The sequence below is a fragment of the Camellia sinensis genome, unplaced genomic scaffold (genome assembly GCF_055761805.1).
Source record: "Camellia sinensis isolate YWXY unplaced genomic scaffold, ASM5576180v1 Unanchor4, whole genome shotgun sequence".
NCBI classification, from domain to species: domain Eukaryota; kingdom Viridiplantae; phylum Streptophyta; class Magnoliopsida; order Ericales; family Theaceae; genus Camellia; species Camellia sinensis.
The window spans coordinates 7,050,301-7,338,658 of record NW_028129277.1 but is presented as its reverse complement, the minus strand read 5'-3'; positions in this window follow the sequence as shown (position 1 = coordinate 7,338,658).

Sequence of the window (288,358 nt, the reverse complement as noted above, 5' to 3'; positions counted from 1 at the left end):
TTCGAACACTCGAACACCTATACAGATTCTCGTGCACAGTGGCAGATATGTAAATACGGGGTTTACATACCATTTCTTGCGCATTACGGTTCTAACACTCGAACACCTATACGGATTCTCCTGCACAGTGGCAGATATGTAAATACGGGGTTTCCGTACCATTTCTTGCGCATTACGGTTCGAACACTCGAACACCTATACGGATTCTCCTGCACAGTGGCAGATATGTAAATACGCGGTTTCCGTACCATTTCTTGCGCATTACGGTTCGAACACTCGAACACCTATACGGATTCTCCTGCACAGTGGCAGATATGTAAATACGGGGTTTCCGTACCTTTTCTTGCGCAATACGGTTCGAACACTCGAACACCTATACGGATTCTCGTGCACAGTGGCAGATATGTAAATACAGGGTTTACATACCATTTCTTGCGCATTACGGTTCTAACACTCGAACACCAATACGGATTCTCCTGCACAGTGGCAGATATGTAAATACGGGGTTTCCGTACCATTTCTTGCGCATTACGGTTCGAACACTCGAACACCTATACGGATTCTCCTGCACAGTGGCAGATATGTAAATACGGGGTTTCCGTACCATTTCTTGCGCATTACGGTTCGAACACTCGAACACCTATACGGATTCTCCTGCACAGTGGCAGATATGTAAATACGCGGTTTCCGTACCATTTCTTGCGCATTACGGTTCGAACACTCGAAAACCTATACGGATTCTCCTGCACAGTGGCAGATATGTAAATACGGGGTTTCCATACCATTTCTTGCGCATTACGGTTCGAACACTCGAACACCTATACAGATTCTCCTGCATAGTGGCAGATATGTAAATACGGGGTTTCCGTACCATTTCTTGCGCATTACGGTTCGAACACTCGAACACCTATACGGATTCTCTTGTACAGTGGCAGATATGCAAATACGGGGTTTACATACCATTTCTTGCGCATTACGGTTCGAACACTCGAACACCTATACGGATTCTCGTGCACAGTGGCAGATATGTAAATACGGGGTTTCCGTACCATTTCTTGCGCATTACGGTTCGAACACTCGAACACCTATACGGATTCTCCTGCACAGTGGCAGATATGTAAATATGCGGTTTCCGTACCATTTCTTGCGCAATACGGTTCGAACACTCGAACACCTATACGGATTCTCATGTACAGTGGCAGATATGTAAATACGGGGTTTACATACCATTTCTTGCGCATTACGGTTCGAACACTCGAAAACCTATACGGATTCTCCTGCACAGTGGCAGATATGTAAATACGGGGTTTCCATACCATTTCTTGCGCATTACGGTTCGAATACTCGAACACCTATACAGATTCTCCCGCACAGTGGCAGATATGTAAATACGGGGTTTCCATACCATTTCTTGCGCATTACGGTTCGAACACTCGAACACTTATACGGATTCTCTTGTACAGTGGCAGATATGTAAATACGGGGTTTACATACCATTTCTTGCGCATTACGGTTCGAACACTCGAACACCTATACGGATTCCCCTGCACAGTGGCAGATATGTAAATACGGGGTTTCCGTACCATTTCTTGCGCATTACGGTTCGAACACTCGAACACCTATACGGATTGTCCTGCACAGTGGCAGATATGTAAATACGGGGTTTCCGTACCATTTCTGGCGCAATACGGTTCGAACACTCGAACACCTATACGGATTCTCCTACACAGTGGCAGATATGTACATACGGGGTTTACATACCATTTCTTGCGCATTACGGTTCTAACACTCGAACACCTATACGGATTCTCCTGCACAGTGGCAGATATGTAAATACAGGGTTTCCGTACCATTTCTTGCGCTATACGGTTCGAACACTCGAACACCTATACAGATTCTCGTGCACAGTGGCAGATATGTAAATACGGGGTTTACATACCATTTCTTGCGCATTACGGTTCTAACACTCGAACACCTATACGGATTCTCCTGCACAGTGGCAGATATGTAAATACGGGGTTTCCGTACCATTTCTTGCGCATTACGGTTCGAACACTCGAACACCTATACGGATTCTCCTGCACAGTGGCAGATATGTAAATACGCGGTTTCCGTTCCATTTCTTGCGCATTACGGTTCGAACACTCGAACACCTATACGGATTCTCCTGCACAGTGGCAGATATGTAAATACGGGGTTTCCGTACCATTTCTTGCGCAATACGGTTCGAACACTCGAACACCTATACGGATTCTCGTGCACAGTGGCAGATATGTAAATACAGGGTTTACATACCATTTCTTGCGCATTACGGTTCTAACACTCGAACACCTATACGGATTCTCCTGCACAGTGGCAGATATGTAAATACGGGGTTTCCGTACCATTTCTTGCGCATTACGGTTCGAACACTCGAACACCTATACGGATTCTCCTGCACAGTGGCAGATATGTAAATACGGGGTTTCCGTACCATTTCTTGCGTATTACGGTTCGAACACTCGAACACCTATACGGATTCTCCTGCACAGTGGCAGATATGTAAATACGCGGTTTCCGTACCATTTCTTGCGCATTACGGTTCGAACACTCGAAAACCTATACGGATTCTCCTGCACAGTGGCAGATATGTAAATACGGGGTTTCCATACCATTTCTTGCGCATTACGGTTCGAACACTCGAACACCTATACAGATTCTCCTGCATAGTGGCAGATATGTAAATACGGGGTTTCCGTACCATTTCTTGCGCATTACGGTTCGAACACTCGAACACCTATACGGATTCTCTTGTACAGTGGCAGATATGTAAATACGGGGTTTACATACCATTTCTTGCGCATTACGGTTCGAACACTCGAACACCTATACGGATTCTCGTGCACAGTGGCAGATATGTAAATACGGGGTTTCCGTACCATTTCTTGCGCATTACGGTTCGAACACTCGAACACCTATACGGATTCTCATGTACAGTGGCAGATATGTAAATACGGGGTTTACATACCATTTCTTGCGCATTACGGTTCGAACACTCGAAAACCTATACGGATTCTCCTGCACAGTGGCAGATATGTAAATACGGGGTTTCCATACCATTTCTTGCGCATTACGGTTCGAATACTCGAACACCTATACAGATTCTCCCGCACAGTGGCAGATATGTAAATACGGGGTTTCCGTACCATTTCTTGCGCATTACGGTTCGAACACTCGAACACTTATACGGATTCTCTTGTACAGTGGCAGATATGTAAATACGGGGTTTACATACCATTTCTTGCGCATTACGGTTCGAACACTCGAACACCTATACGGATTCCCCTGCACAGTGGCAGATATGTAAATACGGGGTTTCCGTACCATTTCTTGCGCATTACGGTTCGAACACTCGAACACCTATACGGATTGTCCTGCACAGTGGCAGATATGTAAATACGGGGTTTCCGTACCATTTCTGGCGCAATACGGTTCGAACACTCGAACACCTATACGGATTCTCCTACACAGTGGCAGATATGTACATACGGGGTTTACATACCATTTCTTGCGCATTACGGTTCTAACACTCGAACACCTATACGGATTCTCCTGCACAGTGGCAGATATGTAAATACAGGGTTTCCGTACCATTTCTTGCGCTATACGGTTCGAACACTCGAACACCTATACAGATTCTCGTGCACAGTGGCAGATATGTAAATACGGGGTTTACATACCATTTCTTGCGCATTACGGTTCTAACACTCGAACACCTATACGGATTCTCCTGCACAGTGGCAGATATGTAAATACGGGGTTTCCGTACCATTTCTTGCGCATTACGGTTCGAACACTCGAACACCTATACGGATTCTCCTGCACAGTGGCAGATATGTAAATACGCGGTTTCCGTTCCATTTCTTGCGCATTACGGTTCGAACACTCGAACACCTATACGGATTCTCCTGCACAGTGGCAGATATGTAAATACGGGGTTTCCGTACCATTTCTTGCGCAATACGGTTCGAACACTCGAACACCTATACGGATTCTCGTGCACAGTGGCAGATATGTAAATACAGGGTTTACATACCATTTCTTGCGCATTACGGTTCTAACACTCGAACACCTATACGGATTCTCCTGCACAGTGGCAGATATGTAAATACGGGGTTTCCGTACCATTTCTTGCGCATTACGGTTCGAACACTCGAACACCTATACGGATTCTCCTGCACAGTGGCAGATATGTAAATACGGGGTTTCCGTACCATTTCTTGCGTATTACGGTTCGAACACTCGAACACCTATACGGATTCTCCTGCACAGTGGCAGATATGTAAATACGCGGTTTCCGTACCATTTCTTGCGCATTACGGTTCGAACACTCGAAAACCTATACGGATTCTCCTGCACAGTGGCAGATATGTAAATACGGGGTTTCCATACCATTTCTTGCGCATTACGGTTCGAACACTCGAACACCTATACAGATTCTCCTGCATAGTGGCAGATATGTAAATACGGGGTTTCCGTACCATTTCTTGCGCATTACGGTTCGAACACTCGAACACCTATACGGATTCTCTTGTACAGTGGCAGATATGTAAATACGGGGTTTACATACCATTTCTTGCGCATTACGGTTCGAACACTCGAACACCTATACGGATTCTCGTGCACAGTGGCAGATATGTAAATACGGGGTTTCCGTACCATTTCTTGCGCATTACGGTTCGAACACTCGAACACCTATACGGATTCTACTGCACAGTGGCAGATATGTAAATACGCGGTTTCCGTACCATTTCTTGCGCAATACGGTTCGAACACTCGAACACCTATACGGATTCTCATGTACAGTGGCAGATATGTAAATACGGGGTTTACATACCATTTCTTGCGCATTACGGTTCGAACACTCGAAAACCTATACGGATTCTCCTGCACAGTGGCAGATATGTAAATACGGGGTTTCCATACCATTTCTTGCGCATTACGGTTCGAACACTCGAACACCTATACAGATTCTCCCGCACAGTGGCAGATATGTAAATACGGGGTTTCCGTACCATTTCTTGCGCATTACGGTTCGAACACTCGAACACTTATACGGATTCTCTTGTACAGTGGCAGATATGTAAATACGGGGTTTACATACCATTTCTTGCGCATTACGGTTCGAACACTCGAACACCTATACGGATTCCCCTGCACAGTGGCAGATATGTAAATACGGGGTTTCCGTACCATTTCTTGCGCATTACGGTTCGAACACTCGAACACCTATACGGATTGTCCTGCACAGTGGCAGATATGTAAATACGGGGTTTCCGTACCATTTCTGGCGCAATACGGTTCGAACACTCGAACACCTATACGGATTCTCCTACACAGTGGCAGATATGTAAATACGGGGTTTCCGTACCATTTCTTGCGCATTACGGTTCGAACACTCGAACACCTATACGGATTCTCCTACACAGTGGCAGATATGTAAATACGGGGTTTCCGTACCATTTCTTGCGCATTACGGTTCGAACACTCGAACACCTATACGGATTCTCCTGCACAGTGGCAGATATGTAAATACGCGGTTTCCGTACCATTTCTTGCGCATTACGGTTCGAACACTCGAAAACCTATACGGATTCTCCTGCACAGTGGCAGATATGTAAATACGGGGTTTCCATACCATTTCTTGCGCATTACGGTTCGAACACTCGAACACCTATACAGATTCTCCTGCACAGTGGCAGATATGTAAATACGGGGTTTCCGTACCATTTCTTGCGCATTACGGTTCGAACACTCGAACACCTATACGGATTCTCTTGTACAGTGGCAGATATGTAAATACGGGGTTTACATACCATTTCTTGCGCATTACGGTTCGAACACTCGAACACCTATACGGATTCCCCTGCACAGTGGCAGATATGTAAATACGGGGTTTCCGTACCATTTCTTGCGCATTACGGTTCGAACACTCGAACACCTATACGGATTGTCCTGCACAGTGGCAGATATGTAAATACGGGGTTTCCGTACCATTTCTGGCGCAATACGGTTCGAACACTCGAACACCTATACGGATTCTCCTACACAGTGGCAGATATGTAAATACGGGGTTTCCATACCATTTCTTGCGCATTACGGTTCGAACACTCGAACACCTATACAGATTCTCCTGCACAGTGGCAGATATGTAAATACGGGGTTTCCGTACCATTTCTTGCGCATTACGGTTCGAACACTCGAACACCTATACGGATTCTCCTACACAGTGGCAGATATGTAAATACGGGGTTTCCGTACCATTTCTTGCGCATTACGGTTCGAACACTCGAACACCTATACGGATTGTCCTGCACAGTGGCAGATATGTAAATACGGGGTTTACATACCATTTCTTGCGCATTACGGTTCGAACACTCGAACACCTATACGGATTCCCCTGCACAGTGGCAGATATGTAAATACGGGGTTTCCGTACCATTTCTTGCGCATTACGGTTCGAACACTCGAACACCTATACGGATTGTCCTGCACAGTGGCAGATATGAAAATACGGGGTTTCCGTACCATTTCTCGCGCAATACGGTTCGAATACTCGAACACCTATACGGATTCTGCTGCACAGTGGCAGATATGTAAATACGGGGTTTACATACCATTTCTTGCGCATTACGGTTCTAACACTCGAACACCTATACGGATTCTCTTGTACAGTGGCAGATATGTAAATACGGGGTTTACATACCATTTCTTGCGCATTACGGTTCGAACACTCGAACACCTATACGGATTCTCGTGCACAGTGGCAGATATGTAAATACGGGGTTTCCGTACCATTTCTTGCGCATTACGGTTCGAACACTCGAACACCTATACGGATTCTACTGCACAGTGGCAGATATGTAAATACGCGGTTTCCGTACCATTTCTTGCGCAATACGGTTCGAACACTCGAACACCTATACGGATTCTCATGTACAGTGGCAGATATGTAAATACGGGGTTTACATACCATTTCTTGCGCATTACGGTTCGAACACTCGAAAACCTATACGGATTCTCCTGCACAGTGGCAGATATGTAAATACGGGGTTTCCATACCATTTCTTGCGCATTACGGTTCGAACACTCGAACACCTATACAGATTCTCCCGCACAGTGGCAGATATGTAAATACGGGGTTTCCGTACCATTTCTTGCGCATTACGGTTCGAACACTCGAACACTTATACGGATTCTCTTGTACAGTGGCAGATATGTAAATACGGGGTTTACATACCATTTCTTGCGCATTACGGTTCGAACACTCGAACACCTATAAGGATTCCCCTGCACAGTGGCAGATATGTAAATACGGGGTTTCCGTACCATTTCTTGCGCATTACGGTTCGAACACTCGAACACCTATACGGATTGTCCTGCACAGTGGCAGATATGTAAATACGGGGTTTCCGTACCATTTCTGGCGCAATACGGTTCGAACACTCGAACACCTATACGGATTCTCCTACACAGTGGCAGATATGTAAATACGGGGTTTCCGTACCATTTCTTGCGCATTACGGTTCGAACACTCGAACACCTATACGGATTCTCCTACACAGTGGCAGATATGTAAATACGGGGTTTCCGTACCATTTCTTGCGCATTACGGTTCGAACACTCGAACACCTATACGGATTCTCCTGCACAGTGGCAGATATGTAAATACGCGGTTTCCGTACCATTTCTTGCGCATTACGGTTCGAACACTCGAAAACCTATACGGATTCTCCTGCACAGTGGCAGATATGTAAATACGGGGTTTCCATACCATTTCTTGCGCATTACGGTTCGAACACTCGAACACCTATACAGATTCTCCTGCACAGTGGCAGATATGTAAATACGGGGTTTCCGTACCATTTCTTGCGCATTACGGTTCGAACACTCGAACACCTATACAGACTCTCCTGCACAGTGGCAGATATGTAAATACGGGGTTTCCGTACCATTTCTTGCGCATTACGGTTCGAACACTCGAACACCTATACGGATTCTCTTGTACAGTGGCAGATATGTAAATACGGGGTTTACATACCATTTCTTGCGCATTACGGTTCGAACACTCGAACACCTATACGGATTCCCCTGCACAGTGGCAGATATGTAAATACGGGGTTTCCGTACCATTTCTTGCGCATTACGGTTCGAACACTCGAACACCTATACGGATTGTCCTGCACAGTGGCAGATATGTAAATACGGGGTTTCCGTACCATTTCTGGCGCAATACGGTTCGAACACTCGAACACCTATACGGATTCTCCTACACAGTGGCAGATATGTAAATACGGGGTTTCCATACCATTTCTTGCGCATTACGGTTCGAACACTCGAACACCTATACAGATTCTCCTGCACAGTGGCAGATATGTAAATACGGGGTTTCCGTACCATTTCTTGCGCATTACGGTTCGAACACTCGAACACCTATACGGATTCTCCTACACAGTGGCAGATATGTAAATACGGGGTTTCCGTACCATTTCTTGCGCATTACGGTTCGAACACTCGAACACCTATACGGATTGTCCTGCACAGTGGTAGATATGTAAATACGGGGTTTACATACCATTTCTTGCGCATTACGGTTCGAACACTCGAACACCTATACGGATTCCCCTGCACAGTGGCAGATATGTAAATACGGGGTTTCCGTACCATTTCTTGCGCATTACGGTTCGAACACTCAAACACCTATACGGATTGTCCTGCACAGTGGCAGATATGAAAATACGGGGTTTCCGTACCATTTCTCGCGCAATACGGTTCGAACACTCGAACACCTATACGGATTCTGCTGCACAGTGGCAGATATGTAAATACGGGGTTTACATACCATTTCTTGCGCATTACGGTTCTAACACTCGAACACCTATACGGATTCTCTTGTACAGTGGCAGATATGTAAATACGGGGTTTACATACCATTTCTTGCGCATTACGGTTCGAACACTCGAACACCTATACGGATTCTCGTGCACAGTGGCAGATATGTAAATACGGGGTTTCCGTACCATTTCTTGCGCATTACGGTTCGAACACTCGAACACCTATACGGATTCTACTGCACAGTGGCAGATATGTAAATACGCGGTTTCCGTACCATTTCTTGCGCAATACGGTTCGAACACTCGAACACCTATACGGATTCTCATGTACAGTGGCAGATATGTAAATACGGGGTTTACATACCATTTCTTGCGCATTACGGTTCGAACACTCGAAAACCTATACGGATTCTCCTGCACAGTGGCAGATATGTAAATACGGGGTTTCCATACCATTTCTTGCGCATTACGGTTCGAACACTCGAACACCTATACAGATTCTCCCGCACAGTGGCAGATATGTAAATACGGGGTTTCCGTACCATTTCTTGCGCATTACGGTTCGAACACTCGAACACTTATACGGATTCTCTTGTACAGTGGCAGATATGTAAATACGGGGTTTACATACCATTTCTTGCGCATTACGGTTCGAACACTCGAACACCTATACGGATTCCCCTGCACAGTGGCAGATATGAAAATACGGGGTTTCCGTACCATTTCTTGCGCATTACGGTTCGAACACTCGAACACCTATACGGATTGTCCTGCACAGTGGCAGATATGTAAATACGGGGTTTCCGTACCATTTCTGGCGCAATACGGTTCGAACACTCGAACACCTATACGGATTCTCCTACACAGTGGCAGATATGTAAATACGGGGTTTCCGTACCATTTCTTGCGCATTACGGTTCGAACACTCGAACACCTATACGGATTCTCCTACACAGTGGCAGATATGTAAATACGGGGTTTCCGTACCATTTCTTGCGCATTACGGTTCGAACACTCGAACACCTATACGGATTCTCCTGCACAGTGGCAGATATGTAAATACGCGGTTTCCGTACCATTTCTTGCGCATTACGGTTCGAACACTCGAAAACCTATACGGATTCTCCTGCACAGTGGCAGATATGTAAATACGGGGTTTCCATACCATTTCTTGCGCATTACGGTTCGAACACTCGAACACCTATACAGATTCTCCTGCACAGTGGCAGATATGTAAATACGGGGTTTCCGTACCATTTCTTGCGCATTACGGTTCGAACACTCGAACACCTATACGGATTCTCTTGTACAGTGGCAGATATGTAAATACGGGGTTTACATACCATTTCTTGCGCATTACGGTTCGAACACTCGAACACCTATACGGATTCCCCTGCACAGTGGCAGATATGTAAATACGGGGTTTCCGTACCATTTCTTGCGCATTACGGTTCGAACACTCGAACACCTATACGGATTGTCCTACACAGTGGCAGATATGTAAATACGGGGTTTCCGTACCATTTCTGGCGCAATACGGTTCGAACACTCGAACACCTATACGGATTCTCCTACACAGTGGCAGATATGTAAATACGGGGTTTCCATACCATTCCTTGCGCATTACGGTTCGAACACTCGAACACCTATACAGATTCTCCTGCACAGTGGCAGATATGTAAATACGGGGTTTCCGTACCATTTCTTGCGCATTACGGTTCGAACACTCGAACACCTATACGGATTCTCCTACACAGTGGCAGATATGTAAATACGGGGTTTCCGTACCATTTCTTGCGCATTACGGTTCGAACACTCGAACACCTATACGGATTGTCCTGCACAGTGGCAGATATGTAAATACGGGGTTTACATACCATTTCTTGCGCATTACGGTTCGAACACTCGAACACCTATACGGATTCCCCTGCACAGTGGCAGATATGTAAATACGGGGTTTCCGTACCATTTCTTGCGCATTACGGTTCGAACACTCGAACACCTATACGGATTGTCCTGCACAGTGGCAGATATGAAAATACGGGGTTTCCGTACCATTTCTCGCGCAATACGGTTCGAACACTCGAACACCTATACGGATTCTGCTGCACAGTGGCAGATATGTAAATACGGGGTTTACATACCATTTCTTGCGCATTACGGTTCTAACACTCGAACACCTATACGGATTCTCCTGCACAGTGGCAGATATGTAAATACAGGGTTTCCGTACCATTTCTTGCGCATTACGGTTCGAACACTCGAACACCTATACGGATTGTCCTGCACAGTGGCAGATATGTAAATACGGGGTTTCCGTACCATTTCTGGCGCAATACGGTTCGAACACTCGAACACCTATACGGATTCTCCTACACAGTGGCAGATATGTAAATACGGGGTTTACATACCATTTCTTGTGCATTACGGTTCTAACACTCGAACACCTATACGGATTCTCCTGCACAGTGGCAGATATGTAAATACAGGGTTTCCGTACCATTTCTTGCGCAATACGGTTCGAACACTCGAACACCTATACGGATTCTCGTGCACAGTGGCAGATATGTAAATACGGGGTTTACATACCATTTCTTGCGCATTACGGTTCTAACACTCGAACACCTATACGGATTCTCCTGCACAGTGGCAGATATGTAAATACGGGGTTTCCGTACCATTTCTTGCGCATTACGGTTCGAACACTCGAACACCTATACGGATTCTCCTGCACAGTGGCAGATATGTAAATACGGGGTTTCCGTACCATTTCTTGCGCATTACGGTTCGAACACTCGAACACCTATACGGATTGTCCTGCACAGTGGCAGATATGTAAATACGGGGTTTCCGTACCATTTCTTGCACAATACGGTTCGAACACTCGAACACCTATACAGATTCTCCTGCACAGTGGCAGATATGTAAATACGGGGTTTACATACCATTTCTTGCGCATTACGGTTCGAACACTCGAAAACCTATACGGATTGTCCTGCACAGTGGCAGATATGTAAATACGGGGTTTCCATACCATTTCTTGCGCATTACGGTTCGAACACTCGAACACCTATACAGATTCTCCTGCACAGTGGCAGCTATGTAAATACGGGGTTTCCGTACCATTTCTTGCGCATTACGGTTCGAACACTCGAACATCTATATGGATTCTCCTGCACAGTGGCAGATATGTAAATACGGGGTTTAGATACCATTTCTTGCGCATTACGGTTCGAACACTCGAACACCTATACGGATTCTCCTCCACAGTGGCAGATAAGTAAATACGGGGTTTCCGTACCATTTTTTGCGCATTACGGTTCGAACACTCGAACACCTATACGGATTCTCCTGCACAGTAGCAGATACGTAAATACGGGGTTTCCGTACCATTTCTTGCGCATTACGGTTCGAACACTCGAACACCTATACGGATTCTCCTGCACAGTGGCAAATATGTAAATACGGGGTTTACATACCATTTCTTGCGCATTACGGTTCGAACACTCGAACACCTATACGGATTGTCCTGCACAGTGGCAGATATGAAAATCCGGGGTTTCCGTACCATTTCTTGCGCATTTCGGTTCGAACACTCGAACACCTATACGGATTGTCCTGCACAGTGGCAGATATGAAAATCCGGGGTTTCCGTACCATTTCTGGCGCAATACGGTTCTAACACTCGAACACCTATACGGATTCTCCTGCACAGTGGCAGATATGTAAATACAGGGTTTCCGTACCATTTCTTGCGCAATACGGTTCGAACACTCGAACACCTATACGGATTCTCCTGCACAGTGGCAGATATGTAAATACAGGGTTTCCGTACCATTTCTTGCGCATTACGGTTCGAACACTCGAACACCTGTACGGATTCTCCTGCACAGTGGCAGATATGTAAATACGGGGTTTCCGTACCATTTCTTGCGCATTACGGTTCGAACACTCGAACACCTATACGGATTGTCCTGCACAGTGGCAGATATGTAAATACGGGGTTTAGATACCATTTCTTGCGCATTACGGTTCGAACACTCGAAAACCTATACGGATTCTCCTGCACTGTGGCAGATATGTAAATACGGGGTTTCCATACCATTTCTTGCGCATTACGGTTCGAACACTCGAACACCTATACAGAATCTCCTGCACAGTGGCAGATATGTAAATACGGGGTTTCCGTACCATTTCTTGCGCATTACGGTTCGAACACTCGAACACCTATACAGATTCTCCTGCACAGTGGCAGATATGTAAATACGGGGTTTAGATACCATTTCTTGCGCATTACGGTTCGAACACTCGAACACCTATACGGATTCTCCTGCACAGTGGCAGATATGTAAATACGGGGTTTACATACCATTTCTTGCGCATTACGGTTCGAACACTCGAACACCTATACGGATTCTCCTGCACAGTAGCAGATACGTAAATACGGGGTTTCCGTACCATTTTTTGCGCATTACGGTTCGAACACTCGAACACCTATACGGATTGTCCTGCACAGTGGCAGATATGAAAATACGGGGTTTCCGTACCATTTCTGGCGCAATACGGTTCGAACACTCGAACACCTATACGGATTCTCCTGCACAATGGCAGATATGTAAATACGGGGTTTACATACCATTTCTTGCGCATTACGGTTCGAACACTCGAACACCTATACGGATTGTCCTGCACAGTGGCAGATATGTAAATACGGGGTTTCCGTACAATTTCTAGCGCAATACGGTTCGAACACTCGAACACCTATACAGATTCTCCTGCACAGTGGCAGATATGTAAATACGGGGTTTACATACCATTTCTTGCGCATTACGGTTCGAACACTCGAAAACCTATACGGATTGTCCTGCACAGTGGCAGATATGTAAATACGGGGTTTCCATACCATTTCTTGCGCATTACGGTTCGAACACTCGAACACCTATACAGATTCTCCTGCACAGTGGCAGATATGTAAATACGGGGTTTCCGTACCATTTCTTGCGCATTACGGTTCGAACACTCGAACATCTATATGGATTCTCCTACACAGTGGCAGATATGTAAATACGGGGTTTAGATACCATTTCTTGCGCATTACGGTTCGAACACTCGAACACCTATACGGATTCTCCTGCACAGTGGCAGATAAGTAAATACGGGGTTTCCGTACCATTTTTTGCGCATTACGGTTCGAACACTCGAACACCTATACGGATTCTCCTGCACAGTAGCAGATACGTAAATACGGGGTTTCCGTACCATTTCTTGCGCATTACGGTTCGAACACTCGAACACCTATACGGATTCTCCTGCACAGTGGCAAATATGTAAATACGGGGTTTACATACCATTTCTTGCGCATTACGGTTCGAACACTCGAACACCTATACGGATTGTCCTGCACAGTGGCAGATATGAAAATCCGGGGTTTCCGTACCATTTCTTGCGCATTTCGGTTCGAACACTCGAACACCTATACGGATTCTCCTGCACTGTGGCAGATATGTAAATACGGGGTTTCCATACCATTTCTTGCGCATTACGGTTCGAACACTCGAACACCTATACAGAATCTCCTCCACAGTGGCAGATATGTAAATACGGGGTTTCCGTACCATTTCTTGCGCATTACGGTTCGAACACTCGAACACCTATACAGATTCTCCTGCACAGTGGCAGATATGTAAATACGGGGTTTAGATACCATTTCTTGCGCATTACGGTTCGAACACTCGAACACCTATACGGATTCTCCTGCACAGTGGCAGATATGTAAATACGGGGTTTACATACCATTTCTTGCGCATTACGGTTCGAACACTCGAACACCTATACAAATTCTCCTGCACAGTAGCAGATACGTAAATACGGGGTTTCCGTACCATTTTTTGCGCATTACGGTTCGAACACTCGAACACCTATACGGATTGTCCTGCACAGTGGCAGATATGAAAATACGGGGTTTCCGTACCATTTCTTGCGCATTACGGTTCGAACACTCGAACACCTATACGGATTGTCCTGCACAGTGGCAGATATGTAAATACGGGGTTTCCGTACCATTTCTTGCGCAATACGGTTCGAACACTCGAACACCTATACAGATTCTCCGGCACAGTGGCAGATATGTAAATACGGGGTTTACATACCATTTCTTGCGCATTACGGTTCGAACACTCGAAAACCTATACGGATTGTCCTACACAGTGGCAGATATGTAAATACGGGGTTTCCATACCATTTCTTGCGCATTACGGTTCGAACACTCGAACACCTATACAGATTCTCCTGCACAGTGGCAGACATGTAAATACGGGGTTTCCGTACCATTTCTTGCGCATTACGGTTCGAACACTCGAACATCTATATGGATTCTCCTGCACAGTGGCAGATATGTAAATACGGGGTTTAGATACCATTTCTTGCGCATTACGGTTCGAACACTCGAACACCTATACGGATTCTCCTGCACAGTGGCAGATAAGTAAATACGGGGTTTCCGTACCATTTTTTGCGCATTACGGTTCGAACACTCGAACACCTATACGGATTCTCCTGCACAGTAGCAGAAACGTAAATACGGGGTTTTCGTACCATTTCTTGCGCATTACGGTTCGAACACTCGAACACCTATACGGATTCTCCTGCACAGTGGCAAATACGTAAATACGGGGTTTACATACCATTTCTTGCGCATTACGGTTCGAACACTCGAACACCTATACGGATTGTCCTGCACAGTGGCAGATATGAAAATCCGGGGTTTCCGTACCATTTCTTGCGCATTTCGGTTCGAACACTCGAACACCTATACGGATTGTCCTGCACAGTGGCAGATATGAAAATCCGGGGTTTCCGTACCATTTCTGGCGCAATACGGTTCTAACACTCGAACACCTATACGGATTCTCCTGCACAGTGGCAGATATGTAAATACAGGGTTTCCGTACCATTTCTTGCGCAATACGGTTCGAACACTCGAACACCTATACGGATTCTCCTGCACAGTGGCAGATATGTAAATACAGGGTTTCCGTACCATTTCTTGCGCATTACGGTTCGAACACTCGAACACCTATACGGATTCTCCTGCACAGTGGCAGATATGTAAATACGGGGTTTCCGTACCATTTCTTGCGCATTACGGTTCGAACACTCGAACACCTATACGGATTGTCCTGCACAGTGGCAGATATGTAAATACGGGGTTTAGATACCATTTCTTGCGCATTACGGTTCAAACACTCGAAAACCTATACGGATTCTCCTGCACTGTGGCAGATATGTAAATACGGGGTTTAGATACCATTTCTTGCGCATTACGGTTCAAACACTCGAAAACCAATACGGATTCTCCTGCACTGTGGCAGATATGTAAATACGGGGTTTCCATACCATTTCTTGCGCATTACGGTTCGAACACTCGAACACCTATACAGAATCTCCTGCACTGTGGCAGATATGTAAATACGGGGTTTCCGTACCATTTCTTGCGCATTACGGTTCGAACACTCGAACACCTATACAGATTCTCCTGCACAGTGGCAGATATGTAAATACGGGGTTTAGATACCATTTCTTGCGCATTACGGTTCGAACACTCGAACACCTATACGGATTCTCCTGCACAGTGGCAGATATGTAAATACGGGGTTTACATACCATTTCTTGCGCATTACGGTTCGAACACTCGAACACCTATACGGATTCACCTGCACAGTAGCAGATACGTAAATACGGGGTTTCCGTACCATTTTTTGCGCATTACGGTTCGAACACTCGAACACCTATACGGATTGTCCTGCACAGTGGCAGATATGAAAATACGGGGTTTCCGTACCATTTCTGGCGCAATACGGTTCGAACACTCGAACACCTATACGGATTCTCCTGCACAGTGGCAGATATGTAAATACGGGGTTTACATACCATTTCTTGCGCATTACGGTTCGAACACTCGAACACCTATACGGATTGTCCTGCACAGTGGCAGATATGTAAATACGGGGTTTCCGTACCATTTCTAGCGCAATACGGTTCGAACACTCGAACACCTATACAGATTCTCCTGCACAGTGGCAGATATGTAAATACGGGGTTTACATACCATTTCTTGCGCATTACGGTTCGAACACTCGAAAACGTATACGGATTGTCCTGCACAGTGGCAGATATGTAAATACGGGGTTTCCATACCATTTCTTGCGCATTACGGTTCGAACACTCGAACACCTATACAGATTCTCCTGCACAGTGGCAGATATGTAAATACGGGGTTTCCGTACCATTTCTTGCGCATTACGGTTCGAACACTCGAACATCTATATGGATTCTCCTGCACAGTGGCAGATATGTAAATACGGGGTTTAGATACCATTTCTTGCGCATTACGGTTCGAACACTCGAAAACCTATACGGATTGTCCTGCACAGTGGCAGATATGTAAATACGGGGTTTCCGTACCATTTCTTGCACAATACGGTTCGAACACTCGAACACCTATACAGATTCTCCTGCACAGTGGCAGATATGTAAATACGGGGTTTACATACCATTTCTTGCGCATTACGGTTCGAACACTCGAAAACCTATACGGATTGTCCTGCACAGTGGCAGATATGTAAATACGGGGTTTCCATACCATTTCTTGCGCATTACGGTTCGAACACTCGAACACCTATACAGATTCTCCTGCACAGTGGCAGCTATGTAAATACGGGGTTTCCGTACCATTTCTTGCGCATTACGGTTCGAACACTCGAACATCTATATGGATTCTCCTGCACAGTGGCAGATATGTAAATACGGGGTTTAGATACCATTTCTTGCGCATTACGGTTCGAACACTCGAACACCTATACGGATTCTCCTGCACAGTGGCAGATAAGTAAATACGGGGTTTCCGTACCATTTTTTGCGCATTACGGTTCGAACACTCGAACACCTATACGGATTCTCCTGCACAGTAGCAGATACGTAAATACGGGGTTTCCGTACCATTTCTTGCGCATTACGGTTCGAACACTCGAACACCTATACGGATTCTCCTGCACAGTGGCAAATATGTAAATACGGGGTTTACATACCATTTCTTGCGCATTACGGTTCGAACACTCGAACACCTATACGGATTGTCCTGCACAGTGGCAGATATGAAAATCTGGGGTTTCCGTACCATTTCTTGCGCATTTCGGTTCGAACACTCGAACACCTATACGGATTGTCCTGCACAGTGGCAGATATGAAAATCCGGGGTTTCCGTACCATTTCTGGCGCAATACGGTTCTAACACTCGAACACCTATACGGATTCTCCTGCACAGTGGCAGATATGTAAATACAGGGTTTCCGTACCATTTCTTGCGCAATACGGTTCGAACACTCGAACACCTATACGGATTCTCCTGCACAGTGGCAGATATGTAAATACAGGGTTTCCGTACCATTTCTTGCGCATTACGGTTCGAACACTCGAACACCTATACGGATTCTCCTGCACAGTGGCAGATATGTAAATACGGGGTTTCCGTACCATTTCTTGCGCATTACGGTTCGAACACTCGAACACCTATACGGATTGTCCTGCACAGTGGCAGATATGTAAATACGGGGTTTAGATACCATTTCTTGCGCATTACGGTTCGAACACTCGAAAACCTATACGGATTCTCCTGCACTGTGGCAGATATGTAAATACGGGGTTTCCATACCATTTCTTGCGCATTACGGTTCGAACACTCGAACACCTATACAGAATCTCCTGCACAGTGGCAGATATGTAAATACGGGGTTTCTGTACCATTTCTTGCGCATTACGGTTCGAACACTCGAACACCTATACAGATTCTCCTGCACAGTGGCAGATATGTAAATACGGGGTTTAGATACCATTTCTTGCGCATTACGGTTCGAAAACTCGAACACCTATACGGATTCTCCTGCACAGTGGCAGATATGTAAATACGGGGTTTACATACCATTTCTTGCGCATTACGGTTCGAACACTCGAACACCTATACGGATTCTCCTGCACAGTAGCAGATACGTAAATACGGGGTTTCCGTACCATTTTTTGCGCATTACGGTTCGAACACTCGAACACCTATACGGATTGTCCTGCACAGTGGCAGATATGAAAATACGGGGTTTCCGTACCATTTCTGGCGCAATACGGTTCGAACACTCGAACACCTATACGGATTCTCCTGCACAGTGGCAGATATGTAAATACGGGGTTTACATACCATTTCTTGCGCATTACGGTTCGAACACTCGAACACCTATACGGATTGTCCTGCACAGTGGCAGATATGTAAATACGGGGTTTCCGTACCATTTCTAGCGCAATACGGTTCGAACACTCGAACACCTATACAGATTCTCCTGCACAGTGGCAGATATGTAAATACGGGGTTTACATACCATTTCTTGCGCATTACGGTTCGAACACTCGAAAACCTATACGGATTGTCCTGCACAGTGGCAGATATGTAAATACGGGGTTTCCATACCATTTCTTGCGCATTACGGTTCGAACACTCGAACACCTATACAGATTCTCCTGCACAGTGGCAGATATGTAAATACGGGGTTTCCGTACCATTTCTTGCGCATTACGGTTCGAACACTCGAACATCTATATGGATTCTCCTACACAGTGGCAGATATGTAAATACGGGGTTTAGATACCATTTCTTGCGCATTACGGTTCGAACACTCGAACACCTATACGGATTCTCCTGCACAGTGGCAGATAAGTAAATACGGGGTTTCCGTACCATTTTTTGCGCATTACGGTTCGAACACTCGAACACCTATACGGATTCTCCTGCACAGTAGCAGATACGTAAATACGGGGTTTCCGTACCATTTCTTGCGCATTACGGTTCGAACACTCGAACACCTATACGGATTCTCCTGCACAGTGGCAAATATGTAAATACGGGGTTTACATACCATTTCTTGCGCATTACGGTTCGAACACTCGAACACCTATACGGATTGTCCTGCACAGTGGCAGATATGAAAATCCGGGGTTTCCGTACCATTTCTTGCGCATTTCGGTTCGAACACTCGAACACCTATACGGATTCTCCTGCACTGTGGCAGATATGTAAATACGGGGTTTCCATACCATTTCTTGCGCATTACGGTTCGAACACTCGAACACCTATACAGAATCTCCTGCACAGTGGCAGATATGTAAATACGGGGTTTCCGTACCATTTCTTGCGCATTACGGTTCGAACACTCGAACACCTATACAGATTCTCCTGCACAGTGGCAGATATGTAAATACGGGGTTTAGATACCATTTCTTGCGCATTACGGTTCGAACACTCGAACACCTATATGGATTCTCCTGCACAGTGGCAGATATGTAAATACGGGGTTTACATACCATTTCTTGCGCATTACGGTTCGAACACTCGAACACCTATACGAATTCTCCTGCACAGTAGCAGATACGTAAATACGGGGTTTCCGTACCATTTTTTGCGCATTACGGTTCGAACACTCGAACACCTATACGGATTGTCCTGCACAGTGGCAGATATGAAAATACGGGGTTTCCGTACCAATTTTTGCGCATTACGGTTCGAACACTCGAACACCTATACGGATTGTCCTGCACAGTGGCAGATATGTAAATACGGGGTTTCCGTACCATTTCTTGCGCAATACGGTTCGAACACTCGAACACCTATACAGATTCTCCGGCACAGTGGCAGATATGTAAATACGGGGTTTACATACCATTTCTTGCGCATTACGGTTCGAACACTCGAAAACCTATACGGATTGTCCTACACAGTGGCAGATATGTAAATACGGGGTTTCCATACCATTTCTTGCGCATTACGGTTCGAACACTCGAACACCTATACAGATTCTCCTGCACAGTGGCAGATATGTAAATACGGGGTTTCCGTACCATTTCTTGCGCATTACGGTTCGAACACTCGAACATCTATATGGATTCTCCTGCACAGTGGCAGATATGTAAATACGGGGTTTAGATACCATTTCTTGCGCATTACGGTTCGAACACTCGAACACCTATACGGATTCTCCTGCACAGTGGCAGATAAGTAAATACGGGGTTTCCGTACCATTTTTTGCGCATTACGGTTCGAACACTCGAACACCTATACGGATTCTCCTGCACAGTAGCAGATACGTAAATACGGGGTTTTCGTACCATTTCTTGCGCATTACGGTTCGAACACTCGAACACCTATACGGATTCTCCTGCACAGTGGCAAATACGTAAATACGGGGTTTACATACCATTTCTTGCGCATTACGGTTCGAACACTCGAACACCTATACGGATTGTCCTGCACAGTGGCAGATATGAAAATCCGGGGTTTCCGTACCATTTCTTGCGCATTTCGGTTCGAACACTCGAACACCTATACGGATTGTCCTGCACAGTGGCAGATATGAAAATCCGGGGTTTCCGTACCATTTCTGGCGCAATACGGTTCTAACACTCGAACACCTATACGGATTCTCCTGCACAGTGGCAGATACGTAAATACAGGGTTTCCGTACCATTTCTTGCGCAATACGGTTCGAACACTCGAACACCTATACGGATTCTCCTGCACAGTGGCAGATATGTAAATACAGGGTTTCCGTACCATTTCTTGCGCATTACGGTTCGAACACTCGAACACCTATACGGATTCTCCTGCACAGTGGCAGATATGTAAATACGGGGTTTCCGTACCATTTCTTGCGCATTACGGTTCGAACACTCGAACACCTATACGGATTGTCCTGCACAGTGGCAGATATGTAAATACGGGGTTTAGATACCATTTCTTGCGCATTACGGTTCAAACACTCGAAAACCTATACGGATTCTCCTGCACTGTGGCAGATATGTAAATACGGGGTTTAGATAACATTTCTTGCGCATTACGGTTCAAACACTCGAAAACCTATACGGATTCTCCTGCACTGTGGCAGATATGTAAATACGGGGTTTCCATACCATTTCTTGCGCATTACGGTTCGAACACTCGAACACCTATACAGAATCTCCTGCACAGTGGCAGATATGTAAATACGGGGTTTCCGTACCATTTCTTGCGCATTACGGTTCGAACACTCGAACACCTATACAGATTCTCCTGCACAGTGGCAGATATGTAAATACGGGGTTTAGATACCATTTCTTGCGCATTACGGTTCGAACACTCGAACACCTATACGGATTCTCCTGCACAGTGGCAGATATGTAAATACGGGGTTTACATACCATTTCTTGCGCATTACGGTTCGAACACTCGAACACCTATACGGATTCACCTGCACAGTAGCAGATACGTAAATACGGGGTTTCCGTACCATTTTTTGCGCATTACGGTTCGAACACTCGAACACTTATACGGATTGTCCTGCACAGTGGCAGATATGAAAATACGGGGTTTCCGTACCATTTCTGGCGCAATACGGTTCGAACACTCGAACACCTATACGGATTCTCCTGCACAGTGGCAGATATGTAAATACGGGGTTTACATACCATTTCTTGCGCATTACGGTTCGAACACTCGAACACCTATACGGATTGTCCTGCACAGTGGCAGATATGTAAATACGGGGTTTCCGTACCATTTCTAGCGCAATACGGTTCGAACACTCGAACACCTATACAGATTCTCCTGCACAGTGGCAGATATGTAAATACGGGGTTTACATACCATTTCTTGCGCATTACGGTTCGAACACTCGAAAACGTATACGGATTGTCCTGCACAGTGGCAGATATGTAAATACGGGGTTTCCATACCATTTCTTGCGCATTACGGTTCGAACACTCGAACACCTATACAGATTCTCCTGCACAGTGGCAGATATGTAAATACGGGGTTTCCGTACCATTTCTTGCGCATTACGGTTCGAACACTCGAACATCTATATGGATTCTCCTGCACAGTGGCAGATATGTAAATACGGGGTTTAGATACCATTTCTTGCGCATTACGGTTCGAACACTCGAACACCTATACGGATTCTCCTGCACAGTGGCAGATAAGTAAATACGGGGTTTCCGTACCATTTTTTGCGCATTACGGTTCGAACACTCGAACACCTATACGGATTCTCCTGCACAGTAGCAGATACGTAAATACGGGGTTTCCGTACCATTTCTTGCGCATTACGGTTCGAACACTCGAACACCTATACGGATTCTCCTGCACAGTGGCAAATATGTAAATACGGGGTTTACATACCATTTCTTGCGCATTACGGTTCGAACACTCGAACACCTATACGGATTGTCCTGCACAGTGGCAGATATGAAAATCCAGGGTTTCCGTACCATTTCTTGCGCATTTCGGTTCGAACACTCGAACACCTATACGGATTGTCCTGCACAGTGGCAGATATGAAAATCCGGGGTTTCCGTACCATTTCTGGCGCAATACGGTTCTAACACTCGAACACCTATACGGATTCTCCTGCACAGTGGCAGATATGTAAATACAGGGTTTCCGTACCATTTCTTGCGCAATACGGTTCGAACACTCGAACACCTATACGGATTCTCCTGCACAGTGGCAGATATGTAAATACAGGGTTTCCGTACCATTTCTTGCGCATTACGGTTCGAACACTCGAACACCTATACGGATTCTCCTGCACAGTGGCAGATATGTAAATACGGGGTTTCCGTACCATTTCTTGCGCATTACGGTTCGAACACTCGAACACCTATACGGATTGTCCTGCACAGTGGCAGATATGTAAATACGGGGTTTAGATACTATTTCTTGCGCATTACGGTTCGAACACTCGAAAACCTATACGGATTCTCCTGCACTGTGGCAGATATGTAAATACGGGGTTTCCATACCATTTCTTGCGCATTACGGTTCGAACACTCGAACACCTATACAGAATCTCCTGCACAGTGGCAGATATGTAAATACGGGGTTTCCGTACCATTTCTTGCGCATTACGGTTCGAACACTCGAACACCTATACAGATTCTCCTGCACAGTGGCAGATATGTAAATACGGGGTTTAGATACCATTTCTTGCGCATTACGGTTCGAACACTCGAACACCTATACGGATTCTCCTGCACAGTGGCAGATATGTAAATACGGGGTTTACATACCATTTCTTGCGCATTACGGTTCGAACACTCGAACACCTATACGGATTCCCCTGCACAGTGGCAGATATGTAAATACGGGGTTTCCGTACCATTTTTTGCGCATTACGGTTCGAACACTCGAACACCTATACGGATTGTCCTGCACAGTGGCAGATATGAAAATACGGGGTTTCCGTATCATTTCTGGCGCAATACGGTTCGAACACTCGAACACCTATACGGATTCTCCTGCACAGTGGCAGATATGTAAATACGGGGTTTCCGTACCATTTCTTGCGCATTACGGTTCGAACACTCGAACACCTATACGGATTGTCCTGCACAGTGGCAGATATGTAAATACGGGATTTAGATACTATTTCTTGCGCATTACGGTTCGAACACTCGAAAACCTATACGGATTCTCCTGCACTGTGGCAGATATGTAAATACGGGGTTTCCATACCATTTCTTGCGCATTACGGTTCGAACACTCGAACACCTATACAGAATCTCCTGCACAGTGGCAGATATGTAAATACGGGGTTTCCGTACCATTTCTTGCGCATTACGGTTCGAACACTCGAACACCTATACAGATTCTCCTGCACAGTGGCAGATATGTAAATACGGGGTTTAGATACCATTTCTTGCGCATTACGGTTCGAACACTCGAACACCTATACGGATTCTCCTGCACAGTGGCAGATATGTAAATACGGGGTTTACATACCATTTCTTGCGCATTACGGTTCGAACACTCGAACACCTATACGGATTCACCTGCACAGTAGCAGATACGTAAATACGGGGTTTCCGTACCATTTTTTGCGCATTACGGTTCGAACACTCGAACACCTATACGGATTGTCCTGCACAGTGGCAGATATGAAAATACGGGGTTTCCGTACCATTTCTGGCGCAATACGGTTCGAACACTCGAACACCTATACGGATTCTCCTGCACAGTGGCAGATATGTAAATACGGGGTTTACATACCATTTCTTGCGCATTACGGTTCGAACACTCGAACACCTATACGGATTGTCCTGCACAGTGGCAGATATGTAAATACGGGGTTTCCGTACCATTTCTAACGCAATACGGTTCGAACACTCGAACACCTATACAGATTCTCCTGCACAGTGGCAGATATGTAAATACGGGGTTTACATACCATTTCTTGCGCATTACGGTTCGAACACTCGAAAACGTATACGGATTGTCCTGCACAGTGGCAGATATGTAAATACGGGGTTTCCATACCATTTCTTGCGCATTACGGTTCGAACACTCGAACACCTATACAGATTCTCCTGCACAGTGGCAGATATGTAAATACGGGGTTTCCGTACCATTTCTTGCGCATTACGGTTCGAACACTCGAACATCTATATGGATTCTCCTGCACAGTGGCAGATATGTAAATACGGGGTTTAGATACCATTTCTTGCGCATTACGGTTCGAACACTCGAACACCTATACGGATTCTCCTGCACAGTGGCAGATAAGTAAATACGGGGTTTCCGTACCATTTTTTGCGCATTACGGTTCGAACACTCGAACACCTATACGGATTCTCCTGCACAGTAGCAGATACGTAAATACGGGGTTTCCGTACCATTTCTTGCGCATTACGGTTCGAACACTCGAACACCTATACGGATTCTCCTGCACAGTGGCAAATATGTAAATACGGGGTTTACATACCATTTCTTGCGCATTACGGTTCGAACAGTCGAACACCTATACGGATTGTCCTGCACAGTGGCAGATATGAAAATCCGGGGTTTCCGTACCATTTCTTGCGCATTTCGGTTCGAACACTCGAACACCTATACGGATTGTCCTGCACAGTGGCAGATATGAAAATCCGGGGTTTCCGTACCATTTCTGGCGCAATACGGTTCTAACACTCGAACACCTATACGGATTCTCCTGCACAGTGGCAGATATGTAAATACAGGGTTTCCGTACCATTTCTTGCGCAATACGGTTCGAACACTCGAACACCTATACGGATTCTCCTGCACAGTGGCAGATATGTAAATACAGGGTTTCCGTACCATTTCTTGCGCATTACGGTTCGAACACTCGAACACCTATACGGATTCTCCTGCACAGTGGCAGATATGTAAATACGGGGTTTCCGTACCATTTCTTGCGCATTACGGTTCGAACACTCGAACACCCATACGGATTGTCCTGCACAGTGGCAGATATGTAAATACGGGGTTTAGATACTATTTCTTGCGCATTACGGTTCGAACACTCGAAAACCTATACGGATTCTCCTGCACTGTGGCAGATATGTAAATACGGGGTTTCCATACCATTTCTTGCGCATTACGGTTCGAACACTCGAACACCTATACAGAATCTCCTGCACAGTGGCAGATATGTAAATACGGGGTTTCCGTACCATTTCTTTCGCATTACGGTTCGAACACTCGAACACCTATACAGATTCTCCTGCACAGTGGCAGATATGTAAATACGGGGTTTAGATACCATTTCTTGCGCATTACGGTTCGAACACTCGAACACCTATACGGATTCTCCTGCACAGTGGCAGATATGTAAATACGGGGTTTACATACCATTTCTTGCGCATTACGGTTCGAACACTCGAACACCTATACGGATTCCCCTGCACAGTGGCAGATATGTAAATACGGGGTTTCCGTACCATTTTTTGCGCATTACGGTTCGAACACTCGAACACCTATACGGATTGTCCTGCACAGTGGCAGATATGAAAATACGGGGTTTCCGTATCATTTCTGGCGCAATACGGTTCGAACACTCGAACACCTATACGGATTCTCCTGCACAGTGGCAGATATGTAAATACGGGGTTTCCGTACCATTTCTTGCGCATTACGGTTCGAACACTCGAACACCTATACGGATTGTCCTGCACAGTGGCAGATATGTAAATACGGGGTTTAGATACTATTTCTTGCGCATTACGGTTCGAACACTCGAAAACCTATACGGATTCTCCTGCACTGTGGCAGATATGTAAATACGGGGTTTCCATACCATTTCTTGCGCATTACGGTTCGAACACTCGAACACCTATACAGAATCTCCTGCACAGTGGCAGATATGTAAATACGGGGTTTCCGTACCATTTCTTGCGCATGACGGTTCGAACACTCGAACACCTATACAGATTCTCCTGCACAGTGGCAGATATGTAAATACGGGGTTTAGATACCATTTCTTGCGCATTACGGTTCGAACACTCGAACACCTATACGGATTCTCCTGCACAGTGGCAGATATGTAAATACGGGGTTTACATACCATTTCTTGCGCATTACGGTTCGAACACTCGAACACCTATACGGATTGTCCTGCACAGTGGCAGATATGTAAATACGGGGTTTCCGTACCATTTCTAACGCAATACGGTTCGAACACTCGAACACCTATACAGATTCTCCTGCACAGTGGCAGATATGTAAATACGGGGTTTACATACCATTTCTTGCGCATTACGGTTCGAACACTCGAAAACGTATACGGATTGTCCTGCACAGTGGCAGATATGTAAATACGGGGTTTCCATACCATTTCTTGCGCATTACGGTTCGAACACTCGAACACCTATACAGATTCTCCTGCACAGTGGCAGATATGTAAATACGGGGTTTCCGTACCATTTCTTGCGCATTACGGTTCGAACACTCGAACATCTATATGGATTCTCCTGCACAGTGGCAGATATGTAAATACGGGGTTTAGATACCATTTCTTGCGCATTACGGTTCGAACACTCGAACACCTATACGGATTCTCCTGCACAGTGGCAGATAAGTAAATACGGGGTTTCCGTACCATTTTTTGCGCATTACGGTTCGAACACTCGAACACCTATACGGATTCTCCTGCACAGTAGCAGATACGTAAATACGGGGTTTCCGTACCATTTCTTGCGCATTACGGTTCGAACACTCGAACACCTATACGGATTCTCCTGCACAGTGGCAAATATGTAAATACGGGGTTTACATACCATTTCTTGCGCATTACGGTTCGAACACTCGAACACCTATACGGATTGTCCTGCACAGTGGCAGATATGAAAATCCGGGGTTTCCGTACCATTTCTTGCGCATTTCGGTTCGAACACTCGAACACCTATACGGATTGTCCTGCACAGTGGCAGATATGAAAATCCGGGGTTTCCGTACCATTTCTGGCGCAATACGGTTCTAACACTCGAACACCTATACGGATTCTCCTGCACAGTGGCAGATATGTAAATACAGGGTTTCCGTACCATTTCTTGCGCAATACGGTTCGAACACTCGAACACCTATACGGATTCTCCTGCACAGTGGCAGATATGTAAATACAGGGTTTCCGTACCATTTCTTGCGCATTACGGTTCGAACACTCGAACACCTATACGGATTCTCCTGCACAGTGGCAGATATGTAAATACGGGGTTTCCGTACCATTTCTTGCGCATTACGGTTCGAACACTCGAACACCTATACGGATTGTCCTGCACAGTGGCAGATATGTAAATACGGGGTTTAGATACTATTTCTTGCGCATTACGGTTCGAACACTCGAAAACCTATACGGATTCTCCTGCACTGTGGCAGATATGTAAATACGGGGTTTCCATACCATTTCTTGCGCATTACGGTTCGAACACTCGAACACCTATACAGAATCTCCTGCACAGTGGCAGATATGTAAATACGGGGTTTCCGTACCATTTCTTGCGCATTACGGTTCGAACACTCGAACACCTATACAGATTCTCCTGCACAGTGGCAGATATGTAAATACGGGGTTTAGATACCATTTCTTGCGCATTACGGTTCGAACACTCGAACACCTATACGGATTCTCCTGCACAGTGGCAGATATGTAAATACGGGGTTTACATACCATTTCTTGCGCATTACGGTTCGAACACTCGAACACCTATACGGATTCCCCTGCACAGTGGCAGATATGTAAATACGGGGTTTCCGTACCATTTTTTGCGCATTACGGTTCGAACACTCGAACACCTATACGGATTGTCCTGCACAGTGGCAGATATGAAAATACGGGGTTTCCGTATCATTTCTGGCGCAATACGGTTCGAACACTCGAACACCTATACGGATTCTCCTGCACAGTGGCAGATATGTAAATACGGGGTTTCCGTACCATTTCTTGCGCATTACGGTTCGAACACTCGAACACCTATACGGATTGTCCTGCACAGTGGCAGATATGTAAATACGGGGTTTAGATACTATTTCTTGCGCATTACGGTTCGAACACTCGAAAACCTATACGGATTCTCCTGCACTGTGGCAGATATGTAAATACGGGGTTTCCATACCATTTCTTGCGCATTACGGTTCGAACACTCGAACACCTATACAGAATCTCCTGCACAGTGGCAGATATGTAAATACGGGGTTTCCGTACCATTTCTTGCGCATGACGGTTCGAACACTCGAACACCTATACAGATTCTCCTGCACAGTGGCAGATATGTAAATACGGGGTTTAGATACCATTTCTTGCGCATTACGGTTCGAACACTCGAACACCTATACGGATTCTCCTGCACAGTGGCAGATATGTAAATACGGGGTTTACATACCATTTCTTGCGCATTACGGTTCGAACACTCGAACACCTATACGGATTCACCTGCACAGTAGCAGATACGTAAATACGGGGTTTCCGTACCATTTTTTGCGCATTACGGTTCGAACACTCGAACACCTATACGGATTGTCCTGCACAGTGGCAGATATGAAAATACGGGGTTTCCGTACCATTTCTGGCGCAATACGGTTCGAACACTCGAACACCTATACGGATTCTCCTGCACAGTGGCAGATATGTAAATACGGGGTTTACATACCATTTCTTGCGCATTACGGTTCGAACACTCGAACACCTATACGGATTGTCCTGCACAGTGGCAGATATGTAAATACGGGGTTTCCGTACCATTTCTAGCGCAATACGGTTCGAACACTCGAACACCTATACAGATTCTCCTGCACAGTGGCAGATATGTAAATACGGGGTTTACATACCATTTCTTGCGCATTACGGTTCGAACACTCGAAAACGTATACGGATTGTCCTGCACAGTGGCAGATATGTAAATACGGGGTTTCCATACCATTTCTTGCGCATTACGGTTCGAACACTCGAACACCTATACAGATTCTCCTGCACAGTGGCAGATATGTAAATACGGGGTTTCCGTACCATTTCTTGCGCATTACGGTTCGAACACTCGAACATCTATATGGATTCTCCTGCACAGTGGCAGATATGTAAATACGGGGTTTAGATACCATTTCTTGCGCATTACGGTTCGAACACTCGAACACCTATACGGATTCTCCTGCACAGTGGCAGATAAGTAAATACGGGGTTTCCGTACCATTTTTTGCGCATTACGGTTCGAACACTCGAACACCTATACGGATTCTCCTGCACAGTAGCAGATACGTAAATACGGGGTTTCCGTACCATTTCTTGCGCATTACGGTTCGAACACTCGAACACCTATACGGATTCTCCTGCACAGTGGCAAATATGTAAATACGGGGTTTACATACCATTTCTTGCGCATTACGGTTCGAACACTCGAACACCTATACGGATTGTCCTGCACAGTGGCAGATATGAAAATCCGGGGTTTCCGTACCATTTCTTGCGCATTTCGGTTCGAACACTCGAACACCTATACGGATTGTCCTGCACAGTGGCAGATATGAAAATCCGGGGTTTCCGTACCATTTCTGGCGCAATACGGTTCTAACACTCGAACACCTATACGGATTCTCCTGCACACTGGCAGATATGTAAATACAGGGTTTCCGTACCATTTTTTGCGCATTACGGTTCGAACACTCGAACACCTATACGGATTGTCCTGCACAGTGGCAGATATGAAAATACGGGGTTTCCGTATCATTTCTGGCGCAATACGGTTCGAACACTCGAACACCTATACGGATTCTCCTGCACAGTGGCAGATATGTAAATACGGGGTTTCCGTACCATTTCTTGCGCATTACGGTTCGAACACTCGAACACCTATACGGATTGTCCTGCACAGTGGCAGATATGTAAATACGGGGTTTAGATACTATTTCTTGCGCATTACGGTTCGAACACTCGAAAACCTATACGGATTCTCCTGCACTGTGGCAGATATGTAAATACGGGGTTTCCATACCATTTCTTGCGCATTACGGTTCGAACACTCGAACACCTATACAGAATCTCCTGCACAGTGGCAGATATGTAAATACGGGGTTTCCGTACCATTTCTTGCGCATTACGGTTCGAACACTCGAACACCTATACAGATTCTCCTGCACAGTGGCAGATATGTAAATACGGGGTTTAGATACCATTTCTTGCGCATTACGGTTCGAACACTCGAACACCTATACGGATTCTCCTGCACAGTGGCAGATATGTAAATACGGGGTTTACATACCATTTCTTGCGCATTACGGTTCGAACACTCGAACACCTATACGGATTCACCTGCACAGTAGCAGATACGTAAATACGGGGTTTCCGTACCATTTTTTGCGCATTACGGTTCGAACACTCGAACACCTATACGGATTGTCCTGCACAGTGGCAGATATGAAAATACGGGGTTTCCGTACCATTTCTGGCGCAATACGGTTCGAACACTCGAACACCTATACGGATTCTCCTGCACAGTGGCAGATATGTAAATACGGGGTTTACATACCATTTCTTGCGCATTACGGTTCGAACACTCGAACACCTATACGGATTGTCCTGCACAGTGGCAGATATGTAAATACGGGGTTTCCGTACCATTTCTAGCGCAATACGGTTCGAACACTCGAACACCTATACAGATTCTCCTGCACAGTGGCAGATATGTAAATACGGGGTTTACATACCATTTCTTGCGCATTACGGTTCGAACACTCGAAAACGTATACGGATTGTCCTGCACAGTGGCAGATATGTAAATACGGGGTTTCCATACCATTTCTTGCGCATTACGGTTCGAACACTCGAACACCTATACAGATTCTCCTGCACAGTGGCAGATATGTAAATACGGGGTTTCCGTACCATTTCTTGCGCATTACGGTTCGAACACTCGAACATCTATATGGATTCTCCTGCACAGTGGCAGATATGTAAATACGGGGTTTAGATACCATTTCTTGCGCATTACGGTTCGAACACTCGAACACCTATACGGATTCTCCTGCACAGTGGCAGATAAGTAAATACGGGGTTTCCGTACCATTTTTTGCGCATTACGGTTCGAACACTCGAACACCTATACGGATTCTCCTGCACAGTAGCAGATACGTAAATACGGGGTTTCCGTACCATTTCTTGCGCATTACGGTTCGAACACTCGAACACCTATACGGATTCTCCTGCACAGTGGCAAATATGTAAATACGGGGTTTACATACCATTTCTTGCGCATTACGGTTCGAACACTCGAACACCTATACGGATTGTCCTGCACAGTGGCAGATATGAAAATCCGGGGTTTCCGTACCATTTCTTGCGCATTTCGGTTCGAACACTCGAACACCTATACGGATTGTCCTGCACAGTGGCAGATATGAAAATCCGGGGTTTCCGTACCATTTCTGGCGCAATACGGTTCTAACACTCGAACACCTATACGGATTCCCCTGCACAGTGGCAGATATGTAAATACGGGGTTTCCGTACCATTTCTTGCGCAATACGGTTCGAACACTCGAACACCTATACGGATTCTCCTGCACAGTGGCAGATATGTAAATACAGGGTTTCCGTACCATTTCTTGCGCATTACGGTTCGAACACTCGAACACCTATACGGATTCTCCTGCACAGTGGCAGATATGTAAATACGGGGTTTCCGTACCATTTCTTGCGCATTACGGTTCGAACACTCGAACACCTATACGGATTGTCCTGCACAGTGGCAGATATGTAAATACGGGGTTTAGATACTATTTCTTGCGCATTACGGTTCGAACACTCGAAAACCTATACGGATTCTCCTGCGCATTACGGTTCGAACACTCGAACACCTATACGGATTGTCCTGCACAGTGGCAGATATGAAAATACGGGGTTTCCGTATCATTTCTGGCGCAATACGGTTCGAACACTCGAACACCTATACGGATTCTCCAGCACAGTGGCAGATATGTAAATACGGGGTTTACATACCATTTCTTGCGCATTACCGTTCTAACACTCGAACACCTATACGGATTCTCCTGCACAGTGGCAGATATGTAAATACAGGGTTTCCGTACCATTTCTTGCGCAATACGGTTCGAACACTCGAACACCTATACGGATTCTCCTGCACAGTGGCAGATATGTAAATACGGGGTTTCCGTACCATTTCTTGCGCATTACGGTTCGAACACTCGAACACCTATACGGATTGTCCTGCACAGTGGCAGATATGTAAATACGGGGTTTCCGTACCATTTCTTGCTCAATACGGTTCGAACACTCGAACACCTATACGGATTCTCCTGCACAGTGGCAGATATGTAAATACGGGGTTTAGATACCATTTCTTGCGCATTACGGTTCGAACACTCGAAAACCTATACGGATTCTCCTGCACTGTGGCAGATATGTAAATACGGGGTTTCCTTACCATTTCTTGCGCATTACGGTTCGAACACTCGAACACCTATACAGATTCTCCTGCACAGTGGCAGATATGTAAATACGGGGTTTCCGTACCATTTCTTGCGCATTACGGTTCGAACACTCGAACACCTATATGGATTCTCCTGCACAGTGGCAGATATGTAAATACGGGGTTTAGATACCATTTCTTGCGCATTACGGTTCGAACACTCGAACACCTATACGGATTCTCCTGCACAGTGGCAGATAAGTAAATACGGGGTTTCCGTACCATTTTTTGCGCATTACGGTTCGAACACTCGAACACCTATACGGATTCTCCTGCACAGTAGCAGATACGTAAATACGGGGTTTCCGTACCATTTCTTGCGCATTACGGTTCGAACACTCGAACACCTATACGGATTCTCCTGCACAGTGGCAGATATGTAAATACGGGGTTTACATACCATTTCTTGCGCATTACGGTTCGAACACTCGAACACCTATACGGATTCCCCTGCACAGTGGCAGATATGTAAATACGGGGTTTCCGTACCATTTTTTGCGCATTACGGTTCGAACACTCGAACACCTATACGGATTCTCCTGCACAGTGGCAGATATGTAAATACGGGGTTTACATACCATTTCTTGCGCATTACGGTTCTAACACTCGAACACCTATACGGATTCTCCTGCACAGTGGCAGATATGTAAATACGGGGTTTCCGTACCATTTCTTGCGCATTACGGTTCGAACACTCGAACACCTATACGGATTCTCCAGCACAGTGGCAGATATGTAAATACGGGGTTTCCGTACCATTTCTTGCGCATTACGGTTCGAACACTAGAACACCTATACGGATTGTCCTGCACAGTGGCAGATATGTAAATACGGGGTTTCCGTACCATTTCTTGCGCAATACGGTTCGAACACTCGAACACCTATACGGATTCTCCTGCACAGTGGCAGATATGTAAATACGGGGTTTACATACCATTTCTTGCGCATTACGGTTCTAACACTCGAACACCTATACAGATTCTCCTGCACAGTGGCAGATATGTAAATACGGGGTTTACATACCATTTCTTGCGCATTACGGTTCGAACACTCGAACACCTATACGGATTCCCCTGCACAGTGGCAGATATGTAAATACGGGGTTTCCGTACCATTTTTTGCGCATTACGGTTCGAACACTCGAACACCTATTCGGATTGTCCTGCACAGTGGCAGATATGAAAATACGGGGTTTCCGTACCATTTCTGGCGCAATACGGTTCGAACACTCGAACACCTATACGGATTCTCCTGCACAGTGGCAGATATGTAAATACGGGGTTTACATACCATTTCTTGCGCATTACGGTTCTAACACTCGAACACCTATACGGATTCTCCTGCACAGTGGCAGATATGTAAATACAGGGTTTCCGTACCATTTCTTGCGCAATACGGTTCGAACACTCGAACACCTATACGGATTCTCGTGCACAGTGGCAGATATGTAAATACGGGGTTTACATACCATTTCTTGCGCATTACGGTTCTAACACTCGAGCACCTATACGGATTCTCCTGCACAGTGGCAGATATGTAAATACGGGGTTTCCGTACCATTTCTTGCGCATTACGGTTCGAACACTCGAACACCTATACGGATTCTCCAGCACAGTGGCAGATATGTAAATACGGGGTTTCCGTACCATTTCTTGCGCATTACGGTTCGAACACTCGAACACCTATACGGATTGTCCTGCACAGTGGAAGATATGTAAATACGGGGTTTCCGTACCATTTCTTGCGCAATACGGTTCGAACACTCGAACACCTATACGGATTCTCCTGCACAGTGGCAGATATGTAAATACGGGGTTTACATACCATTTCTTGCGCATTACGGTTCTAACACTCGAACACCTATACGGATTCTCCTGCACAGTGGCAGATATGTAAATACAGGGTTTCCGTACCATTTCTTGCGCAATACGGTTCGAACACTCGAACACCTATACGGATTCTCGTGCACAGTGGCAGATATGTAAATACGGGGTTTACATACCATTTCTTGCGCATTACGGTTCTAATACTCGAACACCTATACGGATTCTCCTGCACAGTGGCAGATATGTAAATACGGGGTTTCCGTACCATTTCTTGCGCATTACGGTTCGAACACTTGAACACCTATACGGATTCTCCTGCACAGTGGCAGATATGTAAATACGGGGTTTACAAACCATTTCTTGCGCATTACGGTTCTAACACTCGAGCACCTATACGGATTCTCCTGCACAGTGGCAGATATGTAAATACGGGGTTTCCGTACCATTTCTTGCGCATTACGGTTCGAACACTCGAACACCTATACGGATTCTCCAGCACAGTGGCAGATATGTAAATACGGGGTTTCCGTACCATTTCTTGCGCATTACGGTTCGAACACTCGAACACCTATACGGATTGTCCTGCACAGTGGCAGATATGTAAATACGGGGTTTCCGTACCATTTCTTGCGCAATACGGTTCGAACACTCGAACACCTATACGGATTCTCCTGCACAGTGGCAGATATGTAAATACGGGGTTTACATACCATTTCTTGCGCATTACGGTTCTAACACTCGAACACCTATACGGATTCTCCTGCACAGTGGCAGATATGTAAATACAGGGTTTCCGTACCATTTCTTGCGCAATACGGTTCGAACACTCGAACACCTATACGGATTCTCGTGCACAGTGGCAGATATGTAAATACGGGGTTTACATACCATTTCTTGCGCATTACGGTTCTAACACTCGAACACCTATACGGATTCTCCTGCACAGTGGCAGATATGTAAATACGGGGTTTCCGTACCATTTCTTGCGCATTACGGTTCGAACACTCGAACACCTATACGGATTCTCCTGCACAGTGGCAGATATGTAAATACGGGGTTTCCGTACCATTTCTTGCGCATTACGGTTCGAACACTCGAACACCTATACGGATTGTCCTGCACAGTGGCAGATATGTAAATACGGGGTTTCCATACCATTTCTTGCGCAATACGGTTCGAACACTCGAACACCTATACGGATTCTCCAGCACAGTGGCAGATATGTAAATACGGGGTTTCCGTACCATTTCTGGCGCAATACGGTTCGAACACTCGAACACCTATACGGATTCTCCTGCACAGTGGCAGATATGTAAATACGGGGTTTACATACCATTTCTTGCGCATTACAGTTATAACACTCGAACACCTATACGGATTCTCCTGCACAGTGGCAGATATGTAAATACAGGGTTTCCGTACCATTTCTTGCGCAATACGGTTTGAACACTCGAACACCTATACGGATTCTCCTGCACAGTGGCAGATATGTAAATACGGGGTTTACATACCATTTCTTGCGCATTACGGTTCTAACACTCGAATACCTATACGGATTCTCCTGCACAGTGGCAGATATGTGAATACGGGGTTCCCGTACCATTTCTTGCGCATTACGGTTCGAACACTCGAACACCTATACGGATTCTCCTGCACAGTGGCAGATATGTAAATACGGGGTTTACATACCATTTCTTGCGCATTACGGTTCGAACACTCGAAAACCTATACGGATTCTCCTGTACAGTGGCAGATATGTAAATACGGGGTTTCCATACCATTTCTTGCGCATTACGGTTCAAACACTCGAACACCTATACAGATTCTGCTGCACAGTGGCAGATATGTAAATACGGGGTTTACGTACCATTTCTTGCGCATTACGGTTCGAACACTCGAACACCTATATGGATTCTCCTGCACAGTGGCAGATATGTAAATACGGGGTTTAGATACCATTTCTTGCGCATTACGGTTCGATCACTCGAACACCTATACGGATTGTCCTGCACAGTGGCAGATATGAAAATACGGGGTTTCCGTACCATTTCTGGCGCAATACGGTTCGAACACTCGAACACCTATACGGATTCTCCTGCACAGTGGCAGATATGTAAATACGGGGTTTACATACCATTTCTTGCGCATTACGGTTCTAACACTCGAACACCTATACGGATTCTCCTGCACAGTGGCAGATATGTAAATACAGGGTTTCCGTACCATTTCTTGCGCAATACGGTTCGAACACTCGAACACCTATACGGATTCTCGTGCACAGTGGCAGATATGTAAATACGGGGTTTACATACCATTTCTTGCGCATTACGGTTCTAACACTCGAGCACCTATACGGATTCTCCTGCACAGTGGCAGATATGTAAATACGGGGTTTCCGTACCATTTCTTGCGCATTACGGTTCGAACACTCGAACACCTATACGGATTCTCCAGCACAGTGGCAGATATGTAAATACGGGGTTTCCGTACCATTTCTTGCGCATTACGGTTCGAACACTCGAACACCTATACGGATTGTCCTGCACAGTGGAAGATATGTAAATACGGGGTTTCCGTACCATTTCTTGCGCAATACGGTTCGAACACTCGAACACCTATACGGATTCTCCTGCACAGTGGCAGATATGTAAATACGGGGTTTACATACCATTTCTTGCGCATTACGGTTCTAACACTCGAACACCTATACGGATTCTCCTGCACAGTGGCAGATATGTAAATACAGGGTTTCCGTACCATTTCTTGCGCAATACGGTTCGAACACTCGAACACCTATACGGATTCTCGTGCACAGTGGCAGATATGTAAATACGGGGTTTACATACCATTTCTTGCGCATTACGGTTCTAATACTCGAACACCTATACGGATTCTCCTGCACAGTGGCAGATATGTAAATACGGGGTTTCCGTACCATTTCTTGCGCATTACGGTTCGAACACTCGAACACCTATACGGATTCTCCTGCACAGTGGCAGATATGTAAATACGGGGTTTACATACCATTTCTTGCGCATTACGGTTCTAACACTCGAGCACCTATACGGATTCTCCTGCACAGTGGCAGATATGTAAATACGGGGTTTCCGTACCATTTCTTGCGCATTACGGTTCGAACACTCGAACACCTATACGGATTCTCCAGCACAGTGGCAGATATGTAAATACGGGGTTTCCGTACCATTTCTTGCGCATTACGGTTCGAACACTCGAACACCTATACGGATTGTCCTGCACAGTGGCAGATATGTAAATACGGGGTTTCCGTACCATTTCTTGCGCAATACGGTTCGAACACTCGAACACCTATACGGATTCTCCTGCACAGTGGCAGATATGTAAATACGGGGTTTACATACCATTTCTTGCGCATTACGGTTCTAACACTCGAACACCTATACGGATTCTCCTGCACAGTGGCAGATATGTAAATACAGGGTTTCCGTACCATTTCTTGCGCAATACGGTTCGAACACTCGAACACCTATACGGATTCTCGTGCACAGTGGCAGATATGTAAATACGGGGTTTACATACCATTTCTTGCGCATTACGGTTCTAACACTCGAACACCTATACGGATTCTCCTGCACAGTGGCAGATATGTAAATACGGGGTTTCCGTACCATTTCTTGCGCATTACGGTTCGAACACTCGAACACCTATACGGATTCTCCTGCACAGTGGCAGATATGTAAATACGGGGTTTCCGTACCATTTCTTGCGCATTACGGTTCGAACACTCGAACACCTATACGGATTGTCCTGCACAGTGGCAGATATGTAAATACGGGGTTTCCATACCATTTCTTGCGCAATACGGTTCGAACACTCGAACACCTATACGGATTCTCCAGCACAGTGGCAGATATGTAAATACGGGGTTTCCGTACCATTTCTGGCGCAATACGGTTCGAACACTCGAACACCTATACGGATTCTCCTGCACAGTGGCAGATATGTAAATACGGGGTTTACATACCATTTCTTGCGCATTACAGTTATAACACTCGAACACCTATACGGATTCTCCTGCACAGTGGCAGATATGTAAATACAGGGTTTCCGTACCATTTCTTGCGCAATACGGTTTGAACACTCGAACACCTATACGGATTCTCCTGCACAGTGGCAGATATGTAAATACGGGGTTTACATACCATTTCTTGCGCATTACGGTTCTAACACTCGAATACCTATACGGATTCTCCTGCACAGTGGCAGATATGTGAATACGGGGTTCCCGTACCATTTCTTGCGCATTACGGTTCGAACACTCGAACACCTATACGGATTCTCCTGCACAGTGGCAGATATGTAAATACGGGGTTTACATACCATTTCTTGCGCATTACGGTTCGAACACTCGAAAACCTATACGGATTCTCCTGTACAGTGGCAGATATGTAAATACGGGGTTTCCATACCATTTCTTGCGCATTACGGTTCAAACACTCGAACACCTATACAGATTCTGCTGCACAGTGGCAGATATGTAAATACGGGGTTTACGTACCATTTCTTGCGCATTACGGTTCGAACACTCGAACACCTATATGGATTCTCCTGCACAGTGGCAGATATGTAAATACGGGGTTTAGATACCATTTCTTGCGCATTACGGTTCGATCACTCGAACACCTATACGGATTGTCCTGCACAGTGGCAGATATGAAAATACGGGGTTTCCGTACCATTTCTGGCGCAATACGGTTCGAACACTCGAACACCTATACGGATTCTCCTGCACAGTGGCAGATATGTAAATACGGGGTTTACATACCATTTCTTGCGCATTACGGTTCTAACACTCGAGCACCTATACGGATTCTCCTGCACAGTGGCAGATATGTAAATACGGGGTTTCCGTACCATTTCTTGCGCATTACGGTTCGAACACTCGAACACCTATACGGATTCTCCAGCACAGTGGCAGATATGTAAATACGGGGTTTCCGTACCATTTCTTGCGCATTACGGTTCGAACACTCGAACACCTATACGGATTGTCCTGCACAGTGGAAGATATGTAAATACGGGGTTTCCGTACCATTTCTTGCGCAATACGGTTCGAACACTCGAACACCTATACGGATTCTCCTGCACAGTGGCAGATATGTAAATACGGGGTTTACATACCATTTCTTGCGCATTACGGTTCTAACACTCGAACACCTATACGGATTCTCCTGCACAGTGGCAGATATGTAAATACAGGGTTTCCGTACCATTTCTTGCGCAATACGGTTCGAACATTCGAACACCTATACGGATTCTCGTGCACAGTGGCAGATATGTAAATACGGGGTTTACATACCATTTCTTGCGCATTACGGTTCTAACACTCGAACACCTATACGGATTCTCCTGCACAGTGGCAGATATGTAAATACGGGGTTTCCGTACCATTTCTTGCGCATTACGGTTCGAACACTCGAACACCTATACGGATTCTCCTGCACAGTGGCAGATATGTAAATACGGGGTTTCCGTACCATTTCTTGCGCATTACGGTTCGAACACTCGAACACCTATACGGATTGTCCTGCACAGTGGCAGATATGTAAATACGGGGTTTCCGTACCATTTCTTGCGCAATACGGTTCGAACACTCGAACACCTATACGGATTCTCCTGCACAGTGGCAGATATGTAAATACGGGGTTTCCGTACCATTTCTGGCGCAATACGGTTCGAACACTCGAACACCTATACGGATTGTCCTGCACAGTGGCAGATATGTAAATACGGGGTTTCCATACCATTTCTTGCGCAATACGGTTCGAACACTCGAACACCTATACGGATTCTCCAGCACAGTGGCAGATATGTAAATACGGGGTTTCCGTACCATTTCTGGCGCAATACGGTTCGAACACTCGAACACCTATACGGATTCTCCTGCACAGTGGCAGATATGTAAATACGGGGTTTACATACCATTTCTTGCGCATTACAGTTATAACACTCGAACACCTATACGGATTCTCCTGCACAGTGGCAGATATGTAAATACAGGGTTTCCGTACCATTTCTTGCGCAATACGGTTTGAACACTCGAACACCTATACGGATTCTCCTGCACAGTGGCAGATATGTAAATACGGGGTTTACATACCATTTCTTGCGCATTACGGTTCTAACACTCGAACACCTATACGGATTCTCCTGCACAGTGGCAGATATGTGAATACGGGGTTCCCGTACCATTTCTTGCGCATTACGGTTCGAACACTCGAACACCTATACGGATTCTCCTGCACAGTGGCAGATATGTAAATACGGGGTTTACATACCATTTCTTGCGCATTACGGTTCGAACACTCGAAAACCTATACGGATTCTCCTGTACAGTGGCAGATATGTAAATACGGGGTTTCCATACCATTTCTTGCGCATTACGGTTCGAACACTCGAACACCTATACAGATTCTCCTGCACAGTGGCAGATATGTAAATACGGGGTTTACGTACCATTTCTTGCGCATTACGGTTCGAACACTCGAACACCTATATGGATTCTCCTACACAGTGGCAGATATGTAAATACGGGGTTTAGATACCATTTCTTGCGCATTACGGTTCGAACACTCGAACACCTATACGGATTGTCCTGCACAGTGGCAGATATGAAAATACGGGGTTTCCGTACCATTTCTGGCGCAATACGGTTCGAACACTCGAACACCTATACGGATTCTCCTGCACAGTGGCAGATATGTAAATATGGGGTTTACATACCATTTCTTGCGCATTACGGTTCTAACACTCGAACACCTATACGGATTCTCCTGCACAGTGGCAGATATGTAAATACAGGGTTTCCGTACCATTTCTTGCGCAATACGGTTCGAACACTCGAACACCTATACGGATTCTCGTGCACAGTGGCAGATATGTAAATACGGGGTTTACATACCATTTCTTGCGCATTACGGTTCTAACACTCGAGCACCTATACGGATTCTCCTGCACAGTGGCAGATATGTAAATACGGGGTTTCCGTACCATTTCTTGCGCATTACGGTTCGAACACTCGAACACCTATACGGATTCTCCAGCACAGTGGCAGATATGTAAATACGGGGTTTCCGTACCATTTCTTGCGCATTACGGTTCGAACACTCGAACACCTATACGGATTGTCCTGCACAGTGGCAGATATGTAAATACGGGGTTTCCGTACCATTTCTTGCGCAATACGGTTCGAACACTCGAACACCTATACGGATTCTCCTGCACAGTGGCAGATATGTAAATACGGGGTTTACATACCATTTCTTGCGCATTACGGTTCTAACACTCGAACACCTATACGGATTCTCCTGCACAGTGGCAGATATGTAAATACAGGGTTTCCGTACCATTTCTTGCGCAATACGGTTCGAACACTCGAACACCTATACGGATTCTCGTGCACAGTGGCAGATATGTAAATACGGGGTTTACATACCATTTCTTGCGCATTACGGTTCTAACACTCGAACACCTATACGGATTCTCCTGCACAGTGGCAGATATGTAAATACGGGGTTTCCGTACCATTTCTTGCGCATTACGGTTCGAACACTCGAACACCTATACGGATTCTCCTGCACAGTGGCAGATATGTAAATACGGGGTTTCCGTACCATTTCTTGCGCATTACGGTTCGAACACTCGAACACCTATACGGATTGTCCTGCACAGTGGCAGATATGTCAATACGGGGTTTCCGTACCATTTCTTGCGCAATACGGTTCGAACACTCGAACACCTATACGGATTGTCCTGCACAGTGGCAGATATGTAAATACGGGGTTTCCGTACCATTTCTTGCGCAATACGGTTCGAACACTCGAACACCTATACGGATTCTCCTGCACAGTGGCAGATATGTAAATACGGGGTTTCCGTACCATTTCTGGCGCAATACGGTTCGAACACTCGAACACCTATACGGATTCTCCTCCACAGTGGCAGATATGTAAATACGGGGTTTACATACCATTTCTTGCGCATTACAGTTATAACACTCGAACACCTATACGGATTCTCCTGCACAGTGGCAGATATGTAAATACAGGGTTTCCGTACCATTTCTTGCGCAATACGGTTTGAACACTCGAACACCTATACGGATTCTCCTGCACAGTGGCAGATATGTAAATACGGGGTTTACATACCATTTCTTGCGCATTACGGTTCTAACACTCGAACACCTATACGGATTCTCCTGCACAGTGGCAGATATGTGAATACGGGGTTCCCGTACCATTTCTTGCGCATTACGGTTCGAACACTCGAACACCTATACGGATTCTCCTGCACAGTGGCAGATATGTAAATACGGGGTTTACATACCATTTCTTGCGCATTACGGTTCGAACAGTCGAAAACCTATACGGATTCTCCTGTACAGTGGCAGATATGTAAATACGGGGTTTCCATACCATTTCTTGCGCATTACGGTTCGAACACTCGAACACCTATACAGATTCTCCTGCACAGTGGCAGATATGTAAATACGGGGTTTACGTACCATTTCTTGCGCATTACGGTTCGAACACTCGAACACCTATATGGATTCTCCTGCACAGTGGCAGATATGTAAATACGGGGTTTAGATACCATTTCTTGCGCATTACGGTTCGAACACTCGAACACCTATACGGATTGTCCTGCACAGTGGCAGATATGAAAATACGGGGTTTCCGTACCATTTCTGGCGCAATACGGTTCGAACACTCGAACACCTATACGGATTCTCCTGCACAGTGGCAGATATGTAAATACGGGGTTTACATACCATTTCTTGCGCATTACGGTTCTAACACTCGAGCACCTATACGGATTCTCCTGCACAGTGGCAGATATGTAAATACGGGGTTTCCGTACCATTTCTTGCGCATTACGGTTCGAACACTCGAACACCTATACGGATTCTCGTGCACAGTGGCAGATATGTAAATACGGGGTTTACATACCATTTCTTGCGCATTACGGTTCTAACACTCGAGCACCTATACGGATTCTCCTGCACAGTGGCAGATATGTAAATACGGGGTTTCCGTACCATTTCTTGCGCATTACGGTTCGAACACTCGAACACCTATACGGATTCTCCAGCACAGTGGCAGATATGTAAATACGGGGTTTCCGTACCATTTCTTGCGCATTACGGTTCGAACACTCGAACACCTATACGGATTGTCCTGCACAGTGGCAGATTTGTAAATACGGGGTTTCCGTACCATTTCTTGCGCAATACGGTTCGAACACTCGAACACCTATACGGATTCTCCTGCACAGTGGCAGATATGTAAATACGGGGTTTACATACCATTTCTTGCGCATTACGGTTCTAACACTCGAACACCTATACGGATTCTCCTGCACAGTGGCAGATATGTAAATACAGGGTTTCCGTACCATTTCTTGCGCAATACGGTTCGAACACTCGAACACCTATACAGATTCTCGTGCACAGTGGCAGATATGTAAATACGGGGTTTACATACCATTTCTTGCGCATTACGGTTCTAACACTCGAACACCTATACGGATTCTCCTGCACAGTGGCAGATATGTAAATACGGGGTTTCCGTACCATTTCTTGCGCATTACGGTTCGAACACTCGAACACCTATACGGATTCTCCTGCACAGTGGCAGATATGTAAATACGGGGTTTCCGTACCATTTCTTGCGCATTACGGTTCGAACACTCGAACACCTATACGGATTGTCCTGCACAGTGGCAGATATGTCAATACGGGGTTTCCGTACCATTTCTTGCGCAATACGGTTCGAACACTCGAACATCTATACGGATTCTCCTGCACAGTGGCAGATATGTAAATACGGGGTTTCCGTACCATTTCTGGCGCAATACGGTTCGAACACTCGAACACCTATACGGATTCTCCTGCACAGTGGCAGATATGTAAATACGGGGTTTACATACCATTTCTTGCGCATTACAGTTATAACACTCGAACACCTATACGGATTCTCCTGCACAGTGGCAGATATGTAAATACAGGGTTTCCGTACCATTTCTTGCGCAATACGGTTTGAACACTCGAACACCTATACGGATTCTCCTGCACAGTGGCAGATATGTAAATACGGGGTTTACATACCATTTCTTGCGCATTACGGTTTTAACACTCGAACACCTATACGGATTCTCCTGCAGAGTGGCAGATATGTGAATACGGGGTTCCCGTACCATTTCTTGCGCATTACGGTTCGAACACTCGAACACCTATACGGATTCTCCTGCACAGTGGCAGATATGTAAATACGGGGTTTACATACCATTTCTTGCGCATTACGGTTCGAACACTCGAAAACCTATACGGATTCTCCTGTACAGTGGCAGATATGTAAATACGGGGTTTCCATACCATTTCTTGCGCATTACGGTTCGAACACTCGAACACCTATACAGATTCTCCTGCACAGTGGCAGATATGTAAATACGGGGTTTACGTACCATTTCTTGCGCATTACGGTTCGAACACTCGAACACCTATATGGATTCTCCTGCACAGTGGCAGATATGTAAATACGGGGTTTAGATACCATTTCTTGCGCATTACGGTTCGAACACTCGAACACCTATACGGATTGTCCTGCACAGTGGCAGATATGAAAATACGGGGTTTCCGTACCATTTCTGGCGCAATACGGTTCGAACACTCGAACACCTATACGGATTCCCCTGCACAGTGGCAGATATGTAAATACGGGGTTTACATACCATTTCTTGCGCATTACGGTTCTAACACTCGAACACCTATACGGATTCTCCTGCACAGTGGCAGATATGTAAATACAGGGTTTCCGTACCATTTCTTGCGCAAAACGGTTCGAACACTCGAACACCTATACGGATTCTCGTGCACAGTGGCAGATATGTAAATACGGGGTTTACATACCATTTCTTGCGCATTACGGTTCTAACACTCGAACACCTATACGGATTCTCCTGCACAGTGGCAGATATGTAAATACGGGGTTTCCGTACCATTTCTTGCGCATTACGGTTCGAACACTCGAACACCTATACGGATTGTCCTGCACAGTGGCAGATATGTAAATACAGGGTTTCCGTACCATTTCTTGCGCAATACGGTTCGAACACTCGAACACCTATACGGATTCTCGTGCACAGTGGCAGATATGTAAATACGGGGTTTACATACCATTTCTTGCGCATTACGGTTCTAACACTCGAACACCTATACGGATTCTCCTGCACAGTGGCAGATATGTAAATACGGGGTTTCCGTACCATTTCTTGCGCATTACGGTTCGAACACTCGAACACCTATACGGATTCTCCTGCACAGTGGCAGATATGTAAATACGGGGTTTCCGTACCATTTCTTGCGCAATACGGTTCGAACACTCGAACACCTATACGGATTCTCCTGCACAGTGGCAGATATGTAAATACGGGGTTTCCGTACCATTTCTGGCGCAATACGGTTCGAACACTCGAACACCTATACGGATTCTCCTGCACAGTGGCAGATATGTAAATACGGGGTTTACATACCATTTCTTCCGCATTACAGTTATAACACTCGAACACCTATACGGATTCTCCTGCACAGTGGCAGATATGTAAATACAGGGTTTCCGTACCATTTCTTGCGCAATACGGTTTGAACACTCGAACACCTATACGGATTCTCCTGCACAGTGGCAGATATGTAAATACGGGGTTTACATACCATTTCTTGCGCATTACGGTTCTAACACTCGAACACCTATACGGATTCTCCTGCACAGTGGCAGATATGTGAATACGGGGTTCCCGTACCATTTCTTGCGCATTACGGTTCGAACACTCGAACACCTATACGGATTCTCCTGCACAGTGGCAGATATGTAAATACGGGGTTTACATACCATTTCTTGCGCATTACGGTTCGAACACTCGAAAACCTATACGGATTCTCCTGTACAGTGGCAGATATGTAAATACGGGGTTTCCATACCATTTCTTGCGCATTACGGTTCGAACACTCGAACACCTATACGGATTCTCCTGCACAGTGGCAGATATGTAAATACGGGGTTTACGTACCATTTCTTGCGCATTACGGTTCGAACACTCGAACACCTATATGGATTCTCCTGCACAGTGGCAGATATGTAAATACGGGGTTTAGATACCATTTCTTGCGCATTACGGTTCGAGCACTCGAACACCTATACGGATTCCCCTGCACAGTGGCAGATATGTAAATACGGGGTTTCCGTACCATTTCTTGCGCATTACGGTTCGAACACTCGAACACCTATACGGATTCTCCTGCACAGTGGCAGATATGTAAATACGGGGTTTACATACCATTTCTTGCGCATTACGGTTCTAACACTCGAACACCTATACGGATTCTCCTGCACAGTGGCAGATATGTAAATACAGGGTTTCCGTACCATTTCTTGCGCATTACGGTTCGAACACTCGAACACCTATACGGATTGTCCTGCACAGTGGCAGATATGTAAATACGGGGTTTCCGTACCATTTCTGGCGCAATACGGTTCGAACACTCGAACACCTATACGGATTCTCCTGCACAGTGGCAGATATGTAAATACGGGGTTTACATACCATTTCTTGCGCATTACGGTTCTAACACTCGAACACCTATACGGATTCTCCTGCACAGTGGCAGATATGTAAATACAGGGTTTCCGTACCATTTCTTGCGCAAAACGGTTCGAACACTCGAACACCTATACGGATTCTCGTGCACAGTGGCAGATATGTAAATACGGGGTTTACATACCATTTCTTGCGCATTACGGTTCTAACACTCGAACACCTATACGGATTCTCCTGCACAGTGGCAGATATGTAAATACGGGGTTTCCGTACCATTTCTTGCGCATTACGGTTCGAACACTCGAACACCTATACGGATTCTCCAGCACAGTGGCAGATATGTAAATACGGGGTTTCCGTACCATTTCTTGCGCATTACGGTTCGAACACTCGAACACCTATACGGATTGTCCTGCACAGTGGCAGATATGTAAATACGGGGTTTCCGTACCATTTCTTGCGCAATACGGTTCGAACACTCGAACACCTATACGGATTCTCCTGCACAGTGGCAGATATGTAAATACGGGGTTTACATACCATTTCTTGCGCATTACGGTTCTAACACTCGAACACCTATACGGATTCTCCTGCACAGTGGCAGATATGTAAATACAGGGTTTCCGTACCATTTCTTGCGCAATACGGTTCGAACACTCGAACACCTATACGGATTCTCCTGCACAGTGGCAGATATGTAAATACGGGGTTTACATACCATTTCTTGCGCATTACGGTTCGAACACTCGAACACCTATACGGATTCTCCTGCACAGTGGCAGATATGTAAATACGGGGTTTCCGTACCATTTCTTGCGCATTACGGTTCGAACACTCGAACACCTATACGGATTCTCCTGCACAGTGGCAGATATGTAAATACGGGGTTTCCGTACCATTTCTTGCGCAATACGGTTCGAACACTCGAACACCTATACGGATTCTCCTGCACAGTGGGAGATATGTAAATACGGGGTTTCCGTACCATTTCTGGCGCAATACGGTTCGAACACTCGAACACCTATACGGATTCTCCTGCACAGTGGCAGATATGTAAATACGGGGTTTACATACCATTTCTTCCGCATTACAGTTATAACACTCGAACACCTATACGGATTCTCCTGCACAGTGGCAGATATGTAAATACAGGGTTTCCGTACCATTTCTTGCGCAATACGGTTTGAAAACTCGAACACCTATACGGATTCTCCTGCACAGTGGCAGATATGTAAATACGGGGTTTACATACCATTTCTTGCGCATTACGGTTCTAACACTCGAACACCTATACGGATTCTCCTGCACAGTGGCAGATATGTGAATACGGGGTTCCCGTACCATTTCTTGCGCATTACGGTTCGAACACTCGAACACCTATACGGATTCTCCTGCACAGTGGCAGATATGTAAATACGGGGTTTACATACCATTTCTTGCGCATTACGGTTCGAACACTCGAAAACCTATACGGATTCTCCTGTACAGTGGCAGATATGTAAATACGGGGTTTCCATACCATTTCTTGCGCATTACGGTTCGAACACTCGAACACCTATAGAGATTCTCCTGCACAGTGGCAGATATGTAAATACGGGGTTTACGTACCATTTCTTGCGCATTACGGTTCGAACACTCGAACACCTATATGGATTCTCCTGCACAGTGGCAGATATGTAAATACGGGGTTTAGATACCATTTCTTGCGCATTACGGTTCGAGCACTCGAACACCTATACGGATTCTCCTGCACAGTGGCAGATATGTAAATACGCGGTTTCCGTACCATTTCTTGCGCATTACGGTTCGAACACTCGAACACCTATACGGATTCTCCTGCACAGTGGCAGATATGTAAATACGGGGTTTCCGTACCATTTCGTGCGCATTACGGTTCGAACACTCGAACACCTATACGGATTGTCCTGCACAGTGGCAGATATGTAAATACGGGGTTTACATACCATTTCTTGCGCATTACGGTTCGAACACTCGAACACCTATACGGATTCCCCTGCACAGTGGCAGATATGTAAATACGGGGTTTCCGTACCATTTCTTGCGCATTACGGTTCGAACACTCGAACACCTATACGGATTCTCCTGCACAGTGGCAGATATGTAAATACGGGGTTTACATACCATTTCTTGCGCATTACGGTTCTAACACTCGAACACCTATACGGATTCTCCTGCACAGTGGCAGATATGTAAATACAGGGTTTCCGTACCATTTCTTGCGCATTACGGTTCGAACACTCGAACACCTATACGGATTGTCCTGCACAGTGGCAGATATGTAAATACGGGGTTTCCGTACCATTTCTGGCGCAATACGGTTCGAACACTCGAACACCTATACGGATTCTCCTACACAGTGGCAGATATGTAAATACGGGGTTTACATACCATTTCTTGCGCATTACGGTTCTAACACTCGAACACCTATACGGATTCTCCTGCACAGTGGCAGATATGTAAATACAGGGTTTCCGTACCATTTCTTGCGCAATACGGTTCGAACACTCGAACACCTATACGGATTCTCATGCACAGTGGCAGATATGTAAATACGGGGTTTACATACCATTTCTTGCGCATTACGGTTCTAACACTCGAACACCTATACGGATTCTCCTGCACAGTGGCAGATATGTAAATACGGGGTTTCCGTACCATTTCTTGCGCATTACGGTTCGAACACTCGAACACCTATACGGATTCTCCAGCACAGTGGCAGATATGTAAATACGGGGTTTCCGTACCATTTCTTGCGCATTACGGTTCGAACACTCGAACACCTATACGGATTGTCCTGCACAGTGGCAGATATGTAAATACGGGGTTTCCGTACCATTTCTTGCGCAATACGGTTCAAACACTCGAACACCTATACGGATTCTCCTGCACAGTGGCAGATATGTAAATACGGGGTTTACATACCATTTCTTGCGCATTACGGTTCTAACACTCGAACACCTATACGGATTCTCCTGCACAGTGGCAGATATGTAAATACGGGGTTTCCGTACCATTTCTTGCGCATTACGGTTCGAACACTCGAACACCTATACGGATTCTCCAGCACAGTGGCAGATATGTAAATACGGGGTTTCCGTACCATTTCTTGCGCATTACGGTTCGAACACTCGAACACCTATACGGATTGTCCTGCACAGTGGCAGATATGTAAATACGGGGTTTCCGTACCATTTCTTGCGCAATACGGTTCGAACACTCGAACACCTATACGGATTCTCCTGCACAGTGGCAGATATGTAAATACGGGGTTTACATACCATTTCTTGCGCATTACGGTTCTAACACTCGAACACCTATACGGATTCTCCTGCACAGTGGCAGATATGTAAATACAGGGTTTCCGTACCATTTCTTGCGCAATACGGTTCGAACACTCGAACACCTATACGGATTCTCCTGCACAGTGGCAGATATGTAAATACGGGGTTTACATACCATTTCTTGCGCATTACGGTTCGAACACTCGAACACCTATACGGATTCTCCTGCACAGTGGCAGATATGTAAATACGGGGTTTCCGTACCATTTCTTGCGCATTACGGTTCGAACACTCGAACACCTATACGGATTCTCCTGCACAGTGGCAGATATGTAAATACGGGGTTTCCGTACCATTTCTTGCGCAATACGGTTCGAACACTCGAACACCTATACGGATTCTCCTGCACAGTGGCAGATATGTAAATACGGGGTTTCCGTACCATTTCTGGCGCAATACGGTTCGAACACTCGAACACCTATACGGATTCTCCTGCACAGTGGCAGATATGTAAATACGGGGTTTACATACCATTTCTTCCGCATTACAGTTATAACACTCGAACACCTATACGGATTCTCCTGCACAGTGGCAGATATGTAAATACAGGGTTTCCGTACCATTTCTTGCGCAATACGGTTTGAACACTCGAACACCTATACGGATTCTCCTGCACAGTGGCAGATATGTAAATACGGGGTTTACATACCATTTCTTGCGCATTACGGTTTTAACACTCGAACACCTATACGGATTCTCCTGCAGAGTGGCAGATATGTGAATACGGGGTTCCCGTACCATTTCTTGCGCATTACGGTTCGAACACTCGAACACCTATACGGATTCTCCTGCACAGTGGCAGATATGTAAATACGGGGTTTCCGTACCATTTCTTGCGCATTACGGTTCGAACACTCGAACACCTATACGGATTCTCCTGCACAGTGGCAGATATGTAAATACGGGGTTTCCGTACCATTTCTTGCGCATTACGGTTCGAACACTCGAACACCTATACGGATTGTCCTGCACAGTGGCAGATATGTCAATACGGGGTTTCCGTACCATTTCTTGCGCAATACGGTTCGAACACTCGAACATCTATACGGATTCTCCTGCACAGTGGCAGATATGTAAATACGGGGTTTCCGTACCATTTCTGGCGCAATACGGTTCGAACACTCGAACACCTATACGGATTCTCCTGCACAGTGGCAGATATGTAAATACGGGGTTTACATACCATTTCTTGCGCATTACAGTTATAACACTCGAACACCTATACGGATTCTCCTGCACAGTGGCAGATATGTAAATACAGGGTTTCCGTACCATTTCTTGCGCAATACGGTTTGAACACTCGAACACCTATACGGATTCTCCTGCACAGTGGCAGATATGTAAATACGGGGTTTACATACCATTTCTTGCGCATTACGGTTTTAACACTCGAACACCTATACGGATTCTCCTGCAGAGTGGCAGATATGTGAATACGGGGTTCCCGTACCATTTCTTGCGCATTACGGTTCGAACACTCGAACACCTATACGGATTCTCCTGCACAGTGGCAGATATGTAAATACGGGGTTTACATACCATTTCTTGCGCATTACGGTTCGAACACTCGAAAACCTATACGGATTCTCCTGTACAGTGGCAGATATGTAAATACGGGGTTTCCATACCATTTCTTGCGCATTACGGTTCGAACACTCGAACACCTATACAGATTCTCCTGCACAGTGGCAGATATGTAAATACGGGGTTTACGTACCATTTCTTGCGCATTACGGTTCGAACACTCGAACACCTATATGGATTCTCCTGCACAGTGGCAGATATGTAAATACGGGGTTTAGATACCATTTCTTGCGCATTACGGTTCGAACACTCGAACACCTATACGGATTGTCCTGCACAGTGGCAGATATGAAAATACGGGGTTTCCGTACCATTTCTGGCGCAATACGGTTCGAACACTCGAACACCTATACGGATTCCCCTGCACAGTGGCAGATATGTAAATACGGGGTTTACATACCATTTCTTGCGCATTACGGTTCTAACACTCGAACACCTATACGGATTCTCCTGCACAGTGGCAGATATGTAAATACAGGGTTTCCGTACCATTTCTTGCGCAAAACGGTTCGAACACTCGAACACCTATACGGATTCTCGTGCACAGTGGCAGATATGTAAATACGGGGTTTACATACCATTTCTTGCGCATTACGGTTCTAACACTCGAACACCTATACGGATTCTCCTGCACAGTGGCAGATATGTAAATACAGGGTTTCCGTACCATTTCTTGCGCAATACGGTTCGAACACTCGAACACCTATACGGATTCTCATGCACAGTGGCAGATATGTAAATACGGGGTTTACATACCATTTCTTGCGCATTACGGTTCTAACACTCGAACACCTATACGGATTCTCCTGCACAGTGGCAGATATGTAAATACGGGGTTTCCGTACCATTTCTTGCGCATTACGGTTCGAACACTCGAACACCTATACGGATTCTCCAGCACAGTGGCAGATATGTAAATACGGGGTTTCCGTACCATTTCTTGCGCATTACGGTTCGAACACTCGAACACCTATACGGATTGTCCTGCACAGTGGCAGATATGTAAATACGGGGTTTCCGTACCATTTCTTGCGCAATACGGTTCAAACACTCGAACACCTATACGGATTCTCCTGCACAGTGGCAGATATGTAAATACGGGGTTTACATACCATTTCTTGCGCATTACGGTTCTAACACTCGAACACCTATACGGATTCTCCTGCACAGTGGCAGATATGTAAATACGGGGTTTCCGTACCATTTCTTGCGCATTACGGTTCGAACACTCGAACACCTATACGGATTCTCCAGCACAGTGGCAGATATGTAAATACGGGGTTTCCGTACCATTTCTTGCGCATTACGGTTCGAACACTCGAACACCTATACGGATTGTCCTGCACAGTGGCAGATATGTAAATACGGGGTTTCCGTACCATTTCTTGCGCAATACGGTTCGAACACTCGAACACCTATACGGATTCTCCTGCACAGTGGCAGATATGTAAATACGGGGTTTACATACCATTTCTTGCGCATTACGGTTCTAACACTCGAACACCTATACGGATTCTCCTGCACAGTGGCAGATATGTAAATACAGGGTTTCCGTACCATTTCTTGCGCAATACGGTTCGAACACTCGAACACCTATACGGATTCTCCTGCACAGTGGCAGATATGTAAATACGGGGTTTACATACCATTTCTTGCGCATTACGGTTCGAACACTCGAACACCTATACGGATTCTCCTGCACAGTGGCAGATATGTAAATACGGGGTTTCCGTACCATTTCTTGCGCATTACGGTTCGAACACTCGAACACCTATACGGATTCTCCTGCACAGTGGCAGATATGTAAATACGGGGTTTCCGTACCATTTCTTGCGCAATACGGTTCGAACACTCGAACACCTATACGGATTCTCCTGCACAGTGGCAGATATGTAAATACGGGGTTTCCGTACCATTTCTGGCGCAATACGGTTCGAACACTCGAACACCTATACGGATTCTCCTGCACAGTGGCAGATATGTAAATACGGGGTTTACATACCATTTCTTCCGCATTACAGTTATAACACTCGAACACCTATACGGATTCTCCTGCACAGTGGCAGATATGTAAATACAGGGTTTCCGTACCATTTCTTGCGCAATACGGTTTGAACACTCGAACACCTATACGGATTCTCCTGCACAGTGGCAGATATGTAAATACGGGGTTTACATACCATTTCTTGCGCATTACGGTTTTAACACTCGAACACCTATACGGATTCTCCTGCAGAGTGGCAGATATGTGAATACGGGGTTCCCGTACCATTTCTTGCGCATTACGGTTCGAACACTCGAACACCTATACGGATTCTCCTGCACAGTGGCAGATATGTAAATACGGGGTTTCCGTACCATTTCTTGCGCATTACGGTTCGAACACTCGAACACCTATACGGATTCTCCTGCACAGTGGCAGATATGTAAATACGGGGTTTCCGTACCATTTCTTGCGCATTACGGTTCGAACACTCGAACACCTATACGGATTGTCCTGCACAGTGGCAGATATGTCAATACGGGGTTTCCGTACCATTTCTTGCGCAATACGGTTCGAACACTCGAACATCTATACGGATTCTCCTGCACAGTGGCAGATATGTAAATACGGGGTTTCCGTACCATTTCTGGCGCAATACGGTTCGAACACTCGAACACCTATACGGATTCTCCTGCACAGTGGCAGATATGTAAATACGGGGTTTACATACCATTTCTTGCGCATTACAGTTATAACACTCGAACACCTATACGGATTCTCCTGCACAGTGGCAGATATGTAAATACAGGGTTTCCGTACCATTTCTTGCGCAATACGGTTTGAACACTCGAACACCTATACGGATTCTCCTGCACAGTGGCAGATATGTAAATACGGGGTTTACATACCATTTCTTGCGCATTACGGTTTTAACACTCGAACACCTATACGGATTCTCCTGCAGAGTGGCAGATATGTGAATACGGGGTTCCCGTACCATTTCTTGCGCATTACGGTTCGAACACTCGAACACCTATACGGATTCTCCTGCACAGTGGCAGATATGTAAATACGGGGTTTACATACCATTTCTTGCGCATTACGGTTCGAACACTCGAAAACCTATACGGATTCTCCTGTACAGTGGCAGATATGTAAATACGGGGTTTCCATACCATTTCTTGCGCATTACGGTTCGAACACTCGAACACCTATACAGATTCTCCTGCACAGTGGCAGATATGTAAATACGGGGTTTACGTACCATTTCTTGCGCATTACGGTTCGAACACTCGAACACCTATATGGATTCTCCTGCACAGTGGCAGATATGTAAATACGGGGTTTAGATACCATTTCTTGCGCATTACGGTTCGAACACTCGAACACCTATACGGATTGTCCTGCACAGTGGCAGATATGAAAATACGGGGTTTCCGTACCATTTCTGGCGCAATACGGTTCGAACACTCGAACACCTATACGGATTCCCCTGCACAGTGGCAGATATGTAAATACGGGGTTTACATACCATTTCTTGCGCATTACGGTTCTAACACTCGAACACCTATACGGATTCTCCTGCACAGTGGCAGATATGTAAATACAGGGTTTCCGTACCATTTCTTGCGCAAAACGGTTCGAACACTCGAACACCTATACGGATTCTCGTGCACAGTGGCAGATATGTAAATACGGGGTTTACATACCATTTCTTGCGCATTACGGTTCTAACACTCGAACACCTATACGGATTCTCCTGCACAGTGGCAGATATGTAAATACGGGGTTTCCGTACCATTTCTTGCGCATTACGGTTCGAACACTCGAACACCTATACGGATTGTCCTGCACAGTGGCAGATATGTAAATACAGGGTTTCCGTACCATTTCTTGCGCAATACGGTTCGAACACTCGAACACCTATACGGATTCTCGTGCACAGTGGCAGATATGTAAATACGGGGTTTACATACCATTTCTTGCGCATTACGGTTCTAACACTCGAACACCTATACGGATTCTCCTGCACAGTGGCAGATATGTAAATACGGGGTTTCCGTACCATTTCTTGCGCATTACGGTTCGAACACTCGAACACCTATACGGATTCTCCTGCACAGTGGCAGATATGTAAATACGGGGTTTCCGTACCATTTCTTGCGCAATACGGTTCGAACACTCGAACACCTATACGGATTCTCCTGCACAGTGGCAGATATGTAAATACGGGGTTTCCGTACCATTTCTGGCGCAATACGGTTCGAACACTCGAACACCTATACGGATTCTCCTGCACAGTGGCAGATATGTAAATACGGGGTTTACATACCATTTCTTCCGCATTACAGTTATAACACTCGAACACCTATACGGATTCTCCTGCACAGTGGCAGATATGTAAATACAGGGTTTCCGTACCATTTCTTGCGCAATACGGTTTGAACACTCGAACACCTATACGGATTCTCCTGCACAGTGGCAGATATGTAAATACGGGGTTTACATACCATTTCTTGCGCATTACGGTTCTAACACTCGAACACCTATACGGATTCTCCTGCACAGTGGCAGATATGTGAATACGGGGTTCCCGTACCATTTCTTGCGCATTACGGTTCGAACACTCGAACACCTATACGGATTCTCCTGCACAGTGGCAGATATGTAAATACGGGGTTTACATACCATTTCTTGCGCATTACGGTTCGAACACTCGAAAACCTATACGGATTCTCCTGTACAGTGGCAGATATGTAAATACGGGGTTTCCATACCATTTCTTGCGCATTACGGTTCGAACACTCGAACACCTATACGGATTCTCCTGCACAGTGGCAGATATGTAAATACGGGGTTTACGTACCATTTCTTGCGCATTACGGTTCGAACACTCGAACACCTATATGGATTCTCCTGCACAGTGGCAGATATGTAAATACGGGGTTTAGATACCATTTCTTGCGCATTACGGTTCGAGCACTCGAACACCTATACGGATTCTCCTGCACAGTGGCAGATATGTAAATACGCGGTTTCCGTACCATTTCTTGCGCATTACGGTTCGAACACTCGAACACCTATACGGATTCTCCTGCACAGTGGCAGATATGTAAATACGGGGTTTCCGTACCATTTCGTGCGCATTACGGTTCGAACACTCGAACACCTATACGGATTGTCCTGCACAGTGGCAGATATGTAAATACGGGGTTTACATACCATTTCTTGCGCATTACGGTTCGAACACTCGAACACCTATACGGATTCCCCTGCACAGTGGCAGATATGTAAATACGGGGTTTCCGTACCATTTCTTGCGCATTACGGTTCGAACACTCGAACACCTATACGGATTCTCCTGCACAGTGGCAGATATGTAAATACGGGGTTTACATACCATTTCTTGCGCATTACGGTTCTAACACTCGAACACCTATACGGATTCTCCTGCACAGTGGCAGATATGTAAATACAGGGTTTCCGTACCATTTCTTGCGCATTACGGTTCGAACACTCGAACACCTATACGGATTGTCCTGCACAGTGGCAGATATGTAAATACGGGGTTTCCGTACCATTTCTGGCGCAATACGGTTCGAACACTCGAACACCTATACGGATTCTCCTGCACAGTGGCAGATATGTAAATACGGGGTTTACATACCATTTCTTGCGCATTACGGTTCTAACACTCGAACACCTATACGGATTCTCCTGCACAGTGGCAGATATGTAAATACAGGGTTTCCGTACCATTTCTTGCGCAAAACGGTTCGAACACTCGAACACCTATACGGATTCTCGTGCACAGTGGCAGATATGTAAATACGGGGTTTACATACCATTTCTTGCGCATTACGGTTCTAACACTCGAACACCTATACGGATTCTCCTGCACAGTGGCAGATATGTAAATACGGGGTTTCCGTACCATTTCTTGCGCATTACGGTTCGAACACTCGAACACCTATACGGATTCTCCAGCACAGTGGCAGATATGTAAATACGGGGTTTCCGTACCATTTCTTGCGCATTACGGTTCGAACACTCGAACACCTATACGGATTGTCCTGCACAGTGGCAGATATGTAAATACGGGGTTTCCGTACCATTTCTTGCGCAATACGGTTCGAACACTCGAACACCTATACGGATTCTCCTGCACAGTGGCAGATATGTAAATACGGGGTTTACATACCATTTCTTGCGCATTACGGTTCTAACACTCGAACACCTATACGGATTCTCCTGCACAGTGGCAGATATGTAAATACAGGGTTTCCGTACCATTTCTTGCGCAATACGGTTCGAACACTCGAACACCTATACGGATTCTCCTGCACAGTGGCAGATATGTAAATACGGGGTTTACATACCATTTCTTGCGCATTACGGTTCGAACACTCGAACACCTATACGGATTCTCCTGCACAGTGGCAGATATGTAAATACGGGGTTTCCGTACCATTTCTTGCGCATTACGGTTCGAACACTCGAACACCTATACGGATTCTCCTGCACAGTGGCAGATATGTAAATACGGGGTTTCCGTACCATTTCTTGCGCAATACGGTTCGAACACTCGAACACCTATACGGATTCTCCTGCACAGTGGCAGATATGTAAATACGGGGTTTCCGTACCATTTCTGGCGCAATACGGTTCGAACACTCGAACACCTATACGGATTCTCCTGCACAGTGGCAGATATGTAAATACGGGGTTTACATACCATTTCTTCCGCATTACAGTTATAACACTCGAACACCTATACGGATTCTCCTGCACAGTGGCAGATATGTAAATACAGGGTTTCCGTACCATTTCTTGCGCAATACGGTTTGAACACTCGAACACCTATACGGATTCTCCTGCACAGTGGCAGATATGTAAATACGGGGTTTACATACCATTTCTTGCGCATTACGGTTCTAACACTCGAACACCTATACGGATTCTCCTGCACAGTGGCAGATATGTGAATACGGGGTTCCCGTACCATTTCTTGCGCATTACGGTTCGAACACTCGAACACCTATACGGATTCTCCTGCACAGTGGCAGATATGTAAATACGGGGTTTACATACCATTTCTTGCGCATTACGGTTCGAACACTCGAAAACCTATACGGATTCTCCTGTACAGTGGCAGATATGTAAATACGGGGTTTCCATACCATTTCTTGCGCATTACGGTTCGAACACTCGAACACCTATAGAGATTCTCCTGCACAGTGGCAGATATGTAAATACGGGGTTTACGTACCATTTCTTGCGCATTACGGTTCGAACACTCGAACACCTATATGGATTCTCCTGCACAGTGGCAGATATGTAAATACGGGGTTTAGATACCATTTCTTGCGCATTACGGTTCGAGCACTCGAACACCTATACGGATTCTCCTGCACAGTGGCAGATATGTAAATACGCGGTTTCCGTACCATTTCTTGCGCATTACGGTTCGAACACTCGAACACCTATACGGATTCTCCTGCACAGTGGCAGATATGTAAATACGGGGTTTCCGTACCATTTCGTGCGCATTACGGTTCGAACACTCGAACACCTATACGGATTGTCCTGCACAGTGGCAGATATGTAAATACGGGGTTTACATACCATTTCTTGCGCATTACGGTTCGAACACTCGAACACCTATACGGATTCCCCTGCACAGTGGCAGATATGTAAATACGGGGTTTCCGTACCATTTCTTGCGCATTACGGTTCGAACACTCGAACACCTATACGGATTCTCCTGCACAGTGGCAGATATGTAAATACGGGGTTTACATACCATTTCTTGCGCATTACGGTTCTAACACTCGAACACCTATACGGATTCTCCTGCACAGTGGCAGATATGTAAATACAGGGTTTCCGTACCATTTCTTGCGCATTACGGTTCGAACACTCGAACACCTATACGGATTGTCCTGCACAGTGGCAGATATGTAAATACGGGGTTTCCGTACCATTTCTGGCGCAATACGGTTCGAACACTCGAACACCTATACGGATTCTCCTACACAGTGGCAGATATGTAAATACGGGGTTTACATACCATTTCTTGCGCATTACGGTTCTAACACTCGAACACCTATACGGATTCTCCTGCACAGTGGCAGATATGTAAATACAGGGTTTCCGTACCATTTCTTGCGCAATACGGTTCGAACACTCGAACACCTATACGGATTCTCATGCACAGTGGCAGATATGTAAATACGGGGTTTACATACCATTTCTTGCGCATTACGGTTCTAACACTCGAACACCTATACGGATTCTCCTGCACAGTGGCAGATATGTAAATACGGGGTTTCCGTACCATTTCTTGCGCATTACGGTTCGAACACTCGAACACCTATACGGATTCTCCAGCACAGTGGCAGATATGTAAATACGGGGTTTCCGTACCATTTCTTGCGCATTACGGTTCGAACACTCGAACACCTATACGGATTGTCCTGCACAGTGGCAGATATGTAAATACGGGGTTTCCGTACCATTTCTTGCGCAATACGGTTCAAACACTCGAACACCTATACGGATTCTCCTGCACAGTGGCAGATATGTAAATACGGGGTTTACATACCATTTCTTGCGCATTACGGTTCTAACACTCGAACACCTATACGGATTCTCCTGCACAGTGGCAGATATGTAAATACGGGGTTTCCGTACCATTTCTTGCGCATTACGGTTCGAACACTCGAACACCTATACGGATTCTCCAGCACAGTGGCAGATATGTAAATACGGGGTTTCCGTACCATTTCTTGCGCATTACGGTTCGAACACTCGAACACCTATACGGATTGTCCTGCACAGTGGCAGATATGTAAATACGGGGTTTCCGTACCATTTCTTGCGCAATACGGTTCGAACACTCGAACACCTATACGGATTCTCCTGCACAGTGGCAGATATGTAAATACGGGGTTTACATACCATTTCTTGCGCATTACGGTTCTAACACTCGAACACCTATACGGATTCTCCTGCACAGTGGCAGATATGTAAATACAGGGTTTCCGTACCATTTCTTGCGCAATACGGTTCGAACACTCGAACACCTATACGGATTCTCCTGCACAGTGGCAGATATGTAAATACGGGGTTTACATACCATTTCTTGCGCATTACGGTTCGAACACTCGAACACCTATACGGATTCTCCTGCACAGTGGCAGATATGTAAATACGGGGTTTCCGTACCATTTCTTGCGCATTACGGTTCGAACACTCGAACACCTATACGGATTCTCCTGCACAGTGGCAGATATGTAAATACGGGGTTTCCGTACCATTTCTTGCGCAATACGGTTCGAACACTCGAACACCTATACGGATTCTCCTGCACAGTGGCAGATATGTAAATACGGGGTTTCCGTACCATTTCTGGCGCAATACGGTTCGAACACTCGAACACCTATACGGATTCTCCTGCACAGTGGCAGATATGTAAATACGGGGTTTACATACCATTTCTTCCGCATTACAGTTATAACACTCGAACACCTATACGGATTCTCCTGCACAGTGGCAGATATGTAAATACAGGGTTTCCGTACCATTTCTTGCGCAATACGGTTTGAACACTCGAACACCTATACGGATTCTCCTGCACAGTGGCAGATATGTAAATACGGGGTTTACATACCATTTCTTGCGCATTACGGTTCTAACACTCGAACACCTATACGGATTCTCCTGCACAGTGGCAGATATGTGAATACGGGGTTCCCGTACCATTTCTTGCGCATTACGGTTCGAACACTCGAACACCTATACGGATTCCCCTGCACAGTGGCAGATATGTAAATACGGGGTTTCCGTACCATTTCTTGCGCATTACGGTTCGAACACTCGAACACCTATACGGATTCTCCTGCACAGTGGCAGATATGTAAATACGGGGTTTACATACCATTTCCTGCGCATTACGGTTCTAACACTCGAACACCTATACGGATTATCCTGCACAGTGGCAGATATGTAAATACAGGGTTTCCGTACCATTTCTTGCGCATTACGGTTCGAACACTCGAACACCTATACGGATTGTCCTGCACAGTGGCAGATATGTAAATACGGGGTTTCCGTACCATTTCTGGCGCAATACGGTTCGAACACTCGAACACCTATACGGATTCTCCTACACAGTGGCAGATATGTAAATACGGGGTTTACATACCATTTCTTGCGCATTACGGTTCTAACACTCGAACACCTATACGGATTCTCCTGCACAGTGGCAGATATGTAAATACAGGGTTTCCGTACCATTTCTTGCGCAATACGGTTCGAACACTCGAACACCTATACGGATTCTCATGCACAGTGGCAGATATGTAAATACGGGGTTTACATACCATTTCTTGCGCATTACGGTTCTAACACTCGAACACCTATACGGATTCTCCTGCACAGTGGCAGATATGTAAATACGGGGTTTCCGTACCATTTCTTGCGCATTACGGTTCGAACACTCGAACACCTATACGGATTCTCCAGCACAGTGGCAGATATGTAAATACGGGGTTTCCGTACCATTTCTTGCGCATTACGGTTCGAACACTCGAACACCTATACGGATTGTCCTGCACAGTGGCAGATATGTAAATACGGGGTTTCCGTACCATTTCTTGCGCAATACGGTTCGAACACTCGAACACCTATACGGATTCTCCTGCACAGTGGCAGATATGTAAATACGGGGTTTACATACCATTTCTTGCGCATTACGGTTCTAACACTCGAACACCTATACGGATTCTCCTGCACAGTGGCAGATTTGTAAATACAGGGTTTCCGTACCATTTCTTGCGCAATACGGTTCGAACACTCGAACACCTATACGGATTCTCGTGCACAGTGGCAGATATGTAAATACGGGGTTTACATACCATTTCTTGCGCATTACGGTTCTAACACTCGAACACCTATACGGATTCTCCTGCACAGTGGTAGATATGTAAATACGGGGTTTCCGTACCATTTCTTGCGCATTACGGTTCGAACACTCGAACACCTATACGGATTCTCCTGCACAGTGGCAGATATGTAAATACGGGGTTTTCGTACCATTTCTTGCGCAATACGGTTCGAACACTCGAACACCTATACGGATTCTCCTGCACAGTGGCAGATATGTAAATACGGGGTTTTCGTACCATTTCTGGCGCAATACGGTTCGAACACTCGAACACCTATACGGATTCTCCTGCACAGTGGCAGATATGTAAATACGGGGTTTCCGTACCATTTCTGGCGCAATACGGTTCGAACACTCGAACACCTATACGGATTCTCCTGCACAGTGGCAGATATGTAAATACGGGGTTTACATACCATTTCTTCCGCATTACAGTTATAACACTCGAACACCTATACGGATTCTCCTGCACAGTGGCAGATATGTAAATACAGGGTTTCCGTACCATTTCTTGCGCAATACGGTTTGAACACTCGAACACCTATACGGATTCTCCTGCACAGTGGCAGATATGTAAATACGGGGTTTACATACCATTTCTTGCGCATTACGGTTCTAACACTCGAACACCTATACGGATTCTCCTGCACAGTGGCAGATATGTGAATACGGGGTTCCCGTACCATTTCTTGCGCATTACGGTTCGAACACTCGAACACCTATACGGATTCTCCTGCACAGTGGCAGATATGTAAATACGGGGTTTACATACCATTTCTTGCGCATTACGGTTCGAACACTCGAAAACCTATACGGATTCTCCTGTACAGTGGCAGATATGTAAATACGTGGTTTCCATACCATTTCTTGCGCATTACGGTTCGAACACTCGAACACCTATACAGATTCTCCTGCACAGTGGCAGATATGTAAATACGGGGTTTACGTACCATTTCTTGCGCATTACGGTTCGAACACTCGAACACCTATACGGATTCTCCTGCACAGTGGCAGATATGTAAATACGGGGTTTACATACCATTTCTTGCGCATTACGGTTCGAACACTCGAAAACCTATACGGATTCTCCTGTACAGTGGCAGATATGTAAATACGGGATTTCCATACCATTTCTTGCGCATTACGGTTCGAACACTCGAACACCTATAGAGATTCTCCTGCACAGTGGCAGATATGTAAATACGGGGTTTACGTACCATTTCTTGCGCATTACGGTTCGAACACTCGAACACCTATATGGATTCTCCTGCACAGTGGCAGATATGTAAATACGGGGTTTAGATACCATTTCTTGCGCATTACGGTTCGAGCACTCGAACACCTATACGGATTCTCCTGCACAGTGGCAGATATGTAAATACGCGGTTTCCGTACCATTTCTTGCGCATTACGGTTCGAACACTCGAACACCTATACGGATTCTCCTGCACAGTGGCAGATATGTAAATACGGGGTTTCCGTACCATTTCGTGCGCATTACGGTTCGAACACTCGAACACCTATACGGATTGTCCTGCACAGTGGCAGATATGTAAATACGGGGTTTACATACCATTTCTTGCGCATTACGGTTCGAACACTCGAACACCTATACGGATTCCCCTGCACAGTGGCAGATATGTAAATACGGGGTTTCCGTACCATTTCTTGCGCATTACGGTTCGAACACTCGAACACCTATACGGATTCTCCTGCACAGTGGCAGATATGTAAATACGGGGTTTACATACCATTTCTTGCGCATTACGGTTCTAACACTCGAACACCTATACGGATTCTCCTGCACAGTGGCAGATATGTAAATACAGGGTTTCCGTACCATTTCTTGCGCATTACGGTTCGAACACTCGAACACCTATACGGATTGTCCTGCACAGTGGCAGATATGTAAATACGGGGTTTCCGTACCATTTCTGGCGCAATACGGTTCGAACACTCGAACACCTATACGGATTCTCCTACACAGTGGCAGATATGTAAATACGGGGTTTACATACCATTTCTTGCGCATTACGGTTCTAACACTCGAACACCTATACGGATTCTCCTGCACAGTGGCAGATATGTAAATACAGGGTTTCCGTACCATTTCTTGCGCAATACGGTTCGAACACTCGAACACCTATACGGATTCTCATGCACAGTGGCAGATATGTAAATACGGGGTTTACATACCATTTCTTGCGCATTACGGTTCTAACACTCGAACACCTATACGGATTCTCCTGCACAGTGGCAGATATGTAAATACGGGGTTTCCGTACCATTTCTTGCGCATTACGGTTCGAACACTCGAACACCTATACGGATTCTCCAGCACAGTGGCAGATATGTAAATACGGGGTTTCCGTACCATTTCTTGCGCATTACGGTTCGAACACTCGAACACCTATACGGATTGTCCTGCACAGTGGCAGATATGTAAATACGGGGTTTCCGTACCATTTCTTGCGCAATACGGTTCGAACACTCGAACACCTATACGGATTCTCCTGCACAGTGGCAGATATGTAAATACGGGGTTTACATACCATTTCTTGCGCATTACGGTTCTAACACTCGAACACCTATACGGATTCTCCTGCACAGTGGCAGATATGTAAATACAGGGTTTCCGTACCATTTCTTGCGCAATACGGTTCGAACACTCGAACACCTATACGGATTCTCGTGCACAGTGGCAGATATGTAAATACGGGGTTTACATACCATTTCTTGCGCATTACGGTTCTAACACTCGAACACCTCTACGGATTCTCCTGCACAGTGGTAGATATGTAAATACGGGGTTTCCGTACCATTTCTTGCGCATTACGGTTCGAACACTCGAACACCTATACGGATTCTCCTGCACAGTGGCAGATATGTAAATACGGGGTTTTCGTACCATTTCTTGCGCAATACGGTTCGAACACTCGAACACCTATACGGATTCTCCTGCACAGTGGCAGATATGTAAATACGGGGTTTTCGTACCATTTCTGGCGCAATACGGTTCGAACACTCGAACACCTATACGGATTCTCCTGCACAGTGGCAGATATGTAAATACGGGGTTTCCGTACCATTTCTGGCGCAATACGGTTCGAACACTCGAACACCTATACGGATTCTCCTGCACAGTGGCAGATATGTAAATACGGGGTTTACATACCATTTCTTCCGCATTACAGTTATAACACTCGAACACCTATACGGATTCTCCTGCACAGTGGCAGATATGTAAATACAGGGTTTCCGTACCATTTCTTGCGCAATACGGTTTGAACACTCGAACACCTATACGGATTCTCCTGCACAGTGGCAGATATGTAAATACGGGGTTTACATACCATTTCTTGCGCATTACGGTTCTAACACTCGAACACCTATACGGATTCTCCTGCACAGTGGCAGATATGTGAATACGGGGTTCCCGTACCATTTCTTGCGCATTACGGTTCGAACACTCGAACACCTATACGGATTCTCCTGCACAGTGGCAGATATGTAAATACGGGGTTTCCGTACCATTTCTTGCGCATTACGGTTCGAACACTCGAACACCTATACGGATTCTCCTGCACAGTGGCAGATATGTAAATACGGGGTTTCCGTACCATTTCTTGCGCAATACGGTTCGAACACTCGAACACCTATACGGATTCTCCTGCATAGTGGCAGATATGTAAATACGGGGTTTCCGTACCATTTCTGGCGCAATACGGTTCGAACACTCGAACACCTATACGGATTCTCCTGCACAGTGGCAGATATGTAAATACGGGGTTTACATACCATTTCTTCCGCATTACAGTTATAACACTCGAACACCTATACGGATTCTCCTGCACAGTGGCAGATATGTAAATATAGGGTTTCCGTACCATTTCTTGCGCAATACGGTTTGAACACTCGAACACCTATACGGATTCTCCTGCACAGTGGCAGATATGTAAATACGGGGTTTACATACCATTTCTTGCGCATTACGGTTCTAACACTCGAACACCTATACGGATTCTCCTGCACAGTGGCAGATATGTGAATACGGGGTTCCCGTACCATTTCTTGCGCATTACGGTTCGAACGCTCGAACACCTATACGGATTCTCCTGCACAGTGGCAGATATGTAAATACGGGGTTTACATACCATTTCTTGCGCATTACGGTTCGAACACTCGAAAACCTATACGGATTCTCCTGTACAGTGGCAGATATGTAAATACGGGGTTTCCATACCATTTCTTGCGCATTACGGTTCGAACACTCGAACACCTATAGAGATTCTCCTGCACAGTGGCAGATATGTAAATACGGGGTTTACGTACCATTTCTTGCGCATTACGGTTCGAACACTCGAACACCTATATGGATTCTCCTACACAGTGGCAGATATGTAAATACGGGGTTTAGATACCATTTCTTGCGCATTACGGTTCGAGCACTCGAACACCTATACGGATTCTCCTGCACAGTGGCAGATATGTAAATACGCGGTTTCCGTACCATTTCTTGCGCATTACGGTTCGAACACTCGAACACCTATACGGATTCTCCTGCACAGTGGCAGATATGTAAATACGGGGTTTCCGTACCATTTCGTGCGCATTACGGTTCGAACACTCGAACACCTATACGGATTCTCCTGCACAGTGGCAGATATGTAAATACGGGGTTTACATACCATTTCTTGCGCATTACGGTTCGAACACTCGAACACCTATACGGATTCCCCTGCACAGTGGCAGATATGTAAATACGGGGTTTCCGTACCATTTCTTGCGCATTACGGTTCGAACACTCGAACACCTATACGGATTCTCCTGCACAGTGGCAGATATGTAAATACGGGGTTTACATACCATTTCTTGCGCATTACGGTTCTAACACTCGAACATCTATACGGATTCTCCTGCACAGTGGCAGATATGTAAATACAGGGTTTCCGTACCATTTCTTGCGCATTACGGTTCGAACACTCGAACACCTATACGGATTGTCCTGCACAGTGGCAGATATGTAAATACGGGGTTTCCGTACCATTTCTGGCGCAATACGGTTCGAACACTCGAACACCTATACGGATTCTCCTACACAGTGGCAGATTTGTAAATACGTGGTTTACATACCATTTCTTGCGCATTACGGTTCTAACACTCGAACACCTATATGGATTCTCCTGCACAGTGGCAGATATGTAAATACGGGGTTTAGATACCATTTCTTGCGCATTACGGTTCGAGCACTCGAACACCTATACGGATTCTCCTGCACAGTGGCAGATATGTAAATACGCGGTTTCCGTACCATTTCTTGCGCATTACGGTTCGAACACTCGAACACCTATACGGATTCTCCTGTACAGTGGCAGATATGTAAATACGGGGTTTCCGTACCATTTCGTGCGCATTACGGTTCGAACACTCGAACACCTATACGGATTGTCCTGCACAGTGGCAGATATGTAAATACGGGGTTTACATACCATTTCTTGCGCATTACGGTTCGAACACTCGAACACCTATACGGATTCCCCTGCACAGTGGCAGATATGTAAATACGGGGTTTCCGTACCATTTCTTGCGCATTACGGTTCGAACACTCGAACACCTATACGGATTCTCCTGCACAGTGGCAGATATGTAAATACGGGGTTTACATACCATTTCTTGCGCATTACGGTTCTAACACTCGAACACCTATACGGATTCTCCTGCACAGTGGCAGATATGTAAATACAGGGTTTCCGTACCATTTCTTGCGCATTACGGTTCGAACACTCGAACACCTATACGGATTGTCCTGCACAGTGGCAGATATGTAAATACGGGGTTTCCGTACCATTTCTGGCGCAATACGGTTCGAACACTCGAACACCTATACGGATTCTCCTACACAGTGGCAGATATGTAAATACGGGGTTTACATACCATTTCTTGCGCATTACGGTTCTAACACTCGAACACCTATACGGATTCTCCTGCACAGTGGCAGATATGTAAATACGGGGTTTCCGTACCATTTCTTGCGCAATACGGTTCGAACACTCGAACACCTATACGGATTCTCCTGCACAGTGGCAGATATGTAAATACGGGGTTTACATACCATTTCTTGCGCATTACGGTTCTAACACTCGAACACCTATACGGATTCTCCTGCACAGTGGCAGATATGTAAATACGGGGTTTCCGTACCATTTCTTGCGCATTACGGTTCGAACACTCGAACACCTATACGGATTCTCCAGCACAGTGGCAGATATGTAAATACGGGGTTTCCGTACCATTTCTTGCGCATTACGGTTCGAACACTCGAACACCTATACGGATTGTCCTGCACAGTGGCAGATATGTAAATACGGGGTTTCCGTACCATTTCTTGCGCAATACGGTTCGAACACTCGAACACCTATACGGATTCTCCTGCACAGTGGCAGATATGTAAATACGGGGTTTACATACCATTTCTTGCGCATTACGGTTCTAACACTCGAACACCTATACGGATTCTCCTGCACAGTGGCAGATATGTAAATACAGGGTTTCCGTACCATTTCTTGCGCAATACGGTTCGAACACTCGAACACCTATACGGATTCTCCTGCACAGTGGCAGATATGTAAATACGGTGTTTACGTACCATTTCTTGCGCATTACGGTTCGAACACTCGAACACCTATACGGATTCTCCTGCACAGTGGCAGATATGTAAATACGGGGTTTCCGTACCATTTCTTGCGCATTACGGTTCGAACACTCGAACACCTATACGGATTCTCCTGCACAGTGGCAGATATGTAAATACGGGGTTTCCGTACCATTTCTTGCGCAATACGGTTCGAACACTCGAACACCTATACGGATTCTCCAGCACAGTGGCAGATATGTAAATACGGGGTTTCCGTACCATTTCTTGCGCATTACGGTTCGAACACTCGAACACCTATACGGATTGTCCTGCACAGTGGCAGATATGTAAATACGGGGTTTCCGTACCATTTCTTGCGCAATACGGTTCGAACACTCGAACACCTATACGGATTCTCCTGCACAGTGGCAGATATGTAAATACGGGGTTTACATACCATTTCTTGCGCATTACGGTTCTAACACTCGAACACCTATACGGATTCTCCTGCACAGTGGCAGATATGTAAATACAGGGTTTCCGTACCATTTCTTGCGCAATACGGTTCGAACACTCGAACACCTATACGGATTCTCTTGCACAGTGGCAGATATGTAAATACGGGGTTTACATACCATTTCTTGCGCATTACGGTTCGAACACTCGAACACCTATACGGATTCTCCTGCACAGTGGCAGATATGTAAATACGGGGTTTCCGTACCATTTCTTGCGCATTACGGTTCGAACACTCGAACACCTATACGGATTCTCCTGCACAGTGGCAGATATGTAAATACGGGGTTTCCGTACCATTTCTTGCGCAATACGGTTCGAACACTCGAACACCTATACGGATTCTACTGCACAGTGGCAGATATGTAAATACGGGGTTTCCGTACCATTTCTGGCGCAATACGGTTCGAACACTCGAACACCTATACGGATTCTCCTGCACAGTGGCAGATATGTAAATACGGGGTTTACATACCATTTCTTCCGCATTACAGTTATAACACTCGAACACCTATACGGATTCTCCTGCACAGTGGCAGATATGTAAATATAGGGTTTCCGTACCATTTCTTGCGCAATACGGTTTGAACACTCGAACACCTATACGGATTCTCCTGCACAGTGGCAGATATGTAAATACGGGGTTTACATACCATTTCTTGCGCATTACGGTTCTAACACTCGAACACCTATACGGATTCTCCTGCACAGTGGCAGATATGTGAATACGGGGTTCCCGTACCATTTCTTGCGCATTACGGTTCGAACACTCGAACACCTATACGGATTCTCCTGCACAGTGGCAGATATGTAAATACGGGGTTTACATACCATTTCTTGCGCATTACGGTTCGAACACTCGAAAACCTATACGGATTCTCCTGTACAGTGGCAGATATGTAAATACGGGGTTTCCATACCATTTCTTGCGCATTACGGTTCGAACACTCGAACACCTATAGAGATTCTCCTGCACAGTGGCAGATATGTAAATACGGGGTTTACGTACCATTTCTTGCGCATTACGGTTCGAACACTCGAACACCTATATGGATTCTCCTGCACAGTGGCAGATATGTAAATACGGGGTTTAGATACCATTTCTTGCGCATTACGGTTCGAGCACTCGAACACCTATACGGATTCTCCTGCACAGTGGCAGATATGTAAATACGCGGTTTCCGTACCATTTCTTGCGCATTACGGTTCGAACACTCGAACACCTATACGGATTCTCCTGCACAGTGGCAGATATGTAAATACGGGGTTTCCGTACCATTTCGTGCGCATTACGGTTCGAACACTCGAACACCTATACGGATTGTCCTGCACAGTGGCAGATATGTAAATACGGGGTTTACATACCATTTCTTGCGCATTACGGTTCGAACACTCGAACACCTATACGGATTCCCCTGCACAGTGGCAGATATGTAAATACGGGGTTTCCGTACCATTTCTTGCGCATTACGGTTCGAACACTCGAACACCTATACGGATTCTCCTGCACAGTGGCAGATATGTAAATACGGGGTTTACATACCATTTCTTGCGCATTACGGTTCTAACACTCGAACACCTATACGGATTCTCCTGCACAGTGGCAGATATGTAAATACAGGGTTTCCGTACCATTTCTTGCGCATTACGGTTCGAACACTCGAACACCTATACGGATTGTCCTGCACAGTGGCAGATATGTAAATACGGGGTTTCCGTACCATTTCTGGCGCAATACGGTTCGAACACTCGAACACCTATACGGATTCTCCTACACAGTGGCAGATATGTAAATACGGGGTTTACATACCATTTCTTGCGCATTACGGTTCTAACACTCGAACACCTATATGGATTCTCCTGCACAGTGGCAGATATGTAAATACGGGGTTTAGATACCATTTCTTGCGCATTACGGTTCGAGCACTCGAACACCTATACGGATTCTCCTGCACAGTGGCAGATATGTAAATACGCGGTTTCCGTACCATTTCTTGCGCATTACGGTTCGAACACTCGAACACCTATACGGATTCTCCTGTACAGTGGCAGATATGTAAATACGGGGTTTCCGTACCATTTCGTGCGCATTACGGTTCGAACACTCGAACACCTATACGGATTGTCCTGCACAGTGGCAGATATGTAAATACGGGGTTTACATACCATTTCTTGCGCATTACGGTTCGAACACTCGAACACCTATACGGATTCCCCTGCACAGTGGCAGATATGTAAATACGGGGTTTCCGTACCATTTCTTGCGCATTACGGTTCGAACACTCGAACACCTATACGGATTCTCCTGCACAGTGGCAGATATGTAAATACGGGGTTTACATACCATTTCTTGCGCATTACGGTTCTAACACTCGAACACCTATACGGATTCTCCTGCACAGTGGCAGATATGTAAATACAGGGTTTCCGTACCATTTCTTGCGCATTACGGTTCGAACACTCGAACACCTATACGGATTGTCCTGCACAGTGGCAGATATGTAAATACGGGGTTTCCGTACCATTTCTGGCGCAATACGGTTCGAACACTCGAACACCTATACGGATTCTCCTACACAGTGGCAGATATGTAAATACGGGGTTTACATACCATTTCTTGCGCATTACGGTTCTAACACTCGAACACCTATACGGATTCTCCTGCACAGTGGCAGATATGTAAATACGGGGTTTCCGTACCATTTCTTGCGCAATACGGTTCGAACACTCGAACACCTATACGGATTCTCCTGCACAGTGGCAGATATGTAAATACGGGGTTTACATACCATTTCTTGCGCATTACGGTTCTAACACTCGAACACCTATACGGATTCTCCTGCACAGTGGCAGATATGTAAATACGGGGTTTCCGTACCATTTCTTGCGCATTACGGTTCGAACACTCGAACACCTATACGGATTCTCCAGCACAGTGGCAGATATGTAAATACGGGGTTTCCGTACCATTTCTTGCGCATTACGGTTCGAACACTCGAACACCTATACGGATTGTCCTGCACAGTGGCAGATATGTAAATACGGGGTTTCCGTACCATTTCTTGCGCAATACGGTTCGAACACTCGAACACCTATACGGATTCTCCTGCACAGTGGCAGATATGTAAATACGGGGTTTACATACCATTTCTTGCGCATTACGGTTCTAACACTCGAACACCTATACGGATTCTCCTGCACAGTGGCAGATATGTAAATACGGGGTTTCCGTACCATTTCTTGCGCATTACGGTTCGAACACTCGAACACCTATACGGATTCTCCAGCACAGTGGCAGATATGTAAATACGGGGTTTCCGTACCATTTCTTGCGCATTATGGTTCGAACACTCGAACACCTATACGGATTGTCCTGCACAGTGGCAGATATGTAAATACGGGGTTTCCGTACCATTTCTTGCGCAATACGGTTCGAACACTCGAACACCTATACGGATTCTCCTGCACAGTGGCAGATATGTAAATACGGGGTTTACATACCATTTCTTGCGCATTACGGTTCTAACACTCGAACACCTATACGGATTCTCCTGCACAGTGGCAGATATGTAAATACAGGGTTTCCGTACCATTTCTTGCGCAATACGGTTCGAACACTCGAACACCTATACGGATTCTCCTGCACAGTGGCAGATATGTAAATACGGGGTTTACGTACCATTTCTTGCGCATTACGGTTCGAACACTCGAACACCTATACGGATTCTCCTGCACAGTGGCAGATATGTAAATACGGGGTTTCCGTACCATTTCTTGCGCATTACGGTTCGAACACTCGAACACCTATACGGATTCTCCTGCACAGTGGCAGATATGTAAATACGGGGTTTCCGTACCATTTCTTGCGCAATACGGTTCGAACACTCGAACACCTATACGGATTCTCCAGCACAGTGGCAGATATGTAAATACGGGGTTTCCGTACCATTTCTTGCGCATTACGGTTCGAACACTCGAACACCTATACGGATTGTCCTGCACAGTGGCAGATATGTAAATACGGGGTTTCCGTACCATTTCTTGCGCAATACGGTTCGAACACTCGAACACCTATACGGATTCTCCTGCACAGTGGCAGATATGTAAATACGGGGTTTACATACCATTTCTTGCGCATTACGGTTCTAACACTCGAACACCTATACGGATTCTCCTGCACAGTGGCAGATATGTAAATACAGGGTTTCCGTACCATTTCTTGCGCAATACGGTTCGAACACTCGAACACCTATACGGATTCTCTTGCACAGTGGCAGATATGTAAATACGGGGTTTACATACCATTTCTTGCGCATTACGGTTCGAACACTCGAACACCTATACGGATTCTCCTGCACAGTGGCAGATATGTAAATACGGGGTTTCCGTACCATTTCTTGCGCATTACGGTTCGAACACTCGAACACCTATACGGATTCTCCTGCACAGTGGCAGATATGTAAATACGGGGTTTCCGTACCATTTCTTTCGCAATACGGTTCGAACACTCGAACACCTATACGGATTCTCCTGCACAGTGGCAGATATGTAAATACGGGGTTTCCGTACCATTTCTGGCGCAATACGGTTCGAACACTCGAACACCTATACGGATTCTCCTGCACAGTGGCAGATATGTAAATACGGGGTTTACATACCATTTCTTCCGCATTACAGTTATAACACTCGAACACCTATACGGATTCTCCTGCACAGTGGCAGATATGTAAATATAGGGTTTCCGTACCATTTCTTGCGCAATACGGTTTGAACACTCGAACACCTATACGGATTCTCCTGCACAGTGGCAGATATGTAAATACGGGGTTTACATACCATTTCTTGCGCATTACGGTTCTAACACTCGAACACCTATACGGATTCTCCTGCACAGTGGCAGATATGTGAATACGGGGTTCCCGTACCATTTCTTGCGCATTACGGTTCGAACACTCGAACACCTATACGGATTCTCCTGCACAGTGGCAGATATGTAAATACGGGGTTTACATACCATTTCTTGCGCATTACGGTTCGAACACTCGAAAACCTATACGGATTCTCCTGTACAGTGGCAGATATGTAAATACGGGGTTTCCATACCATTTCTTGCGCATTACGGTTCGAACACTCGAACACCTATAGAGATTCTCCTGCACAGTGGCAGATATGTAAATACGGGGTTTACGTACCATTTCTTGCGCATTACGGTTCGAACACTCGAACACCTATATGGATTCTCCTGCACAGTGGCAGATATGTAAATACGGGGTTTAGATACCATTTCTTGCGCATTACGGTTCGAGCACTCGAACACCTATACGGATTCTCCTGCACAGTGGCAGATATGTAAATACGCGGTTTCCGTACCATTTCTTGCGCATTACGGTTCGAACACTCGAACACCTATACGGATTCTCCTGCACAGTGGCAGATATGTAAATACGGGGTTTCCGTACCATTTCGTGCGCATTACGGTTCGAACACTCGAACACCTATACGGATTGTCCTGCACAGTGGCAGATATGTAAATACGGGGTTTACATACCATTTCTTGCGCATTACGGTTCGAACACTCGAACACCTATACGGATTCCCCTGCACAGTGGCAGATATGTAAATACGGGGTTTCCGTACCATTTCTTGCGCATTACGGTTCGAACACTCGAACACCTATACGGATTCTCCTGCACAGTGGCAGATATGTAAATACGGGGTTTACATACCATTTCTTGCGCATTACGGTTCTAACACTCGAACACCTATACGGATTCTCCTGCACAGTGGCAGATATGTAAATACAGGGTTTCCGTACCATTTCTTGCGCATTACGGTTCGAACACTCGAACACCTATACGGATTGTCCTGCACAGTGGCAGATATGTAAATACGGGGTTTCCGTACCATTTCTGGCGCAATACGGTTCGAACACTCGAACACCTATACGGATTCTCCTACACAGTGGCAGATATGTAAATACGGGGTTTACATACCATTTCTTGCGCATTACGGTTCTAACACTCGAACACCTATATGGATTCTCCTGCACAGTGGCAGATATGTAAATACGGGGTTTAGATACCATTTCTTGCGCATTACGGTTCGAGCACTCGAACACCTATACGGATTCTCCTGCACAGTGGCAGATATGTAAATACGCGGTTTCCGTACCATTTCTTGCGCATTACGGTTCGAACACTCGAACACCTATACGGATTCTCCTGTACAGTGGCAGATATGTAAATACGGGGTTTCCGTACCATTTCGTGCGCATTACGGTTCGAACACTCGAACACCTATACGGATTGTCCTGCACAGTGGCAGATATGTAAATACGGGGTTTACATACCATTTCTTGCGCATTACGGTTCGAACACTCGAACACCTATACGGATTCCCCTGCACAGTGGCAGATATGTAAATACGGGGTTTCCGTACCATTTCTTGCGCATTACGGTTCGAACACTCGAACACCTATACGGATTCTCCTGCACAGTGGCAGATATGTAAATACGGGGTTTACATACCATTTCTTGCGCATTACGGTTCTAACACTCGAACACCTATACGGATTCTCCTGCACAGTGGCAGATATGTAAATACAGGGTTTCCGTACCATTTCTTGCGCATTACGGTTCGAACACTCGAACACCTATACGGATTGTCCGGCACAGTGGCAGATATGTAAATACGGGGTTTCCGTACCATTTCTGGCGCAATACGGTTCGAACACTCGAACACCTATACGGATTCTCCTACACAGTGGCAGATATGTAAATACGGGGTTTACATACCATTTCTTGCGCATTACGGTTCTAACACTCGAACACCTATACGGATTCTCCTGCACAGTGGCAGATATGTAAATACGGGGTTTCCGTACCATTTCTTGCGCAATACGGTTCGAACACTCGAACACCTATACGGATTCTCCTGCACAGTGGCAGATATGTAAATACGGGGTTTACATACCATTTCTTGCGCATTACGGTTCTAACACTCGAACACCTATACGGATTCTCCTGCACAGTGGCAGATATGTAAATACGGGGTTTCCGTACCATTTCTTGCGCATTACGGTTCGAACACTCGAACACCTATACGGATTCTCCAGCACAGTGGCAGATATGTAAATACGGGGTTTCCGTACCATTTCTTGCGCATTACGGTTCGAACACTCGAACACCTATACGGATTGTCCTGCACAGTGGCAGATATGTAAATACGGGGTTTCCGTACCATTTCTTGCGCAATACGGTTCGAACACTCGAACACCTATACGGATTCTCCTGCACAGTGGCAGATATGTAAATACGGGGTTTACATACCATTTCCTGCGCATTACGGTTCTAACACTCGAACACCTATACGGATTCTCCTGCACAGTGGCAGATATGTAAATACAGGGTTTCCGTACCATTTCTTGCGCAATACGGTTCGAACACTCGAACACCTATACGGATTCTCCTGCACAGTGGCAGATATGTAAATACGGGGTTTACATACCATTTCTTGCGCATTACGGTTCGAACACTCGAACACCTATACGGATTCTCCTGCACAGTGGCAGATATGTAAATACGGGGTTTCCGTACCATTTCTTGCGCATTACGGTTCGAACACTCGAACACCTATACGGATTCTCCTGCACAGTGGCAGATATGTAAATACGGGGTTTCCGTACCATTTCTTGCGCAATACGGTTCGAACACTCGAACACCTATACGGATTCTCCTGCACAGTGGCAGATATGTAAATACGGGGTTTCCGTACCATTTCTGGCGCAATACGGTTCGAACACTCGAACACCTATACGGATTCTCCTGCACAGTGGCAGATATGTAAATACGGGGTTTACATACCATTTCTTCCGCATTACAGTTATAACACTCGAACACCTATACGGATTCTCCTGCACAGTGGCAGATATGTAAATACAGGGTTTCCGTACCATTTCTTGCACAATACGGTTTGAACACTCGAACACCTATACGGATTCTCCTGCACAGTGGCAGATATGTAAATACGGGGTTTACATACCATTTCTTGCGCATTACGGTTCTAACACTCGAACACCTATACGGATTCTCCTGCACAGTGGCAGATATGTGAATACGGGGTTCCCGTACCATTTCTTGCGCATTACGGTTCGAACACTCGAACACCTATACGGATTCTCCTGCACAGTGGCAGATATGTAAATACGGGGTTTACATACCATTTCTTGCGCATTACGGTTCGAACACTCGAAAACCTATACGGATTCTCCTGTACAGTGGCAGATATGTAAATACGGGGTTTCCATACCATTTCTTGCGCATTACGGTTCGAACACTCGAACACCTATAGAGATTCTCCTGCACAGTGGCAGATATGTAAATACGGGGTTTACGTACCATTTCTTGCGCATTACGGTTCGAACACTCGAACACCTATATGGATTCTCCTGCACAGTGGCAGATATGTAAATACGGGGTTTAGATACCATTTCTTGCGCATTACGGTTCGAGCACTCGAACACCTATACGGATTCTCCTGCACAGTGGCAGATATGTAAATACGCGGTTTCCGTACCATTTCTTGCGCATTACGGTTCGAACACTCGAACACCTATACGGATTCTCCTGCACAGTGGCAGATATGTAAATACGGGGTTTCCGTACCATTTCGTGCGCATTACGGTTCGAACACTCGAACACCTATACGGATTGTCCTGCACAGTGGCAGATATGTAAATACGGGGTTTACATACCATTTCTTGCGCATTACGGTTCGAACACTCGAACACCTATACGGATTCCCCTGCACAGTGGCAGATATGTAAATACGGGGTTTCCGTACCATTTCTTGCGCATTACGGTTCGAACACTCGAACACCTATACGGATTCTCCTGCACAGTGGCAGATATGTAAATACGGGGTTTACATACCATTTCTTGCGCATTACGGTTCTAACACTCGAACACCTATACGGATTCTCCTGCACAGTGGCAGATATGTAAATACAGGGTTTCCGTACCATTTCTTGCGCATTACGGTTCGAACACTCGAACACCTATACGGATTGTCCTGCACAGTGGCAGATATGTAAATACGGGGTTTCCGTACCATTTCTGGCGCAATACGGTTCGAACACTCGAACACCTATACGGATTCTCCTACACAGTGGCAGATATGTAAATACGGGGTTTACATACCATTTCTTGCGCATTACGGTTCTAACACTCGAACACCTATACGGATTCTCCTGCACAGTGGCAGATATGTAAATACAGGGTTTCCGTACCATTTCTTGCGCAATACGGTTTGAACACTCGAACACCTATACGGATTCTCATGCACAGTGGCAGATATGTAAATACGGGGTTTACATACCATTTCTTGCGCATTACGGTTCTAACACTCGAACACCTATACGGATTCTCCTGCACAGTGGCAGATATGTAAATACGGGGTTTCCGTACCATTTCTTGCGCATTACGGTTCGAACACTCGAACACCTATACGGATTCTCCAGCACAGTGGCAGATATGTAAATACGGGGTTTCCGTACCATTTCTTGCGCATTGCGGTTCGAACACTCGAACACCTATACGGATTGTCCTGCACAGTGGCAGATATGTAAATACGGGGTTTCCGTACCATTTCTTGCGCAATACGGTTCGAACACTCGAACACCTATACGGATTCTCCTGCACAGTGGCAGATATGTAAATACGGGGTTTACATACCATTTCTTGCGCATTACGGTTCTAACACTCGAACACCTATACGGATTCTCCTGCACAGTGGCAGATATGTAAATACAGGGTTTCCGTACCATTTCTTGCGCAATACGGTTCGAACACTCGAACACCTATACGGATTCTCGTGCACAGTGGCAGATATGTAAATACGGGGTTTACATACCATTTCTTGCGCATTACGGTTCTAACACTCGAACACCTATACGGATTCTCCTGCACAGTGGTAGATATGTAAATACGGGGTTTCCGTACCATTTCTTGCGCATTACGGTTCGAACACTCGAACACCTATACGGATTCTCCTGCACAGTGGCAGATATGTAAATACGGGGTTTTCGTACCATTTCTTGCGCAATACGGTTCGAACACTCGAACACCTATACGGATTCTCCTGCACAGTGGCAGATATGTAAATACGGGGTTTTCGTACCATTTCTGGCGCAATACGGTTCGAACACTCGAACACCTATACGGATTCTCCTGCACAGTGGCAGATATGTAAATACGGGGTTTCCGTACCATTTCTGGCGCAATACGGTTCGAACACTCGAACACCTATACGGATTCTCCTGCACAGTGGCAGATATGTAAATACGGGGTTTACATACCATTTCTTCCGCATTACAGTTATAACACTCGAACACCTATACGGATTCTCCTGCACAGTGGCAGATATGTAAATACAGGGTTTCCGTACCATTTCTTGCGCAATACGGTTTGAACACTCGAACACCTATACGGATTCTCCTGCACAGTGGCAGATATGTAAATACGGGGTTTACATACCATTTCTTGCGCATTACGGTTCTAACACTCGAACACCTATACGGATTCTCCTGCACAGTGGCAGATATGTGAATACGGGGTTCCCGTACCATTTCTTGCGCATTACGGTTCGAACACTCGAACACCTATACGGATTCTCCTGCACAGTGGCAGATATGTAAATACGGGGTTTACATACCATTTCTTGCGCATTACGGTTCGAACACTCGAAAACCTATACGGATTCTCCTGTACAGTGGCAGATATGTAAATACGGGGTTTCCATACCATTTCTTGCGCATTACGGTTCGAACACTCGAACACCTATACAGATTCTCCTGCACAGTGGCAGATATGTAAATACGGGGTTTACGTACCATTTCTTGCGCATTACGGTTCGAACACTCGAACACCTATATGGATTCTCCTGCACAGTGGCAGATATGTAAATACGGGGTTTAGATACCATTTCTTGCGCATTACGGTTCGAGCACTCGAACACCTATACGGATTCTCCTGCACAGTGGCAGATATGTAAATACGCGGTTTCCGTACCATTTCTTGCGCATTACGGTTCGAACACTCGAACACCTATACGGATTCTCCTGTACAGTGGCAGATATGTAAATACGGGGTTTCCGTACCATTTCGTGCGCATTACGGTTCGAACACTCGAACACCTATACGGATTGTCCTGCACAGTGGCAGATATGTAAATACGGGGTTTACATACCATTTCTTGCGCATTACGGTTCGAACACTCGAACACCTATACGGATTCCCCTGCACAGTGGCAGATATGTAAATACGGGGTTTCCGTACCATTTCTTGCGCATTACGGTTCGAACACTCGAACACCTATACGGATTCTCCTGCACAGTGGCAGATATGTAAATACGGGGTTTACATACCATTTCTTGCGCATTACGGTTCTAACACTCGAACACCTATACGGATTCTCCTGCACAGTGGCAGATATGTAAATACGGGGTTTCCGTACCATTTCTTGCGCAATACGGTTCGAACACTCGAACACCTATACGGATTCTCCTGCACAGTGGCAGATATGTAAATACGGGGTTTACATACCATTTCTTGCGCATTACGGTTCTAACACTCGAACACCTATACGGATTCTCCTGCACAGTGGCAGATATGTAAATACGGGGTTTCCGTACCATTTCTTGCGCATTACGGTTCGAACACTCGAACACCTATACGGATTCTCCAGCACAGTGGCAGATATGTAAATACGGGGTTTCCGTACCATTTCTTGCGCATTACGGTTCGAACACTCGAACACCTATACGGATTGTCCTGCACAGTGGCAGATATGTAAATACGGGGTTTCCGTACCATTTCTTGCGCAATACGGTTCGAACACTCGAACACCCATACGGATTCTCCTGCACAGTGGCAGATATGTAAATACGGGGTTTACATACCATTTCTTGCGCATTACGGTTCTAACACTCGAACACCTATACGGATTCTCCTGCACAGTGGCAGATATGTAAATACAGTGTTTCCGTACCATTTCTTGCGCAATACGGTTCGAACACTCGAACACCTATACGGATTCTCGTGCACAGTGGCAGATATGTAAATACGGGGTTTACATACCATTTCTTGCGCATTACGGTTCTAACACTCGAACACCTATACGGATTCTCCTGCACAGTGGTAGATATGTAAATACGGGGTTTCCGTACCATTTCTTGCGCATTACGGTTCGAACACTCGAACACCTATACGGATTCTCCTGCACAGTGGCAGATATGTAAATACGGGGTTTTCGTACCATTTCTTGCGCAATACGGTTCGAACACTCGAACACCTATACGGATTCTCCTGCACAGTGGCAGATATGTAAATACGGGGTTTTCGTACCATTTCTGGCGCAATACGGTTCGAACACTCGAACACCTATACGGATTCTCCTGCACAGTGGCAGATATGTAAATACGGGGTTTACATACCATTTCTTGCGCATTACAGTTCTAACACTCGAACACCTATACGGATTCTCCTGCACAGTGGCAGATATGTAAATACAGGGTTTCCGTACCATTTCTTGCGCAATACGGTTTGAACACTCGAACACCTATACGGATTCTCCTGCACAGTGGCAGATATGTAAATACGGGGTTTACATACCATTTCTTGCGCATTACGGTTCTAACACTCGAACACCTATACGGATTCTCCTGCACAGTGGCAGATATGTAAATACAGGGTTTCCGTACCATTTCTTGCGCAATACGGTTCGAACACTCGAACACCTATACGGATTCTCATGCACAGTGGCAGATATGTAAATACGGGGTTTACATACCATTTCTTGCGCATTACGGTTCTAACACTCGAACACCTATACGGATTCTCCTGCACAGTGGCAGATATGTAAATACGGGGTTTCCGTACCATTTCTTGCGCATTACGGTTCGAACACTCGAACACCTATACGGATTCTCCAGCACAGTGGCAGATATGTAAATACGGGGTTTCCGTACCATTTCTTGCGCATTACGGTTCGAACACTCGAACACCTATACGGATTGTCCTGCACAGTGGCAGATATGTAAATACGGGGTTTCCGTACCATTTCTTGCGCAATACGGTTCGAACACTCGAACACCTATACGGATTCTCCTGCACAGTGGCAGATATGTAAATACGGGGTTTACATACCATTTCTTGCGCATTACGGTTCTAACACTCGAACACCTATACGGATTCTCCTGCACAGTGGCAGATATGTAAATACAGGGTTTCCGTACCATTTCTTGCGCAATACGGTTCGAACACTCGAACACCTATACGGATTCTCGTGCACAGTGGCAGATATGTAAATACGGGGTTTACATACCATTTCTTGCGCATTACGGTTCTAACACTCGAACACCTATACGGATTCTCCTGCACAGTGGTAGATATGTAAATACGGGGTTTCCGTACCATTTCTTGCGCATTACGGTTCGAACACTCGAACACCTATACGGATTCTCCTGCACAGTGGCAGATATGTAAATACGGGGTTTTCGTACCATTTCTTGCGCAATACGGTTCGAACACTCGAACACCTATACGGATTCTCCTGCACAGTGGCAGATATGTAAATACGGGGTTTTCGTACCATTTCTGGCGCAATACGGTTCGAACACTCGAACACCTATACGGATTCTCCTGCACAGTGGCAGATATGTAAATACGGGGTTTCCGTACCATTTCTGGCGCAATACGGTTCGAACACTCGAACACCTATACGGATTCTCCTGCACAGTGGCAGATATGTAAATACGGGGTTTACATACCATTTCTTCCGCATTACAGTTATAACACTCGAACACCTATACGGATTCTCCTGCACAGTGGCAGATATGTAAATACAGGGTTTCCGTACCATTTCTTGCGCAATACGGTTTGAACACTCGAACACCTATACGGATTCTCCTGCACAGTGGCAGATATGTAAATACGGGGTTTACATACCATTTCTTGCGCATTACGGTTCTAACACTCGAACACCTATACGGATTCTCCTGCACAGTGGCAGATATGTGAATACGGGGTTCCCGTACCATTTCTTGCGCATTACGGTTCGAACACTCGAACACCTATACGGATTCTCCTGCACAGTGGCAGATATGTAAATACGGGGTTTACATACCATTTCTTGCGCATTACGGTTCGAACACTCGAAAACCTATACGGATTCTCCTGTACAGTGGCAGATATGTAAATACGGGGTTTCCATACCATTTCTTGCGCATTACGGTTCGAACACTCGAACACCTATACAGATTCTCCTGCACAGTGGCAGATATGTAAATACGGGGTTTACGTACCATTTCTTGCGCATTACGGTTCGAACACTCGAACACCTATATGGATTCTCCTGCACAGTGGCAGATATGTAAATACGGGGTTTAGATACCATTTCTTGCGCATTACGGTTCGAGCACTCGAACACCTATACGGATTCTCCTGCACAGTGGCAGATATGTAAATACGCGGTTTCCGTACCATTTCTTGCGCATTACGGTTCGAACACTCGAACACCTATACGGATTCTCCTGTACAGTGGCAGATATGTAAATACGGGGTTTCCGTACCATTTCGTGCGCATTACGGTTCGAACACTCGAACACCTATACGGATTGTCCTGCACAGTGGCAGATATGTAAATACGGGGTTTACATACCATTTCTTGCGTATTACGGTTCGAACACTCGAACACCTATACGGATTCCCCTGCACAGTGGCAGATATGTAAATACGGGGTTTCCGTACCATTTCTTGCGCATTACGGTTCGAACACTCGAACACCTATACGGATTCTCCTGCACAGTGGCAGATATGTAAATACGGGGTTTACATACCATTTCTTGCGCATTACGGTTCTAACACTCGAACACCTATACGGATTCTCCTGCACAGTGGCAGATATGTAAATACGGGGTTTCCGTACCATTTCTTGCGCAATACGGTTCGAACACTCGAACACCTATACGGATTCTCCTGCACAGTGGCAGATATGTAAATACGGGGTTTACATACCATTTCTTGCGCATTACGGTTCTAACACTCGAACACCTATACGGATTCTCCTACACAGTGGCAGATATGTAAATACGGGGTTTCCGTACCATTTCTTGCGCATTACGGTTCGAACACTCGAACACCTATACGGATTCTCCAGCACAGTGGCAGATATGTAAATACGGGGTTTCCGTACCATTTCTTGCGCATTACGGTTCGAACACTCGAACACCTATACGGATTGTCCTGCACAGTGGCAGATATGTAAATACGGGGTTTCCGTACCATTTCTTGCGCAATACGGTTCGAACACTCGAACACCCATACGGATTCTCCTGCACAGTGGCAGATATGTAAATACGGGGTTTACATACCATTTCTTGCGCATTACGGTTCTAACACTCGAACACCTATACGGATTCTCCTGCACAGTGGCAGATATGTAAATACAGTGTTTCCGTACCATTTCTTGCGCAATACGGTTCGAACACTCGAACACCTATACGGATTCTCGTGCACAGTGGCAGATATGTAAATACGGGGTTTACATACCATTTCTTGCGCATTACGGTTCTAACACTCGAACACCTATACGGATTCTCCTGCACAGTGGTAGATATGTAAATACGGGGTTTCCGTACCATTTCTTGCGCATTACGGTTCGAACACTCGAACACCTATACGGATTCTCCTGCACAGTGGCAGATATGTAAATACGGGGTTTTCGTACCATTTCTTGCGCAATACGGTTCGAACACTCGAACACCTATACGGATTCTCCTGCACAGTGGCAGATATGTAAATACGGGGTTTTCGTACCATTTCTGGCGCAATACGGTTCGAACACTCGAACACCTATACGGATTCTCCTGCACAGTGGCAGATATGTAAATACGGGGTTTACATACCATTTCTTGCGCATTACAGTTCTAACACTCGAACACCTATACGGATTCTCCTGCACAGTGGCAGATATGTAAATACAGGGTTTCCGTACCATTTCTTGCGCAATACGGTTTGAACACTCGAACACCTATACGGATTCTCCTGCACAGTGGCAGATATGTAAATACGGGGTTTACATACCATTTCTTGCGCATTACGGTTCTAACACTCGAACACCTATACGGATTCTCCTGCACAGTGGCAGATATGTAAATACGGGGTTCCCGTACCATTTCTTGCGCATTACGGTTCGAACACTCGAACACCTATACGGATTCTCCTGCACAGTGGCAGATATGTAAATACGGGGTTTACATACCATTTCTTGCGCATTACGGTTCGAACACTCGAAAACCTATACGGATTCTCCTGTACAGTGGTAGATATGTAAATACGGGGTTTCCATACCATTTCTTGCGCATTACGGTTCGAACACTCGAACACCTATACAGATTCTCCTGCACAGTGGCAGATATGTAAATACGGGGTTTACGTACCATTTCTTGCGCATTACGGTTCGAACACTCGAACACCTATATGGATTCTCCTGCACAGTGGCAGATATGTAAATACGGGGTTTAGATACCATTTCTTGTGCATTACGGTTCGAACACTCGAACACCTATACGGATTCTCCTGCACAGTGGCAGATATGTAAATACGCGGTTTCCGTACCATTTCTTGCGCATTACGGTTCGAACACTCGAACACCTATACGGATTCCCCTGCACAGTGGCAGATATGTAAATACGGGGTTTCCGTACCATTTCTTGCGCATTACGGTTCGAACACTCGAACACCTATACGGATTGTCCTGCACAGTGGCAGATATGTAAATACGGGGTTTACATACCATTTCTTGCGCATTACGGTTCGAACACTCGAACACCTATACGGATTCCCCTGCACAGTGGCAGATATGTAAATACGGGGTTTCCGTACCATTTCTTGCGCATTACGGTTCGAACACTCGAACACCTAAACGGATTGTCCTGCACAGTGGCAGATATGAAAATACGGGGTTTCCGTACCATTTCTCGCGCAATACGGTTCGAACACTCGAACACCTATACGGATTCTCCTGCACAGTGGCAGATATGTAAATACGGGGTTTACATACCATTTCTTGCGCATTACGGTTCTAACACTCGAACACCTATACGGATTCTCCTGCACAGTGGCAGATATGTAAATACGGGGTTTCCGTACCATTTCTTGCGCATTACGGTTCGAACACTCGAACACCTATACGGATTGTCCTGCACAGTGGCAGATATGTAAATACGGGGTTTCCGTACCATTTCTTGCGCAATACGGTTCGAACACTCGAACACCTATAGGGATTCTCCTGCACAGTGGCAGATATGTAAATACGGGGTTTCCGTACCATTTCTGGCGCAATACGGTTCGAACACTCGAACACCTATACGGATTCTCCTGCACAGTGGCAGATATGTAAATACGGGGTTTACATACCATTTCTTGCGCATTACAGTTCTAACACTCGAACACCTATACGGATTCTCCTGCACAGTGGCAGATATGTAAATACAGGGTTTCCGTACCATTTCTTGCGCAATACGGTTTGAACACTCGAACACCTATACGGATTCTCCTGCACAGTGGCAGATATGTAAATACGGGGTTTACATACCATTTCTTGCGCATTACGGTTCTAACACTCGAACACCTATACGGATTCTCCTGCACAGTGGCAGATATGTAAATACGGGGTTCCCGTACCATTTCTTGCGCATTACGGTCCGAACACTCGAACACCTATACGGATTCTCCTGCACAGTGGCAGATATGTAAATACGGGGTTTACATACCATTTCTTGCGCATTACGGTTCGAACACTCGAAAACCTATACGGATTCTCCTGTACAGTGGCAGATATGTAAATACGGGGTTTCCATACCATTTCTTGCGCATTACGGTTCGAACACTCGAACACCTATACAGATTCTCCTGCACAGTGGCAGATATGTAAATACGGGGTTTACGTACCATTTCTTGCGCATTACGGTTCGAACACTCGAACACCTATATGGATTCTCCTGCACAGTGGCAGATATGTAAATACGGGGTTTAGATACCATTTCTTGCGCATTACGGTTCGAACACTCGAACACCTATACGGATTCTCCTGCACAGTGGCAGATATGTAAATACGCGGTTTCCGTACCATTTCTTGCGCATTACGGTTCGAACACTCGAACACCTATACGGATTCCCCTGCACAGTGGCAGATATGTAAATACGGGGTTTCCGTACCATTTCTTGCGCATTACGGTTCGAACACTCGAACACCTATACGGATTGTCCTGCATAGTGGCAGATATGTAAATACGGGGTTTACATACCATTTCTTGCGCATTACGGTTCGAACACTCGAACACCTATACGGATTCCCCCGCACAGTGGCAGATATGTAAATACGGGGTTTCCGTACCATTTCTTGCGCATTACGGTTCGAACACTCGAACACCTATACGGATTGTCCTGCACAGTGGCAAATATGAAAATACGGGGTTTCCGTACCATTTCTCGCGCAATACGGTTCGAACACTCGAACACCTATACGGATTCTCCTGCACAGTGGCAGATATGTAAATACGGGGTTTACATACCATTTCTTGCGCATTACGGTTCTAACACTCGAACACCTATACGGATTCTCCTGTACAGTGGCAGATATGTAAATACAGGGTTTCCGTACCATTTCTTGCGCATTACGGTTCGAACACTCGAACACCTATACGGATTGTCCTGCACAGTGGCAGATATGTAAATACGGGGTTTCCGTACCATTTCTGGCGCAATACGGTTCGAACACTCGAACACCTATACGGATTCTCCTACACAGTGGCAGAAATGTAAATACGGGGTTTACATACCATTTCTTGCGCATTACGGTTCTAACACTCGAACACCTATACGGATTCTCCTACACAGTGGCAGATATGTAAATACAGGTTTCCGTACCATTTCTTGCGCAATACGGTTCGAACACTCGAACACCTATACGGATTCTCGTGCACAGTGGCATATACGTAAATACGCGGTTTACATACCATTTCTTGCGCATTACGGTTCTAACACTCGAACACCTATACGGATTCTCCTGCACAGTGGCAGATATGTAAATACGGGGTTTCCGTACCATTTCTTGCGCATTACGGTTCGAACACTCGAACACCTATACGGATTCTCCTGCACAGTGGCAGATATGTAAATACGGGGTTTCCGTACCATTTCTTGCGCATTACGGTTCGAACACTCGAACACCTATACGGATTGTCCTGCACAGTGGCAGATATGTAAATACGGGGTTTCCGTACCATTTCTTGCGCATTACGGTTCGAACACTCGAACACCTATACGGATTCTCCTGCACAGTGGCAGATATGTAAATACGGGGTTCCCGTACCATTTCTTGCGCATTACGGTTCGAACACTCGAACACCTATACGGATTCTCCTGCACAGTGGCAGATATGTAAATACGGGGTTTACATACCATTTCTTGCGCATTACGGTTCGAACACTCGAAAACCTATACGGATTCTCCTGTACAGTGGCAGATATGTAAATACGGGGTTTCCATACCATTTCTTGCGCATTACGGTTCGAACACTCGAACACCTACACAGATTCTCCTGCACAGTGGCAGATATGTAAATACGGGGTTTACGTACCATTTCTTGCGCATTACGGTTCGAACACTCGAACACCTATATGGATTCTCCTGCACAGTGGCAGATATGTAAATACGGGGTTTAGATACCATTTCTTGTGCATTACGGTTCGAACACTCGAACACCTATACGGATTCTCCTGCACAGTGGCAGATATGTAAATACGCGGTTTCCGTACCATTTCTTGCGCATTACGGTTCGAACACTCGAACACCTATACGGATTCCCCTGCACAGTGGCAGATATGTAAATACGGGGTTTCCGTACCATTTCTTGCGCATTACGGTTCGAACACTCGAACACCTATACGGATTGTCCTACACAGTGGCAGATATGTAAATACGGGGTTTACATACCATTTCTTGCGCATTACGGTTCGAACACTCGAACACCTATACGGATTCCCCTGCACAGTGGCAGATATGTAAATACGGGGTTTCCGTACCATTTCTTGCGCATTACGGTTCGAACACTCGAACACCTAAACGGATTGTCCTGCACAGTGGCAGATATGAAAATACGGGGTTTCCGTACCATTTCTCGCGCAATACGGTTCGAACACTCGAACACCTATACGGATTCTCCTGCACAGTGGCAGATATGTAAATACGGGGTTTACATACCATTTCTTGCGCATTACGGTTCTAACACTCGAACACCTATACGGATTCTCCTGCACAGTGGCAGATATGTAAATACGGGGTTTCCGTACCATTTCTTGCGCATTACGGTTCGAACACTCGAACACCTATACGGATTGTCCTGCACAGTGGCAGATATGTAAATACGGGGTTTCCGTACCATTTCTTGCGCAATACGGTTCGAACACTCGAACACCTATAGGGATTCTCCTGCACAGTGGCAGATATGTAAATACGGGGTTTCCGTACCATTTCTGGCGCAATACGGTTCGAACACTCGAACACCTATACGGATTCTCCTGCACAGTGGCAGATATGTAAATACGGGGTTTACATACCATTTCTTGCGCATTACAGTTCTAACACTCGAACACCTATACGGATTCTCCTGCACAGTGGCAGATATGTAAATACAGGGTTTCCGTACCATTTCTTGCGCAATACGGTTTGAACACTCGAACACCTATACGGATTCTCCTGCACAGTGGCAGATATGTAAATACGGGGTTTACATACCATTTCTTGCGCATTACGGTTCTAACACTCGAACACCTATACGGATTCTCCTGCACAGTGGCAGATATGTAAATACGGGGTTCCCGTACCATTTCTTGCGCATTACGGTCCGAACACTCGAACACCTATACGGATTCTCCTGCACAGTGGCAGATATGTAAATACGGGGTTTACATACCATTTCTTGCGCATTACGGTTCGAACACTCGAAAACCTATACGGATTCTCCTGTACAGTGGCAGATATGTAAATACGGGGTTTCCATACCATTTCTTGCGCATTACGGTTCGAACACTCGAACACCTATACAGATTCTCCTGCACAGTGGCAGATATGTAAATACGGGGTTTACGTACCATTTCTTGCGCATTACGGTTCGAACACTCGAACACCTATATGGATTCTCCTGCACAGTGGCAGATATGTAAATACGGGGTTTAGATACCATTTCTTGCGCATTACGGTTCGAACACTCGAACACCTATACGGATTCTCCTGCACAGTGGCAGATATGTAAATACGCGGTTTCCGTACCATTTCTTGCGCATTACGGTTCGAACACTCGAACACCTATACGGATTCCCCTGCACAGTGGCAGATATGTAAATACGGTGTTTCCGTACCATTTCTTGCGCATTACGGTTCGAACACTCGAACACCTATACGGATTGTCCTGCACAGTGGCAGATATGTAAATACGGGGTTTACATACCATTTCTTGCGCATTACGGTTCGAACACTCGAACACCTATACGGATTCCCCCGCACAGTGGCAGATATGTAAATACGGGGTTTCCGTACCATTTCTTGCGCATTACGGTTCGAACACTCGAACACCTATACGGATTGTCCTGCACAGTGGCAAATATGAAAATACGGGGTTTCCGTACCATTTCTCGCGCAATACGGTTCGAACACTCGAACACCTATACGGATTCTCCTGCACAGTGGCAGATATGTAAATACGGGGTTTACATACCATTTCTTGCGCATTACGGTTCTAACACTCGAACACCTATACGGATTCTCCTGCACAGTGGCAGATATGTAAATACAGGGTTTCCGTACCATTTCTTGCGCATTACGGTTCGAACACTCGAACACCTATACGGATTGTCCTGCACAGTGGCAGATATGTAAATACGGGGTTTCCGTACCATTTCTGGCGCAATACGGTTCGAACACTCGAACACCTATACAGATTCTCCTACACAGTGGCAGAAATGTAAATACGGGGTTTACATACCATTTCTTGCGCATTACGGTTCTAACACTCGAACACCTATACGGATTCTCCTACACAGTGGCAGATATGTAAATACAGGTTTCCGTACCATTTCTTGCGCAATACGGTTCGAACACTCGAACACCTATACGGATTCTCGTGCACAGTGGCAGATACGTAAATACGCGGTTTACATACCATTTCTTGCGCATTACGGTTCTAACACTCGAACACCTATACGGATTCTCCTGCACAGTGGCAGATATGTAAATACGGGGTTTCCGTACCATTTCTTGCGCATTACGGTTCGAACACTCGAACACCTATACGGATTCTCCTGCACAGTGGCAGATATGTAAATACGGGGTTTCCGTACCATTTCTTGCGCATTACGGTTCGAACACTCGAACACCTATACGGATTGTCCTGCACAGTGGCAGATATGTAAATACGGGGTTTCCGTACCATTTCTTGCGCATTACGGTTCGAACACTCGAACACCTATATGGATTCTCCTGCACAGTGGCAGATATGTAAATACGGGGTTTAGATTCCATTTCTTGCGCATTACGGTTCGAACACTCGAACACCTATACGGATTCTCCTGCACAGTGGCAGATATGTAAATACGCGGTTTCCGTACCATTTCTTGCGCATTACGGTTCGAACACTCGAACACCTATACGGATTCTCCTGCACAGTGGCAGATATGTAAATACGGGGTTTCCGTACCATTTCTTGCGCATTACGGTTCGAACACTCGAACACCTATACGGATTGTCCTGCATAGTGGCAGATATGTAAATACGGGGTTTACATACCATTTCTTGCGCATTACGGTTCGAACACTCGAACACCTATACGGATTCCCCTGCACAGTGGTAGATATGTAAATACGGGGTTTCCGTACCATTTCTTGCGCATTACGGTTCGAACACTCGAACACCTATACGGATTGTCCTGCACAGTGGCAGATATGAAAATACGGGGTTTCCGTACCATTTCTCGCGCAATACGGTTCGAACACTCGAACACCTATACGGATTCTCCTGCACAGTGGCAGATATGTAAATACGGGGTTTACATACCATTTCTTGCGCATTACGGTTCTAACACTCGAACACCTATACGGATTCTCCTGCACAGTGGCAGATATGTAAATACGGGGTTTCCGTACCATTTCTTGCGCATTACGGTTCGAACACTCGAACACCTATACGGATTGTCCGGCACAGTGGCAGATATGTAAATACGGGGTTTCCGTACCATTTCTTGCGCAATACGGTTCGAACACTCGAACACCTATACGGATTCTCCTGCACAGTGGCAGATATGTAAATACGGGGTTTCCGTACCATTTCTGGCGCAATACGGTTCGAACACTCGAACACCTATACGGATTCTCCTGCACAGTGGCAGATATATAAATACGGGGTTTACATACCATTTCTTGCGCATTACAGTTCTAACACTCGAACACCTATACGGATTCTCCTGCACAGTGGCAGATATGTAAATACAGGGTTTCCGTACCATTTCTTGCGCAATACGGTTTGAACACTCGAACACCTATACGGATTCTCCTGCACAGTGGCAGATATGTAAATACGCGGTTTCCGTACCATTTCTTGCGCATTACGGTTCGAACACTCGAACACCTATACGGATTCTCCTGCACAGTGGCAGATATGTAAATACGGGGTTTCCGTACCATTTCTTGCGCATTACGGTTCGAACACTCGAACACCTATACGGATTGTCCTGCACAGTGGCAGATATGTAAATACGGGGTTTACATACCATTTCTTGCGCATTACGGTTCGAACACTCGAAAACCTATACGGATTCCCCTGCACAGTGGCAGATATGTAAATACGGGGTTTTCGTACCATTTCTGGCGCAATACGGTTCGAACACTCGAACACCTATACGGATTCTCCTACACAGTGGCAGATATGTAAATACGGGGTTTACATACCATTTCTTGCGCATTACGGTTCTAACACTCGAACACCTATACGGATTCTCCTGCACAGTGGCAGATTTGTAAATACAGGTTTCCGTACCATTTCTTGCGCAATACGGTTCGAACACTCGAACACCTATACGGATTCTCGTGCACAGTGGCAGATATGTAAATACGGGGTTTACATACCATTTCTTGCGCATTACGGTTCTAACACTCGAACACCTATACGGATTCTCCTGCACAGTGGCAGATATGTAAATACGGGGTTTCCGTACCATTTCTTGCGCATTACGGTTCGAACACTCGAACACCTATACGGATTCTCCTGCACAGTGGCAGATATGTAAATACGGGGTTTCCGTACCATTTCTTGCGCATTACGGTTCGAACACTCGAACACCTATACGGATTGTCCTGCACAGTGGCAGATATGAAAATACGGGGTTTCCGTACCATTTCTCGCGCAATACGGTTCGAACACTCGAACACCTATACGGATTCTCCTGCACAGTGGCAGATATGTAAATACGGGGTTTACATACCATTTCTTGCGCATTACGGTTCTAACACTCGAACACCTATACGGATTCTCCTGCACAGTGGCAGATATGTAAATACGGGGTTTCCGTACCATTTCTTGCGCATTACGGTTCGAACACTCGAACACCTATACGGATTGTCCTGCACAGTGGCAGATATGTAAATACGGGGTTTCCGTACCATTTCTTGCGCAATACGGTTCGAACACTCGAACACCTATAGGGATTCTCCTGCACAGTGGCAGATATGTAAATACGGGGTTTCCGTACCATTTCTGGCGCAATACGGTTCGAACACTCGAACACCTATACGGATTCTCCTGCACAGTGGCAGATATGTAAATACGGGGTTTACATACCATTTCTTGCGCATTACAGTTCTAACACTCGAACACCTATACGGATTCTCCTGCACAGTGGCAGATATGTAAATACAGGGTTTCCGTACCATTTCTTGCGCAATACGGTTTGAACACTCGAACACCTATACGGATTCTCCTGCACAGTGGCAGATATGTAAATACGGGGTTTACATACCATTTCTTGCGCATTACGGTTCTAACACTCGAACACCTATACGGATTCTCCTGCACAGTGGCAGATATGTAAATACGGGGTTCCCGTACCATTTCTTGCGCATTACGGTCCGAACACTCGAACACCTATACGGATTCTCCTGCACAGTGGCAGATATGTAAATACGGGGTTTACATACCATTTCTTGCGCATTACGGTTCGAACACTCGAAAACCTATACGGATTCTCCTGTACAGTGGCAGATATGTAAATACGGGGTTTCCATACCATTTCTTGCGCATTACGGTTCGAACACTCGAACACCTATACAGATTCTCCTGCACAGTGGCAGATATGTAAATACGGGGTTTACGTACCATTTCTTGCGCATTACGGTTCGAACACTCGAACACCTATATGGATTCTCCTGCACAGTGGCAGATATGTAAATACGGGGTTTAGATACCATTTCTTGCGCATTACGGTTCGAACACTCGAACACCTATACGGATTCTCCTGCACAGTGGCAGATATGTAAATACGCGGTTTCCGTACCATTTCTTGCGCATTACGGTTCGAACACTCGAACACCTATACGGATTCCCCTGCACAGTGGCAGATATGTAAATACGGGGTTTCCGTACCATTTCTTGCGCATTACGGTTCGAACACTCGAACACCTATACGGATTGTCCTGCACAGTGGCAGATATGTAAATACGGGGTTTACATACCATTTCTTGCGCATTACGGTTCGAACACTCGAACACCTATACGGATTCCCCCGCACAGTGGCAGATATGTAAATACGGGGTTTCCGTACCATTTCTTGCGCATTACGGTTCGAACACTCGAACACCTATACGGATTGTCCTGCACAGTGGCAAATATGAAAATACGGGGTTTCCGTACCATTTCTCGCGCAATACGGTTCGAACACTCGAACACCTATACGGATTCTCCTGCACAGTGGCAGATATGTAAATACGGGGTTTACATACCATTTCTTGCGCATTACGGTTCTAACACTCGAACACCTATACGGATTCTCCTGCACAGTGGCAGATATGTAAATACAGGGTTTCCGTACCATTTCTTGCGCATTACGGTTCGAACACTCGAACACCTATACGGATTGTCCTGCACAGTGGCAGATATGTAAATACGGGGTTTCCGTACCATTTCTGGCGCAATACGGTTCGAACACTCGAACACCTATACGGATTCTCCTACACAGTGGCAGAAATGTAAATACGGGGTTTACATACCATTTCTTGCGCATTACGGTTCTAACACTCGAACACCTATACGGATTCTCCTACACAGTGGCAGATATGTAAATACAGGTTTCCGTACCATTTCTTGCGCAATACGGTTCGAACACTCGAACACCTATACGGATTCTCGTGCACAGTGGCAGATACGTAAATACGCGGTTTACATACCATTTCTTGCGCATTACGGTTCTAACACTCGAACACCTATACGGATTCTCCTGCACAGTGGCAGATATGTAAATACGGGGTTTCCGTACCATTTCTTGCGCATTACGGTTCGAACACTCGAACACCTATACGGATTCTCCTGCACAGTGGCAGATATGTAAATACGGGGTTTCCGTACCATTTCTTGCGCATTACGGTTCGAACACTCGAACACCTATACGGATTGTCCTGCACAGTGGCAGATATGTAAATACGGGGTTTCCGTACCATTTCTTGCGCATTACGGTTCGAACACTCGAACACCTATATGGATTCTCCTGCACAGTGGCAGATATGTAAATACGGGGTTTAGATTCCATTTCTTGCGCATTACGGTTCGAACACTCGAACACCTATACGGATTCTCCTGCACAGTGGCAGATATGTAAATACGCGGTTTCCGTACCATTTCTTGCGCATTGCGGTTCGAACACTCGAACACCTATACGGATTCTCCTGCACAGTGGCAGATATGTAAATACGGGGTTTCCGTACCATTTCTTGCGCATTACGGTTCGAACACTCGAACACCTATACGGATTGTCCTGCATAGTGGCAGATATGTAAATACGGGGTTTACATACCATTTCTTGCGCATTACGGTTCGAACACTCGAACACCTATACGGATTCCCCTGCACAGTGGCAGATATGTAAATACGGGGTTTCCGTACCATTTCTTGCGCATTACGGTTCGAACACTCGAACACCTATACGGATTGTCCTGCACAGTGGCAGATATGAAAATACGGGGTTTCCGTACCATTTCTCGCGCAATACGGTTCGAACACTCGAACACCTATACGGATTCTCCTGCACAGTGGCAGATATGTAAATACGGGGTTTACATACCATTTCTTGCGCATTACGGTTCTAACACTCGAACACCTATACGGATTCTCCTGCACAGTGGCAGATATGTAAATACGGGGTTTCCGTACCATTTCTTGCGCATTACGGTTCGAACACTCGAACACCTATACGGATTGTCCGGCACAGTGGCAGATATGTAAATACGGGGTTTCCGTACCATTTCTTGCGCAATACGGTTCGAACACTCGAACACCTATACGGATTCTCCTGCACAGTGGCAGATATGTAAATACGGGGTTTCCGTACCATTTCTGGCGCAATACGGTTCGAACACTCGAACACCTATACGGATTCTCCTGCACAGTGGCAGATATATAAATACGGGGTTTACATACCATTTCTTGCGCATTACAGTTCTAACACTCGAACACCTATACGGATTCTCCTGCACAGTGGCAGATATGTAAATACAGGGTTTCCGTACCATTTCTTGCGCAATACGGTTTGAACACTCGAACACCTATACGGATTCTCCTGCACAGTGGCAGATATGTAAATACGCGGTTTCCGTACCATTTCTAGCGCATTACGGTTCGAACACTCGAACACCTATACGGATTCTCCTGCACAGTGGCAGATATGTAAATACGGGGTTTCCGTACCATTTCTTGCGCATTACGGTTCGAACACTCGAACACCTATACGGATTGTCCTGCACAGTGGCAGATATGTAAATACGGGGTTTACATACCATTTCTTGCGCATTACGGTTCGAACACTCGAAAACCTATACGGATTCCCCTGCACAGTGGCAGATATGTAAATACGGGGTTTTCGTACCATTTCTGGCGCAATACGGTTCGAACACTCGAACACCTATACGGATTCTCCTACACAGTGGCAGATATGTAAATACGGGGTTTACATACCATTTCTTGCGCATTACGGTTCTAACACTCGAACACCTATACGGATTCTCCTGCACAGTGGCAGATTTGTAAATACAGGTTTCCGTACCATTTCTTGCGCAATACGGTTCGAACACTCGAACACCTATACGGATTCTCGTGCACAGTGGCAGATATGTAAATACGGGGTTTACATACCATTTCTTGCGCATTACGGTTCTAACACTCGAACACCTATACGGATTCTCCTGCACAGTGGCAGATATGTAAATACGGGGTTTCCGTACCATTTCTTGCGCATTACGGTTCGAACACTCGAACACCTATACGGATTCTCCTGCACAGTGGCAGATATGTAAATACGGGGTTTCCGTACCATTTCTTGCGCATTACGGTTCGAACACTCGAACACCTATACGGATTGTCCTGCACAGTGGCAGATATGAAAATACGGGGTTTCCGTACCATTTCTCGCGCAATACGGTTCGAACACTCGAACACCTATACGGATTCTCCTGCACAGTGGCAGATATTTAAATACGGGGTTTACATACCATTTCTTGCGCATTACGGTTCTAACACTCGAACACCTATACGGATTCTCCTGCACAGTGGCAGATATGTAAATACGGGGTTTCCGTACCATTTCTTGCGCATTACGGTTCGAACACTCGAACACCTATACGGATTGTCCTGCACAGTGGCAGATATGTAAATACGGGGTTTCCGTACCATTTCTTGCGCAATACGGTTCGAACACTCGAACACCTATACGGATTCTCCTGCACAGTGGCAGATATGTAAATACGGGGTTTCCGTACCATTTCTGGCGCAATACGGTTCGAACACTCGAACACCTATACGGATTCTCCTGCACAGTGGCAGATATGTAAATACGGGGTTTACATACCATTTCTTGCGCATTACAGTTCTAACACTCGAACACCTATACGGATTCTCCTGCACAGTGGCAGATATGTAAATACAGGGTTTCCGTACCATTTCTTGCGCAATACGGTTTGAACACTCGAACACCTATACGGATTCTCCTGCACAGTGGCAGATATGTAAATACGGGGTTTACATACCATTTCTTGCGCATTACGGTTCTAACACTCGAACACCTATACGGATTCTCCTGCACAGTGGCAGATATGTAAATACGGGGTTCCCGTACCATTTCTTGCGCATTACGGTCCGAACACTCGAACACCTATACGGATTCTCCTGCACAGTGGCAGATATGTAAATACGGGGTTTACATACCATTTCTTGCGCATTACGGTTCGAACACTCGAAAACCTATACGGATTCTCCTGTACAGTGGCAGATATGTAAATACGGGGTTTCCATACCATTTCTTGCGCATTACGGTTCGAACACTCGAACACCTATACAGATTCTCCTGCACAGTGGCAGATATGTAAATACGGGGTTTACGTACCATTTCTTGCGCATTACGGTTCGAACACTCGAACACCTATATGGATTCTCCTGCACAGTGGCAGATATGTAAATACGGGGTTTAGATACCATTTCTTGCGCATTACGGTTCGAACACTCGAACACCTATACGGATTCTCCTGCACAGTGGCAGATATGTAAATACGCGGTTTCCGTACCATTTCTTGCGCATTACGGTTCGAACACTCGAACACCTATACGGATTCTCCTGCACAGTGGCAGATATGTAAATACGGGGTTTCCGTACCATTTCTTGCGCATTACGGTTCGAACACTCGAACACCTATACGGATTGTCCTGCACAGTGGCAGATATGTAAATACGGGGTTTACATACCATTTCTTGCGCATTACGGTTCGAACACTCGAACACCTATACGGATTCCCCTGCACAGTGGCAGATATGTAAATACGGGGTTTCCGTACCATTTCTTGCGCATTACGGTTCGAACACTCGAACACCTATACGGATTGTCCTGCACAGTGGCAAATATGAAAATACGGGGTTTCCGTACCATTTCTCGCGCAATACGGTTCGAACACTCGAACACCTATACGGATTCTCCTGCACAGTGGCAGATATGTAAATACGGGGTTTACATACCATTTCTTGCGCATTACGGTTCTAACACTCGAACACCTATACGGATTCTCCTGCACAGTGGCAGATATGTAAATACGGGGTTTCCGTACCATTTCTTGCGCATTACGGTTCGAACACTCGAACACCTATACGGATTGTCCTGCACAGTGGCAGATATGTAAATACGGGGTTTCCGTACCATTTCTTGCGCATTACGGTTCGAACACTCGAACACCTATACAGATTCTCCTGCACAGTGGCAGATATGTAAATACGGGGTTTAGATACCATTTCTTGCGCATTACGGTTCGAACACTCGAACACCTATACGGATTCTCCTGCATAGTGGCAGATATGTAAATACGCGGTTTCCGTACCATTTCTTGCGCATTACGGTTCGAACACTCGAACACCTATACAGATTCTCCTGCACAGTGGCAGATATGTAAATACGGGGTTTAGATACCATTTCTTGCGCATTACGGTTCGAACACTCGAACACCTATACGGATTCTCCTGCATAGTGGCAGATATGTAAATACGCGGTTTCCGTACCATTTCTTGCGCATTACGGTTCGAACACTCGAACACCTATACGGATTCTCCTGCACAGTGGCAGATATGTAAATACGGGGTTTCCGTACCATTTCTTGCGCATTACGGTTCGAACACTCGAACACCTATACGGATTCTCCTGCACAGTGGCAGATATGTAAATACAGGGTTTCCGTACCATTTCTTGCGCAATACGGTTTGAACACTCGAACACCTATACGGATTCTCCTGCACAGTGGCAGATATGTAAATACGGGGTTTACATACCATTTCTTGCGCATTACGGTTCTAACACTCGAACACCTATACGGATTCTCCTGCACAGTGGTAGATATGTAAATACGGGGTTCCCGTACCATTTCTTGCGCATTACGGTCCGAACACTCGAACACCTATACGGATTCTCCTGCACAGTGGCAGATATGTAAATACCGGGTTTCCGTACCATTTCTTGCGCAATACGGTTTGAACACTCGAACACCTATACGGATTCTCCTGCACAGTGGCAGATATGTAAATACGGGGTTTACATACCATTTCTTGCGCATTACGGTTCTAACACTCGAACACCTATACGGATTCTCCTGCACAGTGGCAGATATGTAAATACGGGGTTCCCGTACCATTTCTTGCGCATTACGGTCCGAACACTCGAACACCTATACGGATTCTCCTGCACAGTGGCAGATATGTAAATACGGGGTTTACATACCATTTCTTGCGCATTACGGTTCGAACACTCGAAAACCTATACGGATTCTCCTGTACAGTGGCAGATATGTAAATACGGGGTTTCCATACCATTTCTTGCGCATTACGGTTCGAACACTCGAACACCTATACAGATTCTCCTGCACAGTGGCAGATATGTAAATACGGGGTTTACGTACCATTTCTTGCGCATTACGGTTCGAACACTCGAACACCTATATGGATTCTCCTGCACAGTGGCAGATATGTAAATACGGGGTTTAGATACCATTTCTTGCGCATTACGGTTCGAACACTCGAACACCTATACGGATTCCCCTGCACAGTGGCAGATATGTAAATACGGGGTTTCCGTACCATTTCTTGCGCATTACGGTTCGAACACTCGAACACCTATACGGATTCTCCTGCACAGTGGCAGATATGTAAATACGGGGTTTCCGTACCATTTCTTGCGCATTACGGTTCGAACACTCGAACACCTATACGGATTGTCCTGCACAGTGGCAGATATGTAAATACGGGGTTGACATACCATTTCTTGCGCATTACGGTTCGAACACTCGAACACCTATACGGATTCCCCTGCACAGTGGCAGATATGTAAATACGGGGTTTCCGTACCATTTCTTGCGCATTACGGTTCGAACACTCGAACACCTATACGGATTGTCCTGCACAGTGGCAAATATGAAAATACGGGGTTTCCGTACCATTTCTTGCGCATTACGGTTCGAACACTCGAACACCTATACGGATTCTCTTGCACAGTGGCAGATATGTAAATACGGGGTTTCCGTACCATTTCTTGCGCATTACGGTTCGAACACTCGAACACCTATACGGATTGTCCTGCACAGTGGCAGATATGTAAATACGGGGTTTCCGTACCATTTCTTGCGCATTACGGTTCGAACACTCGAACACCTATATGGATTCTTCTGCACAGTGGCAGATATGTAAATACGGGGTTTAGATACCATTTCTTGCGCATTACGGTTCGAACACTCGAACACCTATACGGATTCTCCTGCGCAGTGGCAGATATGTAAATACGCGGTTTACATACCATTTCTTGCGCATTACGGTTCGAACACTCGAACACCTATACGGATTCTCCTGCACAGTGGCAGATATGTAAATACGGGGTTTCCGTACCATTTCTTGCGCATTACGGTTCGAACACTCGAACACCTATACGGATTGTCCTGCACAGTGGCAGATATGTAAATACGGGGTTTACATACCATTTCTTGCGCATTACGGTTCGAACACTCGAACACCTATACGGATTCCCCTGCACAGTGGCAGATATGTAAATACGGGGTTTCCGTACCATTTCTTGCGCATTACGGTTCGAACACTCGAACACCTATACGGATTGTCCTGCACAGTGGCAGATATGAAAATACGGGGTTTCCGTACCATTTCTCGCGCAATACGGTTCGAACACTCGAACACCTATACGGATTCTCCTGCACAGTGGCAGATATGTAAATACGGGGTTTACATACCATTTCTTGCGCATTACGGTTCTAACACTCGAACACCTATACGGATTCTCCTGCACAGTGGCAGATATGTAAATACGGGGTTTCCGTACCATTTCTTGCGCATTACGGTTCGAACACTCGAACACCTATACGGATTGTCCTGCACAGTGGCAGATATGTAAATACGGGGTTTACATACCATTTCTTGCGCATTACGGTTCGAACACTCGAACACCTATACGGATTCCCCTGCACAGTGGCAGATATGTAAATACGGGGTTTCCGTACCATTTCTTGCGCATTACGGTTCGAACACTCGAACACCTATACGGATTGTCCTGCACAGTGGCAGATATGAAAATACGGGGTTTCCGTACCATTTCTCGCGCAATACGGTTCGAACACTCGAACACCTATACGGATTCTCCTGCACAGTGGCAGATATGTAAATACGGGGTTTACATACCATTTCTTGCGCATTACGGTTCTAACACTCGAACACCTATACGGATTCTCCTGCACAGTGGCAGATATGTAAATACGGGGTTCCCGTACCATTTCTTGCGCATTACGGTCCGAACACTCGAACACCTATACGGATTCTCCTGCACAGTGGCAGATATGTAAATACGGGGTTTACATACCATTTCTTGCGCATTACGGTTCGAACACTCGAAAACCTATACGGATTCTCCTGTACAGTGGCAGATATGTAAATACGGGGTTTCCATACCATTTCTTGCGCATTACGGTTCGAACACTCGAACACCTATACAGATTCTCCTGCACAGTGGCAGATATGTAAATACGGGGTTTACGTACCATTTCTTGCGCATTACGGTTCGAACACTCGAACACCTATATGGATTCTCCTGCACAGTGGCAGATATGTAAATACGGGGTTTAGATACCATTTCTTGCGCATTACGGTTCGAACACTCGAACACCTATACGGATTCCCCTGCACAGTGGCAGATATGTAAATACGGGGTTTCCGTACCATTTCTTGCGCATTACGGTTCGAACACTCGAACACCTATACGGATTCTCCTGCACAGTGGCAGATATGTAAATACGGGGTTTCCGTACCATTTCTTGCGCATTACGGTTCGAACACTCGAACACCTATACGGATTGTCCTGCACAGTGGCAGATATGTAAATACGGGGTTGACATACCATTTCTTGCGCATTACGGTTCGAACACTCGAACACCTATACGGATTCCCCTGCACAGTGGCAGATATGTAAATACGGGGTTTCCGTACCATTTCTTGCGCATTACGGTTCGAACACTCGAACACCTATACGGATTGTCCTGCACAGTGGCAAATATGAAAATACGGGGTTTCCGTACCATTTCTCGCGCAATACTGTTCGAACACTCGAACACCTATACGGATTCTCCTGCACAGTGGCAGATATGTAAATACGGGGTTTACATACCATTTCTTGCGCATTACGGTTCTAACACTCGAACACCTATACGGATTCTCCTGCACAGTGGCAGATATGTAAATACAGGGTTTCCGTACCATTTCTTGCGCATTACGGTTCGAACACTCGAACACCTATACGGATTGTCCTGCACAGTGGCAGATATGTAAATACGGGGTTTCCGTACCATTTCTGGCGCAATACGGTTCGAACACTCGAACACCTATACGGATTCTCCTACACAGTGGCAGATATGTAAATACGGGGTTTACATACCATTTCTTGCGCATTACGGTTCTAACACTCGAACACCTATACGGATTCTCCTGCACAGTGGCAGATATGTAAATACAGGTTTCCGTACCATTTCTTGCGCAATACGGTTCGAACACTCGAACACCTATACGGATTCTCGTGCACAGTGGCAGATATGTAAATACGGGGTTTACATACCATTTCTTGCGCATTACGGTTCTAACACTCGAACACCTATACGGATTCTCCTGCACAGTGGCAGATATGTAAATACGGGGTTTCCGTACCATTTCTTGCGCATTACGGTTCGAACACTCGAACACCTATACGGATTCTCTTGCACAGTGGCAGATATGTAAATACGGGGTTTCCGTACCATTTCTTGCGCATTACGGTTCGAACACTCGAACACCTATACGGATTGTCCTGCACAGTGGCAGATATGTAAATACGGGGTTTCCGTACCATTTCTTGCGCATTACGGTTCGAACACTCGAACACCTATATGGATTCTTCTGCACAGTGGCAGATATGTAAATACGGGGTTTAGATACCATTTCTTGCGCATTACGGTTCGAACACTCGAACACCTATACGGATTCTCCTGCGCAGTGGCAGATATGTAAATACGCGGTTTCCGTACCATTTCTTGCGCATTACGGTTCGAACACTCGAACACCTATACGGATTCTCCTGCACAGTGGCAGATATGTAAATACGGGGTTTCCGTACCATTTCTTGCGCATTACGGTTCGAACACTCGAACACCTATACGGATTGTCCTGCACAGTGGCAGATATGTAAATACGGGGTTTACATACCATTTCTTGCGCATTACGGTTCGAACACTCGAACACCTATACGGATTCCCCTGCACAGTGGCAGATATGTAAATACGGGGTTTCCGTACCATTTCTTGCGCATTACGGTTCGAACACTCGAACACCTATACGGATTGTCCTGCACAGTGGCAGATATGAAAATACGGGGTTTCCGTACCATTTCTCGCGCAATACGGTTCGAACACTCGAACACCTATACGGATTCTCCTGCACAGTGGCAGATATGTAAATACGGGGTTTACATACCATTTCTTGCGCATTACGGTTCTAACACTCGAACACCTATACGGATTCTCCTGCACAGTGGCAGATATGTAAATACGGGGTTTCCGTACCATTTCTTGCGCATTACGGTTCGAACACTCGAACACCTATACGGATTGTCCTGCACAGTGGCAGATATGTAAATACGGGGTTTCCGTACCATTTCTTGCGCAATACGGTTCGAACACTCGAACACCTATACGGATTCTCCTGCACAGTGGCAGATATGTAAATACGGGGTTTACATACCATTTCTTGCGCATTACGGTTCTAACACTCGAACACCTATACGGATTCTCCTGCACAGTGGCAGATATGTAAATACGGGGTTCCCGTACCATTTCTTGCGCATTACGGTCCGAACACTCGAACACCTATACGGATTCTCCTGCACAGTGGCAGATATGTAAATACGGGGTTTACATACCATTTCTTGCGCATTACGGTTCGAACACTCGAAAACCTATACGGATTCTCCTGTACAGTGGCAGATATGTAAATACGGGGTTTCCATACCATTTCTTGCGCATTACGGTTCGAACACTCGAACACCTATACAGATTCTCCTGCACAGTGGCAGATATGTAAATACGGGGTTTACGTACCATTTCTTGCGCATTACGGTTCGAACACTCGAACACCTATATGGATTCTCCTGCACAGTGGCAGATATGTAAATACGGGGTTTAGATACCATTTCTTGCGCATTACGGTTCGAACACTCGAACACCTATACGGATTCCCCTGCACAGTGGCAGATATGTAAATACGGGGTTTCCGTACCATTTCTTGCGCATTACGGTTCGAACACTCGAACACCTATACGGATTCTCCTGCACAGTGGCAGATATGTAAATACGGGGTTTCCGTACCATTTCTTGCGCATTACGGTTCGAACACTCGAACACCTATACGGATTGTCCTGCACAGTGGCAGATATGTAAATACGGGGTTGACATACCATTTCTTGCGCATTACGGTTCGAACACTCGAACACCTATACGGATTCCCCTGCACAGTGGCAGATATGTAAATACGGGGTTTCCGTACCATTTCTTGCGCATTACGGTTCGAACACTCGAACACCTATACGGATTGTCCTGCACAGTGGCAAATATGAAAATACGGGGTTTCCGTACCATTTCTCGCGCAATACTGTTCGAACCCTCGAACACCTATACGGATTCTCCTGCACAGTGGCAGATATGTAAATACGGGGTTTACATACCATTTCTTGCGCATTACGGTTCTAACACTCGAACACCTATACGGATTCTCCTGCACAGTGGCAGATATGTAAATACAGGGTTTCCGTACCATTTCTTGCGCATTACGGTTCGAACACTCGAACACCTATACGGATTGTCCTGCACAGTGGCAGATATGTAAATACGGGGTTTCCGTACCATTTCTGGCGCAATACGGTTCGAACACTCGAACACCTATACGGATTCTCCTACACAGTGGCAGATATGTAAATACGGGGTTTACATACCATTTCTTGCGCATTACGGTTCTAACACTCGAACACCTATACGGATTCTCCTGCACAGTGGCAGATATGTAAATACAGGTTTCCGTACCATTTCTTGCGCAATACGGTTCGAACACTCGAACACCTATACGGATTCTCGTGCACAGTGGCAGATATGTAAATACGGGGTTTACATACCATTTCTTGCGCATTACGGTTCTAACACTCGAACACCTATACGGATTCTCCTGCACAGTGGCAGATATGTAAATACGGGGTTTCCGTACCATTTCTTGCGCATTACGGTTCGAACACTCGAACACCTATACGGATTCTCTTGCACAGTGGCAGATATGTAAATACGGGGTTTCCGTACCATTTCTTGCGCATTACGGTTCGAACACTCGAACACCTATACGGATTGTCCTGCACAGTGGCAGGTATGTAAATACGGGGTTTCCGTACCATTTCTTGCGCATTACGGTTCGAACACTCGAACACCTATATGGATTCTTCTGCACAGTGGCAGATATGTAAATACGGGGTTTAGATACCATTTCTTGCGCATTACGGTTCGAACACTCGAACACCTATACGGATTCTCCTGCGCAGTGGCAGATATGTAAATACGCGGTTTCCGTACCATTTCTTGCGCATTACGGTTCGAACACTCGAACACCTATACGGATTCTCCTGCACAGTGGCAGATATGTAAATACGGGGTTTCCGTACCATTTCTTGCGCATTACGGTTCGAACACTCGAACACCTATACGGATTGTCCTGCACAGTGGCAGATATGTAAATACGGGGTTTACATACCATTTCTTGCGCATTACGGTTCGAACACTCGAACACCTATACGGATTCCCCTGCACAGTGGCAGATATGTAAATACGGGGTTTCCGTACCATTTCTTGCGCATTACGGTTCGAACACTCGAACACCTATACGGATTGTCCTGCACAGTGGCAGATATGAAAATACGGGGTTTCCGTACCATTTCTCGCGCAATACGGTTCGAACACTCGAACACCTATACGGATTCTCCTGCACAGTGGCAGATATGTAAATACGGGGTTTACATACCATTTCTTGCGCATTACGGTTCTAACACTCGAACACCTATACGGATTCTCCTGCACAGTGGCAGATATGTAAATACGGGGTTTCCGTACCATTTCTTGCGCATTACGGTTCGAACACTCGAACACCTATACGGATTGTCCTGCACAGTGGCAGATATGTAAATACGGGGTTTACATACCATTTCTTGCGCATTACGGTTCGAACACTCGAACACCTATACGGATTCCCCTGCACAGTGGCAGATATGTAAATACGGGGTTTCCGTACCATTTCTTGCGCATTACGGTTCGAACACTCGAACACCTATACGGATTGTCCTGCACAGTGGCAGATATGAAAATACGGGGTTTCCGTACCATTTCTCGCGCAATACGGTTCGAACACTCGAACACCTATACGGATTCTCCTGCACAGTGGCAGATATGTAAATACGGGGTTTACATACCATTTCTTGCGCATTACGGTTCTAACACTCGAACACCTATACGGATTCTCCTGCACAGTGGCAGATATGTAAATACGGGGTTCCCGTACCATTTCTTGCGCATTACGGTCCGAACACTCGAACACCTATACGGATTCTCCTGCACAGTGGCAGATATGTAAATACGGGGTTTACATACCATTTCTTGCGCATTACGGTTCGAACACTCGAAAACCTATACGGATTCTCCTGTACAGTGGCAGATATGTAAATACGGGGTTTCCATACCATTTCTTGCGCATTACGGTTCGAACACTCGAACACCTATACAGATTCTCCTGCACAGTGGCAGATATGTAAATACGGGGTTTACGTACCATTTCTTGCGCATTACGGTTCGAACACTCGAACACCTATATGGATTCTCCTGCACAGTGGCAGATATGTAAATACGGGGTTTAGATACCATTTCTTGCGCATTACGGTTCGAACACTCGAACACCTATACGGATTCCCCTGCACAGTGGCAGATATGTAAATACGGGGTTTCCGTACCATTTCTTGCGCATTACGGTTCGAACACTCGAACACCTATACGGATTCTCCTGCACAGTGGCAGATATGTAAATACGGGGTTTCCGTACCATTTCTTGCGCATTACGGTTCGAACACTCGAACACCTATACGGATTGTCCTGCACAGTGGCAGATATGTAAATACGGGGTTGACATACCATTTCTTGCGCATTACGGTTCGAACACTCGAACACCTATACGGATTCCCCTGCACAGTGGCAGATATGTAAATACGGGGTTTCCGTACCATTTCTTGCGCATTACGGTTCGAACACTCGAACACCTATACGGATTGTCCTGCACAGTGGCAAATATGAAAATACGGGGTTTCCGTACCATTTCTCGCGCAATACTGTTCGAACACTCGAACACCTATACGGATTCTCCTGCACAGTGGCAGATATGTAAATACGGGGTTTACATACCATTTCTTGCGCATTACGGTTCTAACACTCGAACACCTATACGGATTCTCCTGCACAGTGGCAGATATGTAAATACAGGGTTTCCGTACCATTTCTTGCGCATTACGGTTCGAACACTCGAACACCTATACGGATTGTCCTGCACAGTGGCAGATATGTAAATACGGGGTTTCCGTACCATTTCTGGCGCAATACGGTTCGAACACTCGAACACCTATACGGATTCTCCTACACAGTGGCAGATATGTAAATACGGGGTTTACATACCATTTCTTGCGCATTACGGTTCTAACACTCGAACACCTATACGGATTCTCCTGCACAGTGGCAGATATGTAAATACAGGTTTCCGTACCATTTCTTGCGCAATACGGTTCGAACACTCGAACACCTATACGGATTCTCGTGCACAGTGGCAGATATGTAAATACGGGGTTTACATACCATTTCTTGCGCATTACGGTTCTAACACTCGAACACCTATACGGATTCTCCTGCACAGTGGCAGATATGTAAATACGGGGTTTCCGTACCATTTCTTGCGCATTACGGTTCGAACACTCGAACACCTATACGGATTCTCTTGCACAGTGGCAGATATGTAAATACGGGGTTTCCGTACCATTTCTTGCGCATTACGGTTCGAACACTCGAACACCTATACGGATTGTCCTGCACAGTGGCAGATATGTAAATACGGGGTTTCCGTACCATTTCTTGCGCATTACGGTTCGAACACTCGAACACCTATATGGATTCTTCTGCACAGTGGCAGATATGTAAATACGGGGTTTAGATACCATTTCTTGCGCATTACGGTTCGAACACTCGAACACCTATACGGATTCTCCTGCGCAGTGGCAGATATGTAAATACGCGGTTTCCGTACCATTTCTTGCGCATTACGGTTCGAACACTCGAACACCTATACGGATTCTCCTGCACAGTGGCAGATATGTAAATACGGGGTTTCCGTACCATTTCTTGCGCATTACGGTTCGAACACTCGAACACCTATACGGATTGTCCTGCACAGTGGCAGATATGTAAATACGGGGTTTACATACCATTTCTTGCGCATTACGGTTCGAACACTCGAACACCTATACGGATTCCCCTGCACAGTGGCAGATATGTAAATACGGGGTTTCCGTACCATTTCTTGCGCATTACGGTTCGAACACTCGAACACCTATACGGATTGTCCTGCACAGTGGCAGATATGAAAATACGGGGTTTCCGTACCATTTCTCGCGCAATACGGTTCGAACACTCGAACACCTATACGGATTCTCCTGCACAGTGGCAGATATGTAAATACGGGGTTTACATACCATTTCTTGCGCATTACGGTTCTAACACTCGAACACCTATACGGATTCTCCTGCACAGTGGCAGATATGTAAATACGGGGTTTCCGTACCATTTCTTGCGCATTACGGTTCGAACACTCGAACACCTATACGGATTGTCCTGCACAGTGGCAGATATGTAAATACGGGGTTTCCGTACCATTTCTTGCGCAATACGGTTCGAACACTCGAACACCTATACGGATTCTCCTGCACAGTGGCAGATATGTAAATACGGGGTTTCCGTACCATTTCTGGCGCAATACGGTTCGAACACTCGAACACCTATACGGATTCTCCTGCACAGTGGCAGATATGTAAATACGGGGTTTACATACCATTTCTTGCGCATTACAGTTCTAACACTCGAACACCTATACGGATTCTCCTGCACAGTGGCAGATATGTAAATACAGGGTTTCCGTACCATTTCTTGCGCAATACGGTTTGAACACTCGAACACCTATACGGATTCTCCTGCACAGTGGCAGATATGTAAATACGGGGTTTACATACCATTTCTTGCGCATTACGGTTCTAACACTCGAATACCTATACGGATTCTCCTGTACAGTGGCAGATATGTAAATACGGGGTTCCCGTACCATTTCTTGCGCATTACGGTCCGAACACTCGAACACCTATACGGATTCTCCTGCACAGTGGCAGATATGTAAATACGGGGTTTACATACCATTTCTTGCGCATTACGGTTCGAACACTCGAAAACCTATACGGATTCTCCTGTACAGTGGCAGATATGTAAATACGGGGTTTCCATACCATTTCTTGCGCATTACGGTTCGAACACTCGAACACCTATACAGATTCTCCTGCACAGTGGCAGATATGTAAATACGGGGTTTACGTACCATTTCTTGCGCATTACGGTTCGAACACTCGAACACCTATATGGATTCTCCTGCACAGTGGCAGATATGTAAATACGGGGTTTAGATACCATTTCTTGCGCATTACGGTTCGAACACTCGAACACCTATACGGATTCTCCTGCACAGTGGCAGATATGTAAATACGCGGTTTCCGTACCATTTCTTGCGCATTACGGTTCGAACACTCGAACACCTATACGGATTCTCCTGCACAGTGGCAGATATGTAAATACGGGGTTTCCGTACCATTTCTTGCGCATTACGGTTCGAACACTCGAACACCTATACGGATTGTCCTGCACAGTGGCAGATATGTAAATACGGGGTTTACATACAATTTCTTGCGCATTACGGTTCGAACACTCGAACACCTATACGGATTCCCCTGCACAGTGGCAGATATGTAAATACGGGGTTTCCGTACCATTTCTTGCGCATTACGGTTCGAACACTCGAACACCTATACGGATTGTCCTGCACAGTGGCAAATATGAAAATACGGGGTTTCCGTACCATTTCTCGCGCAATACGGTTCGAACACTCGAACACCTATACGGATTCTCCTGCACAGTGGCAGATATGTAAATACGGGGTTTACATACCATTTCTTGCGCATTACGGTTCTAACACTCGAACACCTATACGGATTCTCCTGCACAGTGGCAGATATGTAAATACGGGGTTTACATACCATTTCTTGCGCATTACGGTTCTAACACTCGAACACCTATACGGATTCTCCTGCACAGTGGTAGATATGTAAATACGGGGTTCCCGTACCATTTCTTGCGCATTACGGTTCGAACACTCGAACACCTATACGGATTCTCCTGCACAGTGGCAGATATGTAAATACAGGGTTTCCGTACCATTTCTTGCGCAATACGGTTTGAACACTCGAACACCTATACGGATTCTCCTGCACAGTGGCAGATATGTAAATACGGGGTTTACATACCATTTCTTGCGCATTACGGTTCTAACACTCGAACACCTATACGGATTCTCCTGCACAGTGGCAGATATGTAAATACGGGGTTCCCGTACCATTTCTTGCGCATTACGGTCCGAACACTCGAACACCTATACGGATTCTCCTGCACAGTGGCAGATATGTAAATACGGGGTTTACATACCATTTCTTGCGCATTACGGTTCGAACACTCGAAAACCTATACGGATTCTCCTGTACAGTGGCAGATATGTAAATACGGGGTTTCCATACCATTTCTTGCGCATTACGGTTCGAACACTCGAACACCTATACAGATTCTCCTGCACAGTGGCAGATATGTAAATACGGGGTTTACGTACCATTTCTTGCGCATTACGGTTCAAACACTCGAACACCTATATGGATTCTCCTGCACAGTGGCAGATATGTAAATACGGGGTTTAGATACCATTTCTTGCGCATTACGGTTCGAACACTCGAACACCTATACGGATTCTCCTGCACAGTGGCAGATATGTAAATACGCGGTTTCCGTACCATTTCTTGCGCATTACGGTTCGAACACTCGAACACCTATACGGATTCTCCTGCACAGTGGCAGATATGTAAATACGGGGTTTCCGTACCATTTCTTGCGCATTACGGTTCGAACACTCGAACACCTATACGGATTGTCCTGCACAATGGCAGATATGTAAATACGGGGTTTACATACCATTTCTTGCGCATTACGGTTCGAACACTCGAACACCTATACGGATTCCCCTGCACAGTGGCAGATATGTAAATACGGGGTTTCCGTACCATTTCTTGCGCATTACGGTTCGAACACTCGAACACCTATACGGATTGTCCTGCACAGTGGCAAATATGAAAATACGGGGTATCCGTACCATTTCTCGCGCAATACGGTTCGAACACTCGAACACCTATACGGATTCTCCTGCACAGTGGCAGATATGTAAATACGGGGTTTACATACCATTTCTTGCGCATTACGGTTCTAACACTCGAACACCTATACGGATTCTCCTGCACAGTGGCAGATATGTAAATACGGGGTTTACATACCATTTCTTGCGCATTACGGTTCTAACACTCGAACACCTATACGGATTCTCCTGCACAGTGGTAGATATGTAAATACGGGGTTCCCGTACCATTTCTTGCGCATTACGGTTCGAACACTCGAACACCTATACGGATTCTCCTGCACAGTGGCAGATATGTAAATACAGGGTTTCCGTACCATTTCTTGCGCAATACGGTTTGAACACTCGAACACCTATACGGATTCTCCTGCACAGTGGCAGATATGTAAATACGGGGTTTACATACCATTTCTTGCGCATTACGGTTCTAACACTCGAACACCTATACGGATTCTCCTGCACAGTGGCAGATATGTAAATACGGGGTTCCCGTACCATTTCTTGCGCATTACGGTCCGAACACTCGAACACCTATACGGATTCTCCTGCACAGTGGCAGATATGTAAATACGGGGTTTACATACCATTTCTTGCGCATTACGGTTCGAACACTCGAAAACCTATACGGATTCTCCTGTACAGTGGCAGATATGTAAATACGGGGTTTCCATACCATTTCTTGCGCATGACGGTTCGAACACTCGAACACCTATACAGATTCTCCTGCACAGTGGCAGATATGTAAATACGGGGTTTACGTACCATTTCTTGCGCATTACGGTTCGAACACTCGAACACCTATATGGATTCTCCTGCACAGTGGCAGATATGTAAATACGGGGTTTAGATACCATTTCTTGCGCATTACGGTTCGAACACTCGAACACCTATACGGATTCTCCTGCACAGTGGCAGATATGTAAATACGCGGTTTCCGTACCATTTCTTGCGCATTACGGTTCGAACACTCGAACACCTATACGGATTCTCCTGCACAGTGGCAGATATGTAAATACGGGGTTTCCGTACCATTTCTTGCGCATTACGGTTCGAACACTCGAACACCTATACGGATTGTCCTGCACAGTGGCAGATATGTAAATACGGGGTTTACATACCATTTCTTGCGCATTACGGTTCGAACACTCGAACACCTATACGGATTCCCCTGCACAGTGGCAGATATGTAAATACGGGGTTTCCGTACCATTTCTTGCGCATTACGGTTCGAACACTCGAACACCTATACGGATTGTCCTGCACAGTGGCAAATATGAAAATACGGGGTATCCGTACCATTTCTCGCGCAATACGGTTCGAACACTCGAACACCTATACGGATTCTCCTGCACAGTGGCAGATATGTAAATACGGGGTTTACATACCATTTCTTGCGCATTACGGTTCTAACACTCGAACACCTATACGGATTCTCCTGCACAGTGGCAGATATGTAAATACAGGGTTTCCGTACCATTTCTTGCGCATTACGGTTCGAACACTCGAACACCTATACGGATTGTCCTGCACAGTGGCAGATATGTAAATACGGGGTTTCCGTACCATTTCTGGCGCAATACGGTTCGAACACTCGAACACCTATACGGATTCTCCTACACAGTGGCAGATATGTAAATACGGGGTTTACATACCATTTCTTGCGCATTACGGTTCTAACACTCGAACACCTATACGGATTCTCCTGCACAGTGGCAGATATGTAAATACAGGTTTCCGTACCATTTCTTGCGCAATACGGTTCGAACACTCGAACACCTATACGGATTCTCATGCACAGTGGCAGATATGTAAATACGGGGTTTACATACCATTTCTTGCGCATTACGGTTCTAACACTCGAACACCTATACGGATTCTCCTGCACAGTGGCAGATATGTAAATACGGGGTTTCCGTACCATTTCTTGCGCATTACGGTTCGAACACTCGAACACCTATACGGATTCTCTTGCACAGTGGCAGATATGTAAATACGGGGTTTCCGTACCATTTCTTGCGCATTACGGTTCGAACACTCGAACACCTATACGGATTGTCCTGCACAGTGGCAGATATGTAAATACGGGGTTTCCGTACCATTTCTTGCGCATTACGGTTCGAACACTCGAACACCTATATGGATTCTCCTGCACAGTGGCAGATATGTAAATACGGGGTTTAGATACCATTTCTTGCGCATTACGGTTCGAACACTCGAACACCTATACGGATTCTCCTGCACAGTGGCAGATATGTAAATACGCGGTTTCCGTACCATTTCTTGCGGATTATGGTTCGAACACTCGAACACCTATACGGATTCTCCTGCACAGTGGCAGATATGTAAATACGGGGTTTCCGTACCATTTCTTGCGCATTACGGTTCGAACACTCGAACACCTATACGGATTGTCCTGCACAGTGGCAGATATGTAAATACGGGGTTTACATACCATTTCTTGCGCATTACGGTTCGAACACTCGAACACCTATACGGATTCCCCTGCACAGTGGCAGATATGTAAATACGGGGTTTCCGTACCATTTCTTGCGCATTACGGTTCGAACACTCGAACACCTATACGGATTGTCCTGCACAGTGGCAGATATGAAAATACGGGGTTTCCGTACCATTTCTCGCGCAATACGGTTCGAACACTCGAACACCTATACGGATTCTCCTGCACAGTGGCAGATATGTAAATACGGGGTTTACATACCATTTCTTGCGCATTACGGTTCTAACACTCGAACACCTATACGGATTCTCCTGCACAGTGGCAGATATGTAAATACGGGGTTTCCGTACCATTTCTTGCGCATTACGGTTCGAACACTCGAACACCTATACGGATTGTCCTGCACAGTGGCAGATATGTAAATACGGGGTTTCCGTACCATTTCTTGCGCAATACAGTTCGAACACTCGAACACCTATACGGATTCTCCTGCACAGTGGCAGATATGTAAATACGGGGTTTCCGTACCATTTCTGGCGCAATACGGTTCGAACACTCGAACACCTATACGGATTCTCCTGCACAGTGGCAGATATGTAAATACGGGGTTTACATACCATTTCTTGCGCATTACAGTTCTAACACTCGAACACCTATACGGATTCTCCTGCACAGTGGCAGATATGTAAATACAGGGTTTCCGTACCATTTCTTGCGCAATACGGTTTGAACACTCGAACACCTATACGGATTCTCCTGCACAGTGGCAGATATGTAAATACGGGGTTTACATACCATTTCTTGCGCATTACGGTTCTAACACTCGAACACCTATACGGATTCTCCTGCACAGTGGCAGATATGTAAATACGGGGTTCCCGTACCATTTCTTGCGCATTACGGTCCGAACACTCGAACACCTATACGGATTCTCCTGCACAGTGGCAGATATGTAAATACGGGGTTTACATACCATTTCTTGCGCATTACGGTTCGAACACTCGAAAACCTATACGGATTCTCCTGTACAGTGGCAGATATGTAAATACGGGGTTTCCATACCATTTCTTGCGCATTACGGTTCGAACACTCGAACACCTATACAGATTCTCCTGCACAGTGGCAGATATGTAAATACGGGGTTTACGTACCATTTCTTGCGCATTACGGTTCGAACACTCGAACACCTATATGGATTCTCCTGCACAGTGGCAGATATGTAAATACGGGGTTTAGATACCATTTCTTGCGCATTACGGTTCGAACACTCGAACACCTATACGGATTCTCCTGCACAGTGGCAGATATGTAAATACGCGGTTTCCGTACCATTTCTTGCGCATTACGGTTCGAACACTCGAACACCTATACGGATTCTCCTGCACAGTGGCAGATATGTAAATACGGGGTTTCCGTACCATTTCTTGCGCATTACGGTTCGAACACTCGAACACCTATACGGATTGTCCTGCACAGTGGCAGATATGTAAATACGGGGTTTACATACGATTTCTTGCGCATTACGGTTCGAACACTCGAACACCTATACGGATTCCCCCGCACAGTGGCAGATATGTAAATACGGGGTTTCCGTACCATTTCTTGCGCATTACGGTTCGATCACTCGAACACCTATACGGATTCCCCTGCACAGTGGCAAATATGAAAATACGGGGTTTCCGTACCATTTCTCGCGCAATACGGTTCGAACACTCGAACACCTATACGGATTCTCCTGCACAGTGGCAGATATGTAAATACGGGGTTTACATACCATTTCTTGCGCATTACGGTTCTAACACTCGAACACCTATACGGATTCTCCTGCACAGTGGCAGATATGTAAATACAGGGTTTCCGTACCATTTCTTGCGCATTACGGTTCGAAAACTCGAACACCTATACGGATTGTCCTGCACAGTGGCAGATATGTAAATACGGGGTTTCCGTACCATTTCTGGCGCAATACGGTTCGAACACTCGAACACCTATACGGATTCTCCTACACAGTGGCAGATATGTAAATACGGGGTTTACATACCATTTCTTGCGCATTACGGTTCTAACACTCGAACACCTATACGGATTCACCTGCACAGTGGCAGATATGTAAATACAGGTTTCCGTACCATTTCTTGCGCAATACGGTTCGAACACTCGAACACCTATACGGATTCTCGTGCACAGTGGCAGATATGTAAATACGGGGTTTACATACCATTTCTTGCGCATTACGGTTCTAACACTCGAACACCTATACGGATTCTCCTGCACAGTGGCAGATATGTAAATACGGGGTTTCCGTACCATTTCTTGCGCATTACGGTTCGAACACTCGAACACCTATACGGATTCTCCTGCACAGTGGCAGATATGTAAATACGGGGTTTCCGTACCATTTCTTGCGCATTACGGTTCGAACACTCGAACACCTATACAGATTCTCCTGCACAGTGGCAGATATGTAAATACGGGGTTTAGATACCATTTCTTGCGCATTACGGTTCGAACACTCGAACACCTACACGGATTCTCCTGCACAGTGGCAGATATGTAAATACGCGGTTTCCGTACCATTTCTTGCGCATTACGGTTCGAACACTCGAACACCTATACGGATTCTCCTGCATAGTGGCAGATATGTAAATACGGGGTTTCCGTACCATTTCTTGCGCATTACGGTTCGAACACTCGAACACCTATACGGATTGTCCTGGACAGTGGCAGATATGTAAATACGGGGTTTACATACCATTTCTTGCGCATTACGGTTCGAACACTCGAACACCTATACGGATTCCCCTGCACAGTGGCAGATATGTAAATACGGGGTTTCCGTACCATTTCTTGCGCATTACGGTTCGAACACTCGAACACCTATACGGATTGTCCTGCACAGTGGCAGATATGAAAATACGGGGTTTCCGTACCATTTCTCGCGCAATACGGTTCGAACACTCGAACACCTATACGGATTCTCCTGCACAGTGACAGATATGTAAATACGGGGTTTACATACCATTTCTTGCGCATTACGGTTCTAACACTCGAACACCTATACGGATTCTCCTGCACAGTGGCAGATATGTAAATACAGGGTTTCCGTACCATTTCTTGCGCATTACGGTTCGAACACTCGAACACCTATACGGATTGTCCTGCACAGTGGCAGATATGTAAATACGGGGTTTCCGTACCATTTCTGGCGCAATCGAACACTCGAACACCTATACGGATTCTCCTACACAGTGGCAGATATGTAAATACGGGGTTTACATACCATTTCTTGCGCATTACGGTTCTAACACTCGAACACCTATACGGATTCTCCTGCACAGTGGCAGATATGTAAATACAGGGTTTCCGTACCATTTCTTGCGCAATACGGTTCGAACACTCGAACACCTATACGGATTCTCGTGCACAGTGGCAGATATGTAAATACGGGGTTTACATACCATTTCTTGCGCATTACGGTTCTAACACTCGAACACCTATACGGATTCTCCTGCACAGTGGCAGATATGTAAATACGGGGTTTCCGTACCATTTCTTGCGCATTACGGTTCGAACACTCGAACACCTATACGGATTCTCCTGCACAGTGGCAGATATGTAAATACGGGGTTTCCGTACCATTTCTTGCGCATTACGGTTCGAACACTCGAACACCTATACGGATTGTCCTGCACAGTGGCAGATATGTAAATACGGGGTTTCCGTACCATTTCTTGCGCAATACGGTTCGAATACTCGAACACCTATACAGATTCTCCTGCACAGTGGCAGATATGTAAATACGGGGTTTACATACCATTTCTTGGGCATTACGGTTCGAACACTCGAAAACCTATACGGATTCTCCTGCACAGTGGCAGATATGTAAATACGGGGTTTCCATACCATTTCTTGCGCATTACGGTTCGAACACTCGAACACCTATACAGATTCTCCTGCACAGTGGCAGATATGTAAATACGGGGTTTCCGTACCATTTCTTGCGCATTACGGTTCGAACACTCGAACACCTATATGGATTCTCCTGCACAGTGGCAGATATGTAAATACGGGGTTTAGATACCATTTCTTGCGCATTACGGTTCGAACACTCGAACACCTATACGGATTCTCCTGCACAGTGGCAGATAAGTAAATACGGGGTTTCCGTACCATTTTTTGCGCATTACGGTTCGAACACTCGAACACCTATACGGATTCTCCTGCACAGTAGCAGATACGTAAATACGGGGTTTCCGTACCATTTCTTGCGCATTACGGTTCGAACACTCGAACACCTATACGGATTCTCCCGCACAGTGGCAGATATGTAAATACGGGGTTTACATACCATTTCTTGCGCATTACGGTTCGAACACTCGAACACCTATACGGATTCCCCTGCACAGTGGCAGATATGTAAATACGGGGTTTCCGTACCATTTTTTGCGCATTACGGTTCGAACACTCGAACACCTATACGGATTGTCCTGCACAGTGGCAGATATGAAAATACGGGGTTTCCGTACCATTTCTGGCGCAATACGGTTCGAACACTCGAACACCTATACGGATTCTCCGGCACAGTGGCAGATATGTAAATACGGGGTTTACATACCATTTCTTGCGCATTACGGTTCTAACACTCGAACACCTATACGGATTCTCCTGCACAGTGGCAGATATGTAAATACAGGGTTTCCGTACCATTTCTTGCGCAATACGGTTCGAACACTCGAACAACTATACGGATTCTCGTGCACAGTGGCAGATATGTAAATACGGGGTTTACATACCATTTCTTGCGCATTACGGTTCTAACACTCGAACACCTATACGGATTCTCCTGCACAGTGGCAGATATGTAAATACGGGGTTTCCGTACCATTTCTTGCGGATTACGGTTCGAACACTCGAACACCTATACGGATTCTCCTGCACAGTGGCAGATATGTAAATACGGGGTTTCCGTACCATTTCTTGCGCATTACGGTTCGAACAATCGAACACCTATACGGATTGTCCTGCACAGTGGCAGATACGTAAATACGGGGTTTCCGTACCATTTCTTGCGCAATACGGTTCGAACACTCGAACACCTATACGGATTCTCCTGCACAGTGGCAGATATGTAAATACGGGGTTTCCGTACCATTTCTTGCGCATTACGGTTCGAACACTCGAACACCTATACGGATTCTCCTGCACTGTGGCAGATATGTAAATACGGGGTTTCCATACCATTTCTTGCGCATTACGGTTCGAACACTCGAACACCTATACAAATTCTCCTGCACAGTGGCAGATATGTAAATACGGGGTTTCCGTACCATTTCTTGCGCATTACGGTTCGAACACTCGAACACCTATATGGATTCTCCTGCACAGTGGCAGATATGTAAATACGGGGTTTAGATACCATTTCTTGCGCATTACGGTTCGAACACTCGAACACCTATACGGATTCTCCTGCACAGTGGCAGATAAGTAAATACGGGGTTTCCGTACCATTTTTTGCGCATTACGGTTCGAACACTCGAACACCTATACGGATTCTCCTGCACAGTGGCAGATATGTAAATACGGGGTTTCCGTACCATTTCTTGCGCATTACGGTTCGAACACTCGAACACCTATACGGATTGTCCTGCACAGTGGCAGATATGTAAATACGGGGTTTACATACCATTTCTTGCGCATTACGGTTCGAACCCTCGAACACCTATACGGATTCTCCTACACAGTGGCAGATATGTAAATACGGGGTTTACATACCATTTCTTGCGCATTACGGTTCTAACACTCGAACACCTATACGGATTCTCCTGCACAGTGGCAGATATGTAAATACAGGGTTTCCGTACCATTTCTTGCGCAATACGGTTCGAACACTCGAACACCTATACGGATTCTCGTGCACAGTGGCAGATATGTAAATACGGGGTTTACATACCATTTCTTGCGCATTACGGTTCTAACACTCGAACACCTATACGGATTCTCCTGCACAGTGGCAGATATGTAAATACGTGGTTTCCGTACCATTTCTTGCGCATTACGGTTCGAACACTCGAACACCTATACGGATTCTCCTGCACAGTGGCAGATATGTAAATACGGGGTTTCCGTACCATTTCTTGCGCATTACGGTTCGAACACTCGAACACCTATACGGATTGTCCTGCACAGTGGCAGATATGTAAATACGGGGTTTCCGTACCATTTCTTGCGCATTACGGTTCGAACACTCGAACACCTATACGGATTCTCCTGCACAGTGGCAGATATGTAAATACGGGGTTTCCGTACCATTTCTTGCGCATTACGGTTCGAACACTCGAAAACCTATACGGATTCTCCTGCACTGTGGCAGATATGTAAATACGGGGTTTCCATACCATTTCTTGCGCATTACGGTTCGAACACTCGAAAACCTATACGGATTCTCCTGCACTGTGGCAGATATGTAAATACGGGGTTTCCATACCATTTCTTGCGCAATACGGTTCGAACACTCGAACACCTATATGGATTCTCCTGCACAGTGGCAGATATGTAAATACGGGGTTTCCGTACCATTTCTTGCGCATTACGGTTCGAACACTCGAACACCTATATGGATTCTCCTGCACAGTGGCAGATATGTAAATACGGGGTTCAGATACCATTTCTTGCGCATTACGGTTCGAACACTCGAACACCTATACGGATTCTCCTGCACAGTGGCAGATAAGTAAATACGGGGTTTCCGTACCATTTTTTGCGCATTACGGTTCGAACACTCGAACACCTATATGGATTCTCCTGCACAGTAGCAGATACGTAAATACGGGGTTTCCGTACCATTTCTTGCGCATTACGGTTCGAACACTCGAACACCTATACGGATTCTCGTGCACAGTGGCAGATATGTAAATACGGGGTTTACATACCATTTCTTGCGCATTACGGTTCGAACACTCGAACACCTATACGGATTCCCCTGCACAGTGGCAGATATGTAAATACGGGGTTTCCGTACCATTTCTTGCGCATTACGGTTCGAACACTCGAACACCTATACGGATTCTCCTGCAAAGTGGCAGATATGTAAATACGGGGTTTCCGTACCATTTCTTGCGCATTACGGTTCGAACACCCGAACACCTATACGGATTGTCCTGCACAGTGGCAGATATGTAAATACGGGGTTTCCGTACCATTTCTTGCGCAATACGGTTCGAACACTCGAACACCTATACGGATTCTCCTGCACAGTGGCAGATATGTAAATACGGGGTTTACATACCATTTCTTGCGCATTACAGTTCTAACACTCGAACACCTATACGGATTCTCCAGCACGGTGGCAGATATGTAAATACAGGGTTTCCGTACCATTTCTTGCGCAATACGGTTTGAACACTCGAACACCTATACGGATTCTCGTGCACAGTGGCAGATATGTAAATACGGAGTTTACATACCATTTCTTGCGCATTACGGTTCTAACACTCGAACACCTATACGGATTCTCCTGCACAGTGGCAGATATGTAAATACGGGGTTCCCGTACCATTTCTTGCGCATTACGGTTCGAACACTCGAACACCTATACGGATTCTCCTGCACAGTGGCAGATATGTAAATACGGGGTTTACATACCATTTCTTGCGCATTACGGTTCGAACACTCGAAAACCTATACGGATTCTCCTGTACAGTGGCAGATATGTAAATACGGGGTTTCCATACCATTTCTTGCGCATTACGGTTCGAACACTCGAACACCTATACAGATTCTCCTGCACAGTGGCAGATATGTAAATACGGGGTTTACGTACCATTTCTTGCGCATTACGGTTCGAACACTCGAACACCTACATGGATTCTCCTGCACAGTGGCAGATATGTAAATACGGGGTTTAGATACCATTTCTTGCGCATTACGGTTCGAACACTCGAACACCTATACGGATTCTCCTGCACAGTGGCAGACATGTAAATACGCGGTTTCCGTACCATTTCTTGCGCATTACGGTTCGAACACTCGAACACCTATACGGATTCTCCTGCACAGTGGCAGATATGTAAATACGGGGTTTCCGTACCATTTCTTGCGCGTTACGGTTCGAACACTCGAACACCTATACGGATTCTCCTGTACAGTGGCAGATATGTAAATACGGGGTTTACATACCATTTCTTGCGCATTACGGTTCGAACACTCGAACATATATACGGATTCCCCTGCACAGTGGCAGATATGTAAATACGGGGTTTCCGTACCATTTCTTGCGCATTACGGTTCGAACACTCGAACACCTATACGGATTCTCTTGTACAGTGGCAGATATGTAAATACGGGGTATACATACCATTTCTTGCGCATTACGGTTCGAACACTCGAACACCTATACGGATTCCCCTGCACAGTGGCAGATATGTAAATACGGGGTTTCCGTATCATTTCTTGCGCATTACGGTTCGAACACTCGAACAAATATACGGATTGTCCTGCACAGTGGCAGATATGTAAATACGGGGTTTCCGTACCATTTCTGGCGCGATACGGTTCGAACACTCGAACACCTATACGGATTCTCCTACACAGTGGCAGACATGTAAATACGGGGTTTACATACCATTTCTTGCGCATTACGGTTCTAACACTCGAACACCTATACGGATTCTCCTGCACAGTGGCAGATAAGTAAATACAGGGTTTCCGTACCATTTCTTCCGCAATACGGTTCGAACACTCGAACACCTATACGGATTCTCGTGCACAGTGGCAGATATGTAAATACGGGGTTTACATACCATTTCTTGCGCATTACGGTTCTAACACTCGAACACCTATACGGATTCTCCTACACAGTGGCAGATATGTAAATACGGGGTTTCCGTACCATTTCTTGCGCATTACGGTTCGAACACTCGAACACCTATACGGATTCTCCTGCACAGTGGCAGATATGTAAATACGGGGTTTCCGTACCATTTCTTGCGCATTACGGTTCGAACACTCGAACACCTATACGGATTGTCCTGCACAGTGGCAGATATGTAAATATGGGGTTTCCGTACCATTTCTTGCGCAATACGGTTCGAACACTCGAACACCTATACGGATTCTCCTGCACAGTGGCAGATATGTAAATACGGGGTTTACATACCATTTCTTGCGCATTACGGTTCGAACACTCGAAAACCTATACGGATTCTCCTGCACAGTGGCATTTATGTAAATACGGGGTTTCCATACCATTTCTTGCGCATTACGGTTCGAACACTCGAACACCTATACAGATTCTCCTGCACAGTGGCAGATATGTAAATACGGGGTTTCCGTACCATTTCTTGCGCATTGCGGTTCGAACACTCGAACACCTATACGGATTCTCTTGTACAGTGGCAGATATGTAAATACGGGGTTTACATACCATTTCTTGCGCATTACAGTTCGAACACTCGAACACCTATACGGATTCCCCTGCACAGTGGCAGATATGTAAATACGGGGTTTTCGTACCATTTCTTGCGCATTACGGTTCGAACACTCGAACACCTATACGGATTGTCCTGCACAGTGGCAGATATGTAAATACGGGGTTTCCGTACCATTTCTGGCGCAATACGGTTCGAACACTCGAACACCTATACGGATTGTCCTACACAGTGGCAGATATGTAAATATGGGGTTTACATACCATTTCTTGCGCATTACGGTTCAAACACTCGAACACCTATACGGATTCTCCTGCACAGTGGCAGATATGTAAATACAGGGTTTCCGTACCATTTCTTGCGCAATACGGTTCGAACACTCGAACACCTATACGGATTCTCGTGCATAGTGGAAGATATGTAAATACGGGTTTTACATACCATTTCTTGCGCATTACGGTTCTAAAACTCGAACACGTATACGGATTCTCCTGCACAGTGGCAGATATGTAAATACGGGGTTTCCGTACCATTTCTTGCGCATTACGGTTCGAACACTCGAACACCTATACGGATTCTCCTGCACAGTGGCAGATATGTAAATACGCGGTTTCCGTACCATTTCTTGCGCATTACGGTTCGAACACTCGAACACCTATACGGATTCTCCTGCACAGTGGCAGATATGTAAATACGGGGTTTCCGTACCATTTCTTGCGCGTTACGGTTCGAACACTCGAACACCTATACGGATTCTCCTGTACAGTGGCAGATATGTAAATACGGGGTTTACATACCATTTCTTGCGCATTACGGTTCGAACACTCGAACACCTATACGGATTCCCCTGCACAGTGGCAGATATGTAAATACGGGGTTTCCGTACCATTTCTTGCGCATTACGGTTCGAACACTCGAACACCTATACGGATTCTCTTGTACAGTGGCAGATATGTAAATACGGGGTATACATACCATTTCTTGCGCATTACGGTTCGAACACTCGAACATCTATACGGATTCCCCTGCACAGTGGCAGATATGTAAATACGGGGTTTCCGTATCATTTCTTGCGCATTACGGTTCGAACACTCGAACAAATATACGGATTGTCCTGCACAGTGGCAGATATGTAAATACGGGGTTTCCGTACCATTTCTGGCGCGATACGGTTCGAACACTCGAACACCTATACGGATTCTCCTACACAGTGGCAGACATGTAAATACGGGGTTTACATACCATTTCTTGCGCATTACGGTTCTAACACTCGAACACCTATACGGATTCTCCTGCACAGTGGCAGATAAGTAAATACAGGGTTTCCGTACCATTTCTTGCGCAATACGGTTCGAACACTCGAACACCTATACGGATTCTCGTGCACAGTGGCAGATATGTAAATACGGGGTTTACATACCATTTCTTGCGCATTACGGTTCTAACACTCGAACACCTATACGGATTCTCCTGCACAGTGGCAGATATGTAAATACGGGGTTTCCGTACCATTTCTTGCGCATTACGGTTCGAACACTCGAACACCTATACGGATTCTCCTGCACAGTGGCAGATATTTAAATACGGGGTTTCCGTACCATTTCTTGCGCATTACGGTTCGAACACTCGAACACCTATACGGATTGTCCTGCACAGTGGCAGATATGTAAATATGGGGTTTCCGTACCATTTCTTGCGCAATACGGTTCGAACACTCGAACACCTATACGGATTCTCCTGCACAGTGGCAGATATGTAAATACGGGGTTTACATACCATTTCTTGCGCATTACGGTTCGAACACTCGAAAACCTATACGGATTCTCCTGCACAGTGGCATTTATGTAAATACGGGGTTTCCATACCATTTCTTGCGCATTACGGTTCGAACACTCGAACACCTATACAGATTCTCCTGCACAGTGGCAGATATGTAAATACGGGGTTTCCGTACCATTTCTTGCGCATTGCGGTTCGAACACTCGAACACCTATACGGATTCTCTTGTACAGTGGCAGATATGTAAATACGGGGTTTACATACCATTTCTTGCGCATTACAGTTCGAACACTCGAACACCTATACGGATTCCCCTGCACAGTGGCAGATATGTAAATACGGGGTTTTCGTACCATTTCTTGCGCATTACGGTTCGAACACTCGAACACCTATACGGATTGTCCTGCACAGTGGCAGATATGTAAATACGGGGTTTCCGTACCATTTCTGGCGCAATACGGTTCGAACACTCGAACACCTATACGGATTGTCCTACACAGTGGCAGATATGTAAATATGGGCTTTACATACCATTTCTTGCGCATTACGGTTCAAACACTCGAACACCTATACGGATTCTCCTGCACAGTGGCAGATATGTAAATACAGGGTTTCCGTACCATTTCTTGCGCAATACGGTTCGAACACTCGAACACCTATACGGATTCTCGTGCACAGTGGAAGATATGTAAATACGGGTTTTACATACCATTTCTTGCGCATTACGGTTCTAAAACTCGAACACGTATACGGATTCTCCTGCACAGTGGCAGATATGTAAATACGGGGTTTCCGTACCATTTCTTGCGCATTACGGTTCGAACACCCGAACACCTATACGGATTGTCCTGCACAGTGGCAGATATGTAAATACGGGGTTTCCGTACCATTTCTTGCGCAATACGGTTCGAACACTCGAACACCTATACGGATTCTCCTGCACAGTGGCAGATATGTAAATACGGGGTTTCCGTACCATTTCTGGCGCAATACGGTTCGAACACTCGAACACCTATACGGATTCTTCTGCACAGTGGCAGATATGTAAATACGGGGTTTACATACCATTTCTTGCGCATTACGGTTCTAACACTCGAACACCTATACGGATTGTCCTACACAGTGGCAGATATGTAAATATGGGGTTTCCGTACCATTTCTTGCGCAATACGGTTCGAACACTCGAACACTTATACGGATTCTCCTGCACAGTGGCAGATATGTAAATACGGGGTTTACATACCATTTCTTGCGCATTACGGTTCGAACACTCGAAAACCTATACGGATTCTCCTGCACAGTGGCATTTATGTAAATACGGGGTTTCCATACCATTTCTTGCGCATTACGGTTCGAACACTCGAACACCTATACAGATTCTCCTGCACAGTGGCAGATATGTAAATACGGGGTTTCCGTACCATTTCTTGCGCATTACGGTTCGAACACTCGAACACCTATACGGATTCTCTTGTACAGTGGCAGATATGTAAATACGGGGTTTACATACCATTTCTTGCGTATTACGGTTCGAACACTCGAACACCTATACGGATTCCCCTGCACAGTGGCAGATATGTAAATACGGGGTTTCCGTACCATTTCTTGCGCATTACGGTTCGAACACTCGAACACCTATACGGATTGTCCTGCACAGTGGCAGATATGTAAATACGGGGTTTCCGTACCATTTCTGGCGCAATACGGTTCGAACACTCGAACACCTATACGGATTGTCCTACACACTGGCAGATATGTAAATACGGGGTTTACATACCATTTCTTGCGCATTACGGTTCAAACACTCGAACACGTATACGGATTCTCCTGCACAGTGGCAGATATGTAAATACAGGGTTTCCGTACCATTTCTTGCGCAATACGGTTCGAACACTCGAACACCTATACAGATTCTCGTGCACAGTGGCAGATATGTAAATACGGGGTTTCCGTACCATTTTTTGCGCATTACGGTTCGAACACTCGAACACCTATACGGATTGTCCTGCACAGTGGCAGATATGTAAATACGGGGTTTCCGTACCATTTCTTGCGCAATACGGTTCGAACACTCGAACACCTATACGGATTGTCCTGCACAGTGGCAGATATGTAAATACGCGGTTTCCGTACCATTTCTTGCGCATTACGGTTCGAACACTCGAACACCTATACGGATTCTCCTGCACAGTGGCAGATATGTAAATACGGGGTTTCCGTACCATTTCTTGCGCGTTACGGTTCGAACACTCGAACACCTATACGGATTCTCCTGTACAGTGGCAGATATGTAAATACGGGGTTTACATACCATTTCTTGCGCATTACGGTTCGAACACTCGAACACCTATACGGATTCCCCTGCACAGTGGCAGATATGTAAATACGGGGTTTCCGTACCATTTCTTGCGCATTACGGTTCGAACACTCGAACACCTATACGGATTCTCTTGTACAGTGGCAGATATGTAAATACGGGGTATACATACCATTTCTTGCGCATTACGGTTCGAACACTCGAACATCTATACGGATTCCCCTGCACAGTGGCAGATATGTAAATACGGGGTTTCCGTATCATTTCTTGCGCATTACGGTTCGAACACTCGAACAAATATACGGATTGTCCTGCACAGTGGCAGATATGTAAATACGGGGTTTCCGTACCATTTCTGGCGCGATACGGTTCGAACACTCGAACACCTATACGGATTCTCCTACACAGTGGCAGACATGTAAATACGGGGTTTACATACCATTTCTTGCGCATTACGGTTCTAACACTCGAACACCTATACGGATTCTCCTGCACAGTGGCAGATAAGTAAATACAGGGTTTCCGTACCATTTCTTGCGCAATACGGTTCGAACACTCGAACACCTATACGGATTCTCGTGCACAGTGGCAGATATGTAAATACGGGGTTTACATACCATTTCTTGCGCATTACGGTTCTAACACTCGAACACCTATACGGATTCTCCTGCACAGTGGCAGATATGTAAATACGGGGTTTCCGTACCATTTCTTGCGCATTACGGTTCGAACACTCGAACACCTATACGGATTCTCCTGCACAGTGGCAGATATTTAAATACGGGGTTTCCGTACCATTTCTTGCGCATTACGGTTCGAACACTCGAACACCTATACGGATTGTCCTGCACAGTGGCAGATATGTAAATATGGGGTTTCCGTACCATTTCTTGCGCAATACGGTTCGAACACTCGAACACCTATACGGATTCTCCTGCACAGTGGCAGATATGTAAATACGGGGTTTACATACCATTTCTTGCGCATTACGGTTCGAACACTCGAAAACCTATACGGATTCTCCTGCACAGTGGCATTTATGTAAATACGGGGTTTCCATACCATTTCTTGCGCATTACGGTTCGAACACTCGAACACCTATACAGATTCTCCTGCACAGTGGCAGATATGTAAATACGGGGTTTCCGTACCATTTCTTGCGCATTGCGGTTCGAACACTCGAACACCTATACGGATTCTCTTGTACAGTGGCAGATATGTAAATACGGGGTTTACATACCATTTCTTGCGCATTACAGTTCGAACACTCGAACACCTATACGGATTCCCCTGCACAGTGGCAGATATGTAAATACGGGGTTTTCGTACCATTTCTTGCGCATTACGGTTCGAACACTCGAACACCTATACGGATTGTCCTGCACAGTGGCAGATATGTAAATACGGGGTTTCCGTACCATTTCTGGCGCAATACGGTTCGAACACTCGAACACCTATACGGATTGTCCTACACAGTGGCAGATATGTAAATATGGGCTTTACATACCATTTCTTGCGCATTACGGTTCAAACACTCGAACACCTATACGGATTCTCCTGCACAGTGGCAGATATGTAAATACAGGGTTTCCGTACCATTTCTTGCGCAATACGGTTCGAACACTCGAACACCTATACGGATTCTCGTGCACAGTGGAAGATATGTAAATACGGGTTTTACATACCATTTCTTGCGCATTACGGTTCTAAAACTCGAACACGTATACGGATTCTCCTGCACAGTGGCAGATATGTAAATACGGGGTTTCCGTACCATTTCTTGCGCATTACGGTTCGAACACCCGAACACCTATACGGATTGTCCTGCACAGTGGCAGATATGTAAATACGGGGTTTCCGTACCATTTCTTGCGCAATACGGTTCGAACACTCGAACACCTATACGGATTCTCCTGCACAGTGGCAGATATGTAAATACGGGGTTTCCGTACCATTTCTGGCGCAATACGGTTCGAACACTCGAACACCTATACGGATTCTTCTGCACAGTGGCAGATATGTAAATACGGGGTTTACATACCATTTCTTGCGCATTACGGTTCTAACACTCGAACACCTATACGGATTGTCCTACACAGTGGCAGATATGTAAATATGGGGTTTCCGTACCATTTCTTGCGCAATACGGTTCGAACACTCGAACACTTATACGGATTCTCCTGCACAGTGGCAGATATGTAAATACGGGGTTTACATACCATTTCTTGCGCATTACGGTTCGAACACTCGAAAACCTATACGGATTCTCCTGCACAGTGGCATTTATGTAAATACGGGGTTTCCATACCATTTCTTGCGCATTACGGTTCGAACACTCGAACACCTATACAGATTCTCCTGCACAGTGGCAGATATGTAAATACGGGGTTTCCGTACCATTTCTTGCGCATTACGGTTCGAACACTCGAACACCTATACGGATTCTCTTGTACAGTGGCAGATATGTAAATACGGGGTTTACATACCATTTCTTGCGTATTACGGTTCGAACACTCGAACACCTATACGGATTCCCCTGCACAGTGGCAGATATGTAAATACGGGGTTTCCGTACCATTTCTTGCGCATTACGGTTCGAACACTCGAACACCTATACGGATTGTCCTGCACAGTGGCAGATATGTAAATACGGGGTTTCCGTACCATTTCTGGCGCAATACGGTTCGAACACTCGAACACCTATACGGATTGTCCTACACACTGGCAGATATGTAAATACGGGGTTTACATACCATTTCTTGCGCATTACGGTTCAAACACTCGAACACGTATACGGATTCTCCTGCACAGTGGCAGATATGTAAATACAGGGTTTCCGTACCATTTCTTGCGCAATACGGTTCGAACACTCGAACACCTATACAGATTCTCGTGCACAGTGGCAGATATGTAAATACGGGGTTTCCGTACCATTTTTTGCGCATTACGGTTCGAACACTCGAACACCTATACGGATTGTCCTGCACAGTGGCAGATATGTAAATACGGGGTTTCCGTACCATTTCTTGCGCAATACGGTTCGAACACTCGAACACCTATACGGATTCTCCTGCACAGTGGCAGATATGTAAATACGGGGTTTCCGTACCATTTCTGGCGCAATACGGTTCGAACACTCGAACACCTATACGGATTCTCCTGCACAGTGGCAGATATGTAAATACGGGGTTTACATACCATTTCTTGCGCATTACGGTTCTAACACTGGAACACCTATACGGATTCTCCTGCACAGCGGCAGATATGTAAATACAGGGTTTCCGTACCATTTCTTGCGCAATACGGTTCGAACACTCGAACACCTATACGGATTCTCCTGCACAGTGGCAGATATGTAAATACGGGGTTTACATACCATTTCTTGTGCATTACGGTTCTAACACTCGAACACCTATACGGATTGTCCTACACAGTGGCAGATATGTAAATATGGGGTTTCCGTACCATTTCTTGCGCAATACGGTTCGAACACTCGAACACCTATACGGATTCACCTGCACAGTGGCAGATATGTAAATACGGGGTTTACATACCATTTCTTGCGCATTACGGTTCGAACACTCGAAAACCTATACGGATTCTCCTGCACAGTGGCATTTATGTAAATACGGGGTTTCCGTACCATTTCTTGCGCATTACGGTTCGAACACTCGAACACCTATACAGATTCTCCTGCACAGTGGCAGATATGTAAATACGGGGTTTCCGTACCATTTCTTGCGCATTACGGTTCGAACACTCGAACACCTATACGGATTCTCTTGTACAGTGGCAGATATGTAAATACGGGGTTTACATACCATTTCTTGCGTATTACGGTTCGAACACTCGAACACCTATACGGATTCCCCTGCACAGTGGCAGATATGTAAATACGGGGTTTCCGTACCATTTCTTGCGCATTACGGTTCGAACACTCGAACACCTATACGGATTGTCCTGCACAGTGGCAGATATGTAAATACGGGGTTTCCGTACCATTTCTGGCGCAATACGGTTCGAACACTCGAACACCTATACGGATTGTCCTACACAGTGGCAGATATGTAAATACGGGGTTTACATACCATTTCTTGCGCATTACGGTTCAAACACTCGAACACCTATACGGATTCTCCTGCACAGTGGCAGATATGTAAATACAGGGTTTTCGTACCATTTCTTGCGCAATACGGTTCGAACACTCGAACACCTATACGGATTCTCGTGCACAGTGGCAGATATGTAAATACGGGGTTTACATACCATTTCTTGCGCATTACGGTTCTAACACTCGAACACGTATACGGATTCTCCTGCACAGTGGCAGTTATGTAAATACGGGGTTTCCGTACCATTTCTTGCGCATTACGGTTCGAACACTCGAACACCTATACGGATTCTCCTGCAAAGTGGCAGATATGTAAATACGGGGTTTCCGTACCATTTCTTGCGCATTACGGTTCGAACACCCGAACACCTATACGGATTGTCCTGCACAGTGGCAGATATGTAAATACGGGGTTTCCGTACCATTTCTTGCGCAATACGGTTCGAACACTCGAACACCTATACGGATTCTCCTGCACAGTGGCAGATATGTAAATACGGGGTTTCCGTACCATTTCTGGCGCAATACGGTTCGAACACTCGAACACCTATACGGATTCTCCTGCACAGTGGCAGATATGTAAATACGGGGTTTACATACCATTTCTTGCGCATTACGGTTCTAACACTCGAACACCTATACGGATTCTCCTGCACAGTGGCAGATATGTAAATACAGGGTTTCCGTACCATTTCTTGCGCAATACGGTTCGAACACTCGAACACCTATACGGATTCTCCTGCACAGTGGCAGATATGTAAATACGGGGTTTACATACCATTTCTTGCGCATTACGGTTCTAACACTCGAACACCTATACGGATTGTCCTACACAGTGGCAGATATGTAAATATGGGGTTTCCGTACCATTTCTTGCGCAATACGGTTCGAACACTCGAACACCTATACGGATTCACCTGCACAGTGGCAGATATGTAAATACGGGGTTTACATACCATTTCTTGCGCATTACGGTTCGAACACTCGAAAACCTATACGGATTCTCCTGCACAGTGGCATTTATGTAAATACGGGGTTTCCGTACCATTTCTTGCGCATTACGGTTCGAACACTCGAACACCTATACAGATTCTCCTGCACAGTGGCAGATATGTAAATACGGGGTTTCCGTACCATTTCTTGCGCATTACGGTTCGAACACTCGAACACCTATACGGATTCTCTTGTACAGTGGCAGATATGTAAATACGGGGTTTACATACCATTTCTTGCGTATTACGGTTCGAACACTCGAACACCTATACGGATTCCCCTGCACAGTGGCAGATATGTAAATACGGGGTTTCCGTACCATTTCTTGCGCATTACGGTTCGAACACTCGAACACCTATACGGATTGTCCTGCACAGTGGCAGATATGTAAATACGGGGTTTCCGTACCATTTCTGGCGCAATACGGTTCGAACACTCGAACACCTATACGGATTGTCCTACACAGTGGCAGATATGTAAATACGGGGTTTACATACCATTTCTTGCGCATTACGGTTCAAACACTCGAACACCTATACGGATTCTCCTGCACAGTGGCAGATATGTAAATACAGGGTTTTCGTACCATTTCTTGCGCAATACGGTTCGAACACTCGAACACCTATACGGATTCTCGTGCACAGTGGCAGATATGTAAATACGGGGTTTACATACCATTTCTTGCGCATTACGGTTCTAACACTCGAACACCTATACGGATTGTCCTACACAGTGGCAGATATGTAAATATGGGGTTTCCGTACCATTTCTTGCGCAATACGGTTCGAACACTCGAACACTTATACGGATTCTCCTGCACAGTGGCAGATATGTAAATACGGGGTTTACATACCATTTCTTGCGCATTACGGTTCGAACACTCGAAAACCTATACGGATTCTCCTGCACAGTGGCATTTATGTAAATACGGGGTTTCCATACCATTTCTTGCGCATTACGGTTCGAACACTCGAACACCTATACAGATTCTCCTGCACAGTGGCAGATATGTAAATACGGGGTTTCCGTACCATTTCTTGCGCATTACGGTTCGAACACTCGAACACCTATACGGATTCTCTTGTACAGTGGCAGATATGTAAATACGGGGTTTACATACCATTTCTTGCGTATTACGGTTCGAACACTCGAACACCTATACAGATTCCCCTGCACAGTGGCAGATATGTAAATACGGGGTTTCCGTACCATTTCTTGCGCATTACGGTTCGAACACTCGAACACCTATACGGATTGTCCTGCACAGTGGCAGATATGTAAATACGGGGTTTCCGTACCATTTCTGGCGCAATACGGTTCGAACACTCGAACACCTATACGGATTGTCCTACACACTGGCAGATATGTAAATACGGGGTTTACATACCATTTCTTGCGCATTACGGTTCAAACACTCGAACACGTATACGGATTCTCCTGCACAGTGGCAGATATGTAAATACAGGGTTTCCGTACCATTTCTTGCGCAATACGGTTCGAACACTCGAACACCTATACAGATTCTCGTGCACAGTGGCAGATATGTAAATACGGGGTTTCCGTACCATTTCTTGCGCATTACGGTTCGAACACTCGAACACCTATACGGATTGTCCTGCACAGTGGCAGATATGTAAATACGGGGTTTCCGTACCATTTCTGGCGCAATACGGTTCGAACACTCGAACACCTATACGGATTGTCCTACACACTGGCAGATATGTAAATACGGGGTTTACATACCATTTCTTGCGCATTACGGTTCAAACACTCGAACACGTATACGGATTCTCCTGCACAGTGGCAGATATGTAAATACAGGGTTTCCGTACCATTTCTTGCGCAATACGGTTCGAACACTCGAACACCTATACAGATTCTCGTGCACAGTGGCAGATATGTAAATACGGGGTTTCCGTACCATTTCTTGCGCATTACGGTTCGAACACTCGAACACCTATACGGATTGTCCTGCACAGTGGCAGATATGTAAATACGGGGTTTCCGTACCATTTCTTGCGCATTACGGTTCGAACACTCGAACACCTATACGGATTCTCTTGTACAGTGGCAGATATGTAAATACGGGGTTTACATACCATTTCTTGCGTATTACGGTTCGAACACTCGAACACCTATACGGATTCCCCTGCACAGTGGCAGATATGTAAATACGGGGTTTCCGTACCATTTCTTGCGCATTACGGTTCGAACACTCGAACACCTATACGGATTGTCCTGCACAGTGGCAGATATGTAAATACGGGGTTTCCGTACCATTTCTGGCGCAATACGGTTCGAACACTCGAACACCTATACGGATTGTCCTACACAGTGGCAGATATGTAAATACGGGGTTTACATACCATTTCTTGCGCATTACGGTTCAAACACTCGAACACCTATACGGATTCTCCTGCACAGTGGCAGATATGTAAATACAGGGTTTTCGTACCATTTCTTGCGCAATACGGTTCGAACACTCGAACACCTATACGGATTCTCGTGCACAGTGGCAGATATGTAAATACGGGGTTTACATACCATTTCTTGCGCATTACGGTTCTAACACTCGAACACCTATACGGATTGTCCTACACAGTGGCAGATATGTAAATATGGGGTTTCCGTACCATTTCTTGCGCAATACGGTTCGAACACTCGAACACTTATACGGATTCTCCTGCACAGTGGCAGATATGTAAATACGGGGTTTACATACCATTTCTTGCGCATTACGGTTCGAACACTCGAAAACCTATACGGATTCTCCTGCACAGTGGCATTTATGTAAATACGGGGTTTCCATACCATTTCTTGCGCATTACGGTTCGAACACTCGAACACCTATACAGATTCTCCTGCACAGTGGCAGATATGTAAATACGGGGTTTCCGTACCATTTCTTGCGCATTACGGTTCGAACACTCGAACACCTATACGGATTCTCTTGTACAGTGGCAGATATGTAAATACGGGGTTTACATACCATTTCTTGCGTATTACGGTTCGAACACTCGAACACCTATACAGATTCCCCTGCACAGTGGCAGATATGTAAATACGGGGTTTCCGTACCATTTCTTGCGCATTACGGTTCGAACACTCGAACACCTATACGGATTGTCCTGCACAGTGGCAGATATGTAAATACGGGGTTTCCGTACCATTTCTGGCGCAATACGGTTCGAACACTCGAACACCTATACGGATTGTCCTACACACTGGCAGATATGTAAATACGGGGTTTACATACCATTTCTTGCGCATTACGGTTCAAACACTCGAACACGTATACGGATTCTCCTGCACAGTGGCAGATATGTAAATACAGGGTTTCCGTACCATTTCTTGCGCAATACGGTTCGAACACTCGAACACCTATACAGATTCTCGTGCACAGTGGCAGATATGTAAATACGGGGTTTCCGTACCATTTCTTGCGCATTACGGTTCGAACACTCGAACACCTATACGGATTGTCCTGCACAGTGGCAGATATGTAAATACGGGGTTTCCGTACCATTTCTGGCGCAATACGGTTCGAACACTCGAACACCTATACGGATTGTCCTACACACTGGCAGATATGTAAATACGGGGTTTACATACCATTTCTTGCGCATTACGGTTCAAACACTCGAACACGTATACGGATTCTCCTGCACAGTGGCAGATATGTAAATACAGGGTTTCCGTACCATTTCTTGCGCAATACGGTTCGAACACTCGAACACCTATACAGATTCTCGTGCACAGTGGCAGATATGTAAATACGGGGTTTCCGTACCATTTCTTGCGCATTACGGTTCGAACACTCGAACACCTATACGGATTGTCCTGCACAGTGGCAGATATGTAAATACGGGGTTTCCGTACCATTTCTTGCGCAATACGGTTCGAACACTCGAACACCTATACGGATTCTCCTGCACAGTGGCAGATATGTAAATACGGGGTTTCCGTACCATTTCTGGCGCAATACGGTTCGAACACTCGAACACCTATACGGATTCTCCTGCACAGTGGCAGATATGTAAATACGGGGTTTACATACCATTTCTTGCGCATTACGGTTCTAACACTCGAACACCTATACGGATTCTCCTGCACAGCGGCAGATATGTAAATACAGGGTTTCCGTACCATTTCTTGCGCAATACGGTTCGAACACTCGAACACCTATACGGATTCTCCTGCACAGTGGCAGATATGTAAATACGGGGTTTACATACCATTTCTTGTGCATTACGGTTCTAACACTCGAACACCTATACGGATTGTCCTACACAGTGGCAGATATGTAAATATGGGGTTTCCGTACCATTTCTTGCGCAATACGGTTCGAACACTCGAACACCTATACGGATTCACCTGCACAGTGGCAGATATGTAAATACGGGGTTTACATACCATTTCTTGCGCATTACGGTTCGAACACTCGAAAACCTATACGGATTCTCCTGCACAGTGGCATTTATGTAAATACGGGGTTTCCGTACCATTTCTTGCGCATTACGGTTCGAACACTCGAACACCTATACAGATTCTCCTGCACAGTGGCAGATATGTAAATACGGGGTTTCCGTACCATTTCTTGCGCATTACGGTTCGAACACTCGAACACCTATACGGATTCTCTTGTACAGTGGCAGATATGTAAATACGGGGTTTACATACCATTTCTTGCGTATTACGGTTCGAACACTCGAACACCTATACGGATTCCCCTGCACAGTGGCAGATATGTAAATACGGGGTTTCCGTACCATTTCTTGCGCATTACGGTTCGAACACTCGAACACCTATACGGATTGTCCTACACAGTGGCAGATATGTAAATATGGGGTTTCCGTACCATTTCTTGCGCAATACGGTTCGAACACTCGAACACTTATACGGATTCTCCTGCACAGTGGCAGATATGTAAATACGGGGTTTACATACCATTTCTTGCGCATTACGGTTCGAACACTCGAAAACCTATACGGATTCTCCTGCACAGTGGCATTTATGTAAATACGGGGTTTCCATACCATTTCTTGCGCATTACGGTTCGAACACTCGAACACCTATACAGATTCTCCTGCACAGTGGCAGATATGTAAATACGGGGTTTCCGTACCATTTCTTGCGCATTACGGTTCGAACACTCGAACACCTATACGGATTCTCTTGTACAGTGGCAGATATGTAAATACGGGGTTTACATACCATTTCTTGCGTATTACGGTTCGAACACTCGAACACCTATACAGATTCCCCTGCACAGTGGCAGATATGTAAATACGGGGTTTCCGTACCATTTCTTGCGCATTACGGTTCGAACACTCGAACACCTATACGGATTGTCCTGCACAGTGGCAGATATGTAAATACGGGGTTTCCGTACCATTTCTGGCGCAATACGGTTCGAACACTCGAACACCTATACGGATTGTCCTACACACTGGCAGATATGTAAATACGGGGTTTACATACCATTTCTTGCGCATTACGGTTCAAACACTCGAACACGTATACGGATTCTCCTGCACAGTGGCAGATATGTAAATACAGGGTTTCCGTACCATTTCTTGCGCAATACGGTTCGAACACTCGAACACCTATACAGATTCTCGTGCACAGTGGCAGATATGTAAATACGGGGTTTCCGTACCATTTCTTGCGCATTACGGTTCGAACACTCGAACACCTATACGGATTGTCCTGCACAGTGGCAGATATGTAAATACGGGGTTTCCGTACCATTTCTGGCGCAATACGGTTCGAACACTCGAACACCTATACGGATTGTCCTACACACTGGCAGATATGTAAATACGGGGTTTACATACCATTTCTTGCGCATTACGGTTCAAACACTCGAACACGTATACGGATTCTCCTGCACAGTGGCAGATATGTAAATACAGGGTTTCCGTACCATTTCTTGCGCAATACGGTTCGAACACTCGAACACCTATACAGATTCTCGTGCACAGTGGCAGATATGTAAATACGGGGTTTCCGTACCATTTCTTGCGCATTACGGTTCGAACACTCGAACACCTATACGGATTGTCCTGCACAGTGGCAGATATGTAAATACGGGGTTTCCGTACCATTTCTTGCGCAATACGGTTCGAACACTCGAACACCTATACGGATTCTCCTGCACAGTGGCAGATATGTAAATACGGGGTTTCCGTACCATTTCTGGCGCAATACGGTTCGAACACTCGAACACCTATACGGATTCTCCTGCACAGTGGCAGATATGTAAATACGGGGTTTACATACCATTTCTTGCGCATTACGGTTCTAACACTCGAACACCTATACGGATTCTCCTGCACAGCGGCAGATATGTAAATACAGGGTTTCCGTACCATTTCTTGCGCAATACGGTTCGAACACTCGAACACCTATACGGATTCTCCTGCACAGTGGCAGATATGTAAATACGGGGTTTACATACCATTTCTTGTGCATTACGGTTCTAACACTCGAACACCTATACGGATTGTCCTACACAGTGGCAGATATGTAAATATGGGGTTTCCGTACCATTTCTTGCGCAATACGGTTCGAACACTCGAACACCTATACGGATTCACCTGCACAGTGGCAGATATGTAAATACGGGGTTTACATACCATTTCTTGCGCATTACGGTTCGAACACTCGAAAACCTATACGGATTCTCCTGCACAGTGGCATTTATGTAAATACGGGGTTTCCGTACCATTTCTTGCGCATTACGGTTCGAACACTCGAACACCTATACAGATTCTCCTGCACAGTGGCAGATATGTAAATACGGGGTTTCCGTACCATTTCTTGCGCATTACGGTTCGAACACTCGAACACCTATACGGATTCTCTTGTACAGTGGCAGATATGTAAATACGGGGTTTACATACCATTTCTTGCGTATTACGGTTCGAACACTCGAACACCTATACGGATTCCCCTGCACAGTGGCAGATATGTAAATACGGGGTTTCCGTACCATTTCTTGCGCATTACGGTTCGAACACTCGAACACCTATACGGATTGTCCTGCACAGTGGCAGATATGTAAATACGGGGTTTCCGTACCATTTCTGGCGCAATACGGTTCGAACACTCGAACACCTATACGGATTGTCCTACACAGTGGCAGATATGTAAATACGGGGTTTACATACCATTTCTTGCGCATTACGGTTCAAACACTCGAACACCTATACGGATTCTCCTGCACAGTGGCAGATATGTAAATACAGGGTTTTCGTACCATTTCTTGCACAATACGGTTCGAACACTCGAACACCTATACGGATTCTCGTGCACAGTGGCAGATATGTAAATACGGGGTTTACATACCATTTCTTGCGCATTACGGTTCTAACACTCGAACACGTATACGGATTCTCCTGCACAGTGGCAGATATGTAAATACGGGGTTTCCGTACCATTTCTTGCGCATTACGGTTCGAACACTCGAACACCTATACGGATTCTCCTGCAAAGTGGCAGATATGTAAATACGGGGTTTCCGTACCATTTCTTGCGCATTACGGTTCGAACACCCGAACACCTATACGGATTGTCCTGCACAGTGGCAGATATGTAAATACGGGGTTTCCGTACCATTTCTTGCGCAATACGGTTCGAACACTCGAACACCTATACGGATTCTCCTGCACAGTGGCAGATATGTAAATACGGGGTTTCCGTACCATTTCTGGCGCAATACGGTTCGAACACTCGAACACCTATACGGATTCTCCTGCACAGTGGCAGATATGTAAATACGGGGTTTACATACCATTTCTTGCGCATTACGGTTCTAACACTCGAACACCTATACGGATTCTCCTGCACAGCGGCAGATATGTAAATACAGGGTTTCCGTACCATTTCTTGCGCAATACGGTTCGAACACTCGAACACCTATACGGATTCTCCTACACAGTGGCAGATATGTAAATACGGGGTTTACATACCATTTCTTGCGCATTACGGTTCTAACACTCGAACACCTATACGGATTGTCCTACACAGTGGCAGATATGTAAATATGGGGTTTCCGTACCATTTCTTGCGCAATACGGTTCGAACACTCGAACACCTATACGGATTCACCTGCACAGTGGCAGATATGTAAATACGGGGTTTACATACCATTTCTTGCGCATTACGGTTCGAACACTCGAAAACCTATACGGATTCTCCTGCACAGTGGCATTTATGTAAATACGGGGTTTCCGTACCATTTCTTGCGCATTACGGTTCGAACACTCGAACACCTATACAGATTCTCCTGCACAGTGGCAGATATGTAAATACGGGGTTTCCGTACCATTTCTTGCGCATTACGGTTCGAACACTCGAACACCTATACGGATTCTCTTGTACAGTGGCAGATATGTAAATACGGGGTTTACATACCATTTCTTGCGTATTACGGTTCGAACACTCGAACACCTATACGGATTCCCCTGCACAGTGGCAGATATGTAAATACGGGGTTTCCGTACCATTTCTTGCGCATTAAGGTTCGAACACTCGAACACCTATACGGATTGTCCTGCACAGTGGCAGATATGTAAATACGGGGTTTCCGTACCATTTCTGGCGCAATACGGTTCGAACACTCGAACACGTATACGGATTCTCCTGCACAGTGGCAGATATGTAAATACGGGGTTTACATACCATTTCTTGCGCATTACGGTTCAAACACTCGAACACCTATACGGATTCTCCTGCACAGTGGCAGATATGTAAATACAGGGTTTTCGTACCATTTCTTGCGCAATACGGTTCGAACACTCGAACACCTATACGGATTCTCGTGCACAGTGGCAGATATGTAAATACGGGGTTTACATACCATTTCTTGCGCATTACGGTTCTAACACTCGAACACGTATACGGATTCTCCTGCACAGTGGCAGATATGTAAATACGGGGTTTCCGTACCATTTCTTGCGCATTACGGTTCGAACACTCGAACACCTATACGGATTCTCCTGCAAAGTGGCAGATATGTAAATACGGGGTTTCCGTACCATTTCTTGCGCATTACGGTTCGAACACCCGAACACCTATACGGATTGTCCTGCACAGTGGCAGATATGTAAATACGGGGTTTCCGTACCATTTCTTGCGCAATACGGTTCGAACACTCGAACACCTATACGGATTCTCCTGCACAGTGGCAGATATGTAAATACGGGGTTTCCGTACCATTTCTGGCGCAATACGGTTCGAACACTCGAACACCTATACGGATTCTCCTGCACAGTGGCAGATATGTAAATACGGGGTTTACATACCATTTCTTGCGCATTACGGTTCTAACACTCGAACACCTATACGGATTCTCCTGCACAGCGGCAGATATGTAAATACAGGGTTTCCGTACCATTTCTTGCGCAATACGGTTCGAACACTCGAACACCTATACGGATTCTCCTGCACAGTGGCAGATATGTAAATACGGGGTTTACATACCATTTCTTGCGCATTACGGTTCTAACACTCGAACACCTATACGGATTCTCCTGCACAGTGGCAGATATGTAAATACGGGGTTTCCGTACCATTTCTTGCGCATTACGGTTCGAACACTCGAACACCTATACGGATTCTCCTGCACAGTGGCAGATATGTAAATACGTGGTTTCCGTACCATTTCTTGCGCATTACGGTTCGAACACTCGAACACCTATACGGATTGTCCTGCACAGTGGCAGATATGTAAGTACGGGGTTTCCGTACCATTTCTTGCGCAATACGGTTCGAACACTCGAACACCTATACGGATTCTCCGGCACAGTGGCACATATGTAAATACGGGGTTTACATACCATTTCTTGCGCATTACGGTTCGAACACTCGAAAACCTATACGGATTCTCCTGCACAGTGGCAGATATGTAAATACGGGGTTTCCATACCATTTCTTGCGCATTACGGTTCGAACACTCGAACACCTATACAGATTCTCCTGCACAGTGGCAGATATGTAAATACGGGGTTTCCGTACCATTTCTTGCGCATTACGGTTCGAACACTCGAACACCTATACGGATTCTCTTGTACAGTGGCAGATATGTAAATACGGGGTTTACATACCATTTCTTGCGCATTACGGTTCGAACACTCGAACACCTATACGGATTCCCCTGCACAGTGGCAGATATGTAAATACGGGGTTTCCGTACCATTTCTTGCGCATTACGGTTCGAACACTCGAACACCTATACGGATTGTCCTGCACAGTGGCAGATATGTAAATACGGGGTTTCCGTACCATTTCTGGCGCAATACGGTTCGAACACTCGAACACCTATACGGATTCTCCTACACAGTGGCAGATATGTAAATACGGGGTTTACATACCATTTCTTGCGCATTACGGTTCTAACACTCGAACACCTATACGGATTCTCCTGCACAGTGGCAGATATGTAAATACAGGGTTTCCGTACCATTTCTTGCGCAATACGGTTCGAACACTCGAACACCTATACGGATTCTCGTGCACAGTGGCAGATATGTAAATACGGGGTTTACATACCATTTCTTGCGCATTACGATTCTAACACTCGAACACCTATACGGATTCTCCTGCACAGTGGCAGATATGTAAATACGGGGTTTCCATACCATTTCTTGCGCATTACGGTTCGAACACTCGAACACCTATACGGATTCTCCTGCAAAGTGGCAGATATGTAAATACGGGGTTTCCGTACCATTTCTTGCGCATTACGGTTCGAACACCCGAACACCTATACGGATTGTCCTGCACAGTGGCAGATATGTAAATACGGGGTTTCCGTACCATTTCTTGCTAAATACGGTTCGAACACTCGAACACCTATACGGATTCTCCTGCACAGTGGCAGATATGTAAATACGGGGTTTCCGTACCATTTCGGGCGCAATACGGTTCGAACAATCGAACACCTATACGGATTCTCCTGTACAGTGGCAGATATGTAAATACGGGGTTTACATACCATTTCTTGCGCATTACGGTTCTAACACTCGAACACCTATACGGATTCTCCTGCACAGCGGCAGATATGTAAATACAGGGTTTCCGTACCATTTGTTGCGCAATACGGTTCGAACACTCGAACACCTATACGGATTCTCCTGTACAGTGGCAAATATGTAAATACGGGGTTTACATACCATTTCTTGCGCATTACGGTTCGAACACTCGAACACCTATACGGATTCTCCTGCACAGTGGCAGATATGTAAATACGGGGTTTCCGTACCATTTCTTGCGCATTACGGTTCGAACACTCGAACACCTATACGGATTCTCCTGCACAGTGGCAGATATGTAAATACGGGGTTTCCGTACCATTTCTTGCGCGTTACGGTTCGAACACTCGAACACCTATACGGATTCTCCTGTACAGTGGCAGATATGTAAATACGGGGTTTACATACCATTTCTTGCGCATTACGGTTCGAACACTAGAACACCTATACGGATTCCCCTGCACAGTGGCAGATATGTAAATACGAGGTTTCCGTACCATTTCTTGCGCATTACTGTTCGAACACTCGAACACCTATACGGATTCTCTTGTACAGTGGCAGATATGTAAATACAGGGTTTACATACCATTTCTTGCGCATTACGGTTCGAACACTCGAACACCTATACGGATGCCCCTGCACAGTGGCAGATATGTAAATACGGGGTTTCTGTATCATTTCTTGCGCATTACGGTTCGAACACTCGAACAAATATACGGATTGTCCTGCACAGTGGCAGATATGTAAATACGGGGTTTCCGTACCATTTCTGGCGCAATACGGTTCGAACACTCGAACACCTATACGGATTCTGCTACACAGTGGCAGACATGTAAATACGGGGTTTACATACCATTTCTTGCGCATTACGGTTCTAACACTCGATCACATATACGGATTCTCCTGCACAGTGGCAGATATGTAAATACGGGATTTACATACCATTTCTTGCGCATTACGGTTCTAACACTCGAACACCTATACGGATTCTCCTGCACAGTGGCAGATATGTAAATACGGGGTTTCCGTACCATTTCTTGCGCATTACGGTTCGAACACTCGAACACCTATACGGATTCTCCTGCACAGTGGCAGATATGTAAATACGGGGTTTCCGTACCATTTCTTGCGCATTACGGTTCGAACACTCGAACACCTATACGGATTGTCCTGCACAGTGGCAGATATGTAAATACGGGGTTTCCGTACCATTTCTTGCGCAATACGGTTCGAACACTCGAACACCTATACGGATTCTCCTGCACAGTGGCAGATATGTAAATACGGGGTTTACATACCATTTCTTGCGCATTACGGTTCGAACACTCGAAAACCTATACGGATTCTCCTGCACAGTGGCAGATATGTAAATACGGGGTTTCCATACCATTTCTTGCGCATTACGGTTCGAACACTCGAACACCTATACAGATTCTCCTGCACAGTGGCAGATATGTAAATACGGGGTTTCCGTACCATTTCTGGCGCAATACGGTTCGAACACTCGAACACCTATACGGATTCTCCTACACAGTGGCAGACATGTAAATACGGGGTTTACATACCATTTCTTGCGCATTACGGTTCTAACACTCGAACACCTATACGGATTCTCCTGCACAGTGGCAGATAAGTAAATACAGGGTTTCCGTACCATTTCTTGCGCAATACGGTTCGAGCACTCGAACACCTATACGGATTCTCCTGCACAGTGGCAGATATGTAAATACGGGGTTTCCGTACCATTTCTTGCGCATTACGGTTCGAACACTCGAACACCTATACGGATTCTCCTACACAGTGGCAGATATGTAAATACGGGGTTTCCGTACCATTTCTTGCGCATTACGGTTCGAACACTCGAACACCTATACGGATTGTCCTGCACAGTGGCAGATATGTAAATATGGGGTTTCCGTACCATTTCTTGCGCAATACGGTTCGAACACTCGAACACCTATACGGATTCTCCTGCACAGTGGCAGATATGTAAATACGGGGTTTACATACCATTTCTTGCGCATTACGGTTCGAACACTCGAAAACCTATACGGATTCTCCTGCACAGTGGCATTTATGTAAATACGGGGTTTCCATACCATTTCTTGCGCATTACGGTTCGAACACTCGAACACCTATACAGATTCTCCTGCACAGTGGCAGATATGTAAATATGGGGTTTCCGTACCATTTCTTGCGCATTACGGTTCGAACACTCGAACACCTATACGGATTCTCTTGTACAGTGGCAGATATGTAAATACGGGGTTTACATACCATTTCTTGCACATTACGGTTCGAACACTCGAACACCTATACGGATTCCCCTGCACAGTGGCAGATATGTAAATACGGGGTTTCCGTACCATTTCTTGCGCATTACGGTTCGAACACTCGAACACCTATACGGATTGTCCTGCACAGTGGCATATATGTAAATACGGGGTTTCCGTACCATTTCTGGCGCAATACGGTTCGAACACTCGAACACCTATACGGATTGTCCTACACAGTGGCAGATATGTAAATACGGGGTTTACATACCATTTCTTGCGCATTACGGTTCAAACACTCGAACACCTATACGGATTCTCCTGCACAGTGGCAGATATGTAAATACAGGGTTTCCGTACCATTTCTTGCGCAATACGGTTCGAACACTCGAACACCTATACGGATTCTCGTGCACAGTGGCAGATATGTAAATACGGGGTTTACATACCATTTCTTGCGCATTACGGTTCTAACACTCGAACACCTATACGGATTCTCCTGCACAGTGGCAGATATGTAAATACGGGGTTTCCGTACCATTTCTTGCGCATTACGGTTCGAACACTCGAACACCTATACGGATTCTCCTGCAAAGTGGCAGATATGTAAATACGGGGTTTCCGTACCATTTCTTGCGCATTACGGTTCGAACACCCGAACACCTATACGGATTGTCCTGCACAGTGGCAGATATGTAAATACGGGGTTTCCGTACCATTTCTTGCGCAATACGGTTCGAACACTCGAACACCTATACGGATTCTCCTGCACAGTGGCAGATATGTAAATACGGGGTTTCCGTACCATTTCTGGCGCAATACGGTTCGAACACTCGAACACCTATACGGATTCTCCTGCACAGTGGCAGATATGTAAATACGGGGTTTACATACCTTTTCTTGCGCATTACGGTTCTAACACTCGAACACCTATACGGATTCCCCTGCACAGCGGCAGATATGTAAATACAGGGTTTCCGTACCATTTCTTGCGCAATACGGTTCGAACACTCGAACACCTGTACGGATTCTCCTGCACAGTGGCAGATATGTAAATACGGGGTTTCCGTACCATTTCTTGCGCATTACGGTTCGAACACTCGAACACCTATACGGATTGTCCTGCACAGTGGCAGATATGTAAGTACGGGGTTTCCGTACCATTTCTGGCGCAATACGGTTCGAACACTCGAACACCTATACGGATTCTCCTGCACAGTGGCAGATATGTAAATACGGGGTTTACTTACCATTTCTTGCGCATTACGGTTCGAACACTCGAAAACCTATACGGATTCTCCTGCACAGTGGCAGATATGTAAATACGGGGTTTCCATACCATTTCTTGCGCATTACGGTTCGAACACTCGAACACCTATACAGATTCTCCTGCACAGTGGCAGATATGTAAATACGGGGTTTCCGTACCATTTCTTGCGCATTACGGTTCGAACACTCGAACACCTATACGGATTCTCTTGTACAGTGGCAGATATGTAAATACGGGGTTTACATACCATTTCTTGCGCATTACGGTTCGAACACTCGAACACCTATACGGATTACCCTGCACAGTGGCAGATATGTAAATACGGGGTTTCCGTACCATTTCTTGCGCATTACGGTTCGAACACTCGAACACCTATACGGATTGTCCTGCACAGTGGCAGATATGTAAATACGGGGTTTCCGTACCATTTCTGGCGCAATACGGTTCGAACACTCGAACACCTATACGGATTCTCCTACACAGTGGCAGATATGTAAATACGGGGTTTACATACCATTTCTTGCGCATTACGGTTCTAACACTCAAACACCTATACGGATTCTCCTGCACAGTGGCAGATATGTAAATACAGGGTTTCCGTACCATTTCTTGCGCAATACGGTTCGAACACTCGAACACCTATACGGATTCTCGTGCACAGTGGCAGATATGTAAATACGGGGTTTACATGCCATTTCTTGCGCATTACGGTTCTAACACTCGAACACCTATACGGATTCTCCTGCACAGTGGCAGATATGTAAATACGGGGTTTCCGTACCATTTCTTGCGCATTACGGTTCGAACACTCGAACACCTATACGGATTCTCCTGCAAAGTGGCAGATATGTAAATACGGGGTTTCCGTACCATTTCTTGCGCATTACGGTTCGAACACCCGAACACCTATACGGATTGTCCTGCACAGTGGCAGATATGTAAATACGGGGTTTCCGTACCATTTCTTGCGCAATACGGTTCGAACACTCGAACACCTATACGGATTCTCCTGCACCGTGGCAGATATGTAAATACGGGGTTTCTGTACCATTTCTGGCGCAATACGGGTCGAACACTCGAACACCTATACGGATTCTCCTACACAGTGGCAGATATGTAAATACGGGGTTTACATACCATTTCTTGCGCATTACGGTTCTAACACTCGAACACCTATACGGATTCTCCTGCACAGCGGCAGATATGTAAATACAGGGTTTCCGTACCATTTCTTGCGCAATACGGTTCGAACACTCGAACACCTATACGGATTCTCCTGTACAGTGGCAGATATGTAAATACGGGGTTTACATACCATTTCTTGCGCATTACGGTTCGAACACTCGAACACCTATACGGATTCTCCTGCACAGTGGCAGACATGTAGATACGGGGTTTCCGTACCATTTCTTGCGCATTACGGTTCGAACACTCGAACACCTATACGGATTCTCCTGCACAGTGGCAGATATGTAAATACAGGGTTTCCGTACCATTTCTTGCGCAATACGGTTCGAACACTCGAACACCTATACGGATTCTCGTGCACAGTGGCAGATATGTAAATACGGGGTTTACATACCATTTCTTGCGCATTACGGTTCTAACACTCGAACACCTATACGGATTCTCCTGCAGAGTGGCAGATATGTAAATACGGGGTTTCCGTACCATTTCTTGCGCATTACGGTTCGAACACTCGAACACCTATACGGATTCTCCTGCACAGTGGCAGATATGTAAATACGGGGTTTCCGTACCATTTCTTGCGCATTACGGTTCGAACACTCGAACACCTATACGGATTCTCCTGCACAGTGGCAGATATGTAAATACGGGGTTTCCGTACCATTTCTTGCGCGTTACGGTTCGAACACTCGAACACCTATACGGATTCTCCTGTACAGTGGCAGATATGTAAATACGGGGTTTACATACCATTTCTTGCGCATTACGGTTCGAACACTCGAACACCTATACGGATTCCCCTGCACAGTGGCAGATATGTAAATACGAGGTTTCCGTACCATTTCTTGCGCATTACTGTTCGAACACTCGAACACCTATACGGATTCTCTTGTACAGTGGCAGATATGTAAATACGGGGTTTACATACCATTTCTTGCGCATTACGGTTCGAACACTCGAACACCTATACGGATGCCCCTGCACAGTGGCAGATATGTAAATACGAGGTTTCCGTATCATTTCTTGCGCATTACGGTTCGAACACTCGAACAAATATACGGATTGTCCTGCACAGTGGCAGATATGTAAATACGGGGTTTCCGTACCATTTCTGGCGCAATACGGTTCGAACACTCGAACACCTATACGGATTCTCCTACACAGTGGCAGACATGTAAATACGGGGTTTACATACCATTTCTTGCGCATTACGGTTCTAACACTCGAACACATATACGGATTCTCCTGCACAGTGGCAGATATGTAAATACGGGATTTACATACCATTTCTTGCGCATTACGGTTCTAACACTCGAACACCTATACGGATTCTCCTGCACAGTGGCAGATATGTAAATACGGGGTTTCCGTACCATTTCTTGCGCATTACGGTTCGAACACTCGAACACCTATACGGATTCTCCTGCACAGTGGCAGATATGTAAATACGGGGTTTCCGTACCATTTCTTGCGCATTATGGTTCGAACACTCGAACACCTATACGGATTGTCCTGCACAGTGGCAGATATGTAAATACGGGGTTTCCGTACCATTTCTTGCGCAATACGGTTCGAACACTCGAACACCTATACGGATTCTCCTGCACAGTGGCAGATATGTAAATACGGGGTTTACATACCATTTCTTGCGCATTACGGTTCGAACACTCGAAAACCTATACGGATTCTCCTGCACAGTGGCAGATATGTAAATACGGGGTTTCCATACCATTTCTTGCGCATTACGGTTCGAACACTCGAACACCTATACAGATTCTCCTGCACAGTGGCAGATATGTAAATACGGGGTTTCCGTACCATTTCTTGCGCATTACGGTTCGAACACTCGAACACCTATACGGATTCTCTTGTACAGTGGCAGATATGTAAATACGGGGTTTACATACCATTTCTTGCGCATTACGGTTCGAACACTCGAACACCTATACGGATTCCACTGCACAGTGGCAGATATGTAAATACGGGGTTTCCGTTCCATTTCTTGCGCATTACGGTTCGAACACTCGAACACCTATACGGATTGTCCTGCACAGTGGCAGATATGTAAATACGGGGTTTCCGTACCATTTCTGGCGCAATACGGTTCGAACACTCGAACACCTATACGGATTCTCCTACACAGTGGCAGATATGTGAATACGGGGTTTACATACCATTTCTTGCGCATTACGGTTCTAACACTCGAACACCTATACGGATTCTCCTGCACAGTGGCAGATATGTAAATACAGGGTTTCCGTACCATTTCTTGCGCAATACGGTTCGAACACTCGAACACCTATACGGATTCTCGTGCACAGTGGCAGATATGTAAATACGGGTTTACATACCATTTCTTGCGCATTACGGTTCTAACACTCGAACACCTATACGGATTCTCCTGCACAGTGGCAGATATGTAAATACGGGGTTTCCGTACCATTTCTTGCGCATTACGGTTCGAACACTCGAACACCTATACGGATTCTCCTGCACAGTGGCAGATATGTAAATACGGGGTTTCCGTACCATTTCTGGCGCAATACGGTTCGAACACTCGAACCCCTATACGGATTCTCCTACACAGTGGCAGATATGTAAATACGGGGTTTACTTACCATTTCTTGCGCATTACGGTTCTAACACACGAACACCTATACGGATTCTCCTGCACAGTGGCAGAAATGTAAATACAGGGTTTCCGTACCATTTCTTGCGCAATACGGTTCGAACACTCGAACACCTATACGGATTCTCGTGCACAGTGGCAGATATGTAAATACGGGGTTTACATACCATTTCTTGCGCATTACGGTTCTAACACTCGAACACCTATACGGATTCTCCTGCACAGTGGCAGATTTGTAAATACGGGGTTTCCGTACTATTTCTTGCGCATTACGGTTCGAACACTCGAACACCTATACGGATTCTCCTGCAAAGTGGCAGATATGTAAATACGGGGTTTCCGTACTATTTCTTGCGCATTACGGTTCGAACACTCGAACACCTATACGGATTCTCCTGCAAAGTGGCAGATATGTAAATACGGGGTTTCCGTACCATTTCTTGCGCATTACGGTTCGAACACCTGAACACCTATACGGATTGTCCTGCACAGTGGCAGATATGTAAATACGGGGTTTCCGTACCATTTCTTGCGCAATACGGTTCGAACACTCGAACACCTATACGGATTCTCCTGCACAGTGGCAGATATGTAAATACGGGGTTTACATACCATTTCTTGCGCATTACGGTTCTAACACTCGAACACCTATACGGATTCTCCTGCACAGTGGCAGATATGTAAATACGGGGTTTCCGTACCATTTCTTGCGCATTACGGTTCGAACACTCGAACACCTATACGGATTCTCCTGCACAGTGGCAGATATGTAAATACGGGGTTTCCGTACCATTTCTTGCGCAATACGGTTCGAACACTCGAACACCTATACGGATTCTCGTGCACAGTGGCAGATATGTAAATACGGGGTTTACATACCATTTCTTGCGCATTACGGTTCCAACACTCGAACACCTATACGGATTCTCCTGCACAGTGGCAGATATGTAAATACGGGGTTTCCGTACTATTTCTTGCGCATTACGGTTCGAACACTCGAACACCTATACGGATTCTCCTGCAAAGTGGCAGATATGTAAATACGGGGTTTCGGTACTATTTCTTGCGCATTACGGTTCGAACACTCGAACACCTATACGGTTTCTCCTGCAAAGTGGCAGATATGTAAATACGGGGTTTCCGTACCATTTCTTGCGCATTACGGTTCGAACACCTGAACACCTATACGGATTGTCCTGCACAGTGGCAGATATGTAAATACGGGGTTTCCGTACCATTTCTTGCGCAATACGGTTCGAACACTCGAACACCTATACGGATTCTCCTGCACAGTGGCAGATATGTAAATACGGGGTTTACATACCATTTCTTGCGCATTACGGTTCTAACACTCGAACACCTATACGGATTCTCCTGCACAGTGGCAGATATGTAAATACGGGGTTTCCGTACCATTTCTTGCGCATTACGGTTCGAACACTCGAACAGCTATACGGATTCTCCTGCACAGTGGCAGATATGTAAATACGGGGTTTCCGTACCATTTCTTGCGCATTACGGTTCGAACACTCGAACACCTATACGGATTGTCCTGCACAGTGGCAGATATGTAAATACGGGGTTTCCGTACCATTTCTTGCGCAATACGGTTCGAACACTCGAACACCTATACGGATTCTCGTGCACAGTGGCAGATATGTAAATACGGGGTTTACATACCATTTCTTGCGCATTACGGTTCTAACACTCGAACACCTATACGGATTCTCCTGCACAGTGGCAGATATGTAAATACGGGGTTCCCGTACCATTTCTTGCGCATTACGGTTCGAACACTCGAACACCTATACGGATTCTCCTGCACAGTGGCAGATATGTAAATACGGGGTTTCCGTACCATTTCTGGCGCAATACGGTTCGAACACTCGAACCCCTATACGGATTCTCCTACACAGTGGCAGATATGTAAATACGGGGTTTACTTACCATTTCTTGCGCATTACGGTTCTAACACTCGAACACCTATACGGATTCTCCTGCACAGTGGCAGATATGTAAATACAGGGTTTCCGTACCATTTCTTGCGCAATACGGTTCGAACACTCGAACACCTATACGGATTCTCGTGCACAGTGGCAGATATGTAAATACGGGGTTTACATACCATTTCTTGCGCATTACGGTTCTAACACTCGAACACCTATACGTATTCTCCTGCACAGTGGCAGATTTGTAAATACGGGGTTTCCGTACTATTTCTTGCGCATTACGGTTCGAACACTCGAACACCTATACGGATTCTCCTGCAAAGTGGCAGATATGTAAATACGGGGTTTCCGTACCATTTCTTGCGCATTACGGTTCGAACACTCGAACACCTATACGGATTCTCCTGCACAGTGGCAGATATGTAAATACGGGGTTTCCGTACCATTTCTTGCGCATTACGGTTCGAACACTCGAACACCTATACGGATTCTCCTGCACAGTGGCAGATATGTAAATACGGGGTTTCCGTACCATTTCTTGCGCGTTACGGTTCGAACACTCGAACACCTATACGGATTCTCCTGTACAGTGGCAGATATGTAAATACGGGGTTTACATACCATTTCTTGCGCATTACGGTTCGAACACTCGAACACCTATACGGATTCCCCTGCACAGTGGCAGATATGTAAATACGAGGTTTCCGTACCATTTCTTGCGCATTACTGTTCGAACACTCGAACACCTATACGGATTCTCTTGTACAGTGGCAGATATGTAAATACGGGGTTTACATACCATTTCTTGCGCATTACGGTTCGAACACTCGAACACCTATACGGATGCCCCTGCACAGTGGCAGATATGTAAATACGAGGTTTCCGTATCATTTCTTGCGCATTACGGTTCGAACACTCGAACAAATATACGGATTGTCCTGCACAGTGGCAGATATGTAAATACGGGGTTTCCGTACCATTTCTGGCGCAATACGGTTCGAACACTCGAACACCTATACGGATTCTCCTACACAGTGGCAGACATGTAAATACGGGGTTTACATACCATTTCTTGCGCATTACGGTTCTAACACTCGAACACATATACGGATTCTCCTGCACAGTGGCAGATATGTAAATACGGGATTTACATACCATTTCTTGCGCATTACGGTTCTAACACTCGAACACCTATACGGATTCTCCTGCACAGTGGCAGATATGTAAATACGGGGTTTCCGTACCATTTCTTGCGCATTACGGTTCGAACACTCGAACACCTATACGGATTCTCCTACACAGTGGCAGACATGTAAATACGGGGTTTACATACCATTTCTTGCGCATTACGGTTCTAACACTCGAACACATATACGGATTCTCCTGCACAGTGGCAGATATGTAAATACGGGATTTACATACCATTTCTTGCGCATTACGGTTCTAACACTCGAACACCTATACGGATTCTCCTGCACAGTGGCAGATATGTAAATACAGGGTTTCCGTACCATTTCTTGCGCAATACGGTTCGAACACTCGAACACCTATACGGATTCTCGTGCACAGTGGCAGATATGTAAATACGGGGTTTACATACCATTTCTTGCGCATTACGGTTCTAACACTCGAACACCTATACGGATTCTCCTGCACAGTGGCAGATTTGTAAATACGGGGTTTCCGTACTATTTCTTGCGCATTACGGTTCGAACACTCGAACACCTATACGGATTCTCCTGCAAAGTGGCAGATATGTAAATACGGGGTTTCCTTACCATTTCTTGCGCATTACGGTTCGAACACTCGAACACCTATACGGATTCTCCTGCACAGTGGCAGATATGTAAATACGGGGTTTCCGTACCATTTCTTGCGCATTACGGTTCGAACACTCGAACACTTATACGGATTCTCCTGCACAGTGGCAGATATGTAAATACGGGGTTTCCGTACCATTTCTTGCGCGTTACGGTTCGAACACTCGAACACCTATACGGATTCTCCTGTACAGTGGCAGATATGTAAATACGGGGTTTACATACCATTTCTTGCGCATTACGGTTCGAACACTCGAACACCTATACGGATTCCCCTGCACAGTGGCAGATATGTAAATACGAGGTTTCCGTACCATTTCTTGCGCATTACTGTTCGAACACTCGAACACCTATACGGATTCTCTTGTACAGTGGCAGATATGTAAATACGGGGTTTACATACCATTTCTTGCGCATTACGGTTCGAACACTCGAACACCTATACGGATGCCCCTGCACAGTGGCAGATATGTAAATACGAGGTTTCCGTATCATTTCTTGCGCATTACGGTTCGAACACTCGAACAAATATACGGATTGTCCTGCACAGTGGCAGATATGTAAATACGGGGTTTCCGTACCATTTCTGGCGCAATACGGTTCGAACACTCGAACACCTATACGGATTCTCCTACACAGTGGCAGACATGTAAATACGGGGTTTACATACCATTTCTTGCGCATTACGGTTCTAACACTCGAACACATATACGGATTCTCCTGCACAGTGGCAGATATGTAAATACGGGATTTACATACCATTTCTTGCGCATTACGGTTCTAACACTCGAACACCTATACGGATTCTCCTGCACAGTGGCAGATATGTAAATACGGGGTTTCCGTACCATTTCTTGCGCATTACGGTTCGAACACTCGAACACCTATACGGATTCTCCTGCATAGTGGCAGATATGTAAATACGGGGTTTCCGTACCATTTCTTGCGCATTATGGTTCGAACACTCGAACACCTATACGGATTGTCCTGCACAGTGGCAGATATGTAAATACGGGGTTTCCGTACCATTTCTTGCGCAATACGGTTCGAACACTCGAACACCTATACGGATTCTCCTGCACAGTGGCAGATATGTAAATACGGGGTTTACATACCATTTCTTGCGCATTACGGTTCGAACACTCGAAAACCTATACGGATTCTCCTGCACAGTGGCAGATATGTAAATACGGGGTTTCCATACCATTTCTTGCGCATTACGGTTCGAACACTCGAACACCTATACAGATTCTCCTGCACAGTGGCAGATATGTAAATACGGGGTTTCCGTACCATTTCTTGCGCATTACGGTTCGAACACTCGAACACCTATACGGATTCTCTTGTACAGTGGCAGATATGTAAATACGGGGTTTACATACCATTTCTTGCGCATTACGGTTCGAACACTCGAACACCTATACGGATTCCACTGCACAGTGGCAGATATGTAAATACGGGGTTTCCGTTCCATTTCTTGCGCATTACGGTTCGAACACTCGAACACCGATACGGATTGTCCTGCACAGTGGCAGATATGTAAATACGGGGTTTCCGTACCATTTCTGGCGCAATACGGTTCGAACACTCGAACACCTATACGGATTCTCCTACACAGTGGCAGATATGTGAATACGGGGTTTACATACCATTTCTTGCGCATTACGGTTCTAACACTCGAACACCTATACGGATTCTCCTGCACAGTGGCAGATATGTAAATACAGGGTTTCCGTACCATTTCTTGCGCAATACGGTTCGAACACTCGAACACCTATACGGATTCTCGTGCACAGTGGCAGATATGTAAATACGGGGTTTACATACCATTTCTTGCGCATTACGGTTCTAACACTCGAACACCTATACGGATTCTCTTGCACAGTGGCAGATATGTAAATACGGGGTTTCCGTACCATTTCTTGCGCATTACGGTTCGAACACTCGAACACCTATACGGATTCTCCTGCACAGTGGCAGATATGTAAATACGGGGTTTCCGTACCATTTCTGGCGCAATACGGTTCGAACACTCGAACCCCTATACGGATTCTCCTACACAGTGGCAGATATGTAAATACGGGGTTTACTTACCATTTCTTGCGCATTACGGTTCTAACACTCGAACACCTATACGGATTCTCCTGCACAGTGGCAGATATGTAAATACAGGGTTTCCGTACCATTTCTTGCGCAATACGGTTCGAACACTCGAACACCTATACGGATTCTCGTGCACAGTGGCAGATATGTAAATACGGGGTTTACATACCATTTCTTGCGCATTACGGTTCTAACACTCGAACACCTATACGGATTCTCCTGCACAGTGGCAGATTTGTAAATACGGGGTTTCCGTACTATTTCTTGCGCATTACGGTTCGAACACTCGAACACCTATACGGATTCTCCTGCAAAGTGGCAGATATGTAAATACGGGGTTTCCGTACTATTTCTTGCGCATTACGGTTCGAACACTCGAACACCTATACGGATTCTCCTGCAAAGTGGCAGATATGTAAATACGGGGTTTCCGTACCATTTCTTGCGCATTACGGTTCGAACACCTGAACACCTATACGGATTGTCCTGCACAGTGGCAGATATGTAAATACGGGGTTTCCGTACCATTTCTTGCGCAATACGGTTCGAACACTCGAACACCTATACGGATTCTCCTGCACAGTGGCAGATATGTAAATACGGGGTTTACATACCATTTCTTGCGCATTACGGTTCTAACACTCGAACACCTATACGGATTCTCCTGCACAGTGGCAGATATGTAAATACGGGGTTTCCGTACCATTTCTGGCGCAATACGGTTCGAACACTCGAACACCTATACGGATTCTCCTGCACAGTGGCAGATATGTAAATACGGGGTTTCCGTACCATTTCTTGCGCAATACGGTTCGAACACTCGAACACCTATACGGATTCTCGTGCACAGTGGCAGATATGTAAATACGGGGTTTACATACCATTTCTTGCGCATTACGGTTCCAACACTCGAACACCTATACGGATTCTCCTGCACAGTGGCAGATATGTAAATACGGGGTTTCCGTACTATTTCTTGCGCATTACGGTTCGAACACTCGAACACCTATACGGATTCTCCTGCAAAGTGGCAGATATGTAAATACGGGGTTTCGGTACTATTTCTTGCGCATTACGGTTCGAACACTCGAACACCTATACGGTTTCTCCTACAAAGTGGCAGATATGTAAATACGGGGTTTCCGTACCATTTCTTGCGCATTACGGTTCGAACACCTGAACACCTATACGGATTGTCCTGCACAGTGGCAGATATGTAAATACGGGGTTTCCGTACCATTTCTTGCGCAATACGGTTCGAACACTCGAACACCTATACGGATTCTCCTGCACAGTGGCAGATATGTAAATACGGGGTTTACATACCATTTCTTGCGCATTACGGTTCTAACACTCGAACACCTATACGGATTCTCCTGCACAGTGGCAGATATGTAAATACGGGGTTTCCGTACCATTTCTTGCGCATTACGGTTCGAACACTCGAACAGCTATACGGATTCTCCTGCACAGTGGCAGATATGTAAATACGGGGTTTCCGTACCATTTCTTGCGCATTACGGTTCGAACACTCGAACACCTATACGGATTGTCCTGCACAGTGGCAGATATGTAAATACGGGGTTTCCGTACCATTTCTTGCGCAATACGGTTCGAACACTCGAACACCTATACGGATTCTCCTGCAAAGTGGCAGATATGTAAATACGGGGTTTCCGTACTATTTCTTGCGCATTACTGTTCGAACACTCGAACACCTATACGGATTCTCCTGCAAAGTGGCAGATATGTAAATACGGGGTTTCCGTACCATTTCTTGCGCATTACGGTTCGAACACCTGAACACCTATACGGATTGTCCTGCACAGTGGCAGATATGTAAATACGGGGTTTCCGTACCATTTCTTGCGCAATACGGTTCGAACACTCGAACACCTATACGGATTCTCCTGCACAGTGGCAGATATGTAAATACGGGGTTTACATACCATTTCTTGCGCATTACGGTTCTAACACTCGAACACCTATACGGATTCTCCTGCACAGTGGCAGATATGTAAATACGGGGTTTCCGTACCATTTCTTGCGCATTACGGTTCGAACACTCGAACACCTATACGGATTCTCCTGCACAGTGGCAGATATGTAAATACGGGGTTTTCGTACCATTTCTTGCGCAATACGGTTCGAACACTCGAACACCTATACGGATTCTCGTGCACAGTGGCAGATATGTAAATACGGGGTTTACATACCATTTCTTGCGCATTACGGTTCCAACACTCGAACACCTATACGGATTCTCCTGCACAGTGGCAGATATGTAAATACGGGGTTTCCGTACTATTTCTTGCGCATTACGGTTCGAACACTCGAACACCTATACGGATTCTCCTCCAAAGTGGCAGATATGTAAATACGGGGTTTCGGTACTATTTCTTGCGCATTACGGTTCGAACACTCGAACACCTATACGGATTCTCCTGCAAAGTGGCAGATATGTAAATACGGGGTTTCCGTACCATTTCTTGCGCATTACGGTTCGAACACCTGAACACCTATACGGATTGTCCTGCACAGTGGCAGATATGTAAATACGGGGTTTCCGTACCATTTCTTGCGCAATACGGTTCGAACACTCGAACACCTATACGGATTCTCCTGCACAGTGGCAGATATGTAAATACGGGGTTTACATACCATTTCTTGCGCATTACGGTTCTAACACTCGAACACCTATACGGATTCTCCTGCACAGTGGCAGATATGTAAATACGGGGTTTCCGTACCATTTCTTGCGCATTACGGTTCGAACACTCGAACACCTATACGGATTCTCTTGCACAGTGGCAGATATGTAAATACGGGGTTTCCGTACCATTTCTTGCGCATTACGGTTCGAACACTCGAACACCTATACGGATTGTCCTGCACAGTGGCAGATATGTAAATACGGGGTTTCCGTACCATTTCTTGCGCAATACGGTTCGAACACTCGAACACCTATACGGATTCTCCAGCACAGTGGCAGATATGTAAATACGGGGTTTACATACCATTTCTTGCGCATTACGGTTCGAACACTCGAAAACCTATACGGATTCTCTTGCACAGTGGCAGATATGTAAATACGGGGTTTCCATACCATTTCTTGCGCATTACGGTTCGAACACTCGAACACCTATACAGATTCTCCTGCACAGTGGCAGATATGTAAATACGGGGTTTCCGTACCATTTCTTGCGCATTACGGTTCGAACACTCGAACACCTATACGGATTCTCTTGTACAGTGGCAGATATGTAAATACGGGGTTTACATACCATTTCTTGCGCATTACGCTTCGAACACTCGAACACCTATACGGATTCCCCAGCACAGTGGCAGATATGTAAATACGGGGTTTCCGTACCATTTCTTGCGCATTACGGTTCGAACACTCGAACACCTATACGGATTGTCCTGCACAGTGGCAGATATGTAAATACGGGGTTTCCATACCATTTCTGGCGCAATACGGTTCGAACACTCGAACACCTATACGGATTCTCCTACACAGTGGCAGATATGTAAATACGGGGTTTACATACCATTTCTTGCGCATTACGGTTCTAACACTCGAACACCTATACGGATTCTCCTGCACAGTGGCAGATATGTAAATACAGGGTTTCCGTACCATTTCTTGCGCAATACGGTTCGAACACTCGAACACCTATACGGATTCTCGTGCACAGTGGCAGATATGTAAATACGGGGTTTACATACCATTTCTTGCGCATTACGGTTCGAACACTCGAACACCAATACGGATTCTCCTGCACAGTGGCAGATATGTAAATACGGGGTTTCCGTACCATTTCTTGCGCATTACGGTTCGAACACTCGAACACCTATACGGATTCTCCTGCAAAGTGGCAGATATGTAAATACGGGGTTTCCGTACCATTTCTTGCGCATTACGGTTCGAACACCCGAACACCTATACGGATTGTCCTGCACAGATGCAGATATGTAAATACGGGGTTTCCGTACCATTTCTTGCGCAATACGGTTCGAACACTCGAACACCTATACGGATTCTCCTGCACAGTGGCAGATATGTAAATACGGGGTTTCCGTACCATTTCTGGCGCAATACGGTTCGAACACTCGAACACCTATACGGATTCTCCTGCACAGTGGCAGATATGTAAATACGGGGTTTACATACCATTTCTTGCGCATTACGGTTCGAACACTCGAAAACCTATACGGATTCTCCTGCACAGTGGCAGATATGTAAATACGGGGTTTCCATACCATTTCTTGCGCATTACGGTTCGAACACTCGAACACCTATACAGATTCTCCTGCACAGTGGCAGATATGTAAATACGGGGTTTCCGTACCATTTCTTGCGCATTACGGTTCGAACACTCGAACACCTATACGGATTCTCTTGTACAGTGGCAGATATGTAAATACGGGGTTTACATACCATTTCTTGCGCATTACGGTTCGAACACTCGAACACCTATACGGATTCCCCTGCACAGTGGCAGATATGTAAATACGGGGTTTCCGTTCCATTTCTTGCGCATTACGGTTCGAACACCTGAACACCTATACGGATTGTCCTGCACAGTGGCAGATATGTAAATACGGGGTTTCCGTACCATTTCTTGCGCAATACGGTTCGAACACTCGAACACCTATACGGATTCTCCTGCACAGTGGCAGATATGTAAATACGGGGTTTACATACCATTTCTTGCGCATTACGGTTCTAACACTCGAACACCTATACGGATTCTCCTGCACAGTGGCAGATATGTAAATACGGGGTTTCCGTACCATTTCTTGCGCATTACGGTTCGAACACTCGAACAGCTATACGGATTCTCCTGCACAGTGGCAGATATGTAAATACGGGGTTTCCGTACCATTTCTTGCGCATTACGGTTCGAACACTCGAACACCTATACGGATTGTCCTGCACAGTGGCAGATATGTAAATACGGGGTTTCCGTACCATTTCTTGCGCAATACGGTTCGAACACTCGAACACCTATACGGATTCTCCTGCAAAGTGGCAGATATGTAAATACGGGGTTTCCGTACTATTTCTTGCGCATTACGGTTCGAACACTCGAACACCTATACGGATTCTCCTGCAAAGTGGCAGATATGTAAATACGGGGTTTCCGTACCATTTCTTGCGCATTACGGTTCGAACACCTGAACACCTATACGGATTGTCCTGCACAGTGGCAGATATGTAAATACGGGGTTTCCGTACCATTTCTTGCGCAATACGGTTCGAACACTCGAACACCTATACGGATTCTCCTGCACAGTGGCAGATATGTAAATACGGGGTTTACATACCATTTCTTGCGCATTACGGTTCTAACACTCGAACACCTATACGGATTCTCCTGCACAGTGGCAGATATGTAAATACGGGGTTTCCGTACCATTTCTTGCGCATTACGGTTCGAACACTCGAACACCTATACGGATTCTCCTGCACAGTGGCAGATATGTAAATACGGGGTTTCCGTACCATTTCTTGCGCAATACGGTTCGAACACTCGAACACCTATACGGATTCTCGTGCACAGTGGCAGATATGTAAATACGGGGTTTACATACCATTTCTTGCGCATTACGGTTCCAACACTCGAACACCTATACGGATTCTCCTGCACAGTGGCAGATATGTAAATACGGGGTTTCCGTACTATTTCTTGCGCATTACGGTTCGAACACTCGAACACCTATACGGATTCTCCTGCAAAGTGGCAGATATGTAAATACGGGGTTTCGGTACTATTTCTTGCGCATTACGGTTCGAACACTCGAACACCTATACGGATTCTCCTGCAAAGTGGCAGATATGTAAATACGGGGTTTCCGTACCATTTCTTGCGCATTACGGTTCGAACACCTGAACACCTATACGGATTGTCCTGCACAGTGGCAGATATGTAAATACGGGGTTTCCGTAGCATTTCTTGCGCAATACGGTTCGAACACTCGAACACCTATACGGATTCTCCTGCACAGTGGCAGATATGTAAATACGGGGTTTACATACCATTTCTTGCGCATTACGGTTCTAACACTCGAACACCTATACGGATTCTCCTGCACAGTGGCAGATATGTAAATACGGGGTTTCCGTACCATTTCTTGCGCATTACGGTTCGAACACTCGAACACCTATACGGATTCTCTTGCACAGTGGCAGATATGTAAATACGGGGTTTCCGTACCATTTCTTGCGCATTACGGTTCGAACACTCGAACACCTATACGGATTGTCCTGCACAGTGGCAGATATGTAAATACGGGGTTTCCGTACCATTTCTTGCGCAATACGGTTCGAACACTCGAACACCTATACGGATTCTCCAGCACAGTGGCAGATATGTAAATACGGGGTTTACATACCATTTCTTGCGCATTACGGTTCGAACACTCGAAAACCTATACGGATTCTCTTGCACAGTGGCAGATATGTAAATACGGGGTTTCCATACCATTTCTTGCGCATTACGGTTCGAACACTCGAACACCTATACAGATTCTCCTGCACAGTGGCAGATATGTAAATACGGGGTTTCCGTACCATTTCTTGCGCATTACGGTTCGAACACTCGAACACCTATACGGATTCTCTTGTACAGTGGCAGATATGTAAATACGGGGTTTACATACCATTTCTTGCGCATTACGGTTCGAACACTCGAACACCTATACGGATTCCCCAGCACAGTGGCAGATATGTAAATACGGGGTTTCCGTACCATTTCTTGCGCATTACGGTTCGAACACTCGAACACCTATACGGATTGTCCTGCACAGTGGCAGATATGTAAATACGGGGTTTCCGTACCATTTCTGGCGCAATACGGTTCGAACACTCGAACACCTATACGGATTCTCCTACACAGTGGCAGATATGTAAATACGGGGTTTACATACCATTTCTTGCGCATTACGGTTCTAACACTCGAACACCTATACGGATTCTCCTGCACAGTGGCAGATATGTAAATACAGGGTTTCCGTACCATTTCTTGCGCAATACGGTTCGAACACTCGAACACCTATACGGATTCTCGTGCACAGTGGCAGATATGTAAATACGGGGTTTACATACCATTTCTTGCGCATTACGGTTCGAACACTCGAACACCTATACGGATTCTCCTGCACAGTGGCAGATATGTAAATACGGGGTTTCCGTACCATTTCTTGCGCATTACGGTTCGAACACTCGAACACCTATACAGATTCTCCTGCAAAGTGGCAGATATGTAAATACGGGGTTTCCGTACCATTTCTTGCGCATTACGGTTCGAACACCCGAACACCTATACGGATTGTCCTGCACAGTGGCAGATATGTAAATACGGGGTTTCCGTACCATTTCTTGCGCAATTCGGTTCGAACACTCGAACACCTATACGGATTCTCCTGCACAGTGGCAGATATGTAAATACGGGGTTTCCGTACCATTTCTGGCGCAATACGGTTCGAACACTCGAACACCTATACGGATTCTCCTGCACAGTGGCAGATATGTAAATACGGGGTTTACATACCATTTCTTGCGCATTACGGTTCGAACACTCGAAAACCTATACGGATTCTCCTGCACAGTGGCAGATATGTAAATACGGGGTTTCCATACCATTTCTTGCGCATTACGGTTCGAACACTCGAACACCTATACAGATTCTCCTGCACAGTGGCAGATATGTAAATACGGGGTTTCCGTACCATTTCTTGCGCATTACGGTTCGAACACTCGAACACCTATACGGATTCTCTTGTACAGTGGCAGATATGTAAATACGGGGTTTACATACCATTTCTTGCGCATTACGGTTCGAACACTCGAACACCTATACGGATTGTCCTGCACAGTGGCAGATATGTAAATACGGGGTTTCCGTACCATTTCTGGCGCAATACGGTTCGAACACCCGAACCCCTATACGGATTCTCCTACACAGTGGCAGATATGTAAATACGGGGTTTACATACCATTTCTTGCGCATTACGGTTCTAACACTCGAACACCTATACGGATTCTCCTGCACAGTGGCAGATATGTAAATACTGGGTTTACATACCATTTCTTGCGCATTACGGTTCTAACACTCGAACACCTATACGGATTGTCCTGCACAGTGGCAGATATGTAAATACGGGGTTTCCGTACCATTTCTTGCGCAATACGGTTCGAACACTCGAACACCTATACGGATTCTCCTGCACAGTGGCAGATATGTAAATACGGGGTTTACATACCATTTCTTGCGCATTACGGTTCTAACACTCGAACACCTATACGGATTCTCCTGCACAGTGGCAGATATGTAAATACGGGGTTTCCGTACCATATCTTGCGCATTACGGTTCGAACACTCGAACACCTATACGGATTCTCCTGCACAGTGGCAGATATGTAAATACGGGGTTTCCGTACCATTTCTTGCGCATTACGGTTCGAACACTCGAACACCTATACGGATTGTCCTGCACAGTGGCAGATATGTAAATATGGGGTTTCCGTACCATTTCTTGCGCAATACGGTTCGAACACTCGAACACCTATACGGATTCTCCTGCACAGTGGCAGATATGTAAATACGGGGTTTACATACCATTTCTTGCACATTACGGTTCGAACACTCGAACACCTATACGGATTCCCCTGCACAGTGGCAGATATGTAAATACGGGGTTTCCGTACCATTTCTTGCGCATTACGGTTCGAACACTCGAACACCTATACGGATTGTCCGGCACAGTGGCAGATATGTAAATACGGGGTTTCCGTACCATTTCTGGCGCAATACGGTTCGAACACTCGAACACCTATACGGATTGTCCTACACAGTGGCAGATATGTAAATACGGGGTTTACATACCATTTCTTGCGCATTACGGTTCAAACACTCGAACACCTATACGGATTCTCCTGCACAGTGGCAGATATGTAAATACAGGGTTTCCGTACCATTTCTTGCGCAATACGGTTCGAACACTCGAACACCTATACGGATTCTCGTGCACAGTGGCAGATATGTAAAATACGGGGTTTACATACCATTTCTTGCGCATTACGGTTCTAACACTCGAACACCTATACGGATTCTCCTGCACAGTGGCAGATATGTAAATACGGGGTTTCCGTACCATTTCTTGCGCATTACGGTTCGAACACTCGAACACCTATACGGATTCTCCTGCAAAGTGGCAGATATGTAAATACGGGGTTTCCGTACCATTTCTTGCGCATTACGGTTCGAACACCCGAACACCTATACGGATTGTCCTGCACAGTGGCAGATATGTAAATACGGGGTTTCCGTACCATTTCTTGCGCAATACGGTTCGAACACTCGAACACCTATACGGATTCTCCTGCACAGTGGCAGATATGTAAATACGGGGTTTCCGTACCATTTCTGGCGCAATACGGTTCGAACACTCGAACACCTATACGGATTCTCCTGCACAGTGGCAGATATGTAAATACGGGGTTTCCGTACCATTTCTGGCGCAATACGGTTCGAACACTCGAACACCTATACGGATTCTCCTGCACAGTGGCAGATATGTAAATACGGGGTTTACATACCATTTCTTGCGCATTACGGTTCTAACACTCGAACACCTATACGGATTCTCCTGCACAGCGGCAGATATGTAAATACAGGGTTTCCATACCATTTCTTGCGCAATACGGTTCGAACACTCGAACACCTATACGGATTCTCCTGCACAGTGGCAGATATGTAAATACGGGGTTTACATACCATTTCTTGCGCATTACGGTTCTAACACTCGAACACCTATACGGATTCTCCTGCACAGTGGCAGATATGTAAATACGGGGTTTCCGTACCATTTCTTGCGCATTACGGTTCGAACACTCGAACACCTATACGGATTCTACTGCACAGTGGCAGATATGTAAATACGGGGTTTCCGTACCATTTCTTGCGCATTACGGTTCGAACACTCGAACACCTATACGGATTGTCCTGCATAGTGGCAGATATGTAAGTACGGGGTTTCCGTACCATTTCTTGCGCAATACGGTTCGAACACTCGAAAACCTATACGGATTCTCCTGCACAGTGGCAGATATGTAAATACGGGGTTTACATACCATTTCTTGCGCATTACGGTTCGAACACTCGAAAACCTATACGGATTCTCCTGCACAGTGGCAGATATGTAAATACGGGGTTTCCATACCATTTCTTGCGCATTACGGTTCGAACACTCGAACACCTATACAGATTCTCCTGCACAGTGGCAGATATGTAAATACGGGGTTTCCGTACCATTTCTTGCGCATTACGGTTCGAACACTCGAACACCTATACGGATTCTCTTGTACAGTGGCAGATATGTAAATACGGGGTTTACATACCATTTCTTGCGCATTACGGTCCGAACACTCGAACACCTATACGGATTCCCCTGCACAGTGGCAGATATGTAAATACGGGGTTTCCGTACCATTTCTTGCGCATTACGGTTCGAACACTCGAACACCTATACGGATTGTCCTGCACAGTGGCAGATATGTAAATACGGGGTTTCCGTACCATTTCTGGCGCAATACGGTTCGAACACTCGAACACCTATACGGATTCCCCTAAACAGTGGCAGATACGTAAATACGGGGTTTACATACCATTTCTTGCGCATTACGGTTCTAACACTCGAACACCTATACGGATTCTCCTGCACAGTGGCAGATATGTAAATACAGGGTTTCCGTACCATTTCTTGCGCAATACGGTTCGAACACTCGAACACCTATACGGATTCTCGTGCACAGTGGCAGATATGTAAATACGGGGTTTACATACCATTTCTTGCGCATTACGGTTCTAACACTCGAACACCTATACGGATTCTCCTGCAGAGTGGCAGATATGTAAATACGGGGTTTCCGTACCATTTCTTGCGCATTACGGTTCGAACACTCGAACACCTATACGGATTCTCCTGCACAGTGGCAGATATGTAAATACGGGGTTTCCGTACCATTTCTTGTGCATTACGGTTCGAACACTCGAACACCTATACGGATTCTCCTGCACAGTGGCAGATATGTAAATACGGGGTTTCCGTACCATTTCTTGCGCGTTACGGTTCGAACACTTGAACACCTATACGGATTCTCCTGTATAGTGGCAGATATGTAAATACGGGGTTTACATACCATTTCTTGCGCATTACGGTTCGAACACTCGAACACCTATACGGATTCCCCTGCAGAGTGGCAGATATGTAAATACGAGGTTTCCGTACCATTTCTTGCGCATTACTGTTCGAACACTCGAACACCTATACGGATTCTCTTGTACAATGGCAGATATGTAAATACGGGGTTTACATACCATTTCTTGCGCATTACGGTTCGAACACTCGAACACCTATACGGATGCCCCTGCACAGTGGCAGATATGTAAATACGGGGTTTCCGTATCATTTCTTGCGCATTACGGTTCGAACACTCGAACAAATATACGGATTGTCCTGCACAGTGGCAGATATGTAAATACGGGGTTTCCGTACCATTTCTGGCGCAATACGGTTCGAACACTCGAACACCTATACGGATTGTCCTACACAGTGGCAGATATGTAAATACGGGGTTTACATACCATTTCTTGCGCATTACGGTTCAAACACTCGAACACCTATACGGATTCTCCTGCACAGTGGCAGATATGTAAATACAGGGTTTCCGTACCATTTCTTGCGCAATACGGTTCGAACACTCGAACACCTATACGGATTCTCCTGCACAGTGGCAGATATGTAAATACGGGGTTTCCGTACCATTTCTGGCGCAATACGGTTCGAACACTCGAACACCTATACGGATTGTCCTACACAGTGGCAGATATGTAAATACGGGGTTTACATACCATTTCTTGCGCATTACGGTTCAAACACTCGAACACCTATACGGATTCTCCTGCACAGTGGCAGATATGTAAATACAGGGTTTCCGTACCATTTCTTGCGCAATACGGTTCGAACACTCGAACACCTATACGGATTCTCGTGCACAGTGGCAGATATGTAAAATACGGGGTTTACATACCATTTCTTGCGCATTACGGTTCTAACACTCGAACACCTATACGGATTCTCCTGCACAGTGGCAGATATGTAAATACGGGGTTTCCGTACCATTTCTTGCGCATTACGGTTCGAACACTCGAACACCTATACGGATTCTCCTGCAAAGTGGCAGATATGTAAATACGGGGTTTCCGTACCATTTCTTGCGCATTACGGTTCGAACACCCGAACACCTATACGGATTGTCCTGCACAGTGGCAGATATGTAAATACGGGGTTTCCGTACCATTTCTTGCGCAATACGGTTCGAACACTCGAACACCTATACGGATTCTCCTGCACAGTGGCAGATATGTAAATACGGGGTTTCCGTACCATTTCTGGCGCAATACGGTTCGAACACTCGAACACCTATACGGATTCTCCTGCACAGTGGCAGATATGTAAATACGGGGTTTCCGTACCATTTCTGGCGCAATACGGTTCGAACACTCGAACACCTATACGGATTCTCCTGCACAGTGGCAGATATGTAAATACGGGGTTTACATACCATTTCTTGCGCATTACGGTTCTAACACTCGAACACCTATACGGATTCTCCTGCACAGCGGCAGATATGTAAATACAGGGTTTCCATACCATTTCTTGCGCAATACGGTTCGAACACTCGAACACCTATACGGATTCTCCTGCACAGTGGCAGATATGTAAATACGGGGTTTACATACCATTTCTTGCGCATTACGGTTCTAACACTCGAACACCTATACGGATTCTCCTGCACAGTGGCAGATATGTAAATACGGGGTTTCCGTACCATTTCTTGCGCATTACGGTTCGAACACTCGAACACCTATACGGATTCTACTGCACAGTGGCAGATATGTAAATACGGGGTTTCCGTACCATTTCTTGCGCATTACGGTTCGAACACTCGAACACCTATACGGATTGTCCTGCATAGTGGCAGATATGTAAGTACGGGGTTTCCGTACCATTTCTTGCGCAATACGGTTCGAACACTCGAAAACCTATACGGATTCTCCTGCACAGTGGCAGATATGTAAATACGGGGTTTACATACCATTTCTTGCGCATTACGGTTCGAACACTCGAAAACCTATACGGATTCTCCTGCACAGTGGCAGATATGTAAATACGGGGTTTCCATACCATTTCTTGCGCATTACGGTTCGAACACTCGAACACCTATACAGATTCTCCTGCACAGTGGCAGATATGTAAATACGGGGTTTCCGTACCATTTCTTGCGCATTACGGTTCGAACACTCGAACACCTATACGGATTCTCTTGTACAGTGGCAGATATGTAAATACGGGGTTTACATACCATTTCTTGCGCATTACGGTCCGAACACTCGAACACCTATACGGATTCCCCTGCACAGTGGCAGATATGTAAATACGGGGTTTCCGTACCATTTCTTGCGCATTACGGTTCGAACACTCGAACACCTATACGGATTGTCCTGCACAGTGGCAGATATGTAAATACGGGGTTTCCGTACCATTTCTGGCGCAATACGGTTCGAACACTCGAACACCTATACGGATTCCCCTAAACAGTGGCAGATACGTAAATACGGGGTTTACATACCATTTCTTGCGCATTACGGTTCTAACACTCGAACACCTATACGGATTCTCCTGCACAGTGGCAGATATGTAAATACAGGGTTTCCGTACCATTTCTTGCGCAATACGGTTCGAACACTCGAACACCTATACGGATTCTCGTGCACAGTGGCAGATATGTAAATACGGGGTTTACATACCATTTCTTGCGCATTACGGTTCTAACACTCGAACACCTATACGGATTCTCCTGCAGAGTGGCAGATATGTAAATACGGGGTTTCCGTACCATTTCTTGCGCATTACGGTTCGAACACTCGAACACCTATACGGATTCTCCTGCACAGTGGCAGATATGTAAATACGGGGTTTCCGTACCATTTCTTGTGCATTACGGTTCGAACACTCGAACACCTATACGGATTCTCCTGCACAGTGGCAGATATGTAAATACGGGGTTTCCGTACCATTTCTTGCGCGTTACGGTTCGAACACTTGAACACCTATACGGATTCTCCTGTATAGTGGCAGATATGTAAATACGGGGTTTACATACCATTTCTTGCGCATTACGGTTCGAACACTCGAACACCTATACGGATTCCCCTGCAGAGTGGCAGATATGTAAATACGAGGTTTCCGTACCATTTCTTGCGCATTACTGTTCGAACACTCGAACACCTATACGGATTCTCTTGTACAATGGCAGATATGTAAATACGGGGTTTACATACCATTTCTTGCGCATTACGGTTCGAACACTCGAACACCTATACGGATGCCCCTGCACAGTGGCAGATATGTAAATACGGGGTTTCCGTATCATTTCTTGCGCATTACGGTTCGAACACTCGAACAAATATACGGATTGTCCTGCACAGTGGCAGATATGTAAATACGGGGTTTCCGTACCATTTCTGGCGCAATACGGTTCGAACACTCGAACACCTATACGGATTCTCCTACACAGTGGCAGACATGTAAATACGGGGTTTACATACCATTTCTTGCGCATTACGGTTCTAACACTCGAACACATATACGGATTCTCCTGCACAGTGGCAGATATGTAAATACGGGATTTACATACCATTTCTTGCGCATTACGATTCTAACACTCGAACACCTTTACGGATTCTCCTGCACAGTGGCAGATATGTAAATACGGGGTTTCCGTACCATTTCATGCGCATTACGGTTCGAACACTCGAACACCTATACGGATTCTCCTGCACAGTGGCAGATATGTAAATACGGGGTTTACATACCATTTCTTGCGGATTACGGTTCGAACACTCGAAAACCTATACGGATTCTCCTGCACAGTGGCAGATATGTAAATACGGGGTTTCCATACCATTTCTTGCGCATTACGGTTCGAACACTCGAACACCTATACAGATTCTCCTGCACAGTGGCAGATATGTAAATACGGGGTTTCTGTACCATTTCTTGCGCATTACGGTTCGAACACTCGAACACCTATACGGATTCTCTTGTACAGTGGCAGATATGTAAATACGGGGTTTACATACCATTTCTTGCGCATTACGGTTCGAACAATCGAACACCTATACGGATTCCCCTGCACAGTGGCAGATATGTAAATACGGGGTTTCCGTACCATTTCTTGCGCATTACGGTTCGAACACTCGAACACCTATACGGATTGTCCTGCACAGTGGCAGATATGTAAATACGGGGTTTCCGTACCATTTCTGGCGCAATACGGTTCGAAACTCGAACACCTATACGGATTCTCCTACACAGTGGCAGATATGTAAATACGGGGTTTCCGTACCATTTCTTGCGCATTACGGTTCGAACACTCGAACACCTATACGGATTCTCCTGCACAGTGGCAGATATGTAAATACGGGGTTTCCGTACCATTTCTTGCGCATTACGGTTCGAACACTCGAACACCTATACGGATTGTCCTGCACAGTGGCAGATATGTAAATACGGGGTTTCCGTACCATTTCTTGCGCAATACGGTTCGAACACTCGAACACCTATACGGATTCTCCTGCACAGTGGCAGATATGTAAATACGGGGTTTACATACCATTTCTTGCGCATTACGGTTCGAACACTCGAAAACCTATACGGATTCTCCTGCACAGTGGCAGATATGTAAATACGGGGTTTCCATACCATTTCTTGCGCATTACGGTTCGAACACTCGAACACCTATACAGATTCTCCTGCACAGTGGCAGATATGTAAATACGGGGTTTCCGTACCATTTCTTACGCATTACGGTTCGAACACTCGAACACCTATACGGATTCTCTTGTACAGTGGCAGATATGTAAATACGGGGTTTACATACCATTTCTTGCGCATTACGGTTCGAACACTCGAACACCTATACGGATTCCCCTGCACAGTGACAGATATGTAAATACGGGGTTTCCGTTCCATTTCTTGCGCATTACGGTTCGAACACTCGAACACCTATACAGATTGTCCTGCACAGTGGCAGATATGTAAATACGGGGTTTCCGTACCATTTCTGGCGCAATACGGTTCGAACACTCGAACACCTATACGGATTCTCCTACACTGTGGCAGATATGTAAATACGGGGTTTACATACCATTTCTTGCGCAATACGGTTCTAACACTCGAACACCTATACGGATTCTCCTGCACAGTGGCAGATATGTAAATACGGGGTTTACATACCATTTCTTGCGCAATACGGTTCTAACACTCGAACACCTATACGGATTCTCCTGCACAGTGGCAGATATGTAAATACGGGGTTTCCGTACCATTTCTTGCGCATTACGGTTCGAACACTCGAACACCTATACGGATTCTCCTGCAAAGTGGCAGATATGTAAATACGGGGTTTTCGTACCATTTCTTGCGCATTACGGTTCGAACACCCGAACACCTATACGGATTGTCCTGCACAGTGGCAGATATGTAAATACGGGGTTTCCGTACCATTTCTTGCGCAATACGGTTCGAACACTCGAACACCTATACGGATTCTCTTGCACAGTGGCAGATATGTAAATACGGGGTTTCCGTACCATTTCTGGCGCAATACGGTTCGAACACTCGAACACCTATACGGATTCTCCTGCACAGTGGCAGATATGTAAATACGGGGTTTACATACCATTTCTTGCGCATTACGGTTCGAACACTCGAAAACCTATACGGATTCTCCTGCACAGTGGCAGATATGTAAATACGGGGTTTCCATACCATTTCTTGCGCATTACGGTTCGAACACTCGAACACCTATACAGATTCTCCTGCACAGTGGCAGATATGTAAATACGGGGTTTCCGTACCATTTCTTCCGCATTACGGTTCGAACACTCGAACACCTATACGGATTCTCTTGTACAGTGGCAGATATGTAAATACGGGGTTTACATACCATTTCTTGCGCATTACGGTTCGAACACTCGAACACCTATACGGATTCCCCTGCACAGTGGCAGATATGTAAATACGGGGTTTCCGTTCCATTTCTTGCGCATTACGGTTCGAACACTCGAACACCTATACGGATTGTCCTGCACAGTGGCAGATATGTAAATACGGGGTTTCCGTACCATTTCTGGCGCAATACGGTTCGAACACCCGAACCCCTATACGGATTCTCCTACACAGTGGCAGATATGTAAATACGGGGTTTACATACCATTTCTTGCGCATTACGGTTCTAACACTCGAACACCTATACGGATTCTCCTGCACAGTGGCAGATATGTAAATACTGGGTTTACATACCATTTCTTGCGCATTACGGTTCTAACACTCGAACACCTATACGGATTGTCCTGCACAGTGGCAGATATGTAAATACGGGGTTTCCGTACCATTTCTTGCGCAATACGGTTCGAACACTCGAACACCTATACGGATTCTCCTGCACAGTGGCAGATATGTAAATACGGGGTTTACATACCATTTCTTGCGCATTACGGTTCGAACACTCGAAAACCTATACGGATTCTCCTGCACAGTGGCAGATATGTAAATACGGGGTTTCCATACCATTTCTTGCGCATTACGGTTCGAACACTCGAACACCTATACAGATTCTCCTGCACAGTGGCAGATATGTAAATACGGGGTTTCCGTACCATTTCTTGCGCATTACGGTTCGAACACTCGAACACCTATACGGATTCTCTTGTACAGTGGCAGATATGTAAATACGGGGTTTACATACCAATTCTTGCGCATTACGGTTCGAACACTCGAACACCTATACGGATTCCCCTGCACAGTGGCAGATATGTAAATACGGGGTTTCCGTTCCATTTCTTGCGCATTACGGTTCGAACACTCGAACACCTATACGGATTGTCCTGCACAGTGGCAGATATGTAAATACGGGGTTTCCGTACCATTTCTGGCGCAATACGGTTCGAACACCCGAACCCCTATACGGATTCTCCTACACAGTGGCAGATATGTAAATACGGGGTTTACATACCATTTCTTGCGCATTACGGTTCGAACACTCGAAAACCTATACGGATTCTCCTGCACAGTGGCAGATATGTAAATACGGGGTTTCCATACCATTTCTTGCGCATTACGGTTCGAACACTCGAACACCTATACAGATTCTCCTGCACAGTGGCAGATATGTAAATACGGGGTTTCCGTACCATTTCTTGCGCATTACGGTTCGAACACTCGAACACCTATACGGATTCTCTTGTACAGTGGCAGATATGTAAATACGGGGTTTACATACCATTTCTTGCGCATTACGGTTCGAACACTCGAACACCTATACGGATTCCCCTGCACAGTGGCAGATATGTAAATACGGGGTTTCCGTTCCATTTCTTGCGCATTACGGTTCGAACACTCGAACACCTATACGGATTGTCCTGCACAGTGGCAGATATGTAAATACGGGGTTTCCGTACCATTTCTGGCGCAATACGGTTCGAACACCCGAACCCCTATACGGATTCTCCTACACAGTGGCAGATATGTAAATACGGGGTTTACATACCATTTCTTGCGCATTACGGTTCGAACACTCGAAAACCTATACGGATTCTCCTGCACAGTGGCAGATATGTAAATACGGGGTTTCCATACCATTTCTTGCGCATTACGGTTCGAACACTCGAACACCTATACAGATTCTCCTGCACAGTGGCAGATATGTAAATACGGGGTTTCCGTACCATTTCTTGCGCATTACGGTTCGAACACTCGAACACCTATACGGATTCTCTTGTACAGTGGCAGATATGTAAATACGGGGTTTACATACCATTTCTTGCGCATTACGGTTCGAACACTCGAACACCTATACGGATTCCCCTGCACAGTGGCAGATATGTAAATACGGGGTTTCCGTTCCATTTCTTGCGCATTACGGTTCGAACACTCGAACACCTATACGGATTGTCCTGCACAGTGGCAGATATGTAAATACGGGGTTTCCGTACCATTTCTGGCGCAATACGGTTCGAACACCCGAACCCCTATACGGATTCTCCTACACAGTGGCAGATATGTAAATACGGGGTTTACATACCATTTCTTGCGCATTACGGTTCTAACACTCGAACACCTATACAGATTCTCCTGCACAGTGGCAGATATGTAAATACTGGGTTTACATACCATTTCTTGCGCATTACGGTTCTAACACTCGAACACCTATACGGATTGTCCTGCACAGTGGCAGATATGTAAATACGGGGTTTCCGTACCATTTCTTGCGCAATACGGTTCGAACACTCGAACACCTATACGGATTCTCCTGCACAGTGGCAGATATGTAAATACGGGGTTTACATACCATTTCTTGCGCATTACGGTTCGAACACTCGAAAACCTATATGGATTCTCCTGCACAATGGCAGATATGTAAATACGGGGTTTCCATACCATTTCTTGCGCATTACGGATCGAACACTCGAACACCTATACAGATTCTCCTACACAGTGGCAGATATGTAAATACGGGGTTTCCGTACCATTTCTTGCGCATTACGGTTCGAACACTCGAACACCTATACGGATTCTCTTGTACAGTGGCAGATATGTAAATACGGGGTTTACATACCATTTCTTGCGCATTACGGTTCGAACACTCGAACACCTATACGGATTCCCCTGCACAGTGGCAGATATGTAAATACGGGGTTTCCGTTCCATTTCTTGCGCATTACGGTTCGAACACTCGAACACCTATACGGATTGTCCTGCACAGTGGCAGATATGTAAATACGGGGTTTCCGTACCATTTCTGGCGCAATACGGTTCGAACACCCGAACCCCTATACGGATTCTCCTACACAGTGGCAGATATGTAAATACGGGGTTTACATACCATTTCTTGCGCATTACGGTTCGAACACTCGAAAACCTATACGGATTCTCCTGCACAGTGGCAGATATGTAAATACGGGGTTTCCATACCATTTCTTGCGCATTACGGTTCGAACACTCGAACACCTATACAGATTCTCCTGCACAGTGGCAGATATGTAAATACGGGGTTTCCGTACTATTTCTTGCGCATTACGGTTCGAACACTCGAACACCTATACGGATTCTCTTGTACAGTGGCAGATATGTAAATACGGGGTTTACATACCATTTCTTGCGCATTACGGTTCGAACACTCGAACACCTATACGGATTCCCCTGCACAGTGGCAGATATGTAAATACGGGGTTTCCGTTCCATTTCTTGCGCATTACGGTTCGAACACTCGAACACCTATACGGATTGTCCTGCACAGTGGCAGATATGTAAATACGGGGTTTCCGTACCATTTCTGGCGCAATACGGTTCGAACACCCGAACCCCTATACGGATTCTCCTACACAGTGGCAGATATGTAAATACGGGGTTTACATACCATTTCTTGCGCATTACGGTTCGAACACTCGAAAACCTATACGGATTCTCCTGCACAGTGGCAGATATGTAAATACGGGGTTTCCATACCATTTCTTGCGCATTACGGTTCGAACACTCGAACACCTATACAGATTCTCCTGCACAGTGGCAGATATGTAAATACGGGGTTTCCGTACCATTTCTTGCGCATTACGGTTCGAACACTCGAACACCTATACGGATTCTCTTGTACAGTGGCAGATATGTAAATACGGGGTTTACATACCATTTCTTGCGCATTACGGTTCGAACACTCGAACACCTATACGGATTCCCCTGCACAGTGGCAGATATGTAAATACGGGGTTTCCGTTCCATTTCTTGCGCATTACGGTTCGAACACTCGAACACCTATACGGATTGTCCTGCACAGTGGCAGATATGTAAATACGGGGTTTCCGTACCATTTCTGGCGCAATACGGTTCGAACACCCGAACCCCTATACGGATTCTCCTACACAGTGGCAGATATGTAAATACGGGGTTTACATACCATTTCTTGCGCATTACGGTTCTAACACTCGAACACCTATACGGATTCTCCTGCACAGTGGCAGATATGTAAATACTGGGTTTACATACCATTTCTTGCGCATTACGGTTCTAACACTCGAACACCTATACGGATTGTCCTGCACAGTGGCAGATATGTAAATACGGGGTTTCCGTACCATTTCTTGCGCAATACGGTTCGAACACTCGAACACCTATACGGATTCTCCTGCACAGTGGCAGATATGTAAATACGGGGTTTACATACCATTTCTTGCGCATTACGGTTCTAACACTCGAACACCTATACAGATTCTCCTGCACAGTGGCAGATATGTAAATACGGGGTTTCCGTACCATTTCTTGCGCATTACGGTTCGAACACTCGAACACCTATACGGATTCTCCTGCACAGTGGCAGATATGTAAATACGGGGTTTACATACCATTTCTTGCGCATTACGGTTCGAACACTCGAAAACCTATATGGATTCTCCTGCACAGTGGCAGATATGTAAATACGGGGTTTCCATACCATTTCTTGCGCATTACGGATCGAACACTCGAACACCTATACAGATTCTCCTGCACAGTGGCAGATATGTAAATACGGGGTTTCCGTACCATTTCTTGCGCATTACGGTTCGAACACTCGAACACCTATACGGATTCTCTTGTACAGTGGCAGATATGTAAATACGGGGTTTACATACCATTTCTTGCGCATTACGGTTCGAACACTCGAACACCTATACGGATTCCCCTGCACAGTGGCAGATATGTAAATACGGGGTTTCCGTTCCATTTCTTGCGCATTACGGTTCGAACACTCGAACACCTATACGGATTGTCCTGCACAGTGGCAGATATGTAAATACGGGGTTTCCGTACCATTTCTGGCGCAATACGGTTCGAACACCCGAACCCCTATACGGATTCTCCTACACAGTGGCAGATATGTAAATACGGGGTTTACATACCATTTCTTGCGCATTACGGTTCGAACACTCGAAAACCTATACGGATTCTCCTGCACAGTGGCAGATATGTAAATACGGGGTTTCCATACCATTTCTTGCGCATTACGGTTCGAACACTCGAACACCTATACAGATTCTCCTGCACAGTGGCAGATATGTAAATACGGGGTTTCCGTACTATTTCTTGCGCATTACGGTTCGAACACTCGAACACCTATACGGATTCTCTTGTACAGTGGCAGATATGTAAATACGGGGTTTACATACCATTTCTTGCGCATTACGGTTCGAACACTCGAACACCTATACGGATTCCCCTGCACAGTGGCAGATATGTAAATACGGGGTTTCCGTTCCATTTCTTGCGCATTACGGTTCGAACACTCGAACACCTATACGGATTGTCCTGCACAGTGGCAGATATGTAAATACGGGGTTTCCGTACCATTTCTGGCGCAATACGGTTCGAACACCCGAACCCCTATACGGATTCTCCTACACAGTGGCAGATATGTAAATACGGGGTTTACATACCATTTCTTGCGCATTACGGTTCGAACACTCGAAAACCTATACGGATTCTCCTGCACAGTGGCAGATATGTAAATACGGGGTTTCCATACCATTTCTTGCGCATTACGGTTCGAACACTCGAACACCTATACAGATTCTCCTGCACAGTGGCAGATATGTAAATACGGGGTTTCCGTACCATTTCTTGCGCATTACGGTTCGAACACTCGAACACCTATACGGATTCTCTTGTACAGTGGCAGATATGTAAATACGGGGTTTACATACCATTTCTTGCGCATTACGGTTCGAACACTCGAACACCTATACGGATTCCCCTGCACAGTGGCAGATATGTAAATACGGGGTTTCCGTTCCATTTCTTGCGCATTACGGTTCGAACACTCGAACACCTATACGGATTGTCCTGCACAGTGGCAGATATGTAAATACGGGGTTTCCGTACCATTTCTGGCGCAATACGGTTCGAACACCCGAACCCCTATACGGATTCTCCTACACAGTGGCAGATATGTAAATACGGGGTTTACATACCATTTCTTGCGCATTACGGTTCTAACACTCGAACACCTATACGGATTCTCCTGCACAGTGGCAGATATGTAAATACTGGGTTTACATACCATTTCTTGCGCATTACGGTTCTAACACTCGAACACCTATACGGATTGTCCTGCACAGTGGCAGATATGTAAATACGGGGTTTACATACCATTTCTTGCGCATTACGGTTCTAACACTCGAACACCTATACAGATTCTCCTGCACAGTGGCAGATATGTAAATACGGGGTTTCCGTACCATTTCTTGCGCATTACGGTTCGAACACTCGAACACCTATACGGATTCTCTTGTACAGTGGCAGATTTGTAAATACGGGGTTTACATACCATTTCTTGCGCATTACGGTTCGAACACTCGAACACCTATACGGATTCCCCTGCACAGTGGCAGATATGTAAATACGGGGTTTCCGTTCCATTTCTTGCGCATTACGGTTCTAACACTCGAACACCTATACAGATTCTCCTGCACAGTGGCAGATATGTAAATACGGGGTTTCCGTACCATTTATTGCGCATTACGGTTCGAACACTCGAACACCTATACGGATTCTCTTGTACAGTGGCAGATATGTAAATACGGGGTTTACATACCATTTCTTGCGCATTACAGTTCGAACACTCGAACACCTATACGGATTCCCCTGCACAGTGGCAGATATGTAAATACGGGGTTTCCGTTCCATTTCTTGCGCATTACGGTTCGAACACTCGAACACCTATACGGATTGTCCTGCACAGTGGCAGATATGTAAATACGGGGTTTCCGTACCATTTCTGGCGCAATACGGTTCGAACACCCGAACCCCTATACGGATTCTCCTACACAGTGGCAGATATGTAAATACGGGGTTTACATACCATTTCTTGCGCATTACGGTTCTAACACTTGAACACCTATACGGATTCTCCTGCACAGTGGCAGATATGTAAATACTGGGTTTACATACCATTTCTTGCGCATTACGGTTCTAACACTCGAACACCTATACGGATTGTCCTGCACAGTGGCAGATATGTAAATACGGGGTTTCCGTTCCATTTCTTGCGCAATACGGTTCGAACACTCGAACACCTATACGGATTCTCCTGCACAGTGGCAGATATGTAAATACGGGGTTTCCGTTCCATTTCTTGCGCATTACGGTTCGAACACTCGAACACCTATACGGATTGTCCTGCACAGTGGCAGATATGTAAATACAGGGTTTCCGTACCATTTCTGGCGCAATACGGTTCGAACACTCGAACACCTATACGGATTCTCCTACACAGTGGCAGATATGTAAATACGGGGTTTACATACCATTTCTTGCGCATTACGGTTCTAACACTCGAACACCTATACGGATTCTCCTGCACAGTGGCAGATATGTAAATACAGGGTTTCCGTACCATTTCTTGCGCAATACGGTTCGAACACTCGAACACCTATACGGATTCTCGTGCACAGTGGCAGATATGTAAATACGGGGTTTACATACCATTTCTTGCGCATTACGGTTCTAACACTCGAACACCTATACGGATTCTCCTGCACAGTGGCAGATACGTAAATACGGGGTTTCCGTACCATTTCTTGCGCATTACGGTTCGAACACTCGAACACCTATACGGATTCTCCTGCACAGTGGCAGATATGTAAATACGGGGTTTCCGTACCATTTCTGGCGCAATACGGTTCGAACACTCGAACCCCTATACGGATTCTCCTACACAGTGGCAGATATGTAAATACGGGGTTTACTTACCATTTCTTGCGCATTACGGTTCTAACACTCGAACACCTATACGGATTCTCCTGCACAGTGGCAGATATGTAAATACAGGGTTTCCGTACCATTTCTTGCGCAATACGGTTCGAACACTCGAACACCTATACGGATTCTCGTGCACAGTGGCAGATATGTAAATACGGGGTTTACATACCATTTCTTGCGCATTACGGTTCTAACACTCGAACACCTATACGGATTCTCCTGCACAGTGGCAGATATGTAAATACGGGGTTTCCGTACCATTTCTTGCGCATTACGGTTCGAACACTCGAACACCTATACGGATTCTCCTGCAAAGTGGCAGATATGTAAATACGGGGTTTCCGTACCATTTCTTGCGCATTACGGTTCGAACACCCGAACACCTATACGGATTGTCCTGCACAGTGGCAGATATGTAAATACGGGGTTTCCGTACCATTTCTTGCGCAATACGGTTCGAACACTCGAACACCTATACGGATTCTCCTGCACAGTGGCAGATATGTAAATACGGGGTTTCCGTACCATTTCTGGCGCAATACGGTTCGAACACTCGAACACCTATACGGATTCTCCTGCACAGTGGCAGATATGTAAATACGGGGTTTACATACCATTTCTTGCGCATTACGGTTCGAACACTCGAAAACCTATACGGATTCTCCTGCACAGTGGCAGATATATAAATACGGGGTTTCCATACCATTTCTTGCGCATTACGGTTCGAACACTCGAACACCTATACAGATTCTCCTGCACAGTGGCAGATATGTAAATACGGGGTTTCCGTACCATTTCTTGCGCATTACGGTTCGAACACTCGAACACCTATACGGATTCTCTTGTACAGTGGCAGATATGTAAATACGGGGTTTACATACCATTTCTTGCGCATTACGGTTCGAACACTCGAACACCTATACGGATTCCCCTGCACAGTGGCAGATATGTAAATACGGGGTTTCCGTTCCATTTCTTGCGCATTACGGTTCGAACACTCGAACACCTATACGGATTGTCCTGCACAGTGGCAGATATGTAAATACGGGGTTTCCGTACCATTTCTGGCGCAATACGGTTCGAACACCCGAACCCCTATACGGATTCTCCTACACAGTGGCAGATATGTAAATACGGGGTTTACATACCATTTCTTGCGCATTACGGTTCTAACACTCGAACACATATACGGATTCTCCTGCACAGTGGCAGATATGTAAATACTGGGTTTACATACCATTTCTTGCGCATTACGGTTCTAACACTCGAACACCTATACGGATTCTCCTGCACAGTGGCAGATATGTAAATACGGGGTTTCCGTACCATTTCTTGCGCATTACGGTTCGAACACTCGAACACCTATACGGATTCTCCTGCACAGTGGCAGATATGTAAATACGGGGTTTCCGTACCATTTCTTGCGCATTACGGTTCGAACACTCGAACACCTATACGGATTGTCCTGCACAGTGGCAGATATGTAAATACGGGGTTTCCGTACCATTTCTTGCGCAATACGGTTCGAACACTCGAACACCTATACGGATTCTCCAGCACAGTGGCAGATATGTAAATACGGGGTTTACATACCATTTCTTGCGCATTACGGTTCGAACACTCGAAAACCTATACGGATTCTCCTGCACAGTGGCAGATATGTAAATACGGGGTTTCCATACCATTTCTTGCGCATTACGGTTCGAACACTCGAACACCTATACAGATTCTCCTGCACAGTGGCAGATATGTAAATACGGGGTTTCCGTACCATTTCTTGCGCATTACGGTTCGAACACTCGAACACCTATACGGATTCTCTTGTACAGTGGCAGATATGTAAATACAGGGTTTACATACCATTTCTTGCGCATTACGGTTCGAACACTCGAACACCTATACGGATTCCCCAGCACAGTGGCAGATATGTAAATACGGGGTTTCCGTACCATTTCTTGCGCATTACGGTTCGAACACTCGAACACCTATACGGATTGTCCTGCACAGTGGCAGATATGTAAATACGAGGTTTCCGTACCATATCTGGCGCAATACGGTTCGAACACTCGAACACCTATACGGATTCTCCTACACAGTGGCAGATATGTAAATACGGGGTTTACATACCATTTCTTGCGCATTACGGTTCTAACACTCGAACACCTATACGGATTCTCCTGCACAGTGGCAGATATGTAAATACAGGGTTTCCGTACCATTTCTTGCGCAATACGGTTCGAACACTCGAACACCTATACGGATTCCCCTGCACAGTGGCAGATATGTAAATACGGGGTTTACATACCATTTCTTGCGCATTACGGTTCTAACACTCGAACACCTATACGGATTCTCCTGCACAGTGGCAGATATGTAAATACGGGGTTTCCGTACCATTTCTTGCGCATTACGGTTCGAACACTCGAACACCTATACGGATTCTCCTGCAAAGTGGCAGATATGTAAATACGGGGTTTCCGTACCATTTCTTGCGCATTACGGTTCGAACACCCGAACACCTATACGGATTGTCCTGCACAGTGGCAGATATGTAAATACGGGGTTTCCGTACCATTTCTTGCGCAATACGGTTCGAACACTCGAACACCTATACGGATTCTCCTGCACAGTGGCAGATATGTAAATACGGGGTTTCCGTACCATTTCTGGCGCAATACGGTTCGAACACTCGAACACCTATACGGATTCTCCTGCACAGTGGCAGATATGTAAATACGGGGTTTACATACCATTTCTTGCGCATTACGGTTCTAACACTCGAACACCTATACGGATTCTCCTGCACAGCGGCAGATATGTAAATACAAGGTTTCCGTACCATTTGTTGCGCAATACGGTTCGAACAGTCGAACACCTATACGGATTCTCCTGCACAGTGGCAGATATGTAAATACGGGGTTTACATACCATTTCTTGCGCATTACGGTTCTAACACTCGAACACCTATACGGATTCTCCTGCACAGTGGCAGATATGTAAATACTGGGTTTACATACCATTTCTTGCGCATTACGGTTCTAACACTCGAACACCTATACGGATTGTCCTGCACAGTGGCAGATATGTAAATACGGGGTTTCCGTTCCATTTCTTGCGCAATACGGTTCGAACACTCGAACACCTATACGGATTCTCCTGCACAGTGGCAGATATGTAAATACGGGGTTTCCGTTCCATTTCTTGCGCATTACGGTTCGAACACTCGAACACCTATACGGATTGTCCTGCACAGTGGCAGATATGTAAATACAGGGTTTCCGTACCATTTCTGGCGCAATACGGTTCGAACACTCGAACACCTATACGGATTCTCCTACACAGTGGCAGATATGTAAATACGGGGTTTACATACCATTTCTTGCGCATTACGGTTCTAACACTCGAACACCTATACGGATTCTCCTGCACAGTGGCAGATATGTAAATACAGGGTTTCCGTACCATTTCTTGCGCAATACGGTTCGAACACTCGAACACCTATACGGATTCTCGTGCACAGTGGCAGATATGTAAATACGGGGTTTACATACCATTTCTTGCGCATTACGGTTCTAACACTCGAACACCTATACGGATTCTCCTGCACAGTGGCAGATACGTAAATACGGGGTTTCCGTACCATTTCTTGCGCATTACGGTTCGAACACTCGAACACCTATACGGATTCTCCTGCACAGTGGCAGATATGTAAATACGGGGTTTCCGTACCATTTCTGGCGCAATACGGTTCGAACACTCGAACCCCTATACGGATTCTCCTACACAGTGGCAGATATGTAAATACGGGGTTTACTTACCATTTCTTGCGCATTACGGTTCTAACACTCGAACACCTATACGGATTCTCCTGCACAGTGGCAGATATGTAAATACAGGGTTTCCGTACCATTTCTTGCGCAATACGGTTCGAACACTCGAACACCTATACGGATTCTCGTGCACAGTGGCAGATATGTAAATACGGGGTTTACATACCATTTCTTGCGCATTACGGTTCTAACACTCGAACACCTATACGGATTCTCCTGCACAGTGGCAGATATGTAAATACGGGGTTTCCGTACCATTTCTTGCGCATTACGGTTCGAACACTCGAACACCTATACGGATTCTCCTGCAAAGTGGCAGATATGTAAATACGGGGTTTCCGTACCATTTCTTGCGCATTACGGTTCGAACACCCGAACACCTATACGGATTGTCCTGCACAGTGGCAGATATGTAAATACGGGGTTTCCGTACCATTTCTTGCGCAATACGGTTCGAACACTCGAACACCTATACGGATTCTCCTGCACAGTGGCAGATATGTAAATACGGGGTTTCCGTACCATTTCTGGCGCAATACGGTTCGAACACTCGAACACCTATACGGATTCTCCTGCACAGTGGCAGATATGTAAATACGGGGTTTACATACCATTTCTTGCGCATTACGGTTCGAACACTCGAAAACCTATACGGATTCTCCTGCACAGTGGCAGATATATAAATACGGGGTTTCCATACCATTTCTTGCGCATTACGGTTCGAACACTCGAACACCTATACAGATTCTCCTGCACAGTGGCAGATATGTAAATACGGGGTTTCCGTACCATTTCTTGCGCATTACGGTTCGAACACTCGAACACCTATACGGATTCTCTTGTACAGCGGGGTTTACATACCATTTCTTGCGCATTACGGTTCGAACACTCGAACACCTATACGGATTCCCCTGCACAGTGGCAGATATGTAAATACGGGGTTTCCGTTCCATTTCTTGCGCATTACGGTTCGAACACTCGAACACCTATACGGATTGTCCTGCACAGTGGCAGATATGTAAATACGGGGTTTCCGTACCATTTCTGGCGCAATACGGTTCGAACACCCGAACCCCTATACGGATTCTCCTACACAGTGGCAGATATGTAAATACGGGGTTTACATACCATTTCTTGCGCATTACGGTTCTAACACTCGAACACATATACGGATTCTCCTGCACAGTGGCAGATATGTAAATACTGGGTTTACATACCATTTCTTGCGCATTACGGTTCTAACACTCGAACACCTATACGGATTCTCCTGCACAGTGGCAGATATGTAAATACGGGGTTTCCGTACCATTTCTTGCGCATTACGGTTCGAACACTCGAACACCTATACGGATTCTCCTGCACAGTGGCAGATATGTAAATACGGGGTTTCCGTACCATTTCTTGCGCATTACGGTTCGAACACTCGAACACCTATACGGATTGTCCTGCACAGTGGCAGATATGTAAATACGGGGTTTCCGTACCATTTCTTGCGCAATACGGTTCGAACACTCGAACACCTATACGGATTCTCCAGCACAGTGGCAGATATGTAAATACGGGGTTTACATACCATTTCTTGCGCATTACGGTTCGAACACTCGAAAACCTATACGGATTCTCCTGCACAGTGGCAGATATGTAAATACGGGGTTTCCATACCATTTCTTGCGCATTACGGTTCGAACACTCGAACACCTATACAGATTCTCCTGCACAGTGGCAGATATGTAAATACGGGGTTTCCGTACCATTTCTTGCGCATTACGGTTCGAACACTCGAACACCTATACGGATTCTCTTGTACAGTGGCAGATATGTAAATACGGGGTTTACATACCATTTCTTGCGCATTACGGTTCGAACACTCGAACACCTATACGGATTCCCCAGCACAGTGGCAGATATGTAAATACGGGGTTTCCGTACCATTTCTTGCGCATTACGGTTCGAACACTCGAACACCTATACGGATTGTCCTGCACAGTGGCAGATATGTAAATACGAGGTTTCCGTACCATATCTGGCGCAATACGGTTCGAACACTCGAACACCTATACGGATTCTCCTACACAGTGGCAGATATGTAAATACGGGGTTTACATACCATTTCTTGCGCATTACGGTTCTAACACTCGAACACCTATACGGATTCTCCTGCACAGTGGCAGATATGTAAATACAGGGTTTCCGTACCATTTCTTGCGCAATACGGTTCGAACACTCGAACACCTATACGAATTCCCCTGCACAGTGGCAGATATGTAAATACGGGGTTTACATACCATTTCTTGCGCATTACGGTTCTAACACTCGAACACCTATACGGATTCTCCTGCACAGTGGCAGATATGTAAATACGGGGTTTCCGTACCATTTCTTGCGCATTACGGTTCGAACACTCGAACACCTATACGGATTCTCCTGCAAAGTGGCAGATATGTAAATACGGGGTTTCCGTACCATTTCTTGCGCATTACGGTTCGAACACCCGAACACCTATACGGATTGTCCTGCACAGTGGCAGATATGTAAATACGGGGTTTCCGTACCATTTCTTGCGCAATACGGTTCGAACACTCGAACACCTATACGGATTCTCCTGCACAGTGGCAGATATGTAAATACGGGGTTTCCGTACCATTTCTGGCGCAATACGGTTCGAACACTCGAACACCTATACGGATTCTCCTGCACAGTGGCAGATATGTAAATACGGGGTTTACATACCATTTCTTGCGCATTACGGTTCTAACACTCGAACACCTATACGGATTCTCCTGCACAGCGGCAGATATGTAAATACAAGGTTTCCGTACCATTTGTTGCGCAATACGGTTCGAACAGTCGAACACCTATACGGATTCTCCTGCACAGTGGCAGATATGTAAATACGGGGTTTACATACCATTTCTTGCGCATTACGGTTCTAACACTCGAACACCTATACGGATTCTCCTGCACAGTGGCAGATATGTAAATACCGGGTTTCCGTACCATTTCTTGCGCATTACGGTTCGAACAATCGAACACCTATACGGATTCTCCTGCACAGTGGCAGATATGTAAATACGGGGTTTACATACCATTTCTTGCGCATTACGGTTCGAACACTCGAAAACCTATACGGATTCTCCTGTACAGTGGCAGATATGTAAATACGGGGTTTCCATACCATTTCTTGCGCATTACGGTTCGAACACTCGAACACCTATACAGATTCTCCTGCACAGTGGCAGATATGTAAATACGGGGTTTACGTACCATTTCTTGCGCATTACGGTTCGAACACTCGAACACCTACACGGATTCTCCTGCACAGTGGCAGATATGTAAATACGGGGTTTAGATACCATTTCTTGCGCATTACGGTTCGAACACTCGAACACCTATACGGATTCTCCTGCACAGTGGCAGATATGTAAATACGGGGTTTTCGTACCATTTCTTGCGCATTACGGTTCGAACACTCGAACACCTATACGGATTCTCCTGCACAGTGGCAGATATGTAAATACGGGGTTTCTGTACCATTTCTTGCGCGTTACGGTTCGAACACTCGAACACCTATACGGATTCTCCTGTACAGTGGCAGATATGAAAATACGGGGTTTACATACCATTTCTTGCGCATTACGGTTCGAACACTCGAACACCTATACGGATTCCCCTGCACTGTGGCAGATATGTAAATATGGGGTTTCCGTACCATTTCTTGCGCATTACGGTTCGAACACTCGAAAACCTATACGGATTCTCCTGTACAGTGGCAGATATGTAAATACGGGGTTTCCGTATCATTTCTTGCGCATTACGGTTCGAACACTCGAACAAATATACGGATTGTCCTCCATAGTGGCAGATATGTAAATACGGGGTTTCCGTACCATTTCTTGCGCAATACGGTTTGAACACTCGAACACCTATACGGATTCTCCTGCACAGTGGCAGATATGTAAATACGGGGTTTCCGAACCATTTCTGGCGCAATACGGTTCGAACACTCGAACACCTATACGGATTCTCCTGCACAGTGGCAGATATGTAAATACGGGGTTTACATACCATTTCTTGCGCATTACGGTTCTAACACTCGAACACCTATACGGATTCTCCTGCACAGTGGCAGATATGTAAATACAGGGTTTCCGTACCATTTCTTGCGCATTACGGTTCGAACACTCGAACACCTATACGGATTCTCCTGCACAGTGGCAGATATGTAAATACGGGGTTTACATACCATTTCTTGCGCATTACGGTTCGAACACTCGAAAACCTATACGGATTCTCCTGTACAGTGGCAGATATGTAAATACGGGGTTTCCATACCATTTCTTGCGCATTACGGTTCGAACACTCGAACACCTATACAGATTCTCCTGCACAGTGGCAGATATGTAAATACGGGGTTTACGTACCATTTCTTGCGCATTACGGTTCGAACACTCGAACACCTATATGGATTCTCCTGCACAGTGGCAGATATGTAAATACGGGGTTTAGATACCATTTCTTGCGCATTACGGTTCGAACACTCGAACACCTATACGGATTCTCCTGCACAGTGGCAGATATGTAAATACGGGGTTTTCGTACCATTTCTTGCGCATTACGGTTCGAACACTCGAACACCTATACGGATTCTCCTGCACAGTGGCAGATATGTAAATACGGGGTTTCCGTACCATTTCTTGCGCGTTACGGTTCGAACACTCGAACACCTATACGGATTCTCCTGTACAGTGGCAGATATGTAAATACGGGGTTTACATACCATTTCTTGCGCATTACGGTTCGAACACTCGAACACCTATACGGATTCCCCTGCACTGTGGCAGATTTGTAAATACGGGGTTTCCGTATCATTTCTTGCGCATTACGGTTCGAACACTCGAAAACCTATACGGATTCTCCTGTACAGTGGCAGATATGTAAATACGGGGTTTCCGTATCATTTCTTGCGCATTACGGTTCGAACACTCGAACAAATATACGGATTGTCCTCCACAGTGGCAGATATGTAAATACGGGGTTTCCGTACCATTTCTTGCGCAATACGGTTCGAACACTCGAACACCTATACGGATTCTCCTGCACAGTGGCAGATATGTAAATACGGGGTTTCCGAACCATTTCTGGCGCAATACGGTTCGAACACTCGAACACCTATACGGATTCTCCTGCACAGTGGCAGATATGTAAATACGGGGTTTACATACCATTTCTTGCGCATTACGGTTCTAACACTCGAACACCTATACGGATTCTCCTGCACAGTGGCAGATATGTAAATACAGGGTTTCCGTACCATTTCTTGCGCATTACGGTTCGAACACTCGAACACCTATACGGATTCTCCTGCACAGTGGCAGATATGTAAATACGGGGTTTACATACCATTTCTTGCGCATTACGGTTCGAACACTCGAAAACCTATACGGATTCTCTTGTACAGTGGCAGATATGTAAATACGGGGTTTCCATACCATTTCTTGCGCATTACGGTTCGAACACTCGAACACCTATACAGATTCTCCTGCACAGTGGCAGATATGTAAATACGAGGTTTACGTACCATTTCTTGCGCATTACGGTTCGAACACTCGAACACCTATATGGATTCTCCTGCACAGTGGCAGATATGTAAATACGGGGTTTAGATACCATTTCTTGCGCATTACGGTTCGAACACTCGAACACCTATACGGATTCTCCTGCACAGTGGCAGATATGTAAATACGGGGTTTTCGTACCATTTCTTGCGCATTACGGTTCGAACACTCGAACACCTATACGGATTCTCCTGCACAGTGGCAGATATGTAAATACGGGGTTTCCGTACCATTTCTTGCGCGTTACGGTTCGAACACTCGAACACCTATACGGATTCTCCTGTACAGTGGCAGATATGTAAATACGGGGTTTACATACCATTTCTTGCGCATTACGGTTCGAACACTCGAACACCTATACGGATTCCCCTGCACTGTGGCAGATTTGTAAATACGGGGTTTCCGTACCATTTCTTGCGCATTACGGTTCGAACACTCGAAAACCTATACGGATTCTCCTGTACAGTGGCAGATATGTAAATACGGGGTTTCCGTATCATTTCTTGCGCATTACGGTTCGAACACTCGAACAAATATACGGATTGTCCTCCACAGTGGCAGATATGTAAATACGGGGTTTCCGTACCATTTCTTGCGCAATACGGTTCGAACACTCGAACACCTATACGGATTCTCCTGCACAGTGGCAGATATGTAAATACGGGGTTTCCGAACCATTTCTGGCGCAATACGGTTCGAACACTCGAACACCTATACGGATTCTCCTGCACAGTGGCAGATATGTAAATACGGGGTTTACATACCATTTCTTGCGCATTACGGTTCGAACACTCGAAAACCTATACGGATTCTCCTGCACAGTGGCAGATATGTAAATACAGGGTTTCCGTACCATTTCTTGCGCATTACGGTTCGAACACTCGAACACCTATACGGATTCTCCTGCACAGTGGCAGATATGTAAATACGGGGTTTACATACCATTTCTTGCACATTACGGTTCGAACACTCGAAAACCTATACGGATTCTCCTGTACAGTGGCAGATATGTAAATACGGGGTTTCCATACCATTTCTTGCGCATTACGGTTCGAACACTCGAACACCTATACAGATTCTCCTGCACAGTGGCAGATATGTAAATACGGGGTTTACGTACCATTTCTTGCGCATTACGGTTCGAACACTCGAACACCTATATGGATTCTCCTGCACAGTGGCAGATATGTAAATACGGGGTTTAGATACCATTTCTTGCGCATTACGGTTCGAACACTCGAACACCTATACGGATTCTCCTGCAAAGTGGCAGATATGTAAATACGGGGTTTTCGTACCATTTCTTGCGCATTACGGTTCGAACACTCGAACACCTATACGGATTCTCCTGCACAGTGGCAGATATGTAAATACGGGGTTTCCGTACCATTTCTTGCGCGTTACGGTTCGAACACTCGAACACCTATACGGATTCTCCTGTACAGTGGCAGATATGTAAATACGGGGTTTACATACCATTTCTTGCGCATTACGGTTCGAACACTCGAACACCTATACGGATTCCCCTGCACTGTGGCAGATATGTAAATACGGGGTTTCCGTACCATTTCTTGCGCATTACGGTTCGAACACTCGAAAACCTATACGGATTCTCCTGTACAGTGGCAGATATGTAAATACGGGGTTTCCGTATCATTTCTTGCGCATTACGGTTCGAACACTCGAACAAATATACGGATTGTCCTCCACAGTGGCAGATATGTAAATACGGGGTTTCCGTACCATTTCTTGCGCAATACGGTTCGAACACTCGAACACCTATACGGATTCTCCTGCACAGTGGCAGATATGTAAATACGGGGTTTCCGAACCATTTCTGGCGCAATACGGTTCGAACACTCAAACACCTATACGGATTCTCCTGCACAGTGGCAGATATGTAAATACGGGGTTTACATACCATTTCTTGCGCATTACGGTTCGAACACTCGAAAACCTATACGGATTCTCCTGCACAGTGGCAGATATGTAAATACGGGGTTTCCATACCATTTCTTGCGCATTACGGTTCGAACACTCGAACACCTATACAGATTCTCCTGCACAGTGGCAGATATGTAAATACGGGGTTTCCGTACCATTTCTTGCGCATTACGGTTCGAACACTCGAACACCTATACGGATTCTCTTGTACAGTGGCAGATATGTAAATACGGGGTTTACATACCATTTCTTGCGCATTACGGTTCGAACACTCGAACACCTATACGGATTCCCCTGCACAGTGGCAGATATGTAAATACGGGGTTTCCGTTCCATTTCCTGCGCATTACGGTTCGAACACTCGAACACCTATACGGATTGTCCTGCACAGTGGCAAATATGTAAATACGGGGTTTCCGTACCATTTCTGGCGCAATACGGTTCGAACACTCGAACCCCTATACGGATTCTCCTACACAGTGGCAGATATGTAAATACGGGGTTTACATACCATTTCTTGCGCATTACGGTTCTAACACTCGAACACCTATACGGATTCTCCTGCACAGTGGCAGATATGTAAATACAGGGTTTCCGTACCATTTCTTGCGCAATACGGTTCGAACACTCGAACACCTATACGGATTCTCGTGCACAGTGGCAGATATGTAAATACGGGGTTTACATACCATTTCTTGCGCATTACGGTTCTAACACTCGAACACCTATACGGATTCTCCTGCACAGTGGCAGATATGTAAATACGGGGTTTACATACCATTTCTTGCGCATTACGGTTCGAACACTCGAACACCTATACGGATTCTCCTGCAAAGTTGCAGATATGTAAATACGGGGTTTCCGTACCATTTCTTGCGCATTACGGTTCGAACACCCGAACACCTATACGGATTGTCCTGCACAGTGGCAGATATGTAAATACGGGGTTTCCGTACCATTTCTTGCGCAATACGGTTCGAACACTCGAACACCTATACGGATTCTCCTGCACAGTGGCAGATATGTAAATACGGGGTTTACATACCATTTCTTGCGCATTACGGTTCTGACACTCGAACACCTATACGGATTCTCCTGCACAGTGGCAGATATGTAAATACGGGATTTCCGTACCATTTCTTGCGCATTACGGTTCGAACACTCGAACACCTATACGGATTCTCCTGCACAGTGGCAGATATGTAAATACGGGGTTTCCGTACCATTTCTTGCGCATTACGGTTCGAACACTCGAACACCTATACGGATTGTCCTGCACAGTGGCAGATATGTAAATACGGGGTTTCCGTACCATTTCTTGCGCAATACGGTTCGAACATTCGAACACCTATACGGATTCTCCAGCACAGTGGCAGATATGTAAATACGGGGTTTACATACCATTTCTTGCGCATTACGGTTCTAACACTCGAACACCTATACGGATTCTCCTGCACAGTGGCAGATATGTAAATACGGGGTTTACATACCATTTCTTGCGCATTACGGTTCTGACACTCGAACACCTATACGGATTCTCCTGCACAGTGGCAGATATGTAAATACGGGATTTCCGTACCATTTCTTGCGCATTACGGTTCGAACACTCGAACACCTATACGGATTCTCCTGCACAGTGGCAGATATGTAAATACGGGGTTTCCGTACCATTTCTTGCGCATTACGGTTCGAACACTCGAACACCTATACGGATTGTCCTGCACAGTGGCAGATATGTAAATACGGGGTTTCCGTACCATTTCTTGCGCAATACGGTTCGAACACTCGAACACCTATACGGATTCTCCAGCACAGTGGCAGATATGTAAATACGGGGTTTACATACCATTTCTTGCGCATTACGGTTCTAACACTCGAACACCTATACGGATTCTCCTGCACAGTGGCAGATATGTAAATACGGGGTTTACATACCATTTCTTGCACATTACGGTTCGAACACTCGAAAACCTATATGGATTCTCCTGTACAGTGGCAGATATGTAAATACGGGGTTTCCATACCATTTCTTGCGCATTACGGTTCGAACACTCGAACACCTATACAGATTCTCCTGCACAGTGGCAGATATGTAAATACGGGGTTTACGTACCATTTCTTGCGCATTACGGTTCGAACACTCGAACACCTATATGGATTCTCCTGCACAGTGGCAGATATGTAAATACGGGGTTTAGATACCATTTCTTGCGCATTACGGTTCGAACACTCGAACACCTATACGGATTCTCCTGCACAGTGGCAGATATGTAAATACGGGGTTTTCGTACCATTTCTAGCGCATTACGGTTCGAACACTCGAACACCTATACAGATTCTCCTGCACAGTGGCAGATATGTAAATACGGGGTTTCCGTACCATTTCTTGCGCATTACGGTTCGAACACTCGAACACCTATACGGATTCCCCTGCACAGTGGCAGATATGTAAATACGGGGTTTCCGTTCCATTTCTTGCGCATTACGGTTCGAACACTCGAACACCTATACGGATTGTCCTGCACAGTGGCAAATATGTAAATACGGGGTTTCCGTACCATTTCTGGCGCAATACGGTTCGAACACTCGAACCCCTATACGGATTCTCCTACACAGTGGCAGATATGTAAATACGGGGTTTACATACCATTTCTTGCGCATTACGGTTCTAACACTCGAACACCTATACGGATTCTCCTGCACAGTGGCAGATATGTAAATACAGGGTTTCCGTACCATTTCTTGCGCAATACGGTTCGAACACTCGAACACCTATACGGATTCTCGTGCACAGTGGCAGATATGTAAATACGGGGTTTACATACCATTTCTTGCGCATTACGGTTCTAACACTCGAACACCTATACGGATTCTCCTGCACAGTGGCAGATATGTAAATACGGGGTTTCCGTACCATTTCTTGTGCATTACGGTTCGAACACGCGAACACCTATACGGATTCTCCTGCAAAGTTGCAGATATGTAAATACGGGGTTTCCGTACCATTTCTTGCGCATTACGGTTCGAACCCCCGAACACCTATACGGATTGTCCTGCACAGTGGCAAATATGTAAATACGGGGTTTAGATACCATTTCTTGCGCATTACGGTTCGAACACTCGAACACCTATACGGATTCTCCTGCACAGTGGCAGATATGTAAATACGGGGTTTTCGTACCATTTCTAGCGCATTACGGTTCGAACACTCGAACACCTATACAGATTCTCCTGCACAGTGGCAGATATGTAAATACGGGGTTTCCGTACCATTTCTTGCGCATTACGGTTCGAACACTCGAACACCTATACGGATTCCCCTGCACAGTGGCAGATATGTAAATACGGGGTTTCCGTTCCATTTCTTGCGCATTACGGTTCGAACACTCGAACACCTATACGGATTGTCCTGCACAGTGGCAAATATGTAAATACGGGGTTTCCGTACCATTCCTGGCGCAATACGGTTCGAACACTCGAACCCCTATACGGATTCTCCTACACAGTGGCAGATATGTAAATACGGGGTTTACATACCATTTCTTGCGCATTACGGTTCTAACACTCGAACACCTATACGGATTCTCCTACACAGTGGCAGATATGTAAATACAGGGTTTCCGTACCATTTCTTGCGCAATACGGTTCGAACACTCGAACACCTATACGGATTCTCGTGCACAGTGGCAGATATGTAAATACGGGGTTTACATACCATTTCTTGCGCATTACGGTTCTAACACTCGAACACCTATACGGATTCTCGTGCACAGTGGCAGATATGTAAATACGGGGTTTCCGTACCATTTCTTGCGCATTACGGTTCGAACACTCGAACACCTATACGGATTCTCCTGCAAAGTTGCAGATATGTAAATACGGGGTTTCCGTACCATTTCTTGCGCATTACGGTTCGAACCCCCGAACACCTATACGGATTGTCCTGCACAGTGGCAGATATGTAAATACGGGGTTTAGATACCATTTCTTGCGCATTACGGTTCGAACACTCGAACACCTATACGGATTCTCCTGCACAGTGGCAGATATGTAAATACGGGGTTTTCGTACCATTTCTAGCGCATTACGGTTCGAACACTCGAACACCTATACAGATTCTCCTGCACAGTGGCAGATATGTAAATACGGGGTTTCCGTACCATTTCTTGCGCATTACGGTTCGAACACTCGAACCCCTATACGGATTCCCCTGCACAGTGGCAGATATGTAAATACGGGGTTTCCGTTCCATTTCTTGCGCATTACGGTTCGAACACTCGAACACCTATACGGATTGTCCTGCACAGTGGCAAATATGTAAATACGGGGTTTCCGTACCATTTCTGGCGCAATACGGTTCGAACACTCGAACCCCTATACGGATTCTCCTACACAGTGGCAGATATGTAAATACGGGGTTTACATACCATTTCTTGCGCATTACGGTTCTAACACTCGAACACCTATACGGATTCTCCTGCACAGTGGCAGATATGTAAATACAGGGTTTCCGTACCATTTCTTGCGCAATACGGTTCGAACACTCGAACACCTATACGGATTCTCGTGCACAGTGGCAGATATGTAAATACGGGGTTTACATATCATTTCTTGCGCATTACGGTTCTAACACTCGAACACCTATACGGATTCTCCTGCACAGTGGCAGATATGTAAATACGGGGTTTCCGTACCATTTCTTGCGCATTACGGTTCGAACACTCGAACCCCTATACGGATTCTCCTGCAAAGTTGCTGATATGTAAATACGGGGTTTCCGTACCATTTCTTGCGCATTACGGTTCGAACCCTCGAACACCTATACGGATTGTCCTGCACAGTGGCAGATATGTAAATACGGGGTTTCCGTACCATTTCTTGCGCAATACGGTTCGAACACTCGAACACCTATACGGATTCTCCTGCACAGTGGCAGATATGTAAATACGGGGTTTACATACCATTTCTTGCGCATTACGGTTCTGACACTCGAACACCTATACGGATTCTCCTGCACAGTGGCAGATATGTAAATACGGGGTTTCCGTACCATTTCTTGCGTATTACGGTTCGAACACTCGAACACCTATACGGATTCTCCTGCACAGTGGCAGATATGTAAATACGGGGTTTCCGTACCATTTCTTGCGCATTACGGTTCGAACACTCGAACACCTATACGGATTGTCCTGCACAGTGGCAGATATGTAAATACGGGGTTTCCGTACCATTTCTTGCGCAATACGGTTCGAACACTCGAACACCTATACGGATTCTCCTGCACAGTGGCAGATATGTAAATACGGGGTTTACATACCATTTCTTGCGCATTACGGTTCTAACACTCGAACACCTATACGGATTCTCCTGCACAGTGGCAGATATGTAAATACAGGGTTTCCGTACCATTTCTTGCGCATTACGGTTCGAACACTCGAACACCTATACGGATTCTCCTGCACAGTGGCAGATATGTAAATACGGGGTTTACATACCATTTCTTGCGCATTACGGTTCGAACACTCGAAAACCTATATGGATTCTCCTGTACAGTGGCAGATATGTAAATACGGGGTTTCCATACCATTTCTTGCGCATTACGGTTCGAACACTCGAACACCTATACAGATTCTCCTGCACAGATTCTCCTGCACAGTGGCAGATATGTAAATACGGGGTTTACGTACCATTTCTTGCGCATTACGGTTCGAACACTCGAACACCTATATGGATTCTCCTGCACACTGGCAGATATGTAAATACGGGGTTTAGATACCATTTCTTGCGCATTACGGTTCGAACACTCGAACACCTATACGGATTCTCCTGCACAGTGGCAGATATGTAAATACGGGGTTTTCGTACCATTTCTAGCGCATTACGGTTCGAACACTCGAACACCTATACAGATTCTCCTGCACAGTGGCAGATATGTAAATACGGGGTTTCCGTACCATTTCTTGCGCATTACGGTTCGAACACTCGAACACCTATACGGATTCCCCTGCACAGTGGCAGATATGTAAATACGGGGTTTCCGTTCCATTTCTTGCGCATTACGGTTCGAACACTCGAACACCTATACGGATTGTCCTGCACAGTGGCAAATATGTAAATACGGGGTTTCCGTACCATTTCTGGCGCAATACGGTTCGAACACTCGAACCCCTATACGGATTCTCCTGCACAGTGGCAGATATGTAAATACAGGGTTTCCGTACCATTTCTTGCGCATTACGGTTCGAACACTCGAACACCTATACGGATTCTCCTGCACAGTGGCAGATATGTAAATACGGGGTTTACATACCATTTCTTGCGCATTACGGTTCGAACACTCGAAAACCTATATGGATTCTCCTGTACAGTGGCAGATATGTAAATACGGGGTTTCCATACCATTTCTTGCGCATTACGGTTCGAACACTCGAACACCTATACAGATTCTCCTGCACAGTGGCAGATATGTAAATACGGGGTTTACGTACCATTTCTTGCGCATTACGGTTCGAACACTCGAACACCTATATGGATTCTCCTGCACACTGGCAGATATGTAAATACGGGGTTTAGATACCATTTCTTGCGCATTACGGTTCGAACACTCGAACACCTATACGGATTCTCCTGCAAAGTTGCAGATATGTAAATACGGGGTTTCCGTACCATTTCTTGCGCATTACGGTTCGAACCCCCGAACACCTATACGGATTGTCCTGCACAGTGGCAGATATGTAAATACGGGGTTTAGATACCATTTCTTGCGCATTACGGTTCGAACACTCGAACACCTATACGGATTCTCCTGCACAGTGGCAGATATGTAAATACGGGGTTTTCGTACCATTTCTAGCGCATTACGGTTCGAACACTCGAACACCTATACAGATTCTCCTGCACAGTGGCAGATATGTAAATACGGGGTTTCCGTACCATTTCTTGCGCATTACGGTTCGAACACTCGAACACCTATACGGATTCCCCTGCACAGTGGCAGATATGTAAATACGGGGTTTCCGTTCCATTTCTTGCGCATTACGGTTCGAACACTCGAACACCTATACGGATTGTCCTGCACAGTGGCAAATATGTAAATACGGGGTTTCCGTACCATTTCTGGCGCAATACGGTTCGAACACTCGAACCCCTATACGGATTCTCCTACACAGTGGCAGATATGTAAATACGGGGTTTACATACCATTTCTTGCGCATTACGGTTCTAACACTCGAACACCTATACGGATTCTCCTGCACAGTGGCAGATATGTAAATACAGGGTTTCCGTACCATTTCTTGCGCAATACGGTTCGAACACTCGAACACCTATACGGATTCTCGTGCACAGTGGCAGATATGTAAATACGGGGTTTACATACCATTTCTTGCGCATTACGGTTCTAACACTCGAACACCTATACGGATTCTCCTGCACAGTGGCAGATATGTAAATACGGGGTTTCCGTACCATTTCTTGCGCATTACGGTTCGAACACTCGAACACCTATACGGATTCTCCTGCACAGTGGCAGATATGTAAATACGGGGTTTCCGTACCATTTCTTGCGCATTACGGTTCGAACACTCGAACACCTATACGGATTCTCCTGCACAGTGGCAGATATGTAAATACGGGGTTTTCGTACCATTTCTAGCGCATTACGGTTCGAACACTCGAACACCTATACAGATTCTCCTGCACAGTGGCAGATATGTAAATACGGGGTTTCCGTTCCATTTCTTGCGCATTACGGTTCGAACACTCGAACACCTATACGGATTGTCCTGCACAGTGGCAAATATGTAAATACGGGGTTTCCGTACCATTTCTGGCGCAATACGGTTCGAACACTCGAACCCCTATACGGATTCTCCTACACAGTGGCAGATATGTAAATACGGGGTTTACATACCATTTCTTGCGCATTACGGTTCGAACACTCGAAAACCTATACGGATTCTCCTGCACAGTGGCAGATATGTAAATACGGAGTTTCCATACCATTTCTTGCGCATTACGGTTCGAACACTCGAACACCTATACAGATTCTCCTGCACAGTGGCAGATATGTAAATACGGGGTTTCCGTACCATTTCTTGCGCATTACGGTTCGAACACTCGAACACCTATACGGATTCTCCTGCAAAGTTGCAGATATGTAAATACGGGGTTTCCGTACCATTTCTTGCGCATTACGGTTCGAACCCCCGAACACCTATACGGATTGTCCTGCACAGTGGCAGATATGTAAATACGGGGTTTAGATACCATTTCTTGCGCATTACGGTTCGAACACTCGAACACCTATACGGATTCTCCTGCACAGTGGCAGATATGTAAATACGGGGTTTTCGTACCATTTCTAGCGCATTACGGTTCGAACACTCGAACACCTATACGGATTCTCCTGCACAGTGGCAGATATGTAAATACGGGGTTTCCGTACCATTTCTTGCGCATTACGGTTCGAACACTCGAACACCTATACGGATTCTCCTGCAAAGTTGCAGATATGTAAATACGGGGTTTCCGTACCATTTCTTGCGCATTACGGTTCGAACCCCCGAACACCTATACGGATTGTCCTGCACAGTGGCAGATATGTAAATACGGGGTTTCCGTACCATTTCTTGCGCAATACGGTTCGAACACTCGAACACCTATACGGATTCTCCTGCACAGTGGCAGATATGTAAATACGGGGTTTACATACCATTTCTTGCGCATTACGGTTCTGACACTCGAACACCTATACGGATTCTCCTGCACAGTGGCAGATATGTAAATACGGGGTTTCCGTACCATTTCTTGCGCATTACGGTTCGAACACTCGAACACCTATACGGATTCTCCTGCACAGTGGCAGATATGTAAATACGGGGTTTCCGTACCATTTCTTGCGCATTACGGTTCGAACACTCGAACACCTATACGGATTGTCCTGCACAGTGGCAGATATGTAAATACGGGGTTTCCGTACCATTTCTTGCGCAATACGGTTCGAACACTCGAACACCTATACGGATTCTCCAGCACAGTGGCAGATATGTAAATACGGGGTTTACATACCATTTCTTGCGCATTACGGTTCGAACACTCGAAAACCTATACGGATTCTCCTGCACAGTGGCAGATATGTAAATACGGAGTTTCCATACCATTTCTTGCGCATTACGGTTCGAACACTCGAACACCTATACAGATTCTCCTGCACAGTGGCAGATATGTAAATACGGGGTTTCCGTACCATTTCTTGCGCATTACGGTTCGAACACCCGAACACCTATACGGATTGTCCTGCACAATGGCAGATATGTAAATACGGGGTTTCCGTACCATTTCTTGCGCAATACGGTTCGAACACTCGAACACCTATACGGATTCTCCTGCACAGTGGCAGATATGTAAATACGGGGTTTCCGTACCATTTCTGGCGCAATACGGTTCGAACACTCGAACACCTATACGGATTCTCCTGCACAGTGGCAGATATGTAAATACGGGGTTTACATACCATTTCTTGCGCATTACGGTTCTAAAACTCGAACACCTATACGGATTCTCCAGCACAGCGGCAGATATGTAAATACAGGGTTTCCGTACCATTTCTTGCGCAATACGGTTCGAACACTCGAACACCTATACGGATTCTCCTGCACAGTGGCAGATATGTAAATACGGGGTTTACATACCATTTCTTGCGCATTACGGTTCTAACACTCGAACACCTATACGGATTCTCCTGCACAGTGGCAGATATGTAAATACGGGGTTTACATACCATTTCTTGCGCATTACGGTTCGAACACTCGAACACCTATACGGATTCTCCTGCAAAGTTGCAGATATGTAAATACGGGGTTTCCGTACCATTTCTTGCGCATTACGGTTCGAACACCCGAACACCTATACGGATTGTCCTGCACAGTGGCAGATATGTAAATACGGGGTTTCCGTACCATTTCTTGCGCAATACGGTTCGAACACTCGAACACCTATACGGATTCTCCTGCACAGTGGTAGATATGTAAATACGGGGTTTACATACCATTTCTTGCGCATTACGGTTCTGACACTCGAACACCTATACGGATTCTCCTGCACAGTGGCAGATATGTAAATACGGGATTTCCGTACCATTTCTTGCGCATTACGGTTCGAACACTCGAACACCTATACGGATTCTCCTGCACAGTGGCAGATATGTAAATACGGGGTTTCCGTACCATTTCTTGCGCATTACGGTTCGAACACTCGAACACCTATACGGATTGTCCTGCACAGTGGCAGATATGTAAATACGGGGTTTCCGTACCATTTCTTGCGCAATACGGTTCGAACACTCGAACACCTATACGGATTCTCCAGCACAGTGGCAGATATGTAAATACGGGGTTTACATACCATTTCTTGCGCATTACGGTTCTAACACTCGAACACCTATACGGATTCTCCTGCACAGTGGCAGATATGTAAATACGGGGTTTACATACCATTTCTTGCGCATTACGGTTCTGACACTCGAACACCTATACGGATTCTCCTGCACAGTGGCAGATATGTAAATACGGGATTTCCGTACCATTTCTTGCGCATTACGGTTCGAACACTCGAACACCTATACGGATTCTCCTGCACAGTGGCAGATATGTAAATACGGGGTTTCCGTACCATTTCTTGCGCATTACGGTTCGAACACTCGAACACCTATACGGATTGTCCTGCACAGTGGCAGATATGTAAATACGGGGTTTCCGTACCATTTCTTGCGCAATACGGTTCGAACACTCGAACACCTATACGGATTCTCCAGCACAGTGGCAGATATGTAAATACGGGGTTTACATACCATTTCTTGCGCATTACGGTTCTAACACTCGAACACCTATACGGATTCTCCTGCACAGTGGCAGATATGTAAATACGGGGTTTACATACCATTTCTTGCACATTACGGTTCGAACACTCGAAAACCTATATGGATTCTCCTGTACAGTGGCAGATATGTAAATACGGGGTTTCCATACCATTTCTTGCGCATTACGGTTCGAACACTCGAACACCTATACAGATTCTCCTGCACAGTGGCAGATATGTAAATACGGGGTTTACGTACCATTTCTTGCGCATTACGGTTCGAACACTCGAACACCTATATGGATTCTCCTGCACAGTGGCAGATATGTAAATACGGGGTTTAGATACCATTTCTTGCGCATTACGGTTCGAACACTCGAACACCTATACGGATTCTCCTGCACAGTGGCAGATATGTAAATACGGGGTTTTCGTACCATTTCTAGCGCATTACGGTTCGAACACTCGAACACCTATACAGATTCTCCTGCACAGTGGCAGATATGTAAATACGGGGTTTCCGTACCATTTCTTGCGCATTACGGTTCGAACACTCGAACACCTATACGGATTCCCCTGCACAGTGGCAGATATGTAAATACGGGGTTTCCGTTCCATTTCTTGCGCATTACGGTTCGAACACTCGAACACCTATACGGATTGTCCTGCACAGTGGCAAATATGTAAATACGGGGTTTCCGTACCATTTCTGGCGCAATACGGTTCGAACACTCGAACCCCTATACGGATTCTCCTACACAGTGGCAGATATGTAAATACGGGGTTTACATACCATTTCTTGCGCATTACGGTTCTAACACTCGAACACCTATACGGATTCTCCTGCACAGTGGCAGATATGTAAATACAGGGTTTCCGTACCATTTCTTGCGCAATACGGTTCGAACACTCGAACACCTATACGGATTCTCGTGCACAGTGGCAGATATGTAAATACGGGGTTTACATACCATTTCTTGCGCATTACGGTTCTAACACTCGAACACCTATACGGATTCTCCTGCACAGTGGCAGATATGTAAATACGGGGTTTCCGTACCATTTCTTGTGCATTACGGTTCGAACACGCGAACACCTATACGGATTCTCCTGCAAAGTTGCAGATATGTAAATACGGGGTTTCCGTACCATTTCTTGCGCATTACGGTTCGAACCCCCGAACACCTATACGGATTGTCCTGCACAGTGGCAAATATGTAAATACGGGGTTTAGATACCATATTTTGCGCATTACGGTTCGAACACTCGAACACCTATACGGATTCTCCTGCACAGTGGCAGATATGTAAATACGGGGTTTTCGTACCATTTCTAGCGCATTACGGTTCGAACACTCGAACACCTATACAGATTCTCCTGCACAGTGGCAGATATGTAAATACGGGGTTTCCGTACCATTTCTTGCGCATTACGGTTCGAACACTCGAACACCTATACGGATTCCCCTGCACAGTGGCAGATATGTAAATACGGGGTTTCCGTTCCATTTCTTGCGCATTACGGTTCGAACACTCGAACACCTATACGGATTGTCCTGCACAGTGGCAAATATGTAAATACGGGGTTTCCGTACCATTTCTGGCGCAATACGGTTCGAACACTCGAACCCCTATACGGATTCTCCTACACAGTGGCAGATATGTAAATACGGGGTTTACATACCATTTCTTGCGCATTACGGTTCTAACACTCGAACACCTATACGGATTCTCCTACACAGTGGCAGATATGTAAATACAGGGTTTCCGTACCATTTCTTGCGCAATACGGTTCGAACACTCGAACACCTATACGGATTCTCGTGCACAGTGGCAGATATGTAAATACGGGGTTTACATACCATTTCTTGCGCATTACGGTTCTAACACTCGAACACCTATACGGATTCTCGTGCACAGTGGCAGATATGTAAATACGGGGTTTCCGTACCATTTCTTGCGCATTACGGTTCGAACACTCGAACACCTATACGGATTCTCCTGCAAAGTTGCAGATATGTAAATACGGGGTTTCCGTACCATTTCTTGCGCATTACGGTTCGAAGCCCCGAACACCTATACGGATTGTCCTGCACAGTGGCAGATATGTAAATACGGGGTTTAGATACCATTTCTTGCGCATTACGGTTCGAACACTCGAACACCTATACGGATTCTCCTGCACAGTGGCAGATATGTAAATACGGGGTTTTCGTACCATTTCTAGCGCATTACGGTTCGAACACTCGAACACCTATACAGATTCTCCTGCACAGTGGCAGATATGTAAATACGGGGTTTCCGTACCATTTCTTGCGCATTACGGTTCGAACACTCGAACACCTATACGGATTCCCCTGCACAGTGGCAGATATGTAAATACGGGGTTTCCGTTCCATTTCTTGCGCATTACGGTTCGAACACTCGAACACCTATACGGATTGTCCTGCACAGTGGCAAATATGTAAATACGGGGTTTCCGTACCATTTCTGGCGCAATACGGTTCGAACACTCGAACCCCTATACGGATTCTCCTACACAGTGGCAGATATGTAAATACGGGGTTTACATACCATTTCTTGCGCATTACGGTTCTAACACTCGAACACCTATACGGATTCTCCTGCACAGTGGCAGATATGTAAATACAGGGTTTCCGTACCATTTCTTGCGCAATACGGTTCGAACACTCGAACACCTATACGGATTCTCGTGCACAGTGGCAGATATGTAAATACGGGGTTTACATACCATTTCTTGCGCATTACGGTTCTAACACTCGAACACCTATACGGATTCTCCTGCACAGTGGCAGATATGTAAATACGGGGTTTCCGTACCATTTCTTGCGCATTACGGTTCGAACACTCGAACCCCTATACGGATTCTCCTGCAAAGTTGCTGATATGTAAATACGGGGTTTCCGTACCATTTCTTGCGCATTACGGTTCGAACCCTCGAACACCTATACGGATTGTCCTGCACAGTGGCAGATATGTAAATACGGGGTTTCCGTACCATTTCTTGCGCAATACGGTTCGAACACTCGAACACCTATACGGATTCTCCTGCACAGTGGCAGATATGTAAATACGGGGTTTACATACCATTTCTTGCGCATTACGGTTCTGACACTCGAACACCTATACGGATTCTCCTGCACAGTGGCAGATATGTAAATACGGGGTTTCCGTACCATTTCTTGCGTATTACGGTTCGAACACTCGAACACCTATACGGATTCTCCTGCACAGTGGCAGATATGTAAATACGGGGTTTCCGTACCATTTCTTGCGCATTACGGTTCGAACACTCGAACACCTATACGGATTGTCCTGCACAGTGGCAGATATGTAAATACGGGGTTTCCGTACCATTTCTTGCGCAATACGGTTCGAACACTCGAACACCTATACGGATTCTCCTGCACAGTGGCAGATATGTAAATACGGGGTTTACATACCATTTCTTGCGCATTACGGTTCTAACACTCGAACACCTATACGGATTCTCCTGCACAGTGGCAGATATGTAAATACAGGGTTTCCGTACCATTTCTTGCGCATTACGGTTCGAACACTCGAACACCTATACGGATTCTCCTGCACAGTGGCAGATATGTAAATACGGGGTTTACATACCATTTCTTGCGCATTACGGTTCGAACACTCGAAAACCTATATGGATTCTCCTGTACAGTGGCAGATATGTAAATACGGGGTTTCCATACCATTTCTTGCGCATTACGGTTCGAACACTCGAACACCTATACAGATTCTCCTGCACAGATTCTCCTGCACAGTGGCAGATATGTAAATACGGGGTTTACGTACCATTTCTTGCGCATTACGGTTCGAACACTCGAACACCTATATGGATTCTCCTGCACACTGGCAGATATGTAAATACGGGGTTTAGATACCATTTCTTGCGCATTACGGTTCGAACACTCGAACACCTATACGGATTCTCCTGCACAGTGGCAGATATGTAAATACGGGGTTTTCGTACCATTTCTAGCGCATTACGGTTCGAACACTCGAACACCTATACAGATTCTCCTGCACAGTGGCAGATATGTAAATACGGGGTTTCCGTACCATTTCTTGCGCATTACGGTTCGAACACTCGAACACCTATACGGATTCCCCTGCACAGTGGCAGATATGTAAATACGGGGTTTCCGTTCCATTTCTTGCGCATTACGGTTCGAACACTCGAACACCTATACGGATTGTCCTGCACAGTGGCAAATATGTAAATACGGGGTTTCCGTACCATTTCTGGCGCAATACGGTTCGAACACTCGAACCCCTATACGGATTCTCCTGCACAGTGGCAGATATGTAAATACAGGGTTTCCGTACCATTTCTTGCGCATTACGGTTCGAACACTCGAACACCTATACGGATTCTCCTGCACAGTGGCAGATATGTAAATACGGGGTTTACATACCATTTCTTGCGCATTACGGTTCGAACACTCGAAAACCTATATGGATTCTCCTGTACAGTGGCAGATATGTAAATACGGGGTTTCCATACCATTTCTTGCGCATTACGGTTCGAACACTCGAACACCTATACAGATTCTCCTGCACAGTGGCAGATATGTAAATACGGGGTTTACGTACCATTTCTTGCGCATTACGGTTCGAACACTCGAACACCTATATGGATTCTCCTGCACACTGGCAGATATGTAAATACGGGGTTTAGATACCATTTCTTGCGCATTACGGTTCGAACACTCGAACACCTATACGGATTCTCCTGCAAAGTTGCAGATATGTAAATACGGGGTTTCCGTACCATTTCTTGCGCATTACGGTTCGAACCCCCGAACACCTATACGGATTGTCCTGCACAGTGGCAGATATGTAAATACGGGGTTTAGATACCATTTCTTGCGCATTACGGTTCGAACACTCGAACACCTATACGGATTCTCCTGCACAGTGGCAGATATGTAAATACGGGGTTTTCGTACCATTTCTAGCGCATTACGGTTCGAACACTCGAACACCTATACAGATTCTCCTGCACAGTGGCAGATATGTAAATACGGGGTTTCCGTACCATTTCTTGCGCATTACGGTTCGAACACTCGAACACCTATACGGATTCCCCTGCACAGTGGCAGATATGTAAATACGGGGTTTCCGTTCCATTTCTTGCGCATTACGGTTCGAACACTCGAACACCTATACGGATTGTCCTGCACAGTGGCAAATATGTAAATACGGGGTTTCCGTACCATTTCTGGCGCAATACGGTTCGAACACTCGAACCCCTATACGGATTCTCCTACACAGTGGCAGATATGTAAATACGGGGTTTACATACCATTTCTTGCGCATTACGGTTCTAACACTCGAACACCTATACGGATTCTCCTGCACAGTGGCAGATATGTAAATACAGGGTTTCCGTACCATTTCTTGCGCAATACGGTTCGAACACTCGAACACCTATACGGATTCTCGTGCACAGTGGCAGATATGTAAATACGGGGTTTACATACCATTTCTTGCGCATTACGGTTCTAACACTCGAACACCTATACGGATTCTCCTGCACAGTGGCAGATATGTAAATACGGGGTTTCCGTACCATTTCTTGCGCATTACGGTTCGAACACTCGAACACCTATACGGATTCTCCTGCACAGTGGCAGATATGTAAATACGGGGTTTCCGTACCATTTCTTGCGCATTACGGTTCGAACACTCGAACACCTATACGGATTCTCCTGCACAGTGGCAGATATGTAAATACGGGGTTTTCGTACCATTTCTAGCGCATTACGGTTCGAACACTCGAACACCTATACAGATTCTCCTGCACAGTGGCAGATATGTAAATACGGGGTTTCCGTTCCATTTCTTGCGCATTACGGTTCGAACACTCGAACACCTATACGGATTGTCCTGCACAGTGGCAAATATGTAAATACGGGGTTTCCGTACCATTTCTGGCGCAATACGGTTCGAACACTCGAACCCCTATACGGATTCTCCTACACAGTGGCAGATATGTAAATACGGGGTTTACATACCATTTCTTGCGCATTACGGTTCTAACACTCGAACACCTATACGGATTCTCCTGCACAGTGGCAGATATGTAAATACAGGGTTTCCGTACCATTTCTTGCGCAATACGGTTCGAACACTCGAACACCTATACGGATTCTCGTGCACAGTGGCAGATATGTAAATACGGGGTTTACATACCATTTCTTGCGCATTACGGTTCTAACACTCGAACACCTATACGGATTCTCCTGCACAGTGGCAGATATGTAAATACGGGGTTTCCGTACCATTTCTTGCGCATTACGGTTCGAACACTCGAACACCTATACGGATTCTCCTGCAAAGTTGCAGATATGTAAATACGGGGTTTCCGTACCATTTCTTGCGCATTACGGTTCGAACCCCCGAACACCTATACGGATTGTCCTGCACAGTGGCAGATATGTAAATACGGGGTTTCCGTACCATTTCTTGCGCAATACGGTTCGAACACTCGAACACCTATACGGATTCTCCTGCACAGTGGCAGATATGTAAATACGGGGTTTACATACCATTTCTTGCGCATTACGGTTCTGACACTCGAACACCTATACGGATTCTCCTGCACAGTGGCAGATATGTAAATACGGGGTTTCCGTACCATTTCTTGCGCATTACGGTTCGAACACTCGAACACCTATACGGATTCTCCTGCACAGTGGCAGATATGTAAATACGGGGTTTCCGTACCATTTCTTGCGCATTACGGTTCGAACACTCGAACACCTATACGGATTGTCCTGCACAGTGGCAGATATGTAAATACGGGGTTTCCGTACCATTTCTTGCGCAATACGGTTCGAACACTCGAACACCTATACGGATTCTCCAGCACAGTGGCAGATATGTAAATACGGGGTTTACATACCATTTCTTGCGCATTACGGTTCGAACACTCGAAAACCTATACGGATTCTCCTGCACAGTGGCAGATATGTAAATACGGAGTTTCCATACCATTTCTTGCGCATTACGGTTCGAACACTCGAACACCTATACAGATTCTCCTGCACAGTGGCAGATATGTAAATACGGGGTTTCCGTACCATTTCTTGCGCATTACGGTTCGAACACCCGAACACCTATACGGATTGTCCTGCACAATGGCAGATATGTAAATACGGGGTTTCCGTACCATTTCTTGCGCAATACGGTTCGAACACTCGAACACCTATACGGATTCTCCTGCACAGTGGCAGATATGTAAATACGGGGTTTCCGTACCATTTCTGGCGCAATACGGTTCGAACACTCGAACACCTATACGGATTCTCCTGCACAGTGGCAGATATGTAAATACGGGGTTTACATACCATTTCTTGCGCATTACGGTTCTAAAACTCGAACACCTATACGGATTCTCCTGCACAGCGGCAGATATGTAAATACAGGGTTTCCGTACCATTTCTTGCGCAATACGGTTCGAACACTCGAACACCTATACGGATTCTCCTGCACAGTGGCAGATATGTAAATACGGGGTTTACATACCATTTCTTGCGCATTACGGTTCTAACACTCGAACACCTATACGGATTCTCCTGCACAGTGGCAGATATGTAAATACAGGGTTTCCGTACCAATTCTTGCGCATTACGGTTCGAACACTCGAACACCTATACGGATTCTCCTGCACAGTGGCAGATATGTAAATACGGGGTTTACATACCATTTCTTGCGCATTACGGTTCGAACACTCGAAAACCTATATGGATTCTCCTGTACAGTGGCAGATATGTAAATACGGGGTTTCCATACCATTTCTTGCGCATTACGGTTCGAACACTCGAACACCTATACAGATTCTCCTGCACAGTGGCAGATATGTAAATACGGGGTTTACGTACCATTTCTTGCGCATTACGGTTCGAACACTCGAACACCTATATGGATTCTCCTGCACAGTGGCAGATATGTAAATACGGGGTTTAGATACCATTTCTTGCGCATTACGGTTCGAACACTCGAACACCTATACGGATTCTCCTGCACAGTGGCAGATATGTAAATACGGGGTTTTCGTACCATTTCTTGCGCATTACGGTTCGAACACTCGAACACCTATACGGATTCTCCTGCACAGTGGCAGATATGTAAATACGGGGTTTCCGTACCATTTCTTGCGCGTTACGGTTCGAACACTCGAACACCTATACGGATTCTCCTGTACAGTGGCAGATATGTAAATACGGGGTTTACATACCATTTCTTGGGCATTACGGTTCGAACACTCGAACACCTATATGGATTCCCCTGCACTGTGGCAGATATGTAAATACGGGGTTTCCGTACCATTTCTTGCGCATTACGGTTCGAACACTCGAACACCTATACGGATTCTCCTGCACAGTGGCAGATATGTAAATACGGGGTTTTCGTACCATTTCTTGCGCATTACGGTTCGAACACTCGAACACCTATACGGATTCTCCTGCACAGTGGCAGATATGTAAATACGGGGTTTCCGTACCATTTCTTGCGCAATACGGTTCGAACACTCGAACACCTATATGGATTCTCCTGCACAGTGGCAGATATGTAAATACGGGGTTTAGATACCATTTCTTGCGCATTACGGTTCGAACACTCGAACACCTATACGGATTCTCCTGCACAGTGGCAGATATGTAAATACGGGGTTTTCGTACCATTTCTAGCGCATTACGGTTCGAACACTCGAACACCTATACAGATTCTCCTGCACAGTGGCAGATATGTAAATACGGGGTTTCCGTACCATTTCTTGCGCATTACGGTTCGAACACTCGAACACCTATACGGATTCCCCTGCACAGTGGCAGATATGTAAATACGGGGTTTCCGTTCCATTTCTTGCGCATTACGGTTCGAACACTCGAACACCTATACGGATTGTCCTGCACAGTGGCAAATATGTAAATACGGGGTTTCCGTACCATTTCTGGCGCAATACGGTTCGAACACTCGAACCCCTATACGGATTCTCCTACACAGTGGCAGATATGTAAATACGGGGTTTACATACCATTTCTTGCGCATTACGGTTCTAACACTCGAACACCTATACGGATTCTCCTGTACAGTGGCAGATATGTAAATACAGGGTTTCCGTACCATTTCTTGCGCAATACGGTTCGAACACTCGAACACCTATACGGATTCTCGTGCACAGTGGCAGATATGTAAATACGGGGTTTACATACCATTTCTTGCGCATTACGGTTCTAACACTCGAACACCTATACGGATTCTCCTGCACAGTGGCAGATATGTAAATACGGGGTTTCCGTACCATTTCTTGCGCATTACGGTTCGAACACTCGAACACCTATACGGATTCTCCTGCAAAGTTGCAGATATGTAAATACGGGGTTTCCGTACCATTTCTTGCGCATTACGGTTCGAACACCCGAACACCTATACGGATTGTCCTGCACAGTGGCAGATATGTAAATACGGGGTTTCCGTACCATTTCTTGCGCAATACGGTTCGAACACTCGAACACCTATACGGATTCTCCTGCACAGTGGCAGATATGTAAATACGGGGTTTACATACCATTTCTTGCGCATTACGGTTCTGACACTCGAACACCTATACGGATTCTCCTGCACAGTGGCAGATATGTAAATACGGGGTTTCCGTACCATTTCTTGCGCATTACGGTTCGAACACTCGAACACCTATACGGATTCTCCTGCACAGTGGCAGATATGTAAATACGGGGTTTCCGTACCATTTCTTGCGCATTACGGTTCGAACACTCGAACTCCTATACGGATTGTCCTGCACAGTGGCAGATATGTAAATACGGGGTTTCCGTACCATTTCTTGCGCAATACGGTTCGAACACTCGAACACCTATACGGATTCTCCAGCACAGTGGCAGATATGTAAATACGGGGTTTACATACCATTTCTTGCGCATTACGGTTCGAACACTCGAAAACCTATACGGATTCTCCTGCACAGTGGCAGATATGTAAATACGGGGTTTCCATACCATTTCTTGCGCATTACGGTTCGAACACTCGAACACCTATACAGATTCTCCTGCACAGTGGCAGATATGTAAATACGGGGTTTCCGTACCATTTCTTGCGCATTACGGTTCGAACACCCGAACACCTATACGGATTGTCCTGCACAGTGGCAGATATGTAAATACGGGGTTTCCGTACCATTTCTTGCGCATTACGGTTCGAACACTCGAACACCAATACGGATTGTCCTGCACAGTGGCAGATATATAAATACGGGGTTTCCGTACCATTTCTTGCGCAATACGGTTCGAACACTCGAACACCTATATGGATTCTCCTGCACAGTGGCAGATATGTAAATACGGGGTTTAGATACCATTTCTTGCGCATTACGGTTCTAAAACTCGAACACCTATACGGATTCTCCTGCACGGCGGCAGATATGTAAATACGGGGTTTTCGTACCATTTCTAGCGCATTACGGTTCGAACACTCGAACACCTATACAGATTCTCCTGCACAGTGGCAGATATGTAAATACGGGGTTTCCGTACCATTTCTTGCGCATTACGGTTCGAACACTCGAACACCTATACGGATTCCCCTGCACAGTGGCAGATATGTAAATACGGGGTTTCCGTTCCATTTCTTGCGCATTACGGTTCGAACACTCGAACACCTATACGGATTCTCCTGCACAGTGGCAGATATGTAAATACGGGGTTTCCGTACCAATTCTTGCGCATTACGGTTCGAACACTCGAACACCTATACGGATTCTCCTGCACAGTGGCAGATATGTAAATACGGGGTTTACATACCATTTCTTGCGCATTACGGTTCGAACACTCGAAAACCTATATGGATTCTCCTGTACAGTGGCAGATATGTAAATACGGGGTTTCCATACCATTTCTTGCGCATTACGGTTCGAACACTCGAACACCTATACAGATTCTCCTGCACAGTGGCAGATATGTAAATACGGGGTTTACGTACCATTTCTTGCGCATTACGGTTCGAACACTCGAACACCTATATGGATTCTCCTGCACAGTGGCAGATATGTAAATACGGGGTTTAGATACCATTTCTTGCCCATTACGGTTCGAACACTCGAACACCTATACGGATTCTTCTGCACAGTGGCAGATATGTAAATACGGGGTTTTCGTACCATTTCTTGCGCATTACGGTTCGAACACTCGAACACCTATACGGATTCTCCTGCACAGTGGCAGATATGTAAATACGGGGTTTCCGTACCATTTCTTGCGCGTTACGGTTCGAACACTCGAACACCTATACGGATTCTCCTGCACAGTGGCAGATATGTAAATACGGGGTTTACATACCATTTCTTGCGCATTACGGTTCTAACACTCGAACACCTATACGGATTCCCCTGCACTGTGGCAGATATGTAAATACGGGGTTTCCGTACCATTTCTTGCGCATTACGGTTCGAACACTCGAAAACCTATACGGATTCTCCTGTACAGTGGCAGATATGTAAATACGGGGTTTCCGTATCATTTCTTGCGCATTACGGTTCGAACACTCGAACAAATATACGGATTGTCCTGCACAGTGGCAGATATGTAAATACGGGGTTTCCGTACCATTTCTGGCGCAATACGGTTCGAACACTCGAACACCTATACGGATTGTCCTACACAGTGGCAGACATGTAAATACGGGGTTTACATACCATTTCTTGCGCATTACGGTTCTAACACTCGAACACATATACGGATTCTCCTGCACAGTGGCAGATATGTAAATACGGGATTTACATACCATTTCTTGCGCATTACGGTTCTAACACTCGAACACCTATACGGATTCTCCTGCACAGTGGTAGATATGTAAATACGGGGTTTCCGTACCATTTCTTGCGCATTACGGTTCGAACACTCGAACACCTATACGGATTCTCCTGCACAGTGGCAGATATGTAAATACGGGGTTTCCGTACCATTTCTTGCGCATTACGGTTCGAACACTCGAACACCTATACGGATTGTCCTGCACAGTGGCAGATATGTAAATACGGGGTTTCCGTACCATTTCTTGCGCAATACGGTTCGAACACTCGAACACCTATATGGATTCTCCTGCACAGTGGCAGATATGTAAATACGGGGTTTAGATACCATTTCTTGCGCATTACGGTTCGAACACTCGAACACCTATACGGATTCTCCTGCAAAGTGGCAGATATGTAAATACGGGGTTTTCGTACCATTTCTAGCGCATGACGGTTCGAACACTCGAACACCTATACAGATTCTCCTGCACAGTGGCAGATATGTAAATACGGGGTTTCCGTACCATTTCTTGCGCATTACGGTTCGAACACTCGAACACCTATACGGATTCTCCTGCACAGTGGCAGATATGTAAATACGGGGTTTACATACCATTTCTTGCGCATTACGGTTCGAACACTCGAAAACCTATATGGATTCTCCTGTACAGTGGCAGATATGTAAATACGGGGTTTCCATACCATTTCTTGCGCATTACGGTTCGAACACTCGAACACCTATACAGATTCTCCTGCACAGTGGCAGATATGTAAATACGGGGTTTACGTACCATTTCTTGCGCATTACGGTTCGAACACTCGAACACCTATATGGATTCTCCTGCACAGTGGCAGATATGTAAATACGGGGTTTAGATACCATTTCTTGCCCATTACGGTTCGAACACTCGAACACCTATACGGATTCTCCTGCACAGTGGCAGATATGTAAATACGGGGTTTTCGTACCATTTCTTGCGCATTACGGTTCGAACACTCGAACACCTATACGGATTCTCCTGCACAGTGGCAGATATGTAAATACGGGGTTTCCGTACCATTTCTTGCGCGTTACGGTTCGAACACTCGAACACCTATACGGATTCTCCTGTACAGTGGCAGATATGTAAATACGGGGTTTACATACCATTTCTTGGGCATTACGGTTCGAACACTCGAACACCTATACGGATTCCCCTGCACTGTGGCAGATATGTAAATACGGGGTTTCCGTACCATTTCTTGCGCATTACGGTTCGAACACTCGAAAACCTATACGGATTCTCCTGTACAGTGGCAGATATGTAAATACGGGGTTTCCGTATCATTTCTTGCGCATTACGGTTCGAACACTCGAACAAATATACGGATTGTCCTGCACAGTGGCAGATATGTAAATACGGGGTTTCCGTACCATTTCTGGCGCAATACGGTTCGAACACTCGAACACCTATACGGATTCTCCTACACAGTGGCAGACATGTAAATACGGGGTTTACATACCATTTCTTGCGCATTACGGTTCTAACACTCGAACACATATACGGATTCTCCTGCACAGTGGCAGATATGTAAATACGGGATTTACATACCATTTCTTGCGCATTACGGTTCTAACACTCGAACACCTATACGGATTCTCCTACATAGTGGTAGATATGTAAATACGGGGTTTCCGTACCATTTCTTGCGCATTACGGTTCGAACACTCGAACACCTATACGGATTCTCCTGCACAGTGGCAGATATGTAAATACGGGGTTTCCGTACCATTTCTTGCGCATTACGGTTCGAACACTCGAACACCTATATGGATTCTCCTGCACAGTGGCAGATATGTAAATACGGGGTTTAGATACCATTTCTTGCCCATTACGGTTCGAACACTCGAACACCTATACGGATTCTTCTGCACAGTGGCAGATATGTAAATACGGGGTTTTCGTACCATTTCTTGCGCATTACGGTTCGAACACTCGAACACCTATACGGATTCTCCTGCACAGTGGCAGATATGTAAATACGGGGTTTCCGTACCATTTCTTGCGCGTTACGGTTCGAACACTCGAACACCTATACGGATTCTCCTGCACAGTGGCAGATATGTAAATACGGGGTTTACATACCATTTCTTGCGCATTACGGTTCTAACACTCGAACACCTATACGGATTCCCCTGCACTGTGGCAGATATGTAAATACGGTGTTTCCGTACCATTTCTTGCGCATTACGGTTCGAACACTCGAAAACCTATACGGATTCTCCTGTACAGTGGCAGATATGTAAATACGGGGTTTCCGTATCATTTCTTGCGCATTACGGTTCGAACACTCGAACAAATATACGGATTGTCCTGCACAGTGGCAGATATGTAAATACGGGGTTTCCGTACCATTTCTGGCGCAATACGGTTCGAACACTCGAACACCTATACGGATTGTCCTACACAGTGGCAGACATGTAAATACGGGGTTTACATACCATTTCTTGCGCATTACGGTTCTAACACTCGAACACATATACGGATTCTCCTGCACAGTGGCAGATATGTAAATACGGGATTTACATACCATTTCTTGCGCATTACGGTTCTAACACTCGAACACCTATACGGATTCTCCTGCACAGTGGTAGATATGTAAATACGGGGTTTCCGTACCATTTCTTGCGCATTACGGTTCGAACACTCGAACACCTATACGGATTCTCCTGCACAGTGGCAGATATGTAAATACGGGGTTTCCGTACCATTTCTTGCGCATTACGGTTCGAACACTCGAACACCTATACGGATTGTCCTGCACAGTGGCAGATATGTAAATACGGGGTTTCCGTACCATTTCTTGCGCAATACGGTTCGAACACTCGAACACCTATATGGATTCTCCTGCACAGTGGCAGATATGTAAATACGGGGTTTAGATACCATTTCTTGCGCATTACGGTTCGAACACTCGAACACCTATACGGATTCTCCTGCACAGTGGCAGATATGTAAATACGGGGTTTTCGTACCATTTCTAGCGCATGACGGTTCGAACACTCGAACACCTATACAGATTCTCCTGCACAGTGGCAGATATGTAAATACGGGGTTTCCGTACCATTTCTTGCGCATTACGGTTCGAACACTCGAACACCTATACGGATTCTCCTGCACAGTGGCAGATATGTAAATACGGGGTTTACATACCATTTCTTGCGCATTACGGTTCGAACACTCGAAAACCTATATGGATTCTCCTGTACAGTGGCAGATATGTAAATACGGGGTTTCCATACCATTTCTTGCGCATTACGGTTCGAACACTCGAACACCTATACAGATTCTCCTGCACAGTGGCAGATATGTAAATACGGGGTTTACGTACCATTTCTTGCGCATTACGGTTCGAACACTCGAACACCTATATGGATTCTCCTGCACAGTGGCAGATATGTAAATACGGGGTTTAGATACCATTTCTTGCCCATTACGGTTCGAACACTCGAACACCTATACGGATTCTCCTGCACAGTGGCAGATATGTAAATACGGGGTTTTCGTACCATTTCTTGCGCATTACGGTTCGAACACTCGAACACCTATACGGATTCTCCTGCACAGTGGCAGATATGTAAATACGGGGTTTCCGTACCATTTCTTGCGCGTTACGGTTCGAACACTCGAACACCTATATGGATTCTCCTGCACAGTGGCAGATATGTAAATACGGGGTTTAGATACCATTTCTTGCCCATTACGGTTCGAACACTCGAACACCTATACGGATTCTTCTGCACAGTGGCAGATATGTAAATACGGGGTTTTCGTACCATTTCTTGCGCATTACGGTTCGAACACTCGAACACCTATACGGATTCTCCTGCACAGTGGCAGATATGTAAATACGGGGTTTCCGTACCATTTCTTGCGCGTTACGGTTCGAACACTCGAACACCTATACGGATTCTCCTGCACAGTGGCAGATATGTAAATACGGGGTTTACATACCATTTCTTGCGCATTACGGTTCGAACACTCGAACACCTATACGGATTCCCCTGCACTGTGGCAGATATGTAAATACGGGGTTTCCGTACCATTTCTTGCGCATTACGGTTCGAACACTCGAAAACCTATACGGATTCTCCTGTACAGTGGCAGATATGTAAATACGGGGTTTCCGTATCATTTCTTGCGCATTACGGTTCGAACACTCGAACAAATATACGGATTGTCCTGCACAGTGGCAGATATGTAAATACGGGGTTTCCGTACCATTTCTGGCGCAATACGGTTCGAACACTCGAACACCTATACGGATTCTCCTACACAGTGGCAGACATGTAAATACGGGGTTTACATACCATTTCTTGCGCATTACGGTTCTAACACTCGAACACATATACGGATTCTCCTGCACAGTGGCAGATATGTAAATACGGGATTTACATACCATTTCTTGCGCATTACGGTTCTAACACTCGAACACCTATACGGATTCTCCTGCATAGTGGTAGATATGTAAATACGGGGTTTCCGTACCATTTCTTGCGCATTACGGTTCGAACACTCGAACACCTATACGGATTCTCCTGCACAGTGGCAGATATGTAAATACGGGGTTTCCGTACCATTTCTTGCGCATTACGGTTCGAACACTCGAACACCTATACGGATTGTCCTGCACAGTGGCAGATATGTAAATACGGGGTTTCCGTACCATTTCTTGCGCAATACGGTTCGAACACTCGAACACCTATATGGATTCTCCTGCATAGTGGCAGATATGTAAATACGGGGTTTAGATACCATTTCTTGCGCATTACGGTTCGAACACTCGAACACCTATACGGATTCTCCTGCACAGTGGCAGATATGTAAATACGGGGTTTTCGTACCATTTCTAGCGCATTACGGTTCGAACACTCGAACACCTATACAGATTCTCCTGCACAGTGGCAGATATGTAAATACGGGGTTTCCGTACCATTTCTTGCGCATTACGGTTCGAACACTCGAACACCTATACGGATTCCCCTGCACAGTGGCAGATATGTAAATACGGGGTTTCCGTTCCATTTCTTGCGCATTACGGTTCGAACACTCGAACACCTATACGGATTGTCCTGCACAGTGGCAAATATGTAAATACGGGGTTTCCGTACCATTTCTGGCGCAATACGGTTCGAACACTCGAACCCCTATACGGATTCTCCTACACAGTGGCAGATATGTAAATACGGGGTTTACATACCATTTCTTGCGCATTACGGTTCTAACACTCGAACACCTATACGGATTCTCCTGTACAGTGGCAGATATGTAAATACAGGGTTTCCGTACCATTTCTTGCGCAATACGGTTCGAACACTCGAACACCTATACGGATTCTCGTGCACAGTGGCAGATATGTAAATACGGGGTTTACATACCATTTCTTGCGCATTACGGTTCTAACACTCGAACACCTATACGGATTCTCCTGCACAGTGGCAGATATGTAAATACGGGGTTTCCGTACCATTTCTTGCGCATTACGGTTCGAACACTCGAACACCTATACGGATTCTCCTGCAAAGTTGCAGATATGTAAATACGGGGTTTCCGTACCATTTCTTGCGCATTACGGTTCGAACACCCGAACACCTATACGGATTGTCCTGCACAGTGGCAGATATGTAAATACGGGGTTTCCGTACCATTTCTTGCGCAATACGGTTCGAACACTCGAACACCTATACGGATTCTCCTGCACAGTGGCAGATATGTAAATACGGGGTTTACATACCATTTCTTGCGCATTACGGTTCTGACACTCGAACACCTATACGGATTCTCCTGCACAGTGGCAGATATGTAAATACGGGGTTTTCGTACCATTTCTTGCGCATTACGGTTCGAACACTCGAACACCTATACGGATTCTCCTGCACAGTGGCAGATATGTAAATACGGGGTTTCCGTACCATTTCTTGCGCATTACGGTTCGAACACTCGAACTCCTATACGGATTGTCCTGCACAGTGGCAGATATGTAAATACGGGGTTTCCGTACCATTTCTTGCGCAATACGGTTCGAACACTCGAACACCTATACGGATTCTCCAGCACAGTGGCAGATATGTAAATACGGGGTTTACATACCATTTCTTGCGCATTACGGTTCGAACACTCAAAAACCTATACGGATTCTCCTACACAGTGGCAGATATGTAAATACGGGGTTTCCATACCATTTCTTGCGCATTACGGTTCGAACACTCGAACACCTATACAGATTCTCCTGCACAGTGGCAGATATGTAAATACGGGGTTTCCGTACCATTTCTTGCGCATTACGGTTCGAACCCCGAACACCTATACGGATTGTCCTGCACAGTGGCAGATATGTAAATACGGGGTTTCCGTACCATTTCTTGCGCAATACGGTTCGAACACTCGAACACCTATACGGATTCTCCTGCACAGTGGCAGATATGTAAATACGGGGTTTCCGTACCATTTCTGGCGCAATACGGTTCGAACACTCGAACACCTATACGGATTCTCCTGCACAGTGGCAGATATGTAAATACGGGGTTTACATACCATTTCTTGCGCATTACGGTTCTAAAACTCGAACACCTATACGGATTCTCCTGCACAGCGGCAGATATGTAAATACAGGGTTTCCGTACCATTTCTTGCGCAATACGGTTCGAACACTCGAACACCTATACGGATTCTCCTGCACAGTGGCAGATATGTAAATACGGGGTTTACATACCATTTCTTGCGCATTACGGTTCTAACACTCGAACACCTATACGGATTCTCCTGCACAGTGGCAGATATGTAAATACAGGGTTTCCGTACCATTTCTTGCGCATTACGGTTCGAACACTCGAACACCTATACGGATTCTCCTGCACAGTGGCAGATATGTAAATACGGGGTTTACATACCATTTCTTGCGCATTATGGTTCGAACACTCGAAAACCTATATGGATTCTCCTGTACAGTGGCAGATATGTAAATACGGGGTTTCCATACCATTTCTTGCGCATTACGGTTCGAACACTCGAACACCTATACAGATTCTCCTGCACAGTGGCAGATATGTAAATACGGGGTTTACGTACCATTTCTTGCGCATTACGGTTCGAACACTCGAACACCTATATGGATTCTCCTGCACAGTGGCAGATATGTAAATACGGGGTTTAGATACCATTTCTTGCGCATTACGGTTCGAACACTCGAACACCTATACGGATTCTCCTGCACAGTGGCAGATATGTAAATACGGGGTTTTCGTACCATTTCTTGCGCATTACGGTTCGAACACTCGAACACCTATACGGATTCTCCTGCACAGTGGCAGATATGTAAATACGGGGTTTCCGTACCATTTCTTGCGCGTTACAGTTCGAACACTCGAACACCTATACGGATTCTCCTGTACAGTGGCAGATATGTAAATACGGGGTTTACATGCCATTTCTTGCGCATTACGGTTCGAACACTCGAACACCTATACGGATTCCCCTGCACTGTGGCAGATATGTAAATACGGGGTTTCCGTACCATTTCTTGCGCATTACGGTTCGAACACTTGAAAACCTATACGGATTCTCCTGTACCGTGGCAGATATGTAAATACGGGGTTTCCGTATCATTTCTTGCGCATTACGGTTCGAACACTCGAACAAATATACGGATTGTCCTGCACAGTGGCAGATATGTAAATACGGGGTTTCCGTACCATTTCTGGCGCAATACGGTTCGAACACTCGAACACCTATACGGATTCTCCTACACAGTGGCAGACATGTGAATACGGGGTTTACATACCATTTCTTGCGCATTACGGTTCTAACACTCGAACACATACGGATTCTCCTGCACAGTGGCAGATATGTAAATACGGGATTTACATACCATTTCTTGCGCATTACGGTTCTAACACTCGAACACCTATACCGATTCTCCTGCACAGTGGTAGATATGTAAATACGGGGTTTCCGTACCATTTCTTGCGCATTACGGTTCGAACACTCGAACACCTATACGGATTGTCCTGCACAGTGGCAAATATGTAAATACGGGGTTTCCGTACCATTTCTGGCGCAATACGGTTCGAACACTCGAACCCCTATACGGATTCTCCTACACAGTGGCAGATATGTAAATACGGGGTTTACATACCATTTCTTCCGCATTACGGTTCTAACACTCGAACACCTATACGGATTCTCCTGTACAGTGGCAGATATGTAAATACAGGGTTTCCGTACCATTTCTTGCGCAATACGGTTCGAACACTCGAACACCTATACGGATTCTCGTGCACAGTGGCAGATATGTAAATACGGGGTTTACATACCATTTCTTGCGCATTACGGTTCTAACACTCGAACACCTATACGGATTCTCCTGCACAGTGGCAGATATGTAAATACGGGGTTTCCGTACCATTTCTTGCGCATTACGGTTCGAACACTCGAACACCTATACGGATTCTCCTGCAAAGTTGCAGATATGTAAATACGGGGTTTCCGTACCATTTCTTGCGCATTACGGTTCGAACACCCGAACACCTATACGGATTGTCCTGCACAGTGGCAGATATGTAAATACGGGGTTTCCGTACCATTTCTTGCGCAATACGGTTCGAACACTCGAACACCTATACGGATTCTCCTGCACAGTGGCAGATATGTAAATACGGGGTTTACATACCATTTCTTGCGCATTACGGTTCTGACACTCGAACACCTATACGGATTCTCCTGCACAGTGGCAGATATGTAAATACGGGGTTTCCGTACCATTTCTTGCGCATTACGGTTCGAACACTCGAACACCTATACGGATTCTCCTACACAGTGGCAGATATGTAAATACGGGGTTTCCGTACCATTTCTTGCGCATTACGGTTCGAACACTCGAACTCCTATACGGATTGTCCTGCACAGTGGCAGATATGTAAATACGGGGTTTCCGTACCATTTCTTGCGCAATACGGTTCGAACACTCGAACACCTATACGGATTCTCCAGCACAGTGGCAGATATGTAAATACGGGGTTTACATACCATTTCTTGCGCATTACGGTTCGAACACTCGAAAACCTATACGGATTCTCCTACACAGTGGCAGATATGTAAATACGGGGTTTCCATACCATTTCTTGCGCATTACGGTTCGAACACTCGAACACCTATACAGATTCTCCTGCACAGTGGCAGATATGTAAATACGGGGTTTCCGTACCATTTCTTGCGCATTACGGTTCGAACACCCGAACACCTATACGGATTGTCCTGCACAGTGGCAGATATGTAAATACGGGGTTTCCGTACCATTTCTTGCGCAATACGGTTCGAACACTCGAACACCTATACGGATTCTCCTGCACAGTGGCAGATATGTAAATACGGGGTTTCCGTACCATTTCTGGCGCAATACGGTTCGAACACTCGAACACCTATACGGATTCTCCTGCACAGTGGCAGATATGTAAATACGGGGTTTACATACCATTTCTTGCGCATTACGGTTCTAAAACTCGAACACCTATACGGATTCTCCTGCACAGCGGCAGATATGTAAATACAGGGTTTCCGTACCATTTCTTGCGCAATACGGTTCGAACACTCGAACACCTATACGGATTCTCCTGCACAGTGGCAGATATGTAAATACGGGGTTTACATACCATTTCTTGCGCATTACGGTTCTAACACTCGAACACCTATACGGATTCTCCTGCACAGTGGCAGATATGTAAATACAGGGTTTCCGTACCATTTCTTGCGCATTACGGTTCGAACACTCGAACACCTATACGGATTCTCCTGCACAGTGGCAGATATGTAAATACGGGGTTTACATACCATTTCTTGCGCATTACGGTTCGAACACTCGAAAACCTATATGGATTCTCCTGTACAGTGGCAGATATGTAAATACGGGGTTTCCATACCATTTCTTGCGCATTACGGTTCGAACACTCGAACACCTATACAGATTCTCCTGCACAGTGGCAGATATGTAAATACGGGGTTTACGTACCATTTCTTGCGCATTACGGTTCGAACACTCGAACACCTATATGGATTCTCCTGCACAGTGGCAGATATGTAAATACGGGGTTTAGATACCATTTCTTGCGCATTACGGTTCGAACACTCGAACACCTATACGGATTCTCCTGCACAGTGGCAGATATGTAAATACGGGGTTTTCGTACCATTTCTTGCGCATTACGGTTCGAACACTCGAACACCTATACGGATTCTCCTGCACAGTGGCAGATATGTAAATACGGGGTTTCCGTACCATTTCTTGCGCGTTACGGTTCGAACACTCGAACACCTATACGGATTCTCCTGTACAGTGGCAGATATGTAAATACGGGGTTTACATGCCATTTCTTGCGCATTACGGTTCGAACACTCGAACACCTATACGGATTCCCCTGCACTGTGGCAGATATGTAAATACGGGGTTTCCGTACCATTTCTTGCGCATTACGGTTCGAACACTCGAAAACCTATACGGATTCTCCTGTACAGTGGCAGATATGTAAATACGGGGTTTCCGTATCATTTCTTGCGCATTACGGTTCGAACACTCGAACAAATATACGGATTGTCCTGCACAGTGGCAGATATGTAAATACGGGGTTTCCGTACCATTTCTGGCGCAATACGGTTCGAACACTCGAACACCTATACGGATTCTCCTACACAGTGGCAGACATGTAAATACGGGGTTTACATACCATTTCTTGCGCATTACGGTTCTAACACTCGAACACATATACGGATTCTCCTGCACAGTGGCAGATATGTAAATACGGGATTTACATACCATTTCTTGCGCATTACGGTTCTAACACTCGAACACCTATACCGATTCTCCTGCACAGTGGTAGATATGTAAATACGGGGTTTCCGTACCATTTCTTGCGCATTACGGTTCGAACACTCGAACACCTATACGGATTCTCCTGCACAGTGGCAGATATGTAAATACGGGGTTTCCGTACCATTTCTTGCGCATTACGGTTCGAACACTCGAACACCTATACGGATTGTCCTGCACAGTGGCAGATATGTAAATACGGGGTTTCCGTACCATTTCTTGCGCAATACGGTTCGAACACTCGAACACCTATACGGATTCTACTACACAGTGGCAGACATGTAAATACGGGGTTTACATACCATTTCTTGCGCATTACGGTTCTAACACTCGAACACCTATACGGATTCTCCTGCACAGTGGCAGATATGTAAATACAGGGTTTCCGTACCATTTCTTGCGCAATACGGTTCGAACACTCGAACACCTATACGGATTCTCGTGCACAGTGGCAGATATGTAAATACGGGGTTTACATACCATTTCTTGCACATTACGGTTCTAACACTCGAACACCTATACGGATTCTCCTGCACAGTGGCAGATATGTAAATACGGGGTTTCCGTACCATTTCTTGCGCATTACGGTTCGAACACTCGAACACCTATACAGATTCTCCTGCACAGTGGCAGATATGTAAATACGGGGTTTCCGTACCATTTCTTGCGCATTACGGTTCGAACACTCGAACACCTATACGGATTGTCCTGCACAGTGGCAGATATATAAATACGGGGTTTCCGTACCATTTCTTGCGCAATACAGTTCGAACACTCGAACACCTATACAGATTCTCCTGCACAGTGGCAGATATGTAAATACGGGGTTTACATACCATTTCTTGCGCACTACGGTTCTAACACTCGAACACCTATACGGATTCTCCTGCACAGTGGCAGATATGTAAATACGGGGTTTCCGTACCATTTCTTGCGCATTACGGTTCGAACACTCGAACACCTATACGGATTCTCTTGCAAAGTGGCAGATATGTAAATACGGGGTTTCCGTACCATTTCTTGCGCATTACGGTTCGAACACCCGAACACCTATACGGATTGTCCTGCACAGTGGCAGATATGTAAATACGGGGTTTCCGTACCATTTCTTGCGCAATACGGTTCGAACACTCGAACACCTATACGAATTCTCCTGCACAGTGGCAGATATGTAAATACGGGGTTTCCGTACCATTTCTGGCGTAATACGGTTCGAACACTCGAACACCTATACGGATTCTCCTGCACAGTGGCAGATATGTAAATACGGGGTTTACATACCATTTCTTGCGCATTACGGTTCTAACACTCGAACACCTATACGGATTCTCCTGCACAGCGGCAGATATGTAAATACAAGGTTTCCGTACCTTTTCTTGCGCAATACGGTTCGAACACTCGAACACCTATACGGATTCTCCTGCACAGTGGCAGATATGTAAATACGGGGTTTACATACCATTTCTTGCGCATTACGGTTCTAACACTCGAACACCTATACGGATTCTCCTGCACAGTGGCAGATATGTAAATACAGGGTTTCCGTACCATTTCTTGCGCATTACGGTTCGAACACTCGAACACCTATACGGATTCTCCTGCACAGTGGCAGATATGTAAATACGGGGTTTACATACCATTTCTTGCGCATTACGGTTCGAACACTCGAAAACCTATACGGATTCTCCTGTACAGTGGCAGATATGTAAATACGGGGTTTCCATACCATTTCTTGCGCATTACGGTTCGAACACTCGAACACCTATACAGATTCTCCTGCACAGTGGCAGATATGTAAATACGGGGTTTACGTACCATTTCTTGCGCATTACGGTTCGAACACTCGAACACCTATATGTATTCTCCTGCACAGTGGCAGATATGTAAATACGGGGTTTAGATACCATTTCTTGCTCATTACGGTTCGAACACTCGAACACCTATACGGATTCTCCTGCACAGTGGCAGATATGTAAATACGGGGTTTTCGTACCATTTCTTGCGCATTACGGTTCGAACACTCGAACACCTATACGGATTCTCCTGCACAGTGGCAGATATGTAAATACGGGGTTTCTGTACCATTTCTTGCGCGTTACGGTTCGAACACTCGAACACCTATACGGATTCTCCTGTACAGTGGCAGATATGTAAATACGGGGTTTACATACCATTTCTTGCGCATTACGGTTCGAACACTCGAACACCTATACGGATTCCCCTGCACTGTGGCAGATATGTAAATACGGGGTTTCCGTACCATTTCTTGCGCATTACGGTTCGAACACTCGAAAACCTATACGGATTCTCCTGTACAGTGGCAGATATGTAAATACGGGGTTTCCGTATCATTTCTTGCGCATTACGGTTCGAACACTCGAACAAATATACGGATTGTCCTGCACAGTGGCAGATATGTAAATACGGGGTTTCCGTACCATTTCTTGCGCAATACGGTTCGAACACTCGAACACCTATACGGATTCTCCTGCACAGTGGCAGATATGTAAATACGGGGTTTCCGAACCATTTCTGGCGCAATACGGTTCGAACACTCGAACACCTATACGGATTCTCCTGCACAGTGGCAGATATGTAAATACGGGGTTTACATACCATTTCTTGCGCATTACGGTTCGAACACTCGAAAACCTATACGGATTCTCCTGCACAGTGGCAGATATGTAAATACGGGGTTTCCATACCATTTCTTGCGCATTACGGTTCGAACACTCGAACACCTATACCGATTCTCCTGCACAGTGGCAGATATGTAAATACGGGGTTTCCGTACCATTTCTTGCGCATTACGGTTGGAACACTCGAACACCTATACGGATTCTCTTGTACAGTGGCAGATATGTAAATACGGGGTTTACATACCATTTCTTGCGCATTACGGTTCGAACACTCGAACACCTATACGGATTCCCCTGCACAGTGGCAGATACGTAAATACGGGGTTTCCGTTCCATTTCTTGCGCATTACGGTTCGAACACTCGAACACCTATACGGATTGTCCTGCACAGTGGCAAATATGTAAATACGGGGTTTCCGTACCATTTCTGGCGCAATACGGTTCGAACACTCGAACCCCTATACGGATTCTCCTACACAGTGGCAGATATGTAAATACGGGGTTTACATACCATTTCTTGCGCATTACGGTTCTAACACTCGAACACCTATACGGATTCTCCTGCACAGTGGCAGATATGTAAATACAGGGTTTCCGTACCATTTCTTGCGCAATACGGTTCGAACACTCGAACACCTGTACGGATTCTCGTGCACAGTGGCAGATATGTAAATACGGGATTTACATACCATTTCTTGCGCGTTACGGTTCTAACACTCGAACACCTATACGGATTCTCCTGCACAGTGGCAGATATGTAAATACGGGGTTTCCGTACCATTTCTTGCGCATTACGGTTCGAACACTCGAACACCTATACGGATTCTCCTGCAAAGTGGCAGATATGTAAATACGGGGTTTCCGTACCATTTCTTGCGCATTACGGTTCGAACACCCGAACACCTATACGGATTGTCCTGCACAGTGGCAGATATGTAAATACGGGGTTTCCGTACCATTTCTTGCGCAATACGGTTCGAACACTCGAACACCTATACGGATTCTCCTGCACAGTGGCAGATATGTAAATACGGGGTTTACATACCATTTCTTGCGCATTACGGTTCTGACACTCGAACACCTATACGGATTCTCCTGCACAGTGGCAGATATTTAAATACGGGGTTTCCGTACCATTTCTTGCGCATTACGGTTCGAACACTCGAACACTTATACGGATTATCCTGCACAGTGGCAGATATGTAAATACGGGGTTTCCGTACCATTTCTTGCGCATTACGGTTCGAACACTCGAACACCTATACGGATTGTCCTGCACAGTGGCAGATATGTAAATACGGGGTTTCCGTACCATTTCTTGCGCAATACGGTTCGAACACTCGAACACCTATACGGATTCTCCAGCACAGTGGCAGATATGTAAATACGGGGTTTACATACCATTTCTTGCGCATTACGGTTCGAACACTCGAAAACCTATACGGATTCTCCTGCACAGTGGCAGATATGTAAATACGGGGTTTCCATACCATTTCTTGCGCATTACGGTTCGAACACTCGAACACCTATACAGATTCTCCTGCACAGTGGCAGATATGTAAATACGGGGTTTCCGTACCATTTCTTGCGCATTACGGTTCGAACACCCGAACACCTATACGGATTGTCCTGCACAGTGGCAGATATGTAAATACGGGGTTTCCGTACCATTTCTTGCGCAATACGGTTCGAACACTCGAACACCTATACGGATTCTCCTGCACAGTGGCAGATATGTAAATACGGGGTTTCCGTACCATTTATGGCGCAATACGGTACGAACACTCGAACACCTATACGGATTCTCCTGCACCGTGGCAGATATGTAAATACGGGGTTTACATACCATTTCTTGCGCATTACGGTTCTAAAACTCGAACACCTATACGGATTCTCCTGCACAGCGGCAGATATGTAAATACAGGGTTTCCGTACCATTTCTTGCGCAATACGGTTCGAACACTCGAACACCTATACGGATTCTCCTGCACAGTGGCAGATATGTAAATACGGGGTTTACATACCATTTCTTGCGCATTACGGTTCTAACACTCGAACACCTATACGGATTCTCCTGCACAGTGGCAGATATGTAAATACAGGGTTTCCGTACCATTTCTTGCGCATTACGGTTCGAACACTCGAACACCTATACGGATTCTCCTGCACAGTGGCAGATATGTAAATACGGGGTTTACATACCATTTCTTGCGCATTACGGATCGAACACTCGAAAACCTATATGGATTCTCCTGTACAGTGGCAGATATGTAAATACGGGGTTTCCATACCATTTCTTGCGCATTACGGTTCGAACACTCGAACACCTATACAGATTCTCCTGCACAGTGGCAGATATGTAAATACGGGGTTTACGTACCATTTCTTGCGCATTACGGTTCGAACACTCGAACACCTATATGGATTCTCCTGCACAGTGGCAGATATGTAAATACGGGGTTTAGATACCATTTCTTGCGCATTACGGTTCGAACACTCGAACACCTATACGGATTCTCTTGCACAGTGGCAGATATGTAAATACGGGGTTTTCGTACCATTTCTTGCGCATTACGGTTCGAACACTCGAACACCTATACGGATTCTCCTGCACAGTGGCAGATATGTAAATACGGGGTTTCCGTACCATTTCTTGCGCGTTATGGTTCGAACACTCGAACACCTATACGGATTCTCCTGTACAGTGGCAGATATGTAAATACGGGGTTTACATACCATTTCTTGCGCATTACGGTTCGAACACTCGAACACCTACACGGATTCCCCTGCACTGTGGCAGATATGTAAATACGGGTTTCCGTACCATTTCCTGCGCATTACGGTTCGAACACTCGAAAACCTATACGGATTCTCCTGTACAGTGGCAGATATGTAAATACGGGGTTTCCGTATCATTTCTTGCGCATTACGGTTCGAACACTCGAACAAATATACGGATTGTCCTGCACAGTGGCAGATATGTAAATACGGGGTTTCCGTACCATTTCTGGCGCAATACGGTTCGAACACTCGAACACCTATACGGATTCTCCTACACAGTGGCAGACATGTAAATACGGGGTTTACATACCATTTCTTGCGCATTACAGTTCTAACACTCGAACACATATACGGATTCTCCTGCACAGTGGTAGATATGTAAATACGGGGTTTCCGTACCATTTCTTGCGCATTACGGTTCGAACACTCGAACACCTATACGGATTCTCCTGCACAGTGGCAGATATGTAAATACGGGGTTTCCGTACCATTTCTTGCGCATTACGGTTCGAACACTCGAACACCTATACGGATTGTCCTGCACAGTGGCAGATATGTAAATACGGGGTTTCCGTACCATTTCTTGCGCAATACGGTTCGAACACTCGAACACCTATACGGATTCTACTACACAGTGGCAGACATGTAAATACGGGGTTTACATACCATTTCTTGCGCATTACGGTTCTAACACTCGAACACCTATACGGATTCTCCTGCACAGTGGCAGATATGTAAATACAGGGTTTCCGTACCATTTCTTGCGCAATACGGTTCGAACACTCGAACACCTATACGGATTCTCGTGCACAGTGGTAGATATGTAAATACGGGGTTTACATACCATTTCTTGCACATTACGGTTCTAACACTCGAACACCTATACGGATTCTCCTGCACAGTGGCAGATATGTAAATACGGGGTTTCCGTACCATTTCTTGCGCATTACGGTTCGAACACTCGAACACCTATACGGATTCTCCTGCACAGTGGCAGATATGTAAATACGGGGTTTCCGTACCATTTCTTGCGCATTACGGTTCGAACACTCGAACACCTATACGGATTGTCCTGCACAGTGGCAGATATGTAAATACGGGGTTTCCGTACCATTTCTTGCGCAATACGGTTCGAACACTCGAACACCTATACGGATTCTCCTGCACAGTGGCAGATATGTAAATACGGGGTTTACATACCATTTCCTGCGCATTACGGTTCGAACACTCGAAAACCTATACGGATTCTCCTGCACAGTGGCAGATATGTAAATACGGGGTTTCCATACGATATCTTGCGCATTACGGTTCGAACACTCGAACACCTATACAGATTCTCCTGCACAGTGGCAGATATGTAAATACGGGGTTTCCGTACCATTTCTTGCGCATTACGGTTCGAACACTCGAACACCTATACGGATTCTCTTGTACAGTGGCAGATATGTAAATACGGGGTTTACATACCATTTCTTGCGCATTACGGTTCGAACACTCGAACACCTATACGGATTCCCCTGCACAGTGGCAGATATGTAAATACGGGGTTTCCGTACCAATTTTTGCGCATTACGGTTCGAACACTCGAACACCTATACGGATTGTCCTGCACAGTGGCAGATATGTAAATACGGGGTTTCCGTACCATTTCTGGCGCAATACGGTTCGAACACTCGAACACCTATACGGATTCTCCTACACAGTGGCAGATATGTAAATACGGGTTTACATACCATTTCTTGCGCATTACGGTTCTAACACTCGAACACCTATACGGATTCTCCTGCACAGTGGCAGATATGTAAATACAGGGTTTCCGTACCATTTCTTACGCAATACGGTTCGAACACTCGAACACCTATACGGATTCTCCTGCACAGTGGCAGATATGTAAATACGGGGTTTCCGTACCATTTCTTGCGTATTACGGTTCGAACACTCGAACACCTATACGGATTCTCCTGCAAAGTGGCAGATATGTAAATACGGGGTTTCCGTACAATTTCTTGCGCATTACAGTTCGAACACCCGAACACCTATACGGATTGTCCTGCACAGTGGCAGATATGTAAATACGGGGTTTCCGTACCATTTCTTGCGCAATACGGTTCGAACACTCGAACACCTATACGGATTCTCCTGCACAGTGGCAGATATGTAAATACGGGGTTTCCGTACCATTTCTGGCGCAATACGGTTCGAACACTCGAACACCTATACGGATTCTCCAGCACAGTGGCAGATATGTAAATACGGGGTTTACATACCATTTCTTGCGCATTACGGTTCTAACACTCGAACACCTATACGGATTCTCCTGCACAGTGGCAGATATGTAAATACGGGGTTTCCGTACCATTTCTTGCGCATTACGGTTCGAACACTCGAACACCTATACGGATTCTCCTGCACCGTGGCAGATATGTAAATACGGGGTTTACGTACCATTTCTTGCGCATTACGGTTCGAACACTCGAACACCTATATGGATTCTCCTACACAGTGGCAGATATGTAAATACGGGGTTTAGATACCATTTCTTGCGCATTACGGTTCGAACACTCGAACACCTATACGGATTCTCTTGCACAGTGGCAGATATGTAAATACGGGGTTTCCGTACCATTTCTTGCGCATTACGGTTCGAACACTCGAACACCTATACGGATTCTCCTGCACAGTGGCAGATATGTAAATACGGGGTTTCCGTACCATTTCTTGCGCGTTACGGTTCGAACACTTGAACACCTATACGGATTCTCCTGTACAGTGGCAGATATGTAAATACGGGGTTTACATACCATTTCTTGCGCATTACGGTTCGAACACTCGAACACCTATACGGATTCCCCTGCACAGTGGCAGATATGTAAATACGGGGTTTCCGTACCATTTCTTGCGCATTACGGTTCGAACACTCGAACACCTATACGGATTCTCTTGTACAGTGGCAGATATGTAAATACGGGGTTTACATACCATTTCTTGCGCATTACGGTTCGAACACTCGAACACCTATACGGATTCCCCTGCGCAGTGGCAGATATGTAAATACGGGGTTTCCGTATCATTTCTTGCGCATTACGGTTCGAACACTCGAACAAATATACGGATTGTCCGGCACAGTGGCAGATATGTAAATACGGGGTTTCTGTACCATTTCTGGCGCAATACGGTTCGAACACTCGAACACCTATACGGATTCTCCTACACAGTGGCAGACATGTAAATACGGGGTTTACATACCATTTCTTGCGCATTACGGTTCTAACACTCGAATACCTATACGGATTCTCCTGCACAGTGGCAGATATGTAAATACGGGGTTTCCGTACCATTTCTTGCGCATTACGGTTCGAACACTCGAACACCTATACGGATTCTCGTGCACAGTGGCAGATATGTAAATACGGGGTTTACATACCATTTCTTGCGCATTACGGTTCTAACATTCGAACACCTATACGGATTGTCCTGCACAGTGGCAGATATGTAAATACGGGGTTTCCGTACCATTTCTTGCGCATTACGGTTCGAACACTCGAACACCTATACGGATTCTCCTGCACAGTGGCAGATATGTAAATACGGGGTTTCCGTACCATTTCTTGCGCATTACGGTTCGAACACTCGAAAACCTGTACGGATTCTCCTGCACAGTGGCAGATATGTAAATACGGGGTTTCCATACCATTTCTTGCGCATTACGGTTCGAACACTCGAACACCTATACCGATTCTCCTGCACAGTGGCAGATATGTAAATACGGGGTTTCCGTACCATTTCTTGCGCATTACGGTTCGAACACTCGAACACCTATATGGATTCTCCTGCACAGTGGCAGATATGTAAATACGGGGTTTAGATACCATTTCTTGCGCATTACGGTTCGAACACTCGAACACCTATACGGATTCTCCTGCACAGTGGCAGATATGTAAATACGGGGTTTCCGTACCATTTCTTGCGCATTACGGTTCGAACACTCGAACACCTATACGGATTCTCCTGCACAGTGGAAGATATGTAAATACGGGGTTTCCGTACCATTTCTTGCGCATTACGGCTTGAACACTCGAACACCTATACGGATTCTCCTACACAGTGGCAGATATGTAAATACGGGGTTTACCTACCATTTCTTGCGCATTACGGTTCGAACACTCGAACACCTATACGGATTCTCCTGCACAGTGGCAGATATGTAAATACGGGGTTTCGGGACCATTTCTTGCACATTACGGTTCGAACACTCGAACACCTATATGGATTCTACTGCACAGTGGCAGATATGAAAATACGGGGTTTCCATACCATTTCTTGCGCATTACGGTTCGAACACTCGAACACCTATACGGATTCCCCTGCACAGTGGCAGATATGTAAATACGGGGTTTCCGTACCATTTCTTGCGCATTACGGTTCGAACACTCGAACACCTATACGGATTCTCCTGCACAGTGGCAGATACGTAAATACGGGGTTTCCGTACCATTTCTTGCGCATCACGGTTCGAACACTCGAACACCTATACGGATTCTCCTGTACAGTGGCAGATATGTAAATACGGGGTTTACATACCATTTCTTGCGCATTACGGTTCGAACACTCGAACACCTATACGGATTCCCCTGCACAGTGGCAGATATGTAAATACGGGGTTTCCGTACCATTTCTTGCGCATTACGGTTCGAACACTCGAACACCTATACGTATTCTCCTGCACAGTGGCAGATATGTAAATACGGGGTTTCCGTACCATTTCTGGCGCAATACGGTTCGAACACTCGAACACCTATACGGATTCTCCTGCACAGTGGCAGATATGTAAATACGGGGTTTACATACCATTTCTTGCGCATTACGGTTCTAACACTCGAACACCTATACGGATTCTCCTGCACAGTGGCAGATATGTAAATACGGGGTTTCCGTACCATTTCTTGCGCATTACGGTTCGAACACTCGAACACCTATACGGATTCTCCTGCACCGTGGCAGATATGTAAATACGGGGTTTACGTACCATTTCTTGCGCATTACGGTTCGAACACTCGAACACCTATATGGATTCTCCTGCACAGTGGCAGATATGTAAATACGGGGTTTAGATAGCATTTCTTGCGCATTACGGTTCGAACACTCGAACACCTATACGGATTCTCTTGCACAGTGGCAGATATGTAAATACGGGGTTTCCGTACCATTTCTTACGCATTACGGTTCGAACACTCGAACACCAATACGGATTCTCCTGCACAGTGGCAGATATGTAAATACGGGGTTTCCGTACCATTTCTTGCGCGTTACGGTTCGAACACTTGAACACCTATACGGATTCTCCTGTACAGTGGCAGATATGTAAATACGGGGTTTACATACCATTTCTTGCGCATTACGGTTCGAACACTCGAACACCTATACGGATTCCCCTGCACAGTGGCAGATATGTAAATACGGGGTTTCCGTACCATTTCTTGCGCATTACGGTTCGAACACTCGAACACCTATACGGATTCTCTTGTACAGTGGCAGATATGTAAATACGGGGTTTACATATCATTTCTTGCGCATTACGGTTCGAACACTCGAACACCTATACGGATTCCCCTGCACAGTGGCAGATATGTAAATACGGGGTTTCCGTATCATTTCTTGCGCATTACGGTTCGAACACTCGAACAAATATACGGATTGTCCGGCACAGTGGCAGATATGTAAATACGGGGTTTCCGTACCATTTCTGGCGCAATACGGTTCGAACACTCGAACACCTATACGGATTCTCCTACACAGTGGCAGACATGTAAATACGGGGTTTACATACCATTTCTTGCGCATTACGGTTCGAACACTCGAACACCTATACGGATTCTCCTGCACAGTGGCAGATATGTAAATACGGGGTTTCCGTACCATTTCTTGCGCATTACGGTTCGAACACTCGAACACCTATACGGATTGTCCTGCACAGTGGCAGATATGTAAATACGGGGTTTCCGTACCATTTCTTGCGCAATACGGTTCGAACACTCGAACACCTATACGGATTCTCCTGCACAGTGGCAGATATGTAAATACGGGGTTTACATACCATTTCCTGCGCATTACGGTTCGAACACTCGAAAACCTATACGGATTCTCCTGCACAGTGGCAGATATGTAAATACGGGGTTTCCATACGATATCTTGCGCATTACGGTTCGAACACTCGAACACCTATACAGATTCTCCTGCACAGTGGCAGATATGTAAATACGGGGTTTCCGTACCATTTCTTGCGCATTACGGTTCGAACACTCGAACACCTATACGGATTCTCTTGTACAGTGGCAGATATGTAAATACGGGGTTTACATACCATTTCTTGCGCATTACGGTTCGAACACTCGAACACCTATACGGATTCCCCTGCACAGTGGCAGATATGTAAATACGGGGTTTCCGTACCAATTTTTGCGCATTACGGTTCGAACACTCGAACACCTATACGGATTGTCCTGCACAGTGGCAGATATGTAAATACGGGGTTTCCGTACCATTTCTGGCGCAATACGGTTCGAACACTCGAACACCTATACGGATTCTCCTACACAGTGGCAGATATGTAAATACGGGTTTACATACCATTTCTTGCGCATTACGGTTCTAACACTCGAACACCTATACGGATTCTCCTGCACAGTGGCAGATATGTAAATACAGGGTTTCCGTACCATTTCTTACGCAATACGGTTCGAACACTCGAACACCTATACGGATTCTCGTGCACAGTGGCAGATATGTAAATACGGGGTTTACATACCATTTCTTGCGCATTACGGTTCTAACACTCGAACACCTATACGGATTCTCCTGCACAGTGGCAGATATGTAAATACGGGGTTTCCGTACCATTTCTTGCGTATTACGGTTCGAACACTCGAACACCTATACGGATTCTCCTGCAAAGTGGCAGATATGTAAATACGGGGTTTCCGTACAATTTCTTGCGCATTACAGTTCGAACACCCGAACACCTATACGGATTGTCCTGCACAGTGGCAGATATGTAAATACGGGGTTTCCGTACCATTTCTTGCGCAATACGGTTCGAACACTCGAACACCTATACGGATTCTCCTGCACAGTGGCAGATATGTAAATACGGGGTTTCCGTACCATTTCTGGCGCAATACGGTTCGAACACTCGAACACCTATACGGATTCTCCAGCACAGTGGCAGATATGTAAATACGGGGTTTACATACCATTTCTTGCGCATTACGGTTCTAACACTCGAACACCTATACGGATTCTCCTGCACAGTGGCAGATATGTAAATACGGGGTTTCCGTACCATTTCTTGCGCATTACGGTTCGAACACTCGAACACCTATACGGATTCTCCTGCACCGTGGCAGATATGTAAATACGGGGTTTACGTACCATTTCTTGCGCATTACGGTTCGAACACTCGAACACCTATATGGATTCTCCTACACAGTGGCAGATATGTAAATACGGGGTTTAGATACCATTTCTTGCGCATTACGGTTCGAACACTCGAACACCTATACGGATTCTCTTGCACAGTGGCAGATATGTAAATACGGGGTTTCCGTACCATTTCTTGCGCATTACGGTTCGAACACTCGAACACCTATACGGATTCTCCTGCACAGTGGCAGATATGTAAATACGGGGTTTCCGTACCATTTCTTGCGCGTTACGGTTCGAACACTTGAACACCTATACGGATTCTCCTGTACAGTGGCAGATATGTAAATACGGGGTTTACATACCATTTCTTGCGCATTACGGTTCGAACACTCGAACACCTATACGGATTCCCCTGCACAGTGGCAGATATGTAAATACGGGGTTTCCGTACCATTTCTTGCGCATTACGGTTCGAACACTCGAACACCTATACGGATTCTCTTGTACAGTGGCAGATATGTAAATACGGGGTTTACATACCATTTCTTGCGCATTACGGTTCGAACACTCGAACACCTATACGGATTCCCCTGCGCAGTGGCAGATATGTAAATACGGGGTTTCCGTATCATTTCTTGCGCATTACGGTTCGAACACTCGAACAAATATACGGATTGTCCGGCACAGTGGCAGATATGTAAATACGGGGTTTCTGTACCATTTCTGGCGCAATACGGTTCGAACACTCGAACACCTATACGGATTCTCCTACACAGTGGCAGACATGTAAATACGGGGTTTACATACCATTTCTTGCGCATTACGGTTCTAACACTCGAATACCTATACGGATTCTCCTGCACAGTGGCAGATATGTAAATACGGGGTTTCCGTACCATTTCTTGCGCATTACGGTTCGAACACTCGAACACCTATACGGATTCTCGTGCACAGTGGCAGATATGTAAATACGGGGTTTACATACCATTTCTTGCGCATTACGGTTCTAACATTCGAACACCTATACGGATTGTCCTGCACAGTGGCAGATATGTAAATACGGGGTTTCCGTACCATTTCTTGCGCATTACGGTTCGAACACTCGAACACCTATACGGATTCTCCTGTACAGTGGCAGATATGTAAATACGGGGTTTCCGTACCATTTCTTGCGCATTACGGTTCGAACACTCGAAAACCTGTACGGATTCTCCTGCACAGTGGCAGATATGTAAATACGGGGTTTCCATACCATTTCTTGCGCATTACGGTTCGAACACTCGAACACCTATACCGATTCTCCTGCACAGTGGCAGATATGTAAATACGGGGTTTCCGTACCATTTCTTGCGCATTACGGTTCGAACACTCGAACACCTATATGGATTCTCCTGCACAGTGGCAGATATGTAAATACGGGGTTTAGATACCATTTCTTGCGCATTACGGTTCGAACACTCGAACACCTATACGGATTCTCCTGCACAGTGGCAGATATGTAAATACGGGGTTTCCGTACCATTTCTTGCGCATTACGGTTCGAACACTCGAACACCTATACGGATTCTCCTGCACAGTGGAAGATATGTAAATACGGGGTTTCCGTACCATTTCTTGCGCATTACGGCTCGAACACTCGAACACCTATACGGATTCTCCTACACAGTGGCAGATATGTAAATACGGGGTTTACCTACCATTTCTTGCGCATTACGGTTCGAACACTCGAACACCTATACGGATTCTCCTGCACAGTGGCAGATATGTAAATACGGGGTTTCGGGACCATTTCTTGCACATTACGGTTCGAACACTCGAACACCTATATGGATTCTACTGCACAGTGGCAGATATGAAAATACGGGGTTTCCATACCATTTCTTGCGCATTACGGTTCGAACACTCGAACACCTATACGGATTCCCCTGCACAGTGGCAGATATGTAAATACGGGGTTTCCGTACCATTTCTTGCGCATTACGGTTCGAACACTCGAACACCTATACGTATTCTCCTGCACAGTGGCAGATACGTAAATACGGGGTTTCCGTACCATTTCTTGCGCATCACGGTTCGAACACTCGAACACCTATACGGATTCTCCTGTACAGTGGCAGATATGTAAATACGGGGTTTACATACCATTTCTTGCGCATTACGGTTCGAACACTCGAACACCTATACGGATTCCCCTGCACAGTGGCAGATATGTAAATACGGGGTTTCCGTACCATTTCTTGCGCATTACGGTTCGAACACTCGAACACCTATACGTATTCTCCTGCACAGTGGCAGATATGTAAATACGGGGTTTCCGTACCATTTCTGGCGCAATACGGTTCGAACACTCGAACACCTATACGGATTCTCCTGCACAGTGGCAGATATGTAAATACGGGGTTTACATACCATTTCTTGCGCATTACGGTTCTAACACTCGAACACCTATACGGATTCTCCTGCACAGTGGCAGATATGTAAATACGGGGTTTCCGTACCATTTCTTGCGCATTACGGTTCGAACACTCGAACACCTATACGGATTCTCCTGCACCGTGGCAGATATGTAAATACGGGGTTTACGTACCATTTCTTGCGCATTACGGTTCGAACACTCGAACACCTATATGGATTCTCCTGCACAGTGGCAGATATGTAAATACGGGGTTTAGATACCATTTCTTGCGCATTACGGTTCGAACACTCGAACACCTATACGGATTCTCTTGCACAGTGGCAGATATGTAAATACGGGGTTTCCGTACCATTTCTTACGCATTACGGTTCGAACACTCGAACACCAATACGGATTCTCCTGCACAGTGGCAGATATGTAAATACGGGGTTTCCGTACCATTTCTTGCGCGTTACGGTTCGAACACTTGAACACCTATACGGATTCTCCTGTACAGTGGCAGATATGTAAATACGGGGTTTACATACCATTTCTTGCGCATTACGGTTCGAACACTCGAACACCTATACGGATTCCCCTGCACAGTGGCAGATATGTAAATACGGGGTTTCCGTACCATTTCTTGCGCATTACGGTTCGAACACTCGAACACCTATACGGATTCTCTTGTACAGTGGCAGATATGTAAATACGGGGTTTACATATCATTTCTTGCGCATTACGGTTCGAACACTCGAACACCTATACGGATTCCCCTGCACAGTGGCAGATATGTAAATACGGGGTTTCCGTACCATTTCTTGCGCATTACGGTTCGAACACTCGAACACCTATACGGATTCTCTTGTACAGTGGCAGATATGTAAATACGGGGTTTACATATCATTTCTTGCGCATTACGGTTCGAACACTCGAACACCTATACGGATTCTCTTGTACAGTGGCAGATATGTAAATACGGGGTTTACATACCATTTCTTGCGCATTACGGTTCGAACACTCGAACACCTATACGGATTCCCCTGCACAGTGGCAGATATGTAAATACGGGGTTTCCGTACCAATTTTTGCGCATTACGGTTCGAACACTCGAACACCTATACGGATTGTCCTGCACAGTGGCAGATATGTAAATACGGGGTTTCCGTACCATTTCTGGCGCAATACGGTTCGAACACTCGAACACCTATACGGATTCTCCTACACAGTGGCAGATATGTAAATACGGGTTTACATACCATTTCTTGCGCATTACGGTTCTAACACTCGAACACCTATACGGATTCTCCTGCACAGTGGCAGATATGTAAATACAGGGTTTCCGTACCATTTCTTACGCAATACGGTTCGAACACTCGAACACCTATACGGATTCTCGTGCACAGTGGCAGATATGTAAATACGGGGTTTACATACCATTTCTTGCGCATTACGGTTCTAACACTCGAACACCTATACGGATTCTCCTGCACAGTGGCAGATATGTAAATACGGGGTTTCCGTACCATTTCTTGCGTATTACGGTTCGAACACTCGAACACCTATACGGATTCTCCTGCAAAGTGGCAGATATGTAAATACGGGGTTTCCGTACAATTTCTTGCGCATTACAGTTCGAACACCCGAACACCTATACGGATTGTCCTGCACAGTGGCAGATATGTAAATACGGGGTTTCCGTACCATTTCTTGCGCAATACGGTTCGAACACTCGAACACCTATACGGATTCTCCTGCACAGTGGCAGATATGTAAATACGGGGTTTCCGTACCATTTCTGGCGCAATACGGTTCGAACACTCGAACACCTATACGGATTCTCCAGCACAGTGGCAGATATGTAAATACGGGGTTTACATACCATTTCTTGCGCATTACGGTTCTAACACTCGAACACCTATACGGATTCTCCTGCACAGTGGCAGATATGTAAATACGGGGTTTCCGTACCATTTCTTGCGCATTACGGTTCGAACACTCGAACACCTATACGGATTCTCCTGCACCGTGGCAGATATGTAAATACGGGGTTTACGTACCATTTCTTGCGCATTACGGTTCGAACACTCGAACACCTATATGGATTCTCCTACACAGTGGCAGATATGTAAATACGGGGTTTAGATACCATTTCTTGCGCATTACAGTTCGAACACTCGAACACCTATACGGATTCTCTTGCACAGTGGCAGATATGTAAATACGGGGTTTCCGTACCATTTCTTGCGCATTACGGTTCGAACACTCGAACACCTATACGGATTCTCCTGCACAGTGGCAGATATGTAAATACGGGGTTTCCGTACCATTTCTTGCGCGTTACGGTTCGAACACTTGAACACCTATACGGATTCTCCTGTACAGTGGCAGATATGTAAATACGGGGTTTACATACCATTTCTTGCGCATTACGGTTCGAACACTCGAACACCTATACGGATTCCCCTGCACAGTGGCAGATATGTAAATACGGGGTTTCCGTACCATTTCTTGCGCATTACGGTTCGAACACTCGAACACCTATACGGATTCTCTTGTACAGTGGCAGATATGTAAATACGGGGTTTACATACCATTTCTTGCGCATTACGGTTCGAACACTCGAACACCTATACGGATTCCCCTGCACAGTGGCAGATATGTAAATACGGGGTTTCCGTATCATTTCTTGCGCATTACGGTTCGAACACTCGAACAAATATACGGATTGTCCGGCACAGTGGCAGATATGTAAATACGGGGTTTCTGTACCATTTCTGGCGCAATACGGTTCGAACACTCGAACACCTATACGGATTCTCCTACACAGTGGCAGACATGTAAATACGGGGTTTACATACCATTTCTTGCGCATTACGGTTCTAACACTCGAATACCTATACGGATTCTCCTGCACAGTGGCAGATATGTAAATACGGGGTTTCCGTACCATTTCTTGCGCATTACGGTTCGAACACTCGAACACCTATACGGATTCTCGTGCACAGTGGCAGATATGTAAATACGGGGTTTACATACCATTTCTTGCGCATTACGGTTCTAACATTCGAACACCTATACGGATTGTCCTGCACAGTGGCAGATATGTAAATACGGGGTTTCCGTACCATTTCTTGCGCATTACGGTTCGAACACTCGAACACCTATACGGATTCTCCTGCACAGTGGCAGATATGTAAATACGGGGTTTCCGTACCATTTCTTGCGCATTACGGTTCGAACACTCGAAAACCTATACGGATTCTCCTGCACAGTGGCAGATATGTAAATACGGGGTTTCCATACCATTTCTTGCGCATTACGGTCCGAACATTCGAACACCTATACCGATTCTCCTGCACAGTGGTAGATATGTAAATACGGGGTTTCCGTACCATTTCTTGCGCATTACGGTTCGAACACTCGAACACCTATATGGATTCTCCTGCACAGTGGCAGATATGTAAATACGGGGTTTAGATACCATTTCTTGCGCATTACGGTTCGAACACTCGAACACCTATACGGATTCTCCTGCACAGTGGCAGATATGTAAATACGGGGTTTCCGTACCATTTCTTGCGCATTACGGTTTGAACACTCGAACACCTATACGGATTCTCCTGCACAGTGGAAGATATGTAAATACGGGGTTTCCGTACCATTTCTTGCGCATTACGGTTCGAACACTCGAACACCTATACGGATTCTCCTACACAGTGGCAGATATGTAAATACGGGGTTTACCTACCATTTCTTGCGCATTACGGTTCGAACACTCGAACACCTATACGGATTCTCCTGCACAGTGGCAGATATGTAAATACGGGGTTTCGGGACCATTTCTTGCACATTACGGTTCGAACACTCGAACACCTATATGGATTCTACTGCACAGTGGCAGATATGAAAATACGGGGTTTCCATACCATTTCTTGCGCATTACGGTTCGAACACTCGAACACCTATACGGATTCCCCTGCACAGTGGCAGATATGTAAATACGGGGTTTCCGTACCATTTCTTGCGCATTACGGTTCGAACACTCGAACACCTATACGGATTCTCCTGCACAGTGGCAGATACGTAAATACGGGGTTTCCGTACCATTTCTTGCGCATTACGGTTCGAACACTCGAACACCTATACGGATTCTCCTGTACAGTGGCAGATATGTAAATACGGGGTTTACATACCATTTCTTGCGCATTACGGTTCGAACACTCGAACACCTATACGGATTCCCCTGCACAGTGGCAGATATGTAAATACGGGGTTTCCGTACCATTTCTTGCGCATTACGGTTCGAACACTCGAACACCTATACGTATTCTCCTGCACAGTGGCAGATATGTAAATACGGGGTTTCCGTACCATTTCTGGCGCAATACGGTTCGAACACTCGAACACCTATACGGATTCTCCTGCACAGTGGCAGATATGTAAATACGGGGTTTACATACCATTTCTTGCGCATTACGGTTCTAACACTCGAACACCTATACGGATTCTCCTGCACAGTGGCAGATATGTAAATACGGGGTTTCCGTACCATTTCTTGCGCACTACGGTTCGAACACTCGAACACCTATACGGATTCTCCTGCACAGTGGCAGATATGTAAATACGGGGTTTTCATACCATTTCTTGCGCATTACGGTTCGAACAGTCGAACACCTATACGGATTCTCCTGCACAGTGGCAGATATGTAAATACGGGGTTTAGATACCATTTCTTGCGCATTACGGTTCGAACACTCGAACACCTATACGGATTCTCTTGCACAGTGGCAGATATGTAAATACGGGGTTTCCGTACCATTTCTTACGCATTACGGTTCGAACACTCGAACACCAATACGGATTCTCCTGCACAGTGGCAGATATGTAAATACGGGGTTTCCGTACCATTTCTTGCGCGTTACGGTTCGAACACTTGAACACCTATACGGATTCTCCTGTACAGTGGCAGATATGTAAATACGGGGTTTACATACCATTTCTTGCGCATTACGGTTCGAACACTCGAACACCTATACGGATTCCCCTGCACAGTGGCAGATATGTAAATACGGGGTTTCTGTACCATTTCTTGCGCATTACGGTTCGAACACTCGAACACCTATACGGATTCTCTTGTACAGTGGCAGATATGTAAATACGGGGTTTACATATCATTTCTTGCGCATTACGGTTCGAACACTCGAACACCTATACGGATTCCCCTGCACAGTGGCAGATATGTAAATACGGGGTTTCCGTATCATTTCTTGCGCATTACGGTTCGAACACTCGAACAAATATACGGATTGTCCGGCACAGTGGCAGATATGTAAATACGGGGTTTCCGTACCATTTCTGGCGCAATACGGTTCGAACACTCGAACACCTATACGGATTCTCCTACACAGTGGCAGACATGTAAATACGGGGTTTACATACCATTTCTTGCGCATTACGGTTCTAACACTCGAACACCTATACGGATTCTCCTGCACAGTGGCAGATATGTAAATACGGGGTTTCCGTACCATTTCTTGCGCATTACGGTTCGAACACTCGAACACCTATACGGATTCTCGTGCACAGTGGCAGATATGTAAATACGGGGTTTACATACCATTTCTTGCGCATTACGATTCTAACATTCGAACACCTATACGGATTGTCCTGCACAGTGGCAGATATGTAAATACGGGGTTTCCGTACCATTTCTTGCGCATTACGGTTCGAACACTCGAACACCTATACGGATTCTCCTGCACAGTGGCAGATATGTAAATACGGGGTTTCCGTACCATTTCTTGCGCATTACGGTTCGAACACTCGAAAACCTATACGGATTCTCCTGCACAGTGGCAGATAAGTAAATACGGGGTTTCCATACCATTTCTTGCGCATTACGGTTCGAACACTCGAACACCTATACCGATTCTCCTGCACAGTGGCAGATCTGTAAATACGGGGTTTCCGTACCATTTTTGCGCATTACGGTTCGAACACTCGAACACCTATACGGATTCCCCTGCACAGTGGCAGATATGTAAATACGGGGTTTCCATACCATTTCTTGCGCATTACGGTTCGAACACTCGAACACCTATACGGATTCTCCTGCACAGTGGCAGATATGTAAATACGGGGTTTCCGTACCATTTCTTGCGCATTACGGTTCGAACACTCGAACACCTATACGGATTCTCCTGCACAGTGGAAGATATGTAAATACGGGGTTTCCGTACCATTTCTTGCGCATTACGGTTCGAACACTCGAACACCTATACGGATTCTCCTGCACAGTGGCAGATATGTAAATACGGGGTTTACCTACCATTTCTTGCGCATTACGGTTCGAACACTCGAACACCTATACGGATTCTCCTGCACAGTGGCAGATATGTAAATACGGGGTTTCGGGACCATTTCTTGCACATTACGGTTCGAACACTCGAACACCTATATGGATTCTACTGCACAGTGGCAGATATGAAAATACGGGGTTTCCATACCATTTCTTGCGCATTACGGTTCGAACACTCGAACACCTATACGGATTCCCCTGCACAGTGGCAGATATGTAAATACGGGGTTTCCGTACCATTTCTTGCGCATTACGGTTCGAACACTCGAACACCTATACGGATTCTCCTGCACAGTGGCAGATACGTAAATACGGGGTTTCCGTACCATTTCTTGCGCATTACGGTTCGAACACTCAAACACCTATACGGATTCTCCTGTACAGTGGCAGATATGTAAATACGGGGTTTACATACCATTTCTTGCGCATTACGGTTCGAACACTCGAACACCTATACGGATTCCCCTGCACAGTGGCAGATATGTAAATACGGGGTTTCCGTACCATTTCTTGCGCATTACGGTTCGAACACTCGAACACCTATACGGATTGTCCTGCACAGTGGCAGATATGTAAATAGGGGGTTTCCGTACCATTTCTGGCGCAATACGGTTCGAACACTCGAACACCTATACGGATTCTCCTACACAGTGGCAGATATGTAAATACGGGGTTTACATACCATTTCTTGCGCATTACGGTTCTAACACTCGAACACCTATACGGATTCTCTTGCACAGTGGCAGATATGTAAATACGGGGTTTCCGTACCATTTCTTACGCATTACGGTTCGAACACTCGAACACCAATACGGATTCTCCTGCACAGTGGCAGATATGTAAATACGGGGTTTCCGTACCATTTCTTGCGCATTACGGTTCGAACACTCGAAAACCTATACGGATTCTCCTGCACAGTGGCAGATATGTAAATACGGGGTTTCCATACCATTTCTTGCGCATTACGGTTCGAACATTCGAACACCTATACCGATTCTCCTGCACAGTGGCAGATATGTAAATACGGGGTTTCCGTACCATTTCTTGCGCATTACGGTTCGAACACTCGAACACCTATATGGATTCTCCTGCACAGTGGCAGATATGTAAATACGGGGTTTAGATACCATTTCTTGCGCATTACGGTTCGAACACTCGAACACCTATACGGATTCTCCTGCACAGTGGCAGATATGTAAATACGGGGTTTCCGTACCATTTCTTGCGCATTACGGTTCGAACACTCGAACACCTATACGGATTCTCCTGCACAGTGGAAGATATGTAAATACGGGGTTTCCGTACCATTTCTTGCGCATTACGGTTCGAACACTCGAACACCTATACGGATTCTCCTACACAGTGGCAGATATGTAAATACGGGGTTTACCTACCATTTCTTGCGCATTACGGTTCGAACACTCGAACACCTATACGGATTCTCCTGCACAGTGGCAGATATGTAAATACGGGGTTTCGGGACCATTTCTTGCACATTACGGTTCGAACACTCGAACACCTATATGGATTCTACTGCACAGTGGCAGATATGAAAATACGGGGTTTCCATACCATTTCTTGCGCATTACGGTTCGAACACTCGAACACCTATACGGATTCCCCTGCACAGTGGCAGATATGTAAATATGGGGTTTCCGTACCATTTCTTGCGCATTACGGTTCGAACACTCGAACACCTATACGGATTCTCCTGCACAGTGGCAGATACGTAAATACGGGTTTTCCGTACCATTTCTTGCGCATTACGGTTCGAACACTCGAACACCTATACGGATTCTCCTGTACAGTGGCAGATATGTAAATACGGGGTTTACATACCATTTCTTGCGCATTACGGTTCGAACACTCGAACACCTATACGGATTCCCCTGCACAGTGGCAGATATGTAAATACGGGGTTTCCGTACCATTTCTTGCGCATTACGGTTCGAACACTCTAACACCTATACGTATTCTCCTGCACAGTGGCAGATATGTAAATACGGGGTTTCCGTACCATTTCTGGCGCAATACGGTTCGAACACTCGAACACCTATACGGATTCTCCTGCACAGTGGCAGATATGTAAATACGGGGTTTACATACCATTTCTTGCGCATTACGGTTCTAACACTCGAACACCTATACGGATTCTCCTGCACAGTGGCAGATATGTAAATACGGGGTTTCCGTACCATTTCTTGCGCATTACGGTTCGAACACTCGAACACCTATACGGATTCTCCTGCACCGTGGCAGATATGTAAATACGGGGTTTACGTACCATTTCTTGCGCATTACGGTTCGAACACTCGAACACCTATATGGATTCTCCTGCACAGTGGCAGATATGTAAATACGGGGTTTAGATACCATTTCTTGCGCATTACGGTTCGAACACTCGAACACCTATACGGATTCTCTTGCACAGTGGCAGATATGTAAATACGGGGTTTCCGTACCATTTCTTACGCATTACGGTTCGAACACTCGAACACCAATACGGATTCTCCTGCACAGTGGCAGATATGTAAATACGGGGTTTCCGTACCATTTCTTGCGCGTTACGGTTCGAACACTTGAACACCTATACGGATTCTCCTGTACAGTGGCAGATATGTAAATACGGGGTTTACATACCATTTCTTGCGCATTACGGTTCGAACACTCGAACACCTATACGGATTCCCCTGCACAGTGGCAGATATGTAAATACGGGGTTTCCGTACCATTTCTTGCGCATTACGGTTCGAACACTCGAACACCTATACGGATTCTCTTGTACAGTGGCAGATATGTAAATACGGGGTTTACATATCATTTCTTGCGCATTACGGTTCGAACACTCGAACACCTATACGGATTCCCCTGCACAGTGGCAGATATGTAAATACGGGGTTTCCGTATCATTTCTTGCGCATTACGGTTCGAACACTCGAACAAATATACGGATTGTCCGGCACAGTGGCAGAAATGTAAATACGGGGTTTCCGTACCATTTCTGGCGCAATACGGTTCGAACACTCGAACACCTATACGGATTCTCCTACACAATGGCAGACATGTAAATACGGGGTTTACATACCATTTCTTGCGCATTACGGTTCTAACACTCGAACACCTATACGGATTCTCCTGCACAGTGGCAGATATGTAAATACGGGGTTTCCGTACCATTTCTTGCGCATTACGGTTCGAACACTCGAACACCTATACGGATTCTCGTGCACAGTGGCAGATATGTAAATACGGGGTTTACATACCATTTCTTGCGCATTACGATTCTAACATTCGAACACCTATACGGATTGTCCTGCACAGTGGCAGATATGTAAATACGGGGTTTCCGTACCATTTCTTGCGCATTACGGTTCGAACACTCGAACACCTATACGGATTCTCCTGCACAGTGGCAGATATGTAAATACGGGGTTTCCGTACCATTTCTTGCGCATTACGGTTCGAACACTCGAAAACCTATACGGATTCTCCTGCACAGTGGCAGATATGTAAATACGGGGTTTCCATACCATTTCTTGCGCATTACGGTTCGAACACTCGAACACCTATACCGATTCTCCTGCACAGTGGCAGATCTGTAAATACGGGGTTTCCGTACCATTTTTGCGCATTACGGTTCGAACACTCGAACACCTATACGGATTCCCCTGCACAGTGGCAGATATGTAAATACGGGGTTTCGGGACCATTTCTTGCACATTACGGTTCGAACACTCGAACACCTATATGGATTCTACTGCACAGTGGCAGATATGAAAATACGGGGTTTCCATACCATTTCTTGCGCATTACGGTTCGAACACTCGAACACCTATACGGATTCCCCTGCACAGTGGCAGATATGTAAATACGGGGTTTCCGTACCATTTCTTGCGCATTACGGTTCGAACACTCGAACACCTATACGGATTCTCCTGCACAGTGGCAGATACGTAAATACGGGGTTTCCGTACCATTTCTTGCGCATTACGGTTCGAACACTCGAACACCTATACGGATTCTCCTGTACAGTGGCAGATATGTAAATACGGGGTTTACATACCATTTCTTGCGCATTACGGTTCGAACACTCGAACACCTATACGGATTCCCCTGCACAGTGGCAGATATGTAAATACGGGGTTTCCGTACCATTTCTTGCGCATTACGGTTCGAACACTCGAACACCTATACGTATTCTCCTGCACAGTGGCAGATATGTAAATACGGGGTTTCCGTACCATTTCTGGCGCAATACGGTTCGAACACTCGAACACCTATACGGATTCTCCTGCACAGTGGCAGATATGTAAATACGGGGTTTACATACCATTTCTTGCGCATTACGGTTCTAACACTCGAACACCTATACGGATTCTCCTGCACAGTGGCAGATATGTAAATACGGGGTTTCCGTACCATTTCTTGCGCATTACGGTTCGAACACTCGAACACCTATACGGATTCTCCTGCACCGTGGCAGATATGTAAATACGGGGTTTACGTACCATTTCTTGCGCATTACGGTTCGAACACTCGAACACCTATATGGATTCTCCTGCACAGTGGCAGATATGTAAATACGGGGTTTAGATACCATTTCTTGCGCATTACGGTTCGAACACTCGAACACCTATACGGATTCTCTTGCACAGTGGCAGATATGTAAATACGGGGTTTCCGTACCATTTCTTACGCATTACGGTTCGAACACTCGAACACCAATACGGATTCTCCTGCACAGTGGCAGATATGTAAATACGGGGTTTCCGTACCATTTCTTGCGCGTTACGGTTCGAACACTTGAACACCTATACGGATTCTCCTGTACAGTGGCAGATATGTAAATACGGGGTTTACATACCATTTCTTGCGCATTACGGTTCGAACACTCGAACACCTATACGGATTCCCCTGCACAGTGGCAGATATGTAAATACGGGGTTTCCGTACCATTTCTTGCGCATTACGGTTCGAACACTCGAACACCTATACGGATTCTCTTGTACAGTGGCAGATATGTAAATACGGGGTTTACATATCATTTCTTGCGCATTACGGTTCGAACACTCGAACACCTATACGGAGTCCCCTGCACAGTGGCAGATATGTAAATACGGGGTTTCCGTATCATTTCTTGCGCATTACGGTTCGAACACTCGAACAAATATACGGATTGTCCGGCACAGTGGCAGATATGTAAATACGGGGTTTCCGTACCATTTCTGGCGCAATACGGTTCGAACACTCGAACACCTATACGGATTCTCCTACACAGTGGCAGACATGTAAATACGGGGTTTACATACCATTTCTTGCGCATTACGGTTCTAACACTCGAACACCTATACGGATTCTCCTGCACAGTGGCAGATATGTAAATACGGGGTTTTCGTACCATTTCTTGCGCATTACGGTTCGAACACTCGAACACCTATACGGATTCTCGTGCACAGTGGCAGATATGTAAATACGGGGTTTACATACCATTTCTTGCGCATTACGATTCTAACATTCGAACACCTATACGGATTGTCCTGCACAGTGGCAGATATGTAAATACGGGGTTTCCGTACCATTTCTTGCGCATTACGGTTCGAACACTCGAACACCTATACGGATTCTCCTGCACAGTGGCAGATATGTAAATACGGGGTTTCCGTACCATTTCTTGCGCATTACGGTTCGAACACTCGAAAACCTATACGGATTCTCCTGCACAGTGGCAGATATGTAAATACGGGGTTTCCATACCATTTCTTGCGCATTACGGTTCGAACACTCGAACACCTATACCGATTCTCCTGCACAGTGGCAGATCTGTAAATACGGGGTTTCCGTACCATTTTTGCGCATTACGGTTCGAACACTCGAACACCTATACGGATTCCCCTGCACAGTGGCAGATATGTAAATACGGGGTTTCCATACCATTTCTTGCGCATTACGGTTCGAACACTCGAACACCTATACGGATTCTCCTGCACAGTGGCAGATATGTAAATACGGGGTTTCCGTACCATTTCTTGCGCATTACGGTTCGAACACTCGAACACCTATACGGATTCTCCTGCACAGTGGAAGATATGTAAATACGGGGTTTCCGTACCATTTCTTGCGCATTACGGTTCGAACACTCGAACACCTATGCGGATTCTCCTGCACAGTGGCAGATATGTAAATACGGGGTTTACCTACCATTTCTTGCGCATTACGGTTCGAACACTCGAACACCTATACGGATTCTCCTGCACAGTGGCAGATATGTAAATACGGGGTTTCGGGACCATTTCTTGCACATTACGGTTCGAACACTCGAACACCTATATGGATTCTACTGCACAGTGGCAGATATGAAAATACGGGGTTTCCATACCATTTCTTGCGCATTACGGTTCGAACACTCGAACACCTATACGGATTCCCCTGCACAGTGGCAGATATGTAAATACGGGGTTTCCGTACCATTTCTTGCGCATTACGGTTCGAACACTCGAACACCTATACGGATTCTCCTGCACAGTGGCAGATACGTAAATACGGGGTTTCCGTACCATTTCTTGCGCATTACGGTTCGAACACTCAAACACCTATACGGATTCTCCTGTACAGTGGCAGATATGTAAATACGGGGTTTACATACCATTTCTTGCGCATTACGGTTCGAACACTCGAACACCTATACGGATTCCCCTGCACAGTGGCAGATATGTAAATACGGGGTTTCCGTACCATTTCTTGCGCATTACGGTTCGAACACTCGAACACCTATACGGATTGTCCTGCACAGTGGCAGATATGTAAATAGGGGGTTTCCGTACCATTTCTGGCGCAATACGGTTCGAACACTCGAACACCTATACGGATTCTCCTACACAGTGGCAGATATGTAAATACGGGGTTTACATACCATTTCTTGCGCATTACGGTTCTAACACTCGAACACCTATACGGATTCTCCTGCACAGTGGCAGATATGTAAATACACTGTTTCCGTACCATTTCTTGCGCAATACGGTTCGAACACTCGAACACCTATACGGATTCTCCTGCACAGTGGCAGATATGTAAATACGGGGTTTACATACCATTTCTTGCGCATTACGGTTCTAACACTCGAACACCTATACGGATTCTCCTGCACAGTGGCAGATATGTAAATACGGGGTTTCCGTACCATTTCTTGCGCATTACGGTTCGAACACTCGAACACCTATACGGATTCTCCTGTACTGTGGCAGATATGTAAATACGGGGTTTCCGTACCATTTCTTGCGCATTACGGTTCGAACACTCGAACACCTATACGGATTCTCCTGCACAGTGGCAGATATGTAAATACGGGGTTTCCGTACCATTTCTTGCGCAATACGGTGCGAACACTCGAACACTTATACGGATTCTCCTGCACAGTGGCAGATATGTAAATACGGGGTTTACATACCATTTCTTGCGCATTACGGTTCGAACACTCGAACACCTATACGGATTCTCCTGCACAGTGGCAGATATATAAATACGGGGTTTCCATACCATTTCTTGCGCATTACGGTTCGAACACTCGAACACCTATACGGATTCTCCTGCACAGTGGCAGATATGTAAATACGGGATTTACATACCATTTCTTGCGCATTACGGTTCGAACACTCGAACACCTATACGGATTCTCCTGCACAGTGGCAGATATGTAAATACGGGGTTTCAGGACCATTTCTTGCACATTACGGTTCGAACACTCGAACACCTATATGGATTCTACTGCACAGTGGCAGATATGAAAATACGGGGTTTCCATACCATTTCTTGCGCATTACGGTTCGAACACTCGAACACCTATACGGATTCCCCTGCACAGTGGCAGATATGTAAATACGGGGTTTCCGTACCATTTCTTGCGCATTACGGTTCGAACACTCGAACACCTATACGGATTCTCCTGCACAGTGGCAGATACGTAAATACGGGGTTTCCGTACCATTTCTTGCGCATTACGGTTCGAACACTCGAACACCTATACGGATTGTCCTGCACAGTGGCAGATATGTAAATACGGGGTTTCCGTACCATTTCTGGCGCAATACGGTTCGAACACTCGAACACCTATACGGATTCTCCAACACAGTGGCAGATATGTAAATACGGGGTTTACATACCATTTCTTGCGCATTACGGTTCTAACACTCGAACACCTATACGGATTCTCCTGCACAGTGGCAGATATGTAAATACACTGTTTCCGTACCATTTCTTGCGCAATACGGTTCGAACACTCGAACACCTATACGGATTCTCCTGCACAGTGGCAGATATGTAAATACGGGGTTTACATACCATTTCTTGCGCATTACGGTTCTAACACTCGAACACCTATACGGATTCTCCTGCACAGTGGCAGATATGTAAATACGGGGTTTCCGTACCATTTCTTGCGCATTACGGTTCGAACACTCGAACACCTATACGGATTCTCCTGTACTGTGGCAGATATGTAAATACGGGGTTTCCGTACCATTTCTTGCGCATTACGGTTCGAACACTCGAACACCTATACGGATTCTCCTGCACAGTGGCAGATATGTAAATACGGGGTTTCCGTACCATTTCTTGCGCAATACGGTGCGAACACTCGAACACTTATACGGATTCTCCTGCACAGTGGCAGATATGTAAATACGGGGTTTACATACCATTTCTTGCGCATTACGGTTCGAACACTCGAACACCTATACGGATTCTCCTGCACAGTGGCAGATATGTAAATACGGGGTTTCTGTACCATTTCTGGCGCAATACGGTTCGAACACTCGAACACCTATACGGATTCTCCTGCACAGTGGCAGATATGTAAATACGGGGTTTCCGTACCATTTCTTGCGCATTACGGTTCGAACACTCGAACACCTATACGGATTCTCTTGTACAGTGGCAGATATGTAAATACGGGGTTTACATACCATTTCTTGCGCATTACGGTTCGAACACTCGAACACCTATACGGATTCCCCTGCACAGTGGCAGATATGTAAATACGGGGTTTCCGTACCATTTCTTGCGCATTACGGTTCGAACACTCGAACACCTATACGGATTGTCCTGCACAGTGGCAGATATGTAAATACGGGGTTTCCGTACCATTTCTGGCGCAATACGGTTCGAACACTCGAACACCTATACGGATTCTCCTACACAGTGGCAGATATGTAAATACGGGGTTTACATACCATTTCTTGCGCATTACGGTTCTAACACTCGAACACCTATACGGATTCTCCTGCACAGTGGCAGATATGTAAATACACTGTTTCCGTACCATTTCTTGCGCAATACGGTTCGAACACTCGAACACCTATACGGATTCTCCTGCACAGTGGCAGATATGTAAATACGGGGTTTACATACCATTTCTTGCGCATTACGGTTCTAACACTCGAACACCTATACGGATTCTCCTGCACAGTGGCAGATATGTAAATACGGGGTTTCCGTACCATTTCTTGCGCATTACGGTTCGAACACTCGAACACCTATACGGATTCTCCTGTACTGTGGCAGATATGTAAATACGGGGTTTCCGTACCATTTCTTGCGCATTACGGTTCGAACACTCGAACACCTATACGGATTCTCCTGCACAGTGGCAGATATGTAAATACGGGGTTTCCGTACCATTTCTTGCGCAATACGGTGCGAACACTCGAACACTTATACGGATTCTCCTGCACAGTGGCAGATATGTAAATACGGGGTTTACATACCATTTCTTGCGCATTACGGTTCGAACACTCGAACACCTATACGGATTCTCCTGCACAGTGGCAGATATATAAATACGGGGTTTCCATACCATTTCTTGCGCATTACGGTTCGAACACTCGAACACCTATACGGATTCTCCTGCACAGTGGCAGATATGTAAATACGGGATTTACATACCATTTCTTGCGCATTACGGTTCGAACACTCGAACACCTATACGGATTCTCCTGCACAGTGGCAGATATGTAAATCCGGGGTTTCAGGACCATTTCTTGCACATTACGGTTCGAACACTCGAACACCTATATGGATTCTACTGCACAGTGGCAGATATGAAAATACGGGGTTTCCATACCATTTCTTGCGCATTACGGTTCGAACACTCGAACACCTATACGGATTCCCCTGCACAGTGGCAGATATGTAAATACGGGGTTTCCGTACCATTTCTTGCGCATTACGGTTCGAACACTCGAACACCTATACGGATTCTCCTGCACAGTGGCAGATACGTAAATACGGGGTTTCCGTACCATTTCTTGCGCATTACGGTTCGAACACTCGAACACCTATACGGATTCTCCTGTACAGTGGCAGATATGTAAATACGGGGTTTACATACCATTTCTTGCGCATTACGGTTCGAACACTCGAACACCTATACGGATTCTCCTGCACAGTGGCAGATATGTAAATACGGGGTTTCTGTACCATTTCTGGCGCAATACGGTTCGAACACTCGAACACCTATACGGATTCTCCTGCACAGTGGCAGATATGTAAATACGGGGTTTCCGTACCATTTCTTGCGCATTACGGTTCGAACACTCGAACACCTATACGGATTCTCTTGTACAGTGGCAGATATGTAAATACGGGGTTTACATACCATTTCTTGCGCATTACGGTTCGAACACTCGAACACCTATACGGATTCCCCTGCACAGTGGCAGATATGTAAATACGGGGTTTCCGTACCATTTCTTGCGCATTACGGTTCGAACACTCGAACACCTATACGGATTGTCCTGCACAGTGGCAGATATGTAAATACGGGGTTTCCGTACCATTTCTGGCGCAATACGGTTCGAACACTCGAACACCCATACGGATTCTCCTACACAGTGGCAGATATGTAAATACGGGGTTTACATACCATTTCTTGCGCATTACGGTTCTAACACTCGAACACCTATACAGATTCTCCTGCACAGTGGCAGATATGTAAATACACTGTTTCCGTACCATTTCTTGCGCAATACGGTTCGAACACTCGAACACCTATACGGATTCTCCTGCACAGTGGCAGATATTTAAATACGGGGTTTACATACCATTTCTTGCGCATTACGGTTCTAACACTCGAACACCTATACGGATTCTCCTGCACAGTGGCAGATATGTAAATACGGGGTTTCCGTACCATTTCTTGCGCATTACGGTTCGAACACTCGAACACCTATACGGATTCTCCTGTACCGTGGCAGATATGTAAATACGGGGTTTCCGTAGCATTTCTTGCGCATTACGGTTCGAACACTCGAACACCTATACGGATTCTCCTGCACAGTGGCAGATATGTAAATACGGGGTTTCCGTACCATTTCTTGCGCAATACGGTGCGAACACTCGAACACTTATACGGATTCTCCTGCACAGTGGCAGATATGTAAATACGGGGTTTACATACCATTTCTTGCGCATTACGGTTCGAACACTTGAAAACCTATACGGATTCTCCTGCACAGTGGCAGATATGTAAATACGGGGTTTCCATACCATTTCTTGCGCATTACGGTTCGAACACTCGAACACCTATACAGATTCTCCTGCACAGTGGCAGATATGTAAATACGGGGTTTCCGTACCATTTCTTGCGCATTACGGTTCGAACATTCGAACACCTATATGGATTCTCCTGCACACTGGCAGATATGTAAATACGGGGTTTAGATACCATTTCTTGCGCATTACGGTTCGAACACTCGAACACCTATACGGATTCTCCTGCACAGTGGCAGATATGTAAATACGGGGTTTCCGTACCATTTCTTGCGCATTACGGTTCGAACACTCGAACACCTATACGGATTCTCCTGCACAGTAGAAGATATGTAAATACGGGGTTTCCGTACCATTTCTTGCGCATTACGGTTCGAACACTCGAACACCTATACGGATTCTCCTGCACAGTGGCAGATATGTAAATACGGGATTTACATACCATTTCTTTCGCATTACGGTTCGAACACTCGAACACCTATACGGATTCTCCTGCACAGTGGTAGATATGTAAATACGGGGTTTCAGGACCATTTCTTGCACATTACGGTTCGAACACTCGAACACCTATATGGATTCTACTGCATAGTGGCAGATATGAAAATACGGGGTTTCCATACCATTTCTTGCGCATTACGGTTCGAACACTCGAACACCTATACGGATTCCCCTGCACAGTGGCAGATATGTAAATACGGGGTTTCCGTACCATTTCTTGCGCATTACGGTTCGAACACTCGAACACCTATACGGATTCTCCAGCACAGTGGCAGATATGTAAATACGGGATTTACATACCATTTCTTTCGCATTACGGTTCGAACACTCGAACACCTATACGGATTCTCCTGCACAGTGGCAGATATGTAAATACGGGGTTTCAGGACCATTTCTTGCACATTACGGTTCGAACACTCGAACACCTATATGGATTCTACTGCATAGTGGCAGATATGAAAATACGGGGTTTCCATACCATTTCTTGCGCATTACGGTTCGAACACTCGAACACCTATACGGATTCCCCTGCACAGTGGCAGATATGTAAATACGGGGTTTCCGTACCATTTCTTGCGCATTACGGTTCGAACACTCGAACACCTATACGGATTCTCCTGTACAGTGGCAGATATGTAAATACGGGGTTTACATACCATTTCTTGCGCATTACGGTTCGAACACTCGAACACCTATACGGATTCCCCTGCACAGTGGCAGATATGTAAATACGGGGTTTCCGTACCATTTCTTGCGCATTGCGGTTCGAACACTCGAACACCTATACGGATTCTCCTGCACAGTCGCAGATATGTAAATACGGGGTTTCCGTACCATTTCTGGCGCAATACGGTTCGAAAACTCGAACACCTATACGGATTCTCCTGCACAGTGGCAGATATGTAAATACGGGGTATCCGTACCATTTCTAGCGCATTACGGTTCGAACACTCGAACACCTATACGGATTCTCTTGTACAGTGGCAGATATGTAAATACGGGGTTTACATACCATTTCTTGCGCATTACGGTTCGAACACTCGAACACTCGAACACCTATACGGATTCCCCTGCACAGTGGCAGATATGTAAATATGGGGTTTCCGTACCATTTCTTGCGCATTACGGTTCGAACACTCGAACACCTATACGGATTGTCCTGCACAGTGGCAGATATGCAAATACGGGGTTTCCGTACCATTTCTGGCGCAATACGGTTCGAACACTCGAACACCTATACGGATTCTCCTACACAGTGGCAGATATGTAAATACGGGGTTTACATACCATTTCTTGCGCATTACGGTTCGAACACTCGAACACCTATACGGATTCTCCTACACAGTGGCAGATATGTAAATACGGGGTTTCCGTACCATTTCTTGCGCATTACGGTTCGAACACTCGAACACCTATAAGGATTCTCCTGCACAGTGGCAGATATGTAAATACGGGGTTTCCGTACCATTTCTTGCGCATTACGGTTCGAACACTCGAACACCTATACGGATTGTCCTGCACAGTGGCAGATATGTAAATACGGGGTTTCCGTACCATTTCCTGCGCAATACGGTTCGAACACTCGAACACCTATACGGATTCTCCTGCACAGTGGCAGATATGTAAATACGGGGTTTCCATACCATTTCTTGCGCATTACGGTTCGAACACTCGAACACCTATAAAGATTCTCCTGCACAGTGGCAGATATGTAAATACGGGGTTTCCGTACCATTTCTTGCGCATTACGGTTCGAACACTCGAACACCTATATGGATTCTCCTCCACAGTGGCAGATATGTAAATACGGGGTTTCCGTACCATTTCTTGCGCATTACGGTTCGAACACTCGAACACCTATACGGATTCTCCTGCACAGTGGCAGATACGTAAATACGGGGTTTCCGTACCATTTCTTGTGCATTACGGTTCGAACACTCGAACACCTATACGTATTCTCCTGCACAGTGGCAGATATGTAAATACGGGGTTTACATACCATTTCTTGCGCATTACGGTTCGAACACTCGAAAACCAATACGGATTCTCCTACACAGTGGCAGATATGTAAATACGGGGTTTCCATTCCATTTCTTGCGCATTACGGTTCGAACACTCGAACACCTATACGGATTCTCCTGCACAGTGGCAGATATGTAAATACGGGGTTTCCGTACCATTTCTTGCGCATTACGGTTCGAACACTCGAACACCTATACGGATTCTCTTGTACAGTGGCAGATATGTAAATACGGGGTTTCCGTACCATTTCTTGCGCATTACGGTTCGAACACTCGAACACCTATACGGATTCCCCTGCACAGTGGCAGATATGTAAATACGGGGTTTCCGTACCATTTCTTGCGCATTACGGTTCGAACACTCGAACACCTATACGGATTGTCCTGCACAGTGGCAGATATGCAAATACGGGGTTTCCGTACCATTTCTGGCGCAATACGGTTCGAACACTCGAACACCTATACGGATTCTCCTACACAGTGGCAGATATGTAAATACGGGGTTTACATTCCATTTCTTGCGCATTACGGTTCGAACACTCGAACACCTATACGGATTCTCCTACACAGTGGCAGATATGTAAATACGGGGTTTCCGTACCATTTCTTGCGCATTACGGTTCGAACACTCGAACACCTATATGGATTCTCCTGCACAGTGGCTGATATGTAAATACGGGGTTTCCGTACCATTTCTTGCGCATTACGGTTCGAACACTCGAACACCTATACGGATTGTCCTGCACAGTGGCAGATATGTAAATACGGGGTTTCCGTACCATTTCCTGCGCAATACGGTTCGAACACTCGAACACCTATACGGATTCTCCTGCACAGTGGCAGATATGTAAATACGGGGTTTCCATACCATTTCTTGCGCATTACGGTTCGAACACTCGAACACCTATAAAGATTCTCCTGCACAGTGGCAGATATGTAAATACGGGGTTTCCGTACCATTTCTTGCGCATTACGGTTCGAACACTCGAACACCTATATGGATTCTCCTCCACAGTGGCAGATATGTAAATACGGGGTTTCCGTACCATTTCTTGCGCATTACGGTTCGAACACTCGAACACCTATACGGATTCTCCTGCACAGTGGCAGATACGTAAATACGGGGTTTCCGTACCATTTCTTGTACATTACGGTTCGAACACTCGAACACCTATACGTATTCTCCTGCACAGTGGCAGATATGTAAATACGGGGTTTACATACCATTTCTTGCGCATTACGGTTCGAACACTCGAAAACCAATACGGATTCTCCTACACAGTGGCAGATATGTAAATACGGGGTTTCCATTCCATTTCTTGCGCATTACGGTTCGAACACTCGAACACCTATACGGATTCTCCTGCACAGTGGCAGATATGTAAATACGGGGTTTCCGTACCATTTCTTGCGCATTACGGTTCGAACACTCGAACACCTATACGGATTCTCCTACACAGTGGCAGATATGTAAATACGGGGTTTCCGTACCATTTCTTGCGCATTACGGTTCGAACACTCGAACACCTATACGGATTCTCCTGCACAGTGGCAGATATGTAAATACGGGGTTTCCGTACCATTTCTTGCGCATTACGGTTCGAACACTCGAACACCTATACGGATTGTCCTGCACAGTGCCAGACATGTAAATACGGGGTTTCCGTACCATTTCTTGCGCAATACGGTTCGAACACTCGAACACCTATACGGATTCTCCTGCACAGTGGCAGATATGTAAATACGGGGTTTCCATACCATTTCTTGCGCATTACGGTTCGAACACTCGAACACCTATAAAGATTCTCCTACACAGTGGCAGATATGTAAATACGGGGTTTTCGTACCATTTCTTGCGCATTACGGTTCGAACACTCGAACACCTATATGGATTCTCCTCCACAGTGGCAGATATGTAAATACGGGGCTTACATACCATTTCTTGCGCATTACGGTTCGAACACTCGAACACCTATACAGATTGTCCTGCACAGTGGCAGATATGTAAATACGGGGTTTCCGTACCATTTCTTGCACATTACGGTTCGAACACTCGAACACCTATATGGATTCTCCTGCACAGTGGCAGATATGTAAATACGGGGTTTTCATACCATTTCTTGCGCATTACGGTTCGAACAGTCGAACACCTATACGGATTCTCCTGCACAGTGGCAGATATGTAAATACGGGGTTTCCGTACCATTTCTTGCGCATTACGGTTCGAACACTCGAACACCTATACGGATTCCCCTGCACAGTGGCAGATATGTAAATACGGGGTTTCCGTACCATTTCTTGCGCATTACGGTTCGAACAGTCGAACACCTATACGGATTGTCCTACACAGTGGCAGATATGTAAATACGGGGTTTCCGTACCATTTCTTGCGCAATACGGTTCGAACACTCGAACACCTATACGGATTCTCCTGCACAGTGGCAGATATGTAAATACGGGGTTTACATACCATTTCTTGCGCGTTACGGTTCGAACACTCGAAAACCTATACGGATTCTCCTGCACAGTGGCAGATATGTAAATACGGGGTTTCCATACCATTTCTTGCGCATTACGGTTCGAACACTCGAACACCTATACAGATTCTCCTGCACAGTGGCAGATATGTAAATACGGGGTTTCCGTACCATTTCTTGCGCATTACGGTTCGAACACTCGAACACCTATATGGATTCTCCTGCACAGTGGCAGATATGTAAATACGTGGTTTAGATACCATTTCTTGCGCATTACGGTTCGAACACTCGAACACCTATACAGATTCTCCTGCACAGTGGCAGATATGTAAATACGGGGTTTCCGTACCATTTCTTGCGCATTACGGTTCGAACACTCGAACACCTATATGGATTCTCCTGCACAGTGGCAGATATGTAAATACGTGGTTTAGATACCATTTCTTGCGCATTACGGTTCTAACACTCGAACACCTATACGGATTCTCCTGCACAGTGGCAGATTTGTAAATACAGGGTTTCCGTACCATTTCTTGTGCAATACGGTTCAAACACTCGAACACCTATACGGATTCTCCTGCACAGTGGCAGATATGAAAATACGGGGTTTACATACCATTTCTTGCGCATTACGGTTCGAACACTCGAAAACCTATACGGATTCTCCTGCACCGTGGCAGATATGTAAATACGGGGTTTCCGTACCATTTCTTGCGCATTACGGTTCGAACACTCGAACACCTAAACGGATTCTCCTGCACAGTGGCAGATATGTAAATACGGGGTTTCCGTACCATTTCTTGCGCATTACGGTTCGAACACTCGAACACCTATACAGATTGTCCTGCACAGTGGCAGATATGTAAATACGGGGTTTCCGTACCATTTCTTGCGCAATACGGTTCGAACACTCGAACACCTATACGGATTCTCCTGCACAGTGGCAGATATGTAAATACGGGGTTTACATACCATTTCTTGCGCATTACGGTTCAAACACTAGAAAACCTATACGGATTCTCCTGCATAGTGGCAGATATGTAAATACGGGGTTTCCATACCATTTCTTGCGCATTACGGTTCGAACACTCGAACACCTATACGGATTCTCCTGCACAGTGGCAGATATGTAAATACGGGGTTTCCGTACCATTTCTTGCGCATTACGGTTCGAACACTCGAACACCTATACGGATTCTCCTGCACAGTGGCAGATATGTAAATACGGGGTTTCCGTACCATTTCTTGCGCATTACGGTTCGAACACTCGAACACCTATACGGATTCTCCTACACAGTGGCAGATATGTAAATACGAGGTTTCCGTACCATTTCTTGCGCATTACGGTTCGAACACTCGAACACCTATACGGATTCTCCTGCACAGTGGCAGATATGTAAATACGGGGTTTCCGTACCATTTCTTGCGCATTACGGTTCGAACACTCGAACACCTATACGGATTGTCCTGCACAGTGGCAGACATGTAAATACGGGGTTTCCGTACCATTTCTTGCGCAATACGGTTCGAACACTCGAACACCTATACGGATTCTCCTGCACAGTGGCAGATATGTAAATACGGGGTTTCCATACCATTTCTTGCGCATTACGGTTCGAACACTCGAACACCTATAAAGATTCTCCTGCACAGTGGCAGATATGTAAATACGGGGTTTTCGTACCATTTCTTGCGCATTACGGTTCGAACACTCGAACACCTATATGGATTCTCCTCCACAGTGGCAGATATGTAAATACGGGGCTTACATACCATTTCTTGCGCATTACGGTTCTAACACTCGAACACCTATACGGATTCTCCTGCACAGTGGCAGATATGTAAATACAGGGTTTCCGTACCATTTCTTGTGCAATACGGTTCAAACACTCGAACACCTATACGGATTCTCCTGCACAGTGGCAGATATGTAAATACGGGGTTTACATACCATTTCTTGCGCATTACGGTTCGAACACTCGAAAACCTATACGGATTCTCCTGCACTGTGGCAGATATGTAAATACGGGGTTTCCGTACCATTTCTTGCGCATTACGGTTCGAACACTCGAACACCTAAACGGATTCTCCTGCACAGTGGCAGATATGTAAATACGGGGTTTCCGTACCATTTCTTGCGCATTACGGTTCGAACACTCGAACACCTATACGGATTGTCCTGCACAGTGGCAGATATGTAAATACGGGGTTTCCGTACCATTTCTTGCGCAATACGGTTCGAACACTCGAACACCTATACGGATTCTCCTGCACAGTGGCAGATATGTAAATACGGGGTTTACATACCATTTCTTGCGCATTACGGTTCGAACACTCGAAAACCTATACGGATTCTCCTGCATAGTGGCAGATATGTAAATATGGGGTTTCCATACCATTTCTTGCGCATTACGGTTCGAACACTCGAACACCTATACAGATTCTCCTGCACAGTGGTAGATATGTAAATACGGGGTTTCCGTACCATTTCTTGCACATTACGGTTCGAACACTCGAACACCTATATGGATTCTCCTGCACAGTGGCAGATATGTAAATACGGGGTTTTCATACCATTTCTTGCGCATTACGGTTCGAACAGTCGAACACCTATACGGATTCTCCTGCACAGTGGCAGATATGTAAATACGGGGTTTCCGTACCATTTCTTGCGCATTACGGTTCGAACACTCGAACACCTATACGGATTCCCCTGCACAGTGGCAGATATGTAAATACGGGGTTTCTGTACCATTTCTTGCGCATTACGGTTCGAACAGTCGAACACCTATACGGATTGTCCTGCACAGTGGCAGATATGTAAATACGGGGTTTCCGTACCATTTCTTGCGCAATACGGTTCGAACACTCGAACACCTATACGGATTCTCCTGCACAGTGGCAGATATGTAAATACGGGGTTTACATACCATTTCTTGCGCGTTACGGTTCGAACACTCGAAAACCTATACGGATTCTCCTGCACAGTGGCAGATATGTAAATACGGGGTTTCCATACCATTTCTTGAGCATTACGGTTCGAACACTCGAACACCTATACAGATTCTCCTGCACAGTGGCAGATATGTAAATACGGGGTTTCCGTACCATTTCTTGCGCATTACGGTTCGAACACTCGAACACCTATATGGATTCTCCTGCACAGTGGCAGATATGTAAATACGTGGTTTAGATACCATTTCTTGCGCATTACGGTTCGAACACTCGAACACCTATACGGATTCTCCTGCACAGTGGCAGATATGTAAATACGGGGTTTCCGTACCATTTCTTGCGCATTACGGTTCGAACACTCGAACACCTATACGGATTCTCCTGCACAGTGGCAGATATGTAAATACGGGGTTTACATACCATTTCTTGCGCATTACGGTTCGAACACTCGAGCACCTATACGGATTCCCTTGCACAGTGGCAGATATGTAAATACGGGGTTTCCGTACCATTTCTTGCGCAATACGGTTCGAACACTCGAACACCTATACGGATTCTCCTGCACAGTGGCAGATATGTAAATACGGGGTTTCCGTACCATTTCTTGCGCATTACGGTTCGAACACTCGAACACCTATAAAGATTCTCCTGCACAGTGGCAGATATGTAAATACGGGGTTTCCGTACCATTTCTTGCGCATTACGGTTCGAACAGTCGAACACCTATACGGATTGTCCTGCACAGTGGCAGATATGTAAATACGGGGTTTCCGTACCATTTCTTGCGCAATACGGTTCGAACACTCGAACACCTATACGGATTCTCCTGCACAGTGGCAGATATGTAAATACGGGGTTTACATACCATTTCTTGCGCGTTACGGTTCGAACACTCGAAAACCTATACGGATTCTCCTGCACAGTGGCAGATATGTAAATACGGGGTTTCCATACCATTTCTTGCGCATTACGGTTCGAACACTCGAACACCTATACAGATTCTCCTGCACAGTGGCAGATATGTAAATACGGGGTTTCCGTACCATTTCTTGCGCATTACGGTTCGAACACTCGAACACCTATATGGATTCTCCTGCACAGTGGCAGATATGTAAATACGTGGTTTAGATACCATTTCTTGCGCATTACGGTTCGAACACTCGAACACCTATACGGATTCTCCTGCACAGTGGCAGATATGTAAATACGGGGTTTCCGTACCATTTCTTGCGCATTACGGTTCGAACACTCGAACACCTATACGGATTCTCCTGCACAGTGGCAGATATGTAAATACGGGGTTTACATACCATTTCTTGCGCATTACGGTTCGAACACTCGAACACCTATACGGATTCCCTTGCACAGTGGCAGATATGCAAATACGGGGTTTCCGTACCATTTCTTGCGCATTACGGTTCGAACACTCGAACACCTATACGGATTGTCCTGCACAGTGGCAGATATGTAAATACGGGGTTTCGTACCGTTTCTGGCGCATTACGGTTCGAACACTCGAACACCTATACGGATTCTCCTGCACAGTGGCAGATATGTAAATACGGGGTTTACATACCATTTCTTGCGCATTACGGTTCTAACACTCGAACACCTATACGGATTCTCCTGCACCGTGGCAGATATGTAAATACGGGGTTTCCGTACCATTTCTTGCGCATTACGGTTCGAACACTCGAACACCTAAACGGATTCTCCTGCACAGTGGCAGATATGTAAATACGGGGTTTCCGTACCATTTCTTGCGCATTACGGTTCGAACACTCGAACACCTATACAGATTGTCCTGCACAGTGGCAGATATGTAAATACGGGGTTTCCGTACCATTTCTTGCGCAATACGGTTCGAACACTCGAACACCTATACGGATTCTCCTGCACAGTGGCAGATATGTAAATACGGGGTTTACATACCATTTCTTGCGCATTACGGTTCAAACACTAGAAAACCTATACGGATTCTCCTGCATAGTGGCAGATATGTAAATACGGGGTTTCCATACCATTTCTTGCGCATTACGGTTCGAACACTCGAACACCTATACGGATTCTCCTGCACAGTGGCAGATATGTAAATACGGGGTTTCCGTACCATTTCTTGCGCATTACGGTTCGAACACTCGAACACCTATACGGATTCTCCTGCACAGTGGCAGATATGTAAATACGGGGTTTCCGTACCATTTCTTGCGCATTACGGTTCGAACACTCGAACACCTATACGGATTCTCCTACACAGTGGCAGATATGTAAATACGAGGTTTCCGTACCATTTCTTGCGCATTACGGTTCGAACACTCGAACACCTATACGGATTCTCCTGCACAGTGGCAGATATGTAAATACGGGGTTTCCGTACCATTTCTTGCGCATTACGGTTCGAACACTCGAACACCTATACGGATTGTCCTGCACAGTGGCAGACATGTAAATACGGGGTTTCCGTACCATTTCTTGCGCAATACGGTTCGAACACTCGAACACCTATACGGATTCTCCTGCACAGTGGCAGATATGTAAATACGGGGTTTCCATACCATTTCTTGCGCATTACGGTTCGAACACTCGAACACCTATAAAGATTCTCCTGCACAGTGGCAGATATGTAAATACGGGGTTTTCGTACCATTTCTTGCGCATTACGGTTCGAACACTCGAACACCTATATGGATTCTCCTCCACAGTGGCAGATATGTAAATACGGGGCTTACATACCATTTCTTGCGCATTACGGTTCTAACACTCGAACACCTATACGGATTCTCCTGCACAGTGGCAGATATGTAAATACAGGGTTTCCGTACCATTTCTTGTGCAATACGGTTCAAACACTCGAACACCTATACGGATTCTCCTGCACAGTGGCAGATATGTAAATACGGGGTTTACATACCATTTCTTGCGCATTACGGTTCGAACACTCGAAAACCTATACGGATTCTCCTGCACTGTGGCAGATATGTAAATACGGGGTTTCCGTACCATTTCTTGCGCATTACGGTTCGAACACTCGAACACCTAAACGGATTCTCCTGCACAGTGGCAGATATGTAAATACGGGGTTTCCGTACCATTTCTTGCGCATTACGGTTCGAACACTCGAACACCTATACGGATTGTCCTGCACAGTGGCAGATATGTAAATACGGGGTTTCCGTACCATTTCTTGCGCAATACGGTTCGAACACTCGAACACCTATACGGATTCTCCTGCACAGTGGCAGATATGTAAATACGGGGTTTACATACCATTTCTTGCGCATTACGGTTCGAACACTCGAAAACCTATACGGATTCTCCTGCATAGTGGCAGATATGTAAATATGGGGTTTCCATACCATTTCTTGCGCATTACGGTTCGAACACTCGAACACCTATACAGATTCTCCTGCACAGTGGTAGATATGTAAATACGGGGTTTCCGTACCATTTCTTGCACATTACGGTTCGAACACTCGAACACCTATATGGATTCTCCTGCACAGTGGCAGATATGTAAATACGGGGTTTTCATACCATTTCTTGCGCATTACGGTTCGAACAGTCGAACACCTATACGGATTCTCCTGCACAGTGGCAGATATGTAAATACGGGGTTTCCGTACCATTTCTTGCGCATTACGGTTCGAACACTCGAACACCTATACGGATTCCCCTGCACAGTGGCAGATATGTAAATACGGGGTTTCTGTACCATTTCTTGCGCATTACGGTTCGAACAGTCGAACACCTATACGGATTGTCCTGCACAGTGGCAGATATGTAAATACGGGGTTTCCGTACCATTTCTTGCGCAATACGGTTCGAACACTCGAACACCTATACGGATTCTCCTGCACAGTGGCAGATATGTAAATACGGGGTTTACATACCATTTCTTGCGCGTTACGGTTCGAACACTCGAAAACCTATACGGATTCTCCTGCACAGTGGCAGATATGTAAATACGGGGTTTCCATACCATTTCTTGAGCATTACGGTTCGAACACTCGAACACCTATACAGATTCTCCTGCACAGTGGCAGATATGTAAATACGGGGTTTCCGTACCATTTCTTGCGCATTACGGTTCGAACACTCGAACACCTATATGGATTCTCCTGCACAGTGGCAGATATGTAAATACGTGGTTTAGATACCATTTCTTGCGCATTACGGTTCGAACACTCGAACACCTATACGGATTCTCCTGCACAGTGGCAGATATGTAAATACGGGGTTTCCGTACCATTTCTTGCGCATTACGGTTCGAACACTCGAACACCTATACGGATTCTCCTGCACAGTGGCAGATATGTAAATACGGGGTTTACATACCATTTCTTGCGCATTACGGTTCGAACACTCGAGCACCTATACGGATTCCCTTGCACAGTGGCAGATATGTAAATACGGGGTTTCCGTACCATTTCTTGCGCAATACGGTTCGAACACTCGAACACCTATACGGATTCTCCTGCACAGTGGCAGATATGTAAATACGGGGTTTCCGTACCATTTCTTGCGCATTACGGTTCGAACACTCGAACACCTATAAAGATTCTCCTGCACAGTGGCAGATATGTAAATACGGGGTTTCCGTACCATTTCTTGCGCATTACGGTTCGAACAGTCGAACACCTATACGGATTGTCCTGCACAGTGGCAGATATGTAAATACGGGGTTTCCGTACCATTTCTTGCGCAATACGGTTCGAACACTCGAACACCTATACGGATTCTCCTGCACAGTGGCAGATATGTAAATACGGGGTTTACATACCATTTCTTGCGCGTTACGGTTCGAACACTCGAAAACCTATACGGATTCTCCTGCACAGTGGCAGATATGTAAATACGGGGTTTCCATACCATTTCTTGCGCATTACGGTTCGAACACTCGAACACCTATACAGATTCTCCTGCACAGTGGCAGATATGTAAATACGGGGTTTCCGTACCATTTCTTGCGCATTACGGTTCGAACACTCGAACACCTATATGGATTCTCCTGCACAGTGGCAGATATGTAAATACGTGGTTTAGATACCATTTCTTGCGCATTACGGTTCGAACACTCGAACACCTATACGGATTCTCCTGCACAGTGGCAGATATGTAAATACGGGGTTTCCGTACCATTTCTTGCGCATTACGGTTCGAACACTCGAACACCTATACGGATTCTCCTGCACAGTGGCAGATATGTAAATACGGGGTTTACATACCATTTCTTGCGCATTACGGTTCGAACACTCGAACACCTATACGGATTCCCTTGCACAGTGGCAGATATGCAAATACGGGGTTTCCGTACCATTTCTTGCGCATTACGGTTCGAACACTCGAACACCTATACGGATTGTCCTGCACAGTGGCAGATATGTAAATACGGGGTTTCGTACCGTTTCTGGCGCATTACGGTTCGAACACTCGAACACCTATACGGATTCTCCTGCACAGTGGCAGATATGTAAATACGGGGTTTACATACCATTTCTTGCGCATTACGGTTCTAACACTCGAACACCTATGCGGATTCTCCTGCACAGTGGCAGATATGTAAATACAGGGTTTCCGTACCATTTCTTGCTTAATACGCTTCGAACACCCGAACACCTATACGGATTCTCCTGCACAGTGGCAGATATGTAAATACGGGGTTTACATACCATTTCTTGCGCATTACGGTTCTAACACTCGAACAATTATACGGATTCTCCTGCAGAGTGGCAGATATGTAAATACGGGGTTTCCGTACCATTTCTTGCGCATTACGGTTCGAACACTCGAACAGCTATACGGATTCTCCTGCACAGTGGCAGATATGTAAATACGGGGTTTCCGTACCATTTCTTGCGCATTACGGTTCGAACAGTCGAACACCTATACGGATTGTCCTGCACAGTGGCAGATATGTAAATACGGGGTTTCCGTACCATTTCTTGCGCAATACGGTTCGAACACTCGAACACCTATACGGATTCTCCTGCACAGTGGCAGATATGTAAATACGGGGTTTACATACCATTTCTTGCGCGTTACGGTTCGAACACTCGAAAACCTATACGGATTCTCCTGCACAGTGGCAGATATGTAAATACGGGGTTTCCATACCATTTCTTGCGCATTACGGTTCGAACACTCGAACACCTATACAGATTCTCCTGCACAGTGGCAGATATGTAAATACGGGGTTTCCGTACCATTTCTTGCGCATTACGGTTCGAACACTCGAACACCTATATGGATTCTCCTGCACAGTGGCAGATATGTAAATACGGGGTTTAGATACCATTTCTTGCGCATTACGGTTCGAACACTCGAACACCAATACGGATTCTCCGGCACAGTGGCAGATATGTAAATACGGGGTTTCCGTACCATTTCTTGCGCATTACGGTTCGAACACTCGAACACCTATACGGATTCTCCTGCACAGTGGCAGATACGTAAATACGGGGTTTCCGTACCATTTCTTGCGCATTACGGTTCGAACACTCGAACACCTATACGGATTCTCCTGTACAGTGGCAGATATGTAAATACGGGGTTTACATACCATTTCTTGCGCATTACGGTTCGAACACTCGAACACCTATACGGATTCCCCTGCACAGTGGCAGATATTTAAATACGGGGTTTCCGTACCATTTCTTGCGCATTACGGTTCGAACACTCGAACACCTATACAGATTCTCCTGCACAGTGGCAGATATGTAAATACGGGGTTTCCGTACCATTTCTTGCGCATTACGGTTCGAACACTCGAACACCTATATGGATTCTCCTGCACAGTGGCAGATATGTAAATACGTGGTTTAGATACCATTTCTTGCGCATTACGGTTCGAACACTCGAACACCTATACGGATTCTCCTGCACAGTGGCAGATATGTAAATACGGGGTTTCCGTACCATTTCTTGCGCATTACGGTTCGAACACTCGAACACCTATACGGATTCTCCTGCACAGTGGCAGATATGTAAATACGGGGTTTACATACCATTTCTTGCGCATTACGGTTTGAACACTCGAACACCTATACGGATTCCCTTGCACAGTGGCAGATATGTAAATACGGGGTTTCCGTACCATTTCTTGCGCAATACGGTTCGAACACTCGAACACCTATACGGATTCTCCTGCACAGTGGCAGATATGTAAATACGGGGTTTCCGTACCATTTCTTGCGCATTACGGTTCGAACACTCGAACACCTATAAAGATTCTCCTGCACAGTGGCAGATATGTAAATACGGGGTTTCCGTACCATTTCTTGCGCATTACGGTTCGAACAGTCGAACACCTATACGGATTGTCCTGCACAGTGGCAGATATGTAAATACGGCGTTTCCGGACCATTTCTTGCGCAATACGGTTCGAACACTCGAACTCCTATACGGATTCTCCTGCACAGTGGCAGATATGTAAATACGGGGTTTACATACCATTTCTTGCGCGTTACGGTTCGAACACTCGAAAACCTATACGGATTCTCCTGCACAGTGGCAGATATGTAAATACGGGGTTTCCATACCATTTCTTGCGCATTACGGTTCGAACACTCGAACACCTATACAGATTCTCCTGCACAGTGGCAGATATGTAAATACGGGGTTTCCGTACCATTTCTTGCGCATTACGGTTCGAACACTCGAACACCTATATGGATTCTCCTGCACAGTGGCAGATTTGTAAATACGGGGTTTAGATACCATTTCTTGCGCATTACGGTTCGAACACTCGAACACCAATACGGATTCTCCGGCACAGTGGCAGATATGTAAATACGGGGTTTCCGTACCATTTCTTGCGCATTACGGTTCGAACACTCGAACACCTATACGGATTCTCCTGCACAGTGGCAGATACGTAAATACGGGGTTTCCGTACCATTTCTTGCGCATTACGGTTCGAACACTCGAACACCTATACGGATTCTCCTGTACAGTGGCAGATATGTAAATACGGGGTTTACATACCATTTCTTGCGCATTACGGTTCGAACACTCGAACACCTATACGGATTCCCCTGCACAGTGGCAGATATTTAAATACGGGGTTTCCGTACCATTTCTTGCGCATTACGGTTCGAACACTCGAACACCTATACAGATTCTCCTGCACAGTGGCAGATATGTAAATACGGGGTTTCCGTACCATTTCTTGCGCATTACGGTTCGAACACTCGAACACCTATATGGATTCTCCTGCACAGTAGCAGATATGTAAATACGTGGTTTAGATACCATTTCTTGCGCATTACGGTTCGAACACTCGAACACCTATACGGATTCTCCTGCACAGTGGCAGATATGTAAATACGGGGTTTCCGTACCATTTCTTGCGCATTACGGTTCGAACACTCGAAAACCTATACGGATTCTCCTGCACAGTGGCAGATATGTAAATACGGGGTTTCCATACCATTTCTTGCGCATTACGGTTCGAACACTCGAACACCTATACGGATTCTCCTGCACAGTGGCAGATATGTAAATACGGGGTTTACATACCATTTCTTGCGCATTACGGTTCTAACACTCGAACACCTATGCGGATTCTCCTGCACAGTGGCAGATATGTAAATACAGGGTTTCCGTACCATTTCTTGCTTAATACGCTTCGAACACCCGAACACCTATACGGATTCTCTTGCACAGTGGCAGATATGTAAATACGGGGTTTACATACCATTTCTTGCGCATTACGGTTCTAACACTCGAACAATTATACGGATTCTCCTGCAGAGTGGCAGATATGTAAATACGGGGTTTCCGTACCATTTCTTGCGCATTACGGTTCGAACACTCGAACAGCTATACGGATTCTCCTGCACAGTGGCAGATATGTAAATACGGGGTTTCCGTACCATTTCTTGCGCATTACGGTTCGAACAGTCGAACACCTATACGGATTGTCCTGCACAGTGGCAGATATGTAAATACGGGGTTTCCGTACCATTTCTTGCGCAATACGGTTCGAACACTCGAACACCTATACGGATTCTCCTGCACAGTGGCAGATATGTAAATACGGGGTTTACATACCATTTCTTGCGCGTTACGGTTCGAACACTCGAAAACCTATACGGATTCTCCTGCACAGTGGCAGATATGTAAATACGGGGTTTCCATACCATTTCTTGCGCATTACGGTTCGAACACTCGAACACCTATACAGATTCTCCTGCACAGTGGCAGATATGTAAATACGGGGTTTCCGTACCATTTCTTGCGCATTACGGTTCGAACACTCGAACACCTATATGGATTCTCCTGCACAGTGGCAGATATGTAAATACGGGGTTTAGATACCATTTCTTGCGCATTACGGTTCGAACACTCGAACACCAATACGGATTCTCCGGCACAGTGGCAGATATGTAAATACGGGGTTTCCGTACCATTTCTTGCGCATTACGGTTCGAACACTCGAACACCTATACGGATTCTCCTGCACAGTGGCAGATACGTAAATACGGGGTTTCCGTACCATTTCTTGCGCATTACGGTTCGAACACTCGAACACCTATACGGATTCTCCTGTACAGTGGCAGATATGTAAATACGGGGTTTACATACCATTTCTTGCGCATTACGGTTCGAACACTCGAACACCTATACGGATTCCCCTGCACAGTGGCAGATATTTAAATACGGGGTTTCCGTACCATTTCTTGCGCATTACGGTTCGAACACTCGAACACCTATACAGATTCTCCTGCACAGTGGCAGATATGTAAATACGGGGTTTCCGTACCATTTCTTGCGCATTACGGTTCGAACACTCGAACACCTATATGGATTCTCCTGCACAGTGGCAGATATGTAAATACGTGGTTTAGATACCATTTCTTGCGCATTACGGTTCGAACACTCGAACACCTATACGGATTCTCCTGCACAGTGGCAGATATGTAAATACGGGGTTTCCGTACCATTTCTTGCGCATTACGGTTCGAACACTCGAACACCTATACGGATTCTCCTGCACAGTGGCAGATATGTAAATACGGGGTTTACATACCATTTCTTGCGCATTACGGTTCGAACACTCGAACACCTATACGGATTCCCTTGCACAGTGGCAGATATGTAAATACGGGGTTTCCGTACCATTTCTTGCGCAATACGGTTCGAACACTCGAACACCTATACGGATTCTCCTGCACAGTGGCAGATATGTAAATACGGGGTTTCCGTACCATTTCTTGCGCATTACGGTTCGAACACTCGAACACCTATAAAGATTCTCCTGCACAGTGGCAGATATGTAAATACGGGGTTTCCGTAACATTTCTTGCGCATTACGGTTCGAACAGTCGAACACCTATACGGATTGTCCAGCACAGTGGCAGATATGTAAATACGGGGTTTCCGTACCATTTCTTGCGCAATACGGTTCGAACACTCGAACACCTATACGGATTCTCCTGCACAGTGGCAGATATGTAAATACGGGGTTTACATACCATTTCTTGCGCGTTACGGTTCGAACACTCGAAAACCTATACGGATTCTCCTGCACAGTGGCAGATATGTAAATACGGGGTTTCCATACCATTTCTTGCGCATTACGGTTCGAACACTCGAACACCTATACAGATTCTCCTGCACAGTGGCAGATATGTAAATACGGGGTTTCCGTACCATTTCTTGCGCATTACGGTTCGAACACTCGAACACCTATATGGATTCTCCTACACAGTGGCAGATATGTAAATACGTGGTTTAGATACCATTTCTTGCGCATTACGGTTCGAACACTCGAACACCTATACGGATTCTCCTGCACAGTGGCAGATATGTAAATACGGGGTTTCCGTACCATTTCTTGCGCATTACGGTTCGAACACTCGAACACCTATACGGATTCTCCTGCACAGTGGCAGATATGTAAATACGGGGTTTACATACCATTTCTTGCGCATTACGGTTCGAACACTCGAACACCTATACGGATTCCCTTGCACAGTGGCAGATATGTAAATACGGGGTTTCCGTACCATTTCTTGCGCATTACGGTTCGAACACTCGAACACCTATACGGATTGTCCTGCACAGTGGCAGATATGTAAATACGGGGTTTCGTACCGTTTCTGGCGCATTACGGTTCGAACACTCGAACACCTATACGGATTCTCCTGCACAGTGGCAGATATGTAAATACGGGGTTTACATACCATTTCTTGCGCATTACGGTTCGAACACTCGAACACCTATACGGATTCTCCTGCACAGTGGCAGATATGTAAATACGGGGTTTACATACCATTTCTTGCGCATTACGGTTCGAACACTCGAACACCTATACGGATTCCCTTGCACAGTGGCAGATATGTAAATACGGGGTTTCCGTACCATTTCTTGCGCATTACGGTTCGAACACTCGAACACCTATACGGATTCTCCTGCAGAGTGGCAGATATGTAAATACGGGGTTTCCGTACCATTTCTTGCGCATTACGGTTCGAACACTCGAACAGCTATACGGATTCTCCTGCACAGTGGCAGATATGTAAATACGGGGTTTCCGTACCATTTCTTGCGCATTACGGTTCGAACAGTCGAACACCTATACGGATTGTCCTGCACAGTGGCAGATATGTAAATACGGGGTTTCCGTACCATTTCTTGCGCAATACGGTTCGAACACTCGAACACCTATACGGATTCTCCTGCACAGTGGCAGATATGTAAATACGGGGTTTACATACCATTTCTTGCGCGTTACGGTTCGAACACTCGAAAACCTATACGGATTCTCCTGCACAGTGGCAGATATGTAAATACGGGGTTTCCATACCATTTCTTGCGCATTACGGTTCGAACACTCGAACACCTATACAGATTCTCCTGCACAGTGGCAGATATGTAAATACGGGGTTTCCGTACCATTTCTTGCGCATTACGGTTCGAACACTCGAACACCTATATGGATTCTCCTGCACAGTGGCAGATATGTAAATACGGGGTTTAGATACCATTTCTTGCGCATTACGGTTCGAACACTCGAACACCAATACGGATTCTCCGGCACAGTGGCAGATATGTAAATACGGGGTTTCCGTACCATTTCTTGCGCATTACGGTTCGAACACTCGAACACCTATACGGATTCTCCTGCACAGTGGCAGATACGTAAATACGGGGTTTCCGTACCATTTCTTGCGCATTACGGTTCGAACACTCGAACACCTATACGGATTCTCCTGTACAGTGGCAGATATGTAAATACGGGGTTTACATACCATTTCTTGCGCATTACGGTTCGAACACTCGAACACCTATACGGATTCCCCTGCACAGTGGCAGATATTTAAATACGGGGTTTCCGTACCATTTCTTGCGCATTACGGTTCGAACACTCGAACACCTATACAGATTCTCCTGCACAGTGGCAGATATGTAAATACGGGGTTTCCGTACCATTTCTTGCGCATTACGGTTCGAACACTCGAACACCTATATGGATTCTCCTGCACAGTGGCAGATATGTAAATACGTGGTTTAGATACCATTTCTTGCGCATTACGGTTCGAACACTCGAACACCTATACGGATTCTCCTGCACAGTGGCAGATATGTAAATACGGGGTTTCCGTACCATTTCTTGCGCATTACGGTTCGAACACTCGAACACCTATACGGATTCTCCTGCACAGTGGCAGATATGTAAATACGGGGTTTACATACCATTTCTTGCGCATTACGGTTCGAACACTCGAACACCTATACGGATTCCCTTGCACAGTGGCAGATATGTAAATACGGGGTTTCCGTACCATTTCTTGCGCAATACGGTTCGAACACTCGAACACCTATACGGATTCTCCTGCACAGTGGCAGATATGTAAATACGGGGTTTCCGTACCATTTCTTGCGCATTACGGTTCGAACACTCGAACACCTATAAAGATTCTCCTGCACAGTGGCAGATATGTAAATACGGGGTTTCCGTAACATTTCTTGCGCATTACGGTTCGAACAGTCGAACACCTATACGGATTGTCCAGCACAGTGGCAGATATGTAAATACGGGGTTTCCGTACCATTTCTTGCGCAATACGGTTCGAACACTCGAACACCTATACGGATTCTCCTGCACAGTGGCAGATATGTAAATACGGGGTTTACATACCATTTCTTGCGCGTTACGGTTCGAACACTCGAAAACCTATACGGATTCTCCTGCACAGTGGCAGATATGTAAATACGGGGTTTCCATACCATTTCTTGCGCATTACGGTTCGAACACTCGAACACCTATACAGATTCTCCTGCACAGTGGCAGATATGTAAATACGGGGTTTCCGTACCATTTCTTGCGCATTACGGTTCGAACACTCGAACACCTATATGGATTCTCCTACACAGTGGCAGATATGTAAATACGTGGTTTAGATACCATTTCTTGCGCATTACGGTTCGAACACTCGAACACCTATACGGATTCTCCTGCACAGTGGCAGATATGTAAATACGGGGTTTCCGTACCATTTCTTGCGCATTACGGTTCGAACACTCGAACACCTATACGGATTCTCCTGCACAGTGGCAGATATGTAAATACGGGGTTTACATACCATTTCTTGCGCATTACGGTTCGAACACTCGAACACCTATACGGATTCCCTTGCACAGTGGCAGATATGTAAATACGGGGTTTCCGTACCATTTCTTGCGCATTACGGTTCGAACACTCGAACACCTATACGGATTGTCCTGCACAGTGGCAGATATGTAAATACGGGGTTTCGTACCGTTTCTGGCGCATTACGGTTCGAACACTCGAACACCTATACGGATTCTCCTGCACAGTGGCAGATATGTAAATACGGGGTTTACATACCATTTCTTGCGCATTACGGTTCTAACACTCGAACACCTATGCGGATTCTCCTGCACAGTGGCAGATATGTAAATACAGGGTTTCCGTACCATTTCTTGCTTAATACGCTTCGAACACCCGAACACCTATACGGATTCTCCTGCACAGTGGCAGATATGTAAATACGGGGTTTACATACCATTTCTTGCGCATTACGGTTCTAACACTCGAACAATTATACGGATTCTCCTGCAGAGTGGCAGATATGTAAATACGGGGTTTCCGTACCATTTCTTGCGTATTACGGTTCGAACACTCGAACAGCTATACGGATTCTCCTGCACAGTGGCAGATATGTAAATACGGGGTTTCCGTACCATTTCTTGCGCATTACGGTTCGAACAGTCGAACACCTATACGGATTGTCCTGCACAGTGGCAGATATGTAAATACGGGGTTTCCGTACCATTTCTTGCGCAATATGGTTCGAACACTCGAACACCTATACGGATTCTCCTGCACAGTGGCAGATATGTAAATACGGGGTTTACATACCATTTCTTGCGCGTTACGGTTCGAACACTCGAAAACCTATACGGATTCTCCTGCACAGTGGCAGATATGTAAATACGGGGTTTCCATACCATTTCTTGCGCATTACGGTTCGAACACTCGAACACCTATACAGATTCTCCTGCACAGTGGCAGATATGTAAATACGGGGTTTCCGTACCATTTCTTGCGCATTACGGTTCGAACACTCGAACACCTATATGGATTCTCCTGCACAGTGGCAGATATGTAAATACGGGGTTTAGATACCATTTCTTGCGCATTACGGTTCGAACACTCGAACACCAATACGGATTCTCCGGTACAGTGGCAGATATGTAAATACGGGGTTTCCGTACCATTTCTTGCGCATTACGGTTCGAACACTCGAACACCTATACGGATTCTCCTGCACAGTGGCAGATACGTAAATACGGGGTTTCCGTACCATTTCTTGCGCATTACGGTTCGAACACTCGAACACCTATACGGATTCTCCTGTACAGTGGCAGATATGTAAATACGGGGTTTACATACCATTTCTTGCGCATTACGGTTCGAACACTCGAACACCTATACGGATTCCCCTGCACAGTGGCAGATATTTAAATACGGGGTTTCCGTACCATTTCTTGCGCATTACGGTTCGAACACTCGAACACCTATACGGATTATCCTGCACAGTGGAAGATATGTAAATACGGGGTTTACATACCATTTCTTGCGCATTACGGTTCTAACACTCGAACACCTATACGGATTCTCCTGCACAGTGGCAGATATGTAAATACAGGGTTTCCGTACCATTTCTTGCGCAATACGGTTCGAACACTCGAACACCTATACGGATTCTTCTGCACAGTGGCAGATATGTAAATACGGGGTTTACATACCATTTCTTGCGCGTTACGGTTCGAACACTCGAAAACCTATACGGATTCTCCTGCACAGTGGCAGATATGTAAATACGGGGTTTCCATACCATTTCTTGCGCATACGGTTCGAACACTCGAACACCTATACAGATTCTCCTGCACAGTGGCAGATATGTAAATACGGGGTTTCCGTACCATTTCTTGCGCATTACGGTTCGAACACTCGAACACCTATATGGATTCTCCTGCACAGTGGCAGATATGTAAATACGTGGTTTAGATACCATTTCTTGCGCATTACGGTTCGAACACTCGAACACCTATACGGATTCTCCTGCACAGTGGCAGATATGTAAATACGGGGTTTCCGTACCATTTCTTGCGCATTACGGTTCGAACACTCGAACACCTATACGGATTCTCCAGCACAGTGGCAGATATGTAAATACGGGGTTTACCTACCATTTCTTGCGCATTACGGTTCGAACACTCGAACACCTATACGGATTCCCTTGCACAGTGGCAGATATGTAAATACGGGGTTTCCGTACCATTTCTTGCGCATTACGGTTCGAACACTCGAACACCTATACGGATTGTCCTGCACAGTGGCAGATATGTAAATACGGGGTTTCGTACCGTTTCTGGCGCATTACGGTTCGAACACTCGAACACCTATACGGATTCTCCTGCACAGTGGCAGATATGTAAATACGGGGTTTACATACCATTTCTTGCGCATTACGGTTCTAACACTCGAACACCTATGCGGATTCTCCTGCACAGTGGCAGATATGTAAATACAGGGTTTCCGTACCATTTCTTGCTTAATACGCTTCGAACACCCGAACACCTATACGGATTCTCCTGCACAGTGGCAGATATGTAAATACGGGGTTTACATACCATTTCTTGCGCATTACGGTTCTAACACTCGAACAATTATACGGATTCTCCTGCAGAGTGGCAGATATGTAAATACGGGGTTTCCGTACCATTTCTTGCGCATTACGGTTCGAACACTCGAACAGCTATACGGATTCTCCTGCACAGTGGCAGATATGTAAATACGGGGTTTCCGTACCATTTCTTGCGCATTACGGTTCGAACAGTCGAACACCTATACGGATTGTCCTGCACAGTGGCAGATATGTAAATACGGGGTTTCCGTACCATTTCTTGCGCAATACGGTTCGAACACTCGAACACCTATACGGATTCTCCTGCACAGTGGCAGATATGTAAATACGGGGTTTACATACCATTTCTTGCGCGTTACGGTTCGAACACTCGAAAACCTATACGGATTCTCCTGCACAGTGGCAGATATGTAAATACGGGGTTTCCATACCATTTCTTGCGCATTACGGTTCGAACACTCGAACACCTATACAGATTCTCCTGCACAGTGGCAGATATGTAAATACGGGGTTTCCGTACCATTTCTTGCGCATTACGGTTCGAACACTCGAACACCTATATGGATTCTCCTGCACAGTGGCAGATATGTAAATA